Source organism: Cyclopterus lumpus, chromosome 14, assembly GCF_009769545.1.
Source record: "Cyclopterus lumpus isolate fCycLum1 chromosome 14, fCycLum1.pri, whole genome shotgun sequence".
NCBI classification, from domain to species: Eukaryota; Metazoa; Chordata; class Actinopteri; order Perciformes; family Cyclopteridae; genus Cyclopterus; species Cyclopterus lumpus.
Genome location: NC_046979.1, coordinates 9,771,427 through 10,053,854, shown reverse-complemented (window position 1 = coordinate 10,053,854; position 282,428 = coordinate 9,771,427). Strand labels below are relative to the sequence as shown.

At 40.5% G+C, this 282,428-nt stretch overlaps 14 protein-coding genes across 21 annotated transcripts; 8 read left to right on the top strand and 6 right to left on the bottom strand.

Moving 5' to 3' along the window:
• Nucleotides 1–33,374: 33,374 nt before the first annotated feature.
• cxxc5a (CXXC finger protein 5a) lies at nt 33,375–51,417 on the bottom strand. Of its 2 annotated transcripts, XM_034550319.1 has the most exons (5): nt 51,301–51,398; nt 51,110–51,167; nt 43,964–44,058; nt 43,048–43,860; nt 33,469–34,381 (listed from the first exon to the last, which is right to left on the bottom strand). In XM_034550319.1, exons 4-5 carry the CDS (start codon nt 43,840–43,842, stop codon nt 34,340–34,342), a joined length of 837 nt encoding a protein of 278 aa, XP_034406210.1. In that variant the 5' UTR covers nt 43,843–43,860; nt 43,964–44,058; nt 51,110–51,167; nt 51,301–51,398; the 3' UTR covers nt 33,469–34,339. The 2 variants fall into 2 exon arrangements, with proteins under 2 accessions (XP_034406209.1, XP_034406210.1); XM_034550318.1 differs by having other exon boundaries at nt 33,375–34,381; nt 43,048–44,058; nt 51,301–51,417.
• A 12,510-nt stretch (nt 51,418–63,927) lies between these two features.
• ppp3ca (protein phosphatase 3, catalytic subunit, alpha isozyme) lies at nt 63,928–87,734 on the top strand. Of its 2 annotated transcripts, XM_034550191.1 has the most exons (14): nt 63,928–63,982; nt 69,540–69,740; nt 74,739–74,863; nt 74,990–75,101; nt 75,488–75,633; nt 75,724–75,863; nt 80,961–81,038; nt 81,156–81,250; nt 83,502–83,627; nt 83,727–83,807; nt 84,467–84,551; nt 84,762–84,859; nt 86,304–86,354; nt 87,556–87,734. In XM_034550191.1, exons 1-14 carry the CDS (start codon nt 63,928–63,930, stop codon nt 87,732–87,734), a joined length of 1,572 nt encoding a protein of 523 aa, XP_034406082.1. The 2 variants fall into 2 exon arrangements, with proteins under 2 accessions (XP_034406082.1, XP_034406083.1); XM_034550192.1 differs by lacking the exon at nt 86,304–86,354.
• A 3,400-nt stretch (nt 87,735–91,134) lies between these two features.
• On the top strand, nt 91,135–97,548 carry dnajc18 (DnaJ (Hsp40) homolog, subfamily C, member 18). The gene is made up of 8 exons (XM_034550152.1): nt 91,135–91,598; nt 92,554–92,722; nt 92,836–92,981; nt 94,016–94,222; nt 94,319–94,434; nt 94,757–94,866; nt 94,984–95,156; nt 95,769–97,548. The coding sequence occupies exons 1-8, from the start codon at nt 91,472–91,474 to the stop codon at nt 95,891–95,893; spliced, it is 1,173 nt and encodes a 390-aa protein (XP_034406043.1). The 5' UTR covers nt 91,135–91,471; the 3' UTR covers nt 95,894–97,548.
• A 1,179-nt stretch (nt 97,549–98,727) lies between these two features.
• On the bottom strand, nt 98,728–109,104 carry LOC117743276 (bromodomain containing 8). The gene is made up of 19 exons (XM_034551140.1): nt 108,712–109,104; nt 108,235–108,331; nt 107,647–107,716; nt 107,480–107,529; nt 107,207–107,329; nt 107,026–107,106; nt 106,872–106,936; nt 106,543–106,685; nt 105,817–106,008; nt 104,510–104,600; nt 103,340–103,500; nt 102,665–103,106; nt 102,530–102,573; nt 102,158–102,405; nt 101,909–102,001; nt 101,729–101,797; nt 101,234–101,516; nt 99,699–99,743; nt 98,728–99,492 (listed from the first exon to the last, which is right to left on the bottom strand). Exons 1-19 carry the CDS (start codon nt 108,728–108,730, stop codon nt 99,433–99,435), a joined length of 2,376 nt encoding a protein of 791 aa, XP_034407031.1. The 5' UTR covers nt 108,731–109,104; the 3' UTR covers nt 98,728–99,432.
• Nucleotides 109,105–112,176: 3,072 nt separating this feature from the next.
• Nucleotides 112,177–112,833, top strand: gng8 (guanine nucleotide binding protein (G protein), gamma 8). Its single transcript, XM_034550505.1, has 2 exons — nt 112,177–112,269; nt 112,684–112,833. Exons 1-2 carry the CDS (start codon nt 112,186–112,188, stop codon nt 112,810–112,812), a joined length of 213 nt encoding a protein of 70 aa, XP_034406396.1. The 5' UTR covers nt 112,177–112,185; the 3' UTR covers nt 112,813–112,833.
• Nucleotides 112,834–113,353: 520 nt separating this feature from the next.
• tmem45b (transmembrane protein 45B) lies at nt 113,354–117,297 on the top strand. Its single transcript, XM_034549664.1, has 6 exons — nt 113,354–113,440; nt 114,712–114,909; nt 115,000–115,212; nt 115,313–115,497; nt 115,771–115,913; nt 117,186–117,297. Exons 2-6 carry the CDS (start codon nt 114,720–114,722, stop codon nt 117,295–117,297), a joined length of 843 nt encoding a protein of 280 aa, XP_034405555.1. The 5' UTR covers nt 113,354–113,440; nt 114,712–114,719.
• Nucleotides 117,298–117,489: 192 nt separating this feature from the next.
• nfrkb (nuclear factor related to kappaB binding protein) lies at nt 117,490–125,402 on the bottom strand. Of its 3 annotated transcripts, none has more exons than XM_034549662.1 (26): nt 125,330–125,402; nt 124,967–125,137; nt 124,618–124,819; nt 124,388–124,515; nt 124,149–124,320; nt 123,928–124,032; nt 123,765–123,838; nt 123,599–123,680; nt 123,304–123,499; nt 123,075–123,186; nt 122,857–122,983; nt 122,692–122,769; nt 122,541–122,617; nt 122,350–122,396; nt 122,013–122,073; nt 121,745–121,919; nt 121,525–121,631; nt 121,283–121,406; nt 120,943–121,022; nt 120,586–120,782; nt 120,197–120,467; nt 119,938–120,117; nt 118,943–119,671; nt 118,715–118,821; nt 118,254–118,389; nt 117,490–118,074 (listed from the first exon to the last, which is right to left on the bottom strand). In XM_034549662.1, exons 2-26 carry the CDS (start codon nt 125,090–125,092, stop codon nt 117,934–117,936), a joined length of 3,834 nt encoding a protein of 1,277 aa, XP_034405553.1. In that variant the 5' UTR covers nt 125,093–125,137; nt 125,330–125,402; the 3' UTR covers nt 117,490–117,933. The 3 variants fall into 3 exon arrangements, with proteins under 3 accessions (XP_034405553.1, XP_034405552.1, XP_034405554.1); XM_034549661.1 differs by having other exon boundaries at nt 122,013–122,076; nt 125,330–125,384; XM_034549663.1 differs by having other exon boundaries at nt 120,586–120,779; nt 122,013–122,076; nt 125,330–125,384.
• A 1,337-nt stretch (nt 125,403–126,739) lies between these two features.
• On the top strand, nt 126,740–171,181 carry ryr1a (ryanodine receptor 1a (skeletal)). The gene is made up of 107 exons (XM_034550468.1): nt 126,740–126,787; nt 130,577–130,696; nt 130,786–130,884; nt 131,436–131,510; nt 131,675–131,753; nt 131,836–131,948; nt 132,502–132,601; nt 132,684–132,780; nt 133,320–133,394; nt 133,485–133,641; nt 133,761–133,925; nt 134,021–134,142; nt 134,224–134,410; nt 134,547–134,682; nt 134,822–134,917; nt 135,280–135,398; nt 135,565–135,698; nt 135,826–136,067; nt 136,337–136,529; nt 136,627–136,843; nt 136,916–137,020; nt 137,101–137,204; nt 137,285–137,368; nt 137,496–137,655; nt 137,765–137,912; nt 138,028–138,227; nt 138,315–138,489; nt 138,594–138,802; nt 138,905–139,263; nt 139,380–139,509; nt 139,759–139,919; nt 140,015–140,177; nt 140,265–140,351; nt 140,464–140,690; nt 140,794–141,232; nt 141,307–141,505; nt 141,590–141,705; nt 141,766–141,858; nt 141,955–142,155; nt 142,264–142,375; nt 142,487–142,630; nt 142,836–143,109; nt 143,197–143,311; nt 143,466–143,598; nt 143,693–143,787; nt 143,870–144,005; nt 144,114–144,300; nt 144,425–144,536; nt 144,644–144,764; nt 144,901–145,070; nt 145,188–145,408; nt 145,494–145,584; nt 145,666–145,806; nt 145,896–146,059; nt 146,155–146,233; nt 146,430–146,519; nt 146,608–146,748; nt 146,889–146,966; nt 147,046–147,121; nt 147,224–147,347; nt 147,748–147,863; nt 147,992–148,059; nt 148,150–148,271; nt 148,429–148,478; nt 148,640–148,700; nt 148,792–148,918; nt 149,036–149,147; nt 149,244–149,325; nt 149,424–149,554; nt 149,640–149,960; nt 150,056–150,296; nt 150,443–150,530; nt 150,625–150,717; nt 153,955–154,125; nt 154,503–154,562; nt 154,675–154,809; nt 155,305–155,417; nt 155,536–155,632; nt 155,718–155,827; nt 155,915–155,966; nt 156,073–156,147; nt 158,901–159,000; nt 159,096–159,175; nt 159,266–159,342; nt 159,476–159,553; nt 159,925–159,935; nt 160,473–160,553; nt 160,658–160,746; nt 160,993–161,121; nt 161,194–161,298; nt 165,112–165,193; nt 165,282–166,600; nt 166,790–166,860; nt 167,249–167,408; nt 167,524–167,610; nt 167,753–168,022; nt 168,190–168,320; nt 168,684–168,726; nt 168,805–168,938; nt 169,121–169,181; nt 169,307–169,453; nt 169,536–169,670; nt 169,759–169,915; nt 170,097–170,161; nt 170,245–170,345; nt 170,494–170,545; nt 170,645–171,181. The coding sequence occupies exons 1-107, from the start codon at nt 126,740–126,742 to the stop codon at nt 170,738–170,740; spliced, it is 15,024 nt and encodes a 5,007-aa protein (XP_034406359.1). The 3' UTR covers nt 170,741–171,181.
• Nucleotides 171,182–176,426: 5,245 nt separating this feature from the next.
• Nucleotides 176,427–183,206, top strand: sms (spermine synthase). Its single transcript, XM_034550995.1, has 11 exons — nt 176,427–176,602; nt 178,012–178,144; nt 178,922–179,009; nt 179,812–179,876; nt 179,995–180,170; nt 180,587–180,741; nt 180,877–180,966; nt 181,203–181,317; nt 181,395–181,474; nt 181,674–181,789; nt 182,040–183,206. The coding sequence occupies exons 1-11, from the start codon at nt 176,557–176,559 to the stop codon at nt 182,068–182,070; spliced, it is 1,095 nt and encodes a 364-aa protein (XP_034406886.1). The 5' UTR covers nt 176,427–176,556; the 3' UTR covers nt 182,071–183,206.
• Nucleotides 183,207–191,136: 7,930 nt separating this feature from the next.
• On the bottom strand, nt 191,137–205,834 carry LOC117743144 (adhesion G-protein coupled receptor G2). Of its 4 annotated transcripts, none has more exons than XM_034550938.1 (30): nt 205,815–205,834; nt 204,998–205,114; nt 203,854–203,927; nt 202,887–202,943; nt 202,052–202,119; nt 201,297–201,946; nt 200,833–200,860; nt 200,706–200,743; nt 200,497–200,627; nt 200,341–200,413; nt 200,099–200,148; nt 198,593–198,640; nt 198,444–198,511; nt 198,297–198,340; nt 198,152–198,191; nt 197,612–197,646; nt 197,382–197,500; nt 197,143–197,263; nt 196,756–197,034; nt 196,128–196,284; nt 195,749–195,913; nt 195,376–195,498; nt 194,673–194,718; nt 194,485–194,588; nt 194,264–194,388; nt 193,415–193,786; nt 193,011–193,294; nt 192,632–192,733; nt 192,292–192,429; nt 191,137–191,860 (listed from the first exon to the last, which is right to left on the bottom strand). In XM_034550938.1, exons 2-30 carry the CDS (start codon nt 205,087–205,089, stop codon nt 191,757–191,759), a joined length of 3,735 nt encoding a protein of 1,244 aa, XP_034406829.1. In that variant the 5' UTR covers nt 205,090–205,114; nt 205,815–205,834; the 3' UTR covers nt 191,137–191,756. The 4 variants fall into 4 exon arrangements, with proteins under 4 accessions (XP_034406829.1, XP_034406828.1, XP_034406830.1 ...); XM_034550937.1 differs by lacking the exon at nt 205,815–205,834 and adding an exon at nt 205,295–205,351; XM_034550939.1 differs by lacking the exon at nt 205,815–205,834 and adding an exon at nt 205,167–205,183 and having other exon boundaries at nt 204,998–205,091.
• A 4,659-nt stretch (nt 205,835–210,493) lies between these two features.
• Nucleotides 210,494–218,669, bottom strand: gabrr3a (gamma-aminobutyric acid type A receptor subunit rho3a). The gene is made up of 9 exons (XM_034550312.1): nt 218,542–218,669; nt 217,827–217,939; nt 215,332–215,399; nt 215,010–215,233; nt 213,660–213,742; nt 212,954–213,091; nt 211,534–211,686; nt 210,907–211,100; nt 210,494–210,796 (listed from the first exon to the last, which is right to left on the bottom strand). Exons 1-9 carry the CDS (start codon nt 218,667–218,669, stop codon nt 210,494–210,496), a joined length of 1,404 nt encoding a protein of 467 aa, XP_034406203.1.
• Nucleotides 218,670–222,074: 3,405 nt separating this feature from the next.
• Nucleotides 222,075–226,521, top strand: hhla2a.1 (HERV-H LTR-associating 2a, tandem duplicate 1). Its single transcript, XM_034550467.1, has 6 exons — nt 222,075–222,147; nt 223,382–223,702; nt 224,697–224,972; nt 225,064–225,390; nt 225,482–225,589; nt 226,208–226,521. Exons 1-6 carry the CDS (start codon nt 222,075–222,077, stop codon nt 226,519–226,521), a joined length of 1,419 nt encoding a protein of 472 aa, XP_034406358.1.
• A 4,208-nt stretch (nt 226,522–230,729) lies between these two features.
• Nucleotides 230,730–242,123, top strand: phldb2a (pleckstrin homology-like domain, family B, member 2a). The gene is given in 17 exon segments (XM_034550528.1): nt 230,730–230,784; nt 231,370–231,775; nt 231,777–232,329; nt 232,419–232,751; nt 235,492–235,626; nt 235,822–235,959; nt 236,898–237,044; nt 237,856–237,966; nt 238,045–238,134; nt 238,300–238,431; nt 239,382–239,481; nt 240,124–240,322; nt 240,888–240,978; nt 241,059–241,205; nt 241,317–241,533; nt 241,703–241,788; nt 241,983–242,123. Coding segments are annotated over 17 exon segments (3,081 nt in total).
• Nucleotides 242,124–245,799: 3,676 nt separating this feature from the next.
• On the bottom strand, nt 245,800–252,241 carry si:ch211-244c8.4 (APC membrane recruitment protein 2). The gene is made up of 2 exons (XM_034550249.1): nt 252,082–252,241; nt 245,800–250,194 (listed from the first exon to the last, which is right to left on the bottom strand). Exon 2 carries the CDS (start codon nt 249,807–249,809, stop codon nt 246,726–246,728), a length of 3,084 nt encoding a protein of 1,027 aa, XP_034406140.1. The 5' UTR covers nt 249,810–250,194; nt 252,082–252,241; the 3' UTR covers nt 245,800–246,725.
• Nucleotides 252,242–282,428: the final 30,187 nt, after the last annotated feature.

The following is a 282,428-nucleotide window of genomic DNA, read 5'->3' as shown; positions in this document are numbered from 1 at the left end:
TGCCTTCTCCCTGTTTGTCTGTTATGTCTCCAGCCTCTTTCCAGTTCTAATCAAATAAATAACGAATGAAATTGAATAATATGAGGCCATTCAGTGTGTACGTTTCCAGAAAACAGCAGCTTCTGCTAGTTCCGCTTATTCTTACTAGAGTCTGATTTCGTGGGCGCACAAGCAGGTTTTCATGTTACAGCTTTTTTCTAATTCGTCCTCTTTGTCCTGACAGCTCTCACCTTCTGACTGTCAAACTGACGTCTCAGTTTGACAGTTATGAGCATATATTGGTGTCAATAGCAGCTGTTTATATTTTTAGGAAACACCAAACATATTCAAGCCAGATTTAGTAACCCCTTGATTTGACAAGTTTATTTCATTCGACTGCAGTCTTGAGTAAGACGGTCGCTGCAGTTTGGGCAATCCAGTGTCAATTGAGTAAATCTGGCTTTTCAATTTGAGAAAATCATTTGACTTTATACAATAAAACTATGAGGACATTTCCTGTTGTGTCTTGATGCGTATTATTGCAAGTGTGTGTGTAGCGCCCGATCCTATGTGGAGGCCTGGCAGAGTGTGGTGCAGTGCAGAGTGGAGAGGAGAGACAGCTGCCCTGACAGATGCCGGGAGGCAGGACCCCACTGGGAAGCAGAGGGAGGGAGCTGGCACTGTCTCACCCCAGCGGAAACACCATAGGCTGCAGAGGAAGTGGGCAGGGGGACAAACCAGGGGCTCAGTGTGTGTGTGTGTGTGTGTGTGTGTGTGATCTACTTTAAGAGGACTATGGCAGTTGGTCATGTATGTATGTATTTACTTTATGTCTGATGCATACACACAGCAGTATATACGGTACATAAGTCCAACCGATCATGCAAACCACACACTGCATGCTGTGTTAACATTAGTCCAACCCACTGATAATATGTAGGAACAACAGATCCAATCTACAGCCATGCTTGACAGTAGAAAACACAAATATAAAGTAATACATCTGTGTTAAAATGAATCTTGTTTTCAACCTATATCAATGAAACCAACTTAAAGCATCTCAAGAAATAGTTGAGCGGTAAATAAAAGCACCCTCATTGTTATTGTCCACAAATGTCTGAATGAACTCAAAAGGAGATTGGAAGTCACTGCCCTGGTATTTACATCCCACCACTGTGATGGCTGATGTTGAACCTTCTTTGAAATGACATAACACCGGCTGATCTGGAGTCTGTTGACACCAGCACAGTGTTCAGCAGTGGTTCTTGGTCATCCTTGCATTAAGTTGTGTATACAGCATAGACAATTGAATGCATTCAGTAAATATGACTTTTTTGACTGTTGTGTGGTGTTGCAGACTGCAGACAAATGGACTGATTTTTTTTCGTTTGACATTTATTTGCACACACTACGACACTAGTCTTAAAATCCCTTAAACTTTTAGGTTTTAAAAAATACATTCAACTTTGTGTCATTTCCCCTTGCACATAGTTAGTGAAATACAAAAAATCTCTCTTTTCTTGCTTTTCAACCTAAATAAACCCACCGTCAAAGCACATGGCAGAGATTACAACTTTGACTCTTAAGATTATATTGGCAAAAATGTTCTCCCTTGCATCTCCGTTGAACAGCTGCTAACATTAGCAATTGTAATCTTTTCAAGTATTCTAGGTAAGTATTTAAGTATTAGCCACTTTTCCAGTATATATCCAACCACATTCTGGATTTGTAAAAGTATAAATACAAATAATTTGTTTAAATAGACCTGTAAAAAAGTTGTCTTAAATGCAACCATAACAGCAATGATTTCAAGGCTCTGCATTTAAATGTTTAGGTTTTCATAAAAGCTGGTGACAGTCATCTGATACAGAGATAAAAGAATTAACACTGTGATAAAACTCAGCCGATACTCAGATGGACAATCCAGATGTATAGTCATTGGATTTATTTGCATCACCAAACCAGTTCCAATCAATTGCAGCACATTGATTAGCATTTCCTACAGCTATATTCCTACAGCTATATTCTCTGAATCATTGCATCCAGAAACACAGAGTGCAGGATCACTGTATGATTATGCAGCTGACTGCATGTATGTAAGCTGAAATGTCAGGAGGCTCTTCTTTTTTTCCTAATTCATCATAATTGTTATGGAAATTAGCAGCTCTGACAAAGATGCAGAAATCTCTAATATGTGGGCAAGTGTGGGATAAGTATAACAAAAGTATACTCAGGTATACTTCTATACTGTTTATGTATTTCTAAAGTTGTATCCTAAAATAAATGCATTTTACCAAATAAATGCATTTGACCAGATTTAGCAATCCCTGGGCAGGTAGACCCAACTACTAAAACAATAAATACAATTACTACAAATATAAATCCAATATACAATCAATATTTACTCATAATCATAGATCGAAATATACATATTTCAATAATTAAATAAGTAATAATCACTATAAATGATAATTCCCACTTAGCCCACTACTATATGTTCGAATAAGTGTTGCAAGTAGAAAACCAAAAAGCTGTAATCTAATTAATGTCCCAAGTACTAAGCGTAGGCCCGTCTGTGTGTTTGAGAGGTTTCACTTTTATTTCTACTGTGAAAACTTGTCACAATTGAAGAAATACTAGAAATTGTACGGAGGGAGAGTGTGAAAAGCTGCAGTACATATAAAGCCAAAGAGGATACAAAGCTGATTTGTTAAAATGTGATCTTCAGCAAAGTAACACAGAATAATATGTCACAATCACAAGCGTAAAGTGTAACCACGGCCCAGAACCTCAGTGGTCCCCCACGCTTTCATCAAGTTGTTCAAAAAGTTGTTCAAAGAGTAGCCGGGCCAGATAGCAGCAGGTGGCTCTTCTGGTCTGAACTGCGGCGGCAGTAGCACGGCGTGTAGGCAGCTGCTTGCTCAGTGTCACCGACCAAAGACCCCAAGTACTTTGAAACAAGTACAAAGCATCAATACAACTCTTTATTATTCATCTTTGGTGACATACATTTACAAGATTCAAAAGAACATTGAAACACTTAACTAAAACTAAATTGAAAAATAACTGGTGTAATTTTTTTCTTTTGCTCTTGTTTAACCTATGTGACACATACTTAGGCACCTCCCTCCAATACTAACTACTAACTGATGGAGGTTTCTTCCTTGTGAGAAATGAAGGTTAAAGGAAACATCTGCTTTAGTGTGATTGTGTATGTTGCTTACATGTCCATGAAGGGATGGGTTTTATGCACTCTTGGGGTATGTAGTGTTACGGATGCTGGAGGTCTGGTTTGCATGCAGTGTGCCGAGGATTGATGCAGCTGCAGGGACAGCACAGTGGGAAGGGTTGCCATGGTGAGCCAGGCTGTAGAGGCCAGAGAGACCATCCTCATGGTCTACATGGTCATTGCATCTGTCCTGGCAAAGTGCGTTTGAAATATTGGTGTTTTAGCATAATGTTGTCCACAAGTAGGCTACAAGTACAAAATACGAACTATGATAACAGAACTGTGGTTTACATTCTGGCAACAGAGTAACAGCTGGAGCGCTAATGCACAAACTCAGGGGCTCCCTCAAACTGTGCTTCCTCCTCGTTCCTCAGACAAAGCAGCTGACAGGGAAAGAAGTCCTCAGAGATCACGTCCACTGGGACCAGTACCGCAGAGGCAGAGCCCACAGAGAGCCACAGTGACACTGTCCAAGTACAATGCGTCTGTTATCGTCATCCATGTGTGACGAGCTAAGGAAGGGGAATCTTATGAGGGACAACAAATAAGGCATATGTGCAAATATTAGGACGTAAAGAGTTGGATATCTTGGGTTAGATGAGTGATAGCGCCATGTCTGTACACTATGTAGCTGGAGCGAGTAGCCTGTTAGCTTAGCTTAACACAAAGACGGGAAACAGCTGTTCTGGCTTTGTCCAAAGGTAACAAAATGCATCTTCCAGCATCTCTAAAGTTCACCAATTAACACATTGCATTTATAAAATATGAAAACTTGGTGCTTTAGACAGAGATGGAGGTTTCCCCTAATTCTCAGTTTTAGTGATGAGGCTACTGGCTGTAGCCAAGTCTATCTGCAGTGTTGCAAGCTATGTGGCACACCCACATGACTAGACACACCCATTACACCACACAGCACGCCCTGGGAGATCATTTCCAGAACATATTTCAACCCAATTGCAATATGTATTTCCTTTTGTGTTTGCATGTAAAGAGTTGTAATGAAATGAAAAGCATTTCTTAAACAGGCAAGTTATTTTGATTACCGGGATTTGATTTAATGTGACTTGGAAAACAATATAACAACGAAAAATTAATCCAGTCATTAAGACAAAAAAGTTAAATAGCCTTTGTTTTGACGTGTCTTTTCATTTCATTGTGACACGTATAAAAGAAAGATATTTTACATAATTAGGCATATTAAATCAGAGGAAAACGGAAACTGTCGCTTATACTGTAACTAAAAATGGCAGCAAACTGGACACAATAATTTCAACTCAAAGCACACTTGCTAGCTTTTCCAAACCATTCAACCTCAATGCATGGCCTTTATCAGCAGATGGAGTTGGTTCAGATGTCATCACATCATTTGTCTGAAATAAATTGTGGATTGTGTTGCCAGCAGTGCCAGATGACCTTTTGCCCTTGAGTGTTATTAAGATCGATGCTGAGTACGGATATCATTTGAGATATTATGGTCTGAGAGAAGGAGAAAGTGTTGGCCGTATCAATGTGTGACAGTGTAATGACTCTGGCTCTCAGATGACCTGCAGACGTCCACCTTAGTTCAACAGCATGGGGAGGAGTTGGTAAATCAGACCCTGAGTGCTGGTGAACAGCATGTTATCAGACTCTAACATGGTATGAAACAGATGCTGAGCACTCAGTACATGATATTATAACAATTTCAGGTGATTTGGCCATCCCGAACATGACTAATGCTGACTCATCCTCTTGCCTTTTGTTCACCCGTTGCCTGCGGAGGTTTTAGGCCCATTTACTGGAGAAATGTATACTCAATCAGTTATCAATGTATTTATTTTACTATTATGTACTTTGGCAAGTTTGTGACAAGTTACCTAATCTCTTTCAAAAATCTAGTGTTTGGCTTCGGGGTCGTAGACTGCTCATCCTACTGAAGATTGATTTTGGGCTATTTTCACGATAAAATACCAAATCTCTATACAGCAATAACTGCCTCTGTGGAAGTACAACATGTGTGAACTGATGTTGCCTGTTAAAGTAAGTGAAAAACATCCATTACCATGGTAACTCTGGAATATTTGAGGATCGACTGACCCTAAAGTCATGTGCGTGGTGTCAATCCTAATATTAGTCAACATTCCCAACTATTCCAGTTCTTCCCACAGGATGTTGTGAGACTATGGGGGGTGGACCCTCAGGCCGTGTATAGTCGGGGAGCTTGCTCAGAAATGTTTTTACATTTTAAAATGTAATACATTAATCTGGTGGACTTTGACAGAAACATTGAGAGGCCAGATCTATGTTGTGCTCTGGTTCTAGCTGTGGTGGAACTAAAGTGCATTCAGGCAAAGTACCTTACCTAATTACAATAAGGAGATACTTGTACTTTGATTTAATACGTTAAGTAACTTCATACTTTTTGTCCAATACATCTCAGAGGGAAATATAATATTTTCAACTTTACTACATTCATTTGACAATATGAATTACTAGTTACTTTGTAGATTCAGATTTTTAATACAAAATACAGATCAACTAATAAACTATGGCATATTTTTAAGTAGTATATAGCCTAATTATTAAGTACATCAAATTGGTCCCACCATCACTGTAACATTAAAGTGATTACACATTAATGCATTCATAATTATAATCCAACGATATAGGTGTATTATTTGAAAAGGGCCATTCTGCATAATGTGTAAATACTTTTAAGTATATTAGTATTAATGCCAATTCTATTGTACTTTTACGTACTTTTAAGTAACATTTTGACTGCAGGACTTTTACTTGAAGCCGAGTATTTCTACACCGTGCTCTCGTAAATAATTTGATCATGAACGCATCGGTCACACTCATCAAGCATGGGGCTTCCGACGTCGAGGACAGACAGTCTGCCCGTTGCACTGGGAACAGGGGGCCACGTCACTCCCTGCAGGAAGTGAGCGTGCAGCGATCACTCTTTTTACAGCCCCGGAAAGCCGAGAAGTCCCGGCCAGGGGTGCTGTAAATCCGACGAGGCCGGAGCTGCCAGCAACGTTCACTATCTGAAGCGACCTAGTTCGGTGGCTTCGGTGGAAATGCGCACGGAGAGAGCCAGCACGTCCACCTGAAAGTTTGAAAACATATTTTCTGTTCTTTATGAAACTGTGGCAGAACAAAATAGACTTCGGAGGGTGGCCAGAGTTTAGGTAATGAATGGGAAACACTGGTTGGATATGGCATACAGGACTTACCGCCTCGCATACCTTTCAATTTTTAATGAAAACATCTGTCTATCAAAAATGTCACTTCATCGTTTTATCTTATTAGACATTTGTGTGAAGTTGTTGTTGTGTAGAGTTGAGTTCATGAAACGTGTTTCATGAAGTCACTGTGATCACCAAATTCTAATCAGTTCATCCTTGAGTCTAGGTTGACATTTGTGCCAAATTTGAAGAAAGAAATCTCATTACTGAGATATCGCTTCCACGAAAATGGCATGTTATGTACTTACGGACAGACGTACAGTCAGTTGGCGTACGGAAGGACAGACAGACAGATGGACGGACAACCCAAAAACACGAGGCCTCTCTGGCCACGACTGTCGACCGCATGGAGGCATACACATGTTTCAAAAGATAACCAGAGTTAATGGCCAAGATGCAGAAAGAATGTCTGCGCCTACATGCAGTGACTTGACGGTGACAGCAAGGGGGCATGTCACAGACGGTAAAAGAAGAGAGCAGGAACCTTGTGTGTTAATATGGCTCCCACTAACATCACAGTGAACCATTATCACGGAGCGCAGAACTGTGTGAAACACGTGCCAATTATTTTTGGCATCTTAAAGGCCACATTATTACTCTGAAGAGATGCACAACTTCTCCCGGTGATAGTCTTGATGACCACCGTCCGGTATGTGACCACTGTCGACTCAGGATGCTTTATCTCTGTATCCATTTAGTCAGAGCTGTGACACGTGAAAAGATGTGAATCTCTGAGGTGGTGTGCAGCGCCTGAGCAACTGGGTAGCGTCCGAGTCTGACGTTTTCTCAGGCGTAAAAGTCAACGTGGCATCACCACTACCTTGGACTGGAACAGGTATTGGCTGACGGCTCTTCTTTACTAAAGGAAACATAACGCATGAGACATTTTCTAATATTAATGCTGTCTTGAGGAATATCCCGTTACAGGATATGATCATGGGGTCAAACAGATTGCACTAACTCACTGCTTTCATGGCAGGTAAAGCTGTTGTGAACATAATGTGGATCAACCTTTCACACAACGCGACTTTTTAAAAGCAAAGCAGAGATATTGTTTCTGTCTGATGAGGTCAGGCACACACCCATCTTGTTTCGCCATTTTGACCGTGTTATTTTTCAAGTGCGTATACTGTAATGACATTTAAAGTCCACGATGTTTTAAGTGCTGTCAAAACATATAATTCCCACATTAAAATTATACTGGAACTGCTCATATCGTGTCGGATGAGCTTGTCTGCTTGTCGCAAATAATGACGTGTAACAAAAGCCAGACTTTACAAACTGAGATTAGCTAAGATTCAAAATCTGATGTGCACACCATGAGTCTAAGTAGTAATTCAGCATCACAGAGGAGTTTTTATGCAAAAGTGAATTGGAAACAAAGAGGTTTGTCCCCCTTGAAATCACAGAAATGTCAGACACCCTGCTGCACCCATCAAGGTAGCCATTGTGACACCACATTAAGGGCGTCAATTCTGATGTAAAGTTGCCCATTGTGATATGAAGGTGCATAATATGATATATGGCTATTTGCTTGAGCATTAGCATATTGGATTTTTTACAAGACGTTGTTTTGGTCTTTGGGCAGAATTAAATATAGCCATCATGAGCCTGAACAAAAGAACAATATAAACAAAACTAATATTAATCAATTCTGGAAAATAAATACTTCCACAGTGATTTGTTTGTGTTCTGAGGTTCAGGAAGCCTTTTATTCACTTCAACTCAGTGAGGGGTTGAAGTCACTGATTGAACATTTCACTTTCTTAAATGTCTCCATTTAATTCGGTTGCCATTTAAGTGGAAGCATGGCGGACCTGGGAAGAACATGTGAGGAGATACAGAGAGGCTATGAAAATAGTTGACAACATTAATATAGATTTACATTTAGTCCCCTTAGCACTGCCGTCCATATGTTAATCATTACTGTCATGGGACACTGAGAGAGGGTATATACTGTAGTTTTATAATCATCATATTAAAGGCCACAACAAAAAATTCTCACATATTGAAAAAAGTAATTCAGATAACTTCGTTATAATAGTGTTCGTATAGAAGGTTATATTGTGTGTCTATTAAGACTTTATAACTATTGTTTCTAATACAACATAATTTCGGTGTATGTTGTATACATGTGTTTGTTTACCGTCAAAAAAAGAACATATTATGTCAAAGTTTTGTCTAATGTCGTACTGTTGTGCTGAGGGCAGCCAAGCGGAAATAGACATATGACTGAGAAAGAAGAAAAGTATTGCAAAGCAACACAAAAGAAATCTCTTCTTGACTCAAGGGGCTCCTTAAATAATTTAGAAATGTAATTCTTGCATTAATGTTTCTGGAGCTGGATTATTGATCTATCAACATTCAAGGGGAACACCACTGATTTTACACGTCACAGACCGTTTACAAGAGAGTACAACTGCATATATGAATAAAAGTTGCATGGCCTTTGTTGCTCCAGCAGAAACCAAGTGAAATCTGATTAAACTGCCTCGAGGGATGTCAGCTTCGCTTGGAGCTGTAAACTACTAGTTTGAAAAAATGAAATGAAAGAACTGTGGAGTTGTGAAGTTAGCAAGAAGAGAGCTTACCAGACCTCTATAGCCCACTACTCATCTCAGCTTTAGGCTGACGGCTGAAGGCCAAGCCCCCAGGAAGAGCGCCGCACTTTGAAGCAAATGTTACATAGTGGCCAAATGGTGGAATTACAACCTCTGGGTCCGACACGTGATGCAATGGGGCCCGAAAATACGGAAAGTACTGCCTGAAGATCTGAGTATTTTCATTTGGATTCTACTCTGAAGTCAAAACTTTTTTGCTTCATGCGCGACTGATCAACTTTCATAGGAATAAACAGAGCGCCGCCTCCGATGCTGTATCCAGTTCTCTTTTTGCTCGAGGCTACTGTAGCTGATACTAGCATAACACACCCTTATCTCCGACCAAATACTCACCTGGTCAGTTGCATTGTGGGTAATGTAAGAATGCAGGGAATAAAGATAGATCTGGCTCTGCTGCATTGACTTTGATGATTTCTTTTTTGAAACTGTACTTTAACTGTACATCACAAGTTCAACAATGATATAGGAGAGTGATGCTAAATAGATGGAGAGCTCTTTGAATAAAAGATCTTTGGATTATGTCACAATACATCATGAGGAAATGTTACATTATTGTCACAAACAAATTAATTTTAAGCATGTGAAGATAATCATTGATGATGATGAACGACACTCCAAAACTGTTTGTATATTGGCTCATTTTTGGATGCTGTGTGTGTGTGTGCGTGTGTGTGTGTGTGTGTGTGTGTGTGCGTGTGTGCATGTGTGTGTGTGTGCATGTGTGTGAGTGTGTGCATGTGTGTGCATGTGTGTGTGTGTGCGTGTGTGTGTGCATGTGTGTGCATGTGTGTGTGTGTGTGTGTGTGTGTGTGTATATATACGCAGGCTCATGGATACCCGAGTGTTGTGTGAGAGGACAGACTGCAGCAAAAGTATTGTAGGGACATTCACACACATCTCCTCCCTGCACTCCTGGGGGAGGATCCATTCCCTTCCAAACACACACCATAGCCTAAGGGGCAGAGTGACCGCTCAAGCAGGGCCTGCCTCACACGCACACGCACGCACACACGCACACGCACACTCACACGTTCATGTCAAGCCTTTGCAACATTCTATTCAATTGATTGGAGAATACTGAATGCCAAATGGACCGACCACCCTATTAATGTATTAATGATTAGCAGCTAACCGAGCTGCGTAAAAGATCCGCTGCTCTCCAAACAAAGGATGAATTTAGCTCAACTGCTGAGCAATATCACACTTAATCTTTTTCACATTTGAAACACACTATACCCTTACCCATCCATCATTTTCCCATTTCAAAGTCAGACCACATGTTCCTGCTGTCTATATTTCTTTCATGAAAAGCGATGAAAGCCTCATTAGCGCTTAAAAAACCCTGAATCCACCTTTACTGTAAGAACACAAGCACTTTCTTTACTCTCCTTCCCCACAATCTCAACAGTGCCTTGTTGTTTATATCTTTGTCTTACTATCACTTTGTAGTTCTACTCTCTCTTCCCTCTGCCTCTTCTTCTTTCTTCTTTTTTTACAGCTGTATGCCCCCTCCTTTCTCTGCCTCACGTCATCCTTGCTGACTTCTTCCCTCCGGTCTCGCACTCTTTGTGGGCCTTGTGCCTGAATCCTTCCCCAGCCCTTTGACATGCTCCACTTCATGTTACGAGCATCACACACCTCCTCGCTGGGTTTTGGGCGAGTGTTCGTATGTGTGTGCGCACGTCTAGAGTGCATGTGGCCATCGTTTGGCGCAGGAGGTGAGTGTGAAGAAAAGAGGAGAGAGAATGAGGAGGGAGAGTTTACGCATTTAGCCCGAGTTTGTTAATAATTAATGTGTCACAGGTTTGCAAAATTGCCTCACGCTCCCTCTGCTCCATCCTCCCTTCTTCCTCTCTCCCTCTGGCTTTCCTTTCTCTCGTTCACTCTGTCTTCTCCCCACCTCTCCCGTGGCGTGGGCTACCTCACCCTCTCCATCTCAATCTTTCCCCAAACACAATGCTCAGCCTGGTGTTGCTGTGTGCTTTTAAATGGAAGAATAAATGCTTTTAAAGGGAAGAATACATGCTAATATGCTTGCGGGGAGGCAGGCAACAAGTGTCCAGCCAAGATGCCCACCTTGACTCCATATTCCTCACCAACGATGTGGGCAGTCTTGGTGACAGTGTGCTGCCATAACAACGGGGAAGATGTCAAGCTCCCTGCAAAATGTGGTACCACTGTCAGTGAAAATTTAGGTCCTTTCACAGGCTCAAATATCTGTGTAGTACCCCCAGCTGATGAGCTGCTTGCAGCCTTCCAGTTAATTGTACACATGGAATAATCCACAAATGTGTCTACATGTTAAAAAGCCTACTATTACAACTAAATAAAAGACATTATGTCTCTCCCAATCTCTCCACTCACTGCAGTGCCCGTCACTATGCCAGCCGTCTAATGCTTCGGGGTGCTGGACTGCGCAGTCGGCAGGTGACACGGATTTCAATAAAAGGGATTAGAGATGTGGGACTGCAGAGAGGAAAGAACAACACATTCATGTACGCATTTGGGGCAGAAGCATGACTGTGAATATTCAGTAGGCGCATACAAATCTGCATTGTGGTGTTAAGATTATGTAGCGCATGTTTCATTTTAGTTCATTAAATTGTAAAAAGAATAATAATTTCTCAGCAATTACAGAATCGTACCGTACCCATTATTATTTAAAAAAGAATAATCTAGTTTAAAAGTGCAAACAAAAAGCAGGATGAGATGGTGAGATATTTCACACAACCTGAAACATAATAACTCTAATCACCTGATTGATTCGCCACATGAGTGTGTAAATATATTTTTTCAGCTGAACCCATTCTAACACATTTCCGTGGACATTTTGAGTTCTCGCAATTAACTAATCGATTGAAAGGCAGGTGGTGCGTGATCAAAATGTAAAACAAAAAGCTTCATTTGTTGTATCCATGGGCTGTATTTTAGGGCTGTTTAATTATTTTTGAAAAATACATTATATGCGAATATATATATTTTCCAAAATTACTCATTACACCTTTAAATGAATGACTACCATCAGGCCATTATTTAGCCTGCGCTATATTTATGCTTGAACACATAGAGGCCAAGTGACAGCAATTTAAATGAAGAGCCTCTCAAGCTTTTCTCTTATTTGAAACCCTTTACAGGGTGTCCATTGTCAGGTGCTGGACGTATGGGTCTCAGTAGGTGGACAGAGGACCATAGTGTGACCTGCTCAGGACAGCTGCTGACATAATGAGGCCAGTAAACAAGCATCTGTCTCCCCCACTGAAAAGTGAATCCACTCGGACCAGGCCATTTCTCTTCCCTTGTCATTGTCAGTGTGAGTCGGGATGCTTCAAATGGTCAAATTGGCGGTGACCGTGCAATTAAAGAAACTTCTTGAATATTATTAACTTAATGTAACTGTATTTGCACCCCTCGTCTCACGGTTAAGTTAATGTGGATGTTTAAGATACTGTTCTTACTTAAGCAAAGAAGACTTTTGTAAAGCACACCTGTTGTAAATTTCAATGGAGAGATGTGCTCCATCTGAATTTATTTGGGATTTTAGATGGATCATTTATGACAAAGCTGGGTTTGATGATTACAAAGTAAAGTCTTTCCATGTATTGTAATTATTAAACTAACATTTATTATGGGTTTGTGTATTTGTTTAATGTGTTTCTGAAAACGTTTAGGGTGAAAAATAGACGAATGCTGTAACATGATCTTAATTTATATTTGATCTGCGCTCCCTACTTTGACAGTTTGATGTTCATAATCTTCACGAGCAGTGAATGAAACTCCTCATTCTCACCTATATTGTCAGCGGGCTTCAATGCCATGAAAAGCGTCCCACAGCACAAACTGCACAGCTATTTGTTTCCCTAAAAAAGGTCATTTTGTCTGCACCTGGGTGCGTTTGCATCACGGCGACACCACCCGACAGAAGTGAATCAGCCGGTGGGAGGAGGATGTGATATTTTAAAACTTTGACATAATACTGAAAACATGTGAATTGATACACAAACAAACACATGTTGCTTCTGATGACACAAATTACATCTTCTGTGGTAAAATAGATTAGTTCTGCTTTAGGGGGAGGCTGAATGTGGGGAGATGTACTGCTCTGTTAGACAATAAAGGGGGTTGAGGTTGTTGGCGAGTGAGGGGAAGGAGAACTATTGAGTCTTTTCCTGTCGTATGAGTCATTGAGCTAGATTTTGGCTTTTGGCTTTTGGCTTTTGGCTTTTGGTTTTTGGCTTTTGGCTTTTGGCTTTTGGCTTTTGGCTTTTGGCTTTTGGCTTTTGGCTTTTGGCTTTTGACTTTTGGCTTGGTGGAGCTCTCACTATATCCTCTCCATATAACCTGCTCCATGATATTCATGAGGTTTCTGAGCACTACTAATCCTTGATACAGCAGTAGTGAAAGAGACCTTTTTCATCTTTGTAATATAAATAAATAGTAATAATAATAAATAATAAATATGATGAGCAAAACTTTTTTTGGTTTTGCTAGACTGACAGTCAAAGGTATGTGAACTTGCTGTTTTGTCTTGAAAACGTGTTGTCACTCAAGAACTAGGGCCGTCAACCAACATTTGAATACATATTGAATGCACCGCATGATGGGAGTCACACAACGTCACTTTCATGGGTTGAAGATGAAATGTAAAAGGTTAAGGTCAAGCTGAACGAAGTATAATTCAACGAGAATAATTCAACAACAACCGTAATGATGGCAGAGAACTCATCTCTCACCGTGTCCAAGCAGCGGTAAGCTGGAAGGAAACCTGTGAGCTGGCCGATCCAGATCAAACAGTATCTAACCATTTAAAAGATGGGCGAGTGTTTTTTAAAACACTTTAAAATGTACTGGAAATTACATATCGTACAGTATAGCCAACAGCTAGTAGGACATTTTCACCTCCCTGGTAATGTCCCTCCAGCTAGCTGCCACCTTATTAACATTTTTGTAGTGGAATGAGTTTGTATAGTACTTGTGATAGATATCTCCTCATTTCAACTTCACAAATCAGCCGTTCTTTGTCCAAACAAGAAGAAATAGATAGCTCACGCTGAACCTCACGCACAGCGCTGCATATATGTGGACATTTAAGATACAACTTCATAGACATAATGCTAAAAATAGATATTGGAATAGTTTGAACCTCTGTGTTTAATACATTATTCAAATGTCATTTTTGTTCAATTTTGACAGCCCTATCAAGAACTGAAGTTCAGTTGCCTTTGACGTGGTCGTTCTGGTTATCCACTTACTGAAACATGTTATATTTACAGGTAAAATGAGTGGGATTTGTCAGCTGCTGTTTGTAAACACAACATTTATTCCCCGGCTCAACCACACCAGAAGCTTGGATGCGTGCTTACATTCAGACACCTGGTCACCGTTTCTTTAGAGGTTGATGCCCAGAAACACCCTGAAGTCTCTACATACAAAAATACTCATTCTAAGTAAATGTATTTAGTTGATACTTATATTTTGATAAAGACAAGATACACGCAAATGTGGCCAAAAATGTAAACTTGTATATATGATAAATATACTTAAAATCAACTTTGATTAGTTAGTATAGGTCAGGAGTGCTGTATGTGTAATGGCATATTAATGTGACCTAATGAAATTGTCAGACGAAGAAGAGTTATGATGAGAAGCAGGTGAAATAAGAGCTTAAGAAGGGCCTTAAGAAGAACAAAGCTTTAAGTATATTACAGTAAGAATACCATTTGGGAGGCATACTGTAGGGTAGCAGGGTTGGAGCTGGGTGGAATGCTAACCAGAGAAGGAAGGGCCATGCAAGATAGGGAAGCAGAGCGTAGAGTTCGAGCGGCGTGCAGGGCTGGAGCATCGCCTGGAGGTATGGGGCGCGGCTCCCTCAGCTGCGCTGTATGCCTATACCCGGGTTTACAATCCATTACGAGCAACCACAGGCAGCCAGTGGACGGAGCGATGCACAGGCATCGACAACACAGCAAGCAGCTCAAGGTCTGTCAGCCAACATTATAACCCAAATGTGGTCGCTAGTTTCATAAAATGTGGTCTTTATGAATAAATCTGATCGTAATCTTTGAGCCTTTGTTTCGTGCTTCTGTTGGGTGCATATTATAAATAAGCTGTAAACTGCATGAGGTTCACACTACACCGAATGAATAAAGAACTCACACACTTCTTGCTGTCTTTTTTTATTTTGTTTTGCAGCCGTATACTCCACTTCCTAATAAATATGACAGCCAGAAGTATGGGATTTCATGATGAACTCTTCACTAAGTTGCCGGAGGGCCTGACTCATGCAGTCACATATGATTTTCAGCTTGAAAGATAATTAGTTTGAACATTTCGGAAATTCCATGACCACTTCTGCATTCACACGGGGATGGATGAATAGTTTGGTCAATACTTTTCAGGGATTGGACTTTATTCAGGGCTCTCATTTAGAATGTTATGTTCATAAAACCTTACTACACCAGGCAGCTGTGGGTGAGCGGTTGTCCCTTAATCACAAGTTTGGTGGTTTTTAAATCTCTTTAGTGCCACAAGTGTCCTTGTGCAAGACACTCAACCCCAAGTTTAATCCCGATGGACAGACAAGCGCCCTGCTTGAGAGGGTGAATGGGTGAAGGATGGACACATTGTAAAGGGCTTTGTCTGGTAAGGTACAAAAGTGATAGATAAATACACTCCATCTTCCACTGGCCATAACGTTGTAGTTGAACATTCCATGTATTAGAAAGGGTTTGTTAAAATTGTTCCACTAATGAAAGGATGGATACAATTATTGATAATTTGTATACATTATTCTACTGTATAACATTGAATTTGTCAAGGTTGGTTTACCCAATTCACTTTTTCCATTGGTACACACCGACTCCTACTTTACAGCATATTATTTAGTATTGGCAGCAGTGACACCTCTTCTGTGTTTGGCTGAGCACTAAACTAAAGAGACACTCCTCAAACAGAAATCTCACCCTTTATACTGAGTCAACATAATTCTGTTGACATAATTGACCTATCACTAAGCCATGCTCAACGCTGCAACTCAATCAACGTGTCAGGGCTACCTGTATCTAATTTCTGGGGGAGCAAAAAAGCTATTTCAGAGAGAAGCAGACAAAAGGGTCTACAGCAGGCATTTGAAGGACATATCAGGGATGTGACATTAAATTAAAACTGGTTAAAAATATAAAGATATAAGCTAAAGCCTACATATCACAGTGTAAAAGTAAACCGCCACATCCCCTGACAATCAAGAGAGAAGACAATGAAATTAAAGAACGACACTGTTCCTGTGAAGCCCAGTACATCATTATTCACTCTAACAATCCAGGGCTCAACATTAAAGCTCGCCCAGGGAAAGTACACTCTGTGTTGGGGCAAGTGGAAGACCTCATGAAGTTGCTTGGCCAGTCAATGTTCGAGGGGCGGGACTTAGCGAAGGGTCAATTGGTAATGAATGTTACATCATTGAAAATAATGGCAGCCTGAATCTGTTTAAATAGTAGAAGAAATAAAAACTCTCTGTTCCTCTGTGCCATAGACCTCCATTGTTTTAACGATGGAGGTCTCAGGCACAGAGGAACGAGCTACTGAGTTACAGAAACTCTGAACCACATCTCTGCACTGGGTGCTATGTTTCTTCATTAACATGAGCATGGGCACTGTAGACTATTTTGAATCAGTCCCACATACACTGTCCTGCTGCCATAAATACTCACTCGAGTGCCAAAGCTGTGGCTGAAAATAGACCCTTAAGCGTCGTTGATTTTGGTCTTTTCATTTCTGAAAGTATATCGCCATCCTTATCCTTTCAGACTATCAGTGAGCCTTGGTAGGCTATGAAGTACAACAGTTGGTAACAGTACCTGGTTAACAGTGAGTGAAAACCAATTTTTATTATCATCAATCAGAGGCTTGGAATATAATCTGCAGCCAAGGGCAATACACAAATATGAATTCAGAAAATTAAAATGTTCTACATGATAAATGTGTGTGTGTGTGTGTGTGTGTGTGTGACAGCAGAGAGAAACCTTATAAAAGCTTGTGTCAATTTCAAGGGGCTTTCTTTAAAAAAGTTGTCCTCTAACACCACACACACCAGCATCATTGCTTTTTATTCATAATTCAAACTACCATCCTAACGTATTTTCCTAATCAGCACTAAACACTGAGGCTGGTGGGGCTGTCATTAATATCGGAAATAAATCAAGTATTGTTTTATGACCAACATTGTTGTCAACGAGTTTTGTTGTACAAGTTAAAGCAATCACTAAAGGCAGTATAGAATAGGACCATCTGTGCAATATGTTATCTAATAGTTGAGATATTTCACTCTGGACCAACATGGTGGACCGACAAACTGACATTAGAATCCATGGCTAAAAGGTCATGATCCTCCCATCCCTCCTGACCTTGTTCCTGTTATCAGAATTAAACAATGTTGTTCACAGGAAACAAGAAACAAAAAGCCACAATAGCCATGGGATGCTAGTTTTACACCGCAGCTACAATTAAAGTTGCCTAAACAAAACAAAACAAACTTCTTTCTTCATTTTTCAGAGGCGCTGAGTGAGAGTTGCACAGACACCAGGAGAAGATCAAAGATGCAACACAGTGTTTTCCCATTTGACCGAGACCTGGAAAAAATAACTCAGATGGAGCAAGAGAGAACAGAGTGGAAGCAAGATGAGACGAGTAGAGAAGGACAAAACCCGGGTGGGGACACGAAAGGGGCAGGGTGGGGGGCATCTCATCTGGGCATAATTGGCAGTCGTTGTGAAAGGGGGCCTTTGATTTATTAGGCGGGTCTAGTGCCTAAACCACTGGAGTGCAAACAGTGAGGAAAGAGCTGTAGCGGATCTGAGTCCTTGGCCGGCCACCCCTCCCCCTCTGTCTCTGTGGACAACTGGCTCACAGCCTGTTTTCCTGACTGCTTGCCCCCGAGCCACGCTGCATACCTCACACCCCCGCGGACAGAGCTTACGTCTGCACACGACGCCGCGGCATTATCCGATCCTCAGCTTATGAAGAGTTAATCTCGCCTGATGACAGGTGGGAAAACGGCTGAGAGAAAAGTTCTCGTGGCGTTTTGTAGTGACAGACACGTCCTGGGATATCTCCAAAAGGGGTATGCCATGAATTTGTTTTGTATAAGCTGCTGTGAACCTCCTCAAGAATTTAACCACAGGACTGGGCTACACCGGCTACGGAGAGGCCTTGTGGGAACCATAAGAATTGTGACTGGTCAGCGTTGGACTGCTGGTGTGTTCTCCTTCTGGTGCTGGTGAAGATTGTTGACAGCGAAAGCATCATCGAGAAGGTTGAACGAAGCCTCAGTGAGCGCCTCCACCTCAGTGACACACATGCTACTAAACGATCTCATCCGCAAACCTTCTGCTCACCACAATGAATGAAGCAACACGGTGGAATAAACTCATATTCACAAAACAAGGCGGACCTCCCACAGACACCCCTACTACACATGGGTCGTGGGGTTTATAATTGAAGCATGATAAGGGCAGATCACTTAGATTACACTGGTGGTGCTATACCAAAGGGTACATTTCTTACCTATTGAACATGTTATTGATAGCTGGAGTAGCTATTCACGACTAATATGGTCAATATTGGTTATTTATTTATCATCTGATTTTAGGGACAAAATATGTTATTGCACTTTCACATTTAAATTAACAGAGCAGTGCTTTTCATATCCACGTTGTGTTACATTCCTTGTAATATAAAATATCTTCAAAATCCGGTCATTCAGTGTAGTTGGTTGTTCCCATCTGCTCTCTGTTGTACAAGAGCCGGCAGGCAAAACGAGTAATATACAAAATATTACTCTTGTCCTCTAGACTGCAGCTGTAAAAATTCAGGAAAGTTTTTTTTTCACAGGCTGCCACAGAAGAGTGCGCTGCAGCGGCGTGACAGCGCCCAAAAAGTGAAGCCAAAACATTTTGACCCCCGTGGTGGCGGGCTGTTAGTTTAGGATGTGCTTGAGTTTTCAATGAGCGCAGCAAGCATTTTAAAACCTTAATATGATCATGGTAGTTTCATTTTGGGAAGACATATGCATATTGCATATGACACATTCAATTCATTTGTTTTAAATGGATGAAGTCTAAGAAATTATCCATTTAGATTGATTGATTTCTTTTGTCAGAAATACAGATCACAACAAATTCTGATCATTGTCATGATGTGATACAGGTAGACCTTTTTTTTTCTTCTTGTTTTATGTTTGATATCTTGAGTTGATTAAGTGTGCCACATGCATTTTATTCATACTAATCCAAACATTGAATAAGAAGCCAACATTGAATACGATGCACGAGGATCAGCGTGTCTCCTGTACTCCAGTCCAAAGGGGACAGATATGCTGGTAACTGATGGAGAAGGAGATTTATTGATAAACAAATCAATGCAGATGTCTTCTCAGATGAATACAAGGCCCACTTGTATCTAGCGCTGTATGTTTTGTGGTCTTGACAGCATTTCGGGGGTTAATAATGGATGTCTATGGATTACATCACCTCACCGTCGCAAACAAAGAAAGACGTTCACTAAAATCGTATGCTTACTGTCAGTTGTTTTGGTATCAGTGCACTTGAGGTTCAAAATGTTGATCACATCATTCACAACTGCACACTGAGGGGCAAATTCAAAGGAAAGGAAGTTTTGAAACCAGCCACAGGTTTCAGAGTCCAGGCCAATAAATAAAAGTCTGCAGAATAGAAACAAACAATAGGCTGCACCTGAAATGACCATTTGAAGTTTCAAAACCTGGACATCTGTATATTAAGCCTCTTTTTCATAACTCAGAAAATGAAAATTGTAGATTTACTAAATTGTATGTGATATAATGTAGTATCTCAGCAGTTGTACATCACATGGGTGCGTGCAGCAATTCTATGCAAAGCTCGACAACATTTTACGGGCATCTATCTGCATGCTTTGAAACAGATGCAATGAACTGCAAATCTATGTGTTTCACCCAATTTATGGGAGAACAAAAAAAGGTGCTAGTGCTCTAAGGGCGTTTAAAGGTGGAACAGGGGAAGGTTGGTGGGGACGTGTGTTGATGGGGGTAAAGGGGGGGCGTGCAGGAGGGGGGCCTGCGTCGTCAAAGCTATGATTAGCGCCGACCAGGCTACGCTCTTATTGATTGGCACAGCAGAGACACTGGGCTGCCTTCCACCACACTCTAATGAGAAGCCGTGACCTCCACTAGTCAGCAAGGTCACCAAAGCCTACTGTAATTGCACTTTCTCTAATGGTGTCAGTCACGCACGCACCCCAACTCCGGTAATGACAATTACCGTTATGTCATGGGCTCTCAGCACGGGCTTCCAATCAGCTGTCACTTTGGGAAAGGGGATGTTTGTCAACTAAGGCATTTGATTATGACACTGAAACCTTTTTCTTCACCGTCCTGCAGACTTTAACAACTGTGCACTTCACCCTCCTCACTTATTTGTTCTCCAATACTTGGCCTTTTCAGGGAAACCATATCAACTTTATTTCCCATTATGAATTATGGTATTGTTTGTCGCTGGTTTGCTTCTTTCTTTCCTTCTTTCTTTCCTTCTTTCTTCCACTTAAATGATCTGTCACAATGTGAAGTACTAGGGATTTAGGTCATTTTAGTACTGGGTTTCTTTTTTTTTACTCCAAACCTGAATCCCTTGTTTACAATTGTCCTGATTGAATGTTATCCTGTGCCCACGCATTCGTTTAGCAATCTCTCTCTCTTCTCCATTTTAGCAAAACTATTTAAAAAACATTGCACACTATCAATACAGAAAGGCCACTATGCCACCTTTAGCTCACAAGCACAGACATAACATGGAGATGGATGGTGATCGGAGGAGAATAATTGTCGTGCTCAAATTGACTGAAAGTATTAAGTGATGTGTTTAATGTGATCCTCTCTTAGTAATAGGAGTCTAATCAGCTGCAGATTTCTCGCCTGCATTTACGACTACAGTGAGGAAAGCTGCTGCATCTGCAGCAAAGGTGAGGTCAGGAGGTGGAGACAAATGGGGGCAGTCCGACGAGTAATGACTGATTAATGGATCAGTGTCTGTCAGCTGTTAAGAAGTGAGAGAATCCAAGGAGAAATCGAGGTGAGAACATAATTGCAGGATACAAAGTTTGAGCTGTTTTACTCTAAATAATTTGTATTTCCATCTTCCAAAGCATATTATATGGTATATTGTCAACTTATAGGCTACACAAGTGGAACAATGTCAGCAACAACCGTATATCCAAACCAGATGAGTTCCCTACAGTCTGATTATCAATTATATATACATAACTGCCTACTTCAGTGTAGTCTCACAATAATTAACCAGAAAAGAGAAAAACTGGAAACGAGCTATGGACATCGTGGTGCATGAAATGTATACTTTTTTTAACAATTAATAGTAGAATAAAACACCACCAATGCCGTCAACATTAACACAGATAAGACAGCAGAGGAGAGACTGCACTGTTCATTCCTCTCATTCATTCACTCAAAGCTAAACAGTCCACTCAGCCTCTCCGTCCCGGGTCTGTCCTCAGTGTCCCGGTGCAGTCCACTGGTCACCTCTCCGAAAGTGGAGCTCTGCCCTTTAAGTTTCCCTTCGTTACAGTAATCAGAGCAAAAGTACATGATTGCAGAGATTGGAAAACTGCATTTTGTTACCTTTGTTTTAGTTTTTTTTGTTTGTTGCTAATCTGTTGTCATACGATACCATAAAGTATGTGCAGGTATTGCAGAAAGTGAGAATACAAAAATAAAAAAAGGATTCTTTATTCAAAGTTGATCAAGTTCCAAGTGTCCAAATTGCACCATATCAAACACTGCCAACAATACACCCACCAAGTGTACAGTAGCTTGGCTGAACGGTGCTTTAAATATGTCATAGCTGCATACACGCAGACAGACAAACCAAGATAGACAGACATCCTTTGCTCTATATAGTTAGATGGATGTGGAATCAACCCAATGTGTTATGAAGTAATAGGAATTAGTTGCTGGTCCTGATTGCAGTGCACAATCAAATAAATATTATCTCTTTGAATCCAAGTAATTTGCCCTCTGATTCAGACTTACCAAAAATACACCGATCTGAACTGTTGACGAGTATACAGAGATTTCAAAAGTAGTTGTTGCCATGGTCCAGAATTGAGAGGGTTGCACAAATGACAGGATGGACCAGAACATTTGTTTCTAATTTGATTTACACCAGTAATTACGACTCACAGGTCACTTGACTTGTATGTAGACATTTTATTTCTTACTCTGTTGTTGGTCACTGGTGCTTTTTATATATATATATAATATTTATATTTACACCTTTATTTTCACTAGCAGTCCTGTCTATTCTTCACCTTTACTTGTCCAGCTTTGTTGTCCTCGCCCCAAGCTGTTATTTCTATTTCTGTGTCAGTACATAAAGAGAGATGCCAAAAAAACTGAGTCAGATTCCTTGTACGTGCACACATCCTTGTCCAATAAAGGTGATTCTGATGTGTCAGACTGGGAAGTGATTGGCCCAAGAAGTTGTGAAATAGATGATTGAGTGTGATCATCACACACACGTCAATCATCTGATAAACCTCACACTTCATCTCAGACATTCTGTTCATGTGTGGCTGTCTCATCTCATCCTGTTGTTTCATATCATTTCTCTTAATGCTGTTCTGCTAGTTAAAGCAGATTAATTGATTTTGGAGCTAAAGATAGTTACAGTTAGGATTATCAAGGAGGGGCCAATATTTTGGTAAAAACACAGTTTTTCAATACAGTTTGTTTGTTTGTTTGTTTATCCCTACTAGATTATTTTTTGTAAAGAGTAATGGGTTTCCGGTAGAACATTGCCAAATGGCTCTGTGGGTGTTTTAAATGGCCTACTGTGTTTGGCATGTGTTTGCTATTCAGTTACTATTGAACAATCAATATGTTTCCTAATATGCATCATGGTCATTGAGTTTCTTTTAGTGAGAAATTAAAACAATGTTTGGCTGCTGAATAAATTGTCGTTATAACTTGAGTTACTCCTACTGATACGTCTTTGCAGGCGACCACAATCTTTTGTCTATTTCTTTTGGGACAAAGAGTGTGAGTTGTTTCGTTGATCAGTGGGGAAAACTGGTACCTTAATAGTGGAATAACAACAGATGTCACACTGCCATTATTCCTGAGCAAATTTTGTCTAATAACAGCTGCACCACTAGTGCTAATGATGTCTTTCAAGATATTCTCTGACAAATTTCTTTGGATGACATGACCAAAGTATTAAGAACTCAGCAAGGATTGCAGATTAGTAGTCAAGTAAACAACTTGTAAACTTTACCACAGGCAATTCTGAGATGACATTTTATTAACTCTTTGGCTGGATGTCTGCCTAAATGAAACCAGCTTTGATTGTGAGGGCCTGCCTTGCACTAAACTTTTCAAGGGTCTGTTTCAGTGTTGGACTGCAAGGCTGTGTTGATCTTTGTGACAGGGTGTTCATTCTGAAAAATGACCATAATGACATAAACAATGTCGGTGTAATTGTTCAGTACATGTACATGTAAACCTGTAAACCTTTTACTAATTTAATTTAATGCAATAAGTGCTAATGGAGTTTTATTTGGATCTGCTTCTCAAATCCAAGTTCAAGTGTGCTAAGCTGCTGCTTCCTCGGCTCTTTATTCAAATATGGGAAGTGTCTGTATTACAACTATTTTTGTTACATTTGCCATAAATATATTATTTTCAGATATTGGGGGAGGTTATTGCATTTCTTCCAAAGTCCAAAGAATAATGTTGTGGAGGGCCTTTTTTAAAAAAATGATATTCAATTAAATTCAGATTCAGGCCCCCATCCCAAAACAATTCACAGTCTTTGAAGAGTGAAAGGGGATCAGAGCCTTCACAGATTACACAGAGTAAGTAAGGAGATTTACCTGGCGACATATGGGCCACACATGGGGCCACTGGCCATTGGAAACATCCACCCACGCATATTAAGAGCAGATTGTTTCTGTGTAAAACCTGTCCAGACAGGGAGGTGTGGTGCAGGAAAGTTTCTAAAAGACCCATCATCATCATCATCGTCATCATCATCATCATCAGCAGCAGCAGCAGCAGCAGCAGCAGAAGCGCGAATGTTCTGCAGGAATGAGTGTGAGCCACTTCGGCATTTACAGACCGGCTTATTGTCAGTCTGATCGTAAACTGTGTGCTCATGGGTCAGCTGACAGCATGCATGACTGAATGTCCTGTATGAATGGATGCAAGCTCCATTGTGTCAGAGTTTGGACTTTTTAGACCTAATCTAGCCCCATCTACAGGTGAATCAAACTGAGTCCATTATGGAGTCAGCCTGAAGCGAGAATAATGTTACGTAGGAAATCTGCTTAACAGTGTTGTGTTGCTTTATTCATAGTTTCTCTCTGAGATAAATGGACATTCTTTGTCTTTCTTTCAGCTAATGATAACGGTGAAAGGTCATTTCTGCAGACAATAGGCCACCACAGTCATGTACATACCTGATGAGGGGCTAGGGTTTATACCGCTTGGCAGAGAACGTGCTCTCTGCCCCTCAAATTTACTGCCGAGTGTCTAATTTCAGCAGGTTCACGTATTTAAGAGAGAGGAAAGGGTCATAAAAACAGGGAGGAAAAAGAAAAAGTAAAAAAAGATGGCCTGGGTAGGTGGTATCTAAATCAGCGAGAGCACAAAGAGGCAGGCGTCTGAGAGGTATTGACCCTCCATTGATCGTCAGAAGCTGCGTGGTGGTATTGACCAGATAGAGGAGAGACCCGGGGAGGCAGCACACAGCTCCACCGCTGAGAGAGAGAAAAACAGAGAAAAACAACCATACACACTGCCATACTCTGACCTTGTGGGCCGTTGCTGTCCTACAGCCCAGATCACTCTACCCCCACCTCACACACACAGATACGTGGGTGTGTGTGAGCGTTGGTGCGTGCGTGCGTGCGTGCGTGCGTGCGTGCGTGCGTGCGTGCGTGCGTGCGTGCGTGCGTGCGTGCGTGAGTGAGACCCCTGCAGAAAGCCCAGTTTTATCGAGCCTATTACCCTTATTGAGGCTATTTCCTATCGTGCATCTTACGAAGCTCTGCTGTAGCACGTAGCACCGGTAAACCCTGCGGCAGTAAACCGTCAAAAGGGCCTTCAGCTGCCTCGACACACACATACGTATGTAGAGCTGGACCTCTAAAATCATTGGGATAGGTCAATATATTTGTTATGATCCTGACTTCATGAATTATTACCCAGATACTTGTTTCCATACTGTAAACAGGAGGAAACCCCAGTGATTTTCATCTTTTCCAAATCAAAGCATCACTCTTTTTTACAGCACAGTCCAGTGCAAAGACTAATTCAAAGATCCTTCAGCTTGACAACAGGTGCGGCGGCCATTTTCCCAGAGAAAAGGTGGTGCTTACACAGTAATTGGTAAGCAGGCATAGGTAGTAGAGAGTTGGATCATTGATGGCAGTGATGGTTGATTGTGGAGGTGGAGGGGGAAGGAAGCGAGGAAAAGGCATAGGTGGGGAGAGTGAAGGTGCTTTCAATATGTTGTCAAGAATGGCTTTAATGCTGGTCAATAAACAAGCATTATTTACGTGTATACACGCATTAATAAGGTGTGCATCAGCACCGTGCATCCAGGAAACGGAGCTTAGAGCTCAAAATCATGGGGTAAAAAAGCAGGGAGAGAGGAGGGGGGTCATTAAAGTGAAAACCAGGAGCCACATGGGAGGCAGAATTTTAAATGACTCCCCTTGTAGCAAGACCGGCCCAACAGAAGGACTAAACCTCTCTCCCTCTATCTATCTCTCTCTCTCCCTCGCAGAGATGCAATTAATTCAGATAGAGCGTGCCAAGTGTGCAGAGATAGAGCGTGATGCGCCCTCGCACATGCCGGAGGGAGGACCGTTTTGCATTCCCCAGAACAAATACAGATTTGGGGCTTTCGGTCCAGCATGTCGTAACCAAACTTCAACTTATCATTTCCACCTTGTTTTTCATCAAGAGCTGAATCCTTCAGCAGCCCTGACAGGAAGAAAAAAAAATCTCCTTTACGCCTGCACTGCTGCAGTAACACACCCTAACTTTACCGTACCACGCAGCCAATCAGTTAAAAATACTGCATTAACCCAGATTTTAATCATGATAACATGGAAGTGGAAACATTTGTGTTTTATTGATGGCTTGATTATATCCCCCCTGTTACCCAGCTGTTGATGTTTCTCGAGGCCAGGTTAGGGGCACTGCAGGTGGGAGAGCCAGGGGCTAGGGATGGTGTGGTGGAGTGTGAGTCATGTCATGGTACACAAAGCACGTACCATGCAAAGTGCAGGAGGGAGTGTAGCTCAGGGCCAGGGAGGCCATCGATACCAGGGAAATTGATCGTAATCAACCAAGTTACAGAGACTGAGCAGGGATTGGTCGACGACTATCTTTCCCCCCTTCTCCTCCTACTCCCTCCTCTTCCTTTTTCCCTCGTCTTCTTCCTCCATTTTACACTGATTTCTGATGCAGTTTTTTGTTTCGTTACCTCATTTTGTTGTACACAACTTGAGACTCTGAGAGAATGATCACATCCTCTCCGTACAAGTCTGTTTGATGAAACAAATCAAAAAAGGAATCGCACAGGAAGAAAAAACCTTCGTGAAAATCGGTGTAATCTTCTCTGCTATGGCTCCACTATAATTTCTCATTTGAAGACAGTGGCATACCTGGCCGTGCAGCTGCACCGTTAAAAACGCTGGCCCAATTATAGCATATCACCTAGCGTTATGGTTTCCATGGCTGCACGATGCATTTTCCCGCGAGAAGCACCGTGGAGAAATGAGTGCCTTATCAACCATCACCCTGGTAATAACACTCCCTCCAGCCTTTGCCGCATGTGTCGGACCTTAACGAGAACCCTGGGTGAAATCTCTCTCCCAGTCCAGCCACAGCCATTGATTTGGACTTAATCTGTTCCTACGTGTCCTCGTGAGTGTGTGTGTGTGTGTGTGTGTGTGTGTGTGTGTGTGTGTTTATGTACGTGTGTGAGAGAAAGAGAGAGAGAGAGAGAGAGAGACGGAGACAGACAAGGACAGAGAGGGGAGGGGGGGGGGGGGAGGGGGTTGGAAGTGTATTTGTTTATGTTTGGATATGATTTAGTGCATGAGTACATTTTAAGCCTTGTTTCTCGTCCTATTTATGGTGTGTGTATATTAATCTGGCTACACTTAAACCATTCCCTTTTGCACACTCAATGGCGCTTCCATAAAGTATGGATCTTTGCTTCTTAATTGAACCATGGGTCTTGTATTTTCTAATATATAATTGCATGGGGAATTCTGAGGTTTCTGTATACATTGAATAACAAATCAGTGAGCGGGGGGAAAAACAACCTTATATTAACATCACATTTTTGCCTTTTAGGATAACTAAATTAATGTTTAGCAGAGAATAACAAAAAATAGAAAACATCAACATTTGAGAGGTTGAAAATGACTTATTGAGGCGTACTTATAGTTTTAGCACAGGCTCTGACTTAATGGCTCTTGTAATAATCTCAGTCTGCCCAAGCATGCAAACAAATGCACATTATAACAGCTATTTAAACCGAGGCGGTGTGACTTCAGTTCAGAATTACTTCAGGTGCTTAAAGGTCAAGTGTATTATGAATTTAAAAAGTAATTTTAATATATTTTATGAGTTAAGATGCATATTGTAATGGATCGTGTATGTACTAAAATGATCACACAATGTTATTGATAATGTTATATAAAAGCTTCTCCTCACTAGACATTGCAAGATAATTGGTAAACATTGGTTATTGACCAGAGAAGCAATGTGATTGCATCAGATGTTTAAATACAGTTTAATTTGCATTTTACTAGGTGTGTGACACACGTAAAGCACAATGGCTTGAAGCTCCCCCTGAGCAAGGTCACTTGTAAACTGTGCTGATCCTCTGTAATTTTCTTTCTGATGAACATGCCCGTAGACATCCCTAAAGCACTGCTGATTATCAATAATATATTAAAATACTTTTTAGTTTTTATCTTATAAGAAAAGCCAGGTCTTAAATATCAAAATATTACATGAATATGTTGTGTTACAAAGAAACGGCATGAACAAACGTAAAGGTCGCTGAGTGATTAACTGGAGGTCAACCAAATGAGCAGTTCCAGAATCCCCAAAATTTGACTAAACTCGAGTTTTGATTTATTATACCCTATGTATGCAGATCTTTGTGCTTGGCACTGTAGCCTTTGAATTATGGTTTCATAGCAGTTTTGATAAATTGATAAACAACTAAAGAGTGCTGCAGTGATGACATATTTGTGTAGTATCTTGTTAACACCACACCTTGTATCAGAAATCTAACTAAATACCCCTTCAAAAAACCTGTTCACTTTGAAACGAGGACACTGAAAGTGCAAAACATTTCCCTGAATGATCATCAAGCCAAAAAGGACATTAATAAGAACATTTACAATGTTACATAACACAGTCTTTGCATTTTTTTTCTTCTTATGACTCCATGTTCATGAACAAAAATAATACATTTTAGTATTGAATATTGACTTTTCTTATGTTTCAGTGTTGCTGCATGCTCATCCCCAACTCCCCTGTCCCGAATTTCACTCATCCCTCTCATATGGTCACCAACTATCAAATCACAATGAAATCACAAATGTAATAATGAAAATACCTTTTAAGATCACACATCTGCACATCAACTATGACTCTCTACGCACATTTACTATGACTCTCTACGCACATTAACTATGACTCTCTACATACTTCAACTATGACTCTCTACAAACATCAACTATGACTCTACTTACATTGACTATGACTCACTACTTACATTGACTATGACTCACTACTTACATTGACTATGACTCTACTTACATTGACTATGACTCACTACTTACATTGACTATGACTCTCTACGCACATCAACTATGACTCTCTACTTACATTTACTATGACTCTCTACGCACATCAACTATGACTCTCTAGTTACATTGACTATGACTCTCTACGCACATCAACTATGACTCTCTAGTTACATTGACTATGACTCTCTACGCACATCAACTATGACTCTCTACGCACATCAACTATGACTCTCTAGTTACATTGACTATGACTCTCTACGCACATCAACTATGACTCTCTAGTTACATTGACTATGACTCTCTACGCACATCAACTATGACTCTCTACGCACATCAAAACTGTTCATGTTCTGAAGAACATTCTAAAGAACCCGTTCAACCGTTCATGTTCTGAAGAACATTCTAAAGAACCCGTTCAACTGTTCATGTTCTGAAGAACATTCTAAAGAACCCGTTCAACCGTTCATGTTCTGAAGAACATTCTAAAGAACCCATTCATGTTCTGAAGAACCGTTCATGTTCTGAATTGTTCATATGGAATATGCACTCCAATTAAGTTTGAACAGAAAGTTGTCTCACAGCTCCTCACAGCACCGGCTTTTAATATAATGATGTCAACAGAACAAAAAGCATTGAGAGCTCAGCATGTTTTCCTTTTTTACAGTTAATAGTCACCACTTAGTACCAGAAGTTAGAAATACTCAAACGTTCGTTTTAATGTTGTTTCAGCAAAAATACCCATAAAAAGCCTGTACCTGTATTCCATCTGTTCAGTGCTTCAGGTCAAAACTGTACAACAGGTTACCAAATGAAAGCTTTTGAGAAACTTGTAACTCCAATATGTTTTTAGATATAGCCTATTGTGTACTCATCAAGGGAGCATTTAGACATTATGTTGACTTTCATATTATTGATTTCCTCTGCAGCTGTAAGTACTTTGTACTTTTTAGATTAAATTAAGCATTTCCTTAAAGTACAGATGGGTGTTACTATCATGGCAGTTAAGAGATGCTCTCACAACTGAAATATTTAAATGAAACTAAGACACAGATGGTTTCTTGAAACAGCAGAGCCACAATAAGCCTGTGTTAGCTAAGTGTCAACTTAATGCTACTATTTGAAAGCATGCTGAACACAATGTGTTTGTGCAGGTGACAGTTGTGTGTTTATCATAAACGGGTGAAATCAACACATCATTGTTGTAATATGCTAACAGCTGAAAGTAATCTTCTCTCCAAATACACATGTGTGTGTGTGTGTGTGTGTGTGTGTGTGTGTGTGTGTGTGTGTGTGTGTGTGTGTGTGTGTGTGTGTGTGTGTGTGTGTGTGTGTGTGGGCGGGCCGCAGTGCTGGTGGTTGAGAGTGTAAACATTGTATTCAATCATACCCATGGTGTTTTTTATCCTTTGTTATTTAATACTTTCAACTCAATGAGAAGCCTGATCTCACTGGGAAGTTCTGAAATCATATATGTACAACACTGTGTGTTATATTACTTCACTCAGGGTAGTTAGGGTTAAGTAAGTGTAACCAGACTCAATATATACCAAAAACTTAACCACAATAACTTGTCCCAACCTAAAAACTGTCATTTTTACTGAAGAAGGTTGACGAAATACAAACCACATTTGTATCGCGTACAGCTTCAATTCATTCCACTTTGTTGTTATGAATATACTGATGGGCCTTGTGACACAAAGGAGAGCTGTTGTTTGTTTACATCCTACAGCATGTGACAAGTTTCCCACACAACGGACATCTCTCCTTATTGTGGCAGATCAAAGATGGCCGCTTGTAAATTCTTTAGCTTTCTCATAACACACTGTTGATACTTTGAGTCTGTATCACATTAATGTCACTATAGCTGTTGTTGTTTTTAGTAATTTAAGCAACATTGTGCAAAATTCATCTGTGTCATCCGAGTTCTTTATACGCAGTTATCAGATCAATTGAATAGAGATTGCACCAATTTAAAAAGATCAATACTCATCAGGAGTATTGGCTGCATTGATTTCATGGCTCAGTGTTTTTTTAATGACATGTAAACTACCTCAACATTTATGTGAAAGATAAGACATGTATTATCAATAATGTCCACATAGCACCTTTTTACTACTAAATACTGTCGCAATCTGCATCATTGATAGCGTCATAGATGATGCCATACCGTAAGTTACTTAATACAAGAGCAGTTCAAGTTAATTTATCATATTTATGTTACTGAAAAATAAAATATTAAAATAACCTGCTGCTATATTTTCTTGACGAGAATGAACAGGAGTACATCTTTGAGCAATCAGATAACTTAAAGTATTTTTCTGGATAAATGAGAACCATTTTTAAAACTATTAACCAGTCCAAAATAAAAAAGTTGCAGACTATAATGCACAGTGGAAAATACATATTTTAACATAGTTACATCATGTATGACATTTGTCTTTGCTGCTGTAACTTCTTTGCAGAACATTTGGAGTGACAGAGAGAAATTATGTGAACCCTAATGAGACAAACTGTTTCGGATCACATTATATTCATACTAATGGGACATCATACGTTATAGTCTTTACCCATACAAATAAATTAAATATCCAAAAGATCTAAACCCTCGTGACAATGTTGTTTTGTAAGAATATGCTTAAAAACAACTTTAACTCTTTCTCTGATATTCACATATAGCACATCGTGTTCCTCACTGTGACTTCATGGTCGTTCAGTAAAAAAAAAGGGGGTCACTGCTCAGCACTCTGGCCTGTGTACTCACTTGCAAAGCTTGTGTTTGTTCTTCCCGTTAGCTGCATTTTACAAGCAACATTCTTCCCACCTCAACAATTGGACTGCATCAGTTCCTGCTATCTCTCGTTCGAGGAAGGTGGCGAGCGAGCCGAGAAGGGGCCAGCCTGTGCAGGGGCATTTGGATGGGGGAAGGGCATGTCTGCTGGCAATGAGGGTGAGTAGATCAGTGCGGCTCAGAGTCTGTGAGGCGGTGATAAGATTCCAGGATTTTCCCAGTGTGACAGGCCTGCTCACCAAGCCGTGCACCCCTCTGCATGTAGACAACCACAACCACCACCTGACCCCTCGTCGCCCCCCCCCCCCACACTCTCGTCCCCCGGCCCCTGGGCTGTTACACCTCAGCAGGCAGGAGCCACAGTCACCTGCAACCACGCCCCAAACTGAAAAATCTTAATCTCTTCTTTTTCCGCCTCAGGTGTAAGTGTGAAATTAAAAGTACTTGAATGAATTCCTACTTTCCAGTCGTGTGCTTCCACACTACGCATTAGTTGTGCTGTCTCTTTCTTTCTCTCTGGCTCACTTCTCTTTCTTTATCTCTGCCTCCTCGGTCCCCCCTCCCCACTCCCTCTCCCTTGGATGGCAGGTCAGGCAGTGAGCTGTGCGGGCTCAGAGGAGGTAAGGACGCCGCGGTGCACATTAATAATGAAAGACCTCAGCCATCACCCCCCCCCCCCCCCCCCCACCACCACCACCACCATCCCCTCCCCCCCACACACATACCCCACACCACCCCAGACACACACACTCACACACACACTCCCCCCATCGCCATGGCGATGGCACTAGCCCAGCACTGTCACAGGGGGGGGGGGGGGGGCTGGGAATATAGCTACACTCGCCAACCCTCCGCTCGCCAAGCTGATCACGAGCTCGTACACAAGCCCATACTGGGCCTTCTACCGTGTATATCCACTAATTAAAAACACTCAGCACTATGGCTACGGCAGAAATCTGCATCTACTTCCCCACCTGGATATGAAGGAGTGACTGTGGAGCTGTGAAATAAAAATTCTCACTTAGCAGGAAATGGAAATTCACTCTCATGTCACAGACCTGAGGCATTAGAATCAGTAATTACAGACCCATGTTTTTTTAAAGGTTTTAAATCAGCCCTACTCTCACTTATCTATGTCTTTATCCAAACTCCACTTCACGTATGCATAAGACATTCCATCCTAAACACAGCTAGACACATTATCAAGGATTCTTCTGGATGGCCAATACTTACCATCATTAATCCGTGACTATTAATGATTTTCTGACTCAAAATGTTACGGAGTACGTTAAATGTCACTAAGATCTTAGAGAAGAGTAAAAAGAATCTGAAAAAAAAGATATTTGAAGAAACGCTGCAATCAAAATGGTTCTTATTCAAACTTCTTTTAAATAATTGTGGTTACATTTTAGCACAGCAAGGCTCCATCAGTCATTCTACTAGGAAGATATTACACAGGCCGTGAGAGAGATATCATGGTGATCCATACCACCGCCTGATTTACTTTCTAATGAATTCTGCTCACGTCAGAATCTTTAAGAATTTCCGAACACCATCCAATTATTAAAGAAAATGGAATACTTTTTTTTTTTTTAAACATGCAAATAGACAAGTAGACAAACATCAGAATTGTAAATTTTGACACAAATACATGCATTCCTTTTTATTCACAAAACCAGTCGAATTTTCTAAACAAATACAAAGATTGGTTATTTCAAAAAAGCTGTAGCTACCCAGCAACAGAACAAAATCATGAAAATATAGCAAATAAAAAAAATGAATCTTGTCTCAGTGCGTTCAGTAGGGTAGACTCAGAGCAAGTGCTGTCTCTTAGTGCTATTGCCCTGAGCAGTATTGGCACATGCTCAGTAGGGCCACAGTAACATAAGGCTGCCAGTATCTAAAGGAAAAGTTTGGAAATGCACAAGAGGGCTGATTGAGGAGACTATACAGACTACTGTAGTGGCCCGATAACATGACTTTTTCAGTTTAGTTTAAATCCCAAATCAACAGCGTCACAATTTGAAACAGTTCCTTTGTCTTTCAAAGACAACCACCGATCCGTCTGAAAACTAGACTCTTCAACAAAGAGTAAAATAATGGTGAAGAATTACAATAATGTTTGCCATTAGCCACTAGTTTTGAAATATAGCTGTAAATTTACATTCTCTACACAAGTACTGTATCTTTCCACACATGAACAACATTAACACCAAACACAGAAATTAGTTGATTGTCCACACTCAGTCCATCATTTCTGTTTCTGGCAATGAACAGTTCCATGTTTAAGCGACAGAAAAAAACCTGCTGGAAAAAGGACAAAAGGTACCAAAATGGAAACATAGAAAAGGGAATGAAAGTTGCCATAGATGCTTTTCTTTACGCTTCATTTTTGGTTCAAGGAATAAGTAGGTGCATCCATTACCCGATTGATTTTTTTTGTTTTTTCTTTTTTTTTTCTTGATTTTTTTATTTCTATAATTTTATTTGTTGCTTGTTTGTTTATTAGCCAGTGTCTGTTCTGGAGACAATCCAGGAGTTGGCATTGCACTTGATGGCAGAGCTTTGGGTAGGGAGTGGAGGAGGAGTCCTACTGGAACCACCGGAACGCCGCTCCTGTAGGGAGCATCACCTTCATGGAGAAACAGAAGACAAGGAGGGGAGAGGAGGGGAAGGGAGAGAGAACAGCAGGTTGGAGTGGTTAATAAAAAACCGCACATTTTTTACAAGTGTTTGCATATATAATCCAGAATCTACTACTTTACTGAGAAGCTATAATATCCTCACACCTTGACAGAGAGGCCTTTAATGATGTTGCCCTCCTACAAGGAGGTTGCACAACGAAATTTAGATTGTAGTCCCATTGTAGTCCGGTTGCAACTAATGATTATTGTCATTATCGATTAATCTATCGGCTATTGTTTATCTTTTCTTTTTTCTATGTAGAAAATAAATACAAATCTAAAGTTATCAGAGTCTTTAAATTGCTTGTTTTGTCCAAGCAACTGCCCAAAGACATTGAATATGCAATAACAGACAAAAGCACAACATCTTCAGACTTAAGAAGGTGGAACCAGAGAATGTTTAGCTTTTTTAGTTGACAAATGACTTAAATTATGAATGTCCAACAACTCATCCTCTCTTTCTCCCTGGATGAGTCGTGTGTGTGTGTGTGTGTGTGTGTGTGAAATGTCGACATCCTGCATCGTCTGGCCCAACAGCTGCCCCCCTCTCGCCTCAGCACCACCACAGGAACGTGCTTCAGTCCTGGCTTCACACAAAACCCGATATGCCACATTTATTATTTAGCCACCACACACGTCGCTCTCCCACACCACCGCTCTCCGTCCCTCACTCTTCTCTCACTTTGGTTATCTGTGCCTCTGATTGCACCGAGGAGTGGCACACGTGCATGCAGCTGCAGGGCTCAGCAGCGGCCTGCCAATCAGGAGATAGAGAGACGCTTGCGGCCCCCGGAGCTGCAGCGCGGCTGGCGTCCTGCTAAGTGCAACTCGATTCTGCAGCACGGATTCTTCCGTTAGCCAGCTCTGCCTGGAGCGAGGCAGTAGGAGCTCGGCAAACATTTATGCACCCACACACACTCTCACACCGAACCAATATGTATTCAAGTACAGTCACACACCTCCACACACAGTGACACGTTAACCGACACTCACAATACACCCCCGAAATCACACCAAACAGTGAGACTGTCAAACTAAAATTCTCATACGCGATGGATTCTGATTCACTTTTCCACCGGTACTCTACAGCAGAGGGTTTACTATGGAACCATACATACTGTGAGATACACACACCCATGCAGACAATCACACCTTTCTAGTGGAAAAGGTAAACAGAGGATGTATGGCAAGATTAAAGAAGAAAATTAAACGTTTCAATTCATAATGCAATACCAATAATATGTAACCTCAATATAATCAGCGGTGCGCCATTAGTTCAGAGAAGTTATTTTGTAGCCCTAATTACTTTTCAGGCCCAGTTAAACAGTGAACCAGCGGTCTTTTGAATGCTATTGTTCATATCTGGACACGAAACTGAGTGACAGCGGGGTTCGTACTCCACAGGTTTCATTCACTTTCATTTTGAAAGTTAACTCCAGCTGGGTTACAAAAATGAAACATTTTCACTCTGGGAAAAATACTTCAAACAAAGGTAATTACTCTGGTGATCTCAGCCAAATATAGCCCACACTGTGCTGTATTTGTTAAATTAACTCAATCAGTAATAATCTGACAGCAGAGACACTGAATGCCACAGTGCTGTTCATAGCCCATATATGCCAGTTCAATCTCTCAAATATGCAGCGGACATATTAAGGTAATTCTTTTTGGCTCACATGAATATTAATAGGAACCAAAAACCTGGAGGTTAACAGCTAACATATTGGCAATATTATTTTATGTTCTGTGTGTTAAGTTTCTCGGCCCGCCATCCATCTCTGTGATGACCTTTGCAGAGCGCTGCTCAGCTGTTAAGAAGGCAGTCAGAGGGCAGCAACATCTGGCGCTGCCGCAGATGTCAAAAGCCTGGTAAAGGCCGGACTGACCATGACATAACGCGTGGGAAGAAAAACAACACATCCGCTCGCTTGGACTGAAAATGCTGTTTTTCCTCATTATCAAACATGAGCAATCAACGGAAAAAATGGCAGCGGTTCAGGAATAGAAAAAGCTTCTCTTCAACAACACTGATTGCACAGGTTCAAACGGATGGAATCTGTGGGTGTAAAGTGGCCAATCACTAAAATCGATGGATGTGTTGTTGTTTTTTCAAACAAGGCGAGCACATTTGTCTTAGCATGGCAGAAATAAATAATTTGTGTGTAGCATACAACAAAAGCAGAAGACTAACTGCCGATGCAAAGCACCTCCACGTGCATTAGGACATGTAGGATGTATCACTGTCCGCCGCTCACAAGGAGCAGAAAAGTAAAAGAACCTTTAAAGCATCTGAATCAGAACACAAATTACCTCCAGATGTCATAAACAAACACTGTTTGTCTGACTGGAGAGGTGAAGCATTATTTTCCTGAACCTGCTCTCCCTTCCAGAAGTTAATCAAGATATGCGTTGATAGGATTTCTTTCACTTGACCAATACATCTTGTCAGCAGGTGATTAACAAACACTTTGATCCATTAGTTCAACCCATGAATCCTGTATTTTGTCAATTAAACATGTCTATGAAGAAATATTTTTTATTTAAAAGTAAAAAAAGTAAAAAATATAGCCACAGAGTCTTCAGTTTATTGGCTGGTGTGACAAAGAAAAAAATTTATAAATAAAACATTTGAAAATACTGAAACGATTGATTTTCAAAATAGTAGGCAATCAATTTTTGTTGTTTAATAAACAGTAAAGCTAATGATCCAGATCTCTCCTGCTATCCCTCGATACTCATGCCCTGCAATCATAGGTCAAAATAAATCTGGGTATGTTAGTTAAAACTTCAAACATATATATCTGAATAAAATATTACAAATTACAAGAATTACAGAATTGTGATTTATATTTGATAAGGGCAGCCGAGTCTGACAGTTTGATCAGCGAGCAGTGATTGACAGCTGCGTCAGATTGGTCTGATTGGACGTTTTTCTCCAGGCTTGAAAGCGCCATTAGGAGCACTAAAGGCAAAGGAACCAGATTTTTTTTCACAGTTTATCTGTTTCCTGCACTGCTGTCAGGATATGGCGACAGTTTGAGCAAATCGGAGAATAAATAATTTGTATTGATGTCACCAACTGCAGCTTTCATGCATTGTAATCCAGAGGCAGTCTACAGTCCAACACCACCTATTTCTCCCTCTCTCTCTGTCAGTCTTGCTTGGCCTCCTCTGTCCACTCCAACGTGGCCCTCTGTCTGCCCAGCAACTTGCCCACACATCCATGTGTCTCGGTGTCAGTCTGCGTGCCTGTCAGTTTGCATGAGCCTCTTCTGTCCTGACTGTCTGGTGTACTGTGTCTGGGAGGCAGGAAAGACCATGAGGGAATACGCTACTCCCATATCAACATCTGACACTGGCAAAGTGGCCCTCAATGGAAAACAATAGTATGTTTGGGTATTAGCTGCGTCTGATGACAAGTCTTGGACACAACCAATGAATTTCTTTCTAAATATATAACTGTATTAGTAAAAAATGGCAAAAGCTCAGCTCCTGTCTTATCTATTCTCAAATGCAACACACCCACCGTTACAGTACATCCTCAACGTACAGTGGCATACAAGTAAAGACAAGATACATTACATGAACAGCATCGCTGAGACTGACACCACTGGAGGGTATTCGTACATTGAGCGTTAAAGGAACTGCCCTCCCACTTATTTCTCTCAAATGTAGCATTCCCAGAATACATCCAGACATCTTCAGCCAGTGAGCTATGAGGTGGCAAAGGCCTCAGCATGCTAACTCCCCCTCACTTGCCAATTTTTTACGCTCCTCTTTGAGCTGCCGTGAGCTTTCAATGGAAACCGTCAACACCCTCAAAATAAGCACACTGCTGCTTTCGGACTGCACTTGTGTACCGGCGCGTAAACTCTCACGGGCTCGTGCAAACACACAAATATAACCCTCCATGCTAATGCAGCAAAACAGAGCCAAAGTTGTGCGCTCACTCAAAGCAGTCTGACAAATTGACCGCAAGACACATGTTAAATAAGACGTCATGCCTCTTTAGAGATTGCACGGCGAGTATAACAGCCACAGCAGACGGGATGCGCCGCTCTATCTTTGATTGGAAGGGAATGTGACACTCGGGCTGTTTCAGCCACAGCTGATGCTCACTGCAGTTCCCTCCGAAAGCCAGGACGAGCTTCTCTTCTGACACAGGTGCTGCCAGTCGCCCTGAATATGCATTAAGGGGAAGATAGAACTTCTCTTAAAGAGGCAGACAAATATATACCATGATTGATAATATTACGTCTACTCATTATTGACATTTAGGATTTACTGCTGATGCTCTGCTCTGTCCTGACACAGCACTTCCTCCATGAAACTCCTCTGACATTTAGCTTGTACTGACGACATCACGCTCGCTGACGGTGCGGCCCAGGCCATAATCTCTGATCTAATCACCTGCTGAACAAGAGCTGTTGACTTAATAACAAAGCCATTAGAGACAACTTCTAGACTACTAATGGGTAATGTGTGAGTGCATGAGAACAAATAAAAAGCAGGCAAAATTGAAAATGTTGTACTGCTGTCAGAGCAAAGTTGATACTGTAAAAAATCAAGTTTGGGGCAAAGAGTTAGCAGGTTACAGAACTCTGCGATGGTTTCCTGATTGAATGAGAGTCTCATTATGTTGTATACGCTATGTACTATGCAGGTCTATTTTACATGTGTGAATTGTTTTGCAACACACACAGGTTAAGTCACTTTATCATTCTAAAAGTACAAAGTTTACTCTGTCAAAACATATTGCAAAGATGTCCATGTACCAGGAACACGACCAAGACCATCAGCAGAATATTACTGAGATTACCTTGTCACAAAGATTGTATTTCATGCTGTGGGTTGTCCGGTGGTTGAGGTTATGGTTTGATTCTCACTTTGGCACAAATGTGTCTTGCCTTTTTCTACGGCAATCTCATGTCTGAGACATTCAGTATGTTTGTAGCAATGCACACATGTGTAGCTCTCTAAAGTACAGCACTGCATCTCTGTCCATGTAATGTCACATTTCTTCAATGTGCCTCATGTTCAGGGAATTAATGACCCTGACAATCCAAATATCTATCCTATATCTATGTGATGAACACACTAGCTTTAGTGTAACTTTTTGGCCACGTGAAAAATATTAAAACCTCTTGTGGACATTTGATGGACTGCTTCAGACAATGTTTCAGTCTGAAAGTGTTTTTTTGATAATGTTTTAAAATGACAGTGATTTTGTGCAGCCACCATCAGGAATGATGTAATAGAGTAGTGTTGCCAGCACAACAAACACACACTTTTAATAACATATACATTATCCTTTAACAATATTCACTTGTCTGATATTGTCGCGTTGCATGCAGAGATTGGCCTTCTTGTTTCTGATCTGAAAAGAAAAGGGAAATTGCTTGACAGACGCAATAAATAAAGTGGTTAGTAGTACGTACTTCCAGATGTCAGGAGTATAAAATGTGCGGAAGGTAATTACAGTACATACGATTACTAAAGCCAATGATCAACCTGCTATTATAATTGGAGGCTTGGCAGGTTTATGATACCCTGGAGTTTCTTTTATATGAGGTGGCTACTGACAGCAATGGCAGACTGATGTTTCAAGCAGCATGATGACCTATATCAACATCAACACTCATGAATATTCAAGGCCCCTTGGGTTTGGCATCACTGGTGTGAATGACTGGTATTGGGCTAACTGCCATGACAACATCAATTGCAAATCATAAATTGGAATTAAATTCTTTTCTGTTTCAGACATTGAGTCGTACCACCTACATAGCGAGCTGACACATTTGGTGAATCATCAACGGAGACAAATGAAGCCTCTCATTAATTTGCAAATGAACAATAGAAAAGTGAAAAACAACATGCTGCTATTCAGACTCATCAGTTTGATTCTCAATTTGTGAAAGTTAGCTTTTTCACAGTCACATTTGCCTTTAATGACCAGCATACGAAAGCTTCAACTTTGCACAGTCAAATGGACCATGCCACGGTTCTTCAATGTTTTGACTTATACAAACCATGTTCTCTTTGTTTGTTTGCTATTTTTTAAAGCAAAAAGTCAAAGTACAAATTATTATAACTCAACCACAACATAATTCAGATACATTTACCAGAAAGGATCTTCACTAACTACAACACAAGCCAACAAGTGCTACAAATTACGAAAGAAAATAGAAAGAAAATGTACACTTTTGTTTATCCCCGTGGGGAAATTCTTCTCTGCATTTGACCCATCCTTAGTTAATAAGGAGCAATGGGCTACAGTGAAGCGCCCGGGGAGCAACTGGGGGTTCAGTGTCTTGCTATGGGGAGAGCGGGGATCGAACCGGGTACCTTGGTTACGGGACGAACACTCATCCCCATGAGCTACAGCTGACCCCAAAACAAGTTTTATGATATGACAATGGTTATTAGTAAAGAGCATTAACAGAGTGCTGCAGGGATGTCGAATTTGAACAGGTTTAGACATACAAAGGAAAACATTGTGGTTCGAGTTTAAGTTACTAATTCATTAAAAGTTAAGGACCCTACGTTGTCATGGTTACAAAAATAATAATTTTGTTAAAAACTGGGAAAAAGGTTCTGGTCGTGGTCAAAGAAAAGGCTGACTGGCGGTAGGAAATCCTGTGTTGAAGTTCAACGTTTTGTTAACCAACCACTCAAGGCCTCCTCCCTACGCCAACTCTAGAATAAAGTCCCCTGCTTTTGCAGAGTCAGAGTTCTTACGACCACTAGAGAGCTTTGTCTCTTGAATTGAAATAGGTTGTTTTTGGACATTTTAAGAAAAATCTCATTATGTTTTTTTTCTTGGGAGGACACGCAAATTTAAACTATTTGCAAACACAAATATTTATTTTCAAAATAAGGGTCTGTAAATGATATGTAGGCTACTTATCATATGATCTGTAGCAAATAAGCTAATACCTGCAACAAATATTAATTCAAACCTCCTATGTGTGCACAAACATCTGAATATGTATAGTTGTTTTTATCATGTTGAGGTAAGCCCTAAGCCCTAAGGCCCCTAAGCCCTTAGTGGAAAGTAGAATTTGAGCTAAAAACTTGGAATTGTCCGGTGGAACTTAAGGCTCCATTAATGTCTATTAACTGAGCTAAACCAGGCTAATTTTACATTGAAAATGACATCATTTTTGTGTCACTCAAAATCCTCCGTTAACCAAACCATCTCCTTTGAGGAGCAATTCACTGTGGATGGCCGAAAGTCGGCACATGGCGATTGAACAACCAACGTTCAGCCCACAAACAAGAGGCCAAGCTGTCACCCTCGATCAACATCAGGAAGAGAAAGAAGTAAAGCCATTAGCAGTTTGAAGCACGGATCCAGTTTGTGCCAATTAGACCAGAGGCCTCTCCACTGTTTCACGTGCGCACTACGTTATCAATTTATTACGTAATGCCAAAGTGACACTATTATCCATTGATCACAAAAGTTTATTTCCTTTGAGATGGAACATCTGCTGAAATTGATTTCATGATTGGTCGTTCTGTCATCACAGCCTGGATCAGTTAGGCCACTGAGTGTGATGGAGGCAACAGACAGGAAGTTTGGAGGACCATTTAGATGAGCAGGAGTGTCACCGGAGAGAAGGACAGCGGCAGCAAAAACGAGGGGATGGGGGGGGTGAGGGGCGGGGGGGTGTATGTGCCACACTGACACCTGGTGCTCCAGATGACAGCTCTGTGGCCAGATGGACCTTGTTACATGCACTCACATACAGACATACCCACGCATGTACACTCACACACAAACACATACTGTACACATATTCACAATGACTGCCACTCCGCCTCCACATATGCGTATTTTTCCTTTAAAATTGCAACATATGCACAACGAGGATGTTCATGTGACCGAACAGAACATTTCTCCACTGGGGGGACAGCATTGTGTAAACTTGAATTAGCCTTCCAATTGAAATATGTGTGCAGGGTGATTGTGTGGTTATGGTGGACGGATTAAAGACCCCCCATGGTGCATGCTTACCCTGCACTTACCCACCACACTCCTCACCACCTGTCATTCCCCAGCTTGTGGAGTCATCTCCCTACCAAAAAAACCCCTGTACTATTTCCCTTAAAGGGGAACAACACAGGTACAAATTCAGAAGATCTTCTTTGTGATGTGAAGCTGAAATTAGTTTGTGCTGTTTTCAGATCACTCTAGAATTGTCCAGATCTTCCCTGAGATCGATTTATTTCTCTGGTTTCTCGCTTCGGGTTACTGCACCCAAATGTTTTTTTACATTTTTGTGACTGCATTGAAGCTCTGTAGTAACTCTTTGGATCAAAACCTTCTAGGCTTATTTTTTGGGGAACCCTAAAGAATATGGGGTCAGATCAGTCTCAATAATTGCAAATGCACACAGAACAATTTACAAATGTGTTTGATTTACAAATGCACACAGAAGGATTTACAGTAAATCCTTCTGTGTGCATTTGTAAATCAAACATATTTGTAAATTGTTCTGTGCGCATTTGTAAATCTTTGTGTTTGCATTTGTAAGTCTGTCTGTGTGCATTTGCAATTATTGAGACTGATCTGACCCCATAAAAGAACAGCCCACAATGCACACACACTTACCTCCAGAGCAGCAGAGGGTTTCTTCTTCAGTTCCTCACATTTGCGAAACTTGCAGATCTGGTGGCCTGTTTTGCGATTCCGGCAGCTGCTGCATTGGTCGCAGTTAATCCGCCGTCGGCAAGGTGGGCACATGCCGCAACGTTTTCGCTTCTTTTTGCCGGAGTTGATAGCAGAGGCCAGCTCGCTCTGCGCCGGGTACTCGGCCAGGCCGGCCATGTGTAGCGCGCTGTCCGCCAGAAACACTCCAGCCGGCGTCATGATGAAAAGCCCCGGGTTGAAGGGGAACCCACCCCCTACTCCATATGGGAAGTCGGCAGGACCACCTACGGCGTCCGTGACAGACGTACCCTCCAAGTCGCTAGCCCCCGAGCCCGCATCTCCACTGCCAACTCCCATTCCCATGCCCCCAGGCAGGAGCATGTGCTCCATACCGGCCCGCTTTAACAATGCTGCTGCCTGAGCAAAGTGCAGCAGGCCATTCTGTCCCTCCAGAACCTGTTCTAGGGTCCGGTCCAACTTGGCTGCTGTCAGTGCGGAGACAGTGGGCTGAGGCAGCGGGGGTGGCTGAGGCTTGGCCGAGTGGCTCTTGGTCTCACTATTGTCCTTGTGTCCATTGCTGGTGGCAGAGGAGACTGCTGTATACTGGGAGAGGGTACGGGACTTCTTAAGGCTCTTACTGAGGGGCTCACTGAGGATGCCACTGCGGTTCCTGCGCTCTATAACAGGAGAGTCCTGTTTGCAGCTATTCCGCTCCTGGTCCTCTGTCCGGCCCCCCGCCGACAGCCCGCTAGACATGGTCCAGAGCGTGCGTGCCTGGGTTGGGGGTGAGGGTGGAAAGGGGGAATGGGTGAGCGAGGAGGGGGAGCAAAGGCCTTGTCTCGGTTCGTTCTGAGCCCAGTTGAGAGTGGTGCCTCACCTCAATGGACCAATCCGCCAGCCGATAACAGGCAGGCCTTCTGCCCGCACTACAGCTCAGCCCTCATGCACGTCGTTCCATGGGCCGTCTGGAAACTTTACATAGGGAGAGAAGAGAGGTATATTACTCATCAATGATCACTTCACCAAAACACTGAGATACTCAAGAGATACATTTTCCATTGATGTCAACTTGGGGGAAATTCTGAAAAGAAGAACATCACCTTTAGGGTCAAAATGGTGAACTTGTGAGCAATCAGTTATTGACACATCCAGCAGTCAATGAGCAACATTAGCATTCATTTAGTGTTTCTGGCAACTTGCTATTTATCTGCAAAATGCTCCACTATGTTCACCAGCTAGTCTCTAACTGTTTGTCTGCTGTTTGATGCTGAGCAGGTAGCGTTCAGAGGGTTTTTAGAGCTTTTTCTCTGAAAAGAACTGCTTCATGGGAGCGGTGAGAGTGAAACAAAACAGTAAAGTAATAATGTTACAAATTACACAAACAATTGAGCTCAATACTCAAACTAAAATGCATTTGAATTTGTCAGATTACCTGGTCTTTAGTGCTCTGATACAATAAGAGTTAGGGACATTAGTTTTAGGAAATTTAACCCAGACGATGAGAGACAAAGATGTATTTACATTCAATTTAAATTCAAGCACAGAAATTCTAAAAACTCGTAATCTCCCTCTAATCCTTCAAACATCAATCTACAAATCAACACCTGCTTCCCTGGAGCTTCTCTGATTGGTTGGCAAAGAAAGAAATTACGAGGTTGGGAGCCTTGACTGACTATTTCAATCAAATACAATCAAATTAATTGTGTTGTATTGAGGATATAAACTGCTTTAGTACACTACAAAAATAACAAACTAATAGGAATTTGTCACATTTAACGCTAATATATTCAAAACTAGACATAGTTATATGTTTCTGCTGTAATTAGATGCATAAGCTCTCCTTCAGAAAAGTCTCTGTCTTTATCTGTTACTTTATTACCTGCTTGGAAATAGTATCTTGGTGAACTCTTTGACCAATCAATCTGTTGAATCTGTTGGTCTGTGTAAGGTGCCAACACAACTGTGATTTCTGTCAGATTAATTTACATCTTTAAGTGAAGTTAGTCAGTCTTGAAATTACGGTATTTATTAGTAATAATGACCCTTTTAAACATATAAGCCCTATTTTAGGCCAACTATAAATTGTAGTGCCCTGGCTGCAGTTTAATCATTTAGGAATGTTACATTTATTGACTAACATTTGCTCATTGATCTGAGTGTATATGTAATAATACCTGTGTGTGCCTTATTGGATTATCACACAACAATCTAGGAACTGCTGAAAATACAGCCAAAAGCCTGAGTTCAGACCAAAGGAAGTTGATTTTCTTTTCATTCACTTTAGATGTTGTATGATTCCTATCATTGTCTAGAAATCATTTTTTATTCTATTACTTTTAAAGACAAAACCTGTAGAGCAACATCAGTTGGTAAAATATGCGCTCAGATGGAGCGGTGAGGCTTATGAAGAGGTTTCACCAGACAAATGTCGAGGGACTCCCCGCTGGACAGAGATGCATCCGTCCGCTGGCTTTTAGCACAAGATTCCTGTGACTGCTCATCTAAGAAAAGAAAAACTACAACGCTATTCTCCTGACCTGTCCATGTTCACAAACAAGCATACCACCTCCCACAGACAAGCTGAGGAAATGGCCGGGCCAGTCCTTATAAGGGAAACAAAGGGAAAGGGAGGGGAAGAGGATGGAGGGGGGGGGGGGGGGGGGGTGTCTGTGCAGTGTGTGGAAATTGGAAGGCCAGAATTAGTGGGAGGTAAAGCTTCAAAGGCAAGAGCACAGCCCCCACATTCTCACCAGCTCAGGGGGATGTGGCGCCAGCGAACCAGAGCCAGCTCCGCAGCCCCTCAGCCCCAGAGTTTCAGTTTCTCCCACTAACAGCACTGACCAGGGTCCGGTTTCCCGAAGGCATCTCAAACTATCTGCGTCTCTGCGTTGTGGTTGAATGCAGAACCGCATTGCAAATCATCAGAGTGATACACAGGTTTTTGTTGTGGTATTATTGAATATCGGACCTGAAATTATGTATTTAGTCGTCAGTTATGAATACTTCGATGTTGGTAACGGTAATTTTTCATTAAGATTTTAACGTAACATTGACTCAAATGAGCTCGAAGGCAGCTGTGCATTTAGGTTAAGTAAATCTGGGGCCAACAACACTATTTCTTGATTAATAATGGCCTGAGAGGAAATCCAGCTCTGATCCAAAAGCTTCATCAACGCTCTAAATACAGTAAATGTGATAAAAGACTTTGGTTTTCTACATAATTAATGAACTTGCGCATTATCAATAGCTAAAATAAATGAGCTCCCAAGACTCATGATAACAGTTTCAAAAATATCACGATCAGCTGTAACATAATAATTGAGCTGGGAACTACCAGCTGACCTACTGACGACACCACTGGTTTAAAAAAAAATGTAAAAGGCGAATATAAATTGCCGTATTAAAACTGCTGTTCTTCCAAAGTGTTGATGATCTTGATTTTACACAATACTTTTTGTACAGCTGACATGTCAATACCTGCAACACCTGCTGTATGACGGTAATACAGTGAGTCACACAATCTTTTTTGTCTCTTCAGATAATTATTAATAATTTGATTGTGAAGTTTAGGTATGCACAAGTTTGTATTATAGCTGAACATATCAGTGTAACAAACACTAAAACGTTTAAGGCACTTTTCAGTGCACTGTTTTATGCTTTGTTTTCATAAATAGTCATTGTGTCATTTCGACACAATATCATTTTGGATACCTGGCAAACTGCAAAATACTAAAACTCCCTCAAAATCAGTCTGGAATGACAAACATGTGTACGCAGATTTTTATTTTTGGTTTACAGGTTGTGTTTGCAACTCAAGACATCTGTAGCTTTGGTCTAGCACATTGTTTAACAATGGAAGGCATGGTCACCTACTTGGTCGCCTCACGCTCACTCTGCGTTTTGTGGACACGCCTTCCATCCTGCTGACCCATCAGTCACACTCACATCAGCCCTGAGCACGGCATATAGTCTTAGGCTGGTCGCCTCCTCGACCTCCAGCATCAGATCCCTTCACCACATCATTTACAGAGGAGATTTATGTCCTCATATGAACCGTCTCCTAAACCACAACTGTCTCTATTACTGTCAATGTGTCAATGCCATACTGCTGAAACCAGATAATTGCTGTTGTTTTATCCTTCAAGCATGTTTGCTCAATTTCCTGTGATGTTACAAACTTAATGCTGTGATTCTTAAAATCTTACATCTCAGGTTTCTGTGAAACTCTGACAAGAGCGCTGCAATTAGAAGTCATATGTTAAGAGAGCCACGTTTCTTGCAACTCGAGCTGTCTCAGCATAAAAATAGGTGTAAATATTAGCTTTATCTGGTATTTCTCTGAGTCTTTTTTTCTGGGAGACGGAGAGAAATGTCTGGATATAAAATGGTCTGAATGATCAAAACAATCCAGCAGCCTTTCTTGGATTGACCAATGAGCTCAGCTGGACGTGGTGTGGGGCACTGGTGTGGCCTGAGACACATGATCTGACCCTGCAATCGAAGCAAGACTAAAATAATTGGTGGCCTCTTGTTTGGGTAGATTAAAAACTGCAGTGAGAACTGCACTGTGTATTATTATGACTTTTTGAAAAAAAAATTAAGGCTTGATCGTCATCATCAACAAAACTGAATCTGTTCTGTTTTTTTTACACTTTATGGAAAATAAATCAGAGTGCTAGACAATTCTTCGTGTCTTAATGGTCCTTTAGTGGAGCCGGAAAAATATTTACTGGCCTAAGGAGGTACAACACAACGCTCTTAATGCGATTGTATATGTTGCCGTACATTCAGTAAAAACACTTCAGGAAAATCTTGACAATAATTCCAGCCTGTTTTGTTAGTGACATCAGCTCAGTAACTTTGTCACTTTGTGGACACGTTATCAACAGCTGGTCTGCAGAAACTGAGCATTTGTTTAAATGTGGTTAACAAAACGTCAGCTAATAGCATATAATTGAGTCTGGCTCCACATACAATGTAGCTTTTCCATCAGTGAGCATGCAAAACATTTTGCAAAGAGTCTCATGAAATCAAGAATTGTGAAATGTGGTGGTTTTATACAGATGTTCCACACCGACAGAATACTGTCCTGATGCTCTAAGAAATTATATTTGCTGTCTGCTTACTTTCTTCTTGCTACGCTGCCTGAAAATAGTTTTCCCCCAACCTGTGTATAAATGTATATTTAATGGTTTGCATTACATACATTTGCACTTACAGCTTAGTTTCAGTGACCTGAGACCCTCAAATTAAAGGAAATATTTTGGGATATACATTTATACTCTTTCTTGCAGAGAGTTAGACGAGAATACCAGTTTCGATGTCTGCACTCTAAATATGAAGTTGCAGCCAGGAGTCGGTTAGCTTAGCTTAGCTTAGCTTAGCATACACACTGGATAGAGGGGGTTCAGCTAGCCTGGCTCTGTTCGATGGTACCACAATCTCATCCATAGCGCTGAAGCTCACTAACTAACACTGTTTGTTTGATCTGCACAAAAGGGTAAAAACAACAACTTTCCATTTATTATGTGCTGAACTATTTCTTGAACTATTTCTTGACCAGGACCAGTTGCCAGGCAACTAGCGGAGACTCCGGGCCATGACCCTCGGTAAAACGTGGAACTTCTTTTTAACCAACCGCTGGTCGTAGCCTCGCATTAGCGTACGAACATACTGTATGAGTGGTATCAATCTTCTCATCTACTGGAAATAAAGGCAAGTAAGCAAATACGCAGTTCAAAAAACCTTTCTTTTTATGTCACAAATATGATCAGTACATTGTGTACACCTGAAGCAAAGCTGGCCATAACACCTGCACAGTATGTCAAAACATTGTAAAAGCGTTCAAAAGCATGATTAAATATGTCAGATGAATTATTGGTGAAATCTGGGGGAGGCTACGCAAGCCAAGAAGGTCTTAATTTCATGAGGAGGATTTAGAAAAGGTTTTGAGGTGAAATAATTGATGACTTAAGGAATACTTTAGTAAATAATACCGTACACTCACAGCTTTACAAATGATGACAGCCACAGTGCTGCTGCGTGAATGTTGTTAGCATTATGATATGAGCATGAACAGCTCATACCTCTCACATGCAGCTCTCAGCATGTAATAGTTCCTAACTTGAAGCAGTTTCTTAATATAAGCAGTTCTTTAAAAGTGTGTACCAAGAAAATAAATGTCAGTCCACACTATAGTGACAACTGACTGATGGTTGGTTCAGTAGTTCAATAGGTTTGATCAATAGTTGAGGGACGAATGGAGGAAAGCCTTGAGGCCAGTGTGTGTGTATATCCCATTGTTTTATAGATAGGTCAATAATCTTATTCAGAGCAAAAATGTGAAAGTGAAAAATAAAATAACCCAAAACTACCAGGAAGCTGGGATGTTTTTCTATTGCGGCTACTTAAATATTCAACTCACATTGAATTGATCCCCACTCTAGCCTGATGTTACACATATTAGTTCAGTGAAACACGTGAATTAATTTAGTTTGGGGCAGTTTCAATATAACTTTCTTTTAGTAATAAATCCTGAATTATTAAAATGTTCTTTATTAAATAAACAAATGGCCGTGCTAAATAAAATCAGATCACGTGTGATTGGACCTCCTTGAAGTACCCTTGAATAAGTTTCCATCCCTGACGGAATCAGCTTTTGAACAGAGTTGGGGAAAAAATATTGTCTAATTTCCTGGAGGGTTATGAAGCATTTGGTCCGCCACAAACTGTGGAGCAGCTGACTTTGACACCTCCAGAGACGTGAGAATATTTAATGGTTTAGGTCAGGCGATGCACGATGCAGCCCCCCCCCCCCCCCCCCCCCCCCCCCCCCCCCCCCCCCCCCCCCCCCCCCCTCCCTGCCGTCCAGACGCGCTGTCTGCGGACTCGTGTTGGTACTTACGGGGAGCTACACATTTTCTATTCCTCCCACCTCCTGTAGACTGACGCGCGCACACGCGCGCGCCCACACACGCTCGTTCCTACACACGCAGACGCACGAATGGAGGAAGTAAAAAAAAAAGAAAAAAAAAGAAGAAGCCTGGTGACAATAATAAGGCTCAAGGCTTCCTCCATTGTCCATAACCTGCTGCGTCTTCTCCCTAATGAGGCTATATTCACACAAAAAGTTGGAGGAGAAAAACAACCACGCCGTGCATACTGTGACTTCAAATCATTCGCAAACATATGGAGCACTTGGAGCAGCGATGCTGGTGGAGCATTGCAGGGGGGATTTCAACGTAACGCGTTGAAAGCGTGTGTACCTGGGAACTTTATAATGATGCCCGGAGAAAAAAGAAGAAGAACATGACATGTGGAATAAATTTTTTTTTTTAAAAAGCCGAGGAATATTCGCCTATCTTGACGCGAGTGGAACACTGTGGTGTCTATTGACTGGGTTATGTTTTTAGGGTTAAATAAAAGTTTAAATTCGCCTATGAGGGGTGACGATCCGTCTGTTGTCAAATGCACGACGCGACTCTACTGCCCGTTGATCATTTCCTTCATTAACTGGAAGCGTCAAGTTTAGTGCGCATCGTTAACAACTGATTCCCAATAAAGCATCAGCGTGCCATCCGTATCTGGAGGCGACTTATTAAAATAAAGAGGAATGGAGATTGTTCTTGGGGGGAAAAAAATCTGACAGCAGCTTGTTAAATGTCCCCGTTATCCCCATTACATGGCTGAATCACCGTTAACCTATCCCCGGCAATTTTAAACCCGTTCTTCTTCTCTTCTTTCAGGAGTAATAGCGGATCCAAATAGCTGGCTTTTGTCTGGACTCAGTAATCTACGAGCACGGCAGCCTATCTGCGGTACCAGCTTACGGTCTGCAGTCGCACATTTGAGGATATACAGAGGAGCCCCGGTTCACCCCGCTATAACTTGATCCTATAAGAAGATGACAGCCCCAACTTTCAGCAGACTCCAACAAAGTATGATCCCCCATCAGCTCCCCTCCTCCCTCCCCTCCCATGTATCTGCATATTTGCAAACACGGGCCCAATTTATTTGCACCTACCAAAGCAGATCCGAGCAGAGGGGAGGGCTCCCACAGTCCGAGCGGTCCGTCTCTCAGCCTGCCGTGCAGAATGGTGACAAAAAAAAAAAAAAAAAAAAAAGGGCAGAAAAAAAAGCTTATTCTCCGAGAACAAAACCATACAGAGTGCCTGCCTGTTAATGACAAATGTGAAAAAGAAAAACAATATTCACCGTCAGTTATTCAGGAAACGCGTACTTTCTCTAAGGCTGAACGCGTGGGTTCCCCCAGCTTTCTCGGTCCTTGCAATCCCACCTCTACATCCCCGCTTGCAGAGAGGAACATGCAAACACATTTCATAGATTTTTGGAGCTTCGCGGAAAAACCGAAGTGGACTTTTCTGCGGCGCGCGCGCGCTTCAGCTCAGCTGAGGCAACAACAAACAGAGGCCGCGAGGTTCAGTGTGATTTCAGGACAGCTGGGGGGAGAGGTGTTGATTCAGAATAAAACTGAGTGCTCATAGAAGATGACGGCACTGTGTCCCAATGATTACTGAATGCACGTCAATTCAAACAATGTATTCAAAATAATAAGGAAAAAAAAAATATCCGCATGGTTTTTGTAAGCAAATGAGTTTACGCGACAATAAACTGGGTGAACGATTCTTTGTTGAGGGTTTTATAATTAGAGGATACACACATATTAAGTCTAAATATATATATATTTGATGTTATTGTCTGTCCTCGTTTTAAGGAGTGATCTTTGTCAAGAGAAACGCAGGTAGGGTAAACACCCATCAATGTATTTGGAGAACAGAGTTGATCCAGCATGCAACGCAGACGGACAGAAATCATCCTCATCCCCGGTCGCGCCTCCTCGCGCTCAGCCCCAAAGTCCACTCCACCTCTTTCGACTGTCCTGTCTGCTGGCAGGCGGCCAACCCAAGTGTGTGGAAATGACACCGCCAGGGCGGCAGAGATTTTCCTTCATTTCTCTCCTTCCCGATCGCAGACTGGCTGACATTGGCTAGAAAGTGGAGCAGCTCGTCAGGGACAATCAATGCGAATCGATCGAGCTGTGCGGTTGAGGCTTCAGAGCTGGAAAATATCGCGGCAGCTGAAGAGAGAGAAAGAGAGAGAGAGAGAGAGAGAATGAGAGAGGAGGGGGTGCTCTACAAACTCTGCCAGTAACCAACCAACCTCCCTGCAAACAAATATGCTCTGGCTCTCATACACATGACACTCACTTAGTAAATACTAAAGTCAAAAAGCTACCAAATGTGTAATTACGCACGGGATTTGTGTTCCAAACGCATTAACAATAAAGATGTCCGCACAAACAAGTTATTCTATAATTTGATGATTTGACTGGCAATTCATTATTTAAAATCTGCCAATGGGATACAAGGTTATTTCACTTGTTCACAAGTGTTTGCACTTGTTTCAAGTATACTTTTCTCAAGATAAAATGACACTTAACTGGAAAATGATTTCACAATCTTTTTTTCAAGCTGGGAAAACTAGGATTTAATATTTGACGATGCTTTATTAAAGACCCCACATGTAGTCATCCATATGAATGCATTTGTATAAAGTTATTATATATTGTGATTTATATCTATTTGTAAAAATACATTAAATTCAAAAGGGAATACAGGAAACATAATCACATTCTGTTCAAAAAAGAAAATGTCTATTTTCGTACCCTCTATTACAATGACGGTTATCTTATTTTGGAGTGTAACTCCTTAGTCACACAGTATTATTCCATAAAATACAAATTAAATCATGCCAAACATAGGTTTAGTAAATCCACATGACTGTGACACACTGTTACAGATATCATCTTACCATATTGTACTTTTTAGTTTTCTTACACCTGTTACATTCTAGGTTGTTACATTTTTATTGTCAAACCGTCCAACTGCATTGAACCAGGAAGTGATCTAAAAAAACAAGTATTCTCGTGTGGTCAAATAATTAAAAAAATGTTTGAAAGAAGGAAAAGAAGGCTTTCAGTAGATTAATATCATTGTCAGCTGGTTAACACATTTCACCTTTGTTCATTTACAATCAACAGTGGATACATAAATTCCTCAAATACAATCCTGTCAATGTAGACACACACCAGTTCGATGAATTTACTTTGTTGTTTTTACAAAAATAATACCATAGGTGGAATCTTGTTAAGAAAAACTTCTCAAAGACTAAATATCTTTAAAATTTCACAGGAAAGTTATATAATTTTTCATGCCAAGCAGCTGCTGGAAAACAGTTTAAATAATGTCTATTTCGGTATACCTTTCAGCTCCATATGATGTTTTAGTCACTGAATAACATGACAAGACATCAAAATAAAACGTGTTGCAGAAACAATCCATTTGTTTTTTCAGTCCCACGTGTGCAGTGAGTTTTATCCCCCTCTGCCTTTTCACTCCGGTGTTGTCTTTTCTGCAGACTAATCCCTTCAGCAAGATGTCTTTTCAAAAGAGACTCACCAAAATAAGCAACATTTGGGCAGTAAATGTATTTAAATATTTGATTCTCAGTACACATTTTGGAATATTGATATCCATATGAAGTTAGCACTTGTTGGTGTTAGTCACAGACGATCTAAAAAACGTTGCATTTTAGGGGGTCTTTTCAGGACCAGTTCATGTCCAGTAGCAAATCTGCCCAAAGTGTTTTTTTATGTAAATATGTGGACAAAGTAATCCTAAATGCAGCAACAAAAACGGGTATCTAAAACAGTTTTTTCTATCTCCATGCTTACGCAAGTCCTGCGATGCTTTAAGTCTTTCGTTCTTTTAGCTGCTGACATTAAAGAATTACAAGAGTTTCACTTTGTGTCTCCATTTCTTTGTTTCCATTCAGGGTTTGAGACTATTTCATTGTATTCATACAACCATATGGAATGATGTAACATGAACAGGGATCATTTTGCCTCCATAAAACCCACTTTCACCACATTGTTTTTTGTAGCGTTCTATTTCTCCTCCCTTTTGACCTTCCAAAGTCCTCTATTTCGGGTATGAAACGGAGGTACGTTACATTGCAGTCTACAACCGCACGTGTCTTTCGTAGGTTGAAAATAGGGTCAAAAGAGAGAAAGCCGGAGAGAGAGAGAGGGAGAGTCATGCGTGGATAGATGGGTAGGAGGGAGCAGCAAGCTGTGACTCTTGGACATGTTCTGGTGGGTGCACTGAACCCCGCAGGCTGCAGCCACACTCAGCTCTTTGTTGTTTTCGTTCTGCACAGGGAGGAAGGGTACTTTCCTGAGCTGGGGAGGAGGATTAGCGTTGCATGGCCTCCATCCCCAGCTGCACACATGACCAGCACCGAAGGAAAGCCCCCGAAGACGGCCCAAAAAGAGGTACGCAAGGGATGAAGGGAGCAGGGCGAGGCAGGAACATCAGCTCTCTACTGAGGAATGTTTCAAGCCCTGTAAACCCTCCAAAGGATCGCTGCAACACACTTTCAACATCCCCATTATTCCAGAGAGGCTGCCTTCTTGGTCCTCTACTTGTTTCTACGATGCTTTCTCGAGCTTACACTTTGACATTTACCTTTTTTCTCTCATTGTACAGACATATACCCATCTATCTATATAACCACCCATCCATATCCGCAGTGATTTCTAAAATGTGACATTTACAAAATTAGCCCAACCCAACAATGATGTGTGAAGCATGACATCTACTGGCAACAAACAAGGTCCTTGCTCTCTCCTATTGGCTGGTCTTCGGTGCCAGGCGATGTCACTTCCTGTGGAATACCATAGATCATCTGTCACCAAATTTGACCAGCTGTTAGAGCAGAGTGTTCCAGTTGCTGTGTCTTCTCACAACCTTCAGGAAGTCACTGAGTTCAGAGAGAAATAAACCCAGCACGAAACTGCACGGAAAACCTTAACGAGTTGTTTTATATTTACATTTAGAGTCTTAACGGTTTATGCAAAAGAGATACAATGTGCTAATTAGTGAGTTCGGAGGTGCAGACATGTGTATGTTTTAGCTTTGGAGTCAGCTGTTTCCTAAGCTAAGCTAAATGCCTCCAGGCTCTGACCCCGTAGTTAATGCACAGAGTGGTATCAAGCCACTCAAACGGATTTCCTAAAAGTCCAACTATTCTTCTTCCAACAAAATCAGTAAATCCGAATGAAATTTCCTGATAAGACAACACTGTAACCAAAGTAATGACATTATTATTTGTGGAGGTCATTGGCTTTCTGCCATTAGACAGCACATACAGTACAGATCAATCAGAATTAAACAAACTCAATCTATTTCAATTAGATCCAGATTAGCTAATCTGGGAGTGAGGAGATCCAAATGAATTCAAGATGAATTATCAGGGTTTAACTTGGACAATGGGCTTCCGGAGCAACAAGAAAAGAAAACATAAATGTATTCATGCCCATTTTACTTTGGAACTGTTTTTATTACGAGCCGAGATAATTTGCTTGTGATTTAATTGAATCACATACGACATGGCTTGCGATTCAATTAATAGCTTGTGTCGTTGACGTGACTGCAAATAACTGTGAGTTAATTATGTGGCAACAGCTGTATAAGCTTCAGTATGGAACCAACCATTTCCTAGTGCCATTCTCCCCTATCGTGCAAGGACGACATGCCAGTAAAAACCTCATTTAAAAGAAGTGGTCAAGAAATATAGCTGCCAACAGGTCATGCTACAGTGGAAATAATCTACATCTGATAACCAATAGTTGGGTTTACAGTAAAAAGAAGTTTGCACAGTTTTCCTCAGCACACGTGACAGTCACACGCAATGCTTTTTAAGACAGGTAGTCATTTGTGTGCATTATAGGCCACATAATAAAATATGGCTCAAGAATGTTGTTCATTTTGACCACAATATACTGAAATGAGAGCGAGAGCATCATCACAAGCGTCACCACGCTCTGGTTTATCTGTTTCAGCGATATCAGCAAACCTCGAAGACACACCACGTCCATTCATTGCGCACTCTGCTATTAATTGAGTCTCCAAAGTGTCGTGGATGTTGTGGTGTGTTTACTGAACAAGTCAGTCACGCCTTGTGTGAGCCTCACAGCTCCACTCTGCCTGATGAGCAACACTGGCTCCATTTCTAGAGATGTATTACTCACCCTGCCACTAATCACATGCTCAGCCTCATCTGTCAGGAAGCAAGTGGCTCCATTGTCTTGGCTGACAGTATGAGGACAAAAAAAAATTAAAAAATGACATCAACAACTGTTTAGCTAGTGCCACTAAGTAAGTAGTGTCATTGCTTTCTCAACTGATCATGTCTCTAAATGTGAAGCAGCAAACACCGCCCCTCCTGTAGCAGTACCAGCCGGCCAGCTGTTGCTGTTGTTGCAGTTAAAATCAAGGTTGGGCCTCCATCTAGTGGCAGGTCCCCATAGAAGCTGCCTGAGATAATTAAATAATGACCGTGAAAAGGGATGGCTATCGAAAGGGTGTGCTTTTTGGGTAACACATCATGCTCTCGAGCTGTATTTCCCTCTCACTGCTCCATGAGCGCTAAAAATTGAACTGGGCACCAAAGTTTTGATTAACAATTCATGATTCAAACTCATGGTTCGAAATCTGCAGACGCTCACTTCATGTTTATTGAGGGTGCTAATGTTGGCTTTCATCAAAATGTCCATTCATCCGAGACAAATTAACATCTCCAAGATAGGAATACAAAAAAATTAAATAACAATAAACTATAAAAATGTATTCCAAACAAAACATGTATTTAAGTTGGGCTAACTAATGTTACAAGTTCTGCAACAAAAGAATTATCAGTATTATTTACTTGAACATCAATGTAATTTACTTGTTAAAACCATGCAAACCAATTGCCTTAAAACGACCAAGTTCATGTTACTTAAGTGCTTCAAACATCCTTTAGACAAAAATGAAAAGAGGGTTATATTCTATTTAAAAAAATCTCATTTACAGTTACACATAAGAAATCAAACTTCCAGAACAACTGACATTGCTCCCTTTCAATTGTAATTGTACCAACAAAACAGTTTTAGTTACTGAACTTCCTTTATCAGAACCAAGATGGATTAATCTAATCTAAATCTAAAAAGATCACAAAGCGCACTTCAGTATTTAAAATGGTGTTGTGTTGGTTTAAAACAATTGAGACTGGGTGTAGCTATTGACATGGCAAATACTGGTATGACAGTATAAAAAATAAGCCCAAGCATTACTGACTTTTACGGCCCATACCAACAATTACAACAAACGAATATTAACACATTTAGTAAAACGTATAATTTGGTAATCAAATAGACATGTCCTGGAAGTTTTATGATTTACAGAGGAACTTCTTTACAATAACAATTTAAATCACCAAATGCTCAGTTGTGTTACCCTGCTTGGCCAATTTACTTATATAGGAATATTGTGAACAAAGGAGTCTTCTTTGCCTACATAAATGCCAGCTACTTTAATTCTGCATTAACAACAACTAGCAGTTTATCGCCCAAACTTGGTAAAGAACAAACTGGCTGACAAGTGCAAAATAGCTTCATTCAATAAGCATAACAATATGAAAGATAAATGACTCCGATAATAGATCTCACACGTGTATTTTGAACATACACGAGCAGCCTCTAGACGTCACCCTGATCAACCCATGTGGTGACCATTTGAAAGGAGTGCCTTAATTTAGTTAACATAACAATAAAAAGTAACTGAATCCACTGTGATCAACAAGTTAGATCTAATGTCAAACGGCAACACTCATATGGTTACTTACAGTCTAACTCAACAGGAGATTTTTAATGTAACACTACTGAGAAACAATGAGTTTTGTACTTATTTTAGAGATGCCTTTACTGTTTTTTTCAGAAAATGCTGGGACCACTAATGATCCATGTATTCTTTGGAGCTCCATTAAAGGTTGCATAAGGAACACAGTAATCTCATATTCCTCATATCTCAATAAAACTAGATTAAGCCAAAATAATGAGACTACTCTAAACATGTTGGAGAATAATCAGCAAAATACTGGCTAAGTCAGCTAAAAAAGAAAATGATATTCATAATATTCTAATATTTGAAGAAGACCTTTACAAGTGTATGTTATTCAGGAGGAACTCTGCTCTGTCCATGGTTATTTTCATGAGAATTTACATTACATTTCATTTAGCTGACGCTTTCATCCAAAGTAATTTACAATCATACACATTCTACGGGGAGCAATTCTGGGTCAGGTGTCTTGCTCAAGCACACATCGACTAGGGCTTGCGGAGGCGGGGATTGAACCTCTGATCCTCTGATTGAAAGACTGACCTATTAACCACTGACCCACAGCCGCTGATAATTACTGTACAGTTTTTGAGAAAATCAAAGTCAAAGCTAGCTAAAAAGAGAAAATTATATTCATAATTTCCTAATATCTGAACTTATTTTACAGCAGATCCTTAAAAGGTTATATAAAAGAGGACCCCCTACTATGTCCATGCTGTTTCAAAGGTTATTGCGGCAGCGGGGTGTGGTTAGGCTCAGCTGCAGAGTGGGTGGAGCGGGGGGGGGTGGTTCAGGGAATGTGGCGGAATGATGTCTAATTAGCCTCAGCTGGGGTCAATCTCTCGGTGTGTCTGTCTCTCCCCAATAAAGAGCAGTAGCGACTGAGAAGCAGGAGAGGAGCGAGAGGTCGCAGTCGGTCGCCGTCGGTCGCCATATAGCTGTTGTGTCGCATTATATGTCAATAAAAGGTTTTGTGAACGACAACCAGCCGTGTTGCTGCCTCTGTTCAGTCCGAGACTCACGGGGTAACGGAGGAAAATGTTACAGTTATATTAAACTTCCAATCAATTTCTGTTGAAGTTGATCCAGTTACTCTCCAGTGTTGAATACTTTTTAGTGTGCTAGTGTTATTAAATTGTCACACTATGATGAAGGGAAGAACTTGGATGCATACTTGGACTGCATGGCACATGGACCTATGGCGACCACATAGCACTGCAAAGGGCTGCTGAGATTTTCTCTATTCGATTTCTCATAGGGTTCTTTCCTATTCTATCTCAGTTTAATACTGTGAAAGTGTGTTTCTGTCGGTCCTTGGACACATTGCAGAGGGGCACGGAGAACATTATTAAGTCAGATATGTATAGTCTCTTCATTTATTGAAAACATCCAGGAAGCTGAAAGAGAAAGAATCTTGAAGAAAATGCTTCCTTAGATTCTCTGTGGCTAGCTATGTTCTACTTTGTGAATGCTGGTAAAGTTCTTGATATATGGCTACTTCATGAATAGATTTAGTTAATTATAACTGAATCGTTCGTGTGTTGGATATTGTTGTATATGCTGCGTGTTTTGTTTTTTTTACTTAATGGGTTACTTAAAATGCTAATTAATAAACATGATAATTGATCAAACTTAATATCAATTGCAATAACTTTGTTACAATTTGACTTTTTACAAGACAAAATGAAGTACATGTCAGAGTTGTACTGTGCAGTACATAAATACAGTTAATGCGGCCTAATTTGTTCAACTCAACACATACCAACAAAATAACAGACTTTACACTAAAATAATAAACATATCAGGAAAACATCTAGAAAAAAGCCAAGACTAGGATGTTTCTTCTGCTCCTACCAGCTGTTTTAAAACATATTTATTTATGCGTGTGTACATACTGTATATTGTGAGAGGTTCAACAATGTTGAATATCATTATTTCCGCTAACTTTGGCTTTAGTTTTCTTAGAATTTGTACAGTAAAATTCCTATGAAAATAACCATGGACATAGCAGAGGTCCTCCTGAATAACAATCCAGTGTCTTTTTTATATACACTTTTTACAGATCTGCTTTAAATAAAGTTAAAATATGTCAAATGGACATAGCAGAGGTCCTCGTGAACAACAAACGAGTGGAAATAGATAGATTCAAAGATAAGCTTTAATAACAGTTATAATATTGTGAAATTATGAATAGAATCATTGAATTTGAGCTGACTTTCAATTAAAAACAGTGAAGTAGTGTAACTTCATATGTTATTAAAATATTATTTCATATAATGTCCAAATTATTAGGAATTATAGGAATTTAATTTCACTTACACTCTCTACCTCCTCACCGTTTATGTGGAGAGGGGGAGGTGTGGTCTTCCTGGTTCTCCTGAAATCCACGATGATCTCTTTGGTTGTAGTGTTAAGGACCAGGTTATTATCAGTACACCACTCGACCAGATGTTGTACCTCCTCTCTGTAGTGCGCCTCCTTGTTGTTTGATATCAGACCTACTATAGTGGTGTCATCAGTATACTATAGTGTTGGAGGAGTGGATGGGTGTGCAGTCGTGGGTTTAGAGTGTGAAAAGGGCCGGGCTGAGCATGCAGCCCTGCAGAGCTCCTGTGGTCAGGATGAGGGTGGAGGATGTGCTGTTTCCCACTCTGACAGTTTGATGTCTGTTTGTAAGGAAGTCCATAGTCCATGAGCAGAGTGTAGTGGATAATCCAAGTTGACTAAGTTTGTTTACCAGTTTATACCAGGCTTTGATGTGAGATAGTACAAGTCTCTCAAAGTCTCTCACTTCATCACAATTGGTGTCAGGGCTTGTGGGCGGTAGTCGTTGTGACCTTTGACTGTTTGTTTTTTGGGCAGGGGGGGTAATGCTAGTGGATTTGAGGCATGTGGGGGCAACAGACTGTTGCAGTGAGAGGTTAACGATGTTGGTAAACACCGCTGCTAGTTGACACATGACTTCAGTGTATGGCCTGGTATCCTGTCTGGTCCCGCTGCTTTGGTAATGTCAATCTTCATCAGAGTGGACCTCACCTGGTAGTGCTGTAGGACGAGTGCAGGGTCCTCCGATGGTGGTGGTGTTGTTGTGGTTCTCACTTTGCAGGAGTGGTTATTTTCAAAATGCCCCTCGATGTGAAAAGAGACTCACAGGCAACAAATGGATAAACATAAAGTGGTTTATTAACCATAAACAAAACAAAAACTACTAACTCAAAGTGAGGCAGAGACACTATTCACGGTATTGATCGATACAGCACAATAGCCAACACGCTGGAACAGCAACTTGTATTGGCTAGCTGGACCACAGGGTCTTCTGGCTGGCTTCCACATACTCTTATCCAGCCCCGCCCCTAATCAGCTAATTGACCACTGCTTGAGCCTTGTATGCAGGCAGGATCATGACATCACCTGCATGGATCCTAGAGAGAGAGAGAGAGAGATACTTTATTACATTTGTGTCACTTTAGTCGGACAGATACTATGCAATTCCCCTTGTGCCATTTACCACCTTCTTCCATCCACAGAGAAAATGCCAGATAAATATATTTAAAACCCACACAAAGAAAATCTGAAACTAGAATCAAAGTATCAAGATAATATGATGCTCTGCTGGTCTTTCCTTCCTCTGTGAATGTGTCCAGCATTGATTTTGTCTCAGAGGCGGCTGAGCTGCTTCAGATGCTGCTTCCTCCAGCGTTTTTAGATATTTAAAGAACATCATGCCATTTGTCTCCAGCTTTGTAGTAGAGGAAGTGTTGTTCAGGTACACCATGACGGTCTCATCTCCATCCAGTCTGCGGCTCATCTCCCAAAGCCCTGTGTCTTTTCTCTGAGAGCCAAATAAAAAACACAAATCAGAACCTTAAATGTGTTGCAATGTCAGCTTCAGGTATTCTGAACATCAGAGCCAATGATATTCTGTCTAAATCACACTTAATGGTGACTGAATGTCCGTATCTATAAAACACCACATACAGAAAATACTGTCCATAGCTACAACTCTTATAACAAGCGCAGCAGTGTGCTCAAAGCTTTTATTGGCAGCAGCAATGATGTGATGAAAAGCCGCCGAGCATCACAAGCCCTGAAACGAGTCTTCCTCATGCTTCGGACCAGTATGACTGTTGCTGATGTAGGCTGATGATAAAGATGCAACTCAATAATCAATAAATGCAACTCCGCTGATTCAGTCACGTCGTAATGCAGTTACATCTTTCAGTTATTGTTTATATTAGCTGACAAAACATTTCCTTAAATATGAAACAGTCATGAGTCCGAATAGTTGATATATGACTGCATGGAAAGATGAGCCAGCAGTTTTTGATTTCTCCTTACATTTTCTCCTCTGATTCCACACACTGATTGTTTGGCTTGAATGATGTTGCTGTCTACATAATAGTTAAACAGGGAGCACACAGATTTTAAGTAGGTAAATACAGTAAAGGAAATAAGAAGCATATTAGTCTTAGATTTGCTTTTTTTTTTTTTTTTACTTTTACATTTTGAATAAAACATTTTAATATAAATATATCGTCACTTCCACTACTACTTCTGTTCGTAGCAATTGTACAATACACAGTTCTTTTGTGCACAAGAAAGTAAATAGCATTTTTAACCACAGCAATATTAGACTATTTGTCATAATGTTCAAGGCTGAAAATAAGAGATCTGCAGCTACATACTCTTACTCATGATAGTTGAGAAGATGTATGTTACATACAATAAGTTATCTGAAAATACAATTAGTGAATTGCACTAATTTTAAAATAGCAAGCTGCATTTCTGTTAAATGTGGAGCAACAGCCTCTGTTGGTGCTCTGGGGGAACTGCAACAGAGGCTGCTTTCTGGATATATTTACATTAATTGGGCCTACTACAAACTGTGGATTTGCTAAATGAAAACATTGTTTACACGAGCATTTAATGACTCTAAATATCTTACCAGGTTTTACGTGGTGTTCAAAATCTTTAATTTCCTGCACATTTTAAACTTGTGTATAGCAGTTTAGACTATATTCATTATATAACTATTTTAACTTAGTCACATTAATATAATACCTAAACAGTATTGTTATTGGTTAGAGTACCAGCCAGATGGTGTGTGGGGGAGCAGTCAGGCATTAGCTTTTCAGTCCACATTGAGAGATTCAAATCTGTTATCTATTTGTTTAGGTGCTACAGTAATTGGGGTAATAGACAATTATTTGTGAATTCATATTTCTAATCTCATCCCTATGGATCCAATATATAGTATTTCTGAACACCGTAGGCTACCACAATTCGATCCAGATTAAATTATTATTGTTATTGCAAGAATCGTGTGAATTAATTTTTTTTTACCGCAGACTAAAGCTATAACCATAACAAAATGCACTGTGGCACAACAACAAAAAGACGTCACCTCGTGACGTCCCTGCCACAGTGTTTCTGCTCAACATGTCTGCTGCGCCGTTTCCCAGGAGCTCCGTTTGCACACACCTTGATGGTTTGTCGCCACCAAGTGAACATTTCCTCGGTATCGTTGCAATAATTCCAACTGCGACGTGCGCGCACACACGTAATCATAACGAACCCGTGTAGTGATCGTGAATTTTTACACACGTTTGAACCGAGGCCCACGCTCTCATCTTCCGGCGCACCGACATTTCGAGAATACCGAAACATGGCGCGCCGTGCGTGCGTGCGTGCGTGGGGGCAACCCCGTCTCAGCCTCCATCTGATGGCAGCATCAGGCAGTCCCGTGGAACATTTGCGTGGGAGTTCCCTTCACCGCCATGTCGGGATAGTGCACGTCTCTCTCTCCCTCCCTCTCTCTCTCCTTCTCTCTCTCTCTCTCTCTCTCTCTCTCTCTCCGTGCATCCTCCCCCACATTAACAGCTTAGCACAGCAGCAGCAGCAGCAGCAGCAGCAGCTCCTTCAGCATCCAGCATCCATCCCTGCCTGGGGAGCAGCAGTCCTACCCGGCGCAGCACCGACGCACGGACGGGGCGCATCATCCAAGTGATGCCACAGCATCAGTCGCATTTCGACAACAAATACTGAGAGTAGACCCCGCAGGAGGGAGAGAAAACCGCTTCAGCCTCGAAGACAGTAACTGTCCATGAAGATGTCTAACGCTGACATCGTCTTAAACGCCACCGATCGGATGGTGAAATGTAAGTTAGTCTACATTTTGCCTTTGGTTATGGCTGTAGATATTATATAATATATCTAGTGTTATAGCTCTCCTCGTGGTTTTGCAGGAGATGGCCTTTATTTTCCTGTCGTGCATATGCGGCCATCAAGTTGCGTTCACCGCGATGGTAGTGGGCTGCTGAAGCTTTGATGTTGATAAACAATCCGGTTTTCTTTGCTGCACTGCCCCCGCCAAGACCGGGCATACTGCTTAGAAGCAGCGGCAGTGCAGCGGAAAATATGGATTTCAATTAATTGTATTATATTTTAATATTTGCTGTCACGATTTGACTGCATCTTGGCTCTGGCTCGGGCTCGTGCAGGCATGAGATGGGAGACGGAAAAAGCAGCGGAATAGCCAAGCTTGTTGTAGAAGCTGGGGCAGTGATGCAGCAGGATTTCACAGGCTTTGACAGGGCCAGTGGAAGAGGAAGAGTGCATGAAATTGACATTTAATGGGGGTATATTTTACAGGGAGTGAGTCATGTTTTAATTTGATGAGAAAATGTCTATACGATTTTCCAAAAGCCACACCAGTAGATGAGAAGAAGGCTGCTCTGTCAGATAATTACTGAGGCTACAACTTGGATCAATGGAGGATGATGAAGTGCATAACTCGTTTAGCACTGCTCTCTTTGACTATGGATCAGTTCACAGTCAGCACCATGCCTGAATATATTCACATTCAGTATATTATCTTAATGGCCGAGCAGCTCAGTCAGCATTAACAACTTTGTCCTTTAGGCTACACCGTTGTGGAAACCAGAGTAATCTGCACTATGAGATACTATTATGTGACAATGACTGCAGGCACAATGCATGTCCTGTTATAATAGAAACAGCTTTATTTAAGAACGATACTAACAGGTGGACCCTCAAAAAGGAACTATAATGTCAGAAAATGAGCCAGGTCTTTTCAGAGGGTTATTTAGTTGAAATAACAAACTGTGCCTGTTAAATTCTGAAACATATTAATTGTATCATACTACTGACATATAGCAGATACTACAATTCATTGTTTTATAAGGACATTATCTCTAAACAATGCATCTAATTGTTTCACTGTCATTTGTCATAATGCCCATAGTAAGAGAAAGAAGTTAGTTTAAAGTGACATTATTAGCTCACAATCAAGATTAAACGATTGTGGGTCATTCTTTGCTTTTCTGACATCCAGGCATTCAAAAATATGTCGAACAAAAGGTTTATATTAGCAAACACTGCACAGCCAAGAATTCTGACTCAGACTTTTGCTCATGTAACATTTAGGATTTCTGTACAAGGTTTGAATCACTTTTTTCTGGTTGAGTAAAATCATATGTATTTGTTTAATTTTTGCTATTCACACACAATGTAATGTGGAAGCCTTGCTCAAAAGCTTCAAATATGTGTTCAAATCCCCATTAATTGGCTATTTTTGACCTTTGAAAATGGATAATCAGTCCACCACACGATTTATATATTCCTTTTCACTTATATCGGCTCTTTTATTCTCGTACTACACTTTTAAAAAGTATTAAAACCCACGTTTTTTTTCCAAATCCTTAAAGGCTGAAAAGTGATAAAAGAAATTTAAAAAAAAACTTAGATGCAACACACTGCATCATGAAACCCTTCCGGTGATCAAAGGGATGGCGATTTTGATGAGTCGAGACAGACAATTCTTACAGGCATTGTGTGTGCGCACATAGAAAACTACCGAGCACTGATACTACAAGCTACTGAAAGTTATTTTTATCCCTGTACACATATCTCAAACTTAAACCACAGTAAGATTCTCAGAGCTTCTCTTCTCTCTTACATGTTTAAACCTGACAGATCATATCTAAAGAGATACAAAAACTGCTGGTGTGTGCGGTTTGTTTTCCACGGCACTGTCACCGCCGTGCTGTGGGCATCAAGAGGCATATTCAGGTCAGTTATTTTGAGGATGAGGTCTTTAGTACACCTATGAACTACCCTACTTTATTATAGCACTGTATAAAATGGTGTTCCTAATACGTCACAGTAGCTGTATTCCAAAAGAATGACAGTACATGAATGTGAAGCTATAAAAACTTTCTCTAATCAGGTGTGCAACAATGTGAGAAGCACTGCACTGAGACACAATATGTCAACTTTAGACTGGCTCAAACGTTCACGCTAGCTTTCAGTAGCATACATGCAAATTGGTTCCAACAACACCTCTGTTGACATTAATAGATTATCAATGACGGAGCAATGGTTGGGTTTGGCGTTTGGTTACAAACATTTACCATTAGTCGGTACATGACCCTTCAAACATCACGTGAAGATGATCTCCGCTGGCTGAGCTGTGAGAAGAAGCAACACAACATGATGTTAAAAACTTGACACTTGGGTGGACTGTATGTTAATTGGGCCTCTTATAAATGCAGCCCTGTCTAGTTAGTCCAAACACATGAAGCCGTTGAGCCTTTCCTGACTGAACCCGGGGTTGCTCATTAGCAACACAGACCTACCGATGCTTCATTTGTATCTTTTTTTTCAAGCTTGCAGTATGGAGAATCCGCTCTTAGGAAAATGTGTTTTGGCATAAAAAGGTGTACAGTACAGTGTCATACTCCTCAATATGATTGGTGCGTCTACCGCATGAGCAATTCCAACAGCATCGTTGTGAACCTCCAATGCAAATTGCAGTTTTTCTGTGGCGGCACTGGCTGTACTCCAACAGTCAGCTGCTGCTGCTGTTGCCCAGCAACATACCGTGTTTCATAGTTCAACTCTGCTTTGGTGCTGAGCAGAAGTCAGTTTTTCATCTCACCATACATCTATATCAGTGCACTCGTACATGTGCGTCTACATACGTGTGTGTCTGTAAAATGCATTTTTTTTCATTTGTTGAGTATCTGGGTCGCTTTTTTGGATTTCGTTGTTATTAGAGGGCCTAATCCTTTGTTGCTCCATTCTGCCTAAAAGTGCTAAGTGTTATGTCCTTTTCAAAGCATCTACATTTGGTTCTATTTCAGTTCATGTTACTGCTAAAAAAAAAAGTGCCAGCAGTTTGAAAACAAAAATAGGGAATTGTGTGTCCAAAAGTAAAATCATTTCAGGGTGATTTGGGTTTGTGCATTTGTGATTCTTCTGAGATACTTTACAGTCCGTGTTGTTGTCGCTCATTGGCTCATTCACCTTCTCTCAATTCTAATGCAAATTGTTCCGTGAAGGTAATTCATCACTGCATTCGAAACATATTTTGCAAAGTTGTATCGTCGTGCTGTCAGGCGTCCACACAACACTAACATCACGAAAACTTGAGACAATTTGAGTGGTGACTGCTGCTGAGTGTGTACTAGCTGGTAACGTGTCAAAGCACACATCGCAATCACAGATACACACTGCACACTGTGAACATGTTCTAGTCCCATTTAATACACTCGCTGGGGCCCACCTCATTATCCCAGGAGCAGCGACTTTGAGATTTCTCCAGTCAAGTATTCATTATTAAAGATCATGTTGATCATGTTCGGTTAAAGCCTGAGCTTTGAGACTCGTCCTTTGTCTTCTCTTCATGTGCCACTGCTGAGTGGCCCTGTTTGCTATGCGCTGCACAAATCTGGCAAGCATACCCTTACTCCGGAATATACTGCCGCTGATGGCTTGTGTCGTGTGTACATATGTGCAGGGGGGGAGTGCGAGACTATGAGAATATTTTGATAAAAATGCATTCAGATAAAAGTAAAAAGTAGGCCAGAGTACATGACATTTCAAAAGGGGAGGGAGTGGTCTATGGCGATGATAATATTATATGATAGAACTATTAAACGAAAGATCATATTTAGGGAACACGATAAGGTGCATTATTAACAAGTATACATTAGTGAAACATCATCATGCCACCAAGCCCTTATGTCAAAACCACAATTAATTCCTTGTTTATAGACAGAAATGTACAGCTTGTGCATACAACCAGTTATCAATCCTAAATATATTGCTGCCTCCCTCAGCAAAGACAGAACAAAATATAAGACAATTACACAAAAATTACTAAGAATAAATAAAAAAAGAGCTATGAACACCGCGGCCGGTGCAACGAGCATTATCAGACAACACAAATGAAATAACCTGCCACATTTAACGGCATAAAAAAGCAGCACCAGAGCCAGTTGTTATGCTCACCTGTCTGAAAGTCATTCTGCCTTGTGCACCACTAAGTCCTCCTCAGTTTGCTCCAGGTCAAACTTCTCTGCTCATTCTGTCTCAAAGCATAATATAACCAGTCCACTTAGCCTCGCTGGTCCCATTGTGCTCCTTGGAATTCAGAAGGTTTTGAGCTGGAAGAGCACCCTGCAGTCACAGCTATGAGAGGGATTATTGTCACCAAAAGCAGAAAGGCTCCTTAGCAAATGTAGCAGTCACCGCTAGAGGATCAACCTTGAGCATTTTAGCATCTAGTACTTGAGGAAGTCCCAGCATGAACCTGTCAGTCATGCAACATCCTAGGTGTTTTATTTGGGCTACTTTGCTTGCATGCTGGGTGGTGCAGTACATCAGCGGTTGGTAAGGTAGATGCAACCTTTTTTAAGTATGCTTAGGTAAAATAATGCTTACCATAACCATTACCCAGCATGTCATCCTTAGTTGTGTTGCATTATTGTGCATTTTAGTACTCATTGTTCTTTTGATATGAATTATTTACAACTCAGACACTTAGAGTGTTCTCTGTTAAGCCAGATGATCTGTAGATGAACGCCAATACATGGACCTCGAAAGTGAGTCACACAGCACACGGAAGATCAGCAGCAGATCTAATGAATAACCTTTGCTGCCACTGAAGTAATGATCTGTGGTTGGATTTCACACTTTCGCAGGCAGTCTGTTGGGCACAGTAGGTGACTGGTGCAGTTTAATGGCCACAGGCTTTAGCAGTCCAGGGAGAGTGCTAGATGAATAGAGTGCTTAGATGTTTTCTGAGTTTTATCCAGCACTCAGAAAATACTTAGCTAGGACCCACACATCTGTACTGGAATCACTGTGCAACTGACAGTTTGTGTCGATCCTTTCCAGTTACTGATCCTGCTGCTGTTCGTGTACAATTTAAATGAATATTTTAGGTAAGCCATACAGAGCATTGAGTTAAATTGTTTGCATTACAAACACATTACTGGCATAAAATAACACAAGAAAATATACAACACATTTGACTGCAAACAGAATAGTGGTTTATGACGTGTCTAAATAACTATGATATTTCTGTATCATTTAAATGTTCAATTGGCTTCTCATATTTAATGCATATTAACGGAAGCCATGTTTATGACAATGGTTTTCATTCCAAACATGCACATATAAGCCTATCATAAGTTAAGATGGAAGCAGAAGCAAAATCGTGCCTGCAGGCAAAACATGCATGGGATTTTCTCAAATAGAGTTTCTGCATACATTTCTTAATGATGTGTTGTTTCTATGATTTCTGAGTGGTGTTCGCCACTATGATCTCACAGTGCTACGAAACAAGAATCCAGAATGCTTCCTGTGATGTCCCCTCTGGTGAAATCTCACCATGTGCTCTGTCCTCAGCTGTCCCCTTCCCCCTGAGCCACCGCCTTACATTGAAGGAAGTGTTTGACTGCGAAGGGAAACCACGGGTGGATCTCCTGAAAGCCCACCTCACCAAGGAGGGCCGTGTAGAGGAAGCTGTGGCACTCCGGATCGTCAACGAGGGAGCCGCTATCCTGCGCCAGGAGAAAACTATACTGGACATCGAGGCACCAGTAACAGGTATTACACCTGTTTCAGATGTTTACCTGGTCCTTGTCCTGCTGCACTTATAGTGAGCTGCAGGACGTCACACCTGGCAATTGTGATGACTCGGCGTTCTGGTTAAAAGTATTGTACTTGATCAGATGTGACATCGGGCTTGAATAAGAGATGGTCAATTTGCCTTCAATTTGCAAATGTTTTGACCCGCCTTTTTTCCATACTAATATGGTTACAGTAGTGCAGTAGGTAAAACGTACTTATTGGTATTTCAATTTAATTGATCATCAAATGTGACACATACAAAGACAACTTTGTTCACACTTAGCTAATATTAATACAACCTAATACAGCAGCCCTCCGATACATCTTAGATTCACAAAGAGTATGTTTATTTTTCATTGTTTGGAGAGGTGTTGATGTTAGGAGACTGTGGTTTGTGGTGCTGTTGAATCTTATTATACCGAGAGTGTTTTAATGATATTTTCTCCACCCCTGTCCGGTCTGTGGATGTGTGACATTGTCTAAATTGTTTGTTTGTTCTTCTTTGGCCTTTTTGGACAGTTGATAGTTGAGAAACAAGTACAGTATGACATGTAACAAAGGTCAACTGTCAGAATATATATGTATATGATAATAAAATACAGAGCCAGTTCTAAAAGAGTAGGCATAACATCATTACTCAGCGTATTGAACAAAGACCTCTTTATAACTCTTCCAGCTTTCAATAGCTTCTTGGCCCAAATGTTTCACTGTAAGCGTTAGCAAAACCTAATGAATTGCACATTTACAAAGTTAGTAAGTATTGGTTGAGGAAAGTTGAACATTTAGCAGCAGCCTTCACACGGGAAAAAAAGCCACGGTGAATATTGTTCATCATATTTTCAGAGACATGGCTCCAACTTAATGCTAATGTTGCTTTATGTCTGCTGGATGCGTAAGAAGATAATTGGTTGCGAACATATTCGCCAGACTATGGCTTTTTTTTTAGCTTGCACCCAAAGGGGCCAAATAACACCACGACTGTAGCTTTAAAATAATGCTTTAGTTGTCTACTTTTCAGCTGACCTTATGATGTCTAACCTTTAAATATGTGAGTGTACCCTTATTATTACAAAATGTATTGCAAATTGTTGGAGTAAAACCCTGCTGTGAGGAAATAAATATTACCAAGTCCGATGTGTAATTTATATGTAACAGTTAACCTTTTAAGATTGATAAAAAGTGAGCCATACAGCCATGTTCGCGGCTCTGTGAGTAGCTCCACCTCGTTTGGAAATTTGGAAAGCAGATTGGGTTATATTTGCATAATTGCTTTATATGTATGTAATATAACATTACATATTTACAGAGCATATTTAGCAATACGCAAATTAATTAGCCAGGACGTGAATTGACTTAAATCTCGCGAGAGTGTGTTGCTGCGACGGAGACTCCAGAAAGTTATTTTCTCCTGATTTGTATGCCCGTGCAGTTGATAACCAAACGTATGACATTTAAACATTTATACTGCATAGCTTTCTCATGTATCCACATTTCACCATAACACACGCTGCATTCTGTCAAAAAGGCTTCAGCTGAGCTTACAGAAACATATCCAAAAAAACCCGGAGATTTGGGCAAAATGTTTGCTGCACACGTAACGCATACTGAGCGTCACGATCCAGGTGTTCCCATTGTTCCTGGCGATGCCTCAAGTCGCATTGCCTGTATCCTCAGTTCCAGTTTGTCAGCTTGTAAAAACGTAGTTCTTGGTTCTTTTCCTTGTTGGTCGCCACAGCAGACGAACGTGACAAAGACTCACTTTCACACAATACAAAGTCGATGGACAGCCATGAATTGTTTTCCCCTCCGGCGTGGGCGGGACATAAATTGCGCTCCGTCTCAATGATAATGATAACATGCTTACGTTAGAGAGGTATTGTGTTGTTCATGTGTACCATCTGAGTTTAACAGTGTTATGATGATTATGTATTTTGGTCATATTGTCTGTGGAGAGAGTCAAGAAGAGAGGATGACAGATGCAAAAGAGGTCATAAAAGGATGTGGACTGACATCGATACTGTTTGTAACAGTAGTACAAAAGTAAACAAGAGAAGAAGAAATGCAGATAAGAGAACTCCTATCTGGAAGAAAGTGTCACTTTCAGATAGAATCATCATTATTTTAATGGAAATAGCCAACAATATTTCAGAAACACTGAATCTCTCATACGTCCTCTTATCGAAGACTACATTACTGGTTCATTTATGAGTGAGGCATTTCAAGTAGAGTGGACTCATGCAGTGCTTTGACTCTTTGAGGCATTATTCTTTTTAAGTGAAATAAATAAACTAACATTCTGGCACTTGTGTACTTGGAGATATTTGATGACACCAACAAGTACTTGTGTACCTTATCTAGTTAAAAGTTGTTTTTGATAAACCAGCAATGTTAACAATCATCAAGGTAAAGGCAATAGTATAATAATATACTTTTAGAAAAATCTAAATGACTCAAAGCCTGAAGCATCTGCACAGATAACATTGTTTTTCAGTCGCTCCTTTTGATGTCCTGTTATACTCTAAAACCAGACATGTTTTTTCCCGTGTATTCAACTAGAGCCGCGCAATATAGTGTTTTTTCTATCGTCATCGGCAACTTGCTCGATCACGAAAAACTGCAATATTGCTTTGATTTTCTGTTTGTTAATTGAAAGAGAGTATCAATAGACAACTGCACTTTATAATGGTGCCTTTTGTGTGCAGTTCAATACAGGTTTGAAATAATATTGCAATTATATATTTTTTTTTTATGGAACAAGCAGTTTGTAGTATTTTAGCACTATACCTACAGCAGCAGAAAGTACACTTTAATATCTATTTTATTTTGTTACACATACATTAAAACCTACATTTTTCTTTTGATACTTAGTCAAATTATTGTCTGTATGAATATCTAAAACTGTCACACAAGTTAGCATAAAATATCTGGTCATATTCATAGTTTATTTATTTTATTTAAATCAATACTTTACCATTGTATGACTTTTTAGTTATTGTACAACTGCTTGTGGTTCAGCAACATTTAGGCTATCATGAGTCTTTTGTTTACTTACTGAAAGACTTTTATTGGGTTCACATTATAAGATGGGTTGTACTGCATGACATAGAAGTCCAATGGGACAATTCCAGCCACGGACCTTTGGTGCATGTTGAACCCTTTTCTTTCTCATGTTTATTGTCCATCAGTCTCAACTATTGCTATCCTATGATTCTGCCAATAAATTATTAAAATCATACCCAATCCTTGGTACAATACACCATGTTGCTCAAATATAAGTTACATCTGGGTATTCCTTGATCATTCTTGAACTCCCCATAAATAATTTTTGGTGCATTAAGTTTTATTTGAAATATGTCATTCAGCTTCACCCAAAAAGGTGTGATATTAAATTAGTATCCCATCCACTTTAAAGTCTTACTTGAAAGCAAGTGCAGTGTTTAGCTGAAACAAAGGTGACAAATGGATGAAATGCACACTTGACTTTAAGAGGAGTCTCAGAAGTTCCTCATCCTGACGGGCGTTTGGGAAGATGGAGACTTTATGTATTAAGCATGAAGTATTGATGATTAGGAGTATTGTGTGTGGGCATCTGTGAGTGTGGAGTACTCTGTTACTCTTTGTGTGTGTGTGTGTGTGTGTGTGTGTGTGTGTGTGTGTGTGTGTGTGTGTGTGTGTGTGTGTGTGTGTGTGTGTGTGTGTGTGTGTGCGTGCGTGTGTGTGCGTGTGTGTGTTGTCATATATTATTAGGCGTTTATGCACTAACCCACTTGCATGGATGTGTTCCACGGGTGTTTTTGTGTGAGTGTGCGCATGTGTGTGTTTGATTGCTTTAGTCACACAAGCAGTCTCCCACTCACATTGCTCTAAGCTTTGAGTGGGCGAAGGCCACTGTGGAGCTGATAGGGGAGACAGAAAAGAGAGAGGAGATGGAGGGTGAGTAGGAGAGAAGGAGACAGATAATGAAAAATTGAAGGCAGTGAGGAAATGAGATAAGTTTGCACTGCGAAAAAGTATGTATCTCCCCTGGGAGATTGAGCTTTTTCTACCTCTTTGAGGTGAGAGCTTCTCATGTCTCTGTGGAGGACAGAGGCCTTTCAGTCAAAGACCGTATCTCAATACGATCACAACCTAAGGACAGGAGACATTATATCATACCATTATATTCCTCTTTTGGGGTTTCAATACTGGCAGTGTGGCTTTAATTGTAGATTAAATATATATTGTTGCTGCAAGAATATGTATTTGTAGTAATATTATTGTCATAGCCTCCTTTGATGCTCTGCTGTTAAAGTTGAAGTCCATCTGCCACAACTTATAGACGTTCGAGACGCAGCCGTTAGAACACTTCTAGTGACAATGTGAATAATTGTTATACTCGTGAAGCGTGTTGGGAGATGTTATAGCCTGTCGCATACAATAATCCAGAGTGATAATGAAGAAACGTTGACATGCAAATAATCATGGAGGGTGGAGCGAGTGCACCCGAACACAGAGAGACCGTAGGCAACAAGAACTTTAAGAAATTATTCTTTATTCACAGTTTTTGGCAGCCAATAAACAAAAGACACAACAAAAGCTGGGATTTAAATACAAACTTATCTGACAGGAGGATGAAGTGCAGGTGGAGAGATGGGCGGAGACGCTCAGGTGAGGGTTATGAGGGGATATAGACAGGAGATAGACAAATAGACATCGACAGAATCTTTTGTTGGAAGAAAAACATCCTTGATATTTAGCTTCATCACCACTGTGATGCGTAAGTGTGTTTCAGAAGCTACGAGAACTTTGAGAGTTGTGTCAACGCGTCGTGAGGCGACTGTAATTCACTGAGTGGAATACGCCATGATAACCAAAACGATACGACAGACCTGTGCTCAGAGGGTGTTGTTTGTCCTTCACACGTGCAACACAATAAAATGAAGATATTCAATCAGATTATTTGCTAACGTTTACTCTCCTTTGGTTATTTCCCAGTCTGTGGTGACATCCATGGGCAATTCTTTGATCTTATGAAGCTGTTTGAAGTGGGAGGATCACCAGCCACAACACGGTACCTGTTCCTCGGGGACTACGTGGACCGTGGCTACTTCAGTATTGAGGTAATAAAAACAGATGGTCATTGCATATGTCGTGGGGGAATTTACCTGCAGAAAGCTTCATATATTTAATACAGTTAATTGATTTGCGCATGGAATAAGACTTTGTTATTGTGTTTGTTTTGACAGTGTGTTTTATACCTCTGGTCGCTGAAAATCCTCTATCCAAAGACTCTATTTTTACTGCGTGGAAATCATGAATGTAGACATTTGACAGAATATTTCACCTTCAAACAAGAATGTGAGTACCTATCAGTGTTAATTATATTTATATTTGTTATTGTTTATGTATTCGTCTCTCTGTGTCTTGCTAATGTCATGGATAGCCTGGAGCACTTTTTGGAGAGATTACAAGTAATGCACCGTGTCAAGTTAATTCTGTATGACCACACACAAAACGGGAAAAGGAATTGTCTATGAACAATTGAACATGTATAGCTATATATCTACTTTGTTTTGCATATTATGTTGAATTTCAATGTACTAGTTTTGTAATTGTGTGAAATAGAGCTCTCACAATAACTGACCAACATGCAATATTAGTTGTATGTGCAAAATGTACCTATTTTGGGTTCTTTTGACGTAAAAGTTACAACTGAGAACATTGACTTGTCTTTTTTCTGCCAGGTAAAATCAAGTACTCAGAGCAGGTGTACGACTCATGTATGGATGCATTTGACTGCCTTCCCCTGGCTGCACTGATGAATCAGCAGTTTCTGTGTGTCCATGGTGGACTCTCACCTGAAATACACACCTTAGATGACATTAAAAAGGTAAAAACATACTGCTTCAGCATGCACTACCCGGTCTAATTGACATTGGTTGTCTTTTTTAAACCTGCCTTTCTGCTCCTTTATGTTAAGTTGGATCGGTTCAAGGAGCCGCCGGCTTTTGGGCCCATGTGTGACCTGCTATGGGCTGATCCTCTGGAGGATTTCGGCAATGAGAAAACCCAGGAATATTTCAGCCACAACACAGTGCGAGGCTGCTCCTACTTCTACAGGTGAGCTGCTTCTTTTTTTTCCCTGCAGCAACTCCAGTCCTTCAGGAGTATTATACCTTTAGATACTTAAGAATATGAATGCATTAAAATCCAAATTTACAAAATGATGCATTGCAGTGTTGCTTTCATGCACCCAAAAGTCTGAACCGTTGTGTTTATGCCATCTTGCATTGCGACCAATCGCACACATCAAGTACCTATCATATACTGCACTGATTCCATTAGCTTGACCCATGTGGCTCGTTAAAGGTCTCTAGTTACACTTTAGTTTTAAAAGAATGAAAGCTTGCAACTCACACTGTGGATGCTTCAACAATAGATCCTGCCTCATACGGACTGGGTAAGCAAAAAAAACAAATACACTTTTTTTGGTTGATCACGAACCAGGTGTATTCCTCCTGTCACCTATCTGCTTCTTTAGGCTTTGTATTTTAGAGAAAGAAGAAGACGGTAGAGAAAAAAGGACAGGCATTAAAAGATCACCGCCCTAAATAATCAGTGATGATGACATTTTATTTAATCTTTCAAGAGATTAGCAGGAGTACAGGGTGAAAACTCACTTAATATCAAAAATAGATGTTCAAAATAATGAATAGATATCAAACATTTATTGTCACCTGAGCAGAACAAAAAAGAACAAAACAAACAATAGACACGCCATAGTGGGGGGATAACTTAGGAAGGACACTGAATGAAGCCAGTAGATAGAGTCTGTGTCTATGTGTAAATGGGTCAGATTGCCTTGTGGTTAACAACTGTTGTTGAAAAGAGATTTTGTCTTTTTGACTTACAGAACAGATTGTAACAGACAAAGGATTAGCTGGGTGAACCTGGAGTCAAATACAAATAGAGGCTGCGAGAGAGGAGTAAAATATAATAGCGAGGCAAATTGGAAACCGGTGTGTTATGCAAATATTCAACCTCGTAAAAGAAGGAGTGAGCGCTGTCCTGATATTGTTTTGAGATGGAGGAGAGGCTGCGGAAGTAGCTGGTGGTGGCGAGGAGATTAGGTGTGGTTAGAGTTTTCTTAATGAAGGCATAGAACAATACTGACCCCCGTGGGAGCTGCAGTTCTGCTCAAATCACAAAAAGTAAAGTCCTCTGCCGAAGAAGAAATTAAATGTAAGTTATGAAACTACAGTTCAGATTCACATTATAACACATGCATTATAACTCATTTCAGTGTATTTGCGGGTGCAAAAGTGAAGCGTCAAGGGTGACATTTGTCTCAGATGATGAAATAGTTTCACTGACGTTTTAAGTGCAGACTTTTCTGTTTCATGATATATTTCCACAGAGGCAAGTTCGCCACGTAACTTTGAGTTTCCAAAAGCAAAATAAGCAGTTTTTGAGTCTTAACTCCCCCTTTTATTGCTGTTAAATGGTCACCGGTGAGAAACCATCTATTCACAGTGAGAGAGGAGCTTAGTGAGGATTATTGTGTAGATGTGTGGAGGATGCTGCTATAATAGTCATCTGTCTCCCCATGGCTTTGTTCTGCCTTCCCTCTCAAACTTACCTCTCCATCATTATGACTCTTGCCAACTATACAGTGTGTATGCAGCACAAAGAGACATATTCTCCTGGGGAATTTTGGGGAAATGCAAGAAAATCTCCATCTGAGGAATCTCCGTTTGAGAAAAAGAAGGCGTACGTTAAAAATGTAATTAAATAAAGTTTGGTTATTTGACTTTAGGCTTCATACTGACAATGACTGATTGCTCCGATACGTAAACTGTACAAGCAAACACACACTGATGCATTGGCCAGCGTTTTTTGACTCCCTATACGTTTGTTCCACTAAATCAATACCAAGCATATACACCAGTTACCCTGCAATTGTTTGTTCCTCAGAGGAATGTTTGAAAAAGATGTAACTTATTGCAGAACATCCTTTTGTCGAGTAAATGCCAAGCCCGCCTGCTCGGTTTTCCTATTAAATTGTAGCCTTATGTTGTCAATGACTGAATGGATGCATTCTAGATGATATTCTCAAGCCCCCTCTTTTTATGAAATAAAACAACTCAAACAAATCCTCCAGTGTTTTAAAAAGGTTTTACATGTAGCTTTTATACCATATATTTTATTTATCTGGAGACACACATGCAGACTTATATCCCTTGTGATGATGTCATTTCGGGAATGCTGTGTACTGGCTATACTACATGTTAAGTTACATAACATGTAACCCTGTAATTATTATTAAGAATGAAGCAGCAACTACCCAAGTCAGATTTATTGTGCAGGCATGACAATTAGAACACGTGATTCTGTTCAGTAATTATAGTTTAAGATTTTTAATTATCGGGGGAAATGTGATGACCGCCAGCCCGACAGATGGATTTTCTTAAGGGAAAGAAAAAACCTCTCAGTTTCACACTCACCACACAGCACTTCCATCTCTCTGTCTCCTTCGCTCGTACTCACTTGTCAGATTTCTCGCTCTCTCTCGCTCACAGGCTCACCGACACATAATTGTGTGTTTTCACAAAGGGGAGAGAAGGAATGTGAGCCGCAGGCAAGCAATGTGTGTGTGTACTGTGTTCCCTCGCAGTAATCAATAAATACCGTTGGAGCGGACCAAAAACTAAATTAGTACATAGTGTACGGCTGGATCTGTATTTGTATGTTATTACATGACATTTGTGCCAGTTCTGTGCACAAGGAACAGAAAATACTACTTTGTAGCTTTAGCAAAAGATAATTGTGATTAAAGTGTGATGCAAACATTGCCCTTTTTTCCAAGTTAGAAATGCACTGTAGATGTGTTTTTAATAGAAACACTTACATAACATTTTAAAGTTCTAGCAGGGTACTGTCTGGAAAGAGTTAAAGCATATCCAGGCTAGTGTGTAACGCAGCTATTCTTGTAATTTATATACCGGCCACCAAGGGAATATTAGCCATGTGACCTAGATATATATATATGAGGATGGCACAGTTTCGCCAGGTGCTCAGGGCACAGCAGTCTCCTTGTTTTTTCTTCCGGTACAAACCTTTGAGCACTTAAATATTTTAAACACTTGTGAAAGTTTGATGGGTGCATGGATGTCAGTGACTGTAAGAAAGTGGAGTGTAGACGGGAGAGTACTATCGCCGCTGTATGTCTGGAACAATTAAAGTGACTGGCGTTGAAGCAATTTGTTTTTAAATAATAAATATTCCTTTTTCGATCATTTAGAAAGGAAAAATTTATTTTAGCTTCTCAAATGTTGCTATTGTCTGATATTTTATCAGCGTTATAGATGAATAAAACACAAATAACAAAAATAATTGCTATTTTCAGTGCTGTAATAATAAGTGAATAAGTGAATATGATCATTGCAAACAGTAATTAGCAGATTGAGACTAAAAGGTTGTTAATCTATAAATGCCTGCACAGAAACCTGTAAAAGAGCAATGATGGTTTTTAAATGTGTCCCATTGAACTCTTTTAGGTGAACATTGGTGTGCGAGAGGCTCGCAGTGTATGATTTATATTTTACATTTGGTTCTTTCGGCTAATACTTTCACCCAGAGCATCTGTGTGTCTTCTTCATTAGCGTTTTATTCAGCACTATTTTGACTGGATGCACAGCTGTTAGTGACCATATATCATGCATTGTTCATTCAACCTCATTAACGATTATCAAAGTCGTTAAAGAATACATTTCTTAGAAAGATAGCTAAGATAGTTCGATAAAATATTCAAGCAAATGTTTGATAGCCACATCATTTGTAAGTGGGTTGGCACTAACGACTGATGGATCTGAGGATATTTTATCTTGTCTGATGTTTATCTGGAATCTAGCGACTGGCAGAAATAAAGGAATCACAAAGGACGTTTCAAAACTAAGACAGATTGGGGTGTTGCTGAATTGAGAGCATTAATATGTTAAAAGAGCTAATCAAATTGTAATTATTTATCTTTCTTTCTCTAAGGAGACACAGTTTGAAGGGAAGACACAGTGAATGACATAACACAACCTTCTAGGTATTATATAACAACTGTGGCGAGAGCTGCTAAATGGAAGGCTGCATTCACACTGCAGCTGGAAGTGTCCCAATTCGGATTACATGTCCCTCCTACAAGTGTGACAGGTCGGATGTTTTCTGTGGGGTCTTATGTTTTCATTTTTTCTTCGGAGACAAGTTCTGGTCCTACAGCTGCTCCATATCTGATCCACCATTATGCAACTCTAGTCTGAACTGTCAGATAGGAAGTCATGTTGTTTGTATCATCCTTCTCTTTGGGACAGCTCATTGTCCATCTGGCCACGCAAACCTCGAGGATAACTTCGGCATGCAGCCAGTGGACAGATAATAATCCCCATCCAAAGACAAATCTCGATAAAAAAGATCACAATAAAATACCTAATGAAACTGAAACGATCAATGGCATCAAAATCATCGGAAGAACCACAAAACAATTGCAATAACATATACTGTATATATATATTTTAACTCAATACTTACATTAGCATACTACATATTTCACCACTACACTCATAAATAGTGTGACAAGATGAATGAAGCTGTGAAATTTGAGCAGCAGCAGCGGAAAAGTGTGGAAAACAATATTATTCCTGTGGTTGCCCTGAGACAACATTATGACTTGAACGTTTTAAATGATATATGCATTGGATATACAGTATATGGGTTGTGTATATGTAATGCCATGTGTCAGTGTAGCATTGCTCTGTGGCTGAGCTACCTCACAGGCTTCCCTTCCTTCCAGGCACATTTCCTGTCAGCTTAGAGCTGGGGGCAGGAAGCTCCAACTCAAGCTTATACTGGGTTAGTTTGTTTCTAACTGCAACAGGTGGCAGTTGGATTGGTTTGCACACACTTGCATCATCCTCAGCAAGGCTCTCATTAATGCATTCATGAGTGATACTTATGTGTTCATTTTCTGGTGAGTTAAACTGGATGTGAAATTAGTAACCTGCTGAATAAATGAAGTTGTGTGATGGAAAAGAAAATATTTTAAAATCACTGTCAAATTCTGTGTGCTTCATTTAATTGATTTGTACTTGTCATACTCTTTTTATTTTTACACTACATGAAAAGCATTTACAGGAACGGCTCTCAAACCCATTTCTATTACATCTTTTCCAGTTATCCAGCTGTATGCGAGTTCCTGCAGAGCAATAACCTATTGTCTATTATTCGAGCTCATGAAGCACAAGATGCAGGGTATGTCATCCCTACAACGCACATTACAAGACACACATATCCGCAAAAACAAAAATGGACACACGTTTACATAATAAAAACAATCTTTCTGTCTCCACCTCCAACCGACCGCCAAAGCTACCGGATGTACCGCAAAAGTCAGACCACTGGATTCCCGTCCCTCATTACCATCTTCTCAGCACCAAACTACCTGGATGTCTACAACAACAAAGGTCAGAACATCTTTTACATTTTATACTCATCTTTGATTCAGTTTGTTGTTTCATTTGCAGATATGTCATATTTTTGTTTTGTTTTTTGAGCCACAGAAACGGGTCTGAGTGATATTAAAGGTGCTACATTCGACATTCAGAGCATTGATTGCCATAGAAGCAACCAAACTATTTGCAATGTAAATATATCGATGGAGTAATGTCTACCTGAGCAGAGTACGAAGTCACTCTCCTTTTGTGTGTGTGTGTTCTTATTCAAGCTTCACCTTGATTTGTTGACATAGCCGGACTGGCTGCGCGTGCTTTTAGTGCATGTTAGTGCATATTAGTGCATGTGAGCGGGCTCCACTGGTTAGGCTGCTCTGCACTGCTCTCCTACGGCGGTTACAGCTGATAATGCTGTCTGGACCGACGATGTCATGACGTAAGTGTCCGGTTCCCTCTCAGGTAAACACCGTTCATTCTGTCAACACTGTGCTGTTGTTTGTACTGTGAGCCGTCGGCTCAGCCGTCCTCACGTTGAGAGCCGAGGTCGAGACCTAGTATTAGTATTCGTCTGGAACGTTTATGGTCTATGTGGGTACTAAACTGAAGGTTTCCTCTCTGATCCGATCACCTGACTGCTCCGAGCGCATCACACTCTCTCTCTCTCTCGTCCCAACCACACACTCGCTACTCCCACACTACGCCAAACAGATTAATGAGATACAAATCCATTCCTAGTATTGATTAATCATCATATCAGAACATAGGGTAATTCAAAGAAACTATAAATAATAATAATACTAATGAAACTAAAACAGATAAAGTAAAAAAAAATGACAATATATATTAAAGAGAACAGAGAAAGTAGATAATAAAATCACATTTAATTGAGGAAGTGGATCAGGCAATTGATCGTTGAGGCAAATAGGAATACAAAACACTGTTGTGCCACCAATGGTGTAACTCACTCACTCAGTGACAGACTAGCTATAAATGTTCCTGGATATTTCCATAGATGCATCTTACCATGTCTATGGCTATGTAAAGTAGACAGGTAGGCCTTGAGACACTAATTAAATGTTATCTCTGCAACAGCTGCATCTCTGGCCTTTCAACTGCTTCTGGGTTAGATTTCATGAAAAACACTTTACATCTGATAAAAATGACTGGCTTCTCTGACTTACCTATTAAAATGGGTTTAATAGCACAAACTGGAGTGCACGGGTTAATGTAGCTTGTGAGCAGGCATAAGAATGCATCAGGGAGCCACGTTTGTGTTCTCAGATCTGTGTCTTGGTTGCTATGGGCTACGGACTACGGGCTATGGGCTATGGGCTATGGGCGATGGGCGATGGGCGATGGGCGATGGGGAGCGTGGGAGGGACTGTCGGCCTCGCTGACTATCTCCATGTGGCTTCATCCCTCTTGATGTAACAGTGTCAGCAATCCCTGGCCATCTAGTGGTCGAATGTCTCCTGTTCTGCTCTTGCGCATTCCTGCATGTCCAGAAACTATGAAACTCTGTAAAGTCATTAAACATGAATACATTTGAAGAGAGCATTTATAAAACATTAGGCCTCATGCAGCAACATTCAATGTATTGTCTCTTCATTTTCTGTAAAGAGGGAAAAAAAGAAAAGTCACCTAAATATGCACCAAACGTACTTTACTATCCAAAAGGGAAAATTCAATAAGCATCAAAGAGCAGTATGTCAACCATTAAGAAGCAGGTGCATGCAACATCAACAGTCTTATAGTCTTTAGTGGGATGAATAGACTAATAGTATTGTTCAAGCTCAGACATTTAATTATCTTACATTATATTCTCTCTCAAACGTATAATTATCTAAATTAATTATTCTGACAGATATTTTAAAACATTTGTGTCATTTTTGTATTGTCTTGGTAAGGGTGATCTTGGCCACTTTTAGAAAATGTAAGAAACATTGGTGAATCCCAGAAATCAAGGAGTACTTACAAAATAAGAACAAATCAAGGATCGGACAACAATAAAAGGATATTTTTTGGGAAACACGTCCTGGATGTTGTGCATCTGACTATGCAGTGCACACTATTAAACAAAATGAGTTTCCTTTAATATGTAAGCATTGTACACCGCAATTTCACTTTTAATGTTTAGCAAAAAACATCTGATTCTATTAAATATTTGTATTTAAATAGCATAATCATTTTGTAGCAGGCTATTAACGGGACTATATGGAGTACATTTGACTCTAGTGTGTCTCTTCTTCTTCTTTCCCAACAGCTGCAGTACTGAAATATGAAAATAATGTCATGAACATCCGACAGTTCAACTGCTCACCACATCCCTACTGGCTGCCCAACTTCATGGACGTCTTCACCTGGTCTCTGCCATTTGTTGGAGAGAAAGGTATAAAGTGTTTCGATATGTGCCAGGTGTTTTTAATACAACATTGCCTCCTTGGCCGACTGCTCAATGACTTCGGCTCTTACTCTATTTCTTCCCCAGTCACAGAAATGCTGGTGAACGTGTTGAGCATCTGCTCTGATGATGAACTCATGATGAATGATGAAGAGGAGATATTTGATGGTAAGAGGTTTTGTAAATAATGACATGATGTCTCATTTACACTTTGCATTGGGTTCAATTCAGACTCCATACAGTAGGAGGTCTTTCATGGAGATCGTCATACTTGGGCTAGATTTTGGGATTCCTTTGCTTGAGTCAAATTTGTTTAAAAGTTTGATCCCTAACAGGCATGAGAGGAAAAACAGGCGTGAAATTATTCTCTTTTGATCCGTTAATGACGGCATCACCTTTCTTTCTTTTTTTTTTACACCGGCTTAATGTTACAATACATGCAGTAAATTGTCATGTGATCTTGCGGTGTAAAATAAAAATAAAACAGAAGCATCATCAGAAAAAACTGATAACGATTTGTGCTCTATTGCATTAACAAACTAAAACAATGTTTATTGCATCAAATACCAATAAACAATATATTTCTTATTCCATACATGCAGGCTATGATGAGTTTCCAGTTCACGTGGGCATATAATTACCGTATCTAATGCATTGCAATGGCCTATAATAACGTTTTGTAATAAATGTGACTATTATCACAGGAGCTCATGCATCAAGAAACTTTTGTATGTGTCAAAGGACCCTATGACAAGTTTTTCATGCATCATATAGGCGTATGCATCGGTTGCATCATAGTGACAGTATGTATATGTATTTCTTTGCAGCCAATGCAGCTGCAGCTCGCAAGGAGGTGATCAAAAACAAGATCCGTGCTATTGGGAAAATGGCCAAAATGTTTTCAGTTCTCAGGTAGACTTTAAGTGTGTGTGTGTGTGGATGGAAGTATGATTGCGTATTTTCTTTACATTTTGAAACGGTATCAGGTGTTTCTGTCTGAACATGTGTGCGAGTGTGTTCATACACTGTTGTCAAAATGGGGGCACACAGTTGTTTTCTCCAGTTTGATCAGGGTTCAGCGACGTTTCGTGACCCGTTTGCCTGCCTCTGTGTTTCCTGCAGAGAGGAGAGTGAAAATGTGTTGACGCTTAAAGGCCTGACGCCCACTGGCATGCTGCCGAGTGGGGTTCTCTCTGGAGGCAAACAGACACTGCAGAGTGGTGAGTGCAGGGATCAGCATAAGCCTTTCCTCTACCCTTTACTCCATCTTATTTTTGTAACATTTCTTCATCACCATTCTCAGTCCTCCTTTTGGTGTTACCTCTCTCTTTCCCTCTTTCCATCTGTAACTTAGAGTCGAGATGAAAAGGAAAATGCCCTTTAAACCCTTTTAGTCATATAGTCACACCTATTTAACAATATATGCTAAACTAAATTTATTTGTGTTTTCCAATTGGTCTACCATTAATTGCATCCAATAATATAATGACATACTCTAAATGTAAAGCAACAAGCAAAGTTTGTTTTTTAGCCTCTTAGCAACGCTCTAATCACATGTAAGCTATGGAAGAAAAAAAAAAACTGCTTTTCCATATTCTATATAATAAGATCCATCCCTTTAAGATCCATAAACTTGATGCAAACTAAACTAAGCAAATTCCTTATCTATAGGTGGCAGAACTCACGACAACATAGCCCTGTTGGCTAACTAAGTTCCGACAGCTAACGCGTTAGCCTACACATGCCTATATTTAGACATTCAGCAGACACAGAACAAAATGCAAATCTAATTCTCACGTATCTATTATTTACTCACAGCTTGGTCTACCAAATCTATGAAAAATATCTCTCTCGATTTATGCTGATTGACAGTGGGATTGGCAGTATGAGCAACCACAAAGAGCCATTGGATTCAGTTTCAAAAGTATTTCCAAATCAAGGTTTAGCTATCTAAACAATCACTTTTCTTGGACAAAACCTTGGTGGGATCCATAAATGTTGGCCCCTCCTGCGTAATTATGAATCCAAATACATTTATTGGCAGGATCCACCCTGGAGAGACGATTGGTTAAGGTTTGACATTGACCCTGAGTAGTTAAGGTCAGGATAGCTCATTGGTCAGGGCTTAGAAGCTGAATAAATGAGGTTACTGTGACCTTGCCGAGCAGAAGCCTGGCCAGTCCTAGCACTTGAATGCTACGCAGGGTGGATGTTGCCAAAAAAAGCGGTGGGATTTCATAATAACTACTGTGTCACTACTGGTGGGCTGACGGCAAGCAATTATTTTACACTGACTTCAAACTGTATTCATTTGGGAAATCTTCTTAAAATATCTAGTGCAAAGCCAGAACAAGTAATTTCTGTCCTCTTACCTAAAGTCTATTACAGCCTCGACTCATTATATTACTCTGTCTGTCTTAATATATCTGTCCTCCTCTCTCTCTCTCTATGGATCAAATTATAATTTTTTGTTTTTTCAGACCTAACCCAAGATTGACTAATTCTCTCAGTATTAAAGCATGGCATTCTTCTGAGTTTGGCTGCATTTCCAGTGAACATGTATCTCTCATCTGGCCTCACATGGACCGCCTTTTCGCTGGGGCTGCATTTTACATTTGCATGGCTTTATCAGGAGTAACCTGCTCCCCTCCTCCCCCCCCTCAGCCACCATTGAAGCCATTGAAGCCATCGAGACGACTGATGAGGATGGAGAAGGTAAACATTTGCCCCATCTTCCACCCCTCCACCTATTGTCAGGGTTTCCTGCTGCAGAGACCACCTGCCACTAACACATCATGCACACACCAGCTCACACAACAATAACTCCATCAAGCATTTCGGACATTTCATAGGACAGTTTGATGCTGGTACGGCTGGATGGCTATCGTTTTGCTAATGTGGGCGTGAATGGTAAAGAGGATTTAGCGGTACCTGCAGGGTGGGGAACTAATGAGGGATGGTGTTCTGATTGTAATACAATATACGACACAAACTGGTCATCACAAACTGGAAGAAAACGTGAATGAAAGGTTCAATAAAAAAGGAAACGCTTTTTAAGGCAAGTTCAAGATAAATGATAACACTACAAAGTCAAGTGCTGCTAAGAGATGCATAACTACAATAATTCATTGTATTTGGTTTGGCTTGTAAATGGCCTCCATCTGGTCCTAAAAACGTGTTGCATGCACATGAACAAGCAACAGACCAGAGCATCTTCATGAAATATGCATCACAAAGCCTCAGGTCCTCATGATATGTCAAAAGTAATCATTGCTCGCTAATTTACAGTTCTAACACAAATATCATTTGTCTATTGTTTTTCACAATGAGGGGAAGTTTTTTGACTGCAATTTCGCTACCATATTTGGTATAAAATATTATACAAATGCTTCAAGTCACAGGACTTTGTGGTCATCATTCCTCTTATTTGATGTATTTTCTATTGAAACTTGAATACTGGGGTGGGGTATGTAAACTGAGGGAGTTTTTAATGTGTAAAACAACAGTATATCAGTTGATGGACGGGCAGTTTTACTTGATGAAAGACTACAATGTTAATCTGCACTTCCTGTAGGAAAGTAGGCAGTAAGCAGCAGCTATACATACAGATTACGTGTTGAGGACGCCTCCCAAAAACAAAAAAGCAGCTCCTTTCATTTTAATACTTGTGCCACGTGCAGGCAAGGACTTTTACAACTCCGTTTGGCTTTTTAATATTGTTTGTGCTGCAAAACAAGTGTCACAAGGAGTCTTTTAGGTCTCAAATTGCAGCTATAATTGAATGGCATATTCGGGTCGTAACCCCGATTGATATTTTAGGGGAAAAAAACTCAATATGACATGATAACAGCAATATTCTGGGACTGTGTCATCGCAAGGTGAGCCTGATACCTTCATATGTGTTTTCTCTTTTCAGCCATCCGTGGGTTCTCCCCCCAGCACAAGATCGCCAGCTTTGCGGAGGCCAAGGGCCTAGACCGCATCAACGAGCGCATGCCACCTCGCAAGGACGGGGTGAACCACGTGGGTCACTCCATGGGAAAGATGAATATGTCAGAAGCAAATGGCACGGATGACAACAGCAACATCCAGTGATGTGCTGTCTGAGCCTCAGAACCGTGCAGCTGTTGCGCTGTGCAGCAAGACATTGCCAGATCGTGAATTCAGGCCTCAGAACATAGAAATAAACCAGGCCCACAGACAGAACATGAAAAATCTGCAGCAAAACTAAAACGGGCGAAAAAGGTCTTTTTTTTCATGACAGTATGTCATCGCACAGTTGGGGGAGGGGGGAGCTGGGGTTCACAGCAGAGGTCAGGGAGGAGGAGAGGCCAGAAGGCTGCAACTTGACTGAAAGTGTGGTTGAAAGTTGTTTCTCCCTGTTGTTCCCTTTCTCAGTTCAGTTGCAGGCTGAATTGTTGGGAGTTGTGTTGTTCTGAGTGCTGACACGTGTCTGCTCCTTCATCACGGGGCCTAACAGAAGACATAATTGCAGTATCCATGCCACATAAATCATGTTACTGTTTTATAAAGTGTTTATTATATATCACTCACAATTTCACTTCATGGGGAAAATAATCTTGTTTGCCTCCAAGTTTTTTATTAAAAAGTCACACCACTTTGGGAGAAAGAAAGAAAGCTAAATGTGGACCTTTTAAAACTTTCAGCGCAATCTTACCAGTGAAATTGATTTATTATTTATATATTTACCTTGAGGTAAGATGCCATCATCCTGTAGGGGAAGAAGGACAGGGTGCTCACTAAAGCTGCTGCAGTCCTTAGGTATGTTTCAATAGTCTCTTTTCCTCTCCTCCCCACATTATCAGTCATCTCCTAGCCAGAAGTAACTTGGAGGGGATGAGGAAAGAAATGGAGGGGATGAAAAGAGCATTTGGAAATTGTGGTTTCACTGTAGGTACTATTTTATCACATATTAAAACACCAAGATTCATTCAGAACATCTGAAAATGGCTTCCAAAAGGAGCACACTATCCCGTATGAAGATGCAACTTGATCAACGTCCGTATGGAATCTCAAAGGTTTCATTTTCATCCAGACCATCCTTAAATTAATTTTCTTCCTCTCAATTAAACGTTTAAGAAGCATTGCATTTTATCAAGCTACATTCTGGAAAGTATACACTTGATGACTGACAACACAGCGGCATTAGCACCCGTTTCTGGACCACAGAGAGAAAAAAAAGAAGTCATTTTGAACTTTGGGACATGTCCTGCTGTCACACATTACCTGATTATTTATCACCTGTTTGTTGCTAAAGAGCAAATAAAAGAATACATTAGCGCCCTTTGAGTTATTGCACAATTTGCCTTGCTGCAAATTCAATGAGATTTCATGTCTAAGAGCCAAACAAAGAGGGAAATTCTACAAATTTGTTAATGCATATAATTAAAATGTTTATTATTTATCAACAAAACACCATTGTGTCATTTTGAATAAGCATGCTTAGATCCATCTAGAAAATGTTTTAAGAGATTCGAAGATTGTATCCTAACCAGAATTTAATTAATTAACGCTTATTTTGGGAATAAATGTGATTTCTTTTTCACTGAAATTGATCTTGGACTAGTTTAAAGTTGTCAGAAGTAATTCCTTCATTAAATCTGAGCACAGTGTAGACAAGTCATTTGGTTTATTAATCCACCCATATTGCATTAATTTGTGTACATCGCATATAAGTTCTTGTTTTTCAATCTTTTTCTAATCTCATCTAATTGTATAGTGCAGTACAGTGGAGAAAGAGGCCTGAGTGACAAAAGTGCACCCACACTGTGATCCACATAAAACATCCAATGTAAAGTCCAAATGACTGATAGAAGATTCAATGATAAACTAAATTAAAACAGGAAACATTCTCGTTCTTTCAAAATAAATTATTAGGGAAATTTGATACCAGTGAAGCCCCAACCTCAAGCGACACTTACTGTCACATACATTTCTAGAATTTCCTTTCATACATTAATATTTTTTCTACTTTATATTTCATCTTTCTATTTAATGATAAAGGTATGTGAATTAAGGATGGAAAGAAAGTGATTTTTAACACAGCATCTATGGTATGGAACGCATCAATGCATGCAATTAAGTTCCTAATTGTTATGTGAGATTATAATTGTGATAGTTGTGTTTCAAATAGTAAACTTGAATTATTTTATTTTTGAATTACATTTGTAGTTTTATTTGTCTTGTTTTATACATTTTATAAATAGGCTTCCTTTGATTGTTTTTGTCCATTTTTTTATTCTGTTATTTATTACCACTGCTTTTAATTTTATATTGATTTATTGTATGCAGAGATGCCCTTCTAAGGTGTGATGCCTTGTGTTTATTTTTTTCTGTTGTACTGATGTACAGAAAATGTTCAATAGTGTGAATGAATATAATCTCAGTGAAAAGCAACTTTCAGGCTGCCAAAGCATGATAGCATGGTTTTCAGATGTAAATGATTCGGACACTAAGAAAATCACGTGTCGCACTTACGTTTAACAGGAAACAGTGTACTCTGGTTATATTTACTGCTGATATTATTATTGTTACAAATTAGCTTATGGTTATTTTCCTTCCTCCGTTTCTGGTTCTTGTATGGTCTACATGCATATTTCAACAAACAACTATAATGGATTTTATCTTGCAACATTTTTTATTATCTATGGAAATATGTTTTGGCATTTGACTTCCTAAATGATACACACATTGTAAGCATGCCCTATGGGACAAATCACATTTTTTTACTCTTGAATAAAATATGCATGAACAAAAATGTGTTGCATGGTTTCTAACTCACTGATATTAATGCTAACTGCAACTTTTGCCATGACTTAATTACAGATACAACCCCTCAAAAATAATTGCATACCTTATTTGTGTCCAGTATAGCCAACCAAGAATATTTACTATTCTTCAGGTTGATTATCAAAATCATCACACAACAGTATGTTACATCTCGAAAAAAAAAAATCAGATTTAGATGTGCCTAAACATCTCAATTAGTACAGAGACGTTTATTTACCATAATCCAGATTATCTTGGTTTCATTGGTTAGTTAATTTAAATCTGCTTATTCTGCCACTGCAGTCAAAGGCAGCAATGTAACACTTGATGGATAAAAATAACAACAACAAAAAACACCCACCAAAAAAACCTTAGGACCATTTTGTATTTAGCCCTCCCTCATCGGCACTTGAATGCACCACACGTATCGGGGTATGCCTTTAAATGAAAGACCTTGAATGCTGCAGCATCACTCTACACCTGCTGATGTTGCTCAACCTACTGGGGTTTCTTGGTACCATTAGGTAATTGACAGGAAAAACAATGGGATAAACAAAACGAATTGCCTGACTTGCAAACAAACAGACAACAAGTAAATGCCGTTTTGACTCAATATCAGGGCCTTTTTTGTATCTCCTTCTACAAATTTCACAGCTCCCTCCACCGGATGTGACGTTTTGCCTCCACCTCCTGTCCATCACAGCTCAGGAGGTCCAGTGTAATTTAACAGGGTGGCCCCTTTAAACACCGCTAAAAAGGGCAGACTGCAAAAACACTCCATCTTCCAGACCGCCAGCTTCTTAAAAATAAATAAAAAATGGCTCAGCTGCAAGCCCGTTCGCTGCCTGACACCAACTGCCATCGTCTGCAAATCAGATAGTGCGAAGGGCTTTTGGGTGACTGCAGGTTCGCACAGCGGTACGCAGCTGTCTGAAACCAAAGCTAACCGGCTAGCTTTGCCATATGATATTGACGCACATTGCACAGGGACAGACCTCCAGAGAACGCGACCGGACCAGCAGTGCAACTCCCGCGGCGTTGAAATGGACAAAGACGAGGCGGACCGGCTGATAGAGAAGGCGAAGCTGTGTTTACGGTCGGGGCGGACGGATCGGGCGCTGCAGCTGCTGTACGAAGCCCAGAATATTTACCCCAGCACCCGGGCCAGAGGTAAAATTAGCTGACGCACATTCTGCAATGGCAGTCTGACAGGCTAACGTCGGTCGACGAGCCAACTTACCCCCTTTTGTATGAACTGTCGGAAATGTATTTAGCAGATTTCAGGTCGAGTGGGCTGCGTTGCTATTTTTAGAAGTGGAGACAAACGTGAGCTGTCTGGCTTTAATACTTAATGTAGGCTGCGTGCTGACTTTAAGGGCTCCCTTCCCCCTTGTAGTTCACTCTGACTTTGCTTTCTCTCGCCTAATGGGGTTCGCGGTAACAGCATCATAACCAGGGATTTCTAAAAATCCGTAGATTACCGGGAGCTCCCTGAACACAACGTGCATGAGGCAGTGAAATGTCACGGGGTCCATTTTACAGCAGTATGTGCAAGGAGTGACACACTTTCGATGTACAGTGCACAGTTCATATCACTCTACTCATGTACTGTAGAGATGGGAAAAAAACAGAATTAATAATAATGCATTATTATTAATAAATGCCTCCACAAACCGTGTAAGGAATCATTGAATGTTGAGTATATAAAATGTATGTGAATCAAATACTTTGGCCTTCAACTTCACCGACTCTTAACCACAATGAGACATTTTAGGAGCGGTGTGTCTTTGGCAGCGCCCTCCACCATCAAAACACCAAATAAGTTTGAGGAAAATGGTGTCCATCCCCCCATCAGAGTTTCAGATTTTTTCTATGTCCAGGAGCATTGAAGCTGTTGTGGAGGCTTGCAGTGGCTAAACGCCCGACTATAATTCTTACCTTTTTGATTTGTCATTCATCTGTATGTTAATGGCAGACCATATCAATTTTTGTTGGCCGGTAATGATAATTCCCTTTGTGACTTTCACTGATACCAACACCTATTGTGTTTCATCTTTCTCCATCGTCTCTCCTCATTTACACCCGAGTTGTGAGTTGACCTCAAACACTGTGTTCTTGTTTGCAGTGCTGATAGATGCCATCGTGAGGAATGGAGGCACCGCTGCTCCGCAAGCAAACCACGTACCGCCGCCGGCAGGCTGGGGAGACGAGGACATCAGGAACAATGAAACGAGTAACGTAGGGGCCGAAGACAAGAAGAGCTTCACCGAGGAGCAACGACAGGGTGTTCTCAGGTGAGCGGTGACTCTTTGACAGGTGTTTGTCACCTAGTTACACAGCAATGACGGGAGGAGTTCTGTTTTGTGTTTTGACATCCATTTCGCTTTCTTAATTTTTTTTATTGCAGGATAAAGAATTGCAAGGACTTTTATGAAATCCTCGGTGTTTCCAAAAATGCCTGCGATGAAGATTTGAAGAAGGCGTACAGGAAGTTGGCCCTCAAGTTTCACCCGGACAAGAACTTTGCTCCTGGAGCCACGGATGCTTTTAAAGGTACGAGTTTTGAAGGAGGGGGAAGAAAAAAACTGCTTTGTTTCTGTGAGATTATCACTGTGACAATATCTTTTCATGGTCCATTGTTATGTTTTTAAAAAAACATATGTTTTACATCCTTTTTGGGACTGATTTTAACCATGTTCTGAAGCACTACTCTCGCATAATGACAAGCCTCTCATGATCCCACAAGGGAAATTCTTCTTCTCAGTTACCACCTTAGCAGAGTCAGAGGTCACGGTCAGTTCAAGAGCAGCTCTCTCATGCTCGTAGTGTCATGTTTAAACAAGCTGCAGCAGGGCAGAGGCTTTAAGGTGCGTCATGCTATTTTACCACTTTTAATTGGGTTCAGACCTTTTTTCTTGAGCTGTTTGTATTCATTTATGGCTGGGATTTTTAAAATCTGGGGGAGAGACATGAGGCCAAGATCCTGCATGAGGAGAACGCGGCAGCTGCATGCAGATATTCAGAAAACAACGGAAAGATAGTGACTGTAGTTTTGCCTGTAGTTTTGCCTGCTGCGTTAAAACCCATTGCGCCCAACTATTGCAATTTGCATCAAAAATAGTAATCCTGAGTTCTGAGTCATAACTCAAGTCAAATCCGACCACACAGAAATGATACGCGTATTTTTAAATGGAGTGGGATGTACACTTTCCGAGGGGGAACTCCGGTGTCCATTTTGAAAACGTCCATTAGTAAATCATGGAATTAAGAAGGTCCTTATATCTTAATTTTCCTCAGTTTCAAGTACATGCATGGAACATAAAGATGAACTGCTAATAACTAATTCAGCATGAATGCAATGCAATTTTCCAAAATCTAAATGATTGCAGACAAAAAATAAACAGGGCTCACAGCTTGCTAACTGAATCCATAGCAACATGATGCTTTACCTAAAACTTCGGCCATGATTATCTAGCAAACCGAATACCTGTACTTTATTTTAAGGTGTGCCTCCCAGCAGCATTGGTGCGTATATTCAGCTGACTTAATAATTGCCACGACCACATGTTTCCCTCCTCTCCCAACAGCAATAGGCAATGCCTATGCAGTGCTGAGCAATCCAGAGAAGAGGCAGCAGTATGATCAATACGGAGATCAATCCGCAGCATCAAATGCACCCCAACCCTCCAGCCACAGTCGCCATGGATACTACCGAAGCTTCAACAGAGACTTTGAGGCCGACATTTCCCCCGAGGAACTCTTCAATATTTTCTTTGGAGGAAGATTTCCAACAGGTGGGTGTTTGGTTGGAAGTATTACAGTTTAGGAATGATATCTACGGTCTTTATTGCGGAAGTGTCGACGCTAAAGAAGCGCGTGTCTCTCGACAGGAAACATCCACGTGTACACCAACCAGGGAGCCTCCTACTCTCAGTTCTATCAGCCTCGTCGTCGACGTGCTTTTGAGAGGCGCGAGGAGGTGGTGGAGGACAACAACCAGAGTCAGGTCAGTGACTCACAAAACATGAAGACAACGACAGTATTATGCTGCCATCTTCTTGCAGAGACATGGCTGTGTTCTAATCATTAAAATGCACTGGAGAATCAACACTTTCTGGGGGATGCATTTTTAACATTGCTGCAACTTTCCAGTGAGCTATTCCCATACTGATTTATCTTCATGTCATTAATTTACTTTCCTCATAACTGCAGTGCGTCCCTTGCTCTGTGGTTTGCCTCAAAGACACACTGTACTGTTCTGGCATGAATCTGTGCAGCCTACATGCAGTATTATATGTGTAATCTGTCCTGATTTTATCTTCCCACAGAACACCTTCACAGCGCTGCTGCAGCTTCTCCCTGTGCTGGTGCTTATCCTCATATCAGTGTTTACTCAGATGATGGCCACTAACCCGCCCTACAGTCTCTTCTATAAGCCGTGAGTCTGTGGCGCCATTAACCTTACGACAGTGACATTTGAGCAAATCCCCCGGTTCCACCACGGTGGACGGCATCGTTCCACTGAGTACATTTCAATCATGTTTTGGGGTTTCAGGGCCATAGGGCTGGTGGTGTCCAGGGAAACGCAGCACATGGGTGTACCGTACTATGTGGATAAAAGTTTTGAGAAGGAATACCGGGGAGCTGCGCTGGATGAACTGGAGAAAACTATTGAGAGCGACTATATTGAACATCTGCAGAACAGCTGCTGGAAAGAGAAACAGCAAAGTAAGCGAGCAGCTCATTTGGATTAAACAGGGCGTCTGTTGTTACGGTGCATGCATCACTGACTTCGATAATGCTAAAATCTTCATTTATATTAAATATTTTATACAATTGCCTGTCCAGGCCCTTAAATCACATTGCATCCTGTTGGTAAATGTTAACTGAATGGCGCAACAACTTGAGAAATATCCTTAATTGCTTTCTGGTTGGAAATTGGGCGTTGATACTACTCTCATATCTGTTATTTTTAAATGTAAGGCTACAGCGAGTAACTGGGAGTCTCCGCTGGTTGCCTGGCAACTAGTCCTACCTCAGAAATACTCCGACACACATCCCCCCCCATAGAATAGCGAATGGATGTTTTTGTACTGACTTAAAAAAACAGGATATAGTGTGTCGTGCTCTTTAGAGGTTTTCATCAATTTCCAGCCTTTATGCTAAGCTAAGCTAACTGGCTGCTGGCTGTAGCTTCATATTTATCAAACAGACATGAGACTCTGCCAGAAAGATAGTAAGTGTATTTCCCCAAAATGTTGCACTATTTTTTCAGTGTAAAAGGCTATGACAAACCATTATGATGCATCTTTTTTTTTACGCTCTGTTCTCCTTTTGCAGAATCTGACTTGGCCAACCTCGGACAACTGTACCGCGATGAGCGGTTAAAGCAGAAGGCGGAGTCAATGAGGCTGGACAACTGTGACAAACTGCATCGATTGGTTGGCCGCCAGAGAGGCAAATGAGGCCTGTTTGAGAGGAGAACACGTTTCTTTACAGACTTTACAATAATGCATTTTATTGAAGTGTGTAATTTATCCAATCTGGCCACTTTGTAAAGAAATCTCTTTTAGGTACAGCGCAGTCAGTGGGAGATTATGCCACTGGAAACAATGTGCCTTCTCTCCTCTTTGATGGTAGAACATAGAGTTGCATGTCAGCTGCCAACCCTGGCTGTGGTGGTAGCAGCATCAAGTGCAAGCTCACTGTGGCAGTGTGTATGATGTCTCGGAGCCTTTAAACTTTCTTATAGAAATGGCATGACATAAGGGGTCTCCCTTTGGGGTTATGAAGGCAGTAGTATGTTCACTCATACATGTTTTATTCGTTTAGGTTTTGTAGCTTACCTGTATTTATTTTTCTTTCATGTTTTTGTGTCCTTGCTGAAATTGTAGGTGTTATTTAATAGTTAATGGAGTGATTGTTGCCTCGGCATCCTGGCTCATCTTTTTTTTCTGTAGGAAGTAATAAAATACAGTGATATAGCGCTGTAGTCATTAGACAAATCTGAAAGCTTCTGTACTGTGAAACAGAGGACCTTTTTAATTTATTATTACAACATTGACGAATCAGATTTACTGTGGTTTAATCAGGCGATTTGTCCTCTGGGACTATAGCAATAGGAGGCGCATGACAGTAAAGATTTAACAAATCATGACAAAATGTTTCTGATTGTGTGATCGCTAACGGTTGTACTGCTGTTGAGCTTCCTGCTGCCGGCACCAAGGCTCACATAGAGTGGTTTATTACGTCGGCCATTAAGCTTCCATTCAGGAAGTTGTTCGGTACTTTAGCTGCAGGCATATGTTTGAGGTTTTAAGGGTGAGGAATGACTGCTGTGTGTTGCAAACAAGTTTTTGAAGTCATTTTGATTTGTCACAAGCAAAGAGCCCGTTCACAGTGTTCTGGTGTACCCGGTGGATATGAGGAGCTCGAGTGTGAGTGATATCTGTGAGGTCGCTGGGGCTAAAATAGCATGCGGGAGCTTCTTTTCCCAAACCATGCGGTTCCTTCCATTATTTTTGTTTCGTATTAGAATACCATTTGGCCCATGTCTTAAGAATGTTTTATACATTCTGTACCTTTTTTAATTTATACCGATGTTTTGTATAGAAGAACAATTTCTCATCCCATCTCCCAACAGAATTATCAGTTTAAATCGTTGCCAGATCTTGCAATGAGTGGGACGTAACCCTGTGGAGGTGTTGACTTTAATTCTTTAGGATTCAAACCCCGTCCAGACACTGATACTTGTTTCTGTGCACTAAGACTGCCAAACTGCCTTAGCTGTTCTCACACAATATTCAGGTTCATCTCCAGCACTTTTAAGTTAATGTTCAATCCTGTGTTCCCTATTGGTACTGTTGCATGCATCCTAGTGAGAGAGTGTTTAATTAGTTATGTATTTATTTTTCAGCAACCACATCTTCATGACTACTGACACAGTAAATATTAATTGATTAGAATATTCAGGTCCTCACTGTAACTCCAAACATGTAAAACCTTGACTGTTATACGCAAAACCCCGGTTTTGGTATCCGTCGGGGTCGTAGTACATCTGAGTAACACTGCAGAATTCAGTTTTCAGCTAAATATACCTGAAAATTAAAGATGTAATCAGAATATTTTTGGGCCCGTCTGATTTATTCATTTATGATTTGGTGGTGGTTTTACTCTGAATGCTTCATTTGTTTGGTCACATCATTAAGAAGGCAAATGAAAAGACACAGGTGACTCGTATCTATCTTGTTATTATTGTTCCACATCACCATTAGAAGACTCCACATTATCCTACTGATGGTATAATAATTAAAGTCTCTTTCAAGGTGATCAGGCAGTGAGACTGAGTGACAGCAAATATTTATATTTAAAAAGCTAAATAAATGTAATGTAAAATATATCGCAAAGAAGGATAACCAAACACATTTAGTGTGTCTGAACCTCTCACTGCTGTCTCTGGAAAAACATCATAAGAGCCCAAAGGCTTTAATATTTCTTTAAGCTGTCCAATTACTTCTCAAACATAAGAGGTTTGACTTGCTGCGTGTAAAACGTGAGACGTGTTTCTGTTTGACTCGACATCCATCAAACTAATACACCTTTACTGCTGTTGATGCCAGTTACAGATGTCTGGGTTTAACACGCATGGAAAAGCCCTTGTTTACATAAATCACTGGGCATGGTCATAGTGAAAACATGAACACAATGTATTTACACAACAGTATGGCATCTTGTACATGAGTTGGCTTTGACTCGATAAAAGCTTTGACTACATTAGATCGACGAGGTCAATTTACATCAAACTAAACCGACTAAAAAGCTGAATGTAAAACCCTTCCTTATCGTAGGTCCTACGCCAGAGTGGGAGCTTTGTAGAAGATGGTGTGTCCCATCTGTGTGTAGACATCGCTGGGGAACAACAGGTTTTTGGAAGCACAACACTGTATAACTTATTTATAATGTAATGCGCGTGCTGCTTTTTGCCATATGGCTACAGCTCCTGGAGCTCATTCCTGATCAAATCTGCATGCGTTTCCCTACTGACACACAGTGCACTTAACATCGATGTCATGAATGAGGCAAAGCAGACTTTTTATATATATATATATATATATATATATATATATATATATATATATATAGAAATCCAATGCTAGCTATTTAAATCTCCCACTCGAAGGCACCGATTTTGATTGGACAGCTCGTAAGCAGCACGGTTTCAGCAAACTGTTTTGAGTTGGAACCGTGGGCAACTTTTGTGCCAATTTAAGCTTAACATAGATGAATGATGGCTTTCTATGAAGTTTCATTGTTTATTTTAAAGTCCACAAAACATTTTAATAACGGGACGTTTTCTCAAAAATACTGAAAATGACACATATGCATGTCGAGACGGTTTCACTGGAAGTGAACCCTAAATAAAATCAACTCATCACTAACAATACAGACATTTTTTTGAAATGATTGGAGAGTTGTTAAAATAATCAAATGTTTCTTTTTGAAATTAGCACAATCATTCTCAACTTCTATCTTAATCAGACTCTTTGGCCTCTGGTTTTATATTTTATCACCAACATGGTATGTTTCTTAAAATCAACCGCACTAATCTGAATGAAAACCAGGTCTCAAGAAGGCTTAATTCGGTCAATTTGTAGGCTAAGAGTAATTTGTATCTTCATTTACAGTAAACAACCAGATGTAATTCAGAGCAGGCTACGTCTAAGTGATCCGCAGCTATGTCTATGAAAGGTTTGACCTTTTCTTCCTGCCCCATTGTAATCTGGGATTACACCGTTTATAATCCATGTCTGTATGGCTGTCTAAGAGGAAATGAGCTTCTTCATATTACAGTCTATCCATTTCACCTGGAGTGCAAATAAAGGTTACACTGCATTTTATGCAGAGTGAAAATATGTGGAACTGACAGGATGAGTTCAGTCTTGTGGTTTCACATCTTTCAATCCAACTCTGGAACACTATTGGATCAAATTGTCATACTGGATGTTCATTTCTTCATTTTAAGGTCAGCTTCTATGGCACAACGGCGCCCCCTGGTGCCTCCATCCTGCAGTCAACGAGAGGAAGAGAAAACCATCAGAAGCCACACCAGCGTTTCACTGGTCAAACAAGTTGATCTTCAAGATGTTCGAGCTCAAGGTGAATTGGTTTTACTTTGTTTTGATTATACAACAACTGTAGTTTTTATTATGTCTGCTTCAGGAAGAAAGACAAGAAAGTAAGGTGATGTTTTAAAGACTGTAGGATACTTACAAACAGAGAGAGAAGGAAGGCAGGAGAGGACATGGAGACAGTGTCCTGTAGGAGGGAAATGATGCTTATCAGCACTGCAACACAAAAGTGCATTGAAAGTCTCCAGAGGACACAAAATAATGCAGACAAATATACAGAACCGAAACTATTCAGCAGAAGGAAAGGTTGAAATAAGCTTTAAGAGAAAATATAATTATATGTAGGTTTATTGTGATGTGGCCATTTTAAATGTTTACTATTTCATCGCTGCACTGCAATTGCACTACTTATCCACACCATATATCTTTAAAAAGGAACATGCCAGCTTGTCAAGCTCATTAGCTAAATACAACGTATCCTACATACAGACAGTATATATATATATATATATATATATATATATATATATATATATATATATATATATATATATATATATATATATACTTGTCAACCATTTTTCAAAGCATAGCATGATGTTTTACAACCAGCTCCTACCTTCTAGTCAACTTCTGGTTTCGGTTAACATCAGAACGCTATGAAACATCCACATTCAGCACTCAGATCGGGTCATTTGTCATCAAGATATTTAGGATTGTGCTGCAGCTACTTCAACAGCCCACTAGGTGCTTAAGTCACAGTAGAAGGAATGTGAACAAGAACTCTGACTAACTACAAAAAATCTTCTTTATTTCTTAACACTTTTCCGGCACAGGTTGAAAAAACAAAAACATTTTGTATTGACAAAGTTAGGTTATTTGTGCATGGTAATGTAGATGTAATGTAGTTGTTTTGAAAATGCTTTGTTTCTGTAATCAGTTCTTACAAATCTCTGACAGAAACACCAGCAGTTCTTCTCTCACCTTATCATGCAGAAATAATGCAAATAAAGGTAACTATATATGAATTGTGATTCATTGGGTCCATTATCTGCCAGTTCATGTTCATACTGTTGTGTAATTAATTAATGGTAAACAATAGCTTTCTTGAAGGTAGAATATCAATGGATAACACTTACTGTATGCTTTGGTAAATAGTTGTCAGTAATGGTCTTTACATTATTATTGCATTATTACATTATTGCCTACCATTTTCCAAAGCATTCATGTGATGTTCTAAAAACAATGTATTGCTTTCCAGTCAACCATTGGTTTGAAACTTGTTTGAGATACATACACTAATCTCCACATGTATTGTCTTTTTATAGTATTATAGTAAATGCATTCAAAGATACGGTATTGCATTCATTAACTGATGTCTGAAAAGTCGGAGCCATAAGATGAACAATAAACAAATTGTGACATTGGTGGAGTGTTGCATTAAAAACAACAAAAGTTGACTTCTGACAAGAACACTTTTCTTGAATGTTTCAAGTCTCTTTAAGTTTATTTTGATAGCATTTGAAACCAATGGCTACCTGAAAGGATATCACTCTAAAAACTAATGTCATGCTTTTGGAAAAGATCTACTTTTCTTCTACCTTTAAGTCAGCCTGTTGTCTCACCCTTGTCTCTTCTTCTGTACTCTCTGCTTTTGTCAAAATTCTAGTGAAGCACCTTGTCAGTGGAGTCCTGTTTGCGTGTGCTCTCACGGCCCCTCAAGCTTTTGGCGCTGATACCAGAATCTGATGTCTCCATGATGAGCTGGGTAGCCAGAAACTGCTGGATCTGCTCCAGGACATCACGCTGCATCTCCAGAGCCATGTGGTACACATCATGATCCAGGCTGTTGTACATGACTGCATTCTGAAACATCAGCATGATGTCCCTCTGGAACTCGGCGGTGGTCCGTATCAAACCGGTCTCAATGCTCTTTTTTATGGCGGCGAGGTCCATTGGCCTTGAGAGGTGGAGAGCAAAGAGGGGATGAGAGCGATGTTGAATGTCAATAATCCAATGTCATCTAGCAAAAACAAGGTGGTTTGTCTTCGTGTCTGAAAAGTTTAGATTTTCACTTTGCTCAAGCAATATGACAAGTAACCACAATAACAACTATAAATGAAATGAAAATAGGCATACAATATGACCACAGCAAACATGTCCTGTGCTTACCTCTGCACAATACTGTGGTACCCAGGTGCAATTTCATGAGTTACTGGCTGCAGGAAGACATTTGCATACCTACAACATATTCACATAAATCACATCTGTTTCAGAAATTATGCATCAAATTACATATTTTAGAGGCTGATCATCAGGGGCTGGGGTTACTGTTTAGAGTCATAATCTGACCTGTGATTGGCCGCTGCACGCCACACCAGCATAATGGCTTTCTTCCAGATCTTGTGAGCCTGGAGAGCTTCATGGTCCTCACTGCAGACAGAACTGCACAACAACAGTGCGTATGGAAGTCATAAAAACAGATAGGTCGTGAGATCATTATCATCATGCAGAACCTGATCTGCATGATCAGGATCTGCATGAAGACACAGCAAGAAAATACATGACACACTTGCCCGTATGAGTATGTGTTTCACTCACAACTGTGATGAGGCGGGGCTGCTGGGGATGGAGTCTGCGGTTGTGTGGAGCTGTAAAGACGAGGAGGCTGTGTGGAGGCTGTACCCGTCCTCACTCTCGCTGGCCGCAGGCTCGAGCTCCATCTCGCCGTCTGGCTCCGACAAGAATCCCTCCACCCCATCAGCCTCTTCGTCTCCACACACTTCTGGCCCATTAAGCTCATGGTACACGTTAGTCCCTGAGGCCTTTTCTCCTCCCGCTTTCATCCCCTGCAAAGATGGAAAAAGATGCAGAGATTCAATCAGAGCTTACAGTGCAGGGATACAGTGGAACTAGGCACTCTGCATTTCATCACAAGCATCATGTTCGCTTTGTCCTCGTGGGGTGCTATACCTTGGGATGTCTTTCTGTCAGTGGGCTATCTTCTAATACTGAGTCTGTCAAGATGAATAATAAGAAGGAAATGGTTATGCAAAATGCATGTTCTGAAGCAAGTGAATACTAGTATTGGTACATAGGTGTGCATACCTCGATGGGGCTTTTCAGGTCTTCGCTGTGCCCATTTCTCGCTCTCACGTTTTAGAGTAACATCCAATGAAATGTGGCTTTTCTGCTGCGCCAACATTCCAATCTCTCTCATTGCCTCAGGCTGTGGAGGTGCTCCAGCGCGGCAGTGCTCCAAACGCTTTGAGCTGCGTGAGGATGAGGAGGTGTGAGGAAGGCCCCTTAGTCCCATGGGGAATGCAGCCAGACCGCTATCTTGACTGTTGCACAGAGACGAGAGTGACACTGAAGTCCCACCCTGAACTTCTAACACGTCAGTCTTCCCTTCCAGGCTACTGTGATGAGACATGGACTGTTGGACCCCTGTGGGCTCCCAGGCACCAGACAAAGCGTGGCCGTTCTCTTCACACAGTGACAGCGCAGCCTCAACTGCAGCTGCATCCAAAGCCTCTGCAGTCACATCTGTCTGTTGAAGAAGAGATATGACTCTTAATCTTAAAGAATAATTGAGCTATCAAACTCATTTTTCATAGTTTGCCATGTCCTGTCTGGTAAATCTCAGAAGTGATGTTGGTGAGTTCACAACTCATTAGATTGATGACCAAAATGAAAAATAACACATTGTAAAATAACGTTTAAAACCTCAAGCAGGAATTATTGATCACAAATAATGCTGTGAACATATGTAGAACTTGTCACCTTGTCCTCAATGATAGCGATAATGTCCCCCACCGTCTTCAGGTCCAGCTCATCCCCCATGTAGGACACAGTCACACCCTCCTCACCGAGCTCTGCCACCTTATCCTCTGCAGAGATAGGCTGGCACCCAGGGGGCAAAGACAGCACCATCACATCCACCTCTGCACACAAACAACAACAGATTTTCAACTACAATATTAAATTAGCAAGAGTAGCAGTTTGTAAAACATTCATTTAGTATTTCTACTTCACCGAATACTTAGCTCAAGCTTTATCATCTGCTTGTATTTAAATTTGAACCACAATGACTCGTTTGCTTTTATCTTTGACCATGAAATGGATACCTTTAGATATTAAAGATATATTAAGTAGTGTATACATATGATACAAAAGGTCTGAGTATAGTTGACATTTTTAGTATCACAAGTGTGTTCCTTTCCCCCGAATGTATAAAATGCACTTTTTATTCATAAAATTAGACTTGTGATAGCTCAGTTTTGCTCTGAGATTGCACAATAAATAATTATTTTGGTCTACCATTGCAAGTGAATGACTTCAGTTAACAAGCGTATGTCTTACATTAAATTCTCAAGCTACAAAGAATAGGACATTGAGGATTCAAGGAGATTCAGCATGTGGATTGAGCTTTGAGAGGTCTGGGTCAAAGCGGACAGACCTGTATTTGCTGAGGCAGGAGAGTCAACAGACACAGGAGTGGCAGCAGAGAGGGGAGCACTGGAGGCTGAGTCTGCACTGACCATGAAACCTAACGGGGCAAAAAACTGGGTGGGACCCGCCTCCAGGAGACACAACAACATCGGGGCACCTGTCATGCAAGCGTTCATAAACATGAACACACAAAGTGCAGACAAAGGAGCGGAGGCTCTGTTAGCCGATGTATGACAGCTTAGACGACAGTAGCACTTTTATATAGAAAGCATCCATCCATTTAGAATTCAAGGAGAAAAGCTAACACATATAATGTTCCTGCATAGGGCTTTTTTTTGCCAAAAGGGGATTCTACTAAATATGACCTTGATTTAAATAAATCTTATTTTAATTAAGTATTTTGTGAGATGTTCTTTTTTTAAATTTTTTTTTAAAGAAAATGTCTATTGATCTGTGTTAAGAAGATAGATCATGGACACAAATCAAACACTGTATCTGTACCTGTTGCCTGAGTGAGAGGTTGGCTTGGTAGAGCCAGCTGCAAGTCATGTGCTCCTGTCATATTAGCAGAGATCACGTCCCCCTCCCCAATCTGGGATGTAAACGCATACATGCATGTCAAACATTTTCTCTTGGACATAAAGTGCACATCAAATATACTAAATAATAAATAATACACATTTATGGCGGAATATCTTTGTGATATTTCTACAATTTGATTGGAATCTCTGTGCAAATGTTTATACAAAAAGCCCTAAAGGCAGCACTGCATGTCAGAGCCGAAACGCTACCAGAGGAATGTGAGGCAAAGATCTAGTAACGGATCAACTTGTGCTGACATAATGGGATTTCACAAGAGCACAAGTTGGCTTCATAAAAATGACAAAACACAAAACAAGCTGGATAATTCCAAAAGGTAACTTGTCCAGCAACCACTCGAGAAGAACCTTGGCAGAGACTGGCTGACCCAGAGCTCCTTGGCTGCAATGAAAATCACGCCACACGGAACCACTGAGGACATCTGACCAAAAGCTTGGAGGTAAAAAAGTAAATGACAGCAACCTGGAAGCAAAAGCAGGTTGCATGTTTGCAGTTTGCAAAAAGGTGCCTGAAAAACTAAGAGGCAAAACATTCAGTGGTGCATTAAAACCAACTTTGCACTCTTCAGCTATAATGCAGAGAGAAATGACACTTAACACAAACAAAACACAATTAGAGCATTAAAAAACTAATGAAAAATATATTTAGTGATGCGTTAACACTCAAATCATACATACATTTTATTTGTTCCAAGTCAAATCATTTCAAGAAAGCAAAGCAAAATGATTTCCTGACTAAATGTATTGTTTCAGTTGTACAGCCTCTTAGACTTTTAAGGACGGAAATAACTGTTTTCCAAAGACAGTAACCTATATATAATATATATAATATTCAGAACACAGCAATGGTTTCATACAGAACTACGATTGACCTTGTGTGGCACAGCCAAAGACAACACCTGAACCCCATTTAAAAAGGAGTGTTCACAATCTATAAAACACATCACAGTGTTTATAGATTCTTGAGGTAAAAACCAACACATTACAATGCAATACATTTGCAAAAAATGAAAGCTTTATGCAACTGGCAAAACAAACCACAGCAACCAAAACCACAAAATATGATGAAATACAAAATGATTAAATAGTTCCTAAATGCACAGTAACTCTACAAAGAATGAGATGAAGATGGGGTGGCCTGTAGACTTGAACATATTAATTAGAGAGCTTGGCACTGTTGGCATAACACAGTAAGTCCCCTCCACATACCAGTCTTGAATTTGTGGCCAAGATACTGCCTTTCTTCAGTAACTCTGACAGGAGTGGAGATGGTGGTGGTGTGGCTTTCTGGACCAGGAGCTTCTTTTGAGTGGGATCATCCAGAAGTGACCCAGGGCTGATGTCATCATTTCCTGGTCCAGAAGACTCAGCAATTGTCATTAACCTGGTTGATCCTGAAGCCTAGAGACAGAGAGATAGAAACGTGATGTCATACTTGCATACCAATCGAAGAATGCTTTCATCGATCAATTCTGATGTGAGTATCTCCAATATGTTTCTGGGAATGGTCAGGAATATTACACTCCTTTGTGATATATAATAATATTATATTATTATTATTATAAAGTCATATTTTAACTGTTTTTATACATTACATCAGTGATGGTAGATTACTTTAAACTGTGTATGTATATATATATATATATATATATATATATATATATATATATATACATATACATACATACATACATACACACACACACACACACACACACAGTATATATTAATATTGTCTTTAATCAGCAAGATGAAAATTGATTTATCTGCAGCATTCTTGAGAGAAATACAAATTATTATTATTATTATTAACATTAGCATTACACCTTATAAAAATGCCAGCAAACGTTTCTAAATGTCTCATGCAAAAAACATGATAATTAAAAAGCAGGGCAAATTTACAATACCGGTACTTTTGAACCTACGGTGACTTACACTCTTTGTCAAAGCGAGATCCAGGGTCAAACACTTGAGTCGGTCACCCGGTGAGAACTCCTGGCTTGGGGAGCTGCAGCCTGATAGCGAATGTATGGTGATGCCGGGCTCTCGCTTAGATGAGTTCTTTGCCACCTGTCTGGCTGGAAGAGGGAGGGGCAGCATAGAGTGATTACCTCATCAGTCACAAGAGCTGATGTTCAAGCTCCTTTTCTTTTCCCCACAAGAAAAACATGCCATGACTATCTTTCTTTTGCATGCTAGCAACATGGCTTTGCAACTATCACTCACACACACACACACACGCACACACACAGTGAAGGAGTTACCCTGATAAGCAGCATTTGTAATTTTTCGTTTCAGCTCTGCTTCTTTCTCCTCCAGTTTCTTCTTCCTGACGGATGCACATAAAATACACACATTGGAAGAGTCTCATGTTGAAGCTTTACAAACATAAAAAGAAGAAAGTGTGTTGCTTCTTACTGCAGAATGTCTTCCCATAACTCTTCTAGTTTGGAATCCAGACATCCTGCTTGAATCAGTTCAGTTTCTCTCTTCAGCTTCCTGTGATAACAGCAATGCATCAACCAATCTCATTGATCCAAACGACTGGGATTTTGTCACACTGACAGTGATGTGACGTGTAAAAGGTAAACTTGTATACCTGTGCGTCTCCTGTGTTTCTTTGATCAACTTTTTTAGTGCATCAATCCTGTCAGCCGTCAGCCTGCGGACTATCACATCCTCCACTGTCTCCACCACTTCACCTCTCTCTCCCCGCTTCCGCCTGAAGGTAACAGATGCACTATTAGTTGAATACATTGTTTTCTGGCATATGCTGTCAATGCATGTGTCCAACAGTATAAGGCGCTGTCATCTATTTTAGCTTGCAAGTCCACAAAAGCAGGCTCATGGTTAAAGTCCCTTTGGCACTCACTTTGGGGCCTCTATTGTTTGCAGGAGCTCAGAGTACTTGGAGGCACAGTGCTGTGAAGAGCCAAAGAAGAATAAAGAGCAGCTTTGTGACAGGACAAAAAAAATATTGTGTTGCAAAAGTATACTGCAGAGGTCATTATGGAAGAGTAAGCTTGGATTTTGTCACACCTTTTGAGAGAACCAGTCAGGTGGTCGCCCGGGTTCTGCAAATGGTTTAATGGCTCGACTGACAGACACCCTGTTGAGATGAAGACAGTGTGTGAGATGATCAAAGATGAAATACTCATTAAAGGGTTGAAGTCCAAAATAGGCTTCTATCTGTCCTTTTTTTGTAATCTTAAAACATTTGTTTTTTCTTCTTCTCCCAATTCTTAATTATTCTATATCTATTTTGTCCCTTTGTTTATTACAACTGTTTTTTGGAATTCTTTTAGTTGTAAATTCATACAAAATGTAATCTAAGATAAGGCCAGCATGCACTGGGCGACACAGTGGATAGCATGGCAGTTAGTTCATCTTATTTAACTGTGAAAGAAAACAACAGCAACCATAATTCCAAGCACACCTGGGGGGGACACCCGTACTGACAATATATAACCTTAAAAGGTAAAAGGATAAATGTGTGTTTTTTTTTTTTTTAATGAATACACTGCCACAAAACGTATACCTGTTAAAACTACAAATGACACAAAACGAAGAATCCTTGGCACAGGTTTGAGACTAAAAGGGGGCCATAACGCAGCAGTGGTACAGTACCAGTTCTGGTCTCCACTCTTCATGACAGATGTGGCCAAACACAGCTTCTCCCTCGCCGACCATGGCTCTGTTGGTCCAATGACAAGTAGCTTGTGTTCTGCAGATGTGGAGGAAAATGGACTAAACATAATGCACGCGTCACATAGTTCATGTTCAACTGTAGTTCTCGGGCCTCTGGCACTGCAATTAATCTCTTGAGCTTCGTTCGCATGCTACCTGAACCCGCAGCCCTACCACCGTGCAGCTCGCACGTCACTAACTGCTTCACGCGTTTGATTGTAACAGGAGCCGCTGTCCGCGTGAGCACACAGCTGTCAACCGGCTAATGACGGCGGTGGGTCCTGGCCCCGGCTGCCCCGCCGGGAGCGGAGCGCTGCCGCGCAGGAAGTTAAGCAACGTTAACGTCAACAGCTCGGGACGCTCTCCGCTAACGGATAGCATGCCGTGACATTTCGCTTAGGCGCCGACGTTACTCACTTCCAACGCCGTTTGCCATCTTCCTGTCATCCCGACATCACGGCGGACGGAAACCCGGCGATAAACACGACGCTGGCGAGCTCCGCACGCGACATTCATCGAGCGAAGGGACGTTAACGTCAGTGGATGATGTCACGTTGTGGCCGTTGAGGCTTCCACGGTAGTTTCTTCCTAACGTTAGCTAGCCGTTGTCCGTTAAAAGTCGCTGTCGCGTGAGCTCGTTGCTGTTGGTAACTCAGAGATGAGCCCCCCTGAGAGGCATCCGCACAACACGGTTTGATTCCGCGTTGACCTCTACAGAGCGCGTGCTACACATCACTCTCCCCCCAACAACAACAAAAACGTCCAGGCGAGAAAGATGTAGCTTACTGTAACGATATCTATCAAATAACTAGCAGCGAAGTGTTCGGACACGCCCACCACCGGAGCGTAATGAGGGTGCACCCCGGGGTGCTTCTTTCCTCAGCCAAATCACTTGCTTTGCACTTTTATGCAAAGATGCCCCTTTTCGTGTTGCTGTAGAAATAAAAAGAGTGATAATAACACATGTGCACATTCATTTAATTTATGATATGATGCCACTATTGTGAAAACCTGTAACTGTAAGTGGTCAGTTATGACTCATATCTTATTGTGACATTGGACAAATTAAACTGTTGTAATATTACAGGTATTATAAAATCACTATAGAAAATGACAAAAGATTTAAGATATAAAACAAAGAAATATTAAGAGAGATATAAGGCATATTCATATATGTATGTTCGGATTTTAATGTGTCCTAATTAAGTTAAAAACGTTCTTTTTTTTTGTCGAACTAAATGTATTTTATTTTTAATTGTGACATGACTTTTCAATGGCAGATTTTTTTTAAAAGAGTCAGAAAAGAAAAGCAATATTTCCAGTAACCATGTGTTGAGGCTGTTCTGTGTTAAATGCTAAGTGGGCTTTTTCCTATATAATACTTTAAGCAGCAGGAGCAACAGACGAGAAAAACTGGTCTACAGCCAGTATGATGCAGGAAAACAACAACCAGAGTATCATTTAAAAAAACATATTGCAATATGTGTGGCTGTTGCGTTTGGCCACCTCCTGCATGTTGCTGGATTTTCCTTTTATGAACAACTGCTGTCGAGTTGCCTGTTCTTTTTGGTAAATTGGCCAATAGTTAATTGTCTCAACAACAGAGAAGTATATATTTTCCTGTAATTATACCAAAATAGATCATTTCTATTTTTAAACTGCCTATACTACAGTATTTATTTTGGATTGTAGATCTACTAACGTGGAAATAAAGTATGACTGAAGACAGATGTCTTTAAATGTTCACACTTAATGTTAAACACGTGTACTTGATGGGATATGCAAACACCTACCCCTCCTCTCAGGTTTCAGGGATACTATAATGCAGAGTCGGTCATAAATTAACAATATGAGAGAGGAGGCATGCTGGTTGACTGACTAGATGGATGGCTATAGAGTTTATACGTGTCAAGCGTAGTTAACAATATTAAGTTTGAACTATATATGGACCGCAGAATCTGATCTTTCCTACTTTACTTATAACACATTGGGCAAATTATGTTCTCGGGCCCTTGGTGAAAGAGGACAGTGCAGCAGCCCCTTCTACTCAGTCCAGTATCTCCCACAGAAAGAGACCAATTACGACAGGGAAACAAATGTTAATGAGGCACTTGACATTTAACTCCAGCACTGCCTCTTCGCCCCCCTGCTGCTGTGTGAATAACTGTCAGCTCTACAGGACGGACTGGCAGCCCTGTAGAGGATAGAGACATGAGACACATCATTCTGCTGTCTGATAGAACTCACTCCTTGACAGACTCAATCCCTCACCTTGCAAACTTAGTGCTGGATATATCTTATACCCAGTGTTCTTGTGTAGCCTATTTGTTCTAAGAAAGCATGAGTGCCTCTTCAAACCTAGTATTACCGTATTACCTTCCTGATTGCTGTTATACTATTAATCTGCACAATGCTCCAGGTAACTTTAATCAGTGCGTCACCAACCGGTTATATCTGACCGACAGCTACAATCATTTAATACACAAAGAACAACATGTTTGCTTTGATGCCAAATAATGTTTTACGCTGTAAAAGAACACAATATTTTTTTAATGTTTTTAAATTCCAACATTCAACACTTTCACATAATAAACTTGTTATGAATACAGATGATTCATTATTGATTGTTCCTGGTGAGTGCACCTAAAATGAATGCACTCAGTAAATATATATATTAAAATATTCCACATTTGATATTTGTCCGAGAGAGCATTGCACACAGGAAAATTAATTAAAGTCATGAAAAACAATGTATTCTCCTGAGAGTGTCCTTATTATAGCCTAATGCCTTTTCATGTAGCTGTCAGGTGTTATGACAAAAACAGGTGTTTTTTCATCCCTTTATGTTAAATAAACTATTAGCTTTTTGAATCGAATCCATATTTAGACTTCTTATAAAACAATATTTAATGTTCCATCTTGCAGGCACACGCTCTATCGTCTCAGGTAAGTGAGTGATAGAGACTCTAGAGATGAAGGTCACGCCACATGTTGCCATTAACTGGTGCACCGAGCTGATCCTGGGGGCAGAACCACAGCTAGTTATCTGAAGGAGGGAACCTATTGAAGCCTCCCCCCTCATCTTTGCCATTAATCTCACTTCATTTGTTACTGTAAGTTGTGGTGGACGCAGTTGGAAACAAGCGGACTTTCCTTTCCTTTCGCTGTTGGTCTTGTGGTGAGTGATGTTGTGATTATTACGAGTTTGGATACATCTTGAAAAAAAAAATCAATATTTGTACAAATTCATGGAAACACCTCATATCAGACCACATTTCTCTACATGTGTGTGCTGAAATTGTCAGCATATTTACAGAAGTATGACTTGCATTAGTATTGTATGTAGAAACAATGTGTATTGATATAATTGACAAATTAATATCATGCCCTCTGACAAAACAATGTCTTCTGTTGCTGGGTAATGATGCTTTTCATGCTCACTTAAAGCAATTGAAGTCATATTTCTTGTTTAAATATGGCAGAACCTGAGCAGCAGCTGATTAATAGCATTGTTGACAACTCTCTACACCTGCAGTTTAGGATAAAACTATTCTGAGAGCAACTAGTTAATGTTAATGTTTTTACATGCCCAGTTAGCGGAAGCCCTCCCCTGGGGAGGCTGCGCTGCCTCCCCTCCCTCCCAAGACCTCCTCCTTTGAGACCCTCCCTGTGCCACTTGCAGCTGAGACCCAGGGAGCAGAATTAACAAGCAAATTGAAACTGACTAACCTCGGCACACCTTCAACAAAGTGTCACAAGTGTGTTTGCACTTTTGAAGTGTCTCATTTTATTTATTCCACTTTCTTTATCAGTGATGCATATGATTATTTCTTGTTTGTTAAGTCAACATTGATGGTTTGCTACAGGCTGACTGACTTGAAAAGGGGCAGGATGTCCAACAACATGGCCAAGATTGCAGATGCTCGAAAGACGGTAGAACAACTGAAACTGGAGGTCAACATAGAGAGGATGATGGTGAGTCAGCGCATTACAACACAATTAATGATGATTAGATTTAGATTGCTAATTATGGCAGCATGTTATATAACTAATGCATGAAAATGCTCTTCTCACTTCCCTGTGTCTCAAAAGATATTTAATTTCATGAGTATTTAAATGAACATCAATTTTTAATCTTAAACTTGAACCGAAGAGCAGTCCGCCTTTAACAGACAACTTTTTTTCATTTTTACAATAGCCCTCAATTAAATAAAATGTGCTCCCTTTCCATAACTGATATCAGTGTTTACTCTTTTGATTGATGCAGGAAATAAGGTTGCCTTTTAGTGTTCAATCAAAGCTTTGAATTTAACAAAAAGGAATAACATCATTTAAAATGTTTTTTTATCCTCTTCCCCACACTCACACACACACAACCTTTGTGTACAGATATCCAAAGCAGCCGCTGATCTGATGGCCTACTGTGAAGCTCATGCCAAGGAGGACCCCCTGGTGACACCACTCGCTTCCTCTGAGAACCCGTTTCGAGAGAAGAAATTATTCTGTGAAATACTATAACATGTACCAGATAAATGTCAAAGCTATTTTAATTTCTGGATTCAGGTGTAAGACAACTTTTATTTGACAGAATTCTTTTTTGTAATTAAAGCAGCTCTTGGGTGACTAACTTTACCTGAGGAATGATCCTTTGAATATGATCATGATGACAATAAAGATCTGTCAAAAGTGGGTGCGAAGGTCATTTAGACAGGATGGCACTGCTGCCTCTCTCCTTGTATCAGAGTTTATATATTAACTCAACTGTATAGCTGTGTTCTCATTTGGGTTTTCATGTTCAAGGCTGACTCATTTTAAGATATTAAAATAAAGTTGCACACCGTTTGCTGTTCCACAATAAGCTGACCAGGACATGTGTTCAAGATTGTTTTTCTTCTTTTTATAACTAATAATAAATAATCAACATGATCTTAAGTGAGCTATTGTTTTCTGTCTGAATGTCACATGGATCTGTTTCCCAGGACGATGTCCCTTGATCCCAGAAACTAGGAAATGGAGGGTGGGGCTATGTGATGATGTCAACACAGGCAAGAGGTGCCAGCAACAGATAGGCGTACACAGATCTTACAGAGAGAAGTCACTCTCACAGCTTTTCCGAAGCCTTTGAGAATTAGCCGCAGAGAATAAGGTATGTGCAGTCTATTAGCATCTTTTCGAAGTGTGATGGGAAAAGGCTCGTTTTCACATTCGGTATTTGTAGAAGGGCTGTTCAGTAACAGCTGACAACAGCATGTTCTTGATGAACAGAAACTATACGTAGAGATCTATTTGAAGTTACGGTTGTTTTTACAGTCTAATTACTGTTTATGTCAATCTACTGCCTGCAGCAATCTACAAACAACAGCATCTGTAATAAGTGGAAAAAAGGGAGGGTTGAAATACAATACATCAAGCCGTGCTCATCAAGAAAAACGTGTCTAACTGAACACTAACCCAAACACACCCGTGCATCAGGAAGATTTCTCACTGACTTGAAGAACAATAGGACAATGAGAAGAAATGACAAACACTTAACTTGAAAAGCATTAGGCTCGATGCAAGAAACACACACATCACACGACAAAACATACAGAAGAAGTTGAGATAAGAAAACCAAAATGTTTTTGCATGAGGCCTATTGATTCACGAACACTAACAGAGCTCTACTTAGGGCTAATTAGGGCTCTGTTCGGGCAAAATAAGGACTCATTTGCCATCTTATGAGTGACTATGGGACAGGAATATGTCTCTCATTTTGAATGTGTCTCATTTTGAATGAATAGATATATTGAAAGTTCATTGCTTAGCTTTTCATATTGTATCTGTAACACTTTTGTACGAGTATGAGCAGAATTGATACATGAGATACAAATTGCCCTAGTGCTTTCTAAAAATGTTTTCAGTTAACAGCCAACCTATTTCACAGCTCTGTGTGATTTGGATTTATACAAATGAGCGGCTCTCGTCTGGATCAAAGGCCATAAGTTATAAGCCTACCCTGATAATATACTAAAGTACCAATTTATCCTTGTTTCCATTGATACATATTCAGGATTTAGTGAGATTATTTTTACATGAAACGTCCTAGTATTCAACAAGGCTGATATTTTTTTACGCTGTAATCAGGAATGGGTTCAGAAACTATAAAATGACATTTACATAGCAAAAGACATTTATATTGAAGCAATCTACTGTGTGTGTGTGGGGGTATCTCATGTGGTCAGCTGCTCTCTTTAGTCCCTTCGTTACATCATTGCTTGTAATCATTACACGGCTCATTAAATAATGCCACAAGTTCGTACTTTGACCTCAAAGTTGAGTCATTTCACAGGAATAAGATCATTGAGATAAAATAGTAATCATTGGGTCTCCATTGAATGCATATTATGTACTACTACGTTGTTTTTCTTATGTTTTCAGGCCTAACAATGGCAAACTTTGGAGGACATGCCATTCCTGGCTCTTTTTTCCTGCTCTTGGGCTTTTGGCTAACGGTGAAACACATTCTGCAACACTACTGGAGGACAAGCAAGCCCAAAGGAAGACAGATCATGCCGCCTTTCTTTCGAAAAATTAATTACGTGGAAGGAGGATTTCTAATCTTTGGTGCATTTGTTGGTCAGTTTTTCTCTCCATCCCCCTGCACAGCACAAACTCCCTGAGCTTGTTCTTCCCTCATCTCATTTGCTTGACGTCGTCCTGTTCCAGGTATCATGGTTGAACAGTTTGTGGTGGATGGGCCACACGCCCACCTCTACGACAGAGAGAACAAATCATGGGTCAAGCTGATGAACTGGCAGCATGGGACGATGTATCTGTTCTTTGGCATCTCTGGAATAGCACTGGTCGCCAGTACTGCATCTAAACTGGTGCCAGTTGGTGTGGACCGCCTTGCTCTCTCCTTGGCTCTTTTTGTTGAAGGCAAGTCCAGTTTTAGTTCAGCTTTTTTTCTTCACGTCACAAAATATGTTCCCCTAGTGTGTATTTGAGCTTTTCTTCCTTCTATTTGACCATCATCCAGGGTTTCTGTTCTACTACCACGTGCACAGTCGGCCCCCGCTGGACGCTCACATCCACTCCCTGCTGCTCGTGGCTGTGTTTTTTGGATCGGCCAGCACCATGTTGGAGGTGTTCATAAGAGACAACATTATTTTGGAGCTCTTCAGGGCATGCCTGTTCATCCTGCAGGGCTCATGGTTCTACCAGGTGATTAGCATAACGAGGAGCTGAGAATGCCGTAACGTGTGGAACACATTGTGAAGGAACCACAAGTACCAGCTTCTTTCTGCATAATTTCCAGTCCCAAATGTGTCCAGTCTTGGCCTATTCATAGAGACTTGCACATTGCTTGAGAATTGTCACCTATCACTGACCACAGACCTGTTTCCTTTACAAACTTTTGTGAACAGCAGTAAATATATGAGAATATTTTGCTGCACATTGTAGTAGTCTCCTTCATCACACTATTTATCGTTTCAGATTGGATTCGTACTTTACCCACTGAGTGGCCCGGAATGGGACCTGAACCTGCATAGCAACATCATGTTCATCACAATGTGCTTCTGCTGGCATTTCGCTGTGGCCCTGCTGTTAGTCACCTGCATCTCCTCCGTGGTTCTGTTGTAAGTATCCCACCCTTTACAGACAACTGTTATAGCTCAAACCAGTAGGTATTGAATGTGCTATAAGTTTAAGCAGAACAGAGTAAACACACAATGAGCACTTGGAATCAAGTGAATGAATTACATGTAAATGAATGTGGTGTACTTTATCCACTTTCATGCATGACAGCAGTACATGTAAAACACTGTACTCTGTATGTTGTGTCCTTAAAAGTTAATATGCAGAGAAACTGATGGTGATCACAACAGCTTTTGGTTCACAGGGGTTGATCTCACAAGTTCACTTCAGTTTTCAGAATAGCATGGTGTCTTGGATTCATTTCAGGAGCAAATACACAACATGTAATACAAGCTTGTGTATCTCACAATAACGCAGAGACAATCAGCCTGAACAAAGGATGCGATGGGCTATGCGTCTCATAAAACATGCCTTACCCATTGCCTTTAGAATACGTCCTCCGTGCCACCAGCCAGGTGCCATAGCACATTGAATGCATATGAAGGACAAGCTCTTGAACTGTTGCTGGTGATGAGTATATGTGCAATATTAACCTCATACCGGGCGCAAGAAAACTTCATTTTATTCATTTAAAGTAAAAACATCAATGAACAGACACTCAATCAATAAATTTAGTGTCTACTTTCCAAAACCTTTGGGAACCTCTGGTTTAGGCTTTCTAGATGCTTTGCTGTACTCTTGGACTGGTTAACATATTTAAGATTAAGAAATTGGTTCAAATAATGATTTGTTTAGTGGCATCAGAACCTTTTGTTAGTGTTTTCTCTGAGCAGAGAATAGTGGGACTTTTAGTTATATCTCTCTGTATTTTAAGGTGCCCTGAAGTTGTCATAGTCAACAAGGCTTTGTTTACATTCAATAGTACCCCTAAGGCCGGCTTAACACGTCCAATGACTGTATACAATATTTACTAGGCCATGCGGCTATTTGTAAAGCCCTACTTTTGAAACCTGTATTGTTAACCTCAGGTTATCCTCTTCTTCTTTGTCATTGGTGCCTCACCATTGTTTCTTAGAGTAGCAGTCAGCAGAAATGTGTATCACATTACTCCCATACTGGACATGATTGTGTTTCCTTGTGCACATGCTGGTACAAGATGAGATGCACACAAACAAGTTTAAAACGGCTCTGCAGCACTAAATGTGTCTTTTCCTGCAAGATACTGTTTGCAGGAACACTTGAAATCAACAACATTAGTTCACTCTGCTGTAGATGTGTCTTCTTTATGTTGGCTTGTTTTCTTGTTTCAATAGCACAGTGAAGCGATTCTCAAGAAGAGGACAGGACATAGAGATCGGAATGCGAAATACAGCCTCCAAATCAAGCTCCCAGAAAGCTTTGCTTGAAGAGTCGGATGAAGAGTGAAGGCTTGTTTCAGGTTCTTTGAAGACTAAGTCTGCCTTTGGTAAAAAAAATAATTTTGTAAGAAAACTAAATAAAATACAAAACAATATATAAAACACAATTTATTTAAATATGATCCGTTATTAGTATTTTAAAAACACAATATAAATGGCTCGAGTGTATGGCCCGCTATCAAATAAAATGCAACACCGATACAACACAAATAATGTATTAAAACAAAAATCAGCAAGTTACAACATTCAAATAAATCAGACAGAGTTAAGGCCCACTTTCTTCACAATTGCTAATATTGCATTACATCAAACATTACAAAAAAAGGGACAGAGTATCTTATTGAAAGTCATATATACATTAGTAGTTTTATATGAGATTATTGTGAAATATCAACAGGGCAACTGGGCTTTTGAAAGTGTGTTAGTTACTGAAAGAAAACAGAATCTATGGAAACAGCCTGGTGATCTTTGCAGGATTATCATCAAATTTGGAAATAAATAAAGGCATGCTGTAATAACAAATGTTACCAGTACACATGGGAGAGTAGAAACAAGTCAATTGGCCCTGAAACAGCTTGAGAACATAAAGTACCAAATACATACTGCACAGTGGACCTCGATTCATGGCCGACTGACCATAGGATCACTGTTGAGGTGCAGTTGGGGGATCGGGGGCACATTTGGGTGAAGGTGCTGTTGTGACTACGACTGTGGAAACAGATTTCTGGGAGCCTGATGCCATGTGCTGCTGGAGCTGCTGTGCCTGGACCGTCTGGATGCGAACCTAATAAGGAAGAAAGACGGAGAGTTACGCCTGAAGATGCTCTGTGTGTCTCCAACGTGACAATGAAGCAGCATAAACGTGTTTCGATTGAACAGACGTTCTCAAATACATTATTCCACATTTCTTGACAATAATTTCGCTTTTGCGACATCAAATCAAGTGGAATGGGAGCAGCTGACCTGCGTGGCCTGTCCTTGCTGCTGAAGCTGCTGGAACTGCTGTGCTGTGACAAAGCTGACTGGTTTGTTCCCTGCGATCAGCTTTGTGCCAGCGGGCATGGTGGTCAGGATGATGTTCCTGCCCAGACTGCTGATACTGCTCAGAAAAGAGAGAGAATGGACAAACACGCGTCAATCTACCAGCCCAACTTACAGCTGTAGAGAGAAGGACCCTGTAAAACAAATGTCATACATCAATAAATACAAATATTCAAGAGGCTCTAAAATGTATAATTATGCCACTACAGTATAATAATAATTAAAAATAATAAATAAAAGAGAAGAAGTAAATAATCTAGAGTTGAAATCTCTCAATAAATTGTTTTATTTATTCTCATTACAATGAAATTATCTTGTCATTCTGTCTTGAAAAGGTTTTAACAAGAGAAATATATTCAATAAATAAATAACAAATGACTTACTTTGTGTTGAGACTTCCTTTTACCATCGGTGTGGTCACAACACTCTTGCTCTTCAGTGGTTGGGTCAGGAGAGAGAGGGGCACAGTTATCCGTGCAGGTAACTTCCCCTACAGTGAAAAAAAAAGAGGATTGTTCCTAAGACATGTGACTTTCAAAATTGACTAACTAGATTTAGTGAGTTCCTCATTGATCTTTTAAATATAAATATAAACAGAATAATTATCTTACCGGTTGAGTAGTGACCACTGTAGCAGGAACCTGCCGCACAGTGGCTGTAGTTGTTCCGAGCGTCAGAGTGGAGCACGAGACTCCAGGAGCCACTGTAATCCCCTTGGCACCAGCCACAACACTGGCAGCCATGGTCATTACATTAGCACATGTCGAGGCTGTGAGCGGTTTACTGCCAGTGGTCGTCATTGTGATGGTCTGACCTTGTTTCTGTGGAATAACACCAAGGCCTGGCATTATCCGAATGGTGGTGCCACTCTTGTCAGGGGAGGATACGCTGGAGAAGGTCCTTGATTTTTGGTCAGCCATAGTCACCGCCAATGTGGGCATCAGTCGTATGGCTGTGTCTCCTGCAGCCTTCATCAAGCTAGAAGCAACAGTGCCTGCTTTAGTGGTATGTATTTCACCTGTACAGGATGCAGCACTGGAAACAGAGGAAGGTGAAGAGTGGGGTGGTGCCACACGGAGAGTGGCTGATATGCTCTTGCTGCCGGTGGCGCCGGTACCCAGAAAGTCAGGCGTGAGTTTGACGGTTGCAACTGGGGACTTGGCAAGAGTAGCCATCATGTCTGGGGTGATCCGCAGCACCGTCTGTCCTTTGGAGTCTGTGGTGATGGACGACGGTGGAAGACGAAGGACATCTTTACCCTGGATGCGCAGGTTTGTAGCAGTTATTGGAATTCCTCCTCCACCAGCAGTCTTAATTCCCAATTGGCCTGTGATGGACACCTTTAAAGAATACCAAAAGATACACCTTGTGGTTATTTACGTGGAAAATTACATTGCTTACTTAAGGATATGGATTTGTTTCTGCTTTGGTCAGCTCCATAACCTGCAGACTATTTTTGTTGAAACCATTGATGTCAAAAATCCCTCCTGCAGGAAAGATACCGGACTAAACTGAACTGAAACACTAATTTCTGCACTTGTAATTATTCTTGCAGTTCAAGAAAGCTTTACTAGGCAAATATCCCAGTTGACACAAACTGGTTCACCTGTTTGATACTTGGGCCGGCGACTCCTTGCAGCCTTGCAGGGGAACCAGGGTTGTTAGCCGGGCTACCAGGTGATCTGGCTAGAGGTTTGGTGAGAGCTACAGCGGACACAGATATGGTGGTTGGCACCTGGACTGGACTACTGGCAGACTGACTCCTCAGAGGCACAGAAACCATTGCCTAATGATACACACAATAAACACACAAGTCATATATTTGCAATATGCAAAACAACAAACACAGCTTTTTATTTGATTACCTGTGAAATGCCCTTGGCTGCCATTGACACTGGCATCCTGATCTGGTGAGGGGCCTGATGTACCAGTGTGGCCTGCTGACTGCCTAACGTAGAACCCAGACCAGGCTGAGCAGAAACCACCCGTACCTGAGGGAGGGAGCCTGCCGCCAGGTGACTCACTATGCGAGCCGTGTGTTGGGATGTGACCGGCTGTGAAACTGGGGGACAAGCCTGACTGGTGGGTAAGATGGTTCCCAGCTGGGGCAACGAGGGAGGGGACACAAGAAGAACACTAGAAGAGCGAGAAGGGGCAAGAGAGGAGACGACTCTATTTCAAATCACACAGATGAAAATGGGTGTATGTATTTTACAATATCAATGAGAAAAAAAAAGAAGTGTGTCACACTGACCCTGTGCTGGTTTTGATTGCATCAGTGACTCCGGTCTTTGTTGGTGTGGTGGCCGTGCAGGGTAAGGGGGACTTAGGGGTTCCAGGTGTGTTTGGGGTGGGTGTTGTACGGGTTGGTGACATGGGAATGCAGACTATATCCTGTCCTGCCTCCAGACACCCCGGGGTTTTACTGCCTCCGTCTTTACTTCCGGACTTCTAAAACAAACAGGAGATTCGTAACAAACATGTTGCTCTCACACACTGAAAACAACAACTTTCACTACAGTAGTACAACTTCCAGTGTGTTACAAACAGTAAATATTGTATGTTTTACACTGTGTGCAGCTATGTGTCCTTTTTTCTGCATTGGACTCACAGGCTTTGATGCAGGTTTAGGTTTCTGCTGCAGGGCTTTTCTTGCTTTTGCAGCAGCAGCTTGAGCCTGGTGGATCCTCTCTGGGTGGAAGAATAATAGCAACGTGCAAATTAAAATGTCTTCCGTATAACTATAATCTTAAAGGATGGGAGCATATACTATGAGGGTTAAATGAAATTACATACATATTCGCTTCAGACAATAGTTGGATCATCAAACTATGGCTCCTTATTGGCTGCCTCCACTCAAATAGGTACATGATTAGAGGACTTTACACTTACTGAACAAACTACAAAAGGTAGAAAGCTAAACCCTCAAATAAAGCACAGGATTTCCTTACCAAACTCCTCTTGACTGCGACTGCGGTGCAGGTAGATCCAGAGCTTGCGGCCGATGTCATACTTTACACAGGGGTCTTTCTCATAGTGAAGTCTATCCAGGGCACCACTGACAACCGTGTTCACCTAAATGGCAAAGAAGACAATAACTTAAAGGCTGCAGGCCAATGTAAGGTACACACAAGTCCCTCTGCAAGAGTTAGCTGAATGACTAAAAGAAGAAAAAAAACTAAATACAACTTACCTGTGCACTGGTGACATCTGGAGCAAGAAACTGAGAGTCTTTCAACAGTTCACAGATCTCTGCCCTCGTTCCTTCTCCATTTGGTAACCTGGCTGCTGCATCCCGCACTGCAGAAGTAAGAGGGTAGAAGTCTGGATAGTATGATTGGTTTTCTTTGCACACTCTATAAAGTATGTTTTTCAAACAGCCTGACAATGGAGGGTAAAAGAGAAGGCCGAACCCAGAGAGAGGATGGTAACATATGGTGGTCGGTCCGAGCGGAGCAATGTGTGCTCTCTGGCTTTGTTGAGAGACATCTCCTTATCAAACACCCCTTTCACAGGCCCCACCACAGATTCAAAGCCGTGCATCCTGAAGGTGAAGGCTTTATGTGGCTGGTTGTATCGCTGCTGCTCCTAATAAAACACATGACACATTTGTTGGCTTAGAGTTCATGTCCAGATAACTAAGGCAACATTATGCAAATAAGATAAAAAGCACAAACAAACCTGAATTTGAAACACTTGTCTCTCATCTCCAGTGCTGGGCCGCACCACGTAATCAGTTGAGCTGCTTGGTTAGAAATATTACACTTCAACAACCATGGCATTGCAACTCAAACTACTTTATTATGTTAAAGTCAGGCTATGAATAACTATTGTATTTATTGTTAAAAAAGAGATTGTGATTTTACAAATGAACTTTTTGCCATCTTAAATTAAATTAATAAAAAAACGCATGTTGGTCCTACCAGCAACACAAATAAAAACAATAATCAATTAATTTCCGGTTGATCAACTCATTAACCCAGCGAATTAATACAAATAGAAATGCCCTGAATCTTACACTCTTGGTGTGGGAGAAGTCATCTCGAGCATATCCTCATTTTCCGTCTGTGGAAGACAAAAAAAGCCAGTTTACATTATGTCACAAATAAAACCCTAAGGGACTAATAAAGGATTATCTTATCTTATCTTAAACAGTGGTAAACATAGTGGCCAAGCATGTGAAATTTTGTGATGTAATAATTGTACTACCTTGATAACAAAGTCTTTGGAGTCCAGCCACAGCTGACAGAGTGCACTGAGATCCTTCTCTGTATCCTGAGTGGGACCTAAAATAAATGGAATACAATCTTTCTGAATACCAAGCACTGCATCAGGCAGGGAAAAAACTGATCCCTCTTACCGATCCACCTCCACTGCTGAGATTCATCAGCAAATTCCACAAATGGAGAAAATCCACTGGGGAGTGCCATCATACCATCTGATTAACAAACACAACTTATATGAGTAACATGGGGTGTAAAATAATGCCTGACTATCAGTGAGTGTCGTGACCATTGCTACATACCTTTAGTCTCTCCTGCAAGAAACTGCAGGGCTTGAAGAACCAAGTCAGACCAACATGGGACAGATGAAAACCACACATTGAGGGAGCTGGCTGGAGAGGACTGCCACATTTGAACCTTCTCCTCCAACTGTGAGATCACAACGTAGGCATTATAATATGCAGTCAGAACTGTGATAATATTTATAATATTTACGTGAGAGTCTGCAATGAGTGCATACCAATGAAGTGCTTGTAAGGTTTTCTGCCCTTAAGATGCTCTCCAACAAGCTGAAGAAACTGATAGCTATTTCCTCAACTGGAACCGGGCTGCTCGGACACTCCTCCACAATTCTTCAAAAATAATGAGTAGTTTTTGATAACAGGAGACCCAATAAATAAAAGCAAATACGTTATCAATACACTTGTAAACACACAATTGTGTAAACATTAGAAGAGCACTAAACTCACTCTTCCTTGATGTTGGCCAGTGGAGTAGACGGGGTGTCTGGCAGGGAATTGATGATGCTCGCCGTTGGAGCTGATGGGGTGTCTGAAGGTGCAAGAATTTCACAGGGATCCTCAGATTCCACTTTTATTGTCCTCATTTTTTTCTTCCTTCTCTCATCTTTGATCTTCTTCTTAGGCAGAGACAGATCAAAAAAGGCTGAAAGAAAAAAGTAAACAAAAATATCCACTGTGTGTCATGAAATCAATGAAAACCAGACTTTGGTAAGATTTATCAACACTTGTTTCTTTTACTCACCCACAGCCCCCTTCCGACCAATATTCGCTCTTGAAAGTATGTCTCCAAGATGAATGTCAGAGGTCATCAAGTCTGGATGATCCTGAATAAATCACTCATTAATGAAATATTGTGAAAATCAAAACTAAACCATATCTGTGTTTTTTCTTCTACTGATACCACTTACTGGCTGTCGCTTCCTCTTCTCCCGATGGTTATGCAGCATGGCTTTCAAATCCTGCTCCCCTAGTTCTATTCCCTCTGTGAAGAAATTAAATGTCTTAAAACATTATATTCACCATGCTCAAACATTTGAGTAACATAGTCTTGATATTGCAGAAATCACTGACCAGTGGTCTTCATGTCTTGGGTGGAGAGGCTGGGAAGAACTCTGAGCGAGACAGTGGGTGTCGGCGAGGAAGGCGATTGGGGTGCTGGAGCCCATAATGATATGTCTACAAGCAATATACAATAAGACTCATATTAGTGTCCACAAGCTTTTTATTAGAGAAAAGCTTTAGAAATAAAAAGATGTCGTTATCGGCAGATAGTAATGAAAAAACAGACTGACCGTCATCATCAGATGAAGCATCGCTGTCTCCACACTCAGTTTTGACCTCCTTTAATATGCGGCTCAATCTTCTTCTTACCCGTGGCTCCCGCATTTCAGCATGAGTCTTGGTCATTAACTTTCTTTTCGGCGGAAAGTCCAGTCCACTGTGAACCGCAAACTCTAGCAGCTCCTAGAAAAATAGGACACATTAAGACTAATGGCACGGGGCGATGTGGATTTTACTTTTACAAAAATACCTTTCTGGAGACAAGGATGTGCTTCAAAAGCCTGTGGTAATACTGCTGGAGGGAGTACAACTGTCTCTTCTTCTGGGACTTGGCACACAATTGTCTGTACTTGACCACCTCAGGATTGAAGTAACCATCTGGGTTGATATAAATGAGAGTAGTGATCAGAAAGTGCTTAAAAAACGCTCAGCAGGATATAGTTATGTGTTGGTGGGTAAAGCAGAGAGCTAGGGAATCACCTCTGAATTGTTTTTGTGCTAGATGAAGGGGATTTCCAAAGTTAAAGTTTCTGTTGTGGAAAATGTCACTGATGGTGCTGTCCTGCTCTGCAACATTGTTGTCAGGAAACTGTGGCAACAACTGACGAAGGTGCTGTCTCTGAGAATCTGACAGCACTTCACTCCAGGTGCTTGCACTCATCACAGAGAAGAAAACGTCAGGCTGATGAAAACAAAAGCAAACACAGCAACAAAAAAATTATGAAGAATCTGCATTGCGTCTTATACGTCTGAACAATCGTTGTCCAATCGTTGTGCTGAAAGACAGTTAAAGAACAACATTTCATCACCCCGGGCGCCAGTAACTCACGTCCTCAAGTAGGTCCTCTGGAAGGTTTAATCTACAGTTCCCCAGCATGCATTCCTCTGTGATTTGTTCATCGTGTTCTTCTTTTGGATCAAGAGGGTCTGACAGTATGTGGGTAAGGGCATCCATTCTTCTCCTCTGTACCAAGCTTTCGAGCCTTTTCGCATAGAAGTGCTACAAACGACATAAACATTAGCAAGCGTCCACCAATGTCAACACATTAGCCAATGTGTGCAGTGACGTAGCGCACCAGCTGGCGTCAAGTTATCAAAAGAACAAGTTGTAAGGTTCATAAAGGAAACATACTAGTACTGTTCGACATAATTAAGTTGATACTGCTGATTAAAAACTGTCAAGAGCGCTTACCTGACACTGCTTTGTGTTTTGGAAATGAAGGGGGAAGTGTTTCACCGACGTACCGTTTTCTTCTTCTTCTTCTTCTACTAAAATCCGCTACACGGGGCGCTGCTCGCCCGCTCGCCTCGTGCGTTTTGCTGCCCTCCACCGGAAGTATGGAGCACGTAAGCCAGTTGAGATACATATTTGCGTTAAAAAACTGTAAACTTATATACAAAACGTTAACAACATGTACTCTGTACTTATTGTGGTGAACCCTGATATTAATATTCATAACTTTTGAACCGGAAAGGAGCATTTAGCTATTTAACACATTCAATATCACATGGCTAACGCTAAATGAGACTAAAGGTCACACTGGTTAAAATAACATTAAATGAGACTAACTGTCCACTTTGATAAACCTGAACCGGTTAAATTAACGTTAAATGAGACTAACGGTCACCTTTGATAAACCTGAACCGGTTAAATTAACATTAAATGATACCTGAAAAGGTTAAACTATCGTTTAATGAGACTAACGGTTACCTTTGATACACAGTAAACGGTTAAACTAACGCTAGAGATATTGTTAGTTAGTTACGTTAGTTGTTAGTGGATTCAATGGAAATGTATATATTGCTTGTTTTTTTAATACATCTCTCGCTTTCTTTAACTTCCCTTGTCCTTTACTCAGAAACAAAAAGTAGTTTTAGCTAACTTAATCAGTTAAAGCTAAATACGCACATGCATTTTATGCTCATTTATTAGTTTAGTCTTATTACTATTTAATAACAATGTTTTTGAAATGTAAATATAATAATACATCTAAATGTATAATTACTATATGTTACCAATACATACAATAGATTAATACAAATAAACATGTATCTGTTTGTTATATAAGCTAACGTAACATAATCTTAATTGTTAATCAATTTATGTATTTTAAATGCATTTTTATACTGTAGTTATGTATATACTCCCACATTTACATAACTAATGAATAATTCATGAAATAACTTAAAACAAATGTCAATTAAGTCACTTAATAGAATTGACCCTATATTGGACACATTATTCAATTGTTATGGCATTATAGGAGTTATCACTTAGATTGAATGTCTTACTTTAGTTACAATGCAACATCATAGTGCAAAACAATGGTCTAGATACCATAATGGGAACATTTGAATCACTGGTTCAGCTTTGACCACTTGCTCCACCTCCTTATGATGCTGTAATGAACAGGAATGCACTGTCTATCCCTCTGCCTCATACCACAGCCAGAGAGAGGCACAGGACCCACATTGCCCTTCAGAAACCTCAACCAATATTGTCTTGCTGTATGTGGTCGGCACATTTGCACCAGGAGTTACAGAACTGAGTGTTAAACTCTTTCCCATTTCCTCAAGGTTTTGCTTTTAATGCTTTGGGAAAATGGCAGAAGGTGCAGATGGAGAGGAAGAGATTCAGTTTCTGCGTACGGTAAGTGATGCTGTCTGACTCTTATTATTACTATTAGTAAACATGATCAGTCAACAATGCTCAATAATTAGCCCTTTTGTATAATAAATTGTTGCTTCTTAATAGATCATAGACATTTACTGTGTTGAGTAACTTTCATAGACTGAGCACAGATTGACTAGAACAGATGGTGGGTTGTGTCGGCATTGTTATCTATTAATACCCCAACAGGTCTTTGATACATTTCTCTTTTGTCTCAAAGAAGAACCCTTTTGGTGCTAGGTGACAGTTAATATGTAAACATATAATAGATTACCAAAAGCAATCAGATACAACTACGATAAAGTATTGTGACATTTGGACAGTGACTGACATCAACCAAATTTACTTTGACAGACAGTATTTACTTTGATGACAATTGTGATAATAAAAGTAATTTGTTGAATCCTTAAAATGAAAATCCACCGAAAGAATGGTTTCAGTTTTGTACTACAACAGTACTATGAGTAGTTTGTTTATTAGGCAGTGGAGTCTAGATTGTAAATTCGAACAGATCCATCTGAAAGCAAAATTGGAGGCAGCCGGACTCATTTGATGACAAATGCTGGAACTATTAAATAATTAATATGGTAGAGTACTGGACTCAATTATACCATGCCTAGTGTTTTATGGGTGTGTGGATGTTTTCGTCCCGGCATAAGATCTTGAACATAGTAATGCTGATACGGTTGTAAAGTTTCAGTCATGTCAATAATTTAAGTATTCCTGCTAGTATGCCTCTTTGTATCAACATAATGCAATATGTACTCGCTTTGTTGCTCCTTGGAAATAAACGGCCGGTACAGATGGACGTCATGTTTCAAAGACCTCATTCTCTGCTGTTTACAAGACACTGTATGTATCTATTTGCAAACCATAATTGATCACTTACTGTGTATGATGTCGCTGACCATGTCCCATAACAAAATGTAATATAAATAATTGTATACATATAGTCATATCGGGTTATTCCACTCATTCGTTTGTGGTTTTTGTACGAATGCGACCCAAATTTGGGATTTTGGTAAAGTGTATTTTTTATATAAATATCCTGCTGAAGGAGGTTTCAGTACATTTTGAATTTTTACAATTTATACTTAATTGATTTCACTGTGCATAACATATTCAGTTTAAATCTGTTTATTTATGTTGCATTACTCAACTCTGAGCTATCTGATTTCCAGTTAAGATCTAAAAGTCTACAGAAGGGCATTGTAGCCTTGCAAGCAGTCTTCTGTATGTAACACTCTCTATTTGGATAGCCATCGTTGATACTCAGCTATTGTAGATGTTCCATATAGTGTCACTTGAGTTTCTCTGGACCCTGGTAACTCTATCCCTGCCGTTAGTGTTAGCCAGGCACTAATTATCTATAGACTGCATTATGAGTGTCACTTAAAACTCACTTCTTTGAAGGCACTTATAGGTTGTGCATCCTGAAGTGTGACTGCAGTTTGTGCTTTTGCTAAACGAGACATTTACTTAATATTTGGTTGAGCCCGAACACAATCAAATTAAAATGTCCTCTTTCACATATTTAATCTAGCAGCTATATAATCTAAAAAGCACATTTTCAGTTGTCATTGTCTCATGGCTTGTAACGCAGCGCTAAAGTTAAATATGTTAACATTGTGTCATAAATTTACAGTCAGTCTGTCGCTGTACACCCTGAACTCAGAGTTCTATATATACTCTGTGAGGATTAACAGGTTCAAAGCGTGGCCCATTTCAGCACCTGCTTACTTCAGTCCATGTGGAAACTGTACTACTAAAGTAGTACTAGAAATGTTTGTTACGCTTTGAACCTGTTAATCCTCACAGAGACGCTGGTTTCAGAACATTTTGTCAGATTTCTATAATAGTTTTTACATTGCAAATCTTCGAGTAAAGACGGTTGGAATTTTGAATAAACACCCAGCTGCCGGCCTCATGTTGACATGTTGCATCTGTCTTTCAGTCAGTCTGTCTGTCAGTCTGTTGGTGTGTCGGAACGTGACAGAAACTAGATACTTACTTCTGTCATAGGCTGTGGTGGGATTGTCAATTTGTCGTAGGGTCTCTAACATTTTGTGGAATTGTCTTTACAGCCGTCAAATGTTGTTGCTTCAACATAATGACTGTTGTAAACTACTAACTTGACTTTCAAGTCTGCTGTTTAGGATTGGCAATTCTTTGTTATTGTTAATTAAGATATTTTAGATGTCCATGTATTGATATAAGATAGATGAAGAGGAAACCGACTGCATCAACTCCCCTGGACAATACTGCAAACTCATAAATCTATACTTCGGCGCAATACAAATTCTCTGAAAAATGTGCTTTATTTATTTTGCATTAGTTTCCAGCTTCAGAAACAATAAGGCATAAACTACATTAACTTACATAATAGTTTAACCCAAACAGACATTTGACAACTAGGTTGAACTCATTTTTAAAACTAAAATTACATTTGTTATTTACTAGCATGTGCCTTGATTAAAGGTATGAGTGCACGGAAACATTTGCTCATAAAAAACACAAACAATTGAGTTCAGGTGAATTTGGAATATTCTTCTTTTCAGCAAGACCGTATCAACTCTGTCCAATGTGGGCCTTTTCTTCTGGCATTCAACGCCTAATTATGTAGTGCACAAGGGGATGTGTGAAGAGCAGGTGCAGCGGCCTGAAATAGAGATCCTAGGGGGAGTAGCTGGGGTCTTGGAGCCAGCGAGGTGGGGAGATTAGAGCTGGGCTAGTGACGGGCACAGAGAAATACATTAATAGGAAGTTCTGTAAAGTTCTGTAAGGAAACAGCAATCGTTTATGTATTGCCATGTTTCTGTTATTTATTTGGGCCTCAATGTCGTCTCTCAGATTAAAGGTTTGGTGGCCAAAACTAAATAATTTATGTGGTGAGACAGTCAGACGGCTTCACTATCTGTGTTCCATTGATGCGTAGCCACCTCCAAATTAGCTTTACTTGTAATGTCACCCCTAGCAAATATAGTGCAGTTTACGTCATATGGTTTTGACCTATTAGAGTTATGAAGGAAAGTTTTATGTCCTAACCCATGAAATGTAAGAAGCATAATGTAATCTGGGATTTGCAGAATGTATTTACACATCAAGCTCTGTGGAGCATGTGAAAAAAAGATGTCAAAAGCCTTTTGTGCTCCAGAGGCAGCCGCAGCTTGCTCTTCCTTTTTGCTTATTTAGTTGCATTGTGGGTAATGTAGGAGCCAGGTTTACGCATGGAAAAAGAGCGAATGAACGGAAAATAGCAATATGCTAAAGACATTAAATATTTCCTTGTTTCATATTAGGTTAATGCTTTTTGTGCATTGCCCCTATTCAAAACGTTAAAGATTACAAATTAAAATGTCTCTGACTCTGCCAAATCTATTTTTCATACTTTAGAGCTAATAATTGTAAGTCTGACAATATTATATTTATTTGTGGTGGGCTTATTTATTTCTCACCTTCTTATAGGAGTGCATTGCTAAATTGGTGTATTATTTTAACATTAAAGTTGTGTAGCATTAGAAGATATGCAGTTCTTCTTTTGAAAATTGTAATATGCAGAGTCAGTATTGCTTAAAAAACATGTCACAATTCGTTTAATTAAATGTTTATTTACTTAAATGGTCCTTTCGCCCGAGAGTTTCCCTCGGACAGTTCTGGCTCGGGACCTTTTTGCATTTCAATCCCTTTTGTTCTGTCCCCATGTTTCCATGCAAAAATGTCCCTGAAAAACCCTCCTCAATCACTGCGGGCTTGTTTTTGTTTGTGTAGGATGATCAGGTGGTGCTACAGTGCACTGCATCTATTCTTAAGGAACAGATCAAGCTCTGTCTGTCATGCGAAGGATTTGGGAATCGTCTTTGTTTCCTGGAGACCACCTCGAATGCACAGGTAGTGAAACGGTTGTCAATGCCTTTCTCATTCCTTTGAGAATTGTAATTCATACTAATCACAGGGTTTGTTGGTTTCTCGTGTTTCAGAATATCCCTCCAGACCTTGCTATCTGCTGCTTCATTTTGGAACAGTCTCTTTCTGTGCGGGCTTTACAGGAAATGCTGTCCAACTCTTCTGTGGATGAGGTAAGACACAGGGGAGTGATTAAAATGTGCTGCTTTTCCATGGGAAGTGCCCCTGATAAAAATTAATTAAATGTCTTGTTCATTCAATAACTAAAACACTCTTTGTTTCTTTTCCGACTTGACGCCACTTGTTCCTTCACTCTCCCACCTGCCAACCGTAGGCTGTTGATTTGGACAAATGGGTATGTTTTCTCATTCTCCCCTTTCACTGTTCCACTGTATTTCTGTCCACTGCTTTAGCCTCAGAGTTCATGTCATAGCTGCATCGAGGATACCTTTTACACCCTCATTAGTATTATCATAAATACAGAAATTTTGCTCATTTGCCTCAGCTGTTCTGAGATAATTTAGTACGTTTCATATAACTTGCACTACAAATGTAAGATATGGCTGGGTTTTTTATTCTTCCTTACTGTGCATGTAAACTTGCGCTACTGTTATTTTGATATTAACAAATCAAAGTTGTCACCTTGGTTTTTTTTTAAAGGACAACTTTGAATACGGTAACCATCATTCCTCGTACATTTGATTGTCTCTAAATCTTCTCCCAGTCGTCACAAGGTGGGGGTCACCGCACCCTGCTGTACGGACATGCCATCCTCCTGAAGCACACTCACTCCAGCATGGTAAGCACATTTTCTCTTTGAACAATGTTTATTAGTTTTATGATGAGGCCATTTACAATCAAGTATGTGGCTACTGGTGCTCTATCCTGTCCTCTCCTACGAGCAGCAGTTGTCCTCACAGTATTATTCTCTAAATTGTTGTTCTCCCTCTCTTTATGCTGCAGTACTTGTGCTGTTTGACTACTTCGCGCTCCCTGACAGACAAATTGGCTTTTGATGTGGGTTTGCAGGAAGATTCCACAGGTGCCGATGAATTTTACTGTCCATTATGTCCCACACACGCCGATGTAGAGTTCTGTATTCTAAATCTATTTGTCCATCACAGGAGAGGCCTGCTGGTGGACCATCCATCCAGCCTCCAAGCAAAGGTCTGAAGGCGAGAAGGTCAGGGTGGGAGATGACCTTATCCTTGTCAGTGTTTCTTCAGAGCGATACCTGGTAACCATGGTTTTATTTACTTGCAATGTACAGTAACTGACAATTTGTTGTCGATAAATCCTACAAGTGCGGTCCCTGACATATTTATATAGTTAAATCTGGTTGGTCAAGTCTTGCCTTTGGTCAACTGATTGTCGAATCATGTCTTGCTCATTGATCCCCTTCTTCATGAATCCATAGAAAAATAGAAAAACAGTATTATTTGCAAAGATACATGTTACTATCGCTTAATGGTTGTTTCATAATAATGAACAGTGCTATGCGTTGTGTGTAGTGAGTGTGTACGTGTGTGTGTTAGTTGTGGAACTGTCAATAGTGATGACATGGAGCAGAGATCAATAGACAGAGTTGTACATTTAACTTTTGGTCCTAATTCCATTTTCGTAATTGTAGCAATCCACAGGAGGAAGAGAAATAAAAGGAAACAAAGGGACAGTCAACACGAGAGCGAGACTCAAGCCGCAAACAGCTGTTATGTGCATATGTGTTCCAATGCAGTAGATCGAATAGTCGACTAAAATCTTACCAATATAACCACCTGCACCTTTTTCAGCATCTGTCCTACGCCAGTGGTGACTTGATGGTAGATGCCTCTTTCATGCAAACACTGTGGACCATGACCCCTGTGATGTCTGGTTGTGAGCTGGCTGAAGGTCTGTCATTTCTTTTTGTTGCAAAAAAAAGTCTCTGTAAACCTGTCTACTCTCTCTCAGCAATATCACTCTTTTCCTCTAGGTTTTCTGACCGGAGGGTATGTGCTCAGGCTGTTCCATGGTCACATGGACGAGTGTTTGGCAATCCCAGGAGCTGAACAAGGGGACGACCAGCGCAGGTGACCAAAATCTTTCATTGCTGTACATGCCATCAAACGTTAATGTCATTCTCAACCATTTTACAAAGCACAGCATATGTTTTTCAGTATGTGCTCTACATTTTAAAACACGCCTTTGGTGTTGCGTATTTGTTGATGCATCGTGTGGGGACTCTCTTGAAAGCTCTTACACCCCTGTGACTTGAATTTGGCTGACACACAGCCAAATGTCAAAGTTTTAATGAAAAAAAAACAAATTATATATCTTTTCTGTTTGGTCAGATTTTTTGCTAACATTGCTTAACTATTCTCAGCAACAAGGGGTTTCCAGAGTGGTCCATGCTTGCAATCTGTATTACCACACAATGATGGAAAAACTGTTCATTGTAGTATGCTAGTTATCTCAACACAGTTTTAAGATTACGCAAGTTGATTGTCATAATGTACTACCATAAACTGAAACTACTGGAAATTAACATAAACATTTAATAATTTTTCCAACCTTACATTTCCTGACACATGTTGCACGTCATTGACTTGCATGTTGTTGTTTTTTTTAGAGTTGCTCATTATGAAGGAGGGGCTGTATGCAGTCATGCTCGATCCTTGTGGAGACTTGAGCCACTTCGTATCGCGTGAGTAATTTGATTCCTTAAATTGAAAAATATTTATAACCGCATTCACTTTTAGTGACTTTCAGCTCATTCATTTGTGCCTGTTGGTAGTTGGAGCGGGGGTCACATTAAATGGGGCCAGTCTTTCCGGATACGTCACATAACAACAGGCAGATACCTTTGTCTGGATGAAGAGAAAGGTCTGCTGCTGGTGGACCCGGAGAAGGCAAATTCCAAGATGTCAGCCTTCTGCGTCAGAATTTCAAAGGTCATTGTCATTCAAAGACAGCTGAGCCAGAAATCAATTCAGTGTTTGAGACTCCATTGTGTCGTGTGGAGGTTTTTTCAAGCCTAGATGAACAACACGCCTTTTTATTTTAACAACAGGAAAAAATTGAAGTGATCCAAAAGCGAGATGTGGAAGGCATGGGAACGCCTGAGATTAAGTATGGAGAGTCCATGTGCTTTGTACAGCATGTTTCAACTGGCCTCTGGCTCACGTATGCTGCTGTTGATGCCAAATCTGCCCGCCTGGGTCCTCTAAAGAGAAAGGTAAAGGAGAAGGAAGTCAGCACATACTGTATGTACATCATTTATGCTCTTTGAGTTTTACTTGTGTTTTAAGAGCACCTGTGTTTAATTCTTAGGCCATACTCCATAAAGAAGGTCACATGGATGATGCACTCACAGTGGCTCGATCTCAGACCGAAGAGTCCCAAGCTGCCAGAATGATTTTCAGCACATCAGGCCTCTTTAACCAGTTCATCAAGTAACAATACTTTAGTTTTTTACAATATTTGCCAATAGCCATGTTTTCTGTGGTATTCTCATGTTCTTTTCGTGTCTCCAGAGGTTTAGATGCTCTGAGTGGGAAGAACAAGTCTCCCAACTCGACATCTCTGCCTATGGACACAGTGGTGCTCTCCCTGCAGGACCTCATCTTTTACTTCCGACCCCCCGAGGAGGAGCTGGAGCACGAGGACAAGCAGTTCAAGCTTCGCTCCCTCAAGAACAGACAGAACCTCTTCCAGGAAGAGGTTGGTCTAACTACTGAAGATTGACTATTCATGAACATGTTTTGCAGTGGCATTGGGTTTAAATTTATTTGGGGTGATTTATATCCATTCAATATTTTTATTTAAGTTCTCTATATGTTTTTATTGTTTTCAACAGGGAATGATAACTCATGTCCTGGACTGTGTAGATCGCCTCAATGTCTACAACACAGCAGCCCACTTCTCAGAGTATGCTGGGGAGGAAGCCGCAGAGTCATGGAAGGAGATAGTCAACTTACTGTATGAATTGCTTGGTATGTCCTTCTGGTTATTTGTTCTGAATCATAATCATTCTAGATCAGTCAGTATTTATGTTCCTCATATCTAGACACCTTTATTGTTAGTGAATGTGATGCATTAACAATTGTTTCTGCTTTTTTTTCATTTGTGAAGCTTCTTTGATCAGAGGTAATCGTGCTAACTGTGCCCTGTTCTGTGACAACCTCGACTGGCTGGTCAGTAAATTGGATCGTTTGGAGGCATCTTCAGGTATCTAAGACACGTAGAAGCTCATTGAGATGCTATGACTACAATGAACATTGTACTTTTTGTTGTTTGTTCTTTACAAAAGCTAAAATGTATTACACTTCTCTAATAGCTCCCTGGTATAAGTGAACACCATGTTAATTGAAATCAAATATACAATGAGATCAAAATACAAAATATCTGTCAACATGATGCAATTTAATAATATTCCGGCAACACACACTAACTGTGAATAGATTGGGGTGTTGCATTCATTTGCATTATATTTTTTATTTGTTTATCTGTTCCTGTATTATATTTTATTGCGCTTTTCTGCCATACCGCCAGTGTTTATTTATGCATATATTGTCACATTTTTCTGACAGGAATCCTGGAGGTCTTGTATTGTGTTCTGATTGAGAGTCCAGAGGTGCTGAATATTATCCAGGAAAATCACATCAAATCTATCATCTCTCTGCTGGATAAGCATGGGCGCAATCATAAGGTCAGGAACATGTAACATGTTTTACTTAGTTTACTGAGCAGACCTAATTGATTGATTCCAGTTCATTTATTCTTTAACTGATGAAATATTGTAATAGATGACATTTTGAGCTACAAAGCAGCAGAGGAACAATCTTCATGTCATTCTATATCCTTTTTTTTGCCAGGTCTTGGATGTGCTCTGCTCTCTGTGTGTGTGTAATGGGGTGGCGGTGAGGTCAAATCAGAACCTCATCACAGAGAATCTGCTTCCAGGTCGTGACCTTTTACTTCAAACCAACATTATCAATTATGTTACCAGGTAGGTCTATTTGTATCAAAGCACTTTGGTACAGGCTTAAAAAGCTTCATGCTCTTTCTTCTGTGCTTAAGCCCAATTATAAAAACATCTGCATTGAGTTAGGTATTGTTTTGTTATACTCTTTTAGCATGAGACCCAACATTTTCCTTGGAACTTGTGAAGGATCCACTCAGTACAAGAAGTGGTACTTTGAGGTGATGGTGGACCAAGTAGAGCCGTTCCTTACAGCTCAGCCATATCACCTGCGTGTGGGTTGGGCTCTGACAGAGGGCTACAGTCCTTACCCTGGTGGAGGGGAAGGCTGGGGGGCCAACGGGGTTGGGGATGACCTCTACTCCTACGGTTTCGACGGGCTTCACCTCTGGTCAGGTAAAGTAAACATAGTATGACTTAAAAGTTTACTTAGTATTTGTTGAGCACCGGTGCCATCCCTGGCTCAGATGTGAACAATATATTGACAAGAACATGCATGTATTACCTCTATTTATTTATAAATTATATCTTTCTCTTTATTGTGATCTTTTGTGCCCATGTCGTTTACGTTTTCCCACATTATGCATACAAGATACTCAGATAATCTACTTAAAATTTCATACAAATTGACAAAATACCAATTAATTCTCTCTGTATTTCCACAGGGCGTGTTCCGCGCCATGTTGCCACACCCAATGAGCACATCCTGGCAGCAGAGGATGTGATCAGCTGTTGTTTGGATCTGAGCGTGCCGAGTATTTCCTTCCGTATCAATGGGCATCCTGTTCAGGGCATGTTTGAGAACTTCAACCTGGACAGCTTGTTCTTCCCTGTTGTCAGCTTCTCTGCAGGCGTTAAGTAGGGCATTTTGCATTATACCATAAATAATTATGAATTATGCAGTACTGTTATGTAATTGATATAACTAATGTCAATGTTCTACTCTGAATGCAAGGTTACGATTTCTTCTTGGAGGGCGTCATGGGGATTTTAAGTTCCTCCCACCTCCAGGATATGCTCCATGCTATGAAGCAGTACTGCCGAGGGACCGTCTGCGGATTGAGCCCATCAAGGAGTATAAGCATGATTTTGATGCCATTCGCAACCTGTTGGGTCCAACTCAGTCCCTCTCACATACAGCCTTCACTCCTGGCCCTGTGGACACTATACAGGTACAAATCCTATTCCATACTTTTTTTCATCCTCATTTTTTCCTCTGCACTGAAATTTCAATATTTTTTCAGATTGTACTTCCTCCTCATTTGGAGCGCATTCGAGAGAAGCTTGCAGAAAATAGCCATGAGTTATGGGCTGTTACTCGCATTGAACAAGGGTGGACCTATGGACCAGTGAGTGTTTGCAGTGTTTTCCCATAGAACATTTTGTACACAAAAAACTCATTGCACATTTTTTTAAAATCACTGTTAAGTTTCGTGACGACAACAAGAAGCTGCACCCCTGCTTGGTAGACTTCCAGAGTCTGCCTGAACCAGAGAAGAACTACAATTTAGCAATGTCAGGAGAAACACTCAAGTAAGTCAGTACCCTCACTCAGTTAGCAGCACTGTGCTTTTGTCTCTTTGTATTTATGCCTTGTGTGATTCTTTTCAAAGGACTCTGCTAGCACTAGGCTGTCATGTAGGAATGGGAGATGAGAAAGCCGAAGAGAATCTGAAAAAGAACAAGCTCCCCAAAACGTGAGCTGCAAGACATTTATTTATGTTGATACATTTTGTTAAGTTGATCTCTTTTATCATGTATGCTGTTAATGGCCTTGTAGAAGATATTTGGGGCCCATTCTGATCACAAATTATTGTCTGTTAGTTACATGCAGAGTAGCGGCTATAAGCCAGCCCCTCTGGACCTCAGCTATGTCAAGCTAACTCCTAATCAGAACACTCTCGTGGAGAGACTGGCAGAAAATGGACACAATGTGTGGGCAAGAGACCGGGTTCGCCAAGGCTGGACATACAGTATTGTGCAGGTACCAACATCATTGTTATGATAATGTTAGTATGTGCAGACAATATGATGGATACATATTGCATTCATAATTTGTTCATCCTTTTAATATTTAATATTTTCTTGCGTAGGACATAATGTGCAAGCGCAATCCCCGTCTGGTTCCTTACAACCTGCTTGATGAAAAGACTAAAAAGACAAACAGGGACACCGTTTGTGCAGCTGTTCGCACTCTCATCGGATATGGTTACAACATAGAACCACCTGACCAGGAGAGCAGTAAGTTTGCTCTGCCATCTACAAGCAGGACGACATATATTATTATTTTATGCAGTACTACAAGATTCGTTAACTACAAGCTTTTTTTTAAATGACTGTGTTTGTGTTTTTGTAGGCGGCCATGGACCAGCAACTGGTGATAAGATCAGAGTGTTCAGAGCGGAGAAATCTTATGCTATCACACAGGGGAAATGGTATTTTGAGTTTGAGGCTGTGACAGTCGGGGAGATGAGAGTGGGCTGGGCCAGGCCCAGTGTTCGTGCAGACACTGAACTTGGTGCAGATGAGTTGGCATATGTCTTCAATGGCTTCAAGGTGGGAGCGAGTCCTAGTTTACATGCGTCTAAAGTCTTCCAAAGACTCTGTAATACTAACCTCTAAAATATGCAAATTGTTTTTCAGGCCCAACGTTGGCATGTGGGAAATGAGCCATTTGGTCGACAGTGGCTATCTGGTGATGTGGTGGGTTGTATGATGGACCTCACGGAGATGAACATCATGTTTACACTCAACGGAGAAATGTTGATCAGCGACTCAGGCTCGGAGATGGCCTTTAAGGATATTGAGATTGGAGAGGGTAAGTACAGTAACAACTAATAGCAAATTAAGTGCTCAGGGACAACACAGGTTTTTGTTTCTGATCATGATTCTGATGATCATGTATGTATCTAACATCCCTAGGCTTCATACCTGTGTGCAGTCTGGGCCTGTCCCAGATCGGCAGGATCAACTTGGGTCAGAACGTCAGCAGTCTTCGTTATTTCACCATCTGTGGCCTTCAGGAGGGATTTGAACCTTTTGCTATTAACATGAAAAGAGACATAACCATGTGGTTCAGCAAGAGCCTTCCACAGTTCATCAATGCGCCTACGGACCATCCTCACATGGAGGTACTGTGCATTACCTGTTTTGATTAGATATTTCTTTGTTCCCATTATGAATAAGTTAGTATTTTCTAGATCACCACCAGCCCCCTTTTGTTTATGCTCTAGGTGTCCCGTGTTGACGGAACAGTGGAAACTGCCCCTTGTCTCAAAGTGACCCACAAGACATTTGGATCACAGAACGCCAACACAGATTTGCTATTCTTCAGACTCAGCATGCCAGTTGAGTTTCATGAGACCTTCAAAGTTCCAGCAGGGACCACCCTTCTTACCCGGGCACTGACAATCCCTGAGGATGAGGTGTTGGAGGTTGACCCTGACTCGGACTTTGAAATACTCAAGAAGTCAGCATCTCGCAAAGAGCAGGAAGAGGAGAAGAAAGAACCCTCTGTGCCTAAAGAGATCCCTGCCCTTAAAAATGGAGAAAATGAGAAGGATGCCTCAACTGAGAAAAGCAAGAAGAAAGGGTTTGTATAGATTCATGCATATGGTAGAGTGACTTAACATGGGGTGTATGGGTGAGAAGGCAGGGATGATGTATTCACAATTTCATATTGTGAGTAATTGTTGCTGTTATTCACAGATTCCTTTTCAAGGCTAAGAAGGCTGCATTAATAACTCCACCACCTGTTGTTCCCACCATGCCCCGCCTAATGGAAGATGTGGTGCCAGATGACAGGGATGATGTAGACATCATCCTAAACACCACTACAGTATGACTAGTTTTATTGATATGGTTTTCCTATTCATAACCATCTAAACTCCATGCACACTTTGTACTTATACTGTTAACTTTAGATAAAATAATAACAATACATACAATATACAAAATGTTGCCTTTATTACAGTATTTTTCATATTGAACTTGTCTGTTAGTACTGTGATGACTTTTTTTTTGTTAAATCATATCCACCTGAAACAGTACAAATCTTTATTTTCCATTTACCTTCTTCCTTTACCAGTACTTTTATTCTGTGAGAGTGTTTGCGGGGCAGGAGCCCAGTGGCGTGTGGGTCGGCTGGATCACACCTGACTATCACCAGTATGACCCACATTTTGACATCAGCAAAGTGAGAAATGTAACAGTCACTGTAGGTGATGATAAAGGAAATATACACGACAGGTATGTTACTCTTCACGAAACAGAAAACAAAACAAAAAAGTATTGGTAAGGTGACAAAAATGCATGCATTCAGATTGTTTTGCTGTCTTCCTCAGTATAAAACGCAGTAACTGCTACATGGTATGGGGAGGAGAGTTCAGCAGCTCCCAGCAGACCCGAGTCAGCCAAGAGGATTTTGTGATTGGTTGTCTTATTGATTTAGAAACAGGACTCATGACTTTCACTGCTAATGGAAAAGAGATCAACACGTTTTACCAGGTCAGATGTGCTTTAATCTGGTATTCATACAGGCCCTAATAAAGTATTGGTCATTTAATGCAACCATGTTATGTTCCCTTCTTGCAGGTGGAACCCAACACAAAATTGTTCCCAGCTGTCTTTGTCCTTCCTTCCAGTCAGAATATGATTCAGTTTGAACTAGGCAAGCTGAGGGTCAGTCACAAAACATACGCCACTTGTGGAGACTTCAATTACAAATTACCAAGTTTCTTATGTAACTGTTCTCCTTAATACATAATTTGTCTTACTTTATTTGTCTTTGAAGAACATTATGCCGATCTCAGCCGCCATGTTCCGGAGTGAACGCAAGAACCCTGTTCCCCAATGCCCTCCTAGACTGGATGTCCAGATGTTAACTCCAGTCATCTGGAGCCGCATGCCCAACCACTTCCTGGCTCCAGAGACAGCTCGTATTAGTGAAAGACTGGGCTGGGTGGTGCAGTGTCAGGAGCCACTCACCATGATGGCCCTCCACATCCCAGAGGAGAACAGGTCAGAGCTGCATCGGTCTGCATTTATCTATTGCATTGTTAGGAGTTACACAAATGTATTACTTTCTTTTTTTGTGAAAATTAATCCATTTATTATCCTCCAGGTGTATTGACATCCTGGAGCTATCAGAACGTATGGACTTATTGAAGTTCCACTATCATACTCTGAAGCTGTATGGCTTAGTGTGTGCTTTGGGCAACAACCGTGTGGCTCACGCTCTGTGCAGCCATGTGGATGAGTCCCAGCTCTTCTACGCCATAGAGAACACCTACCTACCTGGACCAATGAGGAGCGGCTTCTATGACCTGCTCATCAGCATGCACCTGGAGTCTGCCAAGAGGAACCGACTGGGAACCAACAAGGAATTCATAGTTCCAATGACAGACGAAACACGCAGTATCACTCTGAATTCTGAGAAATCTGATGCTTTACCCGGGGTTGGCCTTACTACATGTCTGCGTCCCAAACTCCATTTCTCCTCCATTGGGTTTATAGGAACCGATCTGGACATCTACACACTGAGTCCAGTCATCCCCTTACAGGTGAAGTTGAACAGGTTTGGCATTTTAAGGACCTCTTGAGTCAGTTAATAATCATTGTTTGTTTGTATTTCCAGGTGTTAAAGACCAAAGCCCTGAACATGCTGACCGAGGCTGTGCAAGATGGAGGTCAAGCTATGAGAGATCCTGTGGGAGGTAGTGTTGAGTTTCATTTTGTTCCAATCCTGAAGCTTATCAGTACCCTCCTCATCATGGGTGTGTTTGATGATGAAGATGTTACACACATCCTGAAGATGCTTGAGCCCACAGTCTTCAGTGGCAAGAAAGCAGAGGAGCCTGCTGAGGAGAATGACAATTTGAAAGAAGAGAAGGAACAAAAAACACCTTCAAAAGAAGGAGCTGTGAAGGAACAGCAGCAGGAAGACATCAGGGAAGAAGAAGATGAATTTGAGGATGATGGCTTGGGTGAAGAGGATGAGGAAGAAATGGAGGAAGAATTGGAGACAGAATCGCTTGTGCCACATTTAGAAAAAGTGGATGAGACTGAGCAAGTAAATGGCGAGAAAGGAGCCGAGGAAACAGAGAAAGAGATTAAAGAGGAGAATAAAGAAGAACAACTAGAGCAAGGACTCTTCCAGATGAAGCTACCAGAGTCGGTCAAATTGCAGGTATGACTTGTCGTTTTAGAATATACAAAAAAAGCTCTGCTTTTCAGTGATATTGCTAGTATAGTATCAATGATTCACTTTACTTTTGTCCTTTAGATGTGTACTCTACTGCAGTATTTCTGTGACTGTGAGCTACGTCACAGAGTTGAGGGCATCACTGCTTTTTCAGACCAGTTCGTCGGCAAGATACAGTCCAACCAGAGGCAGCGCTACAATGAACTTATGCTGGCCTTTACCATGAGTGCCGCTGAGACTGCCCGCAAGACCCGGGAATTCCGCTCCCCACCACAGGAGCAGGTATACCCATGATTGTTTTATTGTATTAAGCATTGTTAAGTTAAGAACAATCAAAACTCTCTATCCTGAAAACACACGTTAGATTTTAATTTTTTTTCTGTTGTGTAGGTCAACATGCTCATGAACTTTAAGAACTGTGCTGAGGATGAAGAGTGCCCTGTTCCTGATGAGGTCCGCGAAGCTCTGCTGACTTTTCACAATGCTCTGCTGGCTCACTGTGGTCAGTCTTCATCAACAGTATCAAGTCTACTGACATCCAGATTTAAAATGAACACTCCAGTTGGCGGATTTCAATAGAAATTAAACTATTTAATGTAAAACTCTCTCCTAGGTGTTCATATTGAGGAAGAAGAACAAGAGGAAGAAGTGGATAATTCTCTCCGTGGACGACTTGTCCGTTTGTTGGCAAAGGTGAAAAGAATCCGTGAGAAGAAGGTCGTGGTGGAGCCTGAACCACAGGAAGATAAAAAGCCAAGTGAGCCTCTCATCTTTTGTATGTCACGTGCAACTGCAACAGGACTGGATCTTTGCTTTGTATCGATATTTGTCTTGAGAAAATAGAAATACATTCAGAACATACATACTAATTGAGTTGTTCTACCCCACACTCTCCAGTAACTTTAATACAGTACATTGTATCTTTTGTATGTTTTCTTAACTCTTGGTACTCTGTTTATCAGGCACATTGCAGGAGCTGATTTCCCATACTATGATCCATTGGGCTCAGGAGTCATTCATCCAGAACCCTGAACTGGTGCGTATGATGTTCAGCCTTCTTCACAGACAGTACGATGGGCTAGGTGAGCTCATGCGAGCCCTTCCTAAGGCCTACATCATCAACGCAGTGTCAATTCACGACACCATGGACTTGCTGGAGTGCTTGGGCCAGATCCGTTCACTGCTTATTGTCCAGATGGGTCCAGAAGAGGAGAGGCTTATGATTCAAAGCATCGGGTTAATATAATATTATAATTTATTTTGAATATCTTACATTAAAATGTGTGAGGAACTATACATCAACTTAATTTGTGCATTTCTTAGGGACATCATGAGTAACAAAGTTTTCTATCAGCACCCCAACTTGATGCGAGCCTTGGGCATGCATGAAACTGTCATGGAGGTCATGGTCAATGTGCTTGGTGGCGGGGACTCAAAGGTATGTGTTTTTTGTTCCACTCAACTGCATTGCAACTATTCTCAATATACTCATAGACCTTACTTTTATATTACCACTAGGCAATATACAGAGGTATATATAATATACAGTATAAGACCAATGTTATGCTTCTTAACTTTACATTCTCCAACAGGAGATCAGATTCCCTCGAGTGGTGACAAACTGCTGCCGTTTTCTCTGCTATTTCTGTCGCATCAGTCGCCAAAATCAGCGCTCTATGTTTGACCACCTCAGCTACCTTCTCCAGAACAGTGGCATCGGCCTTGGTGATTGTCTTTATGAGTTCCAGCAGTATTCTTGATGATTCATTCTTGATGTGTGAACTGTAATTAAGCTAAACATTATGTGCTGTTTTTTTAGGAATGCGGGGCTCCACTCCCTTGGACGTGGCTGCAGCCTCTTGTATCGACAATAACGAGCTGGCGTTGGCTCTCCAAGAGCAGGATCTAGAAATGGTCAAATACAATAAATCTGCTATGTACAAAACAAGCATTTTGCAAAATTCTTCATCACTTGAATACACCGTTATCTTTCCAGGTGGTGAAGTATTTAGCTGGATGTGGACTTCAGAGCTGTCCAATGCTACTGTCTAAAGGCTATCCTGACATTAGCTGGAATCCTTGTGGCGGAGAGAAATACCTTGACTTTCTTCGTTTTGCTGTGTTTGTCAATGGTCAGATTTTAATTTTTGCTACACAATGCAATATTTTGTTATAATGCTCATATTGTTTCTGTTTTCTCCCTTATTAACAATAACCTTGTTTTTTTCTCTTTTCCGTAGGAGAGAGCGTAGAAGAGAATGCCAATGTGGTGGTGCGTCTCCTCATTCGCAGGCCTGAGTGCTTTGGTCCAGCCCTGAGAGGAGAGGGTGGTAATGGTCTGTTGGCTGCAATAGAGGAGGCCATCAAAATATCAGAGGACCCTGCAAGGGATGGTCCTAGTGTTAAGAAAGACAGACGCTTTCCCATGTAAGAGCTCTTAGCTTTGGTTTGAAGGTCTTCTGATGGTATTTAATGAGTAGCCAAAGTGTGCATTATCTCCTCCAGTGTTGCTGTAAAAAGATCTTTAGAGACATTGTCTTTTTTCTGTTAGGTTTGGAGGAGAGGAGCAGCATGAGGAGAACAAGGTGCACCTGGGAAATGCCATCATGTCCTTCTACTCTGCCCTTATTGACTTGCTAGGACGCTGTGCTCCAGAGATGCACGTAAGCTGTTTAGTAGCTGGACCTTTCAAATAGGTTGAGAAAGAAAGAATGATACAGGAATAGGAAGTCTAGTCTTTATAGAATAAAACAAAGTTTTGCTTCTACAGTTGATCCAGGCTGGTAAGGGTGAGGCTCTGAGAATCCGAGCCATCCTGAGATCTCTGGTCCCCATTGAGGATCTTGTGGGAGTCATCAGCCTTTCTGTTCAGATTCCTTCATTCGGAAAAGGTAAACACTTGGGAAAACATTGCATTTATGATGATAGATGTGTCTTTAATCAGTGATGATTGTTAAAAGTGTCCCCTGCCATCAGAACACGATTATTAATGATTTTTTCAAAATGTTTTCTTTATGTCATGCTTAGACAACAGCATCGTAGAACCAAAGATGTCAGCTAGTTTTGGGCCAGATCACAAGGCTCCCATGGTTCTGTTCCTGGACAGAGTGTATGGTATTGACAACCAGGATTTCCTGCTCCATGTGCTGGAGGTGGGCTTTCTCCCTGACATGAGGGCTGCTGCCTCTCTGGACACGGTGAGCCTCAAACTATTTACAAACATACAGTCGTTTATAATCCTTGGGGAGAAGTGCTGAGCAGGATTACAACCATACTGTTGAACTCAATTCACTGCCAGAATCTCTGTCCAACAGGTTGCTTTCAGCACTACAGAGATGGCCCTTGCGTTGAACCGCTACCTGTGTTCTGCTGTGCTGCCACTCATCACCAAGTGTGCCCCACTCTTTGCTGGCAGTGACCACCGAGCTATAATGATTGACTCTATGTTGCACACAATCTACCGGCTGTCTCGTGGACGAGCCTTCACAAAGGCCCAAAGAGACATCATTGAAGAGTGCCTCATGGCTTTGTGCAAGTGAGTTTAACCTCATGGCAAACATTTCTTGCAATTTAATATAGTCAGGTTCATAGTTGAACTTGTCTTTGTTTATTTTTTTCAGACATCTACGTCCATCCATGCTTCAACACCTGCTAAGACGGCTGGTGTTTGATGTACCCATTCTCAATGAGTACGCCAAAATGCCTCTAAAGGTATGAGGATCCTTTTAACATTATAAAACTACATGCCCGTTTGGTATTGTTTTTAATTTCTAATTTGTTTGCATCTTGCAGCTCTTGACCAATCACTATGAGCGTTGTTGGAAATATTATTGCCTCCCTAATGGTTGGGGCAACTTTGGAATCTCATCAGAAGAGGAGCTGCATCTGACCCGCAAACTGTTTTGGGGGATCTTTGAATCGCTAGCACAAAAGGTGGAGCTTCTGCAGTAATTGATTTTTCACTTTCAGTATATTCAATGGTGTATGGATATATTGTAATATCTTGTTAATTTGTTTTCCAGAAATTTGATGCTGAAATTTTCAAAATTTCAATGCCATGCATCTGCGCCATTGCTGGAGCCATTCCTCCCGACTATGTGGATGCCAGCTACTCCTCAAAAACAGAGAAAAAGGCATCAGTAGATGCAGAGGGGAACTTTGATCCTAAACCGGTAGAGACCACAAAGTGAGAGGATTTGTGTCATTGTTACTGTTAAGATATAAAGTATCTCTCTGTAAAATACTTAAAGCTAAATGCACTGATTCTTCCTCCAACCATAGCACTATCATCCCAGAGAGACTGGATCCCTTTATCAACAAATATGCTGAATATACACATGATAGATGGGCCTTTGAAAAGGTATAACTTTTGTTTTCACTTTCTGTAATCATTCACAATATACAAATACTATTCATCTGCCAAGTCAGGAGCAGCATACTACGTTAGTTTGATCGGAAGAGCAATACATTATGTGCTTGAATTAAGAAGGAAGCCATGATATTTGTAGGAATAAATGACAGCTGCAACAGATATTGTTTTTGTATGTATGTTCCAGATCCAGAATAACTGGTCATATGGTGAGGTGCTGGATGAAAATGCAAAAAGTCATCCCATGCTCAGACCATACAAAACCTTCTCAGAGAAGGTAGGTTCTCGTTCACGCTGTGCATTAAATCTTCCTGTACTTTTACTTTGACTGTGCCTGCATTTGATCACAAATAATTTCCCGACAGGACAAAGAGATCTACCGTTGGCCAATCAAAGAGTCAGTCAAAGCCATGCTTGCATGGGAATGGACCCTCGATAAAGCTAGAGAGGAAGAGGAGTCAGAGAAGAAGAAGGCAGTATCACGAAAAATCTCACAAACTGCACAGGTATGAAGCAGTTATAATGCACTATAATGCTATATATATATATATATATATATATATATATATATATATATATATATATATATATATCACGGCACTGTTATTTATTGTACAATATATAACAATAACTATTTCTCTTCTAGGCAACCTATGACCCAAGCAGTGGCTACAGTCCCCAGCCCATTGATATCTCACATATGGCTCTTTCAAGAGACCTGCAGGTAAATGTTTGAACCTTTTGGGCTGTATTTTAGCATCTAATCAATATTCATAGTTTATATCTGTTATATCTGTTCACAGTCTATGGCAGAGCAACTGGCAGAAAATTACCACAACACCTGGGGGCGAAAGAAAAAGTTGGAGTTGCAGTCCAAAGGTAAAATATATATTGGTTTGGAGGAGGGAACCTAGACATTTGGAGAATGAAAGATTTGGCGTTTGCCATTTCCAAGAGTTTTGACTGGTTGCGTTTGTGTAGGAGGTGGAACACATCCTCTGCTGGTGCCCTACGATACTCTGACAGCAAAAGAAAAGGCACGAGACAGAGAGAAGGCTTATGAACTGCTTAAGTTCCTGCAGCTTAATGGATATGCGGTCACAAGGTAACAATGCAGAAGAGATCTCCATTTAATCTACTGTTATAAAATATTAACATGTTTTCTGTTTTAAATGTCAATTGTGTGGCCCTAGAAGATAGTATCCTCAGATCACCTTCCCATTCAAACGACACAAACAGAGATTAGAGCACAAAAGGTTGAAAGCAATCAAAAAGAAGATAATGAAACGCAGAACAATGCATTTAGCTGTCATACCAGTGTTTGAACATTAAAAAATGTATTGTTTGTATACTACACTTTTCAAAAATCTTACAAAATAACAAAGGAAAACTATTTTTATTTTGCTTCTCTTTATGATCAGACATTATTTGACTATACGGGAACCAGTATTGAACTGATTTTTACTTAATTCAAGTACAAAGCATTAAGTTCTGTTTCACTTTAGGGGCCTGAAAGATATGGAGTCTGACATCTCATCCATCGAGAAGAGATTTGCTTATGGTTTCCTGCAGAAGCTGTTGAAATGGATGGAAATTGCCCAGGAGTTCATCGCTCATCTTGGTACTGTGGAGCAAGGATCAAGAACATATATATTGTAACATCTGATAGAAATGTAGTGGTGTAACTCAACGTAGTTGTTTGTTTCCTGTGTAATTGTAATAATATCATATTTGCATTGTGTTTCACAGAGGCTGTGGTAAGCAGTGGAAGAGTGGAAAAGTCTCCTCATGAGCAGGAAATCAAGTTCTTTGCCAAGGTGAGACTATTGTGTAAAGCTCAAGTGATCACAATTGTTAAGGCTACATTTGTCCTCATCTCTGTACTGTGGGTGAAAACTCTCTCTTAGATCTTGATGCCTCTAATCAACCAATACTTCAAAAACCACTGCCTCTACTTCTTGTCGACACCTGCAAAAGTTCTGGGTAGTGGTGGGCATTCTTCCAACAAAGAGAAGGAGATGATTGCAAGGTGATCTTTCTTTTAAAAATAATAGCTCTCTTTTACATAATCACTACCCACATATGTCGTATAATGTATTCTTTTCACATAATACTTCCCCCTTTTATCAATGTCTCCTTTTTCTTGCATTTTCCTTTCCTTCCCTTTCCTTTCCTTCTCGTCATAGTATCTTCTGTAAAATGTCTGCTCTGGTGAGGCAAAGAGTTTCTCTCTTTGGTAAGAAGTCAGTTTCTTACATCAATCTTTCTGAATAATCTCACTCTTTTATGTGTTTCTCATATGGGGCTGTATTGTATTGGCTGTAATGTATTTTCCTAGTGAGGGCTCTGACTTGTATGAAAGACCTCATATCAGGAGAACTGTATTTGTTTGTTCAGGAACGGACGCGTCAGCAATTGTTAACTGTCTTCACATTCTGGCACGGTCATTGGATGCAAGGTTTGGTACTTTTTTACACACAAGATACATTGGCTATTAAGGTGAAATCTGTTTTGTTTTTCACTATAATCTTTCTCATTTACTTCATTAGGACAGTAATGAAGTCAGGGCCTGAGATTGTGAAAGCAGGGCTGCGGTCATTCTTTGAGAGTGCTGCTGATGATATAGAGAAGATGGTAGAGAACCTCAAACTGGGCAAAGTATCCAAAGGCAATCAGGTAATATAAGTACACAAAGTTTGAAATGGCCTTGCACATATTGCTATCCTTGACTGTTACACATCGGACCCTAAATTTCCTTAGTCCATGATCATATGCTGCTTCTGTCTTTTAAAGCAAGTGAAAGGCGTCTCCCAGAATATTAACTACACAACCATTGCGCTGCTCCCAGTGCTTACCTCCCTGTTTGATCACATTGCTCAGCACCAGTTTGGAGATGATGTCATGCGTAAGTGCTTTTACACTAGTACTATTTCTGATTTTACATGGTGTATATTTATTAATGTATTCTGACACCATATCCGTCTCTCTTTCTTGCACCCAGTGGATGATCTACAGATGTCATGCTATCGCATCATGTGTAGCATCTACTCCCTTGGGACAGTGAAGAATCCACATGTTGAGAGGTAACTCCATATCTGCATACATTAAAATGTTTCGAATTAATTAGAAGTTGCCTGTAAATTAATTAGAAGTTGTCTGTAAATGTGTCGTCCATTTACAGGCAGAGACCAGCTCTCGGAGAATGTCTGGCTCACCTTGCAGCAGCTATGCCAGTGGCCTACTTAGAGCCCCATCAAAATGAATTCAATGCTTTCTCTGTCTACACCACAAAGACACCCAGAGAAAGAGCAAGTGAGTGCTTTTCCTCAGATTTGTTTTCTGTCTGACAAAGTCTTGTTTCCGAATTTAATCGATTTAACCACCTCTCTTGTGAAAGTCTTGGGCCTTCCCAATGAGGTCCAGGAATTATGTCCAGACATTCCAGAGCTGGATGCTCTACTAAAGGAGATTGGGGACTTGGCAGAGTCAGGGGCTCGTTATACTGAGATGCCTCATGTGATTGAAATCACCCTGCCCATGCTGTGCAACTACCTGCCTCGCTGGTGGGAGAGAGGACTTGAGAACTTCCCTGAGATGGAGGGCCAGATCTGCACTGATGTCACATCCGAACATCTTAATCAGCTGCTGGGCAGCATCATGAAAATTGTTGTCAACAACTTGGGTATTGATGAAGCCTCCTGGATGAAGAGGTTGGCTGGTGAGCACCATTTTAAACTCTTATTATTGTGTCACATTGTACACCTGAGTAAGTTTTTGTACAAATGGGGCAACACCTTTTGTTTTCTCTCGTAGTGTTTTCACAGCCCATCGTCAGCAGGGCAAAGCCAGAAATGCTCAAGTCCCACTTCATCCCTACAATGGAGAAGCTGAAGAAACGCACTTCAAAGGTGGTGGCTGAAGAGGACCATTTGCGGATGGAGGGGAAATCAGAGGGCGATGAGGAAGACGGCACTATACGTGATGAGTTTGCTGTCCTCTGCAGAGACTTGTATGCCCTCTACCCTCTACTTATTCGCTACGTGGACAACAACAGGTACAATAAAATTACAAACACCAACATGTTATACATTTCCACGTGTGAGTCTTGCTAACAGAATTTAAACATATTGCACCTTTATTTTAATTTATTGTTAACGAGCCACGTTTTAGGGAGCCTCAAAGTGATTTGTTCTGCTACAGGGCGAGGTGGCTGACATGCCCAGACCCAGATGCAGAAGAGCTCTTCAGAATAGTGGGAGAGGTCTTCATTTTCTGGTCCAAATCTCATGTGAGTATTTTCATTTGACCGTTGTATGTCGCCATTTGTTGCAGCTCTCATCCTGTACTGTACTGTATGTTTCCAATTCCTCTCTCTGTTGTAGAACTTCAAACGAGAGGAACAGAACTTTGTTGTGATGAATGAGATCAATAACATGTCATTCCTCACCGCTGACAGCAAAAGCAAAATGAGCAAGGTGAGTTAATTAAAGGCGGAAGCAGTGATGCAGTGAGGTCAGATCTCAAATCAGGCATATTGTGTAACAACTGTATGTGTTTCTTTTGTGCCCTCGTTTTTTCAAGATTTTGTTACTTTACCAACTATTTTCAGCCAGGTATAAATCGTCATTTATTAAACTATTACTACCCTTAGTTTGGCTATAGGAAATTCAAACCATTGTATCACAGACTTAAATCCAATAAATCTAAAACAGAAAGGCACTATCTTTACCAGGTGCAGAGTTTCAGTGCCTAGGTGTCTAGTAGTTTCTGATTTTGTATATGTTCTATTTTTAATGTCCTTGTTTATTGGGTTACATCAAATATAGTAACGCCTTTTTTAAATTTTGGAGGTTTGATATTAATCCGCAGAACTTTTTAGAACGATAGCAGTTGTGTTAACAATATTCTCTCTTTGGCTGTCCCTTGTCCTCTTCTTCTGGGTTTCCAGGGCGGGGAGTCAGAGGTTAGACTTTGTTCCTGCACGACCGCTGTGCTGACCGCATGGCACCTCACTTTGGGGGAGCTTTTCATCAACCTCTCCAGCACACTGGCACATCTGATCCACACACACTCTAACACATAAAAAACACACGAGTACACTCACTTACTCATGCTCACACAGTTGCACATTCCATTCAGAGAGACATGTCACCGAGACAACTAATTTAGTGCCACGGCCAAATGCTTTTCTCTGTACACGCAGCTGCAGCTGCTTAGTCATGAATACTTTGCAGTCTATTACGAGTGAAACAAAACTCAGTTGAGAATTTGTCTTTGCTCTAAATATATAGTTATATATATTAATAGGATATGAAAATCCTAGGCAGAAGTCTCTTCAAAGGAGCAACAGATGGAGTTTGGATCCACTTACACTGTCACTAGTATTGCTATGCCCCAGTGTACGAACCTCTGCACTTGTTACCCAAAACTACTAATTTATGTCTACAAAGGCTTTAACTAGTGCAACATTATATATAAGGATATACTGTAATAAATATGCACTAGGAAGAAACATACATTATTCTCATAAAGGATCACTGGACAAAAAGGCAGACCCCATCTGCGGGGCTTCCCCAGTCCTGCCAGTGTGTGAGGGGGGAGTCTGGAGGCGCTTGATGAAAGTACTCAGCTGTAGAGTTGGGCTCATGGCACTGGGCTTTACACCAAGCCCAAAGAGGCAGTGGGAGCGCAGTGCCATCATCCTGTCACTGAGTTTGCTCTTTTTTGATCATAGTTGAGGTGGAGTCTTCTAGTATGTCTTTTGTTTCTTTTTATTGAAGGATGGTTGACCTGTAGCTTCTGTAATGCAGCTTGTTGCCACTAGGGGATGATGTTAGTCTTCTCTGTGCTCTTTCTTCTCTCCTCCCTGGAAATGCCATGGCACATCATGGTTTACTTTCCTTTACACCCCCTAGTATCCACACTAACACATGACTTGATGCTTAACGTCACTGAAGCAGATTTCTTGCAACATTTGTTGGGTTCCCTCTTTAAAATGAGCTCAAAATGACCATGGACCTAACCATACATTAATTCACTTGTATTATCTATATTATTCCCCAAAAGGCTTTGCACCCTGTTTCCTCTAAACTAGTCTCCCATAACACACTGGCTGATGAATTGAGTTAGTACAACTCTGGAACTGATATTTTACTTTGATAGGGGCCGTACAGCCTCTGGGATTGACATCATTATATATGTCTGGCAATGACATCCCAACAAACACCTATAATAAAAAAAGCTGCTGAAAGGAAGCCTGTAACAGGCCTGTTCAGTTCGCTTTTCATCTCAGACTTAATGTATTTGTATGAATTTTAATTAATGAACAGATCTATCTAGTCATTATTTTCAAAATGCAAGATAAGGATTTACATACATAACACATTAATGAGTGACTTGAGATTTTGGTAAGTTCAGTGGATCATATTATGTACTTCTAGTACTTTCTAGCAGCACTATGTGTATTATCTGAGTGGTAATGAGTAATATCAATATCATTCATCGATACAGTCGACATTCCCCAAGTTAGATTTACTCAATGGACCCCTTTCAATATGTCCAGTTACATTGAGCTCTACACTTTTCTGTGTGGTGGCTGTTACTCTGTGGTCCAAACATCTCTGGCTCTAATATAAATACCCTGTGACCGATCCATAGAGCATGCATTTAATAGACTAAACGTTCATATTACAAAATGCATTCATATATTTTATGCTCTCACATACATTTGCACATTTTGGAGGACTCCAGAAAGAGCAGATTACAGAAGGACTGAACTCTCACAGAAACAGAACAGAACAGCCGTTCAGGAGACGACACAGGCAAATTGTCCCATAGGCAATTTGTTTTACAGTAGGTGTGTGATTTTAACATCCTGCTACTAATAGGTCTAACTCTAATTTCAAGAGTTTAATTCTGTAACTTCATCTAATATTTTAATCTTTCACCAAGGGCTGCTGTTGTTCCAACATGTAATTCACAATTAACAAGAAACCCCCTATGTGCTTGTTTAGCTATTTATCCTGTTCATGGAATGCTGAATGAGTTGTCACTCGAATGAAATCTGTTTTCTGTTGCATGTTTTGTAAATGCAATATCACTGATTTAATTCCTTTCAGCTTCCCTTTCCCAAGCCAGCTATATCCCCACTTTGCCCACACATTTTCACTTTACCCTCTACTTACCAGTCTGAGCTCAGAGAAACAAGGATTTTTATAATTTGGGGAATTACAGAAAATAGACATTGAAATGTACTCCCTTACTTCTTCTTTAGACATTGTTGACAGTAACATGTTTAATAGGAATCCCCAGTGAATATAGCTGGGTATTTTTACATGGAGACATCTACCGTTTGCATTATTGCATATTGAACAGCTTGCTCAATCATTACTAAAAGGTAGGATGACGTTCAATGTTTTGTATCAAAATGATCACCAAGGTTTGTCATGAATCTTTATTCATTGTATTTTTACTTTGTGTGATGTATGAAATACATAGAATAAATTGCATTTTTGCTTCGTTGCAGTCATTCCTAGAATTATAGAAAAGCAATAGTTAATCACTAATGAGGGCTTATATCTATGAAAGCGACTGCCAGACATTGAATCAAGGCTGTAATGTGTTCGATACAGAGCAGTGGTAACTGTCGTGTCATACCTCTGGCATTTTATGAGATGCTGTGAATGCTTTCTGGTTATTGTCCCTTTTCTCAGGGTGGAGGCTCAGATACTGAACGTACCAAGAAGAAAAGACGTGGAGATCGTTACTCTGTGCAGACTTCACTTATTGTGGCTGCCTTGAAAAAGCTGCTCCCCATAGGCCTCAACATGTGCTCTCCTGCTGATCAGGAGCTTATCAACTTGGCCAAGATCAGATACTCTTTGGTAGTATTTTGTCTGACTTTGGATGAACTAGAGACCATTTCTATGACCCCCATGTTGATAATGCATTATATACTCATAATACCTTATAATCTGCTTATATCACTATAATTAGAATTATATTCATTGAAATGTATTCATAATTCTTTATAACAATAATCTTACAGTGCTATAAGCATTTTATAACAACTTTTAAAAATGTTTATAATGCATTATAGACATGAGCTTTATATAAAGTGTTACCTAACTTGATTCTCCAAAACAACTGTTTTCTGATTTGTATAACGCAAATTACTTTAGTGAAATAACCATTCCATAATAGTTTTACCTCCCAAACCGTTTTAGGGGGACAACGGTTGATCAAACCTTTTGCTTTACAGAGAGACACTGATGAAGAAGTAAGAGAGTTCCTGCAGAACAACCTTCATCTTCAGGGCAAGGTATAAACTCCTGGATGTTTAGTCCAATAGGGATGCATTTACTTCCAAGGAATCGGATAATAATCAGTCCCAATGCATATCAGAAAGCTCTGTATCCCTGTGTTGTGGGAAGGTGGACAACCCATCCATGCGCTGGCAGATGGCCCTGTATAAGGAGATGGCAGGGAAAGCCGAAGATGCTGACGCTCCAATGAAAGTTGTCAAGAGAGTGCAGGAGGTTTCTGCTGTCCTCTACCACCTTGAAGTTGTGAGTTGCCAAATGGACCTGTACTAACTAGTAGACGCGTACTGCCTCTCCAGTACATATGAGTATGAGAATGACAGCTTGACTAGTTGTGTATGTATTATTTAAATTCAATATGAACATTCTACTATGGAAATGATCAATAAATTGCTCAATATTGGTAGAAGCACAATATGTATCAGAGATGTTAAAGAAAAACAAAAGGATGTAACAATACTGCAATAAGTCTTAACTCTTTTTCTTGGAAACCTCAATAATTATTATTATATGAATCAATCCACTTTTTTACAAACATCAAATGAAAACAAAAAATAAGAGCTGAACAACTTCAAGCATACTGTTGGTTTACTGTTTATGGTTTTGTACTCTGGTACTCAGAATATACATTTTCTTTATGGGATTTGACAACTACGACCGAAGGCCTTTCCTGCTGTACATAAAAAGTTACCATAGAAATGAATTGATGTAATTCGTTAACGTATACCTTCTCTTGTACAGACGGAGCACCCATTTAAATCCAAGAAGATGGTGTGGCACAAACTGTTGTCCAAGCAGAGGCGCAGGGCTGTGGTCGCTTGCTTTAGGATGACGCCACTCTACAACATTCCAAGGTGAGGAAGGGACATCAAGGTCAGAACTGACATGTACAGTATCGGGTGTTAAGATACATATTCCAGGTCTATTCAAGTGCAAATACAAGTCTTTTTTTAACTTTCTTTTGCATTGTAGGCATAGAGCTTCAAACATGTTCCTTGAGGGATACAAACGCAATTGGCTTCACTCTGAGGGTTACTCGTTTGAAGACAGGATGATAGATGACTTATCCGTGAGTGTCATCTCACATCGGTTTCATATTGTTTCATTTATTTTTTCTACTTCGCTACTCACTCTCCTCTTCTTGTACACCCCAGAAAGCCATGGAGCAAGAGGAAGGAGATGAAGAGGAGGAAAGAGAAACAAAACCAGATCCCCTCCACCAGCTTATTCTGCATTTCAGTCGTACTGCTCTAACAGAAAAGAGGTTAGATAGGTCCCCATTGCTGTAATGTGTGGCAATGTGTGGCATTATTCCTCGTTTACCAATTGTCTTCTCCTGTCTCAATTTCAGTAAACTTGATACAGATCATCTTTATATGGCATATGCAGAAATTATGGCAAAGGTGAGTCATCACAAAGGGTTTGGACCGTGCCACGTTTGTGCTGATGTACTTTGAAACTCGTATTTTGTACTTATATATTTTTCTTTTTCACTTTTACTTTATTTAGAGTTGCCATATTTGTGAGGAAGAAGAAGGGGGAGATGAAATGGTGGAAAATGCTGAGGATGAGATGTCCTTTGAGGTGCGACAGTCAGAACTGGTAATGGGCGGCCAGGGGCTGGGGACCAGGAACACAGTGGAGCGGTAGCTCTCAATGCACTGAGTGACGTCATTGTCAGAACATTACTTCACAAGCGCATCTCTCTCTCTCTCTCTTTTTTGTGGTCTCATTCCCTCTGTCTGTTCTGTGTGTGCTCTGTCACTTCTGTTGGTATGTTGCTTCGTTCATTGTGAGTGGCTTGATTTAGAAACTCTAAGCTCCAATCCAGATGTTTTTTTATACTATATGTGCCCTAATCTTTACAAATCCGGCTACAATTTGGAACATAATGTCATTGTTCTCTAATTTCAGGGTTGTTGTAGCAATGCAATTATTTTAATGTACCATTTACTGTTTCAAAGGGACTATTAGTCCTCTTTACACTTCTGTGTGCCTCACATCTGGATTGGGTCTCATTAGATTAAATTAATGTAACTTAACATCAACAATATTAATAAAGATAACCAAAATAATAATCATCCCACTAATTCAAATTCACTTCAACAATTTGAACTCAGCTTGATAGACAATGTACACCTCTTGTGGTAAAGTTATGAAAATCAAACAATGTGTAAGAAAAAAAATGTTACTCAAAGATTTTCCTATCACACCATAACTACCCATTCCTCTATTTTCACAGCTCATAGAATTGGAGTGAACAGTCAGGGCTCTTTGTACTAAGATCAGCTGCCACATTTCCTTTAAAAGTTTAGGAGTCTCAGACACTGTACTCATTAACACATCCAGTGCTGACTTCCCTGTTAAAAGCAACTGGAGCTCAACTGTTGTTGGCCTGACCATGAACAAGTTGTGCTTTTTCAACACTTGTTGTTGCTTTAAACTATACAAATATGTATAAATGCAAAAACTGGGGAGTTAGACATTCTAAAAGAAAGGCTGGAGATGATATTACATGTGTTATTAAAGGCCATTCAAATTAAAATGATTGTGAATGTGATTTAACACAAACTCATTGACGAGTGATGTCATTCCTCCCAGTTTATATAGCTGTCCCATTTTTCTTTCTCTCTCTCTCTTTCCCATTGCTCCATGTAATCCCTCTTACATTCATAACTGCAGTCTTCATTAACTGAATGCGACTCATCAATGTTCCCTTCCCCCACTCACATAGCATACTGACAGACTACAGTGAAAGCCAGTGTAGAACATGCAACATTAAAAGCTATATTTTCAAATACATACTCATAGTTTTAAAAGTCACATACATCATCAAGTGCATAGTTCATAATAAGGTTAAATTTGTGAGTCAGGGAGTGCAGTTTGAATGTCCAACTGCACGACACATAGTGGGTACAACATGAACAGGCATACGTGGGTGGGTGGGAGGGGGGTTGGAAGTGGGAAGGGAGGGGCGGGGGGGTGGGGTTAGGATCAGAATGTGGGATGTTACACGTTGATTTGTGATGTGGCTGAACAGAGGAATGTCAATTTGTCCTCTGAATTCAGAGATATTTATTTGATTGCCATTCTTTCGAAAATGGCATTTCATTCCCAGTTGGCACCAATCTATAAATAAGGAATTGTGCATTCGCACAAATGGAGATTAAAGGCCAATTAGAGCCAGAGTAATGTTTTTTTAATCCTTGTTATTTTTATATACATTTTTCAAACCATTTCTTAAAGCAAAGGTACGCTGCAATCAAATGCCAAAGAAATATCTCCGATACAGAAGGATTGCAGCTCTAATATGTGTCTAGTTTGCAGGGCTGCTGTAATAAAGACACTTTGGTAAACTATATGGCTAAATTGCTAAGCTGATGGGGCTGTTTCCTGTAGTCTAACGCTTGCTCCAGACAGCAAACGTGAACAAGTAGAGTAACAACTCCATGACTAATAAAGTTGCGTGGAAGAATGTGTGCAAAGTCAGCTTTCAATGTACAGTAACAACCCATAATGTAAATGTTACAATACATCAATTTAGAAGAGAAAATAAAATTAACTGTTCAGTGATATAACAAAAGGAAAGAGCATGACACCGATTTTGTTATTCACAAAACTTCCCAATTGAACTTTAAAGATTATTTTAAGTATCGACGCGTAATGCTACAGATATGGACCACGTGAGGAAAAAATGGTAAGTGGATTGGACTGTAATATATTGAAAAGTTAGGGACTTGAGTGAAAGGAGAGCGAATGCATATTGAAATTGAGAATATGAAAAGATACAATGGACAACTTTTTACATTTGAACGCCGGGAGCCGGTTGCAACAGTGAGTTCAAACATTACATAGTTCTTACATAAATGATTAAGTGGAGTAACAGAACGTTTTCTGAAAAAGGAACAAAACAAGTCTTAGTTCCAGTGCTTTTCCCACCAATTGTACGCTTGACGTACATAAATTAGATTTGGATTTATCAAACAATGTTGCCGGGTTCAATACATTAGATTGGACGCCATTAGATACAGCTCTCCATGGACACTCTTGGAATACTACCCTTACTTAAGTCTTTATTAGCTAAGGTATTTATTAAGTTTGAATTGTGCAACCCATTTAGTAAATCCCTAGTTTGAAACAAGCGGTTTCTATTAATGTAGGAAGGACTTCACAATTAAAGTTTGTAATGGATTTCTGAATTGCTGGTGCAACCCAATCCTGCTTGCTGCTGAATATTTAATCAAATATCTGACTTGAAAGAGTCCACTCTATCTATTTAAATTCTCTCAGTGAAATTTGACAGCAGCAAATGCTCATAATGTTTGTGTCCACCACAGGAAAAAGAAACAGAGAAACAAAGGCTCTTGTACCAGCAGTCCAGACTTCATAATCGTGGCGCTGCAGAGATGGTCCTGCAAATGATCAGTGCCTGCAAAGGTAGCCTTGCTCCTCGTCTTCGGTCCACACGTTGTGCCTGCACAGTGATTCAGTTTTCTTTTGCCAAGCTTATGAATTTGTCTTTTTTCATGTAGGTGAGACTGGACCGATGGTGACTACAACCCTCAAGCTGGGTATCTCCATCCTTAACGGTGGAAACAGTGAGGTTCAACGGGTAAGTGTTCTGAAAACATTTTGTCATGTTAACTTTTGATTTACCTTTAAGAAAGCACTTAAGAGGATAATCCCCTCTTTTCATTGTCAGAAAATGCTGGAGTACCTGAGGGATAAGAAGGATGTGGGCTTCTTTTTGAGTGTCCAGGCACTGATGCAGACATGCAGGTCAGTTTTCAATTGATCAACACAATTCTCCACTTTTTATTCATTTTAACATTAGCACCATTTAAATTTTACGGTAATTATTTTTATTTGTAGAGTGGGGAGTGTCTAATAATGGGTTTTATAATCTCTACAGTGTCCTGGATCTAAATGCCTTTGAGAGGCAGAACAAGGCAGAGGGGCTGGGCATGGTTTCAGAGGAGGGCAGCAGTAAGTCTCCATACTCTTTTCATTTATAGAAGGCACAGATTACATTGTTAAGTACACTTACTTTACTCATCTCATGTCACATTAAAGTACACAATCATGAAGTGAAGATGGCACACATTTAAAGTCAAATTCATATGCTGTCGACCACAACAACAAAGTCGATCTGAAACGTCTAGAGAAAGGATTTGCAGAGACAAACCAAAATGATACTATAATTCATTGTACCACAACTCTTAAGCCAGCAGCACAAGAAATGACAGCTGCTGTGAACAAAAAGCCTACGTGGACTACATTTAGCATCATAGTACAACCCTTTATTTAAGATTTTATATTTTTAAGCAACATCATATACCTTCTGGAGGGCTAAATATAGAGCAGACAACTCAGTATCAGATTTTACATTAAAGTCCAAATAAAAAAAACTGAAAGTTACTGTCAATTAAATTATTAAAATAGAAAATAAATGAACCAATCCAGATACAAAATTAATTAATAAATAAACAGTCTGGGCATCGATTAATTAATCTTACTCTTACTCTACAAATTTGTATTTGATTGAGTGATACGTTTTTAAATATTTAAATATTAACACTTGTGTGATGTGTGCCATTTGATTGTATGTGAGACCATTGCCAGACCACAGGCATTCTTCTATTAATATTATTACATTATTTACATTATAGTGTGACTCATTCTTTAATTTATTATAAAAAATGTGTGGTGGTTATTACAGTGTCTGTTACTAAAATCTATTTTGAGATGATGGTAAGTTGAGTAATTCATTGTATTTAATTTCCTCACATTGATTACACTCAGTAAACCTGTTTTAGTAATCTATAATATATATTATCATCGTATGTTATCTGATCTCAACCTGATTTTAGGATGTAATTTAACTTTTTTGTTCATTTCATTTTTTTTAGACGAGAAAGTGATGTCAGATGATGAATTCACCTGTGACCTCTTCCGTTTCCTGCAGCTGCTTTGTGAAGGTCACAATAATGGTGAGAATGACTTTAAAATGAGGGTAAAGTTAAGTTATGAATTTCATTGAAGTAAACATTGTCGAACATTACTACTTTTCAAAATGATCTCTACTTTGCTGCAGATTTCCAGAACTACTTGCGGACACAGACAGGCAGCACAACTACCATCAACATCATCATCTGCACCGTAGATTACCTCCTCAGACTCCAGGTGCAACTTTTAATTTAGCCTGAAGATGGTGCAGTTAATAAAGATTAAAGATTAAGAGTTAATAAGAGTAACTAAAACTACATGTGTAATGGAACGTGCTACTGAATACTCATATGTTCGCTTTGTATTTAGCATTTTAAATCAATTAAAAAGGGGATAAACCTTTTATCCAGATAAACCATTTTTGTTTAAAAGTAATTATATTAAAGAGAAATACTCAATTTATCTCTTGTTTTTCCATTCAAGGAGTCTATCAGTGATTTCTACTGGTATTACTCTGGCAAGGACATCATTGATGAACCAGGCAAAAAGAATTTCTCAAAAGCTATGACGGTGGCAAAACAGATTTTCAACAGCCTAACTGAATATATTCAGGTACAATCAAAGTCAGGAATTTACACTTGATGGTTGTTTATTTTGTGTGTAACACACCGTTTCTCTCTTCAGGGTCCATGCACTGGCAACCAACAGTCCCTGACCCATAGCAGGCTGTGGGATGCAATTGTCGGGTTCCTTCACGTCTTTGCCCACATGATGATGAAGCTGGCACAGGTACACATGCCATTCAATTCATTACACTTTCCAAAAGAAAGTGTTGCCTTTCTGCAACTTCATGCGTGGCCCTAGCTGTATTATATGATCAATATTGACAGAATATATCTGTCATAGAACTTTAAAATCATAACAGATGTTATGACCGAGGCAGAAATTGATGGTAACCATGAAAGCATAATGCTCTTTAGAGCCAAATGTTTTTTGCAGTCAATTTCTGTTTTTTTTCATAAATTGACTAACGTGAGGGGAAATGTAGCACACATGATGTTAGTGGAAGTTCACTAAATCATCCCATCACTGCTATGCCTTTAAGAACGTATTTCTGTGGACATAAACATATACCAGTATAAACCATACCATGTTGTCACAAGCCTTATTTATTGTAAACATGCTTGTAAACGTAGGTTGCCAGTTTACACTTCTTAGAATAAGCCTGAATGTTACATTTAGAGAACAAAGTCACTGTGGATTTCTTGATTCTAGAAGTATTTCAACCATTTATTTGTATTTCCAGTATGAGCTGGTTTTAAAGTGGTTCTTCACATTCATATTAATTCCGAATGGACACCTTTTTTTTACAAAAGACAGTTTTACATGTCAACAGCAGGAAAATCACAGGTGTAAATGATCAGATGAATGATGGCTGAATTCTATTTAGCTGCTTTGGTTTCAAGGTCCTGGTGTGCTGCATGCGGGCTCACTGTCATACTGTCATGGCTTACTGGGACACTTGAATAGTACATTGTGAACGTTATTTGTGACACCTGTGCTTTTTCGTCAATGACAAGTCAAAATGTCTGCTTGATAAAAAAAAAGGCCTATCAAACTTTTCCCAAACAGTTCTATACCGTTACGTTTTTGTGTATAATATAAAAAAATAATGAAATGTATTCCTTATGATGCAATATATAATGCACTGAAAGGAAATGTGGCTATTTTACAAACAAACATCACCGAAAGTGTGGAATCACATTTTAGCGTAAATGATGCACCTTTTTTGCTACAAATAAAAGGTGAAAATGCTTTGAGGGAAATCACATGGCTTTTCCACTCTATACAGTGCAGTCATCCTCTGTGGATGAATGAGTCTAATAGCACATCTTTACTATTAGCACAATGTTTTGCATGTATAACACTTTAATCGTACATTCCAGTTAAGAGCCGAGCCATACTTCGACCATAAGTTCCCAGCTCAGCAGACACATGATGACTAACACAAAATTACTTTCCCCTGTGCAGTCCGTCTTGACCTGATTTTCTGTCTTATGGTCATCTTATTTTAAATACTAGGGTAAACCAGTGAATAGAGGATATTTGAAATGTTTAATTCCAAAAAGTAAACTAATCATAGTACAGTATGTAAAAGATGTGAAGTTATTATTGTATTATAGTGTATTATTATAGTGTGTAGATATGTACTAGCCCGAACATTGTTTTACTGTTAAACAAAAGAAAATATATTTGTCATACTGTTACGTGCTGCAACACATACACAAGAGCGTTTGAAAATGTAATGTGATTAATTGTACTGAATAATTTATCTACCATTTAAACTGTCTTCCACATGGTCAATGCAGGGTAAAGTATGTATCCATTTTATTTATCTATTGATGTGATATTGTGTTTACTAGTTTGTAATTTATTCAATGTTGGTTTCCCTTATCAGGCTGTTTTATACCCACCTGCTTTTAAAGAAAAAAAATAAGAATACTTCATTTGAAATGTCATCAGGAGTTTGTATATAATGGAAATTAAAACAAAGCATTTAGTGTGTCACATGAAAAAGAAACCTATCCAGTTGTGAACGACAAAAAGCTTAAGCACACAGCTTTTTAAAATAATTTGTTTAAATACACACTTCAAAAAATACTAATATTTGTGAGCAATCTATAAAAACATTGAAACCAACTGAGTATCCCTCCGCCCACCGCTCTCTTTTTTAAGTGTGTACAAAACTCACGGTGACCTTCAGGTAACGTAAAGATGTGAAAGGTCCTCACGAGAGTCCATTTTTGGTTTGCCAATAAATCCCCCTAAATCTTACACACTGTTCCCTTAAGTAAAAACTTAATGCATTAACGGAAAACTTATTCTCAAATGTAATTATAGACTTTTATATACTAAACAGATCATTATTACACATTTATGGTATTTTTAAATGCATTTTGGAAAGTGTTTATCACGCTGAAACTGAAAATTTATTCCATATTACCACCAATTACTTATTAACATTTGAGTCAGAATTCATCCTGATGTTAACATTTATTTTTGATGGCTATTAAAGCATTTTTTTTTAAAGCAGGTAAACCTACAATGGTGTTTAATAAATCACACATTAGTATGAAAATAATGTATTTCAGAGACCTAAACATTCCCCATCTGCAGTTACACTTACTTGATGTAAATCCCAAAACGCACAAAATTACTGCAAAATTCCCGTGTAATTGTTATATCAAGACTTCATAAAGAAATAGATATTCAATAAACCAAACACAAGCACATCCTTAGAGAATACTTGAATGAAAGTATGATCACAAGATTGCAAAGTACATTATTATTAGATCAGTGCGTCTTTTTCTAAGCTTATCCATACTGTCCATACACAACAGTTAATAGTATACTGAACATCAATTTCTAGACAAGGCAATATTCTCCTTACTACGAAGCGTTTTTCTTTGTTAAGCAATTACTGGGATTATGCACAATACCAGGAATTTAAAAAACAGCACTTTTGTGACTAACAAACATTTTTAGCTAGATCACTTAATTTACAACAAAAAAGCAGGTGACTACAAAACTTTCTGAGAGAAGGATTTACTTTTAACCTCCACTGCTGGAGTACACACTTTAATATGAGATTATTTGGTGTTGGAATATACATTTTAATGTGACATCCACTTTTTGTAACACTAGTTAAGATTCTGTTGCAATTGTCATTCACTAATAATTAACCTGAAGGAATATGCTTTTTATTTGTGTTGTGTTGCTTTGTGGATTCTGCTGGCTTTGATTATAACACTATTTAAGCATTAACATAACATTAGTATATATTTGTGTAGTATATTTATATAGTATAGTATATAATATATTGATTTGAACAAGCAACTAATGGATATTCAACCGAATTCTGTTATGGTTCATAGCATAGCCATGGCATCTTAAGGATGAGGCTATGAATGTCCAAACCATCTGAAGAGAATAAGATCGGCCAAGCGGCATCACAAAGTATTCTGTTCTTTACATCCAGAGTTCTTGCTTCTCTGGATGAAAAAATATTGAATTGAGTAATGGATTATCAAGTAGTCGAGTGTTTGTTTACAGTGAAAACCTGTACTGTAAACAACAGTTTCTGGGATGTAACCTTTATCGATGGGTTGATACATGCAAATATGTTTCTTCTGTGTTACAAAAGCTTCAGCTGTAAAATCTAATGCTTGCGCTCATGAACATTTGGTCACAACACACAGAAATAATTAACATTTAACTTTTGTTTGTATTTCATAGAATAATATAGAATTAATTTATATAAATGAATATATAATGATGACGTTGAAACCAGATGTTAGCTTTCTTTACCATTTTCACAAATTCTCTCAGCATGAAGGTTTGATTATTTAACTTATTTTTGCAGCCCCATCTTTGTTACTGTGTTACTCTATGTTAAAATCCTTTTGTGTAATAACTGTTGACACTTGACTTCACCAATGACTATTGCATCTCTATAAATCTATGCAAACCCCTAATGTTTTGAAATGATAAAAGATCAGTTGCCGTTACTGTAATATCGTGTGCATCTTTTCATGGTAACAGGACTCCAGCCAGATTGGTCTGCTGAAGGAGCTTCTTGACCTTCAGAAAGACATGGTTGTTATGTTGCTCTCACTGTTAGAGGGTAAAAGAGTTTTTATCAGTTTTCATCTTTCCCTCTTTTGTTATTTTCAAATTTCTGTTTTAATTTTACTTTTAATTGTGTTATTCAGGAAACGTGGTAAATGGTACAATTGCACGCCAGATGGTAGACATGCTGGTCGAGTCTTCCAGCAACGTGGAGATGATCCTCAAGTTCTTTGACATGTTCCTCAAACTGAAAGACATTGTGGCTTCGGATGCTTTCCGCGATTACGTCACAGATCCCCGAGGGCTGATCTCCAAGAAGGACTTCCAGAAGGCCATGGACAGTCAGAAACAGTACTCCCCGTCTGAGATCCAGTTTCTGTTGTCCTGCTCAGAAGCAGATGAGAATGACATGATCCACTACGAGGAGTTCGCCGATCGCTTTCAGGAACCTGCCAAAGACATCGGATTCAACATCGCAGTGCTGCTCACCAACCTGTCTGAGCACGTCCCGCATGACATCAGGTTAAAGAACTTCATAGAACAAGCAGACAATGTGCTGAACTACTTCCGCCCCTTCTTGGGCCGTATTGAGATAATGGGCGCAAGCAGAAAGATTGAGCGCATCTACTTTGAAATCACTGAAGTAAACCGCAAACAGTGGGAGATGCCACAGGTCAGAGAGTCCAAACGACAGTTCATCTTTGATGTTGTCAACGGTGGTGAATCGGAGAAGATGGAAATGTTTGTGAACTTCTGTGAGGACACCATCTTTGAGATGAATATAGCCTCACAAATTTCAGAGCAGGAAGAAGAGGGAAAGGGGGAGGAAGATGATGAGGGAGAGGAAGTTGTGAGTGAGGGAGGATCAGGAGAGGGAGCAAGTGGAGGAGGCGATGAAGACAATAACGGAGAGGAAGGGCAGCCCGAATCAAGCTCTGCCTTTGTAGATTTCATAAACAGCGTGCTATGCTTCTTTAGCATTTTTACCTTCCGTAACCTTCGCAGACAATATCGCAGAGTGAGAAAGATGACCCTCAAGGAGATTGTGGTGGCTTTGTCCACATTTTTCTGGACAATCCTGATGAGTATACTCCACTTAATTTACAATGTGTGCAAAGGCTTCTTTATGATCATCTGGCAAACACTGTTTGGAGGTGGCTTAGTGGAGGGAGCTAAAAATATCACCGTCACTGAGATTCTTGCAAGCATGCCGGATCCCACACAGGATGATGTGCATGGAGATGGACCGGGGGAGCCAAGGACAGGGGAAGAACAAGACACTGGAGGTGTAACGGATACTGGGGAGACTGGGAGTGGAGAGGAGGAAGAGGAGGATACCCAGGACAAAGAGGGTGGAAGGATACCAGGTATGGATACTCCAGGTGGACTTGGAGACATGGGTGTCGAATCCCCTGTTGAACCTCCAACACCTGAAGGAACCCCCATAACCAGGAGAAAAGTGGTGAGTTGTATGCGCCTTTAACATATATAAATATTAGTAAATGTCTCCATGGCTACCGATCCAGTTTCTTAGGGGTTAGACCCCTCCCTAAAATGAACACCGGGAAAGATCAAGTCTGTTTATTTGTGAAAGGAACAAGACTAATAAATAAAAAGGGAAGTATTGTGAATTACTTGTGTTTTGTTACAGCCACCAGAAGAGAAAGTGCCTGAATCTGTTCCTGTAGTAGAGGAACCTCCCCCAGAACCTGAAAAGGCTGAGTAAGACTCTTGAGTTGCTTTCTTGTCATTGGTTTGCTTTCAACATATCCTCTGTCATGGATCTAGATAACAGGCGAGACCTTTTAGTAAAGGCTATATACAGTAGATTAAAATGTACTCAAATACATTTTTGATATGTGTTTTTCACGCAGCAATTTCTTCTGCTGACTCACAAAATTGCTGCGCCATCAACATGACTATTGTGTATAATAGACAATACTCATGTAGTATTACTTATACCAGATATAAATGGACCTCTCTGTCGGGGATGTGGAGAAGAGAGACATAAGCAGAAAAATGGCAAATGCATAGGGTCTTGGTGCATCATGATTTATTTTTGATGTTGATGAAATACAGGAATCAATAACCTCTCCGTGTTTATTGTCAGTGTTGAGAATGCAGAGAAAGCAGAGAAAGAATCCCAGATTAAGGAGGAAGAAAAACAAGAAGAAAGAAATAAAGCAGCTAAAAAGAAAGAAAAGAAGCCGAAAAGAGAAGGAGGCTTTCAAATCTGGAATGAGCTCGAAAACCAAAGAAATAAATTCATGGTGACACATTTGCTCCTGTTTGTTTCAGAATTCACTTCCTAGCATTCTTTGAAAGTCACTCTACCTTCGCCAACTCACTAAAATCAGCTGAAAAATATCCATCTCTCTTTTGTAGAACTACCTCTCCAGAAACTTCTACAATTTGCGTTTTTTGGCGCTGTTCCTTGCATTTGCCCTGAACTTCATTCTGCTGTTCTACAAGGTATACACTCTTATATTTCTCTCAGTGTTATGTGCTTGTATCAAATAAACAAGTATAACTCATTCTTATGTACTTAATTACTGTTTGAAAGACTGTGAGCTGTACCAAGCGGTGTTGTCTCTACATTATCTGTTCTGTTTAGGTGTCTGACTCCCCACCTGAGGGTGAGGAGATGGAAGGATCTGGACTGTCGGAGGGAAGCGGGATGTTTGAAGCCTCTGGGTTCTTTGAAGGATCAGGGGAAGAGGCTGAGGGATCTGGAATGAATGAAGGAGATGAGGACGAGGAAGAGGTCCCAATTTATTTCTATTTAGAAGAGAGCACGGGCTACATGCAGCCCACATTGTCTTTCCTTGCTGCCTTGCACACAGTCATCTCATTCATCTGTATCATTGGCTACAACTGCCTCAAGGTATGATGGTCACAGTTCAGTGTGTACAGTTTGACACTTTTGCCGGATTTAGAAAAACAAAATCTTTGGAGTCCTGCACTACGAAACATGTTCTTGCCTAACACTAAATATTGATTCCAAAACTTTGCATACAGTTCAACGGGATGTGCAATTGTTTTTTTTGTCAGATTCCACTGGTGATCTTTAAAAGGGAGAAAGAACTTGCAAGAAAACTGGAGTTTGACGGCCTCTATATCACTGAGCAGCCTGAGGATGACGACATTAAGGGCCAGTGGGACCGACTGGTCCTGAATACACCGTACGTAGATAAGGAAATAAATTTGTCTCCTATCTGATGCTTCTTAATAGTGCCAAGATTAAGTCTGACTGAGGTATGTGCACCTGTGTGAACTGGGATGTGATAACTTGAGTCTTAGTTTTGGTTTTACTCTTTTTTTTTATTGTCTGTCACTGTTTTATGTTGTATGTCTTAAATGTGCTTTTTGCTGTCTTGGCCAGGACACTCTTGTAAAGGAGATTTTTTATCTCAATGAGGCTTTTCCTGGTTAAATAAATTTAAATAAATAAATAAATAAGTAGGCACACAAGACATCAATCATCATTTCAAATACCAGGTTTTCTCTCTTTATTTACTCAATAAACAATGTCCCCTTTTTAACAGCTCTTTCCCAAACAACTATTGGGATAAATTTGTCAAGAGAAAGGTGAGTTGTGTTTATTTCAGTTGATTTAAAATGGGCTCTGTCGATCCTGTTAATGTGTAACGTGATGCCTGTGTCCAGGTTTTGGATAAGTACGGCGACATTTATGGCAGAGAAAGAATTGCTGAGCTCCTGGGTGTGGATTTAGCTTCCCTGGATGTGAGTCAACAACATGAGAAGAAACAGGAGGAACCAGACAACTCTGTGTTTGCATGGTAAAGTACTCTTTTTTTTCCCCTTCAAATTACTTCCAATAACAAAAGTCACAGAGATTATTGTCCGACAATAAAAGGAGACATTTTCTTACTCTATAGAATAGTATATCTATATATATCATATATAATATATACTAGTGCAGTGCCAAAATGGATATCAACCAATGTTGTTGTTTTTTTAGGTCGTCCACCGTTGACATGAAGTACCAAGTCTGGAAATTTGGTGTTGTGTTCACAGACGGTGTAAGTAAACCCATATTTACATGTATATTGCACATTAAACTGCACTATAATATACAGTATTATACTATGTGAACACAACCTTGCCTCTGAGAACTAAAATCACCTTCCTGGTTATCTCTTTGTAGACCTTCCTATATCTCTGTTGGTACACGATAATGTCTCTGCTTGGCCATTACAACAACTTCTTCTATGCCTGCCACTTGCTGGACATCGCCATGGGTGTCAAGACTCTGCGCACTATCCTGTCCTCAGTCACACACAATGGCAAGCAGGCAAGTGCAGAAAAGTGGTTGATGATATTAATTTAGCTTCAGCTTGAATGTACTAACTCTGTTTCCTTCTTGTGTCTGCTAGCTCATGATGACAGTGGGCTTGTTGGCTGTGGTGGTGTACCTTTACACCGTAGTCGCCTTCAATTTCTTCCGCAAGTTTTACAACAAGAGTGAGGACGAGGATGAACCAGATATGAAATGCGATGACATGATGACTGTAAGTCGCTGTTGATGTAAGGCATGCACTTTGTTACCATCGTGTCCACATCTCCTCCCAAATGATGTGCATGTACTTCCCTTCACAGTGTTACCTGTTCCACATGTATGTGGGTGTGCGTGCTGGTGGAGGAATCGGAGACGAGATCGAGGATCCTGCTGGAGATGAATACGAGCTCTATCGAGTGGTCTTTGATATAACTTTCTTCTTCTTCGTCATTGTCATTCTACTGGCCATCATTCAGGGTAAAGACAATGGTGGTCATGTCATTGGGTTAGAATACAACACGGAAAAAAAGAACAATGTGTGGAGCTTTTGGAGAATTATTGAAACTGTTGATATAGGAAAGGTATTTGAAGGGATGTTTGGCACTTTAAATATTTTATAAACTCTTCTAATGATAATGTTACTCTACAAATACTGTAGGTCTGATCATTGATGCCTTTGGAGAACTCAGAGACCAACAAGAGCAGGTCAAGGAAGACATGGAGGTATGACACTTCCAGTTAACAATTGTTCCAAATGTATACACAGCGTGGCTTTCATTCATCGTCACTGATATTTCTCTCTGCAGACGAAATGCTTCATATGTGGCATTGGAAGTGACTACTTTGATACAACTCCACATGGTTTTGAGACCCACACTTTGGATGAACACAACCTGGCCAATTACATGTGAGTTCACCTCCTCTGGGTCTCAGTGTGTGTGTGTGTGTGTGTGTGTGCGCGTGCGTGCGTGCGTGCGTGCGTGCGTGCGTGCGTGCGTGCGTGCGTGTGGAGGTAAGGTACCAATGAGATCATACTAACGTGAGTCCTTTTTCAGGTTCTTCTTAATGTACCTTATCAACAAAGATGAGACGGAGCACACTGGGCAGGTCCGTTTTGAATAATTGTTTTATCACAGCTTTTTTATTAGTCTTTTCTCTCTCGCTGTGTCCTTCTTTGACGTATTGTTCTTACATTTTCTGTTTTAGGAGTCGTACGTGTGGAAGATGTACCAGGAGCGTTGCTGGGACTTCTACCCGGCTGGAGACTGTTTCAGAAAGCAATACGAGGATCAGCTGTCCTAACCCACGCGGACTTCACACATACGCAGGGCAAATCACAGCTATTGAAGCACTGCTTGTGTTCATCATTCCTGACAACGCTCACAGAAAAATTATTTGGTCATGAAAAATGAACAATAATTTTCATGGACAACTTACAGCAATGAACATTACTTCAAACTGGGGTAACTTTGGTTGTCCTGTTTATATGCAAATGGGATTCACACTATGTTTTAGTTTGGTTTAGTGTAATCATGTATTTAATAATATAACCATTTGCATGAAAATGTTGCCTCAAACTAATTTATGGAGATTATGGGTTTCCATAAATGAGTTTTAAGGAGTTGTCTGCTTATGAGATGAAGATAAAACCATGTTTATGTGAGAATGTGATAAAGTGCCTGAGCAGTAACACAAGCTGCATCAATTACCACACATGTAAAAGTACGCTTCACACTTTGCCTTTCTGTCTTTATATGTAATCACTAGTTTGATTCAAATTAATTATATATTTTCTTTGTGATTATTGTCACTTTTACTTTGGCATATTCATATTTATTTCTCTGCTTTTGATTTATTTTAAATTATTTTGTTTATTGTTTTTCAAGACAAGTTAAACGTCTTTGAAATGTGACATTATACTCATCGGCATTATATTGTCGTGTAATGTATAAATGTGACGGTGCGTGGTAATGTCTATTCTTAAAAACCTTAATTTGTGGGTCAGAATCTGCAACATTTATTGGAGGGATTCAATTCTAGTTCAGTGAATATATTCTACTAAATGATCTGACAACTGGTGATCCAAAAGGTATTTAAATTAGATTGTCTGATATGTTTTCACGAATCTGCAATTTGTACTTAATTATATAGAAATAAATGTGACAGATGACGAGATACAAAAGGACACAGGAAAGGACTCTGACCTACTTGTCTTATCAAGACTGCTGTGGAACTATTGAAAGGCAAATGATGGCAAAAGAAAGTGCATTTTAGGGCCGTGGTGATGTTGTGGCTACTGTTGGCTTATCATTCATAGAGAGACATTGATTATGTTTACTCTTTGAGGTGAATGTCTCTGCAGTTGCGGACATGTTTTCTGTTTTTGGATTCAAATGAGAGGAAATGACCCCGAGAGATTTATTTATTGAAACGGATTCAAAAATACTTTTATTCTGTGTTTGTAAAAACTGAATTGATATTAAAGATAAATGTGAAAAGAAAACCAATGAGTCGTACTGATAAGCACTATGCAGCGATTTGTCTGTACCATCTTGTCTCAACCCAATTTCCTACCAAGCCGTTGAACTGTGGCCCCGTGGAACATCCCATCTGAAGAGGGATTAAGGCCGAGCATTAAAACTCACATTGAGCCTCATGTGCTTTTCACCCATCCAACATTTCTCTCCGAGCCTGGGACCCGTCGACTGTTGACATGAGCATCTCGGGGATCCACCATGGGGAGCTCAGGATGTATGGTGAGTTGATCCTCTTCTTCAATATGGGGACATTTGGGAGCAAATGTGATTTCCTCACTTATAACCACCTAAAGGGTATAGTTTTGCAGCTCTCCGTAGATTCTATGGTAAAATGTCTGTTCCCCATCAGGCTTTCATAATGGTGATCTTGTTTCTAAAAACATTGAAGAATCCTAATTGGATTCTGCAGCATGGAGGTGTGATGATAGTGAATAGTTGTTCATTCGGATGATTCATGTATTTTGCATCCTGTGTTTGCCGAAACGCTTTAGAGCTTTGAGCCAAAAAGACACACTATAACATGTTATGATATGTATTATATGAAGATAATCTTAATGACTTTCTCCTATAATAAAAACATTTCATTCATAAAATGAATATAGTGCATTATGAAACAATTATGATTAAAAACAATCTGAAGATACAGTAGTTTCTCCTTTTTTTACTTGTTTCACCTCTTAGTAATGTCACTGTTATGTGCTTTAAGTGTGTATGTGTTTTTTGTGTTTTACTGTTTGCATATAGAATGAGTAGATCCAGATGTGTGCATGTTATTATGATGCTTTTGTCAACATCGTCTGATTGGTCGAGCCCCACATCCATAGCCCCTCCATCCACCAACCACCTGACTGCCTCTAATCTGTGGGAATAATAGAATGACAGACTGTGGTTATTCTTTAATCCGTCAGCTGCCGTCATGATCACGGCACCATGTTTATACTATCAACAAGCGTTTTTAATTTCCCCAGCAAGGACTATTTCTTGTAATTTCCAACCTGCTTTTACTCTACAGGTGGATTTATTTTCAAACAATGGAAGAAGAGGTTTCTGCTCCTCACAGCTGAGGGCAGCCTCCTGGTGTGCCATGATGCCTCCTCCCCCCCCTGAACAACTGGTGCTGTTGCAGAACAGTTGTGAGGCGATTGTGGAAGGCAAGGCGATCCTGGACCTGCCCAAGCTGCCCTCTGGTGGATGCAGGGATTGTTGCTTTGCCCTGATCCTTCCCCAGAATAAATACCTGCTGCTGCTGGCTGAAACCACTGCAGACTGCAGGTCTGTGCTTCGGTCACTGTGCTTTCTCTACTAATTACTTTACCTTGTTGTGGTATAGTGATATATTGTCCACATCTGGTGGACCATGACCGCTGAGGTACCGGTAACCTGATTTTTAACTGCTTTTCGTACGTGTCAGTAGGACATCTCACACAGCTTACAACAATACCCTGTAATGTGTGTGAAGCAGGACACATACCAGTCTTACAGGCACCATTACTGTGAGTTATTTCATTGGTATGCACTTGAATTGATCCTGTTGAGTAATAACAGAAGCATTTTTTTTGGGTTTATCATTTTTTAGTCAATGGCTGAATATACTGAAAAAAGTGAAAAAGGTAAGTTTATAAGATATATTTGTTAATGTAATTGTTTTGGAACATGTGTAATCGTAATAAAGTCTATACAGTCTATAAAGTCTGTACTGAGACACATCAGGGCTTTGAGGTAATGACATCAGTGGCAACGCTACCATTCTGATTTCTATTTTTTAATGGCTCAGGAGTACTAAACACAGGAAAGCTGAGGCTGATGGCAATTTTGCAGGTATTTGGTCATGAACCAAAGTATTTAGCTGAATGTCTGTACCAACTTTCATGGCAATCCATTCAAAATTGTTAAAATATTTCGTTCTGGACCGAAGAGCTGCACCACCAGCGAAACTGTAGAGAGTCGTTGTGTTGTGAGCATCACCATTAGAATAAAAAAACATTCTACACAACATATATTTGTTCATGTCTTAATCTTTCAATCAATTGCTGAATTAAATGCTTGTAATTTTTAGCAAACCTATATTTTTCCTCAACAGTATTCTTATTTGATCTCTAGAGTCTCTCATCAACTAGCAGTCTGTGTCAGCGACATCAGGTGCTACCACACTGCATTAAACTCCAAGATCTGGTGCCTGAGCAAATCCTGGACAAAGATCCACCAACTCCACCGGTCAGCCACACAGGGGCCCCCCCCCTCCCCGGGGCCCGTGACCTGTGCTTCCCCGAGGGAGAAAGGTGAGTTAATGGGCTTTTTAATTTAATTTATTAACAGTAATTAGGGAAAAGAGTTTAGTCACATGCTTGTTTTCTTTTTTTATTCCACTCAATCCCAACAGGCAGGAATTCTCCCCATACAAAGTATTACAAAGGAGGTGCACATCCGGCCGGGTGTCAGCGCCATGGCGCCATCAATAATGCCCAAGCAGTGAGGGCGGTTTATCTGCTGATGGGAGGGGCTGCTGCTTCCTCTGCTATGGGTTACCTAGGCGCATGCTCGCTCCCTAATCTGGAAGCCAAAGCTCCTGACCTGCCACTCAACACGGATTTCCCTGGCATAGCAGCAGCAGGAGCGTACAACACCGGCAGCCCTGCACTCGACTCGCCTCACTTTAACAGCTTTGACTTTGAGATGTCAGACTCTGATTTTGATGCTTTTGATTGTGGTGGATTTACTTTCTAATGGTGTGCTGCAATGAGGCTTGAGATACGGAGAGCTTTAATGTTGCTTAAAATCTACTTAAAATGTCATCATGACCTCCAATTAAATATGCTTTTTGAGAAAAATAAATTGCTATGAAATTCAGTCAATACTTTAAAGGCAGAAGGAGTAGGATTTATCATAAATACAACATCACAACATTCAAAGTTGGCCCCTCATCCCTGGCTCCACCACACCAGAAGCACACGTTTGGCGTAACTATATCTGCATCTTTTTGGCCCTGTGTCCCCCAAATTCAGCAGCTTCCTCTCGGATGCGTGCTTAAGATCTGGCACTTGATTGCCTTGTTTTTATAGATGTGTGGGGCCATAAACTTCTGTTGGGTCATAACGGATGTTTGAGAGAGATTATTTTTTTATGAGTGTCCATTGTTTTATTAGAAAAGCCTACTCATCCTGCCTTTAAACCAAGCAGCTAATGTTGGTGCTGAAAACTCAACCGGACAGAGAAGTTCTTAAAAGTGTTGCTCCTCAAATGGTCACTGGAGGCTAAATCTCTATATTCAAATGGAAAACGTGACAGCAGTTTACAACCTTGTATAAAAAACGATTTTGGTCTCCATAACTAATTTCCGTATCAATGACAACTGTGCGGGATACATTTTATACTACTCATCCATTTAAATTGTATTAAGGCTTAAAGTTAGGGATAGGTAAGGGCCTGGCAGCTTTGGTCACAGGTTGCTCAGTGAGAGCTGTCTCCAAAATCATCATGATGTCACAGAGACTACGTCCATATTTTAAAGAGTCTTTAAACTTGCAATAACTGATTTTTGGAGAACATTCTACCCAAACCACGATCGTTAACCTAAAGCCCTATATGCACGGCACTAGTATTTCCTGGGGACCGAGTAATTTTGGATGTCGTCTGTGATCTTGCTCCTTACTTGTCAAGTAACAATGCCATTCCATTTTCCACTAAACACAGATGTCATGTCAGTGTGATTGATTGTTAATTTGGGAATCATTTGCAATAATGCATAATATGCATATGTATACTGCAAACTGATGCAAAAAAAGGTCACGTATACCATCGATACTAATGGGAGACATGTCTATGTAATTTGAAGGAGTATTCTTATTCTATAACCTTGAATGGATGAAAATAGATCTACATCAGATTTTTCATTTATTTTCAGTACTGACTACACACATTGCCCAAGACTCCTCCAAACCTCAACTTCATCCTCTTTTCGGCATGTGCTGTGTTTCTTTCAAATATCTATCTAGTTGTTACTGTGCTTTATATCTATGTCAGGTTAAAAGCAGATTAGTGGTATGTATATTGAGTCCATTTCACTTATATAAATAAAATGTACGTTTGGAAATGTGTCAGTTTTTCCTCATACTTCATATATTCAGGCACACGCACACGCACACACACCTGGTTCTGGATCCCAGTCCAAGATGACCAGTGAACAGTGAAAGTCATCCTCAAGATGTCTATACTACGAACCACGAGTGAACTCTTATGTGACATTATTAAGACTGTATTAAATAATTGAACGTAAAAACCGTGAACGTAAATGTTGATAAAAGAGTAATCGATTTTGATCTTCTTGTCTTTGAACCGGAATATTCTTCCACCGTTCCGCGAAGGGCGCCAACCCAAAGAAAACCCACATAAACAACGGAGGAGGATTTCTCTCTCGCCTCCTGTTCCACTCTCTGCTCCGCCGCTCCGCCGCTCCGGCACAGTTCCTGGTTCGGCGTATCGGTCAGCGGTAGAAGCAGCGGTAGCAGGGCCCTCCCTCTGTCTCTGCAGATAAATACTCGCAGCCTGCCTATTTCCAGGCATGGATGACGGTTGCACTCAGACATGGCACTGCGACATTATACCCTCGACTTCAAGCTCTCTGCGGCAGGTAAGAAGAGCGCAACGAGCCGCCGAACGCAGCCGGTTCATTCACATAACAGCCGCTGCACCAGGGCTGCACGCTAGCTAGCCGGCTAATAACTGCTAGTATGTCACTGCCCTTCAAAACAGTAACGCTGTATTGAATTGGATGCAACATGGCTGATAGTAGCACACAGCCACACGCGCGTATCTATATGCATATATATGTATATATTGACACGTCTGGGCTCATAGCTGAAAGTCATTGTGCGTAAAATATCTCATGTCACTTGCATGGTCTTGTGTTGGGACGTTTTCTTTTTTAAGTTGACGTCTATTCGGGTCTTATTGCTCTGGTTAGAAGACTCGATGCACCACCGTGAATAAAGTGTGTTCAAGTCAGCAGTGTCGCACAGGAAGCGGCGCATTATTCGCCATTTTTGTAGTTTTTCGTGTTGAGAATCTAACACAAAGTACCAAAGCAGGTGAGTACCAGTTAGTGGGCTGATGGCGAGACTGGTTCAAGGAGACTTTGTGACCGAGCTCTTAAATCGCAGTGAGACGAGCAATAAGCTACTTGTCTCAAATAGCAGTTGCAAGAAGTTTTACTGTCGTCTCCGATAATGAAGTAAGTGACTATCGTTGTGATTGCTAGATGGGATTGGGTATCATCTGCATAATAATGCAGATTTATGTAGTGTTTTCCTGATAATATTGCCTAAAGGAAGCATATATAAGGTGAATAAAATTAGTCCAAGCACAGAACCTTGTGGAACTCCGAGACTAACTTGTGCATGAAGGTGTGCATCGTTTACATAAACAAACAGGACTTAAACCAGCTTAGTGCACTTACTTTAATGTACTTTTACAGTCCTTCCTCGGATACAATTAGAAGGTCATTGGTCATTTTCACTAGTGCTGTCTCTGTGCTGGGATGCTCTCTGAATCCGGACTGAAAATCCTCAAATAAACTGTTATGTAGAAAGTCCCACAACAGATTTGAGACTTCTTTCGCAACGATCAGAGAAGAAGGAAAGGTTAGAGATCGGTCTGTAGTTTGCCAACACCTCTGGATCAAGAGTGGGCTTCTTGAGAAGAGGTTTAATGACGGCTACTTTGAAGGACTGTGGGACATGGTTAGTAAAGACACATTGACAATATCTCGTAGTAAGATGCCGACTAAAGTTAAAACCTTTTTTATTCTTGTTATTATGTATATATATTAATGAGTAATAGGCTGCTCTGGCATTACGGATTTTCCTGCATATTTTAAGACTATCTCGCCATACTAACCGTGATTTATCCCAAAAAGTTGTGTGATGTTTGCATTACATAATTTGCTACTTTTATGTAAACAGTGCTTCTTTCACCACTGATGCAAAAATGATAATTTTGTATTATCATTGTTTTTCATTGCTGCCTTCTCTCTGTTCCCAGTTGACTCTGCTTCAACAGTTCCTGATCTACTGTCCATATTTCATGAGCAGGAAATGACAGAGACTGTCCATGAAACAAATGGCCATGGATACCTTGGTACTTTTGTTGCAAGAATGGCTGGTAAGAGACACATGTTCTACTTGTATATTATTTATATTGGTTAACTAAAGCTTTGTGTTTTCTTTGTTCTGTGCTAAAGATCCAGGAATTTCCAAAAAAACACTGCAGTCGTGCAATTTATTCCATAATATTAGTTTTACTCAGCATATACGTGCACATTATATTTGAATGGGAACTAATGATTTTATGGTAAATGGCTGAGAATGGAGGTGCTCTTAGTTAGCTCACCTTCTAATAATTAATACATGTGTGTATATAGTTAAGTAAACACTACATATAGACAGTGTATTTAGTTTTCCATATATAAACATGAGAGGTTTCTTTTTTCTTGGTAGTTTGGTTTGAGCTACAAACGGTGACAGTTTCTTGAATAGCCTTACACATATTGCACTCCTAAGATTAAAACAATGTGTGGGATTGAGCCCCTTGGTCATTTTTCATATGGGAAATTCCTCACTAATATCGGAATAAAGTTATCCTTTATTTTTTCTAATGAATTTCTCATAACTGCCAGTGAGGAGTTACTTTCAGCCTTGGGATGTTTTTGAATGTTCCACCACTCTTGTGGTATGAGGTCCAACTGATGCTAAGCTGGCTCCAAACAGCTTGGTGTGAATACGAGACACGTCAGCTATGCATTTACTTCATTTTGTTTGGTTCTCTCCGCACCCTGAGGGGGATTTTGCTGCAGGTGTGGCGTAGTGCATGTCCCATGGGAAAACTTGTGAAAATGTTGTATTCACTTTATTGCTTTGTGTCATGTCTTTGTCTTTACAACTCAATTTCCCAGGCTTGCTATTCTGCGTGTGCACTCCCACGGGCTGGTCACCGTTGATCTGCAGTGTTATGAAGAGGATGACATTGCACAAGTAGACAATGTAGGTGAATATAAAAAAAACACAATACTTATACCATTTCCTAAAGCCCACAACGCACAGGAAGTACCACAGTGCAGAATGTCATTTGATGTTATTAATGTTTAAGTTTTGTTTATCACTCACAAAGCTCTCCTTACTGTAAACCTACCTGTACAGTATTTACTGCAGACGTAAAAATCTGTGCCAAACAATTATTGCAATTAAGAACAGCTCAGAAGTTAACCTTCTTAAATAGCTTTTGGATATGTGACAGAGAAATCGGTATGTCCAATGTTTTGTCTACTTTCCTCAGATGCCCAAAACAGGCGCTTTCCCATAGATAGCATATTTGGCAGTCCTCTAAAAGTACAACTGTGCCTCTAATAGTAGAAGCATGCAGAGCACAGATAAACAATATGTCTGTTGCCTTTATGTTATGGTGTTAGACTGCTGCCCATGTATTAGTTTTTATAAAAATCACAATATGGCCTATTGCAACTTCCCAATTATCGCAAGAGGTGCAATATTTGTTAAATACCAAATGTGTTTAAAAATGTTGTTGTGCTGAATAAATGTCCTGGCCTACACATTCATACTCTACAGACTTAAGGAAACATATTTGTTTGGTACAGATCCTTGAAAAATCACACCATCAACATTTTAACATGCTTTTCAATGAAAATGAGGATAATGATGTAAAAATGATCATCTCCTCTAATATTGGGGTTCATATTGCAATTTCAGACCAAATAATCACAATTTTGATTATTTCTTTTTAACAAATTGTTGTGCGCTTTTGTGGCATTTCTGACTTCCTCCACAGCTTTTAAATACACTGGAATCGAAGCTGAAGGCTATCCTAAATGGCAATATAACACGGATTAAAAGGTAAATATCTGGAGAGTTATGGCTTTGCTCGTCTAAAAAGATGTGACTGCTGTATTTCATTACAGCTTGCTTGTTGCAGTAATGTTGACTACTTGTGTTGTCCACCATCCACACCAAGGCTCCCAGCCCTCATACGAGGAGCAGAAGTCGACCGATACTGGCCCACAACTGACGGCAGACTGGTTGAGTATGATATGGACCAGTTGGTGTATGAAGAAGATTCTGCATTCCAAAACATAAAGATACTGCACTCACAGCAGTATGGAAACACCCTAATACTTGATAATGACTTAAGTAAGTATATTTAAAACAACAACAAAGGGCATGTTTCTCACTTTGAGACACAATATACAGTTTGGCTCCATCAATTGATATACTTTTTTAAAATGTTGTATCTAATGTATAGGGCTGCCACCAAAACAAACGTACTATAAATTACTTTTTTCAGAAGAAATCGATTTCATCTAAATCATTCCTTTAAAAACATCAAAAAATCAAACTGGCCAATGTCAGTTTATAATGCAGCACAAAACTAAACACACGGTACCCCTGACATCTTAGATATCTTGACAGATGGGTATCTTAACTATTTCCTTTTTACTACTTAATGATATGGTAGAGGGAGGAGGGGCTGCTTGATGATGATTATTGTGTTAGTTTGTATTATTTCTATGAATTGTTCAATTATTTATGTTTATTTTACCTTGCAGACCTGGCAGAGAGTGATCTGGCCTACACCCTAGCTATCATGGGTAGCGGAAGAGAGAACTATACTGGAAAAGAGGTGCTGATATTAGGAGGAGGGGATGGAGGCATCCTGTTTGAGCTGGTCAAACAAAAGCCAAAGATGGTCACCATGTTGGATATATCCTTTATGTGTTCTGCTCTGGTGTGTTTTTTTTTTTCTCACTAAGGCAATGTAGTTTTCTCTCACAGCTCTTACTAATATGTATAATTGTATTTCTGGACGTGATCGATCATTCCTTTACAAAGTGTGTACATTGACCAGAAGGTGATCGACGCATGCAAAAAGTACATGAGAGGAACTTGTGGCAACGTTCTCGACAACCTGGAGGGAGACTGTTACCAAGTGAGTGCTGAATGGATATCCAGACGTTACTACCATCAAATATTTGCAAGTGCATGCATTAAATAAACAAAACCAGGACAGGTTGAGATTTTACTGAGATGTGAACAAGTTGTGAATCAGAACCATTTATTGCCAAGTATGTTTCACATGCAACCCTTTTATATGCAGCATTTTTTCCAAATGAAAGCAACTTGAGAAGAAAGTTGAGTTGATTCTCCTCGTCTTCTGCATTTCAGATACTAGTAGAGGACTGTGTCCCTGTGCTGAAGAAGTATGTCCAGGAAGGAAAGACGTTTGACTACGTAATTAATGACCTGACTGCGATCCCAATATCCATGGAGCCAGAAGAAGGTTTCTATATTTATTTTTTGTGTGTGCGTGCGTGCGTGCTGCTCAACTGTCTGAACCTGTGTAACTGCTTGTCGTAGACTCTACGTGGGAGTTCCTGCGTCTCATCTTAGACCTGTCAATAAAAGTTCTGCATCCTTCGGGGAAATATTTAACGCAGGTGAGTAACTGCTGGTTATGTTATGCTTCATGGTCCATATTCTAATATAGAATTTAGTTTTAAATTGTCAAAAGGGAATATTTATGTAATGGGAAACTGGCATTGGAACACACCACTTCCATTTAACCCCCCCCCCCCCCAAATAATTAGCTACAGTTTGTGTCACATAACATTATTTTTGTTTGCTACTGGTCACCAGGGTAACGCCGAAAACATGAAGGAATCCCTGCGGCTGTATGAGGAACAGCTGGGGAAGCTCTCGTGTCCCGTGGGGTTCTCCAAAGAGGTGGTGTGCGTACCCTCCTACATGGAGCAGTATCCTTTTATCCCTTCTAGGGATTTGATATGCTAATGTAGCAAAACTATTGGCGTACATTAATTCACAAACCTCTCATTAAATACTGTTGCCATAACGATAGAAATGAGAGCCAAGTTGTGATGAACTAGACTTGTGATAAACCTTCGACATCATTAATTAATTTATTCCTGAATGGGTACAATGCTATACTGTAAATCTTTTCGTGTCATATTTCGTTATGGACAACCCTTAATTATATTGTGTCAGATGGGTTTTCTACTCCGTATGGAAGAAGTAAAGACCTCCACATTTCTCTGCTTAAATCCCCAGCAACGGGAATGCGAATGCTCGTCCCATTTCTGCTGTTGCCTTAAAGGTGTGTTCAGACTGAATGTCAGAGGAAATTTAGAGGCAACACAACGTTTGGATTTATGTATTATGTGGACTTTGAAATTGTGAAAAGAGTCGATCTGGAGAAATAAAGCAAAACTACGTGGAGTTCCACACACTTGTGGCAGTGTTTATGCCGATTGTTAGAGCGCTACATCTGACTGCAGCTAACATCTCTACACCAATTGGCTGTTTTTGGTTAATAAGCATGGATTGCGAAACACTCCAGCAGTCAAGTTAGTGTGAATAAATCAAGATGAAAATTAACTTTGCATTCAGTCTGAGCACATCTCAAAGAATACAGTAGCAGTTTTTTTTGCAACCTCTTTCAACCCCATTTTACCCTAATCTGACTTTTCTTTCTTCCTGGTTTAGTTGGGTGCTGGCTAAGAAAATATTCAGTTGTATTTTGCTTGTTTGACTTGATTTGGGATACATTTGCATGTACTCTGAAGAAACTGTTAGATGTTTAAACAGTGATTTGATACACTGATAATGTGGTGTAGCTCATCTTGCAGCAGGCGTGTGCGCTTTACTTTTCTTTAGTTTTTTTTTTAAGGTTATTGACTCTTGAGTTATGAGCTCATGTCGTGTGATAGACCAATGTAAAGTCTCAGCAACGCTGAACTCCGTCGCTTTTAAGCTCTGTTTTTGTTACTTCCTCTCAAATGTGATTTGATTCTTTCAGATTGTATCAACGCAATGTGATCACGCCGAATTTGAGTGTTTAAGTCCAAATGTGTTTTAAAAGGGAAACGATTCCACCACTTTAATGCCACGTCTGTGCTTGTGCTGTTTTTACGTCATGTTTTATTTGCACCTTTTTGATTTCTCCAATATATTTGAAGTTATTTAAGACTGTATTGGGTGCATGAAAAGGACGGTGAATGTAGCCTGAATATACAGTACACAGCACGTTTACACGTGATCAACCCTGTGGGACTCAGTTACATTTATTTATTCAATATAATTTCACCAAATGCTGTTCTGTCTTACGTGAGATACTTTCTGTGACCGCTACAATTAAAAGTGTTTTTTGGGGAACATGTCTTGACTCCTGTTTTTTTCTCAAACAAATGGAATTGTTGACACCCTTGAATTATTTTAGGAAACCATGTTGAAATTCTATTGTTTGATAAAATGGAATTCCAAATTAGCAACGTAAGTACCCCACATATGTATGTACCTTGAGTAACACTTTAAACGCAATAATTGTATAATAGTTTTGAAAAGTCAACAATACTATGCCATAATGTTATAACATTTTCATTATATTTTTTACCATAAGGAAGGTCATAGTATATAATATGTCATGAACAATGTCTTAGAAATGACATACGCCATAACAATTCTATTAAAGTCAAGGAATTATTTGTCGTAGAAAGTCATAGTTTTTTACTAAAGAGTTTATCTAATTTTTGTCAAAGTCATCATATTGGATGCCACGAAATATGTCATATTGTGGGTGTTTAAATTGGACACAATTGAAATAAAAATTACCTAAAAATATAATTAGTTAGCCATAAAAGATTTAATGAAAAGTCCTCATTGTATGCCATAAAAAGCCATATTAGTCACAAAACAGCAGCAACAAACACAATTCTCTGGGCAGATAATATGGTCGACATCTCCACACAAAACAATTGAACATGGAAAAAATCAGGCATCATTGATTCAGACTCCGCCTCCTCTCGTCCCACCGGGGCCCTGCGCTCCGTCCTGCCGTCCACCGTCGAGTGCAGCTTGATCCGGGAGGAGATGGAGCCAAGTCTGAGAAGATGCTCGGCTCAACTGTCCCCAACCTCCCGCTAACCAGAACTAATTGGATTAAACGACTAAATATGTTTAAGAAAGCAGTGCCAACAATATTAGTCTACAACCTTTGTTTGACACTGGTGCTGGTTCTTTTAATCCTTGAGAACCAGTGTGTTATGTTAATGCACAAAGCTAGAATATAGTTTAAAATATTGACCAGTCTGCTTCTGCTTGCTGGGTGTGGAGGTCAGAGGGTCACTTAGTGACTTAGGTCAGGGGATCATCCCTAAACTGTCATCATCATGAAAGTATAATAAGCATATTGGTGACTACAAGCTCTCCCTCCTATATGGAAGGAGGGTAACGTCATCTTGTAAACTTTAGTTTAGGGCGAGAAACTTGAATGAATAAAGATGACACAAAGTAAAAGGCTAACATTTAGAATTTTTGAAGTAAAAATATATGAATAAATATTGTCCAAAACCATGTTGATTTTATTTATTCATTAATAGGCCTTCATTTTTCATTTCGAACTATTAAGTGAAGTTTGACAAGTAAAACCTCTCAGCTACTTGCCCCAAGGTAAAAAAGCCTGTTTAACCGGTTTTAATGTGTTTGTACCGTGTCTCTGCCGCCCGTTTACACACCAATCCCTCCGCACGCGCTGCCCTTCAGTCTTTCTATTTCCATCCTGACCTTCCTACACCCCGGCATCACATGTCCAACAGTTACATGTCTCATATTCATCTGACACTGTCTTCTTCGTGATGCATGTGTCATTGAGTCATGTACGTCCTAACCTTAAAACAAGTAACATCATCTTTTCTAAATTTACCTCCATTAATGACGTCTGAATTTTGTTATAATTTCTACCCTTAGTGGATTTATTCCAGATTTCCTGCCAAGACGTCAATGCTTCTGATCCCAAAGATAACGTGACAAAATATCATTATCGTTAATCTACAATGTAATTTCCCTCTTTTCTAACTTGAGCCGGCTTCCAAAAGAAATTAACATATATTCCTAATTTCTGTTACATTTGGATAATGTCATATAAACTTTAATAAAAGGATCCTCTCCAACTGTTTGACCAGATTGTATACTTTGTTGCAGAACCTGAACATTATTTTATTTGGTTACCCTCCTCTATCCACTGAAGACTAATAATTGTTGCTGTCAGTTCTGCTAACAAATTGATTGATAACGTGTTTGAAATTCTCTAAGCAATTCCTTTGTCTAATATAGACGCCTAATTCAACATGCTCAATGTCAATATGTAGATCATTATTCCTCAGATATCCTTGAACTATGCACCCAATGTTAAAATTAATCTCAGTCTTCTCTCTTCTCTTTTCCAATATTTGAAGATGTACCTTGTGTTGTGTAAATACTCATGGCGTAGTAGACAATGATTTTACAACAGCTAAGGGCCATAGTCTCTCAGTGCAGGTTTAGTTACAACTCTGGACTAATACAAGATAGAAAGCAATGTTTTGACAATTAAATGTTGATTAGCATGACTCTATAAGAGGCTATTATACCTCAAATACATGCCTAATAATGCTACTGTACTTTTACTTAAGCATGACTATGAATGAGCATTTTCACATGGCTTCTTTTATGTAGGGAGAGTGTCTTTCACCACTGATGCAGATAATGAATGTGGAAAAATTATTGGTTTTGATTGCTATCATATGTTTCATTGTTCTACCCTTTCTCTTTTTCCAGTTGACTCTGCGTCAACAGGAAATGACATTTTCTGCTCATGAAATATGGACAGTATAGCTCAGGAACTGTTGAAAACAAAATGGCCGTGGATACCGTGGTACTTTTGTTGGCAAGAATGGCTGTTAGGAGACACATTTTCGTTTGGTTAACTAAAACTTGTAATATTCTAATATTAGTTTCACATTCTGCATATATGTTGTGACGGTAAAAATATGTGTTATTTTGTGGACCGGTTCAATGGCAGAGCAACAGGGAGGATGGGGAGGAGGACAGATGGCCACATGCCTTATCGAAACCAATACACTCTGTTCTTTGTTCCAAGACATTCCCACTGTTTCTTCGTTTGTCGTCATAGTGGGGCCCTGGAGGGGGGTGCATGTGCTTGTATAAATCACGATGTAATACAATGTATGAATTAAGAGATTTCGGCAGCTCACTGAGACACGTGGCTGTTGAACCCTTTTCCCAGCTTGCAAGCTGGGAAAGCTGGGAAAACGGAAAGACAACTTTGATTCCTTCGAAGACTCTGTTTGTTGCAATTGAATATTTGAACCACAACTCTCATCCTGATCAAACATAGAAATCTTCCACCACAACTTGCACGTAGGATTGTATTACTGCCACATGGAACCTAGAATTGTAGAGATTCTGTAAAGAAGTTAAGTGAAACTTCATATCGACAGTATCTTTTTTTCCCCATATATAACAATGAAATGGTTCTCTTTTTTTGGTAGTTTGTAGGGAGTCACAATCAGGGACAGGTGGCTTGCTGGACAGGTGTTGGCAAGCCGTATACACACCTCTGATTCCTAAGACTAAGGCAGGTATGAGTTTGATTGTAATTTATCTTGAGTGTTATTCCAAAAGGACCATCAGCATGTTTCCACATGATTTCTGTATTAAAAATACAACTCTAATTCCCACAGAAGCTTCCCACACCACCTGAGGGCTGAGAATGATCCACACAGCTGGGTTTGATTGTGAAAACGTATACAATTGTGGGTAAGTTTAGTAAAATGTTAAACTGTGTTCTACTCACTATATTGCTTTGTGCCTGTATAGTGATATGTATTCTGAGACAGACAGGCTCATATGGGGCTAACATTTCAACGATGTAGCTTGAGGCCAGACCCAGGCGTGCTTTAAAAGTGATCAGCAAAATCTTAAAATCAATTATAAAACGAACAGCGAGCCAGTGGAGAGAGGCCAGGACTGGAGTAATGTGATGCCGTCTATGCCGTATGGTTAATGATGTAGAGTTGCAGTCACCAATATTCGCTACTAAGTAAATAAACTTGTCCATTCATAGTCTCAGTTTAAGTTCACTCATGTCCCTAACCTTTCACTTTATTACAGTCTTATCAACTTACCCTTTTTTTCTCAAATTATCCACAACAAAAAACAATTCACATCATTGTCTTTTCTTACTTTTTGCAAATATTAGTTTGTTGGACAGCATTGATGGAGACGTTTGAAACGTGTTCTGTATGTCATGTGTTTTGAATGTTGATTCATAATCTGAGCTTTAAGTATCTTTAACTGTTCATCGATACATAAAGTGATCTTTAATGAGAAAATATATATAAATTGGAAAGTTCTGTAAATTAATTGTTAATCAAATACATTTAATGTCAAGCTGTTTCCCTTGGTTTAATATCGTTCAAGAATAAAGCATGTTTTTAAAATGGTTTCCTCTCCTGGTTTTGTGTAGTTAGAGGCAGCAGGATCCTCCCACTGTCTCTGCTGGTAAATACTCACAACCTGCCTACTTCAAGGCATAGAGGACCACTGGCATGGCACTGAAACACTTTCCTCTGGACTTCAAGCTCTATATGGCAGGTAAGATGAGTGCATGCTCCTTTTAAAGATGTTTTATTAATATACTTTTTATTGCAAAACTGTGAAATAACAAATAACAATTGACACATGCCAAGGGTTAATGGAGTACTTTTATTAAAATATATGTACAAATAAATGTTTCATAATACTTCTGTTTACTTAAGCGTGACTATGAATGTATACTTTTACTTGCAGTAGAGCATTTTTACATTGTCACTTTGCTATGCAATGTAAGTTAAAGGATTAAAGTACCGATGTACATAATGAATGGGGAAAGATTATTGGTTTTAATTTCTATCAATATGTTTCTCTTTTCCCAGTTGACTCTGCTTCAACAGTTCCTGATCTACTGTCCATATTTCATGAGCAGGAGATGACAGAGACTGTGCATGAAACAAATGGCCATGGATACCTTGGTACTTTTGTTGGCAAGAATGGCTGGTAAGAGACACATGTTCTACTTACCATATTTGGTTAACTAAAGCTTTTAATATTATAATATTAGTTGCACATTCTGCATATACGTGCACATGAGAAACTGCTACATGGAACTAGAATGTTATGGTAAATATCTGAGAACGGAGGTGCTCTCAGATATCTTAACCTCCGGTGATTATTCAGGTGTATAGTTGTACAGACAGTTCAGTCTGGAACCACTCTTTTAATATGTGGAGCATCTAAATGTGGAAATATAGCAATGTATTTATCCGTGTGGGAAAAGAGCTGGATTATGCTGCAGGCATGCTGTAGTTGAAGTATTAATGCTTTCCATTGTGAAAACTTTGAAAATATTGGGTACTCACTTTATTGCTTTGTGTCATGTCTTGGTTATTACAACTTAAATTCTCAGGCTTCAATTCTTTTCTGTTGAAGTGACTTGTGATGTTTTATATCACATTTAAAAAATATTAAAAGCACTGTTCATAAGTGCAACGTTAAATGCTATTAAATTCACAATCAAACATGTATTAATCTCAATAAAGCAACAACAAAGTTTCCTGTTTGAATTTTGAATGTCCCGCCTCTTGTGTCCTGTGTTCACTTCACTTTTCACCTTTGTATGTTTTCACGCCTGTGTGATTGGACTCTGATTGGACTTCTGTTAGTCTAGTTTTATTAAGATTCACTGTGCATCATCCCTCTGTTTCCCCGTGTGTCTCTCTCCGTCGGGTTCACCCACTACTACCTTTTTTGCCCCATGTGTAAATCGTGACATGAACTCAATAATGTAATATGAGTTTGGGACGCTATTATAAACAATTTGTAAGAATTCACAAGGCTTTTATTCCTGTTCTCAAGCAATATGTAAACTGTTAACTAATTTCTTATGAATGCCTATTCTTTTCTCATCTAACAATAAACGTATCTATGGTTCTATAATTAAACCTATTAACACATTATAATTTCAATTTGCATCTCACTAGGACTTATAAGGGCCTTATTACCTATTAAATAATGCTTATTACAATAACCTTAATTCAAAGCTTTATCATAAACAACCGTGTATAGATCAGCAGAGACCTTTAGCGTATGAATAGCTTTTGGTTCGCCTTCGTAACACATCAGATGAGGACGGATGTGTCCAACATTCCTTGCACACGTTGTCTACTTGCATTGGTTGCACACTTTCCCATGAACAGCATATTTAGCCCTCCTCTAGAAAAACAGCTGTTCCCCGAATAAAGTGCTGCAGGGTTGTGTCCTAAAAGCCGGAGATTAATTTGTATTTTTGCTCTTCCCGTGCCCTCGTCTCAAAGTCAATCAGTTTTTATGGGCTTCTGCCAAAAATGCCTGAAATAAGGTTGGTGGTCAACACAAGCTTAACATTTTATTCTACAATATGTAACACATCCCCTCTCGTGAATCTGAAGCTTTTGCACATCCTAAAAAGGCGGTTGCTATTAAGTGACTAAATCTCACGAGTTGCAAGAAATGTTGTGCAATTAAGCTTTTATGGTGTTTCTGACTCGGTTTATTTCTCCAGAGCTTTTGAATGCACTGGAAACGAAGCTGAAGGTTATCTTAAATGGCAACATTAAAAGGATTAATAGGTACGAATCTGGAGGTTTATGGCTTTGCTGATGTTATTATTTGGGGCGACTGTGGGTCAGTGGTTAGCAGGTCCATCTTTCAATCAGGGGGTTGGCAGTTCAATCCCCACCCTATAAAGATACGCACTCACAGCAGTATGGAAACCCCCTAATTCTTGATAATTACTTAAGTAAGTATATATAAAATAACAATAAAGGGCATGTTTGTCATTTTTAGACACAATATACAGTTTGGCTCCATCAAAGTGAAATGTGTGTGTGTGTCTTTATTTTTGGCCACCTAACTCAGTAAAGTCAAAGTAACATTATATTGTATTATGGAATTAATCAAGGGCTGCACGGTGGTGTAGTGGCTAGCACTGTCGCCTCACAGCAAGAGGGCCGGGGGTTCGATTCCCGGTCGGAGCGGTCCTTCTGTGTGGAGTTTGCATGTTCTCCCCGTGGCAGCGTGGGTTCTCTCCGGGCTCTCCGGCTTCCTCCCACAGTCCAAAGACATGCTGCAGGTTAATTGATCTCTAAATTGCCCATAGGTGTGAATGTGAGAGTGAATGGTTGTATGTCCCTACATGTGCCCTCGATGGACTGGCGGCCTGTCCAGGGTGTCCCCTGCCTTCGCCCTATGTCAGCTGGGATAGGCTCCAGCGCCCCCGCAACCCTAATGAGGATAAGCAGTATTGAAAATGGATGGATGGATGGATGGAATTAATCAAACTAATCCAGTGTCATATTGCATTTGTATTGTAAACATTTATGTGGTTGTCAAATGGAGAGATGCTGCTTCCTAGACGGCTCCTTCATATTTGGACTTGTCCATGTTCTCTTCATCTTCACTTCAAAGAAGCAGTCAATTCATTTTCAGAGGTCGTCACTTCTTTACAGTTAATACACAGTTACCTGACATGTGAAGTATTAAATTACTCTGGTTTTGTGTTGGAGGACAAAGTTACCTTTAGCCAACGTGATGACAATAAAGATTTAAGACAAATGAAAAGGAATATAAATAAAGTTCCAAACAGATATACATTGTACTTATTACATAAGAAATGTTCAACAAAGTAGAACAATTTGGATGTTTTAAAATATTGTTTTAGACCATTTTACCACATTAATGATGAGGAATTACAAATTAGTTCCTGCAGGGGTTATTGTCTTCGCACAAAGCTCCACAATATTGACTTTGAAGTTACAGCAAATAGCTAAATTATCTTTTTGACGATCCTTCCACCATTCAGAGAATATCACACAACCCTTATGTGCATTTAGTTGATTTACCTTGGAATTAAGCTTTCATATTATTGATTATGCAGTTCAGACACCATTAATCCATCCTAAGCAGTGGGCTGCTGTGAAGCTCCTGAGGAGCAACTAGGGGTTCAGTGTCTTGCTAAAGGACACTTCAACATGCAAACTGTGTGGAGGACAGGGATCAAACCTGCTACCTTGTGGTTATGGGATGACCACTCCCCCTATGAGCATGCCCCACTAGCTAGCTCATGGCTGCTACTCTGCACTGTGCTCAGTGGTTACTATCAATATGACCCGGTGATATACCACACACAACACCCAGAGTAAACTGGAGCCAGAGACTCCTGTACCAAAAATATATGTTTTATTGACGGATAGAGAAAACTATATGTTTAATACATAAGTCAAAAGTGCACAAGCAAGAAATAAATTATGTGGGGCTAAACTACACCGTCAGGGAGGTCAGTGTCAAATTAAATAAAAACAAATAGTAAAGTCACAAAATGTGCAGGTCATTTAACTCCCACTTCACACAAACCAAATCAAATGTACCTATAATTACTTTTATTTGACAATTAGTTTTGGCTTGTCTAATATTGACTTGTTGACAATGGGTAAATATCTGCATGAAGTATGCAACATACCTTTGAAATATGACTCCTTATGTAGATAACATCACTGTACAAAGAAATAAAGGTTGTTCAGGTCCCTTGTGCAAATACAATTACGAAAGGGTGTAAAAATCAAGTGCCGTGAATAATGTAGGATTTCCATTGCCCACTACAAATTATAGAATACATATGACATGCAGACGGACGGGACATACATTATTCTATATTAACATCATATATAAGTATTTCACAAGATGACCTGAAAAATCCAAACAGCAGCTGTATGTGATTGCCACAAATAAGCCAGCAGGCCTTCTTGTTGTTGATCGTCTTCCCATCAAACAGACTGTTCTGTCATTTTTGGATCAGGGCGCTTGTTGGTTTCTGTACTGGATGTTGATCTCGTTGAGGACCACATCCATACTCGGGTTTTCATCTGCTGTGGTTGTTCTGTCTTCAATTGGGTTACCTGTAACACAGCGCGATTGAATTATTTCTATTTTCTCTATAATATAATGGACACCTGTATAACAGGTGTGTAGGGTAATTAAAACTAGTGACAAAGTGGTGGGCTTCTCGCCCTCCAAGACACAATTTGTTTAAAAAATACATTTAACTTTACTTCTTTAATATATTTTGAGAGCCACAACGCATGTACAAAGACTGCCTTGTTTACAATTGTAATCAAGTAGACTCGGACCAAACACGTCATATCAAGGTAAACACATATAACACAATAGATAAAACCTGTTTTTAACATTGTTAGGCAAGTTGAATACATCCTGCTACTGAGACTTACCTAAATCTTATGTTTGAGTAAATTAATCATAATCTGATAAGAGTGATTAAACACCTCAAAGTTAGGTAACTCCCACAATCTCGATGGCAGACTTCACTTACCAATGCCATTAATCTGCTCTGGGGAGTCACTGGCGAGGAAAGACGAGGATGAGTTGTTGGACTGGGTGGAGTTTGAGGAAGTAAGTCTGGATTCTGATGACCTCTTTGCATTCTTCTGTGTTGCAGTGCGACTCCATTCTGTGAGAAGAAATTAAGATAAAAAGGTGAAATGTAACATAATCATTGACATGCAATTAATTACCATCACCATGCATTTGGTACACTTGAATATGTTACTTGGAAGGTCCATATTCAGAGGAATTAGAACATACATAGATGATGACATGAGTGTAAAACTAAGACTAGTAAAGTTGTGAAATGTAAAGTGAAGCACTCCAACCTGAGTTCTCTGCTAGTCTCATTCTGCCACAGCAAAGGTAGGTCCTCCACTGCGTCCTCACATTTTCTTTTGCCGCACAGTAGAACATAAAGATGAAGAAACCTTCAAGACAGAAACAGAATATTTATGTACGTATATAACATGCATACTGCATACAAAGTTAAAGTTTGTTGTATTAAATAAATACAGTTCTGACTTGAAGGACTTGCAGTTTTGCTAGACAATATTTTTAGGGGACTGTGAGATGTCCAATTTTTTCTATGTTGCTAAATCTCACATAAATTATATGATTCACCTTTGTGTTTGTAATTAGGTAATTTAAGTCCACCCATTTTGTGTGAAAGGTGAGTGCTACAAGACTAAAAACAAGTCAACTCACCTTGCAAGGAGTTAAAGATGGCAAAGAGGTACATGAATGGCAGGTTAAGGGGGCCCCAGGCAAAAAAGGCAAAGCCCCAAGTGAGGCCCAGGAGAATCATTATCCCCGCCACACTGCGCACATCCTGCAACGTAGTGCGGTGCTGCATATTGTGAGGGTTCTGCCTCTTCAACCGACACAGTTGCACTAACACCACAATGAACATGGCAATGTTGAAAATAAAAACTACGCAGAAATAGGCCACCACTGCTACATAGAAAGCAATGTCATTTGCCAGCCAGCAGCTGTGGGAGAGGAAATAGATGGAAGATAATTAACAGGTTATTTTGTCTTTGTATTATATTTGGTATTTGTGTAGAATCACGTGCATGAAACTGTTTATCGGCGTCTGACAGAAGACTCACAAGTCATCACTAGAGCCATCGGAAAACCTTCCGTAGGAGACGAGACCGTAGTTGTCCTTGTCAACGGCAATGACAATAATGACCACAATCATCGGGACACCCCAGCCGACCAGCGACAACTTCAGCATGTAGCGTGATATGTGGCTATTGAAGACTTTCACAAGGGCCTGGTACATGTGGACAGCCTCAAGTCCCATCCAGGTGAAGGTAACCAGCAGGAAGTAGTGAAGGAACCAGGCAGTGGAGATGCAGAGGCCCACTGCCTCTGGGTGGAGCGCCAGCCATGCATCCACCAGGAAGACCAAGTTCAGCAGCAGCAGAGCCAGGCACAGCTGGATTAAGATTTTGGATGGAATGTCCTTCCGCAACTTTCTGCAGTGTTCAAATGTTTCAGACAACACAAGGCATCTCAGTGCACTGTCCTCAATAAACAATGTGTTCACTGTAAAAACTGAAATATATATTGCATATTGTATAGGTTTCGTTTGCAGCTTTCACATTTGAAAATGTTACCGTGACTCTTATCTAAAATGTTCCACCCTGCATCACAACATGAGCTGATGTTAAAACTGTCGTTAATACCAACAGAGCCGAGACCAGTTCACTTTATCGTGTGTGTATGGCTATCAATTATGAATGAGTAGAGTTGAGTATTTTGTAAACAGCAACAACAGCAACAACAACATTGCACAGCTTTAACACAACTACAGCTATTGCAATTACAACATTACAGAGCACCAACGCAACTACAACTGCAGCTACTACAAAGAATCAAAATGACACACACTACTTTAATGGTTAATTTATAATGTTGGATGAGTGTCATTTATCTTATGACTCAATACTCACCCAAAAGCCAAGTAGGTGAGGATGGTGATAGACAGGAAGATGGCAGACAGTCCACAGCCAATATATGTGATAAAGGTAAGGATGGTGGCCTGTTTACGACTAATTACAATCTCTCTGGCGAGGTCCTGTAGGAAAAAGAATAAATGACAGCAGAGTGGGAAAATGTTTACCAAACTAAAAAAAGAAGAAGAAAAAAAGAAAAATATATATAATTCTCTCACCAGCAGTATGGCAAAGCTGGTTAAATGGTTGCAGCTGCAAACTGTCTCATTATCTGTGCTGTTTCGGACAAAACAGCCTTTTGGATTCCAACCACCTGATTTGTCTGCCGGAAGAAAACACAGATGAACTACAGTTTCACTTTTGTTTACATTCATTTAATTCTGATAGACAAAGTTGAACAACTTACTATTTAATGTAAAGTCCCAGTAAACACATGTAGCCACAAAATTAGCCTATAATTTTGAAAAAGACACAAGAGATTACATCAGTTTACAATCTTTAATGTACATGGCGACATATTTTTCTCTGTTGAGAGCAACTGCTACTACTCTTACAGCATGTTTTATGGTCCAGCTGTATTTAAACTGCAGTTGTTGAAAAAAAATTCAAAATATCCAGTATATATTTATACTATTTTTAAGAGGAAGGATGTTTTACAACAGTTTTGAAGTTGTGTATTAATATTTGATTTGCATTTTAATACTCATACTACCATACATTTATTACAGTATACTGGAAAAAAGATGTAGTATGTTCCAATATATAGTGTGTCGAATGCAGTATAAATACTAGTATAATATAATAATATATAGTAAAAATACCAAGATGTCCTACTGCATCCTGTCACATTTTGTAGTAAGCAAGCTCGCATCCTTTTCTGTTTTCTCTGACCCACAATCCTCTGAGTTGGAGGATATATGAGCAAGAGGGTTAAAGTTCAAGGTGCAATGTTATGACAACATAGTTTGCCCCAGTCAAATGAATTATATATGCAATAGTACAAAACTGTACGGGCAGCTGCCGGATGCCCTGAAAGTAAAATAAAAAGCATGCATTTTGGAACACAGTGTAAGTGTTGCTAGTTTAGTGTATTTTACAAATGAACTTACTGGAACGGGCTCCGAGTTCCTCAGGTGAATTATAACATTGTCCTGCAGTTCTGTGATTGACAGGTTGGACACACTCGCTCCAAGGATCCCACTATTGAGTTTCTTTATTCCCAAAGATCTGTCCTGCATGGCCATTTAGAGACAACACAAAAACACAAGTTGTCAGTTTGTAAAGAAAATGTTATAATAATGTGTGATTTAAAATGTGGTCCAGCAGTTTCCTTTAGAACATGAAATCAGGGATTTAAAATTAAAATTAAAAACAGACAATAAATGTAACACATTTCTGTATTGTAATCAAAATGTGTGTCAGAGGTCTGTCTCTCTCTCTGCATATATTGCTTGGAATGGAACATCTGTTGACTGTGTGGACCTGGTACACGGTGCTCTCCTGGTAGAAATTGAACTGGACTCTGGTGGCCAGCTGCTGTTGCTCGCCAGTCATGTCCTGTGTGAGAGATTGGGGCAGCCTGATGGAGCCCTGAGGGGTGGTGGAGTCTGCTCTCAGGCTCCTGCCCAGCCTGGGATCCCCACGGACCTGGAACACACATGGGACAGAGTGATCAGAGAGCCATGAGATGAGTGAAAGAAAAGGAAGAAGAAGAAAAAAAAAAAAGTACGTAGTAAGTTTCTTGGTGATATCCGCTATCCTAATGCTACATGCAAGCACCCATGTAAACAACACCACACATGTTGTGATGTATGTACAACACTTCATGAAGATATAATAAACTGTATTATCCATGCCATACCTGTACATTATTGGGGTCTGAGATGGAGAAAAACGTTTCCTGAAAGTTGCTGCCATCTGCTGGTTTCACAGACAGAGCCACAGCTGGGGACAAGAGGGTCTCAGCCTCTCCACCAAGAACCAGCTTCAACCCTACAGTATCAACAATCCCTATAATCCTGAGGAGAAACACAACACATTATAATATAGCCAATTAATTTACACCAGTGGTTCCCAACCCCTGCCTTGTGGACTATAACTAGGCTTTGGTGGAAAAAGCGGAATAATCATCTACATAACAGGCTATTGAAGGTTGTCTTTGTGGTAATTACATTAAACGTGGCATGTGCTGTGCTGCATTTTTTACTCCCAGTCACATCCCTCAACAAAATACATAAAAATAAAAACATTTAAGCATTTAACAGCACAGGAATTGTAATTCATATGAACTCTGTAACAGTCCAATAGTAACTGTAAGTGTCAGCTTGTGAAGTATAGGTGTGTGGAGGACAATGTTGCACCGCCTGCCCACGTGGGCAGCCTGCAACAAGATTGTCGACATTAAAACAGTATGAAGTGACATAACAAATGTCTGAAACCATTTCTTTAACAGCACACAATAGATAATGTCAAATAAATGAAGCTGTAACCTGTGGGAGGAGTCAGACAGCACCTCAGCAGAGGCACCCAGCAGATTGCTGACGATGTGGACCGAGGTGTTCCCCAGAGCCATGCTGACGTTCGGGCCCGACAAAAGATTCTCCAGCTGAGACACCAGCTCAGCCACCTGGCTGGAGTTCAGCTGGGACACGTCTCCGGTCTGCTTTAGCAGGTCGTTGGCTTTGCTCTCAGAAGAAGTGGTGTTGTTTGGTTGTGGGTTGACAACACACTGCTCATCCAGCTTTACAACCACATTTGTTCCATTTGGACTGGAAATAAAATGTTTAGCAATCAAATATTTATCAACTACAATACAAAAAGCTCTGATTGTGTTAAGTTAATGCAGAAGATAAGGTGTGTAAGAAGATCATACAAACCAAGTGAGGTTGTGAAATTCTTCTTTTGACGCACAAAAGGAAGCAGGCCTTATATTAACCTCAAACAGCGTGAAGTTGTTTTTTAGTGGACTGTCGCTAACTATTGAATTTCCACAAATTGCTGTGTCACAGACAAGACAAAACACAAATGAGGAGTTTTACAGAACAGACCTGCGGTTATTTTCTTGACTATTAAATTATATTGAATCGACTTGTTTCCCTGTACTTAATATACACACCTGCTCGAGTCACTTGACCATTAAAACTGATTTCCTTCTCAGACTGAAACACATCAACCACGGCTGCCGACACGTTACAGATAGGAACCTCACGGACAAAGATTAAAATCGCCATGCATCTTTAAAGATAAGAATTTAAAAAAATTAGAAGTACACAGATTTCAGTCGCTGTTAAAATATATTAGTAGCTTTGAAGGAACATTTTACTGCACTAATACAAGTCGACTCACTTTTTTTCTGTGGATTCACATTCCATTTTGGCATCCTGAGAAGAAATTCTCATTTAATCAGACTATTGCATTTAATTACGTTAAAGTAACATATTCAAATAAGTTATATATGCTTAGTATACCAAATGTACTTCTGTGCATTCAAATATAAGAAAATGTCTAAAAAAAATACTTGCAAATGCAAAACAAGCTGTAAATAGTCATAGGTTCACTTCAGTGCCACATGTGTCATTTTAATGAAGAAACTGCTCAAACAGTGTCCCATTGCAGTGGACCATTTACTCAATGAAATTCATAACTCAGAGACTAAATATTACACTACATTTTTCAATTGGACTTCTTTTTTAATTAGCTGGCTTGCTCTTTATGAAACTGTTCAATCATTTAAGTACATTATAAGTTACAGAAAAAGATAGATTGCATTCAAAGCAGTTCAGAAATGCATGTTAATGAATCCTTTGTTTAATAAGGCAAAATGGTTTGATCACATCAATTCATTTTCAAAAGTGTCATTTAGGCAGTATGAATACAGCTGATTACCTTGAATTCAGATGCAATGATGGACGGCGGACATGAAACACTGTAAAGGAACATAACAAATATTGTGATTTACTGTTCAATTTGATTAAAGGGTATTATTTTAATGTAAAATTGAATTTGCACATGCTTAAATGGCAAAACTCACTCTGGACTTGAAGAACAGTGTTTATGTTGTTTTAGTTTAGAAATCTGCGAAGATTCAAGAGATCAGAATTTGTTGTTATAATAATTAATTAATGCAAAATGGACAATTAAAGACTAAAAATACTAAAACACATACTGCACCACTTACCAAGGACATTATGTCGGACTCGTTTATCTGGGAACCTTGTGTTGAAAATGTAAAGGTGTAGTATGCATCTGAAAGCAGAGAAACACTATTTACTTTGATCTATTTAGATGAACAATCTGGGGGTTCATGTGGTGAATAAAAACACTCACCAGTTCCATCGCAATAAGCAGAGCAGCTGCATGTGTTGTTCTCTTTATCTGAAACAAAATCAAAGCATGTTGGTTTACTGTATTCAAATGTCAGTGTGAACCATGGATAAAAGATGGATGTCGTCTCTGTGACGTCATCCATAGGTTTCTGAAGAGCCGTTGTGAAGCTCACAGTGGGTGGCGGTAGCCGTTGTGTGACTACACAACCTGTCTCAATAATTTCTGCTTCCTGCAGCAGCCAGGCGGGCGGAGCATCTCAAAGCTGATTGGCTTTTGCAACTTGGCGAGTTGCGAAAGTTTCGCCAAAGTTGAAATATTTAAACTCTGGCGAAAATTTCGCAACACGCCATTCGCGTCTATCGCAACGCCTGGCAAAATTCACAACCATTTGCGTCTGTGCATTGACTTTGCATGGGATCTACTCGCGCGAAACATTTGCAACGCGTTTGGTGTGAACGTAAGCCTGGTTATAATATAAAAGTGCGAGTTGTATGAACATTCAGTACCAATATAGTCGTCATGAACATTGCACCAGGCTGTAAACAAGATTATTTCTGCGGTATGGTTGGCCGTTTTGACATGGGGGTCTATGGGGATTGACTCGCTTTTGAAACCAGACTAAAGTAGCTTTTTGAGGAACTGCAGTTTTTAGCACTTTTAGCACTCAGTGGTCAAACGTTACATACATGTAATATGACCTCTGCATGCAGACCATCAAAAGCACTTAGAGGCAGTGGGCTGCTGTAACGAGGGAGAGAAACTTGGGGTCCAATGTCTTGCTCAAAGATACTTCAACATACAGACAATAAAAGCCAGCAATCAAACGGTGAACCTTCTGGTTAAAGGACAACCCCTCTACCCACGGAGCTGCTTCCATGTGGACTTCATTTCTCTGCACTGGAGGCTGACGCTTGATTTAAACACAAACACAATAATTTCAAGTTCTTCATACAGTTTTCAACCCGTCTTGCTTCATCAGATTTTTTCTGGCCCCTTTGCCATTATTTTATCATTTGTATTATCCCTCAAAAAGTTGCGGTTTTATGGAGGGATTTGTGCAGGGCTATTACTTGCCCGGGCACAGTGACTTCCTAGAGACACCGCTCGTTGCCTGTCTACCTCATGGTGACAACAATAGTTCAGGAATTCAAGAACTGAGCTTAAAAAAAAGAAGCAAGATTGAACGTGTTAATAAGTCAACTTTAGCAGTACTGGCAGGCCAGCTTGTTACCTTCGGACAGAGTGGGCTAGTTGGTTTCCCCTTTTTCTAGTGGTCATGATAAGCTAGGCTAATATTTACCATACACATATCAGAGTGGTGTTGATATTCTCGTCAAACTCTCAGCAAGAAAGAAAGACAAATTATATTTCTTAAAATCTTGAACTATTCCTTTAAAACTTTGTAATATCTCCATTCAAGTGATAATGCTTTGGACTTTATGTGACGTCTTAGAAATGTCCCAATGTCCACTTTGACATTGTGGCTTGAATACGACCTTTACTCACCACAGTAAGCTGAGTTGTTCCGAAACATAAATGCACCTCCGGACGCTTCGCTGTTGAAAGATAGCCACATTTGATTAAAATAATTAGTGAACTATCTCATCAAATGTGAAGGCAAAACATGATTAAAATTGCTTTTCAAAATATGAAGATACATGTACATATGTTGGGGGCGGGGGCGGGGGGTGTTGGTGGGAGGTGTTACATGGGGGAGACACAAACATTGTAAATCCCAAACATCTTACCATGATGAGTCAACTATTCCATTAAACGTGCAACTGTTCATCTCTTGTATAGTGCTATTGCACTGTAGTGGATCTGTTCAATGACACAGAGGGTTGATTTACTTATGGAAACTTATTAGGTTGGTACATATGTATTTCAGAGCATGCAACACTCACTCGTTACATCTGCTGTTTTCCCCACCACACGGATGTCAGAAGATGCTCCACTGGCTAGACAGAGTGTCTGAAGGATACAACAGGAAGAGACCCTCTGCTTCAGCTGCAGCTCCACAGAACAGCGGGTTGTTCTGAAGTAAGAGGGCGGTGTCAGCAAAGAGATTCTTAACACTTGCTTTGGGAATTTGAAAATAGTTGATTTCATTCACCTTATTGCCGTCTTGTTGTTGCATGAAATGTCAATTCCCTGTAAAATAAAAAACGTAACCTTGATTCATGTGAATCAAGTTGTATTCACACACTGTAACCCCCAGATATGCCTAACTATTAACTTACTGTAAATAGGCCAGTTGTGTTGTTTGTACTGAAAAAACAAATTGAGATAAGATTGAAGTGTCAAAAAAATTCTTTATAACTTTTGAAAGAAGAGATATCGCAGTCTTCGTCTCACAAATAAAACATTTAATTCATAACCAAAAAACATAAGTTTGCTTGATTTAATACACCCCGAGGTTCAAGTTGCTACAGATATAGTTGGTCTGGTATGAACGGTAGCTTATTGTGGCTAATGTTAGCACATTGAAACATAAGTCGGTTATGGCTATATAACTGACATTAACACAACTATCAGTTCACTGACTGATCACTGCGGTTGTTCCTACAGTCTGGACTCTGGGGAATCTGCTACTTACAAATAATTCAATTTTAAGTAAGCGTTTTTTTGGAGGTCTATATTACAACATACTCCTCCTATTCACAGTCTCCTTTCATTCATTTAATAAGAAATCGTTCAACGATACCTGGATATCCGAATTTCACGAGCTACGCGCACATTATTGAACTGATTCGGATTCCCTGAAGGTCTCTTGGTAATCCTAGAAGTAGTTGTGGTGGGGTGGTTTAACACCGTTGTTGCAGGTGTAGTTGTGGTGGGGTGGTTTAACACCGTTGTTGCAGGTGTAGTTGTGGTGGGGTGGTTTAACACCGTTGTTGCAGGTGTAGTTGTGGTGGGGGGTTTTAACACCGTTGTTGCAGGTGTAGTTGTGGTGGGGTGATTTAACACCGTTGTTGCAGGTGTAGTTGTGGTGGGGTGGTTTAACACCGTTGTTGCAGGTGTAGTTGTGGTGGGGGGTTTTAACACCGTTGTTGCAGGTGTAGTTGTGGTGGGGTGGTTTAACACCGTTGTTGCAGGTGTAGTTGTGGTGGGGGGTTTTAACACCGTTGTTGCAGGTGTAGTTGTGGTGGGGGGTTTTAACGCTGTGCTCTGTAATGTTGTAGTTGCCATAGCTGTAGTTGTGTTAAAGCTTTGCAATGTTGTTGTCGCTGTCGTCATGAGCGTTGTCTCGTTTGAAGTACTTGCAGATGAAGTTTGTGGAGAGGTAGTTGTGGTACTTAGTTCATCGATTGGTAATACGCAGCTCTGCAGCTCATTTTCGAACACCTCCCTAAGCTGAGAAGATGAACACAATACCCATTTTATTTAATCACAGGATATTTACATTATATATCCATTATTTGGAAAATCAACTAGTCCATGATGATTTTCCCTACATACCCAGTCCCTGATTTGTGATTCGTTCTTCTGTTCATTGGTATTCACAGTGACATCAACAAAGTAGTGTACTGTCGTAAGAAGGAAAGACAGAACTTAGTTGAGGAGACAGATTGTTTTAAATGGACCATGCATCAGTGAGGGAGATATCTTGAGTTAACCCAGATTATATTATGCACATCCCAAAATGTATTTTACAGCTGATGTGCTCTCCGTTATTATTTAACTGATCTTAGAACAATTTAATTTTCAAGCTTTTACCTAACAATGCACTTTTACAGAGATTTCTACATGTTGAAAATGGCCATAAGTACAGACAGTTACATATGGGCACGTCAGTACTGTTTCAAAAAATTCTCTTTTAATGTTTAAACATGATACTGTTCCACGTTTTCAAACAGTCTGCGACAAGGAGCAAGTGTCAGAGAGGGCAATTGTTGTTTGTCGGAGGCTGATATGAATGCGATTGGGATGATTCTAGTTATGCAAAAATAACTAAAGTACCTTTACTGACATACTTTACTTAAGTACCTTTTGAGTTACATTTCTAATCTAAAAACTTCTATTTTAGGTTACTTTATACTCCGCAGATGTTATTTTACTCTCCTACATTCATTCAACAGCTATGGTTAGTTACTTTACATGCATTATACATCAGAAACATATGATCATGTTTAAACCATCACTATAAATTCATCCAAAAGTAACACAATGACAGAATGTATGATCATTTTGACGTGAAAAAGTTTGGGAAGCACTGATGCAACGACAACAGTGCATGAAGTAGTACTGCTGATACGGCAGTGTGTAAGATGATTGTCAGCTTTTACAAGTTTACCTGAAGTCTCTGTATTTGGGGAGAAAGCAAGCGAGGTCTCATTACTGGAAGCCTGTGCTGTTGGTGGGAAAGAAAGAATGACAAAGAGGAACTTAAAATTAATATAACTTCCATGTATGGTAATTATTGTGGCGTACAGCTATAAGGTACTCAAGTCACATTGGTGTAGACATTAGAACATCTTGTAATTCAACAACACATGGTGTTGACATATGTGAATAGGTTTGTTGGAGATTTTAAAGACTTAGACTATTCATTCATATTTGATAGGTAAAGAATAAAGAAAAAATATTAAATACATACAAAAAAATAGCATCAATTATATTACATATTTTTAGAAAAGAAAAGTTCAGGTATATTTGGCAATTGTTGAATTACACTAAAAAGAAGTTAATACATGTTGAAGTTGTGCGTGATGAGAAAACCAGAATCAGACCAGAGCAGGTTCCAGTATACATTAGGAAGTAAATTCAGCATATTCAAATGCCTGGCATGTCCATCCATCCATCCATCTTCAATACCGCTTATCCTCATTAGGGTTGTGGGGGCGCTGGAGCCTATCCCAGCTGACATAGGGCGAAGGCAGGGGACACCCTGGACAGGCTGCCAGTCCATCGAGGGCACATGTAGGGACATTCAACCATTCACTCTCACATTCACACCTATGGGCAATTTAGAGATCAATTAACCTGCAGCATGTCTTTGGACTGTGGGAGGAAGCCGGAGAGCCCGGAGAGAACCCACGCTGCCATGGGGAGAACATGCAAACTCCACACAGAAGGACCGCTCCGACTGGGAATTGAACCCCTGGCCCTCTTGCTGTGAGGTGACAGTGCTAGCCACTACACCACCGTGCAGCCCAAAGGCTTGTCGTTGCATGTCAATGCAAGTTATTAATAGAGTTGTCAGTCCAGATATAAGCTCCATTGTCTGCAACGACTCTTCTCAGTGATAGCTGATGTCATACCTGCCAATAGGAAGACCATCAGAAGTGTATGCAACCAGTGGAGATGTTTGACATGTGAGCCTGGCTTCTTCGCTCTGTAATACAACAAAGACAATCATTCTAATAGTTTTTCAAAATGTTCATATAAAAATGAAAACGTAAGCTTCACTGCACTGACATTTTGCTCTTTTGATACCTATTGTTGAAGTTTAAAAGGGTGAAAGAGTGAGGCATACAAACAACTTCCCCTGCTAATTCCCACCACACTTATGTGAATGAATGCTGTAGGCATATCCTGTAATTATGTTGTCAAGGTTTTTTCTTTGGTTCTAATTATTAAGTCAATCACCCATATCTTACAATTTTCTGAAGAAATCAAACATTGAACACATTCCTGTCGGCTTTAATCAGAATACAGTAAAACAGAACAAACACATTACCTTTATCACAGCTGAGGGAAAGTGCAAAAGTAAGTATTGCACTCTACAGACACACGTTTGTTTCCTTGAACAAATAGTGAATGTTTGCTCAGACCACAGCTTTTCAGTGGTGTTAACATGTGTTACTATGCAGTGAATTAAAAAAGGTTCTGTAGCAGAAGACTTTCATTTCTAACTTGAAAAGTCTGGTACCTGCTTTTATTATTAATAGCAAAATAAAATGTGAAAGAATGTAATTTATATGTAATATTATCAGATGTAGTGACACAAACAACAGTCAAAGTAAGGTGTGTGTGTACTGCGAGATTATATGAGTGAATTACAGTGGAGATTTAAGTATCAAAGAAAAAACTTGCAGTCCCTCCTAGAGCGGGTTTCACACAAATGTCTACCACAACAGTGTTACATTCTTAAAGAATAGTATCAGTATAACTTCACTTAATACTTGGGTTAAAGATTAAACAGCATTCACAAACATTCAAACAAATGTAACCATAAAGTAAGATAATATTACAGAGAGGAAAATAAACTTTAAAAGTAAATATTAAAAGTGATAAGGTTAGGGGTTTAAATAAAGGAATAAAGAAGTAATTAATTTAGTTATATCTGTAAATAAACAAGCTTGGTGTATAATCCAGATTCAACCTAGATCCAGCAGTAATTTATGAGATGAGCAGTAATTCCTAATTCAGTAGAGGGAGACACCACCATCACCAACACTTTACCTGACAAAGGAGGCGAACATGTGCCGAGGTGAAGATCCGTCTGAAGAAATGCTGGAAGCTTTCATGATTTCGTCGTCGTTTTCTTGAAACATAACTTCCGTGGGCAAATTTTTTAAACTTGAAAACAAAGCCAAACCATAAACATTAGGTGTGTATTTTCCTCTGATACCTTGTTGTTTCTGTTGCTGTTGGCAGGCTGCTGTGTGAGTCCCTGTGGCATTCTCACACAGCATGCAGTGCATAGCTGACACATGTGGCACGCCCTGAACAGGTGGATGTCACATACTTCCACTTTACCTTAGTCTCGCAACAATTGTCCACCTCCTGAACAGGAAATGATTTGATTTTAGACCAGATCAGCAAAGGCCCACTGTGCTGTTCTATCATATGAAATGATAACTTTGATAACAAATGTCCCCGTAGGTTTTGAGGGGAAAGAGATTTTGGTTTTTCTAACCCTGTGTTTTCTCAGTGACAGACACAACTAGAAAGACGTGTTTCCAATGCAACACTACAGTGCTCTAAGAGTGCGGCAATGAGACATTTACTGTTGCGTCAGAAGAAGTCACGCACCAGCATTGTGTCTGTCAAGTTATGCACCTGCTTTACAGGAGTCTGAAAGGGAGGGGCTTGTCTGTCACGCAGCACCAACACTGCACTCATTAAAACACACACACACACACACACACGCACACACACAAACATTTATTTCCATCATTGTTCTTCCGAACTATTTGGCTCTTCCAATTATATTTAACAATGCAAACACTATATTTAATAAAGTTACACCCTGTAGAGGGAACACACAAACACTTACCTGGGAGGGTGTGTCGGGGACAGAGGACTGACGTATGAGATCATTTTGAAAAGTCATACCTGAACGAAACTAAGAGCATGGTGATTAAGTGCACGGTCATACAAAATATTCTCAAAACAGATCATTTTTAAAAAAGCATCTTGTTCAACCTGTTTTAGGTTAAATACCAAATGGATTTCTGTCATAAATGGAAACACACAAGGGGTCAAACTGACAGTGGGAGGGCTCAATAACAAATTAAAGTGTAGTGAATAAAGTAAAAATCTGGATAAAATGACAAACTATCCCAGTAGAGGCCGTAAACAAAAGGTAACCTGAATTTAATAATTTCTTCATATCCTGGTAACCCAGAAATAATATAACAGCATAAAGGCATTATAACAGTTGTTTGATCTACAAAGCATTATTATGTATTCACATTGTCAACCCTTGGAAGTACATTATATTGTATAGTAATACCAAACAGATGTAATGCTGTACCAGCGTGCGTTCCCAGCAATTAGATGAAGTAAGAAACAGGAAAAATTGGATAGGTGTAGTTCTCTATATGTACACTAGGGGGAAGCAGAAGGACAACAATAACCACAAGCCAGATTTTCATATCTGTTGGAGGGTTGAAAAACAGTGATGGCAGAGCACACCAAACAATTTCTTTAAACAACAGCCTTTGATCGGCTTCATTATTCAAATTTATATGAAATTCAAAAAGGGTTTAATAGCTTTATCTTTTCCACTTCTGTTGCCGATCCTTGAGAAGGATGTGAGGGCCCATCACATTACATACATTTAAAAAAGAATTACCAATACTACTTTTTTTTCGACTCAACCCGGAATATGTACTTTTAATCAAAAAGGAATTTCTGCACATTGACAGTATCACTTATTCATTTAAGAGAAGTGTAACGTGGACAATAAAGCCAGCTCTAAACTACGATACAGAGGCATTTATTCACAGCCACAGCATGATTAAACCAATTACAAGCTACATTTAAATGTCTAATGCAAATTTTAGGGCTGCCACTAATACTAATTTACTCATGATAAATCCATTGACCATTTTACCAATTTGGCTCTTAATCTGAACGATTATTCAAATTGATTGTATGGACAAACTGTAGACTATATGTAATTGTTAAAGGCAGCACAAAAAAACAACAACACTACCACTAAAATCTTGAAGATACTGTAATAAGAGTACCAACATATGCTCACCATATTCTTACAGTACTACACTCACCCGTTTGTAATAAAAAAAATTATAGACTAGCATCTTCATAACGCACTGACTCTGGAAGTGCAGCATTTTCAGCGTCAAATTACACATTCCAATGACAACGTAAACAAATATGATGTACACTTATGGTAACTTACACTTTTTCAAATGTCTTCCAGGCTCTTTCCTCACAAGATGAAAGGTCATTTTAAATACTCTATTGACTTGTTTGTGTCCAAACAGCTTCAATGACAAAATGACATATTTTAATAAATAAATAAATATCCTTGGATTTCTTGTGTTTTTATGTTCCATCTTTAATCCTTAATGTTTCTCAGTACATGTAATTTGACAGGCTGAACACCCATCTCTTTGTTTACCTTTTTTACGTCTCCATGCTTACAGTTTGTATTATGTAATAAATACCTGTTTATTATTGAGCTGTAAAGCAAGCCTGTAAGAGACAGTTGCCCACTGTCTGTTTTAAAGCTAGTTCCCCTTGTTTTCTGCTTTTGCCTTGTGTCTACCAACGGTAGAGGAGCTGGCAGGTGTTGCTACACAAGGATTTCTAATCAAAATATCGTCATCCTCACTTTTCTATATATTACAGATTTTTAGTTGTGTTTTGTGTTGCTGGCCAACATTTAATTTCAAGTTGTCTATAATGCTATAATGCTCAGAAACAGTTACTTCCTGTTGGATCTGATCTGTAGGCTACTTGTAGTTTACAGATCGTATTCGGATTTGATTTGGTTTGTAAATATATATTTATGTAGAAATGTGTGTGAATCTGCATGGTATGCTATCCTTTGTTCGTTTTGTGTCTGCCTGTGAAACACGCTGCTCCTTTTGATATGTGTTGTATGAATAAGCTTTATTATTATCAATCACACAATATGTGATTTTAGATTAAACCTTCATTACACAAAATGCGACTAATAGCCAAAAATAGGATTTTATACTTAATGTGGAGTTTGTTGTCAAATCTAAGAGCCAATCAGTTCTCGGATCTGGCGACAGCCAGGCGTTTCCCATCATGCCCTGGGGTCATGCAGTCGGTGGAGAGCAACTGCCTGGCTCTAAAAACTGCAGCCGGCTCGCTCTCGTGAGCTTGTCGTTGACCCCGTGTGCATGACGTCAGAGCAAGTCGGGTCGAGTTGAATACAAATCTAAACGGCATGCATTGTTGACTCTGTGGAGCCTATTGTCAAATCGTTGACTGTTTGACGGCTCTGTGGCAGACATTTTGAGCACTTTATAATCCCTTTTCCCTAAATCAGCATAAGATGCAAACCTTGCCCAAGGGAATTACCCACAATTCATACCAATGTGACGTTAAACACAGGGTTACCAGTGGAAGAAAAAAAAAGGTAAACAAAGAGGACGGCAAATTACATTTACTCAGAAACATTAAGGATTAAAGTTGGAACATTAAACACATGTAGAGATTATATTACATAGATTTATTCATCACATCACAATTTTGTCAATGAAGACAAACAAGAATAAATTGATCAATTTAAATGAGGGAGTAAAAAGGGAGGAATTGTTCAAGGGTTTGCCCGCTAACAACACCTTTGAACAGTACATTATTGACGATACCGTACTGCCTCTCGTACCTTATTGCTTAATTATATTTTTTGACGTTGTCTTGGTAACGTGATATTACTCAGCAAAGTGCTGTCCCATTTGTATTTACACCATTTCAAGCCCTCACAGTCTCTCACACTCAACTATTTACCAGGTGACGTCAGTAAGTCCCTGAGGATTCAGGGTTTAAGGCCTTAGGGGGGGGACATTGGGATTGGGCCTTTGAGCTTTTTATAAACCCTTTTCCGCATTAGATGCAGACTTTGCCCAAGGGAATTACCCACACTTCATTGCAATGTGACGTTAAACATGGGGTAACCAGTGGAAGTATGGAGACGTTAAAAAAAAGAAGGTAAACAAAGAGGACGGAACATAGATGTTCAGCCTGTAACCATAAGACTGAGATGGTGACACATATTGCATTAAATATGAATGCTCACATATTAGGGTTAGGACTATTAGGGGTCCCTTTGGGAAAGTCGATGGGTAGGACGGTGCAGCCCGCTGGTGCCTTTAAAAGATGGGTACACAAACAATATGCCCCTTAAACAGGCCAAGCTCACACTGCAAACCTAGCTGAGGCCTCAGAAATCTTCAGAAGTTTAACGTTAATGCAGCCGCTGAGGTACAATATGTTAACATTGACAAGCTAGCGTTCGTGCTGGCATTAGCTGTAATGGAAACTAGCTGCTAGCTTCTTCAGCTTACTGTACAACTGATTAACTCTACTAATCAATTATAATTACAATACTCTTACTTACCCAGTTCAAATGGTCTGTGTCTCCTCTCTTTTGAGGGTTTAAAGGAGAGGAGACAACAGACGTCTTGTTTGCCTTTGCTCGCTAGCCCAGCACTTCTTCTCCTCCACGCCCAGTCACCTGACAGACCTTAATACATACTGTTAGATGCAGTATACACTCAATTGCGTTGCATACTACTTCCCCAGAACACACCTTGGACTTTAACCCTCTTGCACATGAAACCACTGGGCAGAGGATTGTGGGCCAGAATAGCTAGAAAAGCATGCTGGTTTGCACAGGCCCAATCCCAATTGTCAGGCTGTACACCTATGTGCCATCCTATTTTATTTATTCCACTGCTAATCCTGTGTTTATTGTCATAACACTATGAGATGTGGGTAATTCCCTCAAGTAAAGTCTGCAGAAATGCAGACTTACGGAAAGTGTTCATACAGGGCTCAAAATGTCTGCGGGAGAGCCCTCAAACACTCAACAAACGGCCCTAAATCCTCACGGACTTGGAGGCACGCTCCCGCAGAGTGTGTAGATTGGGAATGAACCTTTGCACCTTTACTGTTTTGGATCAATCTGGGCTGCAGCAGCGGACCAGATACAAATTAGCCATGTAGCTAAATCTGACACATTTACATTACATTGATGTTAATCAATGTGTGCTGCGCTTAAATACAAATACAAATTATTTGAAGTAAAGTAAACTTTGTCAAAGAATGTTTAGCATGAGACATATTTAAGACCATCCATTTATTTTTCAAGACAATGTAAAGTAATTTGTTTTGTGTCTAATCAAAAAATTAAATATATTTGCTAGAATAAAACTTTTTCTCTTATAAAACAGGCAAGTCAAAAACACACAAACATCCGCAAAAACAACAGCCATTCAATGCAACAGCTGGTCTTGGATTTTCTCCAAGTTACAACTGAACACTACTTGAGTAAAAGATACCATGCAAGATATCTATGCCCATCGGCAAACACTGTGCAAACTTGAGGTCGTATCCCATAGCAGAACAGATTCTTGTATCAACTCATTGCAGCCTGTTGGTGTTACACTGTATAGCCAAATGGTGAACATAGTCAAAAATGAATACTGTTTATTCTGCTGCATAGGTTATGTACTATGCATACAAACTCCAGTAAATGATGTTGAAGAGCAGGTAAGCCAGGGGAAATATGACTCTGGAGTAGGAGTCTATCATGTAGCTGTTGCTCATAATGAAGCTGAGGTGTTGCTTCACAGGGTGCTTGCTGCGTAGCCGGGTGCCTTCTGTTGGTCCGGAGACAGTAGAGTTTCGAGACTGGGTGTTCCTCTCTGTGTTCGGGGTGCTGGAGACATCAGGGAAAGGAGTCAGGTCGATGTCATTGTCATGGAAACAGCCATCGAACGCCATAGCCTGGGTGGCATCGAAGGAGTTGGGGATCTGCAGCAGCAGAGGCAGAAGAGGAGAGTTAGCCTGTCCAGATGGTAGGAAATTATTATCCGATTAAAGATTATTTTCTTGGCAAAACAAAAAAACTGAATGAGAGTGACCTTTGCCCTCTTGAGCTTCTTCATCTCCTCCACTGTAGTGAAATAGTTGACAGCAGCGTACTCGATGACAGACAGGAAGACAAACAAGAAGCTTGCCCACAGGTAGATGTCTACAGCTTTGACGTAAGACACCTGTGGCATAGAGGCTGAGACACCAGTGATGATGGTGGACATGGTCAGAACCGTGGTGATGCCTGGATACACAACACATCATGAGTATTAAAATGTTACCTCACAAATAACCTCAAGTGTTTGGATTGATTAAACTTCTACGCAAAATGCAAAAGACATAATGAAATACTCAAGTTGAATGGTAAAAAAAGTTTTTCAATACTGTAACCACCAAGACATTTTAAGGAAAAGTTCAACATTTTGGAGGGAAAAAAAGCATTTTCCCTTTCTTGCTGAGAATTATAAAAGTGGTTTCGATATCTTCTCTTCTAACTGTCTGTAGGAAAGCAAATAAGCTTTCACAAAATGTCAAAGTAATCCTCTAAATAAAACAGAAAACTAGGCTAAGTGATGCTTTTGCACAGATTTTGGATAAAAATATCTGTTACATAGTATTTTTTTTTTATAAATCTGTGAACATGTGTTAAAGACAACACGGTCACGTGGTCTCAGTACCCAGAGAGACACGGGCAGGTACGGCCCTCCTGTCTATCCAAAAAGACACCCAGGACAGCATCACCATCAGCATGGTGGGGAAGTACGTCTGAAGCATGAAGAAGAAGATATGCCTCCTGAGAATGAAGTTAATGTAGAGCCGATTGTACCAACCTGAAACAGAGATAAATGCACAGAAAGTGGAGATGGGGAGCAGAGCATACAGTCATAACAGCGAGCACAAGCAAAAAACAAGAATATAATTCCAGGAAATGTTACAAAAAAACCTGCATAGTATTGTGTAAGTTGTGACTCCAAGAAGATGGACCAACAGGGAGAACCTCAAACTCTGATGAAAAAGTGATTATTTTCTGGGACAACTCTGTCTAGAGCTGAAGTTACATAACAACATCTTAGAGCAGATAGGTCCCCACAAGATTATTTCATGCTGAGAAAAAAATCTCCCTGGTCATACAACTCCAAAATGCTTCAATATTAAAGCATACCACAGAAGAAATATTACATAATATTTGAATACTGTAAATAAAAAAACACATGCTTTCTTACATTCTGATCTTTAAAAAAATGTAGCCATGTAATCTTTAAAACAGATCTTGAAAGGCTGAGGTCAGTTTAATAATGTACTGCCTTGAAATAGAGTGAAGAAGCTATAATGGTTGTGTCTAAAACTAACTAAATAAGGTGTTCATTAGGGAGCTTTGTACGTTTTGTGAGCGTTACCTTTGGTCTGAGGCCGGCTAGTCCCTTACCTCCACTCGTTATGCTAAGCTAGGCTAACCATCTGCTGGCAGGAGCTTTATATTGAGACATGCATACATACATCACATATATACAGGGGGGTTTCTCAAAATCAAGGAAAAATCCTTCAATGGTTGAATTTCAAGGTCGCTACGTATTTGAATCCCTGCCGGAGGACTGTTTCAATGTAAAAAATCCTTCAAAATTCCACAAAGGTCTGAGTCCTTCGTTCAGAGGATTTTCAAGGATGCATGTGTGTATTCTGACTTTGAGAAACACCCACAGTATGAGAGTGAGGCAAATAAGCAAGACAGCGCTCAGACTATTCCTTTAAAAGGGAAAGTGCAGGATGTTACTATCAGTGTTACTGATCCTTTGTTACGGAGTCAATTAGAATTGAGGTGGAAGAGCCCTGAAAAGGGAGGTTGATTTATATTTATTTATTTTGCAGACATTAATTTGAAGCTATAGTCATTATTGTTCTCCCTGTTTGCTGGAGCTACCAGCAGGTGTGAAGGTGAATCAAATATAATGCTGTATTAAATATCTTAAACTTTCCCTTTTTATAAAAGCAGACAGGGTTTTGTCACATTCACTGTATTAAGCTCAAATAAGGAGCTCTCTGGTCGTTCCCAAACCGGGTACAACTCAGAGGGGCCCTTGCGGCTCTAATCTCACATACCAGTACTGCTGTAGAAGGCAAGCCCAAAGGAAGGCTGGAAGTCTTCAATAAAAAACTGAGAGAGCACGATCTCGTCAGTCCTTAATGAATCGTTCCCGTTCTTCCAGTAGAGCATTAGGTCGTTCTCATTGTAAGCATCTTCAAGAGAGGAGAGAGGGACACTTTCACATGTTGCCTCTCTGAGAAGAGTCATGGATGATGTTCTCAGAGGAGAGGAGAGAGCGCACAGAAATGGACCTCCCGACTCTCCCCTGAGATCAGGATCCATGTTTATCCATGTAACAATTTAAGACAGACGGAGAGAGAGAGAGTGAGAGAGAGAGAGATAAAGACAAAGACAAAGAAGCAAGCCAGAAAGACAAAAGATTTCCCACAGAGAATGTAATCCCAACTATTATTAGTTATGACCAAATTCAAGTTCAGAGCAGAATGAAAAACCGAATCCCCAGTAAATCCTGCATCAGGAAAGCAGACATTTATAATGGTCAGAGATTGACCTGATTAGGGATTATGATTTATTTAGTCTTTGCAAAAAGAAGATGGCGATGGTTACTGTGTGTTTTTGAAGTATGGTAATTCACTTAGAGCTGTACAGTGTGTGTTTATGTCCCTATAGGATAACTATCAAAGCTATCCAATAGTATTTTTTAGCATCAAAATAAACAAACTTAAAAAAGAAATGTCCCAACTGTAGTTTGGTACTCACAGCTCTCTAGCTCCAGAGAGCAACTCTGTGTGTCCAGAGGGAAACTACTGAAGTCCATTGAGCAAAGTGCCGTCACAGTGATCCTAAAACACAGCTTACAGTTAAAGAAACACCCACATAAATCAAGCAATTCAGCATCAGCAGCAACTGTGTTTGTAGAACATACTAGAATCATGCTCACATTTATCTTAGTCAAGCAGCCAGTGAGATGTCAAAAAGGCTATAAAAAAAGTGCTGGACTTTTTATAAACAGTTATGATTATAATAATGATGATGATAATAATAATAATACATTTGATTTATATAGCGCTTTTCATAATACTCCAAGACATTTTGCAAACGTTTTAAAAACATCATAACAGAGCTATACAATTAAAACATAGAGCACATAATCACACATTAAAAGCCGTTCTGAAGAGGTGGGTTTTGATTTGAGATTTGAATATGGAAAGGTCAGAACTCATTTGGTCGTGCACTAACTGTGACTGTGCCGATCAGGCTGTGGCTGCGACAAGCTGTTAGGGATGACGCCATATTGTCGACATCTGTTGCTGAAATAAATATGATGAATGCAGTCTGATAGCTTCTCATATGCCTTTCAGGCTCTGCTCGCTAAACCTTGCATTAATACTCCAGTGGATAGTTTTATCTTGGTTGACATCCTTTTCAAAACATTTTAGTAATGTATAACTCCTGACTCACTTAAGTATATTTATATACACAGGTAAGGTTAAAGATATGTACCTTTTTAAAGAAGAAAAGACTACTGATTGTAAATGTAACTTAAAGGGAAGTGGCGTTTTGCATATCCAGACAAGTTAGCAAGCTGTGCACATGGAATTAAAACTAGCAGCAACATGTCTGGTTGTTGCATATAATTATTGATTGAAGGCTTTTACGAGGACACTGACATGTTCTGTTTATGTTTTTTAAATGTCACCACTAAATATGGCCACTCATCAAACTTTAACACTTAGCGTCTATGGCTGCAAGCTGTTAAAGGGTCAGTAAAAACAATGGATTTGCTTATACAGCCGTACTTGGTCTGGTATGACCAGTAGCTTGTGGTTGGTGTCATTGAACTTGAATGAACATAAATAATAAATTTGCTTAATTTCCTGCTCTTCTCTACTTTTTCTCCTGTTACACAACATTTAAACATGTCACAGATAAACATAATGATGTCTTCAAGAAAATTTTTAGAAATAAAGACAAATGCAATGTCCCATGAACCTGCAATTACCATTTACCACAGTGGGCGCCGCTCAGCAGCAAAAGTTAGCCTTGTTTGAATCATTCACTACAAGGTCGTCTCTTCATGAGTAACGTCAAGGACATTTCTTTTTTTACCTGACACTGTAGAGGATATTGCCGTCAGGAAAAACCCTCAGCATGATATTCTCCATGGTCGTGTCATGGATAAAAGAACGCTTCGAGTGGACAAAGAACACGTCTGGAACCCAAATTTTTTTCACGAGACGTGCATCAAAGGTACGACTCTTGTTGCTGCTGGAGGGGAAGGCCAGGCGATCGTCCTGCCAGTAATGCCTCAGGTACAAAGTCATGGTGAAGTCCTGAAAACAAAAGCAACGACAGCAGCTCAAGCCCAGCAGAGAAAAGGGGGACCCTGTATACTGTCTAGACTAGCTGCAGAAATCCCAGAAGCACACACCATGTTTACTTCAGATATGCTGTCAATGCTCTCCACCTGGACGTCGATGCCGACAGGAATAGCCGAACCTGCAAAAGGTCAAACGTTGTAATGGATCAGCTTTGAGCAACAGTCGGATTACATTCATCATGAGCCATACATCTGCACATCTGCCAGAGATGTTCCAGGAGTTTGCGTGTTTCTATATGACATAAACTACATCGTAGAGACAAAAGGTTGGATGAAAGTGAAGCCCCTGATATCATGCTGGTTTCTTAAGCATGACTCATTTGGAGATGCTGTCATCTTCTAATGCTAACTGTATAGCTTCAACATCACTTTGTCAGTTACACACAGCTGTCAGTTCATACGTAACACCTTTGGTGAAGCAGTAATCCTCATCGTCATCTCTACAATTCTGCTGCTGCTCACGTTAAGGAAGGACAGATATGATACTATACAACAAAACACTTGAAGGGTTTATAGATATGTCAAACTTGTAATCAGCTTTTTCATTTTCTGGATGAGCTTTAAGTAACCAAATGGTATTTCACTCTTTCACAGAACTACACATATTGTATTTTTTGAGAAGATAGCTAATCAAAATCTGCAAATACATCACATTATGACACCGCCGTGGCCAACAAAATGTGTAAAAAGTATTTGGTATTGTATTTTTGTCTGCCTTGTAAAGCACTTTGTTATTGCTTGTTTAAAAAGTGCTTTATAGATAACCTTTATCAACCTCAACATGGCCTGCTAGCTTACAGTCTTAAATATTACAATTACACAGATGTGGTGTTTGTGACCAATCAGCTCATAGATCAGGTGAACGCCAGGCTTTTCCCATCATGCCCTGGGCCTTCCAGTTTGTGGAGACTCTAAAAACTGGGGCCTACATGGATATAAATATCCCTTGTGTTACATAGATTACCAAAACATTCGTTCATCAGTTTATGCTTGTTAACTGCCTATCCCAGCATGCATAGAGACAAACAATCACTGTCACTCACAATTCTATCAGTGGGTATTTTGGTTAACTGGAGTAAAGCCACACAAATACTGTAAATACCACCATATTGGACTATTACATATACTGTATGTATGTTGTGTATCTGGTACTTATTTAATCATAAGGCGTCAGAAGATGCGTACTAAACATCCCGTTCTCTCTGTGCCATTATCTAATGAAGGTAAGCACTCAACCATCAGTCTACAATTACAGTAGAGTAGTGAAAAGGGAGGGATTATAACAGACAGGTAGGCCTGTTCATTTTTTACAATGTGAGGTCACCAAGGTTATTGATGGGCATGACACTCTCCATAACCAACAAAGAGTAACTGCAAGTGAAAGGGTCAAAAGCTACAGGATTATAAATGTAACTTGAGGGACTACAAGGAGAAAGGCAGTACGAAACAACTATGTTGATTCTGTTACTGAAGTCAACTCTTCCACTCAAATAACTATCCTTTTAAACAAAAGTCATGTTTGACAAGTGATTAAAAGGTTTTAACAAAGCAAATTATTGACCGCAGATGTATTTAGTGATGTGCATCTAAAACTAATGAGAGGAGCTCATAGAGTTCATACCCCTACAAAAAAGAAAACTATATTGGACCACACACTGATGCAAGCAATGAAGGGTTTTACGAAGCATTCAATCAGAACACCACCACTTTGCTGATTTCGTGAAGGACCTTATGGTTTGCAAAGAAAACATTTTGACATACAGGAAGTCTGTTACAGTCAATTGGCCACATAGCAATATCCCTGCAATGTATGCATGTAGATGGTTTATGTAATGTGCTTTTGTACAAACAATGCATATTGCTTTTTTAGAAGAATAAAAATGGTGATAGTTTCAACTGCTCCTACAGTAACTCAATGGCAGGTGAGAGTCCTTGAGGGTTTGCCATCAGAGAAGACTGTTATTTAGAGCGACTGCTGCAACCTCTGACGAGAGAAAAGCTACCATTGAATTTAAATCATAGTGAAATTGGAAAAAAGGGAAAAAACATTCAGTGTCCGAAGTACCGGGAAATATTATTGGAATGTTATGTGGTTATTCAAATATTTCTGTACACCATTTACTTGAATTAATAGCAATAAAAAAATCGAGATTTGTGCTTTGAGGCTATGAATGTAATTATACACTGTACATACATATTGTACAGTCTAAGATAACAATTACACATTCTAGTTTTAGTGTTTTGAATATCCTCTAACATTGGGCTTTTCCTTTCCCCCCACAGAATTAAGTACGCAGTTCAGATTATTTTATCTGTACTACTGTCTGCAGTCATAGGCTCACACGGCAGACAATCTAGGTCACTGAGGTTTTTCATTTTGGAGGCGTCATACCAAACGACAGCACAGTAACCTACTTTAACCTTACTAAATTACCAGGAAAGCACATGGTTATTAAAATTAATAAACAATATACAAAAGAAAGCCGCAGATGTGGAATTGAATCGATGTACTTTATATAGAGAGATAGATTAGATTTGTGTTTTACCTCCAAATCCAGGCCGCATTGCAAAGTCATGGTCTTCAATCCGAAGCAGCTGCTCAGATTTAATTAGCAGAGACTTGGTGCTGTCCAGCTTTTTCATCTTAAGATCCACTCGCCTGAGAACCAAAGAGAACAAATAACAGCTTAACGTAGAAACTCTCTCTGTTTCTATGTTTCTCTCACGAACACAGACGTACTTGAAGCAGAACTGACATCTGGTCGAGGGAGTTAGTGATGCTTAATTAGACTTGAGCACTCTGATTACAAGCAAAGGCCAACGTTATTTTACTGATATAACATTGTTGTAACTGGGTCAGAGATATTGAGGGGACTCTTTGTGTCTGGCTCTAAAAGCCCCATCTGTATTCACTGAATTCCTAGAAAACCTAAAAAAATTAATGTCTTTGATGTACATTTTTCACTGTTCAATTAAAAAGCACTATGTATTTTAATGATAGGACATGATGAATCATTATGAATATAATTTGACTGTAACAGAATCAACAGAACATCGTTCATCCTCACAGTTTAAATCACCTGCTCTTACTTTTTCATTTCAAATTTTCATTTTCATATTCATAACCATATTTTTGATAACATTGCAAAGTATCATCTGGAGAAGCCATACAAATATAGATTGCTGGGGTTTAAAAGCAACATCAGAAGCAGCTCCACAATTACAACAACGTGTCATATGGGAAATCCCACATTGGCTCACCCTCCGTGCTTTTGTTTGGTGTTCTCTCCGTACTGCTCCTTGTGTCTCCTCTTGTTTGGATAGTGGCTGCTGACAGGCCACAGCCAGGCCAGGCACATCAGTCTAAAGGCCAGGAGGGCTACTCTCATGGTTAAGCTGGGGCTTGGAAGACAAGAGGAACCAAAACGTTCCTCCCACTGCGTCAGTGTCTCGCCCAATGATTGCCACAGCTGTCCCCGTCCTCTACTGGCACGTCCATGTCCCAGCAGCACTCATTGTGCACCACCACGCACACAGCCAGCTACTTCTGCATTATCCTGCTGTTTCATCTCCTCTAACATGGTAAACATCAGTCGGTGCTTAGCTCCAGTGCACAGTCATCCTCCTGGTTGAGTTGTCTTTTCTCTGTGCCATCCCTCTGCTTACGTCTGCGGACAACATGTTGCTCCGACTCCCCACTGTCCCCACCCTCTGATTTACGTAAAACCAAATATCAATTTATTCCTATAATGACAAAGGAATACCATTAATTCCTCTCTAATCTTCTTATCTTTGGTTGGTGAAATCTTTCAGTAACCTACAAACTGGAGGCAACAGTGGGCGGGGAGAGGGATAATACAACCAACAGTTTCATCATCATGCTGACCAGATAAAAAAATAAAAAAAGCCTGTAGCCTACTTTATTACATTGCAGGATTTTCCCTCGAATTGCACACTGTAGTGGTGGGAGGACGGATGACATCCACAGGAGACAGACACAAGCATCTGTCTGGGCTACATCTGCAAACGTTGCACTTATTCACGACAGATGATACGTTTGAAAAAACTGAAGCTTTGAACAGTTTTTCCCCTCATCTAAATATTAGAAAAAAAGGATTACGAGTTGTCGGTGTTGGTACAAATGATACTTTGATCCAATGCAAAACAACATAATTCACAACATGTAGTCAGCCCATAAGCTTAGACATGAAACGTTTCGGATAAAGGTTTTGAAAAATGTGTATTGACATGCTAAGGAAATATTCACAAAGCTGAACCACAAACTGCACCCTCGCTTGGGATCCGGCATTGTGGTTGAGATCTTGTTGAAACACCACAGAACCATCAATCCAGTTCAACCACAAAATATACTATAGTATGAAATATACTATAATATGAAAAATATGCAGTTGAAACAATTCCTTTCTGAAACAAAAGGTGAGCATTGTGACATCTAAAAAGAAGCATATAGCTCTATTTAAATGGATAATAGTTTTCTTATTCTTAAATCCATCCTTGTCGGATCTGTCTGTGCCAAAATAGTCATACATATTTGATTACACAGTGTTGTAGCCCCTCACTGTACAGGTCCCCTCATCACCTCCTGGTCACCTCCAGTCAAATCCAGACAGCTATCTTGTACTGATGGACACAGCAGCACCACAGCAGCTTCTCACTGGTTAATATGAAAGGAGAAAGACATTTGTTGACATTCCCCTAACAGGATTTTCCCGTCTGGGTGTTCCGACCTCGGGCTGCCATAATGCCCACAACACCAGAGTGAACTACGTGTGACCACTTGTGTTGACTGATGTTTCTCAAAGGATTTTAAACAATTAAAAAAACTGAAGGAAGACAAATATTGATTCCTCTGATGTCACTGTTGGTAATATAAAAAACAAGAACTCCCTGTGAACACTGAACAAAACTATAAACAAAGAAGACCACCAGAATCCTCTAAACAGATGCACTAAACATCAATGGAACTGGGCTGTATTTGTACTGAATGACTAAGGAAGGGGGAGGAGGGGAGGCAACTGCAGGACTAAGGAGGGACAAGTGAAATTAATCAGGCAGACAAAGCTGGTGGGGAAACACACAAAGGCAGAAAGAGAAGAAATGAGCTATAAATTAAAACAGGAAGAAATTAAATAAAGAAAAACATAATCTTAGGGCGGAGTATAACATCTGAAGCTACTTTCCTGACATTAGTTGGAAGTTGAACTCGATATCTTGTCTGTAAAGACTTGATTTATATTGTACTTTCAGGTCACCTTCAAAATGTTTCATTTATTAATTAATTAATATATTCTTTAATTTCTATTTATTTATATATTTATTTATTGTACCATTTTACTCAACATTTTAAGTTATTGAGACCATACATTATTTTGAAATGCACAAAACATGAGATTAGATTTTTTATTTTTTTTTGTATTGCTTTGAATGCTTACAAACAAATTAAACTCCATTTAAACCAGCAAGCTGTCCACATATACAGGACCATTGCACCATACTGGCTATTAATATACATTCAACATGGCAGATTATTAATGTGCTTATGGCCATGTGATATGTTAGATAACAGACAGAAAGTTAATTATTCTGTATCACTAATGAGAATGAAGGGAACATAAACTACTGAGGAATGACGAAAAGATACGATAGACTCGTAGAAAAAACAATGTTTGAGCATTCTGTATGAAATTAAGGAAGGAATGAAAACCTGGAGCAGAGAAAGAGAAACTTCAGAACCAACGATGAAATCAAAACACAGACTGCATAACGCTTCTGTAGTGCCATGGTCCCTTTAATCTGGGATTAAAGTTGATTGAGGGCAGACATGAGCAATGCCATCTTAAAGAATCCTGCACGTGGACCTTGGCTCTCTTGAACATGTGACCCTGCAGCTGCTGGACAGCTGGCGGTTCACATGTGGAAGTGACATCTCATCTGTTCCCTCTAGAGGTCATCATCTGTCAAAAATATGTAAACAACCGTGAGGTGCATTTGCATTCATGGACAGCCAAATGTATGCGGTTTACCATGTGTTTATGCCAAACAAAGAAAACAACAACATTATCATAGAATAGACTAACTAGCATTACTGAAATTGAAATCACTAATACCTTCACATCCATTTTCTATACTCTGTGTCGGGTCACGTGGGACTGAGGTCCATAACTGGCGTTGTATAAAAAGATCCATGTAAGAAGATGGTGTTTGATTCCTGTCTGAGACAATGTTTAACTAAATGACTAAACATGAACATTTTGCATCAAATTGATTGTGTAACAGTGATTTATTTTACACTAGAGATTCCTAGAGATCCTGGTATCCAGAAAAAAGTGCAGATAACAAACTACCGGTAAGTGTCACTTTGTCACATTACTATATCGGAGAAAGAAGCCTCCTGTTTGGAAAAAACATAGTGTTGTCTTAATTTATATCCATAAGGATGTGTGGGATTTTAGGAGCCTCTGCTTTTAAGGTAATTACTGAAAATCGTTTGTAGAGATGTGGTGCACTCTCTTTGTATTAAAGCATATAACAGTGGTACAGTGCATGTGTGTATTTTTGGGAACTATTTCAGTCGAGGTTTTGTGTAACGAAGCATTCACCGGGGGGCTGGTTAAAGTTTTACCCGCCTGGTTAATTAGTCATTGTTTCATTACTGTTAGGAAGGATGTAAAGTGGACTCACACAGTCACAGTTCAATGCACACCAGCGTGCTTTCCCACACATGCATAGTAAAGACAGTTACCGGATCAACAACTCAGCACAGGCCGGCAGACATGGCAGAGACACACATTCTCCTGATCCTGGTGCTAATGTTCCTGGAGAAACTGTTGCTGACAAATTCAAAAGGTATTATAATACTTCACTTGGCATCCTATTCTGAAGTTCCTGGAATTGATAAGAGGCTTTAAATAGCTACTGGTGTGTATAATAATTTTGAAGAATGTAAGAAATTGCTAAAGTGTTGGGTTAAATTGCCTGGGTTTTGATTTATTTTTCTGTTGTTCTCATTGGTCGGACTTGGCAAAAAGAAAAAGATTAGATGGCAAAAGATAAGAGTGAGATGATAATGGAAATAATTCCTTCATATTTCTGGCAAACACATACAGTATGTGCAACAAGCTGATGGTGAATAAGGTTTTTTTGTAACATTGAAAATGCAGTTTTTGGTGAATAAAGGTGCTTATTTTTGCAAACAGTGTACCTTATAAGAGTTCTTCACTGCAGTAAGAACAAAACAATTATACCGCTTATGCACTGATGTTTTTAATTTATATATTTATTAATGTAAGGTCAAGACACAGCAAGAGTCAACAAAGATTTTTCAGCTCAGAAGTTCATGTAATGTCAGTTATGTGCTGAAGAATGACTGACAAAATTATAGCGGTTACAGATAATATTAGTTTGCATTGATATTTCCACAGCAGCAGTAAACACAGCTGCACTATGTCCTCACAGCGTGTTCTCCAGCTGTGACAGCTGCAAACATCTGGAGGACTGAGCAGTCATTTTGAGTGAAGTGTGACTGATAAATAAATAAATCTCTATTTTGAATAAAATAAGCTCAGCTGCTCATTAGAAATTAAAACACAGAGGGCCGAGGCTCCTTTGAGTGAATTTTACATTTCTCTTTCTCGGTGATGACCATAAAAAGTCGAGGATTGCTGACACACAATTGTTTTTTGTCGCAGCGGCAGATGCGCCCTTGAGATCAAATTAAAAAATACTCACAGCATGAGCAGTGCAGCAGCAGTGACCTAATCACAAACAAAATAACATATTTTCTTGCTCTTAATCTGGATATAATATGCCGAATATATGTCGAACAGTTTGATAACATTGCAAACCCAAAACACCACGAATGTGGCTGGAAATGTTTTCAAAATTGTCCTGAAAAGAATGTGTAATTATGAAGTTAGGGTCACTTTTCTTGTTTTAGAGAGAATATAACTTGAAGACACAAGTGTTACAGTAAAACAATTATATAAATTGGACAGGTGGTCAGGCATACCAAGACTTTATATAATATTTTGATTACTACAATTCTAAATGTTCTAATGACTGTAGCTTTACCATCTCAAAGTGCTATTACCAGATGCCAACGTCACCTGCATCATCCCTGACGACTGCATCCTGCCCTGTAGCTTCAGACCCACCGGCACTGTGGTGATCCACTGGTACAAGCAGCAGATCCCCGTTCACAGCTATTACTACAACAAGGATCAATTTGGACTGCAGAACAAACACTTTAGTGGAAGGACTTGCTTGTTCAACTCAAACATCCCTCATGGCAATGCCTCCCTGCTCCTCAGGAGGGTCAAAGTTCAAGACAAGGGCAGGTACAAGTGTTACACGAGCACACGGAAGGGCAACCAGGAGATCTTTATCAACCTGGAGGTGAAAGGTCAGTACAATTTGACGGCATTGCATTTGAAGTATCCTACATTTTACCATACCCTTCCTTGTTTTCCTCTTTCGTCTGAAACTCATGAATTCAGCACCGATGAAGCTTTGAGCGGTGAAGCGTCTCCATTCATAAATTACCCTCAAGGACGTGACACCAAGGTGGAACATTTTGCACTTTTTTTTTCCACTAGTGCCCAGCAGAAAGTCTCCGGGCTGTTTCTTATAGCAGAGCAGTTGGAAAGCATACCGTTTTAATATCATGTTATCATAGAAAGATGTCTGCTTTTCAGTTTCAGTTGTCAAAAGAGTTTTGGAGAGGTGTTGATTCAACATGAGGTGTTGTTGAAATGCTTTGCAACTGTTTTAAGGCCAGGAAGGACAAGAGACAAGAGAAGTAATGCATTAATTTATAGAATTGTATTTGGGCTGGGTTTCTAGCAAATCCTTACATGGTGTAAGAGTGAAATTGTGTGATGTAACCCTAATTAGGTAAACACAGGGTTAAACAATTGAACATGTGCAAGCATACATTTAGTAGGATATTGAATTGCGGTCCATCATCTTGTACACACATATTTAGTATTTTAGTATGTTAAGGTGACGATCTGATAACAGTTATAACCACTAGTCGGTGCTGTTTGGGCGTCTTGGGGTGAGAGGCTGAAGTGAGGAGAGAAGAAGAGGGGAGAGAGCGTGGCTGTGTTGGAACTTCACTAAAGTTATGAGGAAAACACAGACCGTGTTGGATTAATTTATTTTCTGATTACACACCTACGTCGCTTACAATGGGAATAATGTTAAAAAAACATCCACATAAAATGGTGTCTAGAAGTGTGGACCAGGGCAGCAGCAAAAAAAACATCTGAAGATGTATTTGAAAGAGCAGCTAAATGCCAGCACTGTAGATGAACTGTTTCTGACCGCCTGTTCACTTCAAAACACACCAGAATATATGAGTGTCAATGCTGTTTTCTTTTCTGCTTTCCCTCTAGCTCTCATCCAGTCAGTGGTCATGGAGATGACTGATGAGATGGTCACCTGCTCCTCTCACAACATCTACCCCGTCCCTCAGGTGACATGGGCCACGGATCCCCCCTCAGCCCAGGAAGCGCTCGAAAATTCAACCATCAAAACCACAGACCACAAGGGTCTGCTCACCGTCGAAAGCACGCTGAGGATTCTGGGTAATCTCTCCAGTTATACCTACTTCTGCTCTGTCATAGCGGCTGACAAGACCCAGGTGTGGACTGCGTCTCGGAAAAACCAAGGTGCGTTCTGGTTATAACGTGGTGTAGTTTTTCTTGAGAGGATGATTTCTGACAAATAAAAGCAAACCGATGAATGTATGATATCTTTCAGAGGGTATGACACAGGAGGAGGGTCATGCACTGTCCATCCCCTGCATCGCTCCGCACAGTCTCCAGAATTTTTCCCTCATCTGGACCTTTACCTTGTCCTCTGAGCCCACAGTTATCTTAAGATATGAAACAAAAACCAGACACACCTTTAACCTGTGGGAGGGCCTAGCTGAACTGGACCAGGACTTGCTTCTTCTGGGCAACGGATCTCTCCTGCTTCACAAGCCAGACATTGAGGAGCAGTCTGGAACGTATACGTGCACCCTCTCGGGCCTGCAGAGCAGACACATTGTTCAAACCAAAGTAAACATCACTGTTGCATCAATAAGTGAGTATTAATGGGTTCTGTTCTGTAAACTCTACAAAACCAGAAACGAGAAACAATTCTCTAAAAGAAATGTGGCATGTTTGGTCTGCAGGTGTGGGCGAGCAGAGTGTGCAGAGGTCATGGTGGAGCACGGCAGCTTCCGCAGCTTTTTTCTTGTTCACTATCACTGTAGCTCTCCCTCATTGTGTAAGGCTGAGAGGTATGTAAGATATTCACACCGTACCCTATTCAAGACTTTGTGATGAAAAGGCGAATGCATGGAGCAATTGTAGCTTAGACATAATTTATGGTTCAAAGCTCTGAAATAATTCTGTAATTTTCAGCAATGTCGTCTGCTGTTATCTTATGATAACATTATAAAATAGAAAGCATTCAAACAAAACCCCACCACTGCTAAAGCTGCACTGTGATCATTAGCATGTTTAATTGCATCTGGATCCAGATCTGATTCATGTGGGATAAGACTGCAAGAGATGAGGTGAGTCAGGGCCATTTGAATGGATCCGGTTGCTGTAACAATTGGACCAAATACCAAAAAGTTCATTTTCTTTTACAGTCCAGTTATGAGTGAACGTGTTAGGCGCTTCATAAATGGCCATGTGGTGGCACTGTTGGCACCAAGGTTCAATAAAACTGAAGCTTGATTCCTAATAACAAACAAACAAACACATTAGTGGAAGCAGTGATATTGCAAATGCAACTTGTGTTCAGAATTGACACATTGAAAATGTGATTAAACCATAGTGTAACGACACATGCAATATCTGTGTCAGTTTGCTGTTGTTTAACTCCTTTTGATTTTCTCTTGCTGTTACAGCAATGGAGACCAGAAGTGCCTCGCAGAGATTGAACGGAGCAGGTTTTGTTGAAGTTAGGCTTCACAAACATCTAAACACCACGGCTTCATACATAATCGGACAGCGTGGAGTTGAATGCAACAGACTCCAGCTACAGTTTGAAGTGGCAGGCAGGTCGCCAAACACAGTGGACGACTGCACTGAGGCTTTACCACCAGGTGCTAAAATAGAGCAAGAAGGAAATCCAGGAGGGCCACCTGTGGGAAGAAATGATGGGCTGCTATCCAGTAGTCTAGAGAGGGATGGGTTTGGAAACATTGAGCATATATCATGAACTTCAAGACAAAATCATCTGGCCATAAATGAGCAACAGGCAGTGGAGGATAATGCACGCGTAAACTACCTCCAACAGACAGACCCGTCCAGATCAAACTAGGATTCTGTCAAATGTATAAAGAGGACTTGCCATCTCTTCACCATCAGTATACTGGTGCACCGGGGAAAACTGTTCCATGGAAGTGTGTTTTTTCTGCATATAAAATAAAAAGAAACATATTGCACATTTTTCTGTTCGGTGCCCACATCAGCTAATTTTTGCACTCGGAAGTATACATAATTAGTTTGTTGCATTTTTTGTTTGGTGATATTCAAGTGTTCTCAGAAAAAAATCCAGGCTGACTTTCGGCAATCTGACATCTAATCATTCATGGAAACAGAAGTAACAAAATATGATGAGAGTGCAAAATATCAGAGTGCACAAATATGTCTCTTAGGAGTTTCCTCCCACTAAATTCAGCTATTATCGTCTGAGTAACAGCTGACTTAAACACTCAAACATTTTGTTTTACGGTTTCATGTGGACCTACAGCAAGCCAATGTTCTAATTAAACTGAATCATCGAGATAAAGCCAGCTGATAGCTGTGATGTAGGTCATGTTCCCTAAAGGCCTACGTCCTGTTACATTTCTTTATGGACAATAGCAATAGCAATAAACAAACCGTGTTACTCCACAAAAGGGCTTTTATGCTGGCTCATTTTGTCATTAGTGGTCACAGAAACTGCTCTCAGACCTTCCGACAATTATCAAAGTTGATCGTATGCCCACTCTCACAATCTGACACCATTTTCTTTTCGTTCCCCCTCCTCCCTTCTTTTTCCACTTTCTTCACTCAAAATCACCAGATTCACACTACACATGGTTTCAGTATAGTGCAACAAACATGCAACAGTTTGTGTGGTTGCTTTAAAATATTACTTTTTTCTTTTAAAAACCTCCTTTGGACAGGAAGTGGAGTAACATTCCAGCCCTCTGACAATTAAAATCTTTGTGTTGGCAATAAATTTAAAGGGTCCCAGTTTTCAAATGAGACCCTCTCTGGATTTATGTCACTTTATTTTCCTGAAATTGTAAAGAATGAGAGAGAGAGAGAGAGAGAGAGAGAGAGAGAGAGAGAGAGAGAGAGAGAGAGAGAGAGAGAGAGAGAGGCAGTATGTATGTGAGCGCACATTTGAGTATTTTTTATGACAAAGACCCCGGCACTGTGTCTGGAAGTAATCATCTCGTCAAGGCCGCACGCCGCAGCCCCCTCCCGATGATGTAATTGGAGTTTTTTCGCGTGATGGTTCAAGATTTTCAGTGTGATCATGGGGATTTTTCCAAAGAAACTTTTCATTCATTCGAGTCTCTGAACTTGCTCTTTTATTTGCTACGTTGCTTTGTACCCACTTATGAAATTAAATGTATGCGATCAATAATGACCAGAGTATTAGTTATGTTCACTGTGTCTGTGTGGGTAACGTCTCTGCCTGTGAGGGGGCTTTAACTCTCTGCCTGCACAGTTAGGAGGGGGAGTGAGGTTGGCTCTGTTTCAAACACAGCGATGGGGCCTCCTCCTGCCTCCACATACTGCTGAAACAACAATCTAAGAGTCAATATTGTTTCACACATTTGAGCCTTTTGCTTTTTTCTTCTATAGAAGAACACGCATTGTTAGAAGACTCCTCTCTGTGAGAACTAAAGAGAGTCTAGTTTCTCTGTGAACTAACTGGCAGAGAGTTCAGTCTATGAAGGTTTAAAGAAGGAGGTAAGAGACAATGGAGATTGGACACTGTCACGTGACAAGTACAGATTAGCAGTAACTCACTCAAACCTAGTGTTTCATGCTGAAATATAATCTATAATGATAACATGATGCTGCAGTTTATAGGCGATTGTGAGGTCAGAGATGTGCAGGAAGAAAAACAATATGTGCTAAAGGGAATTAAACATACAAAAACATGTGAAGACACTATACATTGGTGATTTTGCTTCCTACACTTCTTCCCTGTTGCCTTTTTACATGGAAGCAATTCTCTATCTGACCAGAGAGGGGCAGCAGCAGGGCCTGATGCTGAAAAGTAAACATTTTCACTCTCTCTCTCTCTCTCTCTCTCTCTCTCTCTCTCTCTCTTTTTTTTTTGCTCTCTCCCTCCCTCCCTCCCTCCTGGCAACGGGGGTCTGATCTCAAAGTTGAGGTGGGAGGGGAGAGGCTCTCCTGCCTGATCCTTTGTCAGAGGAAGACGTTACTCTTTCTTCATACTGGGAGAGAGAAGACTTCAGCAGCAACAGACACGCAAATAAAAACAAACTCAGGCGCAACTATGTGAATTGGACCGAAAGCAAAGGTCAGTCGCTTTTCTTTTCACGCAGAAGGGGACGCAGTCTGCTCCTGAAAGTCCTTGTCGATACAAACAGTGATGCTGCGGGAGACTCACGCCGTTGCATCGTGTGCAGTTCACACGGCGGGGCCAGACTTTAAGGCTCTGCAGAGCCTGCTGCACGCACAGTTGTTGCCAAGTGCAAAGCTGTGGAAATATGCATCAAATGACGCAAACTATGGTGTTAAAAGAAATGTGCAAAAAGTCAAGGGAATGGATTTGAGTTGCCACAGTTATCTGGCTTTGAAAGGCAAAACGTGTTTCACATTTGGTGTTTATTACTTCCAGGGAGATGACATTTACAACACGCACACACAAAAAAAAAATCAAACTGTTGATTACATCGCTAAGTGTGTGTTTGTTCATTTGTTTGATGCCTGATGTTGAACCGATTGTAAAAGCAGTGTATTGAGTTTAAGACCAAACATAATTAGTTGATTAATCGATATGTCTTATTTGCTCTTTTTCTGTTTTTGTAATAATAATCTGAAGATGAAAAACAATCGATACTTGCCGGCCTTATTGATTTTCATGCAAACTTCTTTTGCAAACACAGAGCCGAATGCTCCATCCGTTTATTGGTTGTTTACATGGAAGTAACCATTGTATTTGTCTTGGCAATAAGTGAGACTTCGAGCAGTATTCAATGAGAACCACACACGAAATGAAGAAAAATCTCATCTTTTTTTTACATCTCTGTGTTTATAAACTGTCTGTAATCTGGGTGAAGCAGTAAAAACTCTTGCTCCATGACGTGAGGAAGGGGTTTTCTTTTTTCCCCCCTTTTTTTCAGGAGGTCTGGAGAATGAACTCATACCGATTGATTGTGTGACTGTGTAAAAGGACACCCTACTTCCTGTAGGCCCTCTCTCCAGGACAGCAGGAGCAGAGAATCTTGGATCAGCCTCTGTCTTTCTCTGCCGTGTGTGTGTGTGTGTGTGTGTGTGTGTGTGTGTGTGTGTGTGTGGTGTGTTGTGTGTGTGTGTGTGTGTGTGTGTGTGGATTCAGGAAACAACTGAGTTATGGCCTGCAGTGTGGGGACCTGAAGATTTATTCTTTGATTTATATATTTTTGCGCTCCTTTTCTTAGAGAGAGAACAACTTTCTCTTCACAAGGTTGGCTGCTCAATATCGGTTCTGTTGTCTTTAGGAGGATAAATGAGTGCTGTTTTTGTTAATTAATGACCTAATTAATCATATACTTAATACAATGTCAAAATGACTTTCATTTAAAGTCACCCAAAATTAAAAATATCTAATTTATAATGGTATGAAATAGTGAGAATGAAGCCAAATCTGAAGCTGTTCAGATTTGACATGCAAATATTTGGTATTTCTGTATATATTTTGCTGCTGTCCGAATGAGGGAATACTTTGAGACTGGTCACGAGCTTCAGGCTTCAACATAGATTAATAAGGTGCAGAGCACTTTCAGACTTGGTTTTTATTGGTGACACTGAGCCAGGCATAAAAACTTTCCTCTGGATCTGTTTTCCTACTTATAGTCTTTTGGAAAGTTTTTCCCGTTTAAATATGCACATCTGAAATATCTGCTTGAATTGAGGTATTGTTGTAGAGTTGTAAGAGGTTACGTTGAGGGACCCAAAAAAGGGAATGTTGAACTTGTTCAGTATATTTGTATTTCAATGGGTGAAATACAAATATTTTTTCAGTTTCTCACAAGGTACACCGCTTTGTGACGATATTAAGAGCAATAAGAAGTTGCTATGCCGTGTGAGTTGCATGCTGATCCTCTCCCCTTTCTTCTTCTCAGGGAATAAAGCACAGAGGGCCCAGCTGACTCCTGCATCCTCAGACTGAATCAGAGATCGGAGGTCAGTGTGATGAACAGCATGTTTCCTCAGAGGAGCGCTGTGGCCACACTGGGCTACAGCTCAGGTAAGACAACTTTCAAGATACGTTTTTGTTTTCTTGATCACATCATTCAGCAGTGAATCTCACTGTAATGTACAGATTTTAGATTATCCATGTCATATAAATTTGGTTGATATTACAAAGTTAATAAGCCAAGTTTTATTTGACCCAGCAAACCAGGGTTAAATTATCAGGAGTTTTGAGACAGAGGAGTACATGGTGTGGACATTCTTAATATCCCAACTCTTAATGATTCAGTATCCAGCCACCCGAGATGACTCAGTCACACACTGGCCACACACTGCATGCTCAGATATTTGGGCCAGGCTGGAAGTTATCTCTCTTGCCGTCGAGACTATGATGTATTCTTGCTTGTCTTTGTCCACCAGCATTCTTCCATTTTTAGAAGAAGCTGAACCACTGATTGAGCCTGTGTTTGTATTGGGCTCAGAACTGTCTGAGCGTACATTCTTCACTGGTTTCCCCCCCTTACTCAGCACATGAGTGATAGCTGAGCTGCTGCTTATTAAATGGGCTGCATTAAACCCGACTGAGACGTAGTCCAAAAGGGACAGGTTTCATGGTCTGCCGACTCTCTCTTTTTTACAGATTGTGTAAAGATTGAGCGCAGCAGCAATGGCTCAGTGGGTGGGTCGTTGCTGAGGGGCTCTCGCTCTAAGGCAGAGCTACAGGACCTAATGGAGACGCTGCAGCGCAGGAAGAGTGCTCTGGAGGCCAGTTTGAGGGCGGCTGAGTGCAACCGCAAATACCTCAGCGTGCCTGCACCAGGTGGATCCCAGTCCACCAGGCCACTGTCGATCCTCGGCAATACGGATCGGCCTCCGTCGGCCTCCAGAGCGTTGTCCTACATGTCCAGCAGCAGCGTGCCTCCATCACCTCGCCAAGGTGAACGCCAGCTGAGCTCCAACGGCTTCCTTCGTCATTCCCACTCTCGCCACCAGTCGCAAGACAGTCTGCTCCTCTCTCACACAGCAGATGGGAGCTCTCTGCTCTCCTATGGGGCAGCCCCTACCTCGCTCTCCCAGGGTGAAAAGTGGAGCAGCCAGCGTACCATCCAGCCCTCGCATGAGCCGCAGGCTCTACTCTCAGTGCAAATCTGGAGGAGACTCCCGGCAGAGGAAATACTCAACTGGCTCCCTCAACAGTCTGGGGATGCATAGTCGTTCTCTGCCGCGGCTTCACAACGCAGCAGAGCCCCCCACTCTGTCACTACCGTCACGACACTCTGTGGGTTCCCACAGAGGCTCAGCAGGGCAGCGGCGTAGTCTCTCCTCCCTGGAGCAGCCACCAGATGTGACAGTACCAGCCAGCATGCCCAGCACTCCCAGGAGGGCCAGCATGGCCTCTCTGAGCTCTCTGGGTGTAGAGATGGATGGGACAGGCTTAGATCTGGGCTTCGGAGAGGGGAGGTTGTCCTTTGGGAAGGGTGGCCTGAGTCCAGGACAAAGAGTGGGCAGCATCAGCTCTTTGAATGGCAAAGAGGAGCTGAGAGACTATCACCTGCACCAGAGAGACGAGCGACTCAGGGAGCAGAAAGTGCAGAGATTGGTGAGTTTCTGTTTGACCCTGATTCTTGGGAGTAAACAGTAACAACTAAAACGTTGTAAGATAATTAAGCTTGTATCACCTGTCTACAGGAGTGCCAGCGTCTAGAGACCATCTTAAACCTGTGCACTGAGTTTGGCCATGTGGAGAGAGAGCCGGCAGGCTCAGCAGTTTCTGACCTGCAGAAGATCAATAAGGAGCTGGAGAAGCTGCAGGTGTCCGACGATGAATCAGTGTTCTCCGACTCTCCCAGCGGCACCGCTCCAGAGAACTGCTTTGCAGCTAAAGCCAGAGACTTCCAACGCGCTGAGGAGCAGAAGGTCAACCAGCGTCAGCAGAGCGGCTACCGGGAGACCAGGTCCCACTCACCAGCTGTTAGCCTTAACAGCAGTGCCCCCTCACCCTCCACCCATCACAGAGCCAAAGTAAGGTTATCCACAGTCATGCCTATCGACAGGTTTTCATAAACAACAGGTCAGGATGATGACATTGACAAATTATAAGGAAATAGGAATTCAATTCTCATGTTATACCACATAGCTACAGTAGCTACTACTACATAGTGGCTTCTACATTTAGTGACAGAATGGTAGATAGAGCTGCATTACTTGATTTCCTTGGTGAGACTTTACAGTCGGTTTTGCTAATCTTGGTGCAGTTTTTTGTGCTGAAAACAGACGCAGCTAGAAATTGGGTTGACAGACACAAAGCTGAGAATAAACCTGTGAATCTTTGCACCAAAATAATGAGGTAAAAAAACCCAGAGGTGCTTAATTCTCAGCAGGAAATTATCACGTGTAAAAGATGAAATGAATAACATCTGATTCCTTTAGCTGCTTTGGTTTGAGGGCCCTGGTGTTGGCTCACTTTCGCACTGTCAAGGCTGAATGGGACACTTGAACTGAACACCTGGGCTTTTCCTACTATGGCAAGTCAAAATGTCTGCTTTGAAAAACACATTTTAAACCTCCATAAAGTAACGATACTGTGTAATGCAGTGTATCAGACTGCTAATAGCTTGTTTACCTTTTGAAACATCAGGGTAAATACTTTCCATTTCCCTTTTCCGCTGAACACCGTTTCAAAACCTGCCGCAGATTACAAAGTTTCCAAATAGATCAAATGTGAACACAATTATTTTCAAAACATCGAGAATTCTATCGAGGAATATTTTATTTCTAACTTTTAAGAAACAACCAGCAAGGTTGAAAGGGGGAATGTGGTGCAAATCTTTTGAATGTGTTTCATGAAGTTCTTGGTAGTTTTAGGGTGTCTCTTCCCCAATAGTATTCAAAACAATCTCTCTGGGTCAGCACAGACTCCTCAAAATCATTTGGCTTGTAGTCTGAAGTGTTCTAAAGTGTACGGTGTGCAGTTTGGACATTTCCTGTTTATGTTCAGACACAAACAGGAAAATCAAAGTTGCACAAGACCTCCTGTAGTATATTCAGGACTGCATGAGGGTGAGCTGTGGCGACTGTGGCACAGTGGTAAGCAGGGTCGTCCTTCAATCAGAGCATCGCCGGTTAAATCCCCAGCTCTGCTTGTCCATGTCGATGTGTCCTTGGGCAAAAAACAAATAGCTGAGTGGGTATAAATGGTTAGTTAGAATCCTGATGGGCAGGTGGGATCTTGCACGGTACCTCTGTCATCAGTGTATGAATGGGTGTGAATGGGTGAATGATGACATGTAGTGTTAAAGCGCGTGTGGTTAGAAGACTAGGAAAGCGCAATACAAGTACAGTCTATTGAAGCTGATCACCAGATGCTGTGATCGATGATCAGGCACAATGAGACACTGGAAGAGTCGACGTGTACAGGTGGCAGGGCAGGTGAGGTTGGCATAATCTATGCTGGTTATGCCATGCGTTATCACAATACAATACATGTAATAAATGGGGGGGAAATATCTGGCTACTCTATTACTGACAAGAACTAACAGAATGTACATGATTTTTAAATTCCCATAAATAACTCAATCATCAAGGTACTGTAAACATAAATGTACTACCAATTTTTGCCAGCAGAGCCAAGGGTCTTGCTGCAAGTAATGCCAAAGAACTCAATACCTTTTATATATCGGCTCTGATCAAACCAGGCTCCTCCCCCTTCCTGCTCCCATGCAGACCCCCCTCCTCCACTGTCACAGTCCTTGTGCTGCTGAGTTACTGTCTCTGTAAAAGTGCAGTTTATTTTCCACTCTGGAGAAGTAACAACCTAATGGTTTGGTCTGGTTTTAATGAAGAAGTCCTCGTTTTGTTTCTGCACTCAACTCGAGTGAACAGGAAATGACTTTATCCCAAGGAGAATTAGTGTCTGCATGGGTGTGTGCGTGCATGCACAACTGTGTGCGGGTGTGTGGGAGTGGAAGAATGCTAGTGTATATGCATGGTAAAGACTTTTTTCCAGATGTTTTGAACTTTTACGCTGAGGCTAAATGGATGTGAAGATCAGAATGTAGTGAACACGTCAACGCGTCACCAATCAATGTTTTTTTATGTGAAAGAAACTACTTTCAAACACACCCTGAGTTTGCAGAAATTAGATTTCCAAGTTGAGACCATCCCTTCTGCAATGTGTCAATTGTGACAGAGGTTTACAGACTCCAAATACCCTTTCTTCCACCGCCGGCATTCCTCAGAGCAGTATGTGCAGGAAGAAAGAGCGCTCACAAGCCGCTTGGGCAGCTATAAATCCTAGAGCTTCTGACCACAGACTCCTAGAGCTGCTGACCACAGACGGCGTGACCACAATCGTCCTAAAAGAAAGATATACCTGATAATACAGGATCTCTTAAATGTACCCACATATGAGTATGAATGGATGTTGGTAGACGATGAGATACGTGGGGGTATTTTGCCGTGACTGGAAGTGGAGTTCACTGATAGAGATTTCCATTACACCAAGTAGAAAATAATCCTCTTGTCAGCGATCCAGCTTTGGATGAGTTAAAAGAGCAGCTGCTGTTGTCTAATTCAAAATAACTGATTCTACAGGCTGACGTATTATTTTACAAACTATTGTACAGCACGGAAAAAAAGAGTTTCCCAGGTTTTAAAAAACTTTTCTTTCATCAAAATGTGAAGCTTACGATGTGGATTTTTCTCAGAATATGAAGTCTCCTGTACAGCCAAGCATTTATTTGCATTCCTGATGTCACTACAGGCCTTGGAGAGCGTGCAGCTGAAACAGGAAGTAACGCACATAGAGGAAGAGAGGATTCAAGTTGTGAACAACATAGAGGAGTTGGAGCAGAAGATCAAAGACCTGGACAACCAGATGGAGGAGTCTGTCCGAGAGGTAGACCGCAGAATGCAGTATATAATATTTAGACACTTGAATAGCTTGATAGCGTTGGCTCTCATCTAGTGTGAGATCAACTGCATTCAATCTTTTGCTGTCTGATTATCTATTTAATCAAGTTGGTTTTACTTTACTTTACTTTTTATAAATTTCTATGGCAGTTTTTTTAGTCCGTGGTGCTGTTGTCTGCAGATGGAGGTGGAGTGTGCTCTACTAGAGGGGGAACAGGAGTCGGAGATGACCCAGATGCAGAGGGAAAAGGAGCTTCTGGACCAACTAAAGACAAAGATTCATCGTATTGAGAAGCTGAGGCACACTGAGAAATCCCAGGTAAAAATATATCCCATGATCACGCCATGGCAGACATAGTACGTGGACACAGATTCCCAGGGACTAAAGCAACAGCTCAAGCAAACTCTAAGGGATCAGTTCAGTTCAACCACAGCTTCCTCAAACAGGGGTTCAGTTACATTTCCTTTAAAACCAAACAAACAAATCATGTTTCCAAGAGGAAATGCTTAAAACACCAGATCAAGGTGGTTCATCACAAATGGGATATGTAAAGCAGCTTGGAAAGTTGTTTCAAGACTCTCAAAAAGAATTGTTAAAATGTGCAAGAGAGAACAAAGAGTTGCATGTAGACCTGTTAGCTGACTTTCTCTGCAGCAGTAGTTAGTTTTCTTGTTTCTCAACTGGACAAAACTTTTGCTTTGTATTCCCCAGAATTAGCTCTTGTTAGCAGTGAGCGTCAAGAAAAAACAAATACCTCAGATCTCATTTATTTCACCTGTGCGGTTTGTTTTTTCTTTTATTCCCAATTTGTTTCTTTTTGCACCTTTATTATCCGTCTTGGCCTTGTCCTTTGTGAGACCTACCTTTACTTCCTATCTCACTTTCACTTTAGTTTTTGCCCTGGTTTTCCATACACCCACATTTGGGAAGGGGCCCAAATAGTTACCATGTGTAAAACAAAATAATTAAAAAAAGATCTGTCAGCGCATCTGACTCCAATTTGGTGGGAAACTAAATCACCTGAATCCTTAAATGGAAGATTTGACACTTGCTTACATTTTAATTAGCATTAAATAGTGTGCTAAAAACACCAAAAGCAGTTCCATTTCCAACCAGGCATGCACAATTTATCCAAAGTTATAGCTCATTCCTTGTGCCCAAAGTAGATCTGATTCTTAAACAGTGCATTCTCATCTATTTATGTCCTGTTATTTACTGTGTTAGGGTATTGTGTGTGCGTCTGTGATGTTTCTCAGGACGCTGGAGAGCAGACTAAAAGTTTGGAGGATTTGGAGTTTCAGAAGCTGGAGAGAGAAATTAATCAGAGCGAAGAAAAAGACAGTCAGAGCCGAGAGCTGCTGCGAGAGATCGCAGAGTGTCAGCGTATTGCAGTCACACGCAAGGTACGGAGAGTGGACTTCTATGAGAGTGCATGTAGCACGTGTTGCATGTCTAACATCCGAGGTAATGCTGGCACCGCATCCCTTTTAAATGTCTAACTTCCAGTCAGGTATATTTACAGTATAGAAATAACTGTATTTTTGGAACATGATGACACAAGTCAACATTTTCCTTAAAGTAAGTCTTGCTCTCAGATTTCAGTAACAAGCCCACATAAATAGCCCTGTTCTCATTTAAGAGGTTAAAAAACCCAAGTTTCTTATATTATCAGATAAAGTGCATTTATTATGTGTTTAATCTGACTTTATTCTGACAAATCATATAAAATAAAAGATCTGTTGAAGCACATTTCAACTCTGGAAAAAGTTTGTGTGGTGATCATTTTAAATATTGGCTTTTTTTCAATTACTACATTATGGTTTGTTGTCGTTAATCTTACTACAGGTTGTGCATGAAAATAAAGCTGCACAATTGTGAGATATGCAGCACAAAGCATGAACTAATTACAAGAAACAGCAATACAACACTGGTAAGCATGAAATACTTTTTGCGTACTAATAAAGAAAGAATACATTGATTTTTCAATCAAGAGCAATACCAAAGAGAGGGGACAGAAACAGGGTGAGGATATGAAATTAATGTGTAAAGAATATGTAGTTGTATATCCCATCCCAAACTTAGAATGTGCTCTTGTTCTTTCTGCTGCTGCTTCATAATAAAACCCATGTGCGGCATCTGCTAATGTGACAACAGTACTTGTTTTATAACATTGCAGGATATTGTGTATTGATATTGTGTTGTTTTTCTTCACAGGAAAGACTCATGATGCTGAAGAAGCAGTCCTCACAGATTACTGTACAGGCTCAACAAGAAAGAGAGAACTTCCAGAGAGAGAAAAACAATTTGCTCGTCATGCTTCAGAAGGTAAAAAAAGACCTCTTTGATATAAATGTTAAAATAATTGATTGAATTTACTTGAAGATCTTATCCCGATGTCTGCAGGAGAGAGAGAAACTGGCGTCTTTAGAAGGAAAGTATGCAGAGTTGTCTGAGGGGCAGACCTTCACGAACAACCCTGTAGCCATGAAAGAGGTTGGTGTTACAGCTATAATGGCACTTTATATTATTATTATTATTTCTATATCTGTCTATGTCACACAGAGAATGGTCAACGTGTCAGTGTCTCTGATGAGATGTCCTGTTATGTTGAATGGTTCTTTCCCTTAGTGATTCCTCTGATTTGTGTCCTCACTGCAGCACTCTCTGAAGGAAAGGAGAAGAAGCAACAAAGAAAACTCCTGCCACCCGAGTGACAGCCTACCTCATAAGAGGAGCCAGCAGCTCCTCACCTCTTATGGCAGATCCCTGGGACGCACGCTTCCTCCCAAGGTCATTACCGTTTTGTCAAAAGTAATCTTTGGTTGCTTGAAAGAACTATTAGTATTTCTCTGGTAGAGGGGTTACAGCAAGAACTAGAAAGGTGCATTCAGTAGAGTGCAGATCTTTTCCAGGTGTCAAACGACCAGTGCTGTACTCTACAACCCATAATTGGCTAACCCGCCGACACTAATGGGCTGTAAGACATCATAAAACACACTTCAGTCAAACCCAAAAACAAGTGGCAATGTACCCAAAGCAATCGGTTTGAAGTCGTAGCATGCGACATCTCATCCAATCTTTTAAAAACAAATTGTACCAAGCTGTTTGCACGCGTAGCAGCGGCTGATTGTGGTAGTGGGGGTTGTACTGCTAGTTATATAGCTGTTAACAAAACACAACATCCGAAACATCAAACGTGAACTATTTTCCCCCAACTGTGTCTCTTGGCAAAGAGTAGCAGCTGGGGGTCAGCGATGCACTCAGCTGTGTTATCATTAGTGGCCCCTACCGGCTGGGTGCCTGTTAAGAGTGGTGTGTAAGGAGTCAGCAGGCAGTAAATGGCAGTGTAAACAAGGGGGAAATCATGTGAGTCACTGCAACCACTAGAGGTCCTTGAGCATATAGCCATAACTGTCCACTCAACATATCATGCAGTTCAACATAATGTGAGATTAGCTGTGGACAGACACAGAGGTGCATGGGTGAGAATAAAACCTAGAAGAGTTTTTAAGAAATGGTGCTCATTGTAATTCTGGACTGCAGAAAAGGGGATTTCACCGCCCTCATTACATGTATCCAGAAATATTTGAACTGTTTGTCTCTTGAGAATGATCCACCCAAACAGGAATTCTCCATTTCATTCTGGCTTGCAACAGCCATCCAGCTCACAAAGTTAGTTGTGGTGTGAAGGTTGTCGAGCCTGATCCTGAACAGCACATGTGCTGATGTTTCCTCCTCAGGCCCACTTGCCTTTGTCCCAAAGCTCCAGCTGTGGCAGCGTCATCCTACAAGGCTTCAGCTTCTCCCCCAGGGACCTGAGCGCCCGCCGCCTTCCCAAGAGTGAGTCAGTGTGCCAGGCTGTCGCAGTGTGTCTGCATCAAATCTATACTATGTGGCCAGCTTTAAACCTCGGGCGTTATACATGTAGGGCAAGAAATGTTGCTGCAATAATCTGTGGAACAGCACAAAGGGAGCCACATGTAGTCCACATCTGATATCAAAGACAGAACAACCGAACATTACACCAGATAGGAATTTGTGATCTTTAGGCAGATTACTTCTTTACACAGCTTGCTCAAAACCTGTAATGTATACAGAGTATATTTATTGGTAATGGCAGTACTTGTGAGTCATGTATACTTTATTAGATATTAGAATTCATGGAGGATTACATCTTCAGTTGCAGAATGTATCACTTGTTAAATTCCATATTATAATAACCATACCGTTTTTCTCCCCCCCCAATATCTTTTCTTGAAGATTGAGCGTGTTTTAAGCTAAACAGCAATTCCACAATTCCACATTAACTCTGTTTTCACATCCCAACCGTCTTAATCCTTCTCCATCCAGTTTAATCAGTGTAAATATGCCTCTTTGCTACCATCAGATTTTTATAAAATTATAGTGAATGAATACTTTAATATTAGATCATACATGCTGGAGTTATTTCTATGTGCTTACTGTAATATTTTCCTCTGTCAGCAGGCAACAGCCATGCACACATGAATGAGGACAGACAGAGAAGAAGCGATTATTGCAGCAGGATGGTCTCTGAGCCCGGCGTGTTCTTAGACTCCTTTACCTACCCGGACCACAGCCAGACCTCAGATACTGTCAGTGTGGACAGCTCCGACAGTCTGGAGACCAGCTTCTCCGCCTGCTCCCCAGACAACATCTCCAGGTTAGACAAAAAGCACGGTGACGTACTGATGAAAGGTTACTTTGAAAAGTGCAGACGGAACAAATATGTATGAGTCAGAAGAAGAAGAGTTGTATTTTTAGACAAGAAGATGATCAGGAGAGATATTCTGGATAAAAAACAGAAAGAAAAAGGAAATGGTTTTCTTTTTTGAAGAGGCGGTAATGCTCTGTGTTTGTGTCAGATGAGAGACAAACACATCCACATTATATACGCTATCTCACTAACAGTTGCATCAGCATTAGAAAACCAGTCATCAATCAGTTTGTATTGGTGTTAGTGGCGATTTGTTGTGTTTAAGGGGGCTTACAAGTTTGTTTCTTGCAAAATAAACAAAAACTGAATTACTTATATTCATTTCATGCCAGGTATTTGTACAAATGAGTTGGTTTGGTTGGCCTTATTTTTGTATTGTTGCTTGTTATGGTGTATTTTATGACCAAGATGTTTTTGTTGTTTCAGCTTATGATATACAGTAAGACAGGATATTCTCCCCTTATCTGGTTCTTCTTATGTTTGACCACTAATGTTATCCATTTTCCATCAGCGCCAGTACGTCCAATATGGCAAAGATCGAGGAGATGGAGCGTTTACTCCGAGAGGCCCAGGTTGAGAAACAAAGACTCCTCGAGCATCGGGTAATGGGCCAAACCCAACAACTTCCTGTGTATGTGGGTGTTTGATGATGGATGTCGTTTACACTATGTGGCGTGTGCAGGAGCGTGAGATGGAGATGCGCAGGCATGCTCTGGAGGAGGAGCGACGAAGGAGGGAGGAACTGGAGAAACGACTGCAGGAGGAGACAAGCCGGAGACAAAAACTTGTCGAGAGAGAAGTGAAGCTCAGGGAGAAACAAAGATCACAGGTATTTAGCATAACTGATGAGAAGAGGTTGAAATCTGACCTGTTGTTTTTCGCCATAAGCTTTGTGTAAAGACTTCTTGATCAATCTGTTATTGAATTGTTTTCTCCATAGTCACGGCTGACTCGCTACCTCCCCGTGAGGAAAGATGACTTTGATCTTCACGGCCATATTGAGGCAGCTGGACACAACCCAGATGCCTGCTTCCATCTGGCCATCACTGATAAAACCTGTCGAGGCTTCCTGGTCAAAATGGGAGGCAAGATTAAGACCTGGAAGAAGCGCTGGTTTGTCTTCGACCAGAATCGCAGGACGCTCACTTACTATGCAGGTGAGCGACTCTTGCTGTCAGTTCTCTGTTGGAAATATGCAGTTTAAGATGTGAGACAAAGTTTCCACAAAAGTGATGTCACTTCTAAGCTATGCCGGGATACTTTGGAAGCTGAGAGCGAGCTTTGATCACAGTGTTCACAGGGGTCTGTTTATATTCTCCACTGCAGACAAACACGAGACCAAGGTGAAAGGAGTCATTTACTTCCAAGCCATAGAGGAGGTGTACTATGACCATTTGAAGAATGCACACAAAGTAAGTCGGTTTATTTGTCTGTGATTTTCAATGCGTGGGATTGTCTACACGCCTCTTTTTCTTTGAGTAATGTTGACATCTGTTTATCCTCTGCTTTTCTCCCTCCATTTGTCTCTCTCTCTCCGACACATACATCGTCTCACCGTTTTTATTTCCCTTTTTTTATGAACATTACATTCAATTATCCACCCAAGAGCCCCAACCCGTCCCTGACGTTCAGTGTGAAGACCCACGATCGGGTGTACTACATGGTGGCTCCGTCTCCTGAGGCCATGCGTATCTGGATGGATGTCATGGTTACGGGTGCTGAAGGACACATGCATTTCATGGTGTAACAGATCAGGGTCCACGTCCCTAAATTTCATTAAACGTTGTGGTACAAAGAAAATTAACTTTTGTTTACACTTGTATTATTTTCAGCCTACAACTCGTGCTCAAAAGCACACTTTATAATGTAATCATGTATAATATCAAAACAATTGCGACACAGGTTTAATAATTAAGCTATTTAGTTGTTTTTTTTGTACCAAGAGAGGCTGAAGCGTCAGAAAATAAATCTGCACTAACTTCCTTAAACAAAATCTCTCCGTGTATCATACTCTCCCTTTTATGTTGTGTTTTTTTCAGTTAAAACTTGATCAGGAAAGCTTCTCAATGATTAGAAACTGCTCCACTTCTAAACTGCTTTACATACCAATGCCGCTTGTCTATGACAGATGCAGATCAACTTTCTCTAACCTTGCGTTTTGTAATGTACATATCCAATATGTTCTCTTTCCTCCTCCCTACTTCTCTTTGGCCGTCAGGCTGTATCAGTGGGTCACAACCTCTTGCCAATCTTTTGCCAGCTAAGATCATCCAAACTGTATTTGTGTTTTAAATATGATTTCTATATTGTAATTAGAGTATTATTTTACATTTTGAACTCAAGCATTTCATTGCTGCTGCCAGACTGGCGTCTTTTGCTTGTCGTGTCTGCTTTTTTTAAAGCAGGGCTGAATGTCCGCCATTCGTATTTCTTAAAACCACATACATGTCTCTTTGTGTCCCTTTTATTCCAATGAGTCCTAATTTGGGCTTTTCGTCACATATGCAAACTTCAGTCATGTATGACAAATGATTACAGTCACTATTCAGGTTTTATTGTTATGAATTATTAGTAGTTGTTGAGAAATATCCTACTCATAAAAGTAGATAATCTGCCCAAATCCCAACGGTACTGTGTTTCATGCCTACAACTGTGCAGCTTGCTCCCTCTATAGTAGAGACTGCAGGCCTGAGAGGACGAGGCCATGTTGCAGGGATGCTGCACATGATGTGTTTTCACCAGCAGAGGTCCTCAGTGCAGAGTCACTGAAATGACGTAATGCCCTGGGCAGTAGGTCCATATTCATCAATGATCCATATAATGCTTATATATCAAATATGTGCATTTATAAACACATGCATATCAATATAATATTTACTTTTTGGAAGCAAAACAGAAATCCCTTTCGGAGCACGTTTGAATGTTTTGTCAAATCCATGTTTGATCTGTATGTTCTTTGACTCTTTTCAAGACTGTATTTGATAATGAAAGATCACGTTAACAGCACATGACCAGCTGTTCGTTGACAGATTGCAGAACTGACAGCGTTGCAGATGAGTTGTTGCCTATCCTGGAACAAGTGAGCGGAGGTATCTGCATGTTAACGTCTCAGCTGCAAACTGTCGGACACACAAGCCTTGAAACCAAACAAATTACTGCATTTATATATATTTGTAATGCATTTCATATTGAATATGTTTGTATATAAACAATTTTAATCGCTACAGTTATTCTGATATAATTGACATTTGTCATGTTTCAATATGAATAAAAAGTTTTTTATAATGAATCATATTAGTGATTTGGTTACTTTGCCTGTTGAACACTTGAACAGGGGGGATGAATTGGCTCTTCCTTTGCGGGAGTTTTACTTTGTATATTGAGTACCATAGCTTTATTTTTATATTGTTGCAATGTATCATCGTGGTAATCTGAGGCCTTATTATATCCTCAAACCTTTTAAAGGAGTCAGCATTCTATTTGTCTTATATTAGCCATGATTAGAGCCCATTCCAACATCACTGCATTCTTTTGTTAATTCAACAGCTACCCGTATATCTGAAAGAATGTCTCGGATGTTCTGGGAATGCAATAATATTGACAGAGTGGCCCGGCCTTTTTTCAATACTTATAAATACTTCTCTTTTAGAGTTCATATTCATAGGTGTGCAGGATGTGTGTCTTTGCTTTCACTACATCACAGAATTCTGAATTGTTTTTTCTTCTTCTATGCGGCTGATTCCGCTCAGGTCCTTGCAAAAAAAGTTCTGAAACAAATTGATTATCTTTGTAGAATAAGTCTCAACATTACAGTGAATCATTATTTTGATGATCTTAAGTGTTATGATTCAATAATTCCATATTAAATGGTGCATGAAGTAATAATTGGTCCTATTAACATGTATACTGTGCTCATTAAGGCACTCATGTTTGTTAACTCCTCCTCTCGACACTCGCAGCCTCTCATTGGTTGACCTAGTGGGGTTGGCATGGAAACACAGAATGAAGCATGCTAAATTAGGTTCTAAAGAGGCGCATCTACTCTCCAGAGGCAGAAGCAGACAAACACATGCAGACCATAGAAAGCCAGGGTGGCCTGAGTGCTCTATGGTGCTGTACTTTGTATAACATATTTGGAGGGGGGTGGACTTCAAGACACACAAACCACCTATAAACAGATGTACTCTGAGACAGCTTACGCAATATTGCTCAAAGGTTTATTCCAACATGTTCCTTTGTTTTACTTCACTCAAGGCTGTTGTCACTTATAAGCACGAAAGACACATTAATGGAAAAATCATGTGAATGAATGTTGACAAAGGCAGCATTCACTGATTATGCTCGTTTCAGATTTCTCTATAAAACTACATGATTCAAACCAGCAGTTTCCTTTAATGTCGTATCATGCTGTGTCACAATGTGAGCCCTCATAACCAAACTTCTTTTTTTCTGTTTAGCAACCTTTTTAAATGTTTTCATCCCAAATCGCAGGTGTTACCAAGAGGGAAATATCTGTGTTGTGTTTGAGCCTCAGGGAGAAACTGTTCCCTTCTCAGCAAGATGGTTTTACTCTCTGTAGTCTGTTTTGGCACCTGATGGGGTGAAATCCTTGTGCTTTTCTTGAGCAAATGACGGTCGTTTTTTTCTCAGCTTAGAGCCTCTGGCTTCCTGAAGTACACAGAGGTCTTTTTGTGTCACCTCTGCACTGCTTTTCTTGGTAAGAAATTCACCCTTTGTCCTTACGCCTTATTCCTAACACCAGACTCCTTATAACAGTACCGCATGACTCCGATCAGTGTCCCGTCTGTAACCTGAGGTATTACTCTCACCACTCGTAGCTGTGAACGTTGCTTTTCCCACATTGTATGCCTTTGTGCAAAATTATAGATAGTCCTTTTTGTTTACTATATATAGCCTTTTTCTGTTCAAGTAACTATCTGCATGTTGTTCTTGTCTGCAATGATATCAAACTGTTACTAAATGTCCAAATCAAATGACCCAGTGAGTCATTATGCAGCGCATCCATCGGGTGCATTTCACACTAAGAATAGCAAAGGCACACATTCCCTCACCCTTTTCCTGATAATAAGGTATGCATGTTGAGCATTTTCCCTCGCAGCTGATTGGAGCGGGCTTTGCTGACATTCATGTGCTCGCTTTTCAGGTCAGTGAGCTTTGAGTGTGGATGAGGTTGAAACGATGTTCCTATGAGGACACTCTGAGCAAAGCTGTATACGTTAGTGAGCCATTAGTGAAGATATTACATGTTTGTCCCATCTCTTTACTTTCCCCTTTCCCTTATATCATCTTCTTCCTCATTTAACAATTTAAATGATGTAAATCCTTTAATATGTGCTCACATCTTATCCATCTACAAACTGCCACAATATTTAAAAAAAACATGCAGGATATAATTCACAATATACACATATCTCATCTTTATTGATTAAATAAGAAACAGAACAACACTGATGAGACTATACACAGAGATATTGTTCTCATCTGAGTACAATTAGGATAAGGGCGTGCCATTGTACGAGAGAGATCTCATCTCAGCATCCTCTCTGTCTCGCTCACAACGTCCACAGAGCCATTAATAATGGCTGCTTCACTGGCAGGAGATATTCCACTCCTCCCTCAAAACCAGTCTCTCCCAGAGTTCACAGTGAGATCTAATCATGTTACATATGAGCAGGCGGACACGCAGGCGCCGCACAGTTCAACATTTTGTGCAAAAATGAATGAACATTTTTCTTTTGCTACATACATCCAAAGATAGGTGTGGAATGTAAATTTGGTTGTTGCATTCGTTTATAGAGCTCCTGCTGTTCTTCTCCAAACATAAATAAAAAGGGACTTGTTATTTATCAAAGAGACTTGCTGGAAAGAAAGACCAAAAAAGATTTGACAGTTCCTACAAAAAGTGGGAGTAACAAAAAGTACTGTAGAAAAGATTTTGAGAGTCTGTCCGAAAAAAGCACCCTTAATCAAAAAGGCACTCGCCCATGTTGTGTGTGTGTGACTGTGTACTCGGAAGACCTCTTTTCTTGCTTATCCTTAGTCACCGATGCTGCTGTGTGTTCAGGTGTGACCCCGAACCTTTCCTGAGTGCATGTCCAGTTGCCTCAGCACCAAAGAGCCCGGCTTGTTGCTTCGGCTCCTTGCGGAGATGTTTTGTGCTTGAGTGGTCAGCCTCCTTGACTCTGTTACAGTTGCTTATGGGGTTGTGAAGCCAAGAATAATACAGTGTAGAAAAAGAGTCGTCATTAAGTTGTGTTTGAGAGAGAGAGAGAAAAAAAAAAGTTGCAAAGCCATAATCTGTATCATTGAATGATTCAAGTCCATTTATTTATTTTCTTATCTGAGAGCTCCCACCTGCAGCTGCAGGTTTGTTCCCAGCCCTGCGGACAGGAACCTTGGACACAGGTATCTTGGTGCGAGAGGGCTGAGGGATATGGGAGGCAGTGTGAGACTGTGCGCCGTGCTTCACAGGGATCTTTGAGTCACGCGGTAAACTGGTGAGGACTTTTGGCTGATGAAGCTGCTGACTCTCCTCCTGGGTGTGTTTTGAGGCGGGCATGATAGCCTCAACATCACTGAGTTTATCTTTGATCCCTGTATCATGTGAGTGGAAATGGGGCCTCTCTTCTTCTAGCACAGGAGTTGGTGGGTCCCGGCTCACTTCATCATCAACATGATGACTGTCCCGGACAGGTGGCTTGCCTGCTCTGCCCCCTCCAACTACAGGTATTTTGCTTAGTCCAGATGCCTTTACTTGTGGTATCCTTCTTTCTCTGGAGTGGCCCTGGAGACTTGTTCGTAACTCATTATGCAGTTCTTCTGACAGCATGGTGTGGGCCCCCAGGGCACCTGTGCTACTTGGACTAATCAGTTGCTCATCGACTGATGCCTGTCCACTTCCTCTCATTTTAGCAGAGGCTGGGCCCTCACTCAACCAGGCTGCAGGAGTAGAAGGAGGAGAAGTGACGGGGCAAGGGGCAGGGGACTGTGCAGGAGGGGCTTTAGATTGAGATACTGTGATCTGAGTAGGAGGGTCTTTAGATACAGAAACTGGGATGGGAACAAGGGCAGGAAGGCCAGTAGATATACAAATTGGGATCTGAGCAGGAGCTGGAGGGGCTTTAGACTGAGAAACTTGCATTTTAACATGAGCAGGCAGATCATTAGACGCATGAATTGGGATTTGAGCAGTGACAGGAAGAACTTTAGACTGAGAAACTTGCATTTTAACAGGAGCTGGCAGATCATTAGACACATGAGCTGGTATCTGAGCAGTGACAGGAGGGACTTTAGACTGAGAAACTTGCATTTGAGCAGGTGGATCTTTAGATACAGAAATTGGGAATTGAGCAGGCGCAGGAGGGGCTTTAGATTGAGAGACTGGGATCTGAGTCTGAGCAGGAGGTGTTGGGAATGCTGAAATAACAACAGCATGAGTGGTGGGGGCTGGGGCCGGTGTGGGAACAGGGACCATCTTATCTAAAGAGACTGGTGCAGGAATAAGTTTAGTAATGGGAGGAATCTTATCTAATGAAAAGGAATATGGAGTCGGGACAGATGCAGAGCAGGGTTGGGTCCTAGTCGGGGTAGGGGAATGATACTTATCGGGAGCACTCACAAGGGAGGGAGGGGTCTTATTTAAGTCCATTGGGCTCGAGATGAGTGTAGGTTTGGAGAGGGCCGCAGATACCAAGCCTGAGGGCGTAGTTGATGTGGGAACCGTTGTCACCTTAGAGGGGAGAACCGGTGTGGAAAAGGAGGGTTTGGTTGTAATAGCAGAGGGTGGTGATACTATCACTGGGGGTTTAGATTCTCCTGCAGCTGAACTTAGGGAAGGTTTGTAGAAAGTGGAAGGCTGCAGCTTCAAATAGCTCGCTGAATCCAATTTAGCAGACAGAGGTTGAGTAAAAGCAACAGGGGTGGGGGAGCTATGGGTTACTGGTGGAGGTTTAGTTGATACTGGGGTTGGAGTAGCTACAGAGATAGGTTTACTTACTGAGGTAATAACTTGAGGAGGTGCTGCATCCTCTGAAGCAAGTTTTCTAGCCATACAGGTAAGAGTTGGACTAATGGAAGGAGCCTTGACTACAGTGGCCGGTGTGTTCGGTGGAGCTGTGGTAGCAGTAAAGGTGGAGCTCAGTGTGGATTTAATTGTCACCGAAGGGAGAGATATTATTGGGGCTGAAAAGTTTGTTGATGTTAAAGGGGCAGTTGAGGGTTTTGTTGCGATAGGAGTCGCTTTAATTGTAATGCCAGCAGAAGGCTTAGAGTCTGTGAGCTGAGTAGAGTCCGAGCTCAGTTTGACTGAGTGATAGGTTAAAGTGGAAGATTTGGTGAAAGTCGTGATGGTGGGGCTCGGCTTGGCAATGGGAGATGAGGTTGTCGTTGCCTGGGTTGAGGCTGTTGTGGGGACGGCTACAGGAGAGGGTTTTGCCGTAGTGGCAGTGCCGATAGAGAAAGAGGTCAGTGGAGTTGAGATGATGGGTTTGGAGAAGACAGATGTGGATAATGCCGTGAAGTCAGTCCCCACACCACCGATGGGACTGCTGGCTTTCCCCCACTCTGCCTCCACATCAGCCATGATGTCTCCCCCCCCTGTAATTGAGTCAAAGGTCAGGAGAGAGGAGATGTCTGCCAGCAAGCAGCTCAGGCTGTTATCCCCGGGTACCAAGGGTGGTTCAGATGTGGGTAAAGGTGGCACATGCTCATTACTTCTACTCACATTGCCTGCCGTCACCTGAGTTGAGGTGTCTGAGGGGGACGTGGCTGCACTGTCCTGTGCCGTAAAGCTCTTGTCAGACACCCAGCTCTCAATCTCAAGGCTGGCCAGAGAGCGAGGATGGGATTTGGGGGTAAGGGGGAGGTCCTCTTTGATGATTTCCACACTGTTGGTGAGTGAGGACATGAGAAGTGGGCTCGGAGGGGCTTCTTCCTCTTTATCTTTTGATCGGAACTTAACGCTGCTGAAGAGACCCTTCAGCCCACGACGTTGCCGACCCGCGGGCTGGGACACTGTGCGGACTCTGCGATCCCCTGTTCCTCTCCGGCCAGCCCTCAGCAACGACAGGAAGCTGAGGGACTTGGCTGAGCTGGCTGAAGAAATGGAGGCACGAGCTGGAGCGGCAGCCAGCACACCATCTTCATCGAGTAGCTCCCCCTCAGCCTGCTCCCTCTCTCCTTGACTCACCTCCAGTCCGTTTTCCTTGTCTTGCTCCTGCTCTGAATCTGGTGATAATCCATCTATGGTGTTGCTCCTGATAACAGGTGACTTGTTGTTGCCATCCCCTTTGCTTCGTAAAGAAAATATGTTACCTGGCTTGCGTTTGCCAAACAGCTTGAATCCTTTTCGGATTTTTCCCCTCGACTGGGATTCACAAGGCGGGGAGTCCATGTTATCCGTTTGTACATCCATCTTCTCTCTGTTTCAGCCCTTTCTCTGTATCCTCCAGTTTCTCACTGCAGTTATTCTTCCCCAGCCAGAGGAGTGAGTTATATCCAGCTCTTATCTCTACCGTCGTCCGTAGCCTTGCTTTACCTCTGTTGCTCTTGGTGCGTTTCTTTATCAGCAGTCTGTATCCCTCCCTCTGTCTATCTTTCCCATCCAGCCCTTTCTCCTCTACTTCTCCCTTGAAAGCCCCTCCCCTTTGCCTCGTTTTTGCCTGGCTGCTCTCCCTGGTTGCCATAGCAACTGAGGGGCTAAGCAGCTTTCGTCAGCAATGCGGAGCCAGGGGCAGTCATCAGCCCAGCCGAAAACAGAGCTTTCCCTTCCTCGCTCTCGTCCTCTCTGTCTGATGACTCTGTTTACATAACAGCGGAGACAAATACTCCATTAATAGGGCCAAATTATGAATTATGAATGATCTGGCTTTACATAAACATTTAATCCAGATTAATGCGATGTACCTTTATGTGCAGCCTAATAATCTGTTCACGGAACAGATTTGCTTTTATTCACATCGAGTGTGTCGCAGCAAAAAAATTATGAAAGATAAGAATATTGCAATTTTATAAATAGTTATAACAGTAAAGTGCAATTCTCTATCCTATTCAAGTTTGGGAGATAAATAACATATTGATCTCTGAACAATAATTAATTGCTTAATACTGAAAAAAACTAATTTTAATAATAATGCTGGAAAAAAATATTTTTAACAGATAGTAGAGAACTTTTAAAAACAAAATGAAGCTCAACTGTTGATGTTGTTTCTATTATATAATCAGATACAAGTGATCAATCATGTGAGAGTGCGTCACCTTTTAAAAACCTTAACAGAGTCAACAGCAGTCCTGAAGACAACCAAGCCTTTGAGAATGATTAGATAATTGTAAATTAATGAATAGATTCAAGAAAAACAAATCTATCAAAGGAAAATATGTCATTGAGCTATATTGAGTATGACAGTGTTTATATGGTCTCTCTTATTGTCTGGTCTTGCCAATAATATTATGTGTACATTTTCATTTGAGCCATGTTTAAATTATAGCATTCAGGTGCAATCCTCTAGTTGATACAGTGGTCAAGACATTATTTATTTTCACCTGTTCCAGATGATTGATGTGACAAAACATTGGTGAGAATCTTATTTCTGTCTGTAATACAGATTACTTGAGAATTTAGTCTAAATTGGTTTATGTTTCATGTTGGTGTAATGTTGGCACAGACATTTATAAATAACTTTGATTGCTACTTTTAAATTAAGAAACTGTAAAACTCAAATGTGTTGTATTTAAAATGTTTTGTTGAATTGAAAACAAATAATCAATATAAATGAATCACGAGTTTAGTCGTGTGTCGTGTGGTTTGGGGTGGAACAAGCACACCCTCTAGCGGTTGCTATAGAAACAACATGTGGTAGAGTTCGGCTGTGAAATGAACACTGAGTCTGTAAATAAAGCTGAAAGGAGGAGAGCTAGGTGGCTCTTCCTCAAGACATTCTGTACTGGGGAATTAGCTCAAATGGTAGAGTGCTTGCTTAGCATGGGAGAAGTAGTGGTATCGATTCCCGCATTCTCCAGGTGACTTTGGTTACTTCTGTGCACATGATGAGTGCAAAAAGAAGATTTATAACTCAATGAACTTCTTGCAATGGTTGAACTGAAGACAGCAACCATAGTTTCCTTCCCCCGAGACTTGTAGAATATGATCACTTTTGTTTACCAAATAATTAGTGGACAAAGAAGATATTCAGAAATGTTGCTGTTTTAATGCAGCATTGTGTAATCTTTCGAGTAGAAACTTGTAGTTTTCACATGTAAACAGCATTTATTTGTTCAGTCTTGAGGATATGGGCCCTATTTCTCGTACCTGGCTAATGTGGTTAGCGGGATAATTTTCCGGATGAGACTACACAAGCCAGGGTTTTCGGTTCCTCGAACCAAGTTTGGCGAAATCACCATAGCAACACATCCAACAATTTGAACCTGCTCCAGCTCAGGCTCAATCAGTCTAGCTCAAGGGTGGGCAAACTACGGCCCGCGGGCCGGATCCGGACCATTGGGCGTTTTGATCCGGCCCGCCGAGTATTATGAATTATAAATCATAGTAAAGACCGCTGTAACGCTTTGTACCCTTGGGGCTGCGTGTGCACGCTCCTGCAGCAGAACACGGCAGGTTAAGAGCGCCGTCACGCTTTCTGCTGCAGGAGAGCGCGCACACAAACAGCCCAAAAGAGCGGAAAGCTCACCGTAATGTACCGCATACCACTGGAAAGCACCGCTTCTTAGTGTTCACAATCCTTTGGAATTACGTCGTAAAGCGTTAACTTTCGAAGAGTTCCGGTAATTTGAATTTGGCATGTCACTTTCTGTCGCTGGAGACGGGGTTCGTACTACAAGAGTTTTAGAGTTGTACAATTAACTGAAAACTGCACCCAGAGTATTTTTCCACGGCATAAGCCCATAGGCGGTCTTAACATAGAGGCATAGGTAGGCGGCTGCTTGGGGCCCCATACCAGTGGTCGTAGTAGGGGGCCCCCAACCAACCTCAAAAAGAAAAAAAAAGAAAAAGACCCTTATCATCATGAACGCTTTAAAAGCATGGTCAATTGTATTAATATTCTTAAGAAATACGTTGAAACGTTGAAGTAGTAGTTAAAATGTCCAGTTCATGGTTATCTGTCGTGTCCCTACACCCCCTACTTTCACCATGAGATGGACTAGTCCGTACCGGTGCGCGGCGCGAAAGATAAACACAGTGACAGGAGGACTGGAAATTACAGAGAGACGATTCAGAAGACAAGAATAAAAGCAAAAATGAAACGAAGTTATCCAAGCAGCTCAATTAAAAGAAATAAAAGAAAAGACGCCGATAAATATTTAGAAACGCTGCCAAAGATGACACACTTTTTACGGCTACTGGGGATACAGGCAGGAACGCCCACAGCGTTGAACACGCCACTACAGCAGCAGCTAGCTGTGAAGTGGCGCTAGGTGAGGATAACGACGTTACCCAAGACGATGAAGAGGACCGCCCACCGTCACCCACAGTGTTATTGACGACGTTGACAACGATGATGTCGATGATGGGGCTTTGGTGAGTCAACTGCCTAGTTCTGCTAATAGCAATAGTTCTGCTAATAGCCCTGGAGTAAGATTGGTATGAACATGATGAGAAAGACAAAACAAATGCATGAGGAGGAAGAAAGGGAGGACGAGAGTAAGGGACAGAGACAAAAGCAGATGGAACACTCAGCACTCTAACACAGTCATAAAGAAGAACAGGAGAAAAGCTGAAAAAGGAGAGGAAGAGAAAGAGTAAAAACAGGCATGGAGGAAGAGAAACATGAGGGAGAGAAAGGAAGGGACAGACACAAAAGAGAGAAGGTAATCATTTATCAATGCAAAAAATAATATTTCTTAATCCCAATGATGGACTGCTGTTGTTTTTTGTTATCCTCTCACTTCACGATAGAAGAAAGAAGCTAATTTTGTTCATAGACCATATTAATAGTTGGTGACAATGTTTTTTATTATTACTATCATTATTATTTTACAGGTACAGCTCCTACATCTGCGTATCATGTTGGTGTGAAGACCTGTAAGAAAATGTCAACAAGTAGGACTCTGTGTCAGAAGCGTGTGATGTGGAGAACAATCTCTCTCTCTCAAGCAATCACTCGCTCACTCACTCACACACACACAATAAACAGTGCTGGTTTTCCTGGCATTTTGGCAAAGACAGGTGTTATCTGAAACTTTATTCTCTGTTCGGTTCCATCGTGACTATTAGTTTGTGTAGTGCTACACTTTGTGTGTTCTCTGCTTTCCATCTTCATTTGTGAGTGTATGCAGGGTTTAAAGGGGAAGGTTTTTTTTTTCCTCTCCAACCTTTGCTTCCCTGTAGATTAGCTTTACCTGCCTATCCACCATTCAGTCGGTAAAATCTTTTTCGTTCTTTTAAAATCGGATGGGGGGAGGGGCCCCATAATACCTTCGCCTTGGGCCCCCAATTTGCTAAATCCGCCACTGATGAAGCCCACGGGACACACCACCACTGTATCCCAAAGATTACGTCACGAGGGACGCTAGTAGGAATACCCCATTAGGACGTTGTGTTTCCGTTTTCACGTTATCCTGCTAGCGTTTCATTTTCAACCAAATCCATTGGACTAACTATTATGCATGTTAATGGCTAATTAATCACAGGGGTTTTGGTGCGTTTCTTGTCTAACCATTTTTTTATTCTACGTTCTCATGCAAGCGTTTTGTATTTATGGATTTCCGTTGCAAGCTCGGGATCCCTTTTTGCAGCTTTTGACCGAATGGGGGTATCCCTACGTACGTTTCCGTGTTCACGTTATCCTGCTAGCGTTTCATTTTCAACCAAATCCATTGGACTAACTATTATGCAGGTGAGTCTGGAAGGTGAAATTCGCTGTTTGTTGAAGGGTTTCAAATCCCAACCCCGGCAGGATTGAGATTTATGATATTCATAATAAAAGTGCATCTATTCCCCCGATATTGATTTGAAAACAAGAGTTTGAAAACAAAATGTATGAAAAAAGCCAAGTTTTATTTAAATGAATGAGGACAAGATATAAAAACACCAGTCTGTAATGTATAATATAATATAAAATCACATATAATACAACAATATAACAGCACACACAATAATAAAATAAACATATTAGACAACTATATACAAGAGTATTGTCCAGTGTCAGGTGATAATCAACGAAAGAGTTACTTCTTTCGCCTGTTCTCCAACCACTGCTCCTTTGAAACAGTCTCTACCGAGGGGCAGTAAATTACCCCCTTGTATTGACTGTGCCCAGTCTCTACAGTCCTGAACTGCCCGCATTTTTTGCATGTGTTGTGTAGTACTTTTCTCGTAAGCTTTCTGCGGGCCAGGGGCAGGAGCAAGCCTCTGAGGGACCGAGGGTGAAGCGGGGAACAACTACCTTGTGGCATGGGATGGGAGAAGGAAAGGTTGCTGTCGAATCACCAGCTGAGGGGCCACGGATGGAGGAGGAAAGAGCTGCCGCTCCGACTTCCTCTTTAATTTTGCCTGTCCGACAGTGCTGCTGGACATATAGGTGTGCCGGGCTCGGCACGGTGGGTGTTGATGCTGGTGGGTGAGTGGCACAAATAAGAGAGTGATCTGCCAGGGACATGTGACTCCGCATATTTAACCATTGTATGACCACTGAATTGTCCTGCTTCTTCACCCTCTTATTGTGCCACTGCACCAGGGTGGTATGGCTCACGTCTACCAGCTGCAAGGTGGTCTGCTGCATAACTGTCCCGTTGTCCAGAATGCACTGCCTGACTTTTTCTATAGTCATCAAGGATCAGCACCCATTTGGACACCGCCCCAGCCACCTTCTTCTTGGGACTACGGTGTATGAGACACAGCCTGATGAATACCTCTCTATCAGGCAGCAGCAATCAGGCCACTGTGCAAGTGGGCCAGTGGTGGTAAGGCTGTGCCTCTTGACACTATCCAACCCTGGAGTGAAGTCCTGCTTATTTTCGGGAACTTGAACCTCCCCGTGTCCAGCCGACTCAAAGTGGTTGGGTGTTGGTGTCTGATGGTAGATGAGGGCCGGGACAGGGGGCAGCTTCAAATCTGGCCGCAGTTTGCCAGAGGGAAAGAGGGTGTTAGAAATCATTTTACTCGGCAACCAGAATGAAACTGCAGTCCCAGCAGCGGCTAGCTGAACTCCTCCAGACTCACCCTGTGACGACAGCAACAAATAATAATTAGGTGTATGCATAAATAAAGGCTACACAACAAATGACTTACAATAAAGCAAGACCAATACAGTAAGCTGCACAGTACTCACAGCATCTTCTGCAATGCCGTAGTTTCCCAGCTGGGCTGGGTATCCTCACAGAGGATTGAGGAGGAGGAAGAAGAAGAGGAGCAGGGCTGCTGGGTTCCTCACAGAGGATATAAAAAGAGGAGAAGGGCTGGGGGTCCTCCTAGCCACTAATTGTGGCTTTAGTGAGGCAGACTGTGACCCACCAAAGAAGAACCAGAGTTAATTTGAAGATGCAACACATACACAATAATTAATTCTAAACTTGAATTACTAAAACATCTATTCACCATTGACACATTTAGAGTGGGTCGCAGAAAGGGCCGCGCTAAGTCTGAGGCAACGGACTGTGGAATAGCAGCTGAGCCGGTGTGCTGAAGCCACGGACTGTGGAACAACAGCAGAAGATTTTAACAGCAACAGCATTACAGCATTGTAACAGACATGCAATGCAAGATGAACAATAAAGAGACTTCATTCTTAAACAGATCACCATAACGCCGTGGAATCTGCAATTACAGGCCATGGGGGCATTTCTCAATCTGAAATGGTAAGAATTGACATTTAGCCTGGAGTGAGTCACTCAGTGTACTACGTCTCACTCACTCACACACACACACACAATAAACAGTGCTGGTTTTCCTGGCATTTTGGCAAAGACAGATGTTATCTGAAACTTTATTCTCTGTTCGGTTCCATCGTGACTATTAGTTTGTGTAGTGCTACACTTTGTGTGTTCTCTGCTTTCCATCTTCATTTTGGAGTATGCAGGGTTTAAAGGGGAAGGTTTTTTTTTTTCCTCTCCAACCTTTACTTCCCTGTAGATTAGCTTTACCTGCCTATCCACCATTCAGTCGGTTAAAATCTTTTTTCGTTCTTTTAAAGATCGGATGGGGGGGAGGGGCCCCATACATACCTTCGCCTTGGGCCCCCCAATTTGCTAAATCCGCCACTGATGAAGCCCACGGGACTACACCACCCTGGACAACACTGTATCCCAAAGATTACGTCACACGAGGGACGCTAGTAGGAATACCCCCATTAGGACGAATGGGGGTATCCCTACGTGTGTTTCCAGTGTTCACGTTATCCTGCTAGCGTTTCATTTTCAACCAAATCCATTGGACTAACTATTATGCATGTTAATGGCTAATTAATCACAGGGTTTTGGTGCGTTTCTTGTCTAACCATTTTTTTTATTCTACGTTCTCATGCAAGCGTTTTGTATTTATGGGATTTCCGTTGCAAGCTCGGGATCCCTTTTGCAGCTTTTGACCGAATGGGGGTATCCCTACGTACGTTTCCGTGTTCACGTTATCCTGCTAGCGTTTCATTTTCAACCAAATCCATTGGACTAACTATTATGCAGGTGAGTCTGGAAGGTGAAATTCGCTGTTTGTTGAAGGGTTTCAAATCCCAACCCCGGCAGGATTGAGATTTATGATATTCATAATAAAAGTGCATCTATTTCCCCCGATATTGATTTGAAAACAAGAGTTTGAAAACAAAATGTATGAAAAAGCCAAGTTTTATTTAAATGAATGAGGACAAGATATAAAAACACCAGTCTGTAATGTATAATATAATATAAAATCACATATAATACAACAATATAACAGCACACACAATAATAAAATAAACATATTAGACAACTATATACAAGAGTATTGTCCAGTGTCAGGTGATAATCAACGAAAGAGTTACTTCTTTCGCCTGTTTCTCCAACCACTGCTCCTTTGAAACAGTCCTCTACCGAGGGGCAGTAAATTACCCCCTTGTATTGACTGTGCCCAGTCTCTACAGTCCTGAACTGCCCCGCATTTTTTGCATGTGTTGTGTAGTACTTTTCTCGTAAGCTTTCTGCGGGCAGGGGCAGGAGCAAGCCTCTGAGGGACCGAGGGTGAAGCGGGGAACAACTACCTTGTGGCATGGGATGGGAGAAGGAAAGGTTGCTGTCGAATCACCAGCTGAGGGGCCACGGATGGAGGAGGAAAGAGCTGCCGCTCCGACTTCCTCTTTAATTTTGCCTGTCCGACAGTGCTGCTGGACATATAGGTGTGCCGGGCTCGGCACGGTGGGTGTTGATGCTGGTGGGTGAGTGGCACAAATAAGAGAGTGATCTGCCAGGGACATGTGACTCCGCATATTTAACCATTGTATGACCACTGAATTGTCCTGCTTCTTCACCCTCTTATTGTGCCACTGCACCAGGGTGGTATGGCTCACGTCTACCAGCTGCAAGGTGGTCTGCTGCATAACTGTCCCGTTGTCCAGAATGCACTGCCTGACTTTTCTATAGTCATCAAGGATCAGCACCCATTTGGACACCGCCCCAGCCACCTTCTTCTTGGGACTACGGTGTATGAGACACAGCCTGATGAATACCTCTCTATCAGGCAGCAGCAATCAGGCCACTGTGCAAGTGGGCCAGTGGTGGTAAGGCTGTGCCTCTTGACACTATCCAACCCTGGAGTGAAGTCCTGCTTATTTTCGGGAACTTGAACCTCCCCGTGTCCAGCCGACTCAAAAGTGGTTGGGTGTTGGTGTCTGATGGTAGATGAGGGCCGGGACAGGGGGCAGCTTCAAATCTGGCCGCAGTTTGCCAGAGGGAAAGAGGGTGTTAGAAATCATTTTACTCGGCAACCAGAATGAAACTGCAGTCCCAGCAGCGGCTAGCTGAACTCCTCCAGACTCACCCTGTGACGACAGCAACAAATAATAATTAGGTGTATGCATAAATAAAGGCTACACAACAAATGACTTACAATAAAGCAAGACCAATACAGTAAGCTGCACAGTACTCACAGCATCTTCTGCAATGCCGTAGTTTCCCAGCTGGGCTGGGTATCCTCACAGAGGATTGAGGAGGAGGAAGAAGAAGAGGAGCAGGGCTGCTGGGTTCCTCACAGAGGATATAAAAAGAGGAGAAGGGCTGGGGGTCCTCCTAGCCACTAATTGTGGCTTTAGTGAGGCAGACTGTGACCCACCAAAGAAGAACCAGAGTTAATTTGAAGATGCAACACATACACAATAATTAATTCTAAACTTGAATTACTAAAACATCTATTCACCATTGACACATTTAGAGTGGGTCGCAGAAAAGGCCGCGCTAAGTCTGAGGCAACGGACTGTGGAATAGCAGCTGAGCCGGTGCTGAAGCCACGGACTGTGGAACAACAGCAGAAGATTTTAACAGCAACAGCATTACAGCATTGTAACAGACATGCAATGCAAGATGAACAATAAAGAGACTTCATTCTTAAACAGATCACCATAACGCCGTGGAATCTGCAATTACAGGCCATGGGGGCATTTCTCAATCTGAAATGGTAAGAATTGACATTTAGCCTGGAGTGAGTCACTCAGTGTACTACGTCTCACTCACTCACACACACACACAATAAAGTGCTGGTTTTCCTGGCATTTTGGCAAAGACAGATGTTATCTGAAACTTTATTCTCTGTTCGGTTCCATCGTGACTATTAGTTTGTGTAGTGCTACACTTTGTGTGTTCTCTGCTTTCCATCTTCATTTTGGAGTATGCAGGGTTTAAAGGGGAAGGTTTTTTTTTTCCTCTCCAACCTTTACTTCCCTGTAGATTAGCTTTACCTGCCTATCCACCATTCAGTCGGTAAAATCTTTTTTCGTTCTTTTAAAGATCGGATGGGGGGGAGGGGCCCCATACATACCTTCGCCTTGGGCCCCCAATTTGCTAAATCCGCCACTGATGAAGCCCACGGGACTACACCACCCTGGACAACACTGTATCCCAAAGATTTCGTCACACGAGGGACGCTAGTAGGAATACCCCATTAGGACGAATGGGGGTATCCCTACGTGTTTTCCGTGTTCACGTTATCCTGCTAGCGTTTCATTTTCAACCAAATCCATTGGACTAACTATTATGCATGTTAATGGCTAATTAATCACAGGGGTTTTTGGTGCGTTTCTTGTCTAACCATTTTTTTAATTCTATGTTCTCATGCAAGCATTTTGTATTTATGGGATTTCCGTTAGTGCAAGCTCGGGATCCCTTTTGCAGCTTTTGACCGAATGGGGTATCCCTACGTACGTTTCCGTGTTCACGTTATCCTGCTAGCGTTTCATTTTCAACCAAATCCATTGGACTAACTATTATGCAGGTGAGTCTGGAGGGTGAAATTCGTTGTTTGTTGAAGGGTTTCAAATCCCAACCCCGGCAGGATTGAGATTTATGATATTCATAATAAAAGTGCATCTATTCCCCGATATTGATTTGAAAACAAAATGTATGAGAAAAGCAAAGTTTTATTTAAATGAATGAGGACAAGATATAAAAACACAGTCTGTAAAGTATAATATAATTAAAATAATAATAATATAATATAAAATCACATATAATACAACAATATAACAGCACACACAATAATAAATAAACATATTAGACAACTATATACAAGAGTAATGTCCAGTGTCAGGTGATAATCAACGAAAGAGTTACTTCTTTCGCCTGTTCTCCAACCACTGCTCCTTTGAAACAGTCTCTACCGAGGGTAGTAAATTACCCCCTTGTATTGACTGCCAGTCTCTACAGTCCTGAACTGCCCGCATTTTTTGCATAAATAAAATAAATAAATAAAAGATAAATGTATACTCGAAATAATTGTGTTAATAATATCACTTACCCAACACGAGAAGGAACAAGACGAGGAAACATTTCAATATATTGCCAAGAGTGTTGCTACGTCTTGGCTCGATAACTGTTGTCCTGTCAGTTATTTTGATCACCGTCAGTTCATTATACGTCATTTCTCGTTGCCCATCAGTGCTGGAACAGTCTGTAGTTGTAATACACTGTTCCTTGACTGTAGTTAAAACACGTCTTTTAGTGTTGGATGCAACTATAATGTCTGTCCTGTAGATGGAGTTGAAATGTGTTGATTCTTCGGTTTTAGTAAACTTCTCCAGTTGTTCTTGGTTGTCCATCAACTCATAATTCAGTTCCTCCTGGTGAACTGGAGGTATTTTGTTCTGTTTTCGTCTCTGAAAAACCCTAAAAGATTGACATATTTTAGAAAAGACTCATTCATGTGAAGATGTATAGAATGCTAACCTCACAACATACAACAAACTTACCTGAACAATCTCTCCTTATAGGAAACAGTTGGACTTCCATCCGCATTGTAATAGCCTGCTTGCAGCAGGCGAAGACTTCTTCTCAACATGACAAAAAAAGGTTAAATGTGTTGCTTAATAAAAAGTAATGATCCTGGGAAGTCTGGAAGGTGAAATTGGTTGTTTGTTGAAGGTTATATATTAGGACGAATGGGGGGTATACCTATACGTGTGTTTCCGTGTTCACGTTATCCTGCTAGCGTTTCATTTTCAACCAAATCCATTGGACTAACTATTATGCATGTTAATGGCTAATTAATCACAGGGGTTTTTTGGTGCGTTTCTTGTCTCACCATTTTTTTTATTCTACGTTCTCATGCAAGCAAATTTGTATTTATGGGATTTCCGTTGCAAGCTCGGGATCCCTTTTGCAGCTTTTGACCGAATGGGGTATCCCTACGTACGTTTCCGTGTTCACGTTATCCTGCTAGCGTTTCATTTTCAACCAAATCCATTGGACTAACTATTATGCAGGTGAGTCTGGAAGGTGAAATTCGCTGTTTGTTGAAGGGTTTCAATCCCAACCCCGGCAGGATTGAGATTTATGATATTCATAATAAAAGTGCATCTATTCCCCCGATATTGATTTGAAAACAAGAGTTTGAAAACAAAATGTATGAAAAAAAGCCAAGTTTTATTTAATGAATGAGGACAAGATATAAAAACACCCAGTCTGTAATGTATAATATAATATAAAATCACATATAATACAACAATATAACAGCACACACAATAATAAAATAAACATATTAGACAACTATATACAAGAGTATTGTCCAGTGTCAGGTGATAATCAACGAAAGAGTTACTTCTTTCGCCTGTTCTCCAACCACTGCTCCTTTGAAACAGTCTCTACCGAGGGGCAGTAAATTACCCCCTTGTATTGACTGTGCCCAGTCTCTACAGTCCTGAACTGCCCGCATTTTTTGCATGTGTTTGTGTAGTACTTTTCTCGTAAGCTTTCTGCGGGCAGGGGCAGGAGCAAGCCTCTGAGGGACCGAGGGTGAAGCGGGGAACAACTACCTTGTGGCATGGGATGGGAGAAGGAAAGGTTGCTGTCGAATCACCAGCTGAGGGGCCCACGGATGGAGGAGGAAAGAGCTGCCGCTCCGACTTCCTCTTTAATTTTGCCTGTCCGACAGTGCTGCTGGACATATAGGTGTGCCGGCTCGGCACGGTGGGTGTTGATGCTGGTGGGTGAGTGGCACAAATAAGAGAGTGATCTGCCAGGGACATGTGACTCCGCATATTTAACCATTGTATGACCACTGAATTGTCCCTGCTTCTTCACCCTCTTATTGTGCCACTGCACCAGGGTGGTATGGCTCACGTCTACCAGCTGCAAGGTGGTCTGCTGCATAACTGTCCCGTTGTCCAGAATGCACTGCCTGACTTTTCTATAGTCATCAAGGATCAGCACCCATTTGGACACCGGCCCCAGCCACCTTCTTCTTGGGACTACGGTGTATGAGACACAGCCTGATGAATACCTCTCTATCAGGCAGCAGCAATCAGGCCACTGTGCAAGTGGCCAGTGGTGGTAAGGCTGTGCCTCTTGACACTATCCAACCCTGGAGTGAAGTCCTGCTTATTTTCGGAACTTGAACCTCCCCGTGTCCAGCCGACTCAAAAGTGGTTGGGTGTTGGTGTCTGATGGTAGATGAGGGCCGGGACAGGGGGCAGCTTCAAATCTGGCCGCAGTTTGCCAGAGGGAAAGAGGGTGTTAGAAATCATTTTACTCGGCAACCAGAATGAAACTGCAGTCCCAGCAGCGGCTAGCTGAACTCCTCCAGACTCACCCTGTGACGACAGCAACAAATAATAATTAGGTGTATGCATAATAAAGGCTACACAACAAATGACTTACAATAAAGCAAGACCAATACAGTAAGCTGCACAGTACTCACAGCATCTTCTGCAATGCCGTAGTTTCCAGCTGGGCTGGGTATCCTCACAGAGGATTGAGGAGGAGGAAGAAGAAGAGGAGCAGGGCTGCTGGGTTCCTCACAGAGGATATAAAAAGAGGAGAAGGGCTGGGGGTCCTCCTAGCCACTAATTGTGGCTTTAGTGAGGCAGACTGTGACCCCACCAAAGAAGAACCAGAGTTAATTTGAAGATGCAACACATACACAATAATTAATTCTAAACTTGAATTACTAAAACATCTATTCACCATTGACACATTTAGAGTGGGTCGCAGAAAAGGCCGCGCTAAGTCTGCGGCAACGGACTGTGGAATAGCAGCTGAGCCGGTGCTGAAGCCACGGACTGTGGAACAACAGCAGAAGATTTTAACAGCAACAGCATTACAGCATTGTAACAGACATGCAATGCAAGATGAACAATAAAGAGACTTCATTCTTAAACAGATCACCATAACGCCGTGGAATCTGCAATTACAGGCCATGGGGGCATTTCTCAATCTGAAATGGTAAGAATTGATATTTAGCCTGGAGTGAAGTCACTCATGTGTACTACGTCTGATTGACATTATCTGCAGGATCATATTTCATATGTGTAACAAGTGCATGGCATACTAGTGACACTAATATGTAATAGGTAATTATTTGTGTTATACCGTACCTGCTGATAGAGGGTGTGGCCACTTCTTCTGCCTTGGGGGCTGGTCTATTGCCTCCTCCAGAAGGCCAAACCCCAGAGCTGGCAAACGCCCTCAGCCTTGCCATCCACTCCTTATCGCTCATGGCCTTGTGGCTCTTTGGTGTTGTGCTCTAAAGATAACATGTAAATAATAATAATAGCTAAATATAGCCATAACCATTGTGTGCTGAACAAGTGCATACTTATGAGTACAGTAACACAGACACAGCAACTGTTAGTTAAGCAAACTACACTGATAACATGTCATTTGTTTAGACATGGTATTTACACATGTAATCATATCAATACATACAGTATATATGTATACACATTATTCACAATTATACTGTGTAATTACACTTTGTTTATAATAAGTCTATCAGTCGTTAAATATCAGTAATAAACTATGATTAGTTGTCATGCTTGCGCGACCACTGACTGCTATATCGTTGCTCCAACACATGTTATTACATGTAGTTAAAAGCTTCTAGCTCGGAGTGTTCGCTCGCTATGCGTGTAACGTAATATGACATCCGGATGAAGAAAGAAGTTAACAACATAGATGTAACATGTACAAGTATATACACATGTACAAGTATATACATACTTAAACATGTACAAGCCTACATGCATGTACAAGCATACACACATGTACAAGTATATACACATGGACAAGCATACACGCATGTACAAGCATACACACATGTACAAGTAAATACACATGTACAAGTATATACACATGGACAAGCATACACACACAAATGTATACACTGTATAAGTATATACATAAATGTACATGTATATAACATATATGTATATACACATGTATCAGAATCAGGTTTAATTGGCCAAGTAAGTTTGCACAAACAAGGAATTTGACTTGGTAAGGTGACTCTCAGTGTGCTTACACAAAATATACAACACAATACAATAAACAATACAATACAATACAGTATACAAATATACAACTTAATACAAATATACAACACAATACAATACAGTATACAAATATACAACTTAATACAAATATACAACACAATATACAATACAATACAATACAAACAAACAGTGCAATGGACTAAGGAGTTTAAGAGTATGTACAGGGCGGAATGGCTATATACAGTGGCTGTGGAATGTTGCACAGCAGTAGTGCAAGAAGAAGTGGAGAGTGCGAGTGTATACATACATGTACAAGTATATACACCTATACATGTATATACACTTATACATGTACAGTATATACACTTATACATGTACAAGTATATACACATACATGTACACACATGTACAAGAATACACACATGTACAAGTATATACACATACACATGTACAAGTATACAAGTGGCCGAAATGAGCTTCCTCCGTAGGGTGGCCGGGCTCAGCCTTAGAGATAGGGTAAGGAGCTCGGACATCAGGGGGGAGCTTGGAGTCGAGTCGCTGCTCCTTCGTTTTGAAAGGAGTCAGCTGAGGTGGTTCGGGCATCTAGTCAGGATGCCTCCTGGACGCCTCCCATTAGAGGTTTTCCGGGCACGTCCAACTGGTAGGAGGCCCCGGGGAAGACCGAGGACACGCTGGAGCGATTATATCTCCCGGCTGGCCTTGGAACGCCTCGGGATCCCCAGAATGAGCTGGAAAGTGTTGCGGGTGAGAGGGAGGCCTGGGTCGGCCTGCTGAACCTGCTGCCACCGCGACCCGACCCCCGTATAAGGGGGTGATAATGGATGGATGGATGGATGTACAAGTATATACACAGATACACATGCACAAGTATATACACGCATACACGCATGGACAAGCATACACGCATGTACCAGCATACACACATGTAATAGGATAGACACATGTACAAGCATACACACACAAATGTACAAGGATATACACATGTACAAGCATACACACACAAATGTACAAGGATATACACATGTACAAGCATACACACACAAATGAACATGCGTATACACTGTATAAGTATATACAAACATTTTCATACACGTATAATTATATACACATGTATACATACATGTACAAGTATATACACATATAAGTATATACACATATATAAGTATATACACCTATACATGTACAAGTATATACACCTATACATGTACAAGTATATACACGTATAAGTATATACATGCAGGCACGTGCACAGATCGACCCCTAGTGGTGCTCATGTCCAGGATGAGAAAAGTGCCCCTTCTGCTGGAGCCCAATTTTTTCTTCATTCATCAGTATTTAAGAATAACAATGACTCTCTGTCATCAATTCCCCCCAAATGTGTTTTGATATCTGACGGGGCATTTATTTGAGTTCTTGTGAGAGTTTCTTTCCGACATGCTCCGCGGCGCTCACAAGTATATACATATGTACAAGTATATACACATATACATGTAAAAGTATATACACATGTACAAGTATATACACATATACATGTACAAGTATATACACATGTACAAGTTTAGGTCTCTCGGATCACAATGCAATTCTTTTCTCCAGAGTCATGATTCTCCAACTCCTTTTCAAAACCAGTTAATTCCACGCCCTGTTATGAATTCATACCAAAAAAACCGCAACATAACCTAGCGGCAGCCCTACACAAATACAACTGGGCCAAATTACTCACATGTATGAACCCTGAGAGTGGTGGTGATCTGTTTAACAGGCCAGTCAAAGAGATTATGGCCCCTTTCATCAGTAGAGGGAGGAAATAAGTGAAGATGGGTCAATGAGGAATCTAGAGTGCTCATGTCTGCTAGAGACACACTGTTGAAACAGTCGCTGAAGACCAGCCTGGGTACAGGGACAGATACAAATTTACAACGAGCAAAAAATAAAGTTACTCAGACTAAAGCCACATTTTTTCCTGGAAATCATTGCAAATGCACAAGGTAACAGAAATATTATCTGGCAAAAACATTAACAAATTGGTTCGCCATGAATGTAAACAGGACAAGGAACTAGAGCTCACTATAAATAACTCTCTAGTGAGGGATCCCATCACTCTGGCTACTAGTCTAAACCACTTTTTTGGAGTCTGTGGATGAGATAGCCAAGCTCTTCTCCTCTCCTGATTGCAGTGAGAGCCCGGTCAACTCTATCCAACCTGTTTTTAAGATCACTGAAATAACTGACTCAGAGGTAGCCAAACTCATTTCAATCAGGGAGAGACCAGTTAGATAAAGAAAGGATGCATGTTTATTGTTAACAGATGATATGAAATGATGAAGTCTCAGAGTCTTTGGCGCTTGGACTCTGTGGGGAGATTTGCAATTGAGGGCCGACTGCCCCGATCAGCAACGAGATAGATCCCCCATGGAGTCCGGACCTGGTGGTGGCTGATAAGCTGATGGAATGATGAGTTTATGAAGCTGATGGATCCATGGAGACTGGGCGGAGATGGGGAAGTGGAGGGGTGCGTAACAGCAGCATGAAAGAACTGAAGGTAGAGAGACAGTCACATTTAAACGAGACAGCACCAAGATGATTGGCTAACCGTGTCATTGTTTCCATGTGCTTATTGGATAGAGGGGATCAGCTGATCTGCGCAGCTGGTGTCATGATTGACAGCGCAGAACAATGACAGCAAGTAAACAATGAGGTGAGCATGCGTGAGGAATGATTGGCAGGAATGTGAGGAATAGATGGCAGGCTGAGGGGTATGGTCTTCCTGTCTGAACTTGCGCTAGAGCTCCATTAGTGGTATGAGAAGCTCCAAAGCCAAGGATGTATTTGCTTTAACTGCAACTTTATAAAGAACATAAGGACTCCTTGGTCCAACCCGTAACTCATCTGGTCAACCTATCCCTCAAACATGCAGTGGTCCCCTCAGCCTGGAAGGTGGCGGTGGTAACCCAAATCTGAGAAAAAAATCGGACATGTCTAACTACAGACCAATTTGCATCTTACCGATAATATCAAAAATAGCAGAGAAATGGGTTGCCCGACTTCTTGTGGAGCATCTCAGCAAAGACCATCCCCTGTTGCATCCTATGCAGTTTGGTTTTCGTGCCCACCACTCAACTGATACGGCCCTATGTGTCCTCATTGAAAAGATCAAGGGTCTGTTGGACAGGAATGCATGTGTCGGTGCTATCTTTCTAGATCTCAAGAGAGCTTTCGACACTGTAGATCATCAAATCCTACTGCTGGTCACTCACGTGCACAACAACACTCAAACCCATAGAATCTCTGTATAAGAGAGCACTCAAAGTCTTTGACAAGAAACCGCGAACCCATCATCACTGCCACATCCTGAACAAACATACATTTTTAAGTTTTAACAACCTTATCAGCCTTAAAGAAGCCAGCATCATTTACAAAGCCCTAAATGGTCTGGCACCTGCTCCGCTGAACGAGTACATCAAACAGACCTGTCTGCGGCCCAGTGACTAGAGTCACCAGAGCCTCCACAGAGGCGACTGTGTCATCCCACACAGGCGGACCACCTGTGGTCAGACGGTTCTGTCTGTCAAACGCGGCACCCTCTGGAACACATTACCATCATCTGTTAGGGAGTGCCCAACCTTCAGCACTTTCAAAAAGCACATGAAGGGATGGCTGTTGTCCACCCAAACTTATGCACATAGATAGTTTAACCTGGGTTAGCAGTATTAGTACTGTCATGGATATGTGATGTATTAATGTTATATGAATGAATGAAACCGTAAATGTGCAAATTAATTAATGCCCTTATGTGCAATTTATCGGTGTGCAATATGATGTATGTGAAATGTCTTCCTTACACTGATTTTTTTAGGGTCCTTGTGACGACTTCGTCGTAGAGGAACCTATTATTTTACGAGGAATTCTTATTATTCTTATCTTTAAGGAATGTTGCCCTTTTGGGGCCTTTATCATATCCCAAACGTTCTTAAATTTCCCATGCATATCAGGACTGGCACACGACATTATGGCGAACTCGCATTTTGATATACTGAAATGTCTCTATAGTGCTATGAGGCAGAAAGCCCACGGTTTTTGCTAACAATGACTGATTGACTTGAAATTTGGTACACATGTCCACTAGGACCTGCTCTACAAAAAAGTAATCGGTGGTTATAAAATGCGCCTATCAGATTTTCCGCCATTTTGAATTTAGTAAAAAACACGTTTTTTTCGATTTTCTCCTAAACTCTGCGTCCGATCCATATGATAATTTTGAATTCTAGTCATAGCGCCACCTAGTAGCAACATTAAGTTACATGTTTTCTACTTTTATACCCTTCTCCTCACAGATTAATCAGATCCCTCTCAGAATGTGTCAGAATAGACGTAATACCTTGATAATGCTTCACTGTGAAGATTGTATGGATTCATTGAAGTGCGGCGAGTCGGAGCATCGGCGAAGTTTGATCCTTCACCGTGACCGAATAAGCCAATGTAACATGCTCGAAACGTAACTTAACTTAGCACGAAAGCTAAGCATGAAAGTCTCTTGGGACCATGCTCTAAACGTTACCGGAAGTCAGCCATTTTGATTTTTGTGTGATTCTTATGTTAAAAATGTTCCATGCTTTAGTCCAGTGGTTCTCACTGCTGTGATCAAGCTCTTCTCCAGGCACAGTCTGTTTCTTTGCTTCGTTTTGATCACAGTCATTGCAGAGAAGGAGGCCTCACAGATATTCAATTCAATTCCGTTTTATTTTGTATAGCTCAATATCACAAATTTGCCTCAGAGGGCTTTACAATCTGTACACATACGAAATCCCTGTCCCAGGACCTCACATCGGATCAGGAAAAACTCCCCAAAAATAACCTTTCACAGGGAAAAAAGGGAAGAAACCTTCAGGAGAGCAACCGAGGAGGATCCCTCTACCCGGATGGACAGAAGCAATAGATGTCATGTGTACAGAATGAACAGCATTACAGAGTTACATAAACACATTACATAAATATGACAATGTATGAATGGACCTCCATGAAACATAAGGAGGTAGAGAGGAGGGGGGGCGCATCAGCAGGGCCAAGGCAGGAGGCCGGCTCACCAGGCAAGAGGCATCAGACACAGCCAGGTCCAATGGACCCTATGAGACGTGAAGTCACAAAGACTCCGGGGAGGAAGCAGAGTTAATAAGGTGCAATGGAGAGACGTAAATTCATCCATAAGGAGAGAGAGAAGAGGAGATAGCTGCTCAGTGTATCCTAAAACATCCCCCAGCAGCCTACAAGCCTATAGCAGCATATCAAGGAGCTTGACCAGGGCAAACCTGATTCAGCCCTAACTATAAGCACTATTAAAAGAGGAAAGTCTTAAGTCTGTTCTTAAATGATGTGACTGTGTCTGCCTCCCGGACTGAAAGTGGAAGCTGGTTCCATAAAAGAGGAGCTTGATAACTGAAGGCTCTGGCTCCCATCCTACTTTTTAGGACTCTAGGAACCACGAGTAGCCCTGCATTTAGTGAGCGCAGCTCTCTAGTGGGGCAATATGGTACTACAAGCTCCTTAAGATATGATGGTGCATCAACAATCAAGGCTTTGTAGGTGAGGAGAAGAATTTTAAATGTGATTCTTGATTTTACAGGGAGCCAGTGCAGAACAGCTAATACAGAAGTAATGTGATCTCTTTTCTTAGTTTTTGTGAGTACACGAGGTGCAGCATTCTGGATCAACTGGAGGGACTTAAGAGACTTATTAGAGCAGCCTGATAATAAGGAGTATTACAGATAAGTACAGATATGTGGAGGCAAACGGTAGAAGCTGCTCCAAAGCTTTCTGTCCCGGGTCAGGGTGCTCCTGCTTCACACACACCCCCAAACTGTGTGACTTTTTCCTGATAAGTGACAGGTAGCTTTTTGTGGTCCAACCATAACGTAATGCTTGATTTGTAAAAACAATGGAGTCAATCTGTAAAGATGTGGGCACAACAGTCAGAAAATGTTATCTCATACATATGTTATGGCCATCTGAATTATTGTAAATACATCTATGTACAGGTTATTTTCAGAAACAGTGACAAGGAAAATAGTATGGCCTTCCATGTTTATTTATGCCAAACAAGTAGCAGGACACTGCAGGGAATCAAACCCCATCCCAGTAAACCAGGAGTACCATTACCAGTGCATTTTGCTTTTTGAGGCTACATGGGAGGTAAAGCAAAACCTGCCAGTACCCGCGACGTGCAGATTTAATTTTCTGTTGTTTCTTATATATATATATATGGGCTTCTTTTTTTATTTATTGTTAACTTTGTATTACTGTTACTATTAATGTTGTGTATTGGCAGCTTTTCCTCTAGGACACTTAGCCTGTACATTCTGGCAGGGGGACAGGCAATGGAAATGAGCCTTGCGGCTGTAATTGGGTGCATTTACATTTTAATTTAAAGTGTTCATTAATGTACATTGTCCATCTCAAACAAATACAAACTTGCAAAACTAACACACACGCTCTTCTACTTACATGCAAACTAACTAACTAACTAACTAACTGACTAACTGACTAACTAACTAACTAACTGACTAACTGACTAACTAACTAACTAACTGACTAACTAACTAACTGACTAACTAACTGACTAACTAACTAACTAACTAACTGACTGACTGACTGACTGACTAACTAACTAACTGACTGACTGACTGACTGACTGACTGACTGACTGACTGACTGACTGACTGACTAACTAACTGACTAACTGACTGACTGACTGACTGACTGACTAACTGACTGACTGACTGACTGACTGACTGACTGACTGACTGACTGACTGACTGACAGAGTCAAAAGCACCCCCTGAAACCATACTCTCCTACAGACAGCTCCTGAGACCAGAGGGCCTTTTAAATGCAGCACTGGCAACACAAGGCCCATGTGTTGCCAGTGCTGCTGAATACCTCAGGTGTTTTCTCTCTCCTGATGACCAGTGGCCGAGAGGGTCGTCAAACAGGGAAATGCCAGAGATTGAACAATGTTACGGTTTGGGCAGCGCCTAGGCTACTGGGGGCAGTCTGACCACATTTATATGACAAACTCAGAACGACAAGAATCAAGAAGTAACGTTTCTTTAAGAGAGCCAAATTACAGTAAGTAAGTGCCACTGAAGTGCTATCAGTGTTTTTGGTTTTGGTTTTTTTTACCTGGGGACTACAGGGATTACATTACTCTAGTATCCCTGATCCGGGACCAGCCTTGTAGATGCCTTTTTATAGCAGAGATTATTTGAGGCCCTTCGCTATTATTTAATTTACAGTAATCCTGTCGAGAGATTGAACGATGTTACGGTTTGGACAGCGACTAGGCTCCTGGCCACAGTCTGTTTTTTTTTTTAGGCTCCTGGCCAAAGTCTGTTTTATTTTTAGGCTCCTGGCCAAAGTCTGCCCATATTTATATGATCAAGGAGAAGATCCGGGTGCGACGTGCTGATTAATGTCTTTACCTTGAATGACGAACGCTTGGAGTGAAATTAATGCGGAGCGTGCGGGGCTTGATTCTTGTTGTTCTGAGTTGTACTCGTGGTTTAATGCACTTATTGTAATTTGCTTGGATAAAAGCGTCAGCTAAATGACTAATCTGTTTGTTTTTTACCTGGCGACCACAGGGATTACATTTTTTCCAGCTGTGTGACTCTTATCCCTGATCCGGGACCAGCCTTGTAGATGCCTTTTTTAAGTAGAAATTATTTGAGGCCCTTCGCTATTATTTAATTTACAGTAATCCCGTCGAGAGATTGAACAAGGTTACGGTTTGGACAGCGACTATAGGCTCCTGGCCACAGTCTGTTTGTTTTTTTTTAGGCTCCTGGCCAAAGTCTGTTTTTTTTTTAGGCTCCTGGCCACAGTCTGTTTGTTTTTTTTTAGGCTCCTGGCCAAAGTCTGTTTGTTTTTTAGGCTCCTAGCCACAGTCTGTTTGTTTTTTTTAGGCTCCTGGCCAAAGTCTGTTTTTTTTTTAGGCTCCTGGCCACAGTCTGTTTGTTTTTTTTAGGCTCCTGGCCAAAGTCTGTTTTTTTTTTAGGCTCCTGGCCAAAGTCTGTTTTTTTTTTTAGGCTCCTGGCCACAGTCTGTTTTTTGTTAGGCTCCTGGCCACAGTCTGCCCATATTTATATGATCAAGGAGAAGATCTGGGTGCGACGTGCTGATTAATGTCTTTACCTTGAATGACGAGCGCGCAACAGCATTCCCTGCGGCCGCTGGCACCAAGAGCCGGCCGCAGGGAATGCTGTTACGGCAGGAGTTTAAGGATATTTGGCCCTAAGACGTGTGTGGATGGTTGCTGGAGTTTAGCCAGACGCTCCATGGTGCCGATCAGGTTGTTACCTCCCCGGAGTGACCGGGTGAGATTTCCGCCAGGGAAACAATTGATTGACCTTCTATACTTACCTTGAACCCTGAAACTATCAAGGTAGGAGTTATCCATGCATCCCCATTTGCCATTTTGTTTGAATTTCAGATGCTCCTGGCATCTGTGTTGTTGAATGGTTATAAAGATGATGAAGATGACTCACCCGTGCCATTTAAAATAGTTTGGCATCATGCCTACCAGGGGATTAAACATGTTTATCCACTCTTTCTGCACCTCCTGCTGGACCGTCTATGGGTATTGTGTATACAGTGTGAATCCTGAGGGACACAAAGTTCAGAAATGTTTAATGTAAGGACTAAAGTAAAAAATAAAATGTATACTCGAAATAATTGTGTTAATAATATCACTTACCAAACACCAGAAGAAACAAGACGAGGAAACATTTCAATATATTGCCAAGAGTGTTGCTACGTCTTGGCTCAACAACTGTTGTCCTGTCAGTTATTTTGATCACCGAGAGTTCATTATACGTCATTTCTCGTTGCCTATCAGTGCTGGAACAGTCTGTAGTTGTAATACACTGTTCCTTGACTGTAGTTAAAACACGTCTTTTGGTGTTGGATGCAACTATAACGTCTGTCCTGTAGATGGAGTTGAAATGTGTTGATTCTTCGGTTTTAGTAAACCTCTCCAGTTGTTCTTGGTTGTCCATCAACTCATAATTCATTTCCTCCTGGTGAACTGGAGGTATTTTGTTCTGTTTTCGTCTCTTAAAAACCCTAAAAGATTGACATATTTTAGAAAAGACTCATTCATGTGAAGATTTATAGAATGCTAACCACACAACATATAACAAACTTACTTGAACAATCTCTCCTTATAGGAAAACTGTTGGACTTCCATCCGCATTGTAATAGCCTGCTCGCAGCAGGCGAAGACTTCTTCTCAACATGACAAAAAAAGGTTAAATGTGTTGCTTAATAAAAAAAGTAATGATCCTGGGAAGTCTGGAAGGTGAAATTGGTTGTTTGTTGAAGGGTTATATATAGAGAGATATCAGTGGCTTTGATCACACACACAATGACATCACATTTCTATGGTGACGTGATAGCATTGGAAACGTTGCAGCATTCCTCATGCTAATTAGGTTTAAATCGCATTGGCCTGGCTCCTCCCACGTGACATACATTTATGTATAAATTGATTGACTGACTTTTGACACATTATCAATAAAGTTTTTCAATATTACTGTAAATGACCACTCTATTAATATTTGGCCAGTTCGGAGACTTCCGGTGGTAGCTGTAGCGCATAGGTCACTAACTGGCGGACCGCGGTCCGGGTCCGGACCAAAAAGTTTAGTGGATGAGGAAACGCACAGACCAATTGCATGAGAGTTAAGCCATCCCACGTGATACCACTGAGCCAATCAAATCTTTGCATTCTCGCTGGTAAACATGACGTCTCTCGACAGACAGCGCAGACAGAAGAGAAAGTTAGAGGCAGGTTACACACGAAAAGACGGTAGAAAGAAAAAGAAAGATAGCGATACATGTAGAAAACAAAGGGAGAGAAACAGACGACGGCGCCGGAGAAAGTTGAGAAAAAGTCGAGTGAAACAGCGAAAGGGAGCGAAACGTAAGGAACAAATGGCGCTCTCCAAAAAAAAGTGGACAGCGAAAATAGAGCATTTAATCCGGAATGGACAGACTCATTTCTGTTCATACAAAAACCAGTATGTCTTAAATGTTCAGAAACCGTGGCACTTATTAAAAGTGCCAATGTGAAACGCCATTATGAGAAAAAACATAAAAGTTTTGAACAAACATACCCACTCAAATCTGAAGTGAGATCACAAAATAAGTTGTCTCACTGCCCAATATGAACAGTCCACCAGGATCCCGAGCCACACATGCACTGCCCAACAACGTGCTCATGAGTGTTCCCTCAGAGTTGCTTGGATTTTGGGTCAACACAAAAAGCCATTTACTGATGGAGGGCTTGTCAAAGAATGCATGCTTGTCGTCACTGAAACACTACTTGACGGAAAACCAAAACAAGAGCTTGTGATAAGATGAAGCAAATACCCATGTCAGCATCATCTGCCACAAAGAGAAGTGAAATATTAACTCAGGACATGCTAACCCAACTAAATGAAGCCATGCAAAAGGCACCATGTGTAGGCTTAGCTGGATGAGTCCACTGACATCTGTGACAATGCTCAGCTGTTAGTGTACGTCATATTTTTCAACACAGACCAGAAAGCATTCTGTGAAGCCCTGTTAAGTGTCACTCCCCTTCAGACCAGTACAAGATGATGAAGATATCTACCTGGCCATTAAGGAGATGTTAAGGAAGAGAGGGATAGAGCCAAAACAAGTGGTTTCAATAGCCACAGATGGAGCCCCTGATATGATAGGGAGAGAGAAAGGAGCTGTAGCAAGACTGAAAGAGAACAATCCAGAGCTCATAGCTTACCATTGCATCATTCATCAATATGTCCTTGTGCCTCCCTGTCAGATGAGCATGCTGAGGTGATGAATACAATGATGAAAATGATCAATTTTCTCAGGGCATCCTCTTCCACCCACACTGTAAAATGTAATTGCTGACCTTACTTAAAAAAAATAGTGAGCTTAACTCATGTCTGCTTAATTTGTTGACCATACTTAAAGAAACTTGGTAAAGAACACTTTCTGGTGAGTAAAGTTATTAAACTTATCATCTTAAGTAACCTTTACTTAAAAAAACGAGTGAGGAGGACCCATTTGCAAAGCTCGGAGAAACTCGGCCGCACTCGGCAGCGCTGTGTCAAGTTATTTTAAGGCAAGTTTCCGCTTGATAATAAAACGCTGCCGTTCATCTATTTAACAAACGTCGTCTCTTCGCCACATTCTTCATATGTTAATTATTGGTTGGATGTTAACTTTGCTTCTATTTCGAAAGCTAACGTTAGCTAGCGTTTAAGCTAGCTAGCCCGTCAAGTCCACCGTGTGTAACCCCAGAAGAGCTTTAGTGTAAATATAACCACAACTTGTTTCAGCAAACTTAGCGTGCTTATTAGCGGGTGCAATGATGATTGTCAATCTTTCAGGGCCACTCTTGATTTCGGTACGCATGTCTTTTTTTTTATTGTCGTGTAGCTACATGGGCTAATGGTGGAAGGGACCTCGTCGGGAAATGAGTCAAAATTCTAAACAAGTTTATCCGTTTACCAATTTAAAAGTAACGTACTTAACATAACATCACGTTAAGCATTTTTTTAATGGCAGACAGTATTAATAACCGTGTCATTCGTGTTCCCTGAACGCACCATTACGTGAGTCACGCAACGTTACTGTCATTGAATGAAGATGAAATGTAATGTTAGGTTAAATTGAACGAGGAGTAATTCAACAACAACCGTATGACGGCGGACCTCTCGGCCACAGCGAGTGGCACCGTGTCCCAACAGCAAGCGGTACTCTACGTTTTGTATTGTTTAGGTAATGTAACTAAATCTTAAATTATCATACTCTTTCCTTTAGATTCTGGCTGAGTTCTGTTGTTTATCAAGCAAAAATCTGCAAGCAGAGTTCTTCAAAGAACTCGACAAATGCACTCCTCCTCGCTTCCTGGAGATGTCCAAGTCCAAGGAGCGAAGTGTCAGCCAGAAACTTAATGAATATCTGCACAAGTCACACCAGGGGTAAGTTTCTCAAGCAAAGTAATTTTTCTTTATGTGGTTACTAAAGTAGTGCCATTGCATGCAGAGCTGTCAATTGATTGTCCTTTAACACTGTGTGTGTGTGTGTGTGTGTGTGTGTGTGTGTGTGTGTGTGTGTGTGTGTGTGTGTGTGTGTGTGTGTGTGTGTGTGTGTGTGTGTGTGTGTGTGTGTGTGTGTGTGTGTGTGTGTGTGTGTGTGTGTGTGTGTGTGTGTGTGTGTGTGTGTGTGTGTGTGTGTGTGTGTGTGTGTGTGTGTGTGTGTGTGTGTGTGTGTGTGTGTGTGTGTGTGTGTGTGTGTGTGTGTGTGTGTGTGTGTGTGTGTGTGTGTGTGTGTGAGATATTTGTTTGAGTACAGATGTGATTGGGAAGCGAACAGCAGTCCTCCGTGGCCTTCCTGTCATCCTTGGAGATGAGAATGCACACTTCTTCAAGACAGGCTTCGTAAGTAGACTTTACTCAACATTATTTAACTGCCCAATCTATCTCTCTTGATTCACTGATCACGTATCCCTGATTGGGGCCCTTTTTGGTGGTATCTCATGTCTTTCCAGTCGGGTCCAGTTGCAGCTCTCAAGTCGCCCCATTCAAAACTCAAATGCCTTCAAGAATAAAATAAAAAAACTCATATCACAGTCAAACGGGTATCTGTACACGTTCACATGTCTGCATGATAGTAGAGGGGTTCTACTAATATCTCCTGTTACAAAAAAAAAAAAACGATTTTCCCGTATCACCATTTCTTTGTTGCCTATGCTTTTGGGCAATATGCTCGCTCTACTGCAACAGGAGGTTCAGGAGTAGAGTGCCAATATGATGCAGGTGTGACAGCTGAAAACAGTAGGCCGCAAACCTGATCAGCCACCTGTATTTGAGTTTTGGATGGCGTGAAGCTGCGACTTGACCTTACGGAAACACAGCAAAGGATCCTGATCAGGGCTAACGAGCTGCCATTTCTATTTCACTTAGTGTTTGATGCCACTGCATCAACCTGTTGTTCTCAGGCTCTTCTACATTATGTTGTATTTACATTTGTGCTATTATTGTTGTTCCATTCAAATATCATCCTTGTATGTAAATACCCCAGTCCTTGTGAGAATCCATATTCTTTATTAGCTTTTGCAGCCATTCAGTGAATTATATGATGAATGAATGACTCAAAGCACTCAGTCTGGAGGAGCATCTTCTTTTACTTGATTATCTAATAATATCAGAATGTAGCTTTGTCTTAGTGTCTGTGTCTCTTCAATTCTTCGATTGGTTGATTTTGTGGAGTCTTGTTTTGCTGTGAGACACAAATATAACCATTGTGTTCTACCATAGAAATGCAAAGTGACATTTAATTGTGTTTTTTATGCTGATACTGTTGTTAGGACTCCGGTGACCTTCTGGACATGTGTCCCACACCTCCATGGGGATCCTGACAGTGAATGCTGAAGACACTGTGGCCTCTCCTCACTCGCTGCACCTGGAGTACAGCTACTGCCATCGTTTAGGACGGAACAGTAGTGATTGGTGACCATGACCGTCTTCCACATGCCATGTGCCTACTCTTCGGACTTATTACAATATGGATTGTGGAGGTCCGTTCATACATTCTGTCATATTCATTGAATGTTTTGTAACTCTGTAATGCTGTTTATCTGTACACATGACATATATTGCTTCTGTCCATCTGTGCATGGTATGTGACATGCTGGGTTTTCTGTCGTGGAATTTTGCTAATGCCAAAACTGTGTTTATCATAGTCATAGTCTGTTCCAAAACTGAATCTGGCAACACGTCAAGCATTTTAAGCACGTTGTTTGATCTTAAGAAAATGTGTGAGGACAAAAACTCAAGAATACATTTGTTTTTCTTATAAATAAATGTTGTCTTCCATTATAACTGTTCTCTATCTTTGTTTCAACAGCTTTTAGTAGTTGTAGTTCAGCTTACTTGAGAATAATAGTTCAGCTTACTTGAGAATTTTAAGGCAATCGGTTTCCTCATTATTTCCTAGTAATGTGGAGGCTTGGACTAGTAAAGATAACTCTTTCTTATTAGTACTGCTTACTTAATATAACTTGGATCTTTAAGTTATCTGAACTGACTATTTATTGTCAACATAATTAAAGATTTTAAGTTAACTTCACTCATATCTTTAAGTTGTCTGAATTTACATTTTAAAGTTACACTAATTAATAATTTTGATTTAACTATACTAATGTTTACTGCAATTACATGAGTTGCCTAAACTCAGTTTTTTTCAGTTTTAAGAACTTAAAATTATTGAGCTGCTTTACTTAGAAATGTTGAGGCAATCGGTTTCCTCACGTTTTTTAAGTAAAGTCAACTTATTACATTTTACAGTACAGCATCGCATGCTGAGGGAATTCCTCAGAGAAGTTGATACCAATGCTGATGATCTTTTGCTGCACAATAATGTGAGATGTCTCAGCAAAGGGAGGGGGCGCTTTTGGTCCATCAGGAGGGAAGTAGCATCTTTTTTGGCAGAGCTAAGACATCAGAAGGCAACACCGTTTTCTCTCTTTTTAGAAAATGAGAAACCGATGGATTTTGATTGATATCACTTCACATCTGAATGAACTGAATTTGAGGCTACAGGGCAAGGACAATTCAATTTGTGAACTGATGACAGCTGTCCGCTCCTTTCAAAAGAAACTTGAGTTGTTCAAGGAAGACCTGCAGAGAGACTGTGCACACTTGTTTTCCACCTACAACTGTGAGGCAGCTTTCTCCACAATAAACATCATCAAAAATAAATATTGTTCCAGGCTCACCAATGATCACCTCCACAATTGCATGAGAATGGCATTGACTCCATTCAAGCCCAGGTTTAAAATCCTGTCAGGACAAGCTAGAGCTCAATTCTCCCACTGAGCAAAAAAGTGGGGGAATGGGATATAAGAGTGATGCTCTAAAACTGTTAAATTGTTAAGATGTGTTGAGATTTATTATCTGTGAAATTGGTTGAGACTGTGAAACAAACGTGGAAATTTAAGCTTTTCCTCCCTTTATTTTACTTTTCTGAAGTTAAGCACTTTATTTGAACATGCACAATTTTCACTTTGTATTTATGTTATTTTAAAATGCAGCACTACTTTTATTTAGTTCATGACAGAACATTATACATACCTGCAGTCACACATATAACCAGTTCTATGTTACGTGATAATAAATATTCTATCGTACTGAACTCATTTGATTTGACAGGTATTGATTACATGCAGATGTTGATACAACTACCAGGCTACTTAAATATATATCACACTAAATAGTTAGACATTATGATCTTTTGGACCTTTGCTTCAAGGACATTTCTCTAACTGGACCTCTTTAAATGTTAGTTGAATAGCCCTGTTCTACAGTGTCGGCGATGCAGAACATCGGGAAAACCGCTGTATGCCGTGGTTTTGGTGAAACTCATGGATGTGTGTGGATGATTACGTTCCCTGGCCATGTCCGTGTAAATGCAATAAAAGTTCTATATGGTCATCTCCACATACATGAATATACACATATATATTATCTACTTGTTCTGAAAGAGTTGAGATAGTTATTTTAGATCTCATTGGATGATGCATGCCATTACGCCGACTGCCAGCAGGCACATTTAAAGAATGAGGCACTTAAAATGAGCCGATACATTTTCCCAGCACTGATGCTGCGTTGCGAGTAGATTTCATGAAAATCAATGCACAGACGAATGGATGCGAATAAAGAGGATTTTCATCCTTTTATCTAGACGTAGTCTGTGAAAGTTACCGAGCTATATATATATATATATATATATATATATATATATATATATATATATATATATATATATATATTAATGTTATGAACCCAAACACAAGGGCATTAGATGTTCCGACGTTTGTGGGATTTCCACAACAAGTATAAAGCAGAAATGGTGGTAATTTCTTCCATGTGGGATGGCGGAAGTTATTATTAGTTAGTTCTTATTTATTTATTGTTCTCGAGGTTAAAGTAAAAATGTTGTTCTACCGCGCACAAATACGTTTTGTAAGATATATATATATATATATATATATATATATATATATATATATATATACATACATTTAGTTATTTAGTTGTAAGTCTCAGCTCCTCTTTTCCAGTTCCAAAGTCTGAAGTTAATGACATTTAATTTTTGATGCTCAAAACATTGGAAAACATGTAAACAATTCAACAGCCCACATCTGTTTCCAGAATCAATGTCATATTTACTATTTACTCTGGAAAACCCACACGGCTCACTGTGGGCATCTTTTCTGGGGCTCAAAGTAGTAATCTGGGGGAACCAACTCAATACAGATATTGACTAATGTCGGTGAGTGCTGTGTGAAAGGTATAAATGAAAAGGTTTTGCAGAATGAGGTAACATGGCCGTTTGATGATCTCATCAAAGAGCAGGGTTGACTTTCACTCCTTCATCACTGTCTTCTCTTTTAGACGTCATGCTCCACCAGAGTCGTCTTCAGGGCGACTTCAGCGTTCTTGTCGTTGTCATGAGCCTCAGTTGGAAGTTTGTCATATGTTCGACGGTACAAACGCTGATTAACCACAGTGATGATGAACATCTCTACGATCATCATCTGCTGACTTAGCACTGAGAGAGAGAGAGAGAGAGAATATCAGGGTTGCAGATCATTTCACCTCACACTCGGGCAGCGGACATTTCAGGGATGTTGCTTACTGGAGCCGCGGGCTTGAGAAGAGAAGGGAGGGGCACAGGCGATGGTCCCATCCAGGGCCAGGATGTTAATGATTGATGTCTGCAGCTGACTCAGGACAAGTATTAGCTAAGGAGAAAAACAATACTTGATCAGTTTCATGCTGTACATGCAGTTCAAGATGCAGTATCAGTATGTATATGTACAAACAAAACAAATGCAACTACAGCCAATGGGCACAGTCTGTTTCTTTGCTTCGTTTTGATCACAGTCATTGCAGAGAAGGAGGCCTCACAGATATTCAATTCAATTCCGTTTATTTTGTATAGCTCAATATCACAAATTTGCCTCAGAGGGCTTTACAATCTGTACACATACGAAATCCCTGTCCCAGGACCTCACTTCGGATCAGGAAAAACTCCCCAAAAATAACCTTTCACAGGGAAAAAAGGGAAGAAACCTTCAGGAGAGCAACCGAGGAGGATCCCTCTCCCCGGATGGACAGAAGCAATAGATGTCATGTGTACAGAATGAACAGCATTACAGAGTTACATAAACACATTACATAAATATGACAATGTATGAATGGACCTCCATGAAACATAAGAAGGTAGAGAGGAGGGGGGGTGGGGCGCATCAGCAGGGCCAAGGCAGGAGGCCGGCTCACCAGGCAAGAGGCATCAGACACAGCCAGGTCCAATGGACCCTATGAGACGTGAAGTCACAAAGACTCCGGGGAGGAAGCAGAGTTAATAAGGTGCAATGGAGAGACGTAAATTCATCCATAAGGAGAGAGAGAAGAGGAGATAGCTGCTCAGTGTATCCTAAAACATCCCCCAGCAGCCTACAAGCCTATAGCAGCATATCAAGGGGCTTGACCAGGGCAAACCTGATTCAGCCCTAACTATAAGCACTATTAAAGAGGAAAGTCTTAAGTCTGTTCTTAAATGAGGTGACTGTGTCTGCCTCCCGGACTGAAAGTGGAAAATGGTTCCATAAAAGATCAGCTTGATAACTGAAGGCTCTGGTTCCCATCCTACTTTTTAGGACTCTAGGAACCACGAGTAGCCCTGCATTTAGTGAGCGCAGCTCTCTAGTGGGGCAATATGGTAAATCTGTAAAGATGTGGGCACAACAGTCAGAAAATGTTATCTCATACATATGTTATGGCCATCTGAATTATTGTAAATAAATCTATGTATAGGTTATTTTCAGAAACAGTGACAAGGAAAATAGTATGGCCTTCCATGTTTATTTATGCCAAACAAGTAGCAGGACACTGCAGGGAATCAAACCCCATCCCAGTAAACCAGGAGTACCATTACCAGTGCCTTTTGCTTTTTGAGGCTACATGGGAGGTAAAGCAAAACCTGCCAGTACCCGCGACGTGCAGC

Excerpts from the sequence above, each read along its gene's own strand:
- si:ch211-244c8.4 (XM_034550249.1), bottom strand. The coding sequence starts at position 249,809 with ATGGATGTACAAACGGATAACATGGACTCCCCGCCTTGTGAATCCCAG.
- ryr1a (XM_034550468.1), top strand. The coding sequence starts at position 126,740 with ATGGCAGAAGGTGCAGATGGAGAGGAAGAGATTCAGTTTCTGCGTACG. Across the intron at positions 147,122-147,223 it reads GTTGGAGTTGCAGTCCAAAG|GAGGTGGAACACATCCTCTG; the intron begins GTAAAATATATA and ends GCGTTTGTGTAG. Across the intron at positions 159,343-159,475 it reads GCACTGATGCAGACATGCAG|TGTCCTGGATCTAAATGCCT; the intron begins GTCAGTTTTCAA and ends TAATCTCTACAG.
- ppp3ca (XM_034550191.1), top strand. The coding sequence starts at position 63,928 with ATGAAGATGTCTAACGCTGACATCGTCTTAAACGCCACCGATCGGATG. Across the intron at positions 74,864-74,989 it reads GTGGCTACTTCAGTATTGAG|TGTGTTTTATACCTCTGGTC; the intron begins GTAATAAAAACA and ends TTGTTTTGACAG. Across the intron at positions 81,251-83,501 it reads GGATGTCTACAACAACAAAG|CTGCAGTACTGAAATATGAA; the intron begins GTCAGAACATCT and ends CTTTCCCAACAG.
- nfrkb (XM_034549661.1), bottom strand. The coding sequence starts at position 125,092 with ATGGATGCCCTTACCCACATACTGTCAGACCCTCTTGATCCAAAAGAA. Across the intron at positions 124,516-124,617 it reads AGCACAAAAACAATTCAGAG|ATGGTTACTTCAATCCTGAG; the intron begins GTGATTCCCTAG and ends ATATCAACCCAG. Across the intron at positions 119,672-119,937 it reads CCGGCCCAAGTATCAAACAG|GTGTCCATCACAGGCCAATT; the intron begins GTGAACCAGTTT and ends TATTCTTTAAAG.
- gabrr3a (XM_034550312.1), bottom strand. The coding sequence starts at position 218,669 with ATGAGAGTAGCCCTCCTGGCCTTTAGACTGATGTGCCTGGCCTGGCTG. Across the intron at positions 215,234-215,331 it reads GCATATCTGAAGTAAACATG|GACTTCACCATGACTTTGTA; the intron begins GTGTGTGCTTCT and ends TTTTGTTTTCAG. Across the intron at positions 211,687-212,953 it reads TGCCTTCTACAGCAGTACTG|GTTGGTACAATCGGCTCTAC; the intron begins GTATGTGAGATT and ends TCTCTGTTTCAG.
- dnajc18 (XM_034550152.1), top strand. The coding sequence starts at position 91,472 with ATGGACAAAGACGAGGCGGACCGGCTGATAGAGAAGGCGAAGCTGTGT. Across the intron at positions 91,599-92,553 it reads CCCCAGCACCCGGGCCAGAG|TGCTGATAGATGCCATCGTG; the intron begins GTAAAATTAGCT and ends TCTTGTTTGCAG. Across the intron at positions 92,982-94,015 it reads AGCCACGGATGCTTTTAAAG|CAATAGGCAATGCCTATGCA; the intron begins GTACGAGTTTTG and ends CTCTCCCAACAG.
- sms (XM_034550995.1), top strand. The coding sequence starts at position 176,557 with ATGGCACTGCGACATTATACCCTCGACTTCAAGCTCTCTGCGGCAG. Across the intron at positions 179,010-179,811 it reads ACATTGCACAAGTAGACAAT|CTTTTAAATACACTGGAATC; the intron begins GTAGGTGAATAT and ends CTTCCTCCACAG. Across the intron at positions 179,877-179,994 it reads AATATAACACGGATTAAAAG|GCTCCCAGCCCTCATACGAG; the intron begins GTAAATATCTGG and ends ATCCACACCAAG.
- tmem45b (XM_034549664.1), top strand. The coding sequence starts at position 114,720 with ATGGCAAACTTTGGAGGACATGCCATTCCTGGCTCTTTTTTCCTGCTC. Across the intron at positions 114,910-114,999 it reads AATCTTTGGTGCATTTGTTG|GTATCATGGTTGAACAGTTT; the intron begins GTCAGTTTTTCT and ends GTCCTGTTCCAG. Across the intron at positions 115,213-115,312 it reads CTTGGCTCTTTTTGTTGAAG|GGTTTCTGTTCTACTACCAC; the intron begins GCAAGTCCAGTT and ends ACCATCATCCAG.
- cxxc5a (XM_034550318.1), bottom strand. The coding sequence starts at position 43,842 with ATGTCTAGCGGGCTGTCGGCGGGGGGCCGGACAGAGGACCAGGAGCGG. Across the intron at positions 34,382-43,047 it reads AACCCTCTGCTGCTCTGGAG|GTGATGCTCCCTACAGGAGC; the intron begins GTAAGTGTGTGT and ends TTCTCCATGAAG.
- hhla2a.1 (XM_034550467.1), top strand. The coding sequence starts at position 222,075 with ATGGCAGAGACACACATTCTCCTGATCCTGGTGCTAATGTTCCTGGAG. Across the intron at positions 223,703-224,696 it reads TATCAACCTGGAGGTGAAAG|CTCTCATCCAGTCAGTGGTC; the intron begins GTCAGTACAATT and ends CTTTCCCTCTAG. Across the intron at positions 225,590-226,207 it reads TCATTGTGTAAGGCTGAGAG|CAATGGAGACCAGAAGTGCC; the intron begins GTATGTAAGATA and ends TTGCTGTTACAG.
- LOC117743144 (XM_034550938.1), bottom strand. The coding sequence starts at position 205,089 with ATGTTTCAAGAAAACGACGACGAAATCATGAAAGCTTCCAGCATTTCT. Across the intron at positions 203,928-204,997 it reads ATGTTCGCCTCCTTTGTCAG|AGCGAAGAAGCCAGGCTCAC; the intron begins GTAAAGTGTTGG and ends GTTGTATTACAG. Across the intron at positions 197,035-197,142 it reads GAATTTCACAACCTCACTTG|TCCAAATGGAACAAATGTGG; the intron begins GTTTGTATGATC and ends TTTTATTTCCAG.
- gng8 (XM_034550505.1), top strand. The coding sequence starts at position 112,186 with ATGTCCAACAACATGGCCAAGATTGCAGATGCTCGAAAGACGGTAGAA. Across the intron at positions 112,270-112,683 it reads TCAACATAGAGAGGATGATG|ATATCCAAAGCAGCCGCTGA; the intron begins GTGAGTCAGCGC and ends CTTTGTGTACAG.
- LOC117743276 (XM_034551140.1), bottom strand. Across the intron at positions 107,330-107,479 it reads CAAACAATAGAGGCCCCAAA|GCGGAAGCGGGGAGAGAGAG; the intron begins GTGAGTGCCAAA and ends TGTTACCTTCAG. Across the intron at positions 106,686-106,871 it reads TACAAATGCTGCTTATCAGG|CCAGACAGGTGGCAAAGAAC; the intron begins GTAACTCCTTCA and ends TCCCTCTTCCAG.